General features: G+C 41.6%; 3 protein-coding genes across 10 annotated transcripts; 1 reads left to right on the top strand and 2 right to left on the bottom strand.

Annotated features, from left to right (window-relative positions):
- Positions 1-1,951: 1,951 nt before the first annotated feature.
- Positions 1,952-18,035, bottom strand: lrguk (leucine-rich repeats and guanylate kinase domain containing). 5 transcript variants are annotated; one of them, XM_037121210.1, is made up of 20 exons: positions 17,745-18,035; positions 17,063-17,164; positions 16,824-16,905; positions 16,620-16,720; positions 16,254-16,335; positions 15,934-16,058; positions 13,940-14,083; positions 12,979-13,059; positions 12,708-12,794; positions 12,400-12,506; positions 11,652-11,774; positions 10,859-10,955; positions 8,269-8,382; positions 7,060-7,261; positions 6,107-6,223; positions 5,418-5,575; positions 5,066-5,154; positions 4,650-4,718; positions 3,315-3,436; positions 1,952-2,933 (listed from the first exon to the last, which is right to left on the bottom strand). In XM_037121210.1, exons 1-20 carry the CDS (start codon positions 17,871-17,873, stop codon positions 2,797-2,799), a joined length of 2,268 nt encoding a protein of 755 aa, XP_036977105.1. In that variant the 5' UTR covers positions 17,874-18,035; the 3' UTR covers positions 1,952-2,796. The 5 variants fall into 5 exon arrangements, with proteins under 5 accessions (XP_036977105.1, XP_036977109.1, XP_036977110.1 ...); XM_037121214.1 differs by having other exon boundaries at positions 3,315-3,433; XM_037121215.1 differs by having other exon boundaries at positions 3,315-3,391.
- Positions 18,036-19,136: 1,101 nt separating this feature from the next.
- exoc4 (exocyst complex component 4) lies at positions 19,137-130,670 on the bottom strand. Its single transcript, XM_037121209.1, has 20 exons — positions 130,549-130,670; positions 129,225-129,414; positions 127,113-127,307; positions 123,784-123,977; positions 121,940-122,049; positions 119,703-119,803; positions 119,399-119,553; positions 113,876-114,050; positions 104,341-104,486; positions 104,124-104,212; positions 89,144-89,240; positions 61,048-61,150; positions 60,294-60,410; positions 48,423-48,559; positions 47,204-47,359; positions 45,142-45,320; positions 35,924-36,068; positions 33,963-34,141; positions 33,472-33,631; positions 19,137-21,292 (listed from the first exon to the last, which is right to left on the bottom strand). Exons 1-20 carry the CDS (start codon positions 130,626-130,628, stop codon positions 21,055-21,057), a joined length of 2,946 nt encoding a protein of 981 aa, XP_036977104.1. The 5' UTR covers positions 130,629-130,670; the 3' UTR covers positions 19,137-21,054.
- A 6,322-nt stretch (positions 130,671-136,992) lies between these two features.
- chchd3a (coiled-coil-helix-coiled-coil-helix domain containing 3a) lies at positions 136,993-208,032 on the top strand. Of its 4 annotated transcripts, XM_037121525.1 has the most exons (10): positions 136,994-137,242; positions 138,101-138,358; positions 138,965-139,058; positions 147,117-147,210; positions 158,213-158,393; positions 178,724-178,738; positions 180,009-180,092; positions 190,455-190,525; positions 203,443-203,578; positions 207,336-208,032. In XM_037121525.1, the coding sequence occupies exons 1-10, from the start codon at positions 137,162-137,164 to the stop codon at positions 207,357-207,359; spliced, it is 1,038 nt and encodes a 345-aa protein (XP_036977420.1). In that variant the 5' UTR covers positions 136,994-137,161; the 3' UTR covers positions 207,360-208,032. The 4 variants fall into 4 exon arrangements, with proteins under 4 accessions (XP_036977419.1, XP_036977420.1, XP_036977417.1 ...); XM_037121522.1 differs by having other exon boundaries at positions 138,101-139,058; XM_037121523.1 differs by lacking the exon at positions 178,724-178,738 and having other exon boundaries at positions 138,101-139,058.
- Positions 208,033-208,954: the final 922 nt, after the last annotated feature.

Raw genomic sequence — 208,954 nt, 5'->3', positions numbered from 1 at the left:
TTTTTTCTATCATCAGGTTAACTGACAACCCCCGACAAATGTTATGTTTAATTTATATCATATTTAATGTACAACAGTAACGGTACAGAGAAACTGAAACTGTACAACAACCCCAAATAGTGAACACAAAATATGCAGGAAGTTTTGGATGAAATTTCCACGGCTTTTCTGTTAATAATCGATCACAGATGAGTTTTCCTTAGAATTCTGTCTGTTCTTCAAAATGTTCTTAAAGTTGGTGTCATAAATACGTTTTAGAGTAAATCTCGGTGTCTTGCACCATCGTTTCCATCCTCCATTGAATCACACAGGAACTAATCAAGACCATAGTCCAGATGAAGAACAAAAGGTGAGATGTGCTCACTCAATTGTTATTTCTGAACTTTTCTGTTACTTATTATGACACCCTCATTGGAATAAAAAATATAGATCAATATTCTTTGCTTCAGTAGCCCAAGTCTTACAAATATCATGAAAAAAATCATTCATAACATTCGGCCCTTGCACTTTGTGAAAATTGCTAACGTAACGTGCCTCTGCATACTGTGTGTCCCATCACAGCTCTTTCCTTCAGACATAAATCTGAGACGGAAGCAAGTCTTTGTTTCTACCAGAAAATGCTATTCTCCCTTTCCCTTTGGTGAGAAAAAGTGTGCTGTCTTGAGGAGTTATGTCTAGATGAAAGTGTGTGACATGTTTATTTTTGAGCAGGTGGTGAAGTTAGGGAGGCAGACAGTGTGTGGTGCATTGTACACACACACTGTATGCTGTTTAAACTTTCTCTGTTATGAATGATGTCTTGCAGTGGTTTATGATGCACAGAAACCAGCAGAGAGGGAGAGATACAGCTGTTTGTTGTTTGTGACGGAAGAGGCTGCAGCAACTGCTGTAGTCATGCAATCTATCACTGCAAACGGAGAGATGCAGGCGCATCAAAAATAGATTGAGAAGCAGAGACAATGGCATGTATTCAATGAAGATCATCACAGGGTAAAGACGAATACAAATCAGGAAAGACAAGAAGCAAAGGTCTTTAAAGGTATGACCAGAATTCAAAAGTAGCTACAAAACATATGGGATAGCATGTCACCAGTGTAACTAAAAAAAAGCTCATTTCAGTTCCAAAAGGGAGAGAAACTTGAATTCAGAGGCATTTTCCTGATAAGTAAGGGAACTAGAACTATAGAGTATTTAATATCATGACATTTGTGAGTTTATTCTGTTCATTTAGTACCCTGACAGCTATCGTGTATCTGCTAGGGGCAACTAGAACTATTGAACTATCTCCTCTTGCTGGTACAAAGTGGCATTACAAGACAGGACGGGGCTAGCTGGTTAGCATACTATGTTCTTCAGTAGACATCTCCGCAACACAATCCAACATTTTTTACATGCTGGCAACACTATTGTCTCTTAACACTTTGTTGACAATGTTTGCTCATTTTCAGAATGCTTTAAATCAAAATTCTGGCCATATTGCTCCTTTAATGCGCAGGAAGGCAACATGTTAGTCCACGATCAGTTAGACTAAGGGGCGCAGACTGCAGTGTAAGTAGGTTACACCCCAGGGGCCCAAAAGACACTGTCTGGTTCCAAACTGCTAAAGAATTATGACAGGGTTGCAACATCTGCTGCCTGAGAGGGGGAGAGACAGTGATGGATGGCCAGGTGTGTTTTGTGTGTGTGTATGTGTGTGTGTGTGTGTGTGTGTGTGTGTGTGTGTGTGTAGAAGCCCCACATTCATATGTACAGCCCAAGAACCAAGACATGCATACTGTATGTGCATACTCACATGCGCCTACTAGCAGACTGGCTGTTAAATAAGCAATGCCCACATCAGTGACAGATGACAATTCAAGTTTACCATGAATCAAAAATGAACACTGCAGAATTCACAAAACAAGTGAAGTGCAACACACACGCACGCACAAACTGACAAAAACACGGGAACTTGTTTGTGATGGCTCAGTGTTTAATGCCTGTCAACATCTTCCATATGAAAGTGTTTCCAGTCGAATAAATAATCCCATCAGAAGAGATAAAGATTAATGATGTATTTATCATCCAATGACAAGAGCTGCATGCTGCACATAAAAGATCAGTATCTAGATGTCAATGGCGAATCCAATTTGATGAGATTACTGAACAGTAGGAAATATAATGCCACTTCACTGTCAGGAAAAATTAATGCAGCATTCACAAAACATGAGGTGTACCACATACTTTGCAGACATGAACTTTCTCAGAATGAACAGATACTTCTAGTCATGAGACTGAACATATTATTATGTTGTATTCTTCATGATCAAAAGACATGCTTGACAATCTGTGTGCAAGCATGAGTCATGATGTATGTCAACACTGTATAGCTTTAGGCCAGCAATACTACAAAAAGGAAATAAGCCCAACTTTGCCTATAATTACACTGTAGCCCCCTTATATATGATCATTAACACTATCACCTTCTTGTCATATAAGTATACGGTTGTAGCTGACTTGTTATGAGTTAATACATCACAGGAAAAGGCAAGTGCTGACACTGAGGTCCAACCTCAAATGTGTGGCTTGTGTGTCACATTACAGTTTGTGTGGTTAGAAGTGAAACAGCATCAAACGTGTGATTTTGCGGTTGACCAAATTAATATTATTTAAATTTAACAGACCAAGCTCATATCTTAAATTGCCTAATTTTATTGTATATAAATGTTATTTTGAATATTTACAACTTTGTGAAATGACACCCTAAAACCTTAAAAGCTATCCCTCCGTGTCTATGGCTGCCAGGATTGGGCTGGGTCAGTGTGAAGGAGCCGGGCCAGGCGCTGCAGGAGTCTTGCGTCCAGTGGGGATCGGTGGCAGATCAGTAGAGAGAGATGTGGCCACAGGTAGCTGATCTGTGCCTGGACTGGGGGCTTCAGGAGTTTGGCCTGGTGCTATGTGATAAGAAATGCGAAGAATTTTCAAGATACAATAAAAGATAAGGAAACACATCAACATATCTTGAGAACTTCATATAAAAAGGTTGATTTTTTTTAATAATCAGATGTACTGTTTTGGTCAAGAGAGTGTTTTCTAAACTACAAAATTAATGACTACAGTATACATGAAAAATATAGCTTGCATGGTGTGGAATTTTGCTTCTATCTTTTTCCCTGGCATCTAGCAGCTCGACAATTATTTTCAATCTTGCCTTTCTATATATAACAAGCTATAAATGGCATAAAAGTATTAAAAAAAAAAAAAAAAATATATATATATATATATATATATATATATATATATATATATATATATATATATATATATATAATTACATTCATATGTTTCCAAGGCCTGTCCCAAGGCAGAGACGTCTTGCGGTTCCAATAGGCCAGACAAGGCCCCTGCTGAACTGGGCACAGACAACGCTGAGCTAGCACGAGACACATCTGGGCTGCTTGTGAACGGAGGAGATAGAAAGGATGTAGGATAGGATGGATGTAGGAAAGGGCGTAGCACGGAGGGTGAGGGTAAAAGAGACAGACAAGAGAGAAAAGGTAGGAAGGGGTTCATGTAATGAATGTGTTGTTGTTAAAGGGACCAGTGACAAAAGTGAGGAAAACACAGCAATAACAAGTGAAAACAGAAAATGTCACAGAGTCAACTTTTGGAAGGTTTTCAGGGGAACGCCACGAGTTTGATATACTGCCAGTATTTTTGATGGCATGCCACAATAGTTTCAGTCTGCAGGATTCAGCGGCATTTCTGCCAATAGATCCCCCCAAATCCTGCACCATGGACCTTGAATTTAATTGAGACTGGCTATTGGTACTAAATAAACAAACAAATATGGATTTCTGATTTACTCATATAGACAACACACAAACACACAACAAGCAAGTACACACACACACGACTACGCAAAAATCCTATCAGAGGAATACAAAAGGATCCTTTGATACAGCATATGAGACAGACACACACACAAGTAAAGACACATCCCTATTAAGAGCACTGAAGACAGATGTCTGGAATCCTCTATAGAAATACTGAAGGGCTGAGTAATGCTTACGTTATGCACTGGGGGCATTTATCGCTCAGACCGCGCTGACAGAACTTGCAGATTTTCAGCAAGTTTGGCAAAACTTGGCCGTTCAGAACATAAACCCAACCTGTATTATGCCTCTGCATGTATGTCTTCTTTTGAGCAAAACAACTGAAATGAATTGATGCTCATTTGTACAGCTTATGTGTGTGTGTTGGATCCACAACACACAGACATAACCAAACATAATATGCCAATGTCTGAATGATTAATTACATACTTGTGAAATACATCTGTTTATAGATACACACAGGGGAGTTAAAAACAGCAAAAGCAATAAAATCAGAATTTATGAGTTGTATGAAAGCAAGTTTGTGTGTGTACCAGTAGAATGAGCTCTATAAAAGTGGACACATGTCATAAAACCAAGCCAGGCGAGTAAGGAGTGTACTACAGAAGCAGTTTCCTGCTCCTAAAGACTTTCTCGGGATTCTCTCACCTAAATGCTTCATCTGGCCTTACTTGTGACATCTGACTGCATTGGTAGAGTGTGAGCACCTGTAAGTGTACATGTACTGTATTGTATGTTTATGTGTGTGTGTGTGTGTGTGCTGAGTATTCTCACCTGCTGTCCTCACTAAAATGGGAACCAGGGTCATTATTCTGCTGTGACGATGGTTCTGTTTGAGCAGACCTGACGTAAAAGAGAAATAGGACAAAATTCAGTCATCCTTCCTAATGAGGATAAATCAAATGGAAAAGCAATTTCACATCCAGATTTGATGTGGTTATAAGTGTTGACAGGTATATTTTAGGACAACTGAGTAGTGGCACCACACAGGCCCTCTATCAACAAACAGTTAAATTCAAATAATTTGGGCACCTGCCACTTCATCCTCAAGGTCAAACAACAAGCAAAAACAAACCATCAAAACACAGTTAGGACGAGTGCGCCAATTAAACCAATTTGGCCCAGCTAAGAGTGCCCACTTAAAATTAAGCATTTGGAGTGCAGTGAAGTGCGTACTACTTATAATGAACCTTTTGATGAGCTGGCTGTAGACCCCTGGACTCTTCCCAACTATAGCCTCTCTCACCAGGTGCTCACGCCTCCTGATGGAAGCCTGTTCCTGCAGGAGTTCAGAAGAGGTGGGAAGGTGAGAGGAAGGGGAGACAAAAAGGAAACACAGGTTGATGCAGAGAATGATTAAAGGGGAGAGGCTAGGAGAGGGAGTAATAATGTATGGCAGTGAAGTGAAAGAGGAGAGACAGCATCTTGTTAGAAGATTAAGGAATATTTTTCCACACATTTTATACAGTCTAGATGCTTAAAATTCACTTACAGGCTTCACTGCCAATACATCTTTTTTTCATCAGACATCTTGTAACTCACATTGGGGCTCTTCTGAAGGCTGAGCTCTGCCTGGATCTTTGTAAAATAGTTTCTGTAAATTGGATTCGAGGGGTCAAGAGCTGTGGCAGAGTGTGACCTGAGTGCGCCTGATCCTGACCTCAACAGGGGTGAAGGTGGCTTCTCCTCTGGCTTTTGACCTGGGAGGAAGAGGAAGATACTATTTATATATATGTAATACAGCAGATGTTCATACTGCGTAATACTGTACATGATGTTTACAGTGAGCACACATACATTAACAAGATTTACAGACTGTGTAGAGATGCATGTACAAAAAAAGAATGCATTATATTGTGCATATAATATTATTTTTCTATTAGACAACAACAAATCAAATTCATGGCCACGCGTATTAGGCACTCAGTCTATAAAAAAAACCCTGTCCTGTGTGATGAATGCTATAAACTTCATACATTCATGTCATGACTGAATAATATTTCTTGTATTTTTATTTAATATAGGAATCCGAATACTTCTTTTACCACCACCTGTCACCAGTAAATTGACTTGACGTGTAAAAAAATGGTGAAATGCCCCTTTAGACTAAAAGCTGCACAAGGCAAACACTGACCAACTGCACTTTGCTCACTGTGTTTTGCTTCAAAAGATGAGCACCCAGATGAGATGAGTCTGCTAATGATGATGTGAACAAACAAACAAATACACACCTGTGGAGGTGTTGTCAGGGGATGCTCTGTAGTTTTTGCCCTCCTCTTCCTGCTCCTCTAACAACAGGTACCCCCTCACGACCTGCCTCAGTGTCTGATAGGCTTCCTCCCAGTCATCTGCTCACACATCCAAGTGCACACACACACACACACACACACACACACACACACACACACACAGACACACACACAAGGACAGCACCGCACAAAAAAATCTGGTTGCGAACAGAGCCAATGCATCTCCCATCAAAGAGTAATGAATCAAAGATATGGCGACGATGACCTTAGTGTAATGAGGTGCTAGCTAGCAGTGCATAAAAGTGATGAGGTTCCACACTCCCTGTATGTTCATCTCATTAAGAAAACAGCTAACATGTCTGAGTGCTTTCATGAGGGGATGATAAACACAGCTATTCTGTGGCTACGTGCCCTTAATACATGTGGTAATTGGATTGAAAGTGTGGTGTATGGATTTTAGTGAAGTGTGTTAATTTATCTAAGGCTGTAGCAATGACACTTGCGCTCTGCCGGGGTAAGGCAGGGTATTTTTTTTCACTCCGTGAGGCACTTCAATGACAAACTGCCTATGAACAAAGCAACAGCAGCGACTTCTACATTTCTCTCCTTCTAACATCATATCTGAGGGTTGAATAAGCAGAAACAAAAACAAATGTCTCCCTTGGGAATCAATTAAGTGTTTTCTTAGCTTAAAATAGATTTCTGTTGGAAATTAATTGTAGTATTTATAATTACACTTTGTACTACAATTAAACTGTCATTAAGTAATAGTAAAATGGATCTGGAGGCCCCTAGAGGATATTAAATTACCATTATTATTCTCTGTAATGCACACTTGAATTAACCAGCAGAGCATCAAACAACATGAATAAATACATTCTATCTCACAATATAAATAAAATATCTAATTAACAAAGTCCTTTTTTTTGCCGTACCACAGGGGATCACATTATCAAAGAATCCCAGTCGTGTCCTGTTGGTTTTGGCGTAGAGCTCTATACGTGACACCGCCATGTCAATCTGTGCTGGTGTATAGAGACCACGGCTTTTCAGGTGGTTCATGTACTGCTCCACCTGGGTGGGGATGAGCAGGATGTATCGAGGCTCAAAGTAGCTGTTCTTCAGACTGAGCACGCCCTGCGCAGGAAGACAGTTCTGTTACATTGACGGCTTGATACTCTGTTTATTGCAATTTTGAATTCCATTTGAACAGTGTGCTGTAACAACTTTGGAGATGAAAACTATCTGTCAACTCGAATCCACCGACAACACACTCCCCCATGCAGACGGGCAAAAAGCAATTTAGTATTCCAAACAGAAAGTGTATGATTCCACACAGTCTTATCCTGAATCACTGAAAACCTTATCTATTATCATTCACTCCAATAAATCACGCTGTTGATACAGAGAAAGAAGCTTCACTCTTTGTCGTCTGGGTTTAAAACGAAATGTCACTGATGCCCTTGGAAGAAATGTTTTTACATATCTTAAATATCACCCAAACAAAACACAAAAAATAATGTTTGCCGCTGCTTTAAAAAATAGTGTCAGAGCGAACATTCATAATGGTTAGGCTTTTGACAATTGGTCCATCTCCTATTTGGTCTTAAAAACTAGTATATTAATTTTAAGTATAAACTGTAATGTAGTTGCGGGCAAATGTAAGGATATTTTGAAATGGCAATAGACAACTTTCTGCCTCAGTTCATCATTCTGGTCTTAACACAGATTGCACAGTGTAATGACTGTAGAAAAATTACACAATCTGCATATAGATTCTCTGAGGCTTGCTTTTCGGCTTGTTGCCAGTTAGGATTTTTCCGGCAAAATGAAGCATGAATCACAAACTAAGGACATATGTCACTGTGGAACCAAAACAAGAGGCATTGTTTTCCAGTTGCTAATCCCCCAGGTAATGGTGGACCAGCTTGAATAACTGTGGAAACTTGACACTGCAAAGGAAAAGAACCCCGCTGATGGCAGGAGGAGGCAAAGAAGGAGAAAAGGGGGGGTGAGCGTTATACATACTATATAACTCCTATTTCCATCTTCCATCTCTACTGTATGCCAGTCTACTGGTATTATTGACCACATGTGGTATGGTATAAGCACTGCTGGATGTAATCTCAGACATCCTAACGCACCTCAAGCTCCATATGCACACAGCATGCAAGTCCTTCTCTGGCTACATCCTCTATGGCGTCTCTGGACAGACCGTACCTGTGGCCCCCAAACTGCATGGTCTGGATAAACTTACCCTAAAAGGAGAGTTTACAGTTATGAGGGGAAAGAACGACAGTACATTTTAGTGCACGATTTTATTGCTCCACTACTCATCATGTTGCCAGTTATGAGCAACATTTATCTCCCGTGGACATGAATACACAACCCCAGCATGTTCTGTCAGGATTAACAACCTGAAGTCATTTGCCCACCTGCAAACTGAACTTCTGACCTGGTGGTCAGTGCAAAAAATCTCTCTCTTTTTGCTTCTCAACCATGACCCCTGACCTTTTGTCAGCCGGCATTTTGAGGCATTTTTATTGTGAACAGCATAATTTATCACTCTTAACAGGCTTATGGCCAAATTTGTTATGATTTCCAACAGTTGTACTTGTATAACTGGTATGAATTCTATTACTACTGTAGTTTAGCAGCTGTTTTTGTAAATGTGTTGTTTATTGTGACTGTACTGCTGTGGTTTTGTTACATTTAAATCCACAGCAATTAGAGAGCCCAGACTTTGTAACATCAACACTTAGCTTGCCTGTCAATTAAATGCCCACATGTGGAGCCAGAAGCGGTAAACAGTACTGTATGCCAACAAGAAAATGGTAATTTAACTTGACTTGAAGTTTTTACAAAGGAAGAAAACAGCCTCTACTTTGTCCTCTCTGCATACAGGCTGCAAAACCATCTGACATAATAAATATGTAGAGAAAACTACTAACCACGAGTCATGACATTTTCAAAGTGACAGTACACGCCAAAATCGAAGGAACACATTTTTACCTGTACATTCAGTTTTATTTATCCATCATCTATCTATCTATGATTGTTTTGGTGTGCATTGCCAAATTTCTGATATATCAGCCTGCCTCCTTACACATATAACTGAACAACCCAAGCTTGTGGTTCTCTAAGCTTAAAAAATAAATTGGAAAACTGTAACATCAAAGTCTCTTTCCAGAAATCATGATCCTGTTACTTAAGATAATTCAGAGACTTTGTTGTGAGCCATTTTATGTAGGAACTGTTTTCTTTCTGAATCAGTGTGCAGAATGCAAACAAAAGCAAACTATGCTACCTATCATTACAGAAAATTTACATCCCACGCTATCAGGTACACAAGTCTCTTGGTCCATGAGAAGAAGCATGTTTCCTTCAGCTAAATGATACAGGGTAGTTCAGTAAAAACAAAAAAAAAAGATAAGCTTCACTGAACATCTGTTTCTTTGTCCCTGAGCAAAATAGGTCACTGACAAGCATTCAAACACTCGCTTAGAAACATTAAATACGCGATTCTTTACTACCAGACTCAAATGTTATTCAGACAAAATTTCACAGCAGGTGTTCCTTGTGTTTACAACACAGTAAGGAGAATAATAAGTACCAAGGACTGCTGATTAGGGTTAATTTTGTAGAACAGCCACAAGAAGTGGGCTCAAGAGGTAATGATTGCATAGTTGCGGAAAAGAATCTCTAAGGGAAAATCGAGTGAAGAGGAAAAGGGCGGCTGAGACATGAAGGGTGAGAGAGCAGGAAGAGTAAGTAAAGTAGGGCATGGCAGCAATAAACCAAGGAGCTGGAAACAGCAGAGGGTGGAAGAGAAGATTGGAAAAATCAAGTCGAGCAAGGGGCAGACTATAAAGTTAACCTGATCCACTTCCTCTGTTGGAATAGACAAAAGGCATAAATTCCAGCATCAAAGCCTTCCCTGAGTAAATCACTGCATGACCCAGACCACCATCCATCATCCCCCACCACTCTTACATAACAGGCAGCTTGACTCCAGGGACAAGATGGAAAACAAATGTGTTCAAGACCTCTGACCCACACGCCCAGTTTTCTGACTCTACGAAAACTCCATACATTTGAGGATTTTGTTACTTCAAAGCTTGTGTGCATACAGTCGGTGTTATCACAGAGATCCAGTTGCTGCTGATTAACACAAATACAAACTGATCACAGTAACATAATCAGAGTCTGGCACCGGCTGACCCTCTAATCAAAAAAGTGTATTTTATGCAGTTTTGACCCATGTCTGCATATTGATGATATTAAACCCATTATTTCTTGTCCTTGCCAGTTGTCCCTGACTCATAACTGTAACTTTCAAGGCAAACATTGTAGGAGATGCTGTGATGACTCATTCTCAAGTAAAATTTAATTAATTCAGCCATTATACCTTATCAATAAAACTCAATTCAACTAAATGTATCTGTGTTGAATGAAATATCAGCCATTAAAAATAAAATCAATCCAACCAAGTAAAACTAATTATCTCAACTACTCAACTCATTACTCCCAGTGAGTGAATTCAATCTCAGAGAGTTATGTGACTCTAGGAGACTCCAGTTTACATTTAATTATCTTGAGGTGATAATTAGTGTGTTTGGAAGATTTATGACACTGAGTGCAAGAGATTATTTGGACCTAAGAACCCTTGACATATCTATTTTCCTCTCTAAGTTACTCCAAGATTCAAAAAAGCTGAACAGCATGCCAACTTACCATATTTATCATGTCCTGAAAATCTTCCTCACTGACAAAATGGTAATCAATTCTATTCTCCTCTCCAAAGTAGGGCTCCCTTGTGGTGTGACAGATGCTGCAAAGACAGACAGGTACAGAAACACTCAGTCTTGAGAATTCATGTTACATATCCAGACATTTTTAAATTTATGAGGTCCAAGTACAGTACGTAAAAGTATCTCAGACCCACAACCAGTTAAAAGGTCCAGCAGGGGGACTATAAAATGGAATGAGACCCCTGGGTTCCTGGAATATTTTAGACAGACAGCAACTAACGTTTATTTATTTATTTAGTTTATTGCATATGTGACAACAAAGACACTAACTTGATTTGGCTGCTGCACACAAAACATGTGTAGCACACAAAACATTTCTGACTAGTTTGCAGAACCAACAAAAAAGTCCTACACAAAATAGCTAAAATAAGCTCCAAGTCAAAGTACTACATAAGTATAATACTACTTTTACATGAGTTCATTTGTAATTATAACCTAATGCAATAATAATGGTAGTTAGTTAGTTAATAGTTAGTTGCTGGGTTGTTTTAGTATAACAGCTCTGAGTAGTCTCTACCCTGAGTAGATTTACTTTGAATAATTTCAAATAATATAATAATATAATATTTCCTGACTATATTTACATATTTTCCCCTTCCACTGCAGGACTTTTACTTTTAGCATAGTATTAGTACTTTTCCTTCAGTAAATTACCAGAATACTCCCTCCTCTACTGCTGAGGATTGTGACATGAGTACAGAAAGCTTGAGACTGACCCATAGGCAAAGTATTCGTCAAACTCCTGACACAGTCTGTGGGATAGCTCTCTCTTGCCGCAGCCTTGAGGACCTGTCAGCACCAGCATAGGATATGGAGAGTCTACACAGGGCAAAGTGCTGCTTGGAGACACACACACACACACACACACACACACACACACACACACACACACACACATTTTATGATCAAGTTAAACTTTACAGGAACATTCTCTCTAACCAAAGATAAACCACAAAGCCAGAGCACAAACTCCTTCAGTCGTGAAAGCCTCCCCTACAGTCGATATAAACGGGAGCCTTGTGGGCAATATGGATGTGCTCTATCTAGCAAGCACAGAGGAGAATGGTAAATTGACTGTAGCTGCAGCATTTTATTTGCTGATGATGGATGTTTTCAAAAAAGTGCTGATGCATGAACTCATTTTCCTCTTTTAGGGACTAGATAATGTGAGTGATACAGAAACACTGCAGATAAAATGCTGCTCAAGTTTGAGAACAACTTTCTTGATAGTGGTTTTGCAAGATTTTTATAATCATGACTAATCAAACACAGAGCACACTTCTGACAGAGCTTTTCAGTGTTTCCTGTCACATCTGCCAACACTTCATGCTATCTCTTACGATTACATTAAAGGATAATAATAGTTCACAAATGCATTCAACACACTAAAGCTCTACATACAGGAACAAACAGATGACCTATCAGAAGTAAAGACATCAAACATAATTTTATAACTGTACCAACCTGTCAAAAAGAACTTGGGGCTGCATCATGTGATAGACCAGGTTGATCATGTGATCCCTGGCTGCCACCACATCCAAAGAAGGGTCAAACTTATTTACAGATGACACCTGGGATTTAAGGTAAGTAATCAAGTCTCATATAAAGCAAGCAATCCCACATACAAACAGCTGAATTGGTTGGTTTTATTGATTCTTGCTTTGCTCTGGATTATACAGTGGAGTTCATGCATGTTAAGATACCATGTTGATACTGTTTAAAATTGCAAGATTCCTCTGCTCATGAGGTTTAAAGATTACGTTTATTCTTACCTTTTCTTCAGCAGTAACTTTCTCTTGGTCCAGCACAGTCAGATGCTGAAGGAGGAAGATGACAGCCAGTCTGTAGTTGTCTTGCTCCTACCAATTCAATTCACATGGCATATATTACAAAAACATAATTATGAATCTGTATGTAGAGGAACGTCTTCTGTTTTCTGAGGCGCCCTGGTAAAACCCTGTCAAGATGCAGGAAAGTGGACATCTGCTGTACACAGTATATCTCATGACCAAAAGTAGAAAACTGTACTCAAGAAGGGGTTACCTGCACAGGGTTTCCCTCTAAGTTGAGGTCCCTCAGCAGGAAAAGGTCATGAATGTGTTTGCACTCCTGAATTTCACTTATCTGAAACAAAATCAGAAATTCATGCAGTGGGGTCTCTGTTCAAAAGGTTTATTTGAATTTTACAAAAATCAGAAACTTGTGCATTCTCGACCTTGTCTACAGCTTCTTTTGTGTTAAACTCCTAATGTTGAGGTATTCAAGTTCAGTCTTGGTCTCAAGACCAGTACCGAGACCACTTTTTGAAGGTGTCAGCCTTGTCTGAGAAACAAGCCCATTTTTCCTCGATGTATTTCAAGACCAATCAAGAACACAATGGCAGGGGATATTACTGTATTGAATACTTCTTTGCTTAGAAAAGAGTCACCCAGAAAACACTTGTATAAAGTTATATTGCGTTTGGTCAATGGTAAACATGGAGTATATTTGAGTATATGGCAATAAAAGAGGTGAACAAATCCTCATTTGTCTTCTGTACATCTGTGAATATGGATCAGATAACATTTAGGAGTGCCTATGGTTTGATTTTATTGTATATCATGCAGTATGGGACTGGTCTCAGTCATGACTCAATGTTGCCTTGTACATACTGGCCGCTCTACAGAAATGCATGGCAGGGAGACTTACAATTGTGACAGGTTTTGGTCCTAAAACAGCCATTTATCCTACTGAAATGTTCCCAAATAAGGATTATAAATATCTACCTAATCACACATTGGGACAAAATATACAGAAGAAGGATTTTATTGCAGATTTAAAGAGTTTTCCCATATGGTGTTTATACTGTGTTTATTTTAAGGAACAGGCATTCTTATTTCAAGTAAATCTTGAATGCAAATCTACCTTCTTGCAAATCTTTTTTTTTATTCTAATCTTACAAATCTTAGGCTGACCAATTTATGCTGTTAACTGATTCTTTCCAGAGGTTATCTAAAATCAATACCAGGTTGTTCTCCAGATTGATGGAGCCCAGGAGGTGAAGATTCTGGAGGCCAGAGAGACTCCTGATGCTGTTCAGAGACAAGTCAACAACCTGCAGACTCTTCAAATTCTCCAACCCTTCAATCTTCACCAGCTGGTTCCCCCTCTGGACGCAGACAGGAAGGAGGACACATTTAAAGAGGTGAGTACGTGATATTCATGAATATGCACGCACACATAATCAGCAGTTCTCCTTCATATATAGTCAATGATTCCCTCTAATAAATATTAAGGACATGCCATGGTTGCTCAGCAGGGTGCGTGAACCTTCTTCTCCCTCAGTACTGAGATGACTGGCAGGTTGTCTCCGTCTGCTAAATCCTGACAGGTGAGGACTGACAGCCAAACAGCTGGCGAGGTGCTAGCACAGCACGCTAACCAACTAAAGAATCAGACCTGGGCATTCCTCCCTTGTCAGGGTCCCCAGCCTGCTTCTCACTTCATTCCACCGACTAAAGTTGTTATCTAGCCGTCTGGCCACACCTCAGCCTGCTCTTGCCAAGCATGTTGCCTGGCAGAGGGCTACTGTCAGTGGGGGTGGGTGACTGCGCTGGTCCCCTGAAGCTCCAGGTCGGTGCTGTGATGGGCTGTGAAACAGGCTGGCTGACAGGGCTGTGCTGTTTAGGGAGGCAGCATGTGAGGAAGAGGGGTCAGGGATGGGATTGGATGGATGCTGGATGGACAAGGTGTGAGCATGTGTGTGTGTGTATGTGTGTGTGTGTGTGTATATGCTGAACCTGGTCCAGGCTCACTCAAACACCAGCAGCTGGTCCCAAAGCAAAGCTACAGACAGGGGCAGACACAGCCAGACCCATGGCTGCTGACAATGAGGAAACACTGATAAAGGACAGAACATGCACACATACACACACACAAGCAGAAAGAGGGAGAGAGAGAGGGAGAAAGGCCTGCTGTTGGACCATATGGTGATTTTCAAACAGGAGGCCAAGGTTTTACTGAACGTAAAAATGTGGCCAAAACAGAGACATAAAGGGAAAGACAGAGCAGAGAGAATGGAGAGACAAACTGGAAGAGGTAAAATTTAACATACATGAAGTAAAACATGCATTAAGAAAGTAATAACTTCCAGGGATGTGCCCAGACATTTTGAGGGGCTGTTGCCATCTGGGTAGCTAGCTCAGATTGGTTCATGTAAGGCATGTTGTGATGCAAACATGACAAACTGTGCATTGTTGGGAGGTGGAGATGGAAAGTGGAGATATTTATTCATAGGGCATCCCATTATTATCACCTCTAATAACTTTAAAAAACATGCCCAAAGCCCTCACACAACAACAATAATCCCAAGGTTGGAGGCTAAGGTGTCACATGAGAGGGGGCAGAGAGCTTAACTTTATTGAATGTTATTTCTGGGCCACTCCATCCTGGTTTCCTGCAGAGGCATGTCCATCAAAAAGTAATTAACGTTCAGATGATATGGCGATTTAATTTGGTCTGACTTCAGCAGTATAGGCTACTTGTTTTCATGCTGCCACAACAGCAAAAATAAAACAATAACTTTTTTTTCTCCAGAAGGGCAGGGAAAAAAAGGAGATTAGTATGGTGCAACAATTAGTGTAGTAATGCACTGCAGGGCAAAAAAAAAGAAAAGGCAGAAAGCTAAATGAGTCAGGGTGAGTGGGGAGACGTGGTCAACACTGGTTTTCTATTCTTGAGTAAGAAGTGGTGGTCAGATTTTAAGTTTCTGTCAACAGCTAATATTAGCTTTCTTTCATCCAACCAACAGTCCAAAACCCCAAAACACTTATTTAACTGTCATATTGTAAAAGTGTTACATTTTTGTTTGAAAAATGATGATTAATCGATTATCAAAATAGCTGCCAATTAACTTTGTAATGTACTGTATGTGTTGAATGTACTGTGTGCAAGTGTGTTTTTGTGTGTGAATGTACACTCTGTGCATAATGTTTCTGACTGTAACAGAGTAGGACCTACCAGGCAGAGGTGTGTAAGAGGCAGACCGTCCAGGCCGCTGATACCTGAGATCTTATTGTGCTCCAGGCTGAGATTGGTGAGCTTGCAACATTGCTCAAGACCAGTGATCTCACCGAAACTGTTGTCTGAGAGTGGGCATGTTAAGAATAATACGCATGGGAAAATGTAGTCAAACATGATGCTTTTGTGAAGTATATTTTCATTGACATTATCATATATGGGTACAGAAAGAAGCTATAGGATGTGACTGACAGAGAAAAAGGCAAAGGCAAAGGCAAAGAAAGTTTTGGATTAATGTTAATGTCTCTCAGTAAGGATACATCCCAGATCCAGTTTACTGAGAGATGTATAGGCTGACAAATCCTTCATATTTGTCATGCGGTTATGGGAGAAATTGACTTCCTGGGGGAAAAAAGCAGCACACTATCACCAGTCATGACAGTCTTCTGTACATCTCACTGAAGATATTATTCGCCTAAATCCTTCCGAGTATGGGTAAGAATTTTCAATCTACTAAAGTTCACTGTCATTCAAGGGCAGTTAATGCCTTGTAAGCATATCCAAAGTGACTACAGATGGGCTATGGAAATCCAGGCCTATCTTGGGGGAATAGTACATATGAGAGAGAGAATCCTAAGCCAACAATCAAATGCGTCTCATCCTGTCAGTTCAAGGTCCAGCATTACCTTTAGATTCTTGGGAGGCTGGAATCCAAAGAAGGTGGAGATTTCATTGTGAGAGGCGTCCAGGACGATGAGGTATGGCATGTGGCTCACACAGGATAAATCTAACAACAAAGGAAATTTAGAGAAAATTACAAAACAATTGAAACATGAAAAATAATATCTTTATTTCATCTTTAAGGACGCTCGATTGGATAACAAATTCACCTTTAATTTTGTTGTGCGGCAGTTCCAGCTTTTGAAGATGGACATAACTAACTAAAACGGAGATGTCACTGAGGTTGTGACTCTAGAATAGAGAAACCTTGGTCAAAATACATTTGCAACATCAACATGACACAATGTGATTGGTCAGGGAATGCTTTGTTATGATGAATAAGACAGTCAACATAGTTAAAAGCCATATAATGTCATTTACAAATGCTGTGTGTGTGGACGTGTCTTACAGGCAGAGACAGGTGGTGGTAGAAGTGTTGCAGTCCAGTGCTAAAGCGTCCAAGATTGGATGCACAGCTGGACACCATCTCAGCTGTTAAAACACCATCCTTCTATAAACATAAAATAAATCTAATTAGGTTTTGTATTGGAATAGGAAAGCTAGAATTTGTAGCCCTTGCTAAATGTATACTGTATGCATCCCTAAAGTGAAAATACAGGAACAGAACTTGAAGACTACTAAAAGCATCAACTAGTGCTCACAGCTTCCTGCTTCCCACAGCCACATGCACATAATCATGCAGCCACACACACACACACACACACACACACACACACACACACACACACACACACACTGTATTATGCTTACAAAGGATGCACACCACTCTAGTTGCTCTGAATGCGGCTATCGCAAATTGAAAACAATCAACCATTTGACCTTGCTGTGTTGTTTTACTTCCCCAGACCTCTTGTACAAGGTTACCTGCTTTACCTGTTGCATAACGGAACAAATACGGAGGTTCATTCAAACCGCTCCAGTCACTCCGCTACTCTAACTCCACTACGGTACAATACACTTCATAGCTTTCCTTTTAAGCAATTAAAAATGAAAGAAACTAACACACTATGTTTATTCCCAAGAAATATGAAGACACACTACATGTAGCCATTCAAGTGACAACTCCTTACCTCCATCTCTCTGCTGTCTTCTGGCTCACCGCAGCTGGGAGCCTCAGCAAGGGCGGTGTCACTATGGGACCCTGGGGGACAGCAGCCAGGCGACACTAGGGAAAACTGTTCACTCGTTGTTTCCGTCATTATTTCATGACGAAACTTTCTTAAAAACGACTAAAGACTGACCGATAAACGGTCAAAAGTGGCAACTGTGAAAAAAAAAGTTCAAATATCCCGTTTGTGCTAAGCTAACTAGAAAGTTAGCTTCTCTCACGAAGCGTACGCCGTCGTTGCCAGAGACGGTCGTCGCTAGGCAACAAATGAGAAGTGAAAGGAATTGTGGGAGGTGTAGTCTGCTTGCTCCCAAGTAACTGTAGTGGCACTGAACCTGTTTCCACGGTTGTTCAGTAAAGAGAAGGGGAAAGTGACAAGACAGACGGTGAAACTTTCTATGAAGTACATTCATAAGACTTTATAACACACTTACAAAGCACAGACAATGGCACCTCCCTGCTGCCGCTGACTCAAATTCTTCTCTCAAACACTGGTATCAGTTTGGCAAAGAGGTAAAAGGCATTATGAAACTTATAATACATTATGTCCACCACTTGTAATACTTCATAAACCCTGTTACAAATGGTCATGGGTGATTATAAACATTTGTAGTTTTATAAATCAATGCCGTATGAATATGTTTATATTATGATTTTCAGATATGACCTTCATAGAAAGTGTTAACAAGAAAACAAAAATCAAAATTCTGGCTTAGCTCTGAGTGTTGTTGACATCCCTCTACTTAGGTGGTTGAACCAGTTAGAAGAGAAATTAAAATAATTATTGCCTAGCTCGTGAGACTCAGATAAAAAACAATTTTTAAATGTTGCCTTGCAAAAAACTGAAGGATTTATTTATATGTTGTTTAAAAGACCTGTTAATCAACATGATATTACTAAGGTTTCCAATCGTGTATTTTAAATTCTAGCTTCTGGGCCATCCTTTTGCTAAGAACTCCATAAAATATGTGTTTTAACACAGGTTTTGCAAACCTCACACCAAATTCCAATGGATATGAAGTTCAACAACGCAAGTCTTCAGGAGGTGTGCTGTCTGTTTATTTTTTCTGATCCCACTATGCTGCACTTGAACACTTCATGCTTCAAACCATGTCACACATCAAATCTGTCAGGTAAAGTACATCGTCTAGTGTTGGTTTTGGATCCGTCTTGCTCATATGACACGAGGTGGTAGCATCCCTGGTGCATCAAAACAGTGATGGACTGTGCTGTCGTGTGTGGAGGAGGTGATGCTGTGTATATGATCTCTTGTCTGCTGAACTTCCCCGAATGGAAAATATGACTGTTATGCAATCATCCAAGAAAGAAAGAAAAAAAAACACAAAACAAAACGGGAATTTGAAGGATTTATTTTTTCAGTCTATTAGTGTATGCGTTGACAAATCATGTGTGCTTTATTATGAGTAATTATCGAGCGTTTATAAGATGACACCCAACAACATCAGACAGAGGAATAATGAGGCTGTTTCAACGCGTTCAAGCCAGACATATTTTCATGTCAACTTCAAAACATTCATCTTTGAGACACAATCTAACAATGTGCAAAATAAAGGTCCACTGTAAAGAAAAAACATGAAATAAAAAAAAGCAGATGAGCTAAGGTTTGGCTCTAAGTAAAAACAGAAACTTTATTACATGTGACATATTTCATTCATCGACAAAAAGCATTCCAGAGTGTACCCAACATATAAGCCTTTGGGACTTCTATCGGTTATGTGTGCACAGTGTGATAATAGTTTAATAGTATCTGTGTTTCACGACACAGTCGGTTAACATTGTATTAAAGTTCCCCATGTATAACATTACAAAAGTAGCTCTGAAGTGAACAGCTGAATGAGCAGATTTTAGATTTTACACCAAGTGTACGTTTCAGAGTGGTAGGCGAGCCCCTCAGCAGCTCCGCGGTTGTTTTCCCATCGATCCCAGCCTATGTGTCATTATGATGGATTGCTCTGTGGGCTTCGGGGAGACCAGCGCTGGGCCCTCTGTATTGACAAGGTTCCCGCTCCCCCTCTCCTCCTCTCGTTAAGTACTTCTCTCCCAAATTAATGAACTAAAAAACACGGAGGGTTGCAGGGAGGGGAATGATTTGTGATTGCCCCTTGAGTTTATATGTTTAGTTCACTTTAAAAGAATCAGAATCTTGTATGACTGATGAAATGCACTCCCACACATATTCCTCAACACGCAAAGTCGTTCCACTTGACTTGAAATTTAATAGAAATAAACCTTGTTTCAGGGATGGATGAAACTGAAATCAGCGAAAATATCTTCATTATTCAGTCTCTTTTTTCAAATTTGTAAAAAAAAAAAAAAAAACTTAATAAACTCGCAACTCTCCACACTAGCCGCACGAGTTTACAGCACAAACTCTAAAGGAAAAGACAGATAAACAGATTTTTTACAGCCATAGATATGATACAATTCTCAGCAAGGGAAATCTTTCGGGACCAACCCAAATTGGCAGCAGGCGGGAGATGTGGCCTCATTCAGACAGTCTAATCTGGCATCTGTTATTGCAGACAGAATCAGTGGGCCCATGGGGCTGCCAGGAGAGGAGAGATAGAGGTGTAATTGAGAGCAGCAGTTTAGATCTAATAGGAAAATGAGATGAGATGGGGCCTAAGTTTGGGAGAGTGTCCAAGACAATCGCCTTTTATCTGGCACAGGAGTCATAGCAAGCATGGGGAGGAGGAGGGGGGGTGTCGGAGACAGAGTGCGAGTGCTGCATTTGTCGTGTCTTTTTAAAAAGCGCAAATTGACAATACAGGTTACCTTATGACATAGATACATGGAGAACTAGACTTGCAAAGTTTGCAGTTGTGTTAGCTGTCACCTCGCTTCCCAATTAGAGTGAGTCAGTGCGGCATATGCTTATATATATATATATATATATATATATATATACACACGGCCAGAGTTTGGAAGAAATCTGTGCCAAGTCTGTCGTGACTACAATGACTTTTATCACACCAGGCGAGATAAAGTGGAGACGACACACTCTCCATCGACGGATTTCACACATTATGATCTATGTCTAGAGTAAGCCTTTATTGCAGTGTTTTCTAACCCAATTCTCAAGTTTTTCCTCTGTCAGTCCTTACTCTCACATATATGACCCAATTATCCACTGCACATGCTCCTGCTAGACGGATCTGAAGGAGTGGAATCACAAAATGTGCAGGATAGATGATGGTGATTTCCAGGCAACTGACCCCCCACCCCCCCCCAAACCCTGTCCTGTTTTATCTTTACACCGTAGTGATCTTCTTGTCCTTGGTGGCCTGTTTGATGGCCGCCTGCTCGCAGATGATCTCCTTCAGCCGCTGCAGCCGGATGTTTTGGGTGCTCAGGTCCCCCACACCTGTCTGGCTGCGATGGAGCAAAGACAGGGCGTTGATGTACTCCAGCTCCGTGTAGCGGACACCCTGGTCCACCACCAGATTCAGCAGCTCATCTGCAGTGTTGTACAGCATCTCGTAGTACTGCCTGAATAGAGAGGTTTGAGGGAGGAAGTGAAAGGGAGGTCGACGGGAGGTTATGGTTGAGGAAAATGAGAAGAGAGAGGAAAAGAGTAAAGAAAAAGGGGGAAGCGAGGGAGAGGAAAAAAAACAGTTAATAACACTTTGTATTCCTCTGTTTTGCATTTATCCAGTGAAGAATCAAATGGAGCAACAACAACAAAGTGGAAAGCACAAAAGCCAAACAAACTGCTGTTGCTGTCAAGCCCAATTTCCTTAAAACGGACTTCACGGACCTCACCCTTGCCACCACCAAGAACCAAAGGTAGAGGTAAAACATTCACCGGCTACAAACTAGTGAGACCGCTTTAATGAAACACTTGAAACACTGTTGACAGGAAGGAAGGAAAAGTGTGTGGAATTAATAGCTCTTAAACCAAGACTTAATGCCACTACGGGCCATTTGGAAAAGATCACAGGGTACATACTGATATAGAAAAAGCACAAAGGGAGAGGTAAAAAAAAAAAAAAGTGTCGGGATGCAGGACAGGCCTTTTTTTCCCACTTTGGGGCAATACAGATCAAAACTTTGGAGAATATTTGTTTGGGTATTTGAGTGCGTGTGAGCATACATACGTATATCATATATCATCTACTCTCACGGGTCCCTAATGGGGTTCCAGGGGACCCTCGGCCAAAAGGGAATCATTTATTTCACTTTAATTCCTTCCAAATATGAAACACTGGTCATGGGGTTCATAAACTCTCTGTAATAAAACCCTGGTCTAAGTTGTGTAATTCATCACAGTGAAGATCAAGTCGTTTTTGTCAGTTTTACACAGTTTTTTTGTGGCAATTTAGTTAAGTTGCAGAAGTTATACTCAAAACAAGTAGGGGGCAGCACACCACCAGAGTAACTGCTAAGTGTTGCAAAACGCTTGAGCATTGTTTTAATGGGTCGACCATGACATAATTAAATAACTAAATAAGTAAGTGATTTAAAGCAGAATGGCTCGAATGGGTAATACCTTCCTTTTGCTCTGACGTGAGATTTAACAGCGTAGTTGTTTAGACGTACGACTAAAGCTACTCATTCCGCTAACATCCTGCTATGCCTCATGTCTAGACATGGCATTACTGACTCCCCTTGTAACAAGAGTATCAATTCATGTATAAGCAATTTATGTATTTTAATGAGCTTGTGACTCTGAATAGACTCCGAATGTTGGGCAGAAGAAGCTTCCCTTCCTAGCACAAATTGGCCACCATAGCCAAGGGCAGATGCCAGTTACTCAACAGCAGTGGCTCTTGCTGCTTATCAAGTACAGTCGTTGAGTAAAAAGAGATAATTGCAGCTCGGATATGGCTGAAGAAAGGCCTCAGAGGTGTTGGGTCCATCTGATTCCAAATCTTTCTTTGAGCAACAGTAGAGAAAAGTGTGATTTATGATTATGTCCATCAAAGCATCTCGAGGAAGAAGGTTAAGCTCTCAATTGTGCCAGAGGAAGATGAAAGTAAATGGATTCAAATCTTTAGTGATTTTTGATATGGCACCGTAAAAAGACTCTTGGGTAAGAAAAGATATTTTTATCTCATTTGTTGAGCTCCTCCACCCATCCAAGACCCATTCCCTTCTTGAGATGATCCTTTTCGGCACTAACGAGGCGTTAATGAGCGCTCAGGGAGCTTCTGTTCCAAGGTGTTTTATGTGCTGTCATTTTAGAGATTCTACAGTTAAAAAAAAAAGAAGAAAAAAAAAGATGAGGGGTACAATGAATGGGATGGTGATAGAGAGATGCAGGGAATAGGAAAAGAGTGATGACGGTAGAGATGAGTGACGAATGAGGGTGTATAATATCTGTTTTTTGGCCTTCCCCTTACAAGTAATGCCCTTGGCCAACGAAGCATTTGCATTCTGTCTTACTCTCCATCCTGCTCTCAATTTCTCTCCAAGGTCTTCTTCATTTTTCCATCTCTGAGCTCATTTCAAGAAAAAGCTCGTCAATATTGATGAAGGTCACACTGGTTCGCTCCTTAACTGGGGGCAAGTGAGAAGTGAGTGGGAAAAAGATGGATCCCACTTGTAGTTCCCTGAGCATATTTGTGTTTGTCTAAACACAGCAAAACACTCGCTCAAAAGCATTACCATTCAATTCCCAAGATCGAGCGATTACCTGCAAGCTTGAGGCAAATCACCTGGTTATTTGATCTAATGGGGAAAAACAAATATAAGAAAAAATAAGAAAAACATGAAGATTCCTTTTGTTGAGGGGGGACACTTTGAACAGAAGGCTTCCCTCCCTTTGTCCCAATGGGAAACAGCTTAGGAGAGGAAAGCAACTGTTGAACAGAGCAATAAACAGAGTAGAAACTGCACCTAGCTACCTGAAACTGATTCTAACGCTCTGAACGGGCATAATTTTCAGCGGAGTTGAAGTGTGTTTACAGTTTAGTTTGTTTCTTTTTGGTTCTGCAACTATTTCCTAAGCTATTACATTATTTGAGCTCTATGTTGTCTATTGGTGTGAATGAGAGTGTATCTCTTTGAGTGATAGATCAGCATTTTTGTTATAAGTTGGCATGAGCAATTAGTCAGTTGTCCTTTGGCTCATGAAAATCAAAATCTTGTGGAAGTCAGTGAATCCATTTGAAAGTTATCCACCTTGCTGTGATAGGCTGCTCAAATTGGCCATCTATCAGGCAATATAGTGGATTCAAACCCAATTTTCTAAATTTGAACAAGGAATCTTATAATGTTAATGATTAAAAAGGAGTTGGTTACCTCAATGAGAAGTTAGAGGTGTGCGGCCTATTGTCTATAGCTCTTTATCTAACAGCTTTCTTGTTCCATTACTCCATGGACTGTATAAAACTACTTAGTGACATATTTAAATTGATCCGCTGCCAATCCATGCCCAATGGACAGATTTTTGATGAATGATGGCGGTAAGTGCTAAGTCAACTCACGTTCAACCAGTTAAATGCTTTAAATGTGAACCTGTAGCTGTAGGAAGTGTTTACTTTGCATTAGCAGTAAATTAACACAGCGCTCCACAGAAAAGCTTGGCTATTACAGGTACAGGTCAAAAGCAATTACTGAGACATGCACACACCTTCATGTACGCACTTCATAGCAAATTTCAAAGCATGAACTGTGACCTCAGCCCTGCCAAACAGAGGGAGCTATATGGCTGCTGCTAAAAAGCTAGAACAAAATCTCTCCCTAGTTTTGGTTGTTTTTGTTGAATCTGTGTAGGCTGAAATGACTGACGAGTTTTAAGACTCTGCTCCCTCTTTCAATTAAGAAAACCCATCTGCTAGAATAGTTAGTTATGCACACAGTGGGAAATAAACAACAAACACCACTGCTAACAAACAGAAATTAAGACTGTGACCATTTTGACAGGCACCGAATTCTGTTTGGACGTTTTTCTCCTGTTAAATAAAATAAAAACAACCCACGATTTGCCTGATAAAATAGAAAAAGTAGCCTGAAAGCTTTGGAATCCATCTGTTGATGCAGCAGCCTGCAAGTGGAAATAAAAAAAAAAAACACCTCACCACTGCTATAAAACAGGGCTTAACTACAGTATAATAGCAAGTATAATTCACTTGGCAGCGGTGCATTCAGGACAAATCCCGCACAGGATTTGTTAAAGGCATTTCTACTGATGCTCACTTATAACTGATGACGGGCGACTAAATCCACAGTGCAGTTTCGTTCTGTAGCATCTCATATCAAAACAAGTCCACAGTTCGACAGCGTGCTAGACTGTCAGCTGGTTGTTAGTCTGTGTGTGTGTGTGTGTGTGTGTGTGTGTGTTTGTGTGCGTGCGTGTGTGTCTGAGTCGTGAGGACAGCTGGCAATCTGGCCTCTGCTCAGTACAAAGGGGAGGGGGCTGCTTCAGAGAGAGAAGAGTGTTTGTGTGTTACCGTGCGCGTGTGTGTCGATCTTCGTATGTGTCTGAGTGATGTATGTTAGTGTGCGCTGAAAACACTTTCAAACAGTTCATTACCCAAGCAGTTGGAAAGCCATTTGCCAAACAGGGTAAGGGCTGTTAATAAGATTAAAATCTCTTGGCGCCCCACCATCAAGAAAGAACCCCCAGTGACACACCTACGCTTACACACAAACACAAACACACACACCCACAAACGTTTCTTTTTCATTTGTTAAAGATAGAGCTAGTTAATGAAACCTGGAAAACCAAAGGAAATTGTTGCTTTGTTTGTTCTCTTTCTTAAAGTCTTTATTTATGGACCTCAGTTTCCATCTCTCAACACACACACACACACACACACACACACACACACACACACACACACACACACACACACACACACACACACACACACACACACACACACACAGCAATTTCCACCTGCCTCCACCACAGGTCCAATCTAAATGAGCAGAACTTTGTGTGTGTGCACGTAGCAACATGCCTCCATGGTGCACTTTCTATTAAATTTTAATTAGCCCCCCCCCCTCGTATACAAAGAATATTAAGTAGGCGCGTGAATGCAGCATAGGCCAGACAGATATGTATGTCAATGGCACTAGAGAGAGAGAATGAGGGAAAGAGGGACAGCGGGTGGGAAAAAGACAAAGACAGAGAAGAAAAAACAAGAATCAGCACAATTCATTCCCCCTCATTTCCAGCGTGTACAATATTAAGGCCATTACAGGCTGCTTCTGTCAGCGCGTTTGGAACAACACATTAGTTAGTGCGGGAGAGATGAGGTGAGGAAGGAGGAGGAGGAGCAGGAAGGTTGAGAGACCCTGTGGATGATCCGCTCCATCAGCTGGAACCAAGACCTGTTGCTGCAGTAACAGATGCCGGGGATACTGACACCACCAACAAGGCTCTGTTGCAGGACACTGTTTTTTTTAAAAAAAAGCATCTTTTTCTCTCTGTTTTGGCTCCCTACCCACATTAAATTGATGTTTTTGGCATCCAAAAACAGTATTTTTCTTAAATGGTCCCCAAAGTCAATACTTTCCAAAAACCCTGGCTTCCTATTTTAGTGATGAAACAGTTTTTCCTATAAATTATTTTTAAGCCTGGTTAGGGCAAATTTGGCAGTAAAGTCAAGACTTCAAACTTTTCCTCACCATCAATATGCTCACTTCACACCTATCAAATTAATTGCAAACTTTTTCATACTTGATTAATAAGTTTGAGCAAAAAAAGTAAGTAATCTCTGATTCCAGCTTGTTAAATGTCAATATTTTCAGTTTTCTTTCAACATTTTTGGGTTGTAGTCCAAAAAAAAAGAGATCTGAGGACGTCATCTTGAACTTTGCGAGCCGCCAATTTACATTTTTGCCATTTAAATACACTTTATGGACCAAATAACTAATCAAAATTGACTTGAGATAAATCAAGGAAGTAATAATCATAATTTTCAGCCTTATCGGCTTCTCCTCTCCATGTTACATGGTAAGCCACGCAGCTTTCAATGCACAGTCCAATTTACTTCTTTCACATTTATGTCAACTCTGTTTACAGAGAGAAATCTTCTCATTGTCGCTCTGACAGTCATTATTTTTGACCTCTTGTGTGCCTGGAAAACTTGTGTTCACAGAAAGCCTGTGTCAGTTTAATTAAATCCAATTTAAAATACTTTATTTGTCCCCGGGGGGGCAATTAAGGGCACGTGGAGCAGTTGTTTACAGACACAAACATGTCAGCATGTTAAGTACAAAAGTCAACACGTTAGTTGCACAGACACAAATATGTCATCATATTAGTTACACAGACACAAAACAAGTCACACAGAATAAAAAAGACTAAATAAGATATTTACAGTATTTACATGAGCTGCAAATTAGCATTGGGGAAGGTTGGGTTGTGCATAACCAATGCAAGCTGCGGCAAAATTGCATATCTACTAGGGTTTCTACTATGGTGATTAAGAAGTTAATTCTTCTGTTTTGATATGCTTGAAAACTGACGATGAAAATGAAGTTAATGTGAATGCCACCTTATTTTTTAGGAGATGAAAAGTTGCTATGATTTTAGAGTTAGTAAAATGGGAAAAAAATCTTGCAGCACTTGATGACACTAGAGTTTTGTCTGGTGTGGACGAGTGAAAGAAGCAAGTCCACTAATTGTGCAAATCCCAAATCTTAGTTGATGAAGTCTTTGCATCCATCGACAATTTTCAATCTACCTCAAAAAGTCTCTCTCTCTCCCCTGGCCTCTCTCTGTCTCTCTCTAACTCTAAGGCAGTGCAATTGTCTCTCCTCTGGTAATGAGGAAAGGTCTGCAGAGACACTGAGACTAAAGCTTCATCAGCAAAGACCAGTCCCATCACGCACAGCACACACACATAGACACACTCTCACTGGCTTCATCAGCAAAGTCCAGCGTCATCACAAACACGTGCAGACAGCACAGATAGACAGGCTTCATCAGCAAAGACCAGTGTCATCATACTGCATTTTGCGCATGCACGAACAGAAAACAGGAGCAGAGGAAGGGAGGGGCAGGAGGAAGGGGGGGGATAACAATTCAGCAGAGGCGGTGCAGGTGGTTGGACGGCAGCGAAAAAGAGAGTGAGAGAAAAATGAAGCAAAGGGGACTGAGAGAGGAGGAAGAGAGAGATAAAGAGAGAGACACAAGGTGACAGGAAGGGAGGCAGAAGCCGAGCGAAGTGACAGTGTACCGAAGCCAGGCCTAAATACAAACAGTTTTATCTGTTGACACCCACTACCTCCTGACACGGCCGTCAACTGTACTTATTACCACATTCTCTGTAGACACACCAGCCTGTCACCTCGACACACACACACACACACACACACACACACACACACACACACACACACACACACACACACACAGACAGGGGTTCAGATACACACACAAAACCAAAGACAGTATATTTGCGATGCGCAGAGAAGGAACCTTAGAGGCACGTCGAGGCTGGGGCGGTTCACTTCGGGACTACACAGGGCTGTTGTACAATTCACACATGTAAACCTACACACGTTGGTAATTTCTAGTAGCAGACAGGTGGGTGCGATGGGCTGAACTCTGGGGCATCTCCACATTGAGCCTGTCAGACTGGTGTTTAGCCTAGCTACAGGCTAAGGGGCTCCGAGTTAGCTTGGGATGTTATGACAGCCCCCACAACCTGCCTACACGGGTCACTGGGCAGCTCAGAGCTCCACGGTGTGTATTTGTGGTCGTGAGTAGGTGTTTGTCTGGAAAACACACTTTGGAATGCGTCAGCACCAGACATAGAAGATATTTACACATCCAAACATTTGTTTACATTTAGACTTTGTGTAGGATGCGAAGCATCCGTGGTGTGTGGTACCTGTGCTTTCAGAAGCTTTGTCTACACATGTGCTGCAGTAAAACACAAAACATAACAATAGTGTTTTGGAAAACCAAGGGAGATGGTTCAAGTCGCACTTCAGCCAGTCACCAGAGCGGAAACTATCAGTCCATCAAGAGGACGTGTAGCATCAGGACATAATAGAACATAATAGAACTTGATAACAGGAAAAAGACAAACACAAAAGTTGCAGAGACTTGCATCACAAAAAAAACAAACACACAGTTTTTCATGGTTTCATGGCTGGGCAGCAAACAATACGTGCTGAGATTCTAATTGCAGCGAAGACTAATTACGCTAGATCTGTATTTATTTAAGGTTATTAAATCTTCTGCCAGACCAAAATTTCTCAATAGGCCGGAATGGACTGTTGCCAGGCAACACAAAGTTTTGTTGATGCGTTTTCTTGGCAACTATGTGGCATCTGGGCTTTTCAAAATAAAAGCAGCCCCTTTATCTCATCACTGCATCTGTCAAGAAAACCAGAAAATAGCATAAATAGATGAAGAGAATGAGAGAGAGAGGGAGGTGGACATGTAGGACAATGAGGGGAGATCAATGCAGTGACATGGTTGAAGGTGCAATCAATGCAGAGACACACATGCATGCACACAGTACACACAGATGTGACATTGCAGTGACACACAGTTCTGCAGAACAGGCACGAGCTGCTGAACCGTTTCTGAGCAGATGGTCTGTGTGTGTCAGTGCTGAGTGCTGTGTGTACGCGCGTGTGTGTATGTTTGACCTTGACCCACGAGCTGATATCGCTGCCAAACTTCTGACTGAGAGACAAGAGACCGCCATAGGACCTTGCCATACCAACGCAGACACTCACACGCACATAAATGAGTACTCACACCCTCTGCATTGACATACTGTAGGTGTTATACAGTCTATAAACATGGAGTCATCCACAGGGTGGCACTGTTTCCCCATCCTTCTTCACAATCTGGGAGGGAGAGGGTTGAGTGAGTGTGAGAGTGTGTGTGAGAGTGTGTGTGTGTGTGTGTGTGTGTGTGTGTGTGTGTGTGTGTGTGTGTGTGTGCATGCGCGTGTGTCTTCATGAGTTCTGCAGTGCTGGTTACCGGGCCTCTCCTTAGTTTTAACTCAGATCAATGGTTATTACTGTGCCCTTGTCCAGGTCTTTCTCGCCTCTCCCTTTCCCACACAGGCACTCAGAGGCAAAATACAGCCAAAACACACTCACAAGCACACACACACACACACACACACACACACACACACACACACACATTGGCAAGCATCTGCAGCCTTCCACAAAAGCCAGCTTCCTGCTGCGATTACTTCCTTTCCTCATTTTGCTCTTGTTTCTCCATAGGTGGTAATAAAAGAATGAAGAATATTCTGTTCTTAGTGTCTCTTCATTGGACTGTTTTTATTTTCTACTTATAATTCTGCCTGGCCAATGTTAGTCTTCTCAACATCTTAACAACAAAACTGTTTCAAAATGTTTGGCAAACATTTTGTGTGTGTAAGCAACTCAAAAAACATTAATCATGTGGAGTCTATCCTTCAAAATCTATGACATGTATAGGATTTATCTGCTCTGCCAATCTGGGTTATTTTTCTATTACATATTCTCGGAAACATAAGAGAAGATGTCCGCCATGGGTTTGTGTACGACCATTTTGAAGCCTCGAGTCTGACATCATGGCAGTCACAATCTTGGTTTACTGGAGCCAGAAGTGACTGTATTTGAACAGGAAGGTGGAGCTGATGAGGTTATTCTGATTGGGAGCGAGAACCTGAGGACACTTGTCACTTGTCAATCACAAAGTAGCCACGCCCTCAAGCCTGCCAAGGTTTATCATCTATTTGACTCTGAATGGGACCATAATTTACAAAATGAAAATCACCCTGTATTGAAGAAGACTTGAAACTACTGATTGAGACCATGAACATATCAGGACACTGCTTACTGATGGAATAAATCAAGTGAGAAACACGTTTTTTGCCCACATACAATCTGACTTCCCTTTGAAACCAGTGGAGTTGCCCCCCTGCTGGATATTGGAAAAACTGCAGCTTCAAGACTTCAGTTACAGATGCAGAAACGACATCCATATTTTATACAGTAAATGGCTTTTTCACTTCATTAAAAAGACATGATCTGTCGGAGGGGCTGAATCACTTACATAATATTTCTTCTAGATCATTTCCTTTTTACAATGCTCCATTTAATAAGCTCATGTAACTTCAGCCAGAAAGATTATATCAGATTTGAACATCAGATTTTAGAAAGTTTTACAGGACAATGCACATGCTGTGTACAGTCTGCTATGTATGTTATGGTTAAACCATGTTACAAGTGTTAATATAGTAGAGTCTACTGAAAAGGAAGCCTAGGCGTATAATTTGTGGCTTTTTGGTAACCCTAAAATGTAGAATTTAACTGGATTTGTATCAGCATATTTTCTAATATGGTCATCTCAGCTTACAGGTGTGAGCTGCATAGCACACCTTATGAATATTCATGTCCTAAACATAAATATGGTGATTTCAAAATGCTGATTGGCTTAGCTGAGTTCGTGCGCATGGATGAGAGCGAGGGCTACATATTACATGTGCGCATGAGGTTGCTTGCATGTGTGTGCTCGCAAGAGTTGGTGTGTCTCGGAGCCGGAGGCCGGCCAATCCGAAAAGCCATGAATTTGTAAACAATGTGCTCTGCAATTCCCAATCAACACCTCCACACCGCCCACGCCTCGTAATCAGTGAGAGCGGCAGAAAGAGAGAAAAGACACAAGAGCCATCACTGGCATTTCTCCATAATCAAAGTTGACAGAGGGTAGAAATAACATACTAATCAATGGTCCTCTACATTCAGTACAGTTCAGGTCATTTCAGTTTACTTGTTTTTTTGGGGGGTTTTTGTCCTGAAGGGAAAACTTGGCTTGCAACACTGGCGTACTGTATTACACATGTCCAAACACAGCACATAGACCACTGTCAAACAAATAACACCCTCGAAAAAGATCTAAGATCTAAGAGCTGTGAAAAGAAGCTAATTAACCCAACATGGCAGAAATGGGAAAACACATTTTATGACAACAAATATTAAAAGTGAAAAGGTTAACAGAAGTGTGTTAACAGATAGTTGACATGTTGCCAAGAGAACCTGAATGTTGGCTTTTCAGCAGGTCTTTACATCAAAATGTCCGACAATGTAAGGAGCATGTCAAAAAGCTTGTGATTTTGGAACAATATCAAATGATAAATTATATATTTGTCTCCAAAAGCACTTCAAAAATGCTAGGGCTGGGGAACAAACACGAATATCTCAATAATCTCTACCCAATATCTTGATACTAAAACAATATCGTGGGGATGACTATTGGCACTTTCACAAAATATTACCACAATTCAAGTCTTCCTTTTGCTTTTAAGAAAGGAAAGACTGATACACATCGACAGCTGAAAACAACATGGTACTATTTGAAAAGCAACTTTCCGCCTCATTTTGTTCCCTTTCTCTCTGCCTGTACCCTTCTCGCTTTCATCTCTCACTTTACTGTACTCCATCTTCTATCCATGCCCTCTTCTCTAAGTCAATTCAATACCTTTTCCCGTGTAAGACATCATTTCTATAACTTCCTTTCACTAAGTTTTTTTTTTCTTTCCAATTTTCCTCCCCCTAAGCCTTCCCTTCCTTCTCCATCACCCCTGCTCTCACACATTCTCTCCTGTCAAGGACACAAGCCTCTGAAAGAGAAAAAAAAAAAAACATCACATGAATACTATGAATCATGCTTCTTCTCCCTTTCTGTTCTCCTGTTCCCTCCCTCTTTTTCACAAAGATATCTGTGCGCTGATTTCCCCCATGCCTGTCAGGGCTGGACAGCACTGGGCACCAGCAGGTAGACTCACAAAATCTAAACGTATGAATAAGAAATAAACACCAACAACTGCGCGCGCACACACACACACACAGGCACACAGTGTGGTTGACAATCTGTTTGACCATCTGTCTGCCTCTTGCATCAACATAGTTGCTGTCTGAACTTGAAGACACTGTGCACGCCTGGACCAATACATCAACTGATTAAACTGAAAAACTTATCATCAGCCAGTAAGTGTTATTCAAATTTTTATTTGATGCAGGATTTAGAAATATTACACAGATGATCCTCCTTTGGTTCCAACACATGAATATGTTTTAATTTTAATAGGAGATTATTATTATGAAGAAAATGGCCTGAGGATTTTAGAGACGGGGCTCTACAGATACCAGACATTTAAATGTAATGCGTTTTTAAAGATGTTTCAAGATACTTTTTAACCAAATTTAAGACAGATTTTAAGAAAAAAAAATCAGAGCAGACTGGGTATTTGGGATGCGGAGCTTTAAAGAGACAGGAACTAAAACAAAGCATTTCAGACAGAGGGGGAATACAGAGCTGCAGCACTGGGCAGTGTGCGAAAACTGATGTGTTTTCTGAGCACTAATGCATGTGAACCTATTCTAGTAGTAACATAAAAAAAATTGATGAACATGACAATGAGTGTAATATGTCTCCTTTAATCTACATCTTGCCATCAGGTAAGTGAGGTTTTGGAAAAGGAGAGCTTCACTCACTTTGACGAAAATAAATTAAAGGATGGATGAACGAAGTTAAATAATATGTCTATATCTTAAAATTGAATTCAAGGCATTTAAAGGCTTTTTAAGGACCCGCAGATGCCCTGCAGCTAGTTAGTCCAAGCTTAAGAGCCTTAACAAACCTAAACTGGTGAATATACAAGTAAATGGTTTCTAGTTGAACTCAGAAAAACAGCTCCAGGTGAACTTCAAAAACATACCTACTATATGTACACATGTGACAAGATTCTTACCTGGCAAAGTCGAGATCAGCCTCCCTAGACATGGTGATGTTGGTGAGGTTCTGTTGTAGGACAAAGATGTTCCTGCACATCTTCTTAATACCAGACTCACTGATCCTTTTAAAGTACTGAGCCCCGTTGATCAGAATACAGGAAATCAGATGGCCAAGCCCTAGTGAGAGGGAAGATCAGAATCAGAATCAGTATTCCTTTACTGTCCCACAAACTGGGAATTTTGTTTGCTACAGCAGCTGAAGGACAGAATATTACAAAAAAGACAATAATGATAGTAAAAACAAACAATATATTTATAAAGGTAAGAAACAGAATAGACTTGTATATATACATATAAACATGATATTGCACAAAGTCAACATGTAATTATATACAGTGTGGCAGTGATTTTTTTTTTTTTTTATGAATGATGATAATGGTCATCTAATCAATGCAGAGCAGAATTAACAGAGAGAAGGGCCATAGATGAAGAGAGGCTCCGTGCTGACCTTCAAAGATGTACTGGAATTTGTGCTGCTGCAGGGCTGCCCCCATGGCCTCCTCGATGGCTGAGACGTCCTTGTTTAGTTTCACCACCAGCGGGTCATAGTCCATGCTCTCCACATTAGCCACAATGGCATAATTGCCTTGCTTAGTGAGGGGGATCAGGTAATGGAAACAATGCACCCTGGGATTGAGACATGTGATGATGGTAAAGTTGAGGGAAGGAAAAGAGAAACAGGAAAATTAGATGTTGAAGAACATTTATTTCATTAAACCTGAAGTTCACTGGTGATATTCTGACAATGACCTGTGGGGAGGTTCAAAACATTACAGGGAAAGAGACGGAAAGAAAAAGAAAGGAGATAAGTATGAGGTGGATAACTCTCTGTCTTTACAGTAGAACAGAATAAGAAGTGGGCACTAAGTGCTTTCACTTCTCAAGCCCTTCTATGTTTAGAGTACTTATAATTTATCCACCTATTCAGCTATCAATACATAGACAGTATTCAAGCCAGGAAATCTGATTAGTTAAGGTCAAACTGGAGAGCACAATGGTGAATATAGCGGTAAAACTATTAAAAGGTACAATAAGACTTAAAAGTATTGAAATACAACAGCCTGAGGATTTCTGTGAGTCACATTCATACTGACAGTCCTTTATTTTGTCTATGAAAGCATTTCATTTCATTTTGACGATGTATACCAGAGAAGCTCATTTTCATATCTTAATGCCTAAAATGATGAACATAGGATGTTGCAGAATCCATTTTATCTAGATTTCTTTTTAATGAAGATGTGGCACAAACAACAGTAAGCAGCTCTGGTGGATTGTTGGTAAAGACCCTTGCTCAAGCCAGTCACAGCACAGTAGGACGTAACTCGATGGAACAGTCTTGGTGAAAAGAATAATGCTTTCTGAGCCAGACTCATGATCATCAAAGGGGATTTACAGCTGCCCAGACTTCTATACATAGGAGCTTATCCTTTAACAAAATGGTACTTCTCTGTGTCCATTTAAAGACATCTACACCTGGGTCTGAGGTCATTTAGGTCCACAGACGGCTCATTTCAGTCTAGACTTAAGAAGTCAATACTCTCATAATTCTATAATCACAGTGCCCTGAGCAGAAAGACGATATAAAACGATATGAGTGGATGTCTCTTCACCCTAAGGCGAAGCCAACAACTACACCATTTTCAATGCCTCCATCACACTTCTTTATCCCTCTACTCAATCATTCTCGCATTTAGCTACTGTATCTCCCTTCTTTAACCCCCAACCATTAGTTTAACCTCCATACTCATCACTCTCCTCCTCCACTCCCCTCCCCTCTTCCTCATGGCTTCATTTAGCTGGTACCATTATCAGGGGAAATTCGCTAGATGGGGAGAGTCAATGGAGTGTAGCATATAGCTAGACATCAGCCTCAGGGAGGGTTTTCTACTGAAATCATAAACAATATTGCATAAGCTACACAATAGTCTACAGGGAAATAGTGGTACATGGAGGGATGGGGGCAGGGGAGATGATGGAGGACTATAAGTGGTTGTGGGAGAAGAAAGTATATGGTGTGGTAAATTAACTTGGATATTGACATTTCAAACACATACTCAAGACGTGGAAAAAAATTCTTTAACTTGGGGTAGAAGTGTGATGCCGCTGGTACTTTTAGCCCATAGAAGTTAGACATCCTTTAAGCTTGTGATGTAAATATCAAATATCAAGATGCCACCTGTGTGCAAGTTTGAATAGAAAGAGATGGTTGATTTGTTTGTAATCCAAAACAACATTGTCCAGCTCGATAAATACCAAAGTTATTCTTTACCATTGACGTTCAAGCTTTCAAAATGGTTCTGCCAGAGGAATATGAGGCTAACTGTCACCTCAAAGTGGAACAGGAGCATGACTAAGACGTGTGTATTTTCAGTTCTGTTTAGTGTCAGTGGGGTTTTCTGTTCTGCATACCTGACCTCCAGGTGCAATACCAGGAGACAGCGGTCTGCAATGTCCTGGAAACCCCTGGACAGGTCGCTTAGGGTCTGGAGGATCTGCTCCCTGCTCCGTTCACTCTCGCCGATGACCTGGCTGTCTGCTGAGCAGTGGGATGCACCTAGAAGGACAGAAAACAAGGAAGGAAAATCATTAACAAACAAAACTGTACTGTACAGTGATCGCAGAAGTGAGTAGAAGAACCATTCTGAAACCAGCAGAACTAGGATGAAGACTAAATGTCTGGATTCCGTTGAAGAGTCTGAAAAGTCCCCCCAGCTCAAGAAGCGCTGCTCTATGTTTGACTTGGACCTCTGACCCCTACAATTGTATCAGCCCATCATTGTTACTGTGATCTGTGTATGCTCACAAACTGGGCTGTGCTCCATGGTAATAATATGCATGTGTTGTCATTTCATGAGTGTGACGTACACTTCCCGAGTCCTTCAGCACGATCTTGTACTTTCTTCTCGCCACTTGTGCTGAGACAGCAGGGGCATGTGTCAGTGCGCTGCATTGTAAACCACACAAAAGACTTGTGAGCGCGCGTGTGTGAAAAGAGAGAGAGCCAGGGAGCACAAGAGCATGATGAGTGTATATAAATTCAGCCTGGTGTAGATCAATGGCCATAAATTAGCAAGGGGAGGAAAGGGAGAGAAATTGGCCCCGTCACTCATATGTAAGTCTATTTGGTCAATGAGGCGAGTGTTTGTGTGCGTGTGTGTGTGTGTGTACGAAGAGTGACTGTTGAGAAGGAGAATGCAGGGGTCCACGATCGATGTGCCGCAGTCAAAGCCAGCTCCCCAGTTACTCTTCCTGCCCTTCCGAAGGTCACACATGCATGCACGAAGGCGCGCACGCGCGCGCACACACACACACACACAGAGCGAGGGACAGACTGGCAGCAAGTCTGAACGAAGGCCGAAATAACCTGCTCATTTGTCTTCCCTCTCCATGACTAATACTTTTGACTGATATTCCCCAAAGCAGAGCATGACACAGCCATTTCACTCTAAAGTTGTTGGATTCACATTAAAAGCAGATTTACACTTAATGGAAGACATTTAAATTTCTTACTCTCTTTCTTACTTTGAGGTGTAGCTTAAATCCATAAATCTGCTGGAGTAGCATGTGTGCAGTCCTATAACCTGGAACAAGTCAACTTGTAAGTTAACTCCCTTTGTATCCAACTGAATGAATTCAAGCTTAAAGACGTTCACCTCCAGATGCAGATATAAATCTTACTCGAACAGTGGTCTTAAAGCCTCTAGGAACCTCATTTTTTGACATGATATAGAGAGTTTAAAGTGTTGTTGATTTTACCAGCGGTGAATGACTGGAACATCATCAGCTTAACTGATGCAATCAGCTAACACACCTGTAATTTATTAGCTGTTCTTTCTCTTCGCCAAACTGCACCTCAAGGTGGTTTTAAAGTAGACTGAAAACTTAAATCTTTATTCCAAAAGTGGACAAACTTATCATATAACACTCACATTAAAGACACTACCTATGTTCAACACCTTATTGTACACGTAGTTCTACACAGTTGGAAGTACATTCATGCTGTTTTACATGGTGAGTGCTTTTATGCGTCCATGTTTGCACATTGAGTCTGTATGCTCCCTACTATTACAGTTACTTTAAATTAACCCCGGATAAGATGAGAGCCCATTGGCCTAAGCAAACAGCAGTCAGGTACGTGCCACGGCCATCCAATCTACAAAGCAAATTTGCTTGCAGGTGTGATGTGACATCTGTGTGACAGCTGCTCTTATTGCCCGTTGTGTCTGACATGAAGAGAAGAAGGTTAAAGATTGTATTTCTTATCAGAATGTGCGCATGTAATGTGCAGAAGTGCTGAATGTATGTACTGTATGTAAGAACTTATCTGGTTAATCATCAGTCTTCCTGAGTAAACCTCTCAATAATGTGTGTGGGAGGACACTGCAGTCATTTGCAGCACTTGCAGGCAGTTAAAACTGTAACAGACATTGTGTTTCAAGTCTTGCAGTGGAAAGGACTTCTGGCTTAAAGGAAAAATTCATCCACAAATTAAAATCCAGTCATTATCTCTTCAGGCCCAATTGAGTTTTGTGGTGCGCAAAACAGTGTTGCAGCATGTCCTGTTTTATTTCTTATAAAAATCCATGTTTTTGTATCAGTTCTAAATTATAAATAAAAACCTATAAGTTTGTCACTTCCCACTCAACGAAGTTGGAAGCAAACCAAAAAATATGAGTCTCCCTTTCTTTTATTAAAAATCAGATTCATTGTTAGCACAGCTGGAACCACAACTGTGAGTTCTGGGATAATTAGGAGGCAGGTTGGCTAACATTAAACTTATAATAAGTGTTTATTTTTTGTCAAACTGTGAGAGAGCAAAGCCAAGACTGTCTTACCTCTAAAGAGTACTCTACCACTGCGCAGACTGCAGAGTTTGAGTGTTAGTTTTGGGTTTCTTTGAAGAAAAAGTCAATAAATAGTGTATAAATCCATATATTTACATGAGTAACTGCCTCTTCCATTAGAAGAAAACAGAGTGCAGAGGATTAGATCTTTAGGTTGGGGTATCGATATATTAATCCAGCTAAATGAGCCACAGGAACAACAAACATGATTGGTCTTAACAGAAAAAATCCACATTGATTTCTCAAGGGAGCCGAGCATAATGACATTAATCAACTTCATTTGATTGTATTTAGCGGATGCTGTTCATTCTCCCTGTTCACCTAATCAGATTATTAATAGATACAGGATGCAACACTGAAACGTAATACTGGTACTCAAACTAGAAGCCACAACAAAACAGCGGAGTAATCTGAAAGCAGCATTTAATGATCTGAGACGTTATTATAGAAAGGAACTCAACAACATCAACAAGTGTTTGTGCAGCTAGCAGTGCGCTGACTGTTTATACAGATATAAAACTGTCACTTTGGGTTTCATTGAATATTTACTTTAAGCCCCTGACAAAAGGTGCATGTATACCTTCTGATATGGACCATTTTGTTCTCAGTCCGCCTCTTTCCTTCTCTAAGTTTGTGGTTCTGTTGTGTGTAAGAGAGAGCGAGAGCATTTCACTTGGTCTGCCTGTGGGAGTGTTTCCCCTCCAAGTATGTGTATATGTGCACACAGGCACGCTCGTGTGTGTGTGAGCGCGCGTGTGTGTGTGTGAAAGTGACTCGAAGGCTTCTGTTTCCTCTCATGTGCATTACACTCACTCACTTTGGCAGCATAAAGGGAAAAAAAAGGGCTCGCTGTGGCACACACTGCTGGAGGTCTCTCCAGGGGGTGTTTCGTGAGACACACACACGAGCCCAAAAAACACGTGCGCACAGACATACACAGAAACGCAGACACACACAGAGTCCTGCAGCCACCCCCAACCCGCGCTGCTTTGATGATGCGATGGAGACGTCGCAGCATGGGGGGCACCATTAGAGTCAGGGACAGACGGGCGAAAGGAGACGACTCATTGGTCCTGACTGACAACATTCTTGCTCTCTTTTTTTCTCTCTGTGGTGCTGATTAAATGTCAGGATATGTATGTGCTTGTCGCGTATCTATTTATGCACTCATATGTACGCATGTGCCTGTGTGTGTGTGTGTGTGTGTGTGTGTGTGTGTGTGCGTGTGTGTGCATGCGCACACATATTAGCTGCGCTTATCCAATTATTTTCGAATCCCATCTAAGAGAAACGTCTGTTGTTCGCCATCTGCAGAAGATGAGGGTGGCAGACATTAAGGGAGAAGATCAGTGATGGAATTCACATTCACACACACATACAGCATACAGATGCACACATACATGGGCAGTTCATATTAATGCAAACCCAAACGTAAACTCTCTGACCTGTGTGCCATTGAGGAAATAAACAACACAATAAAGAACAACAAAAACGATATGACACAGCATTTTTCTGTGACACTGACAAAACACAGACTCTAAATATTTGATACAAATCATGATCTGTTTTGTTTAGAAAGTACAACCTGCCCTACCCCTCGACAGAAATAGAGGAATGAAGAGAAAATGGAGAAAGATAAGCAAAGGGCAGTATCCTGCAGGGGTGGAGTGATGAATGATTCATAAATGACTGACTGAGTAAGAGGGGAGAGGAGTTATTAATTATTTTGCTGCCTCTGGTAGAGGATGAACATCTGCACATGGGGATCTGAACTTCTGTCCAGAGAGAAGGAGAGCAAGCGAGGGGGGAAGAGAGAGATTAAAATCAAAAATGAGATTGAAAGATATCGATATATGAAGACCCCAGATTGCTTAATGGTGTCTTGTAATGACGGAGAGTCAAATTATGCTACACATTATGCCAGACACAGAACTGAAGAAGAACTGAAAAGACAACATTTCGACTGCTGATAAAACAACAGCATCATCTCCCACTGCAACCAGTCCTCGAGGCTGGTGCAGTGAATAAGAATGTGTTCTTAGTCAACCTGCCTTGTTAAATGGAGTTAAGTAAAAAAAAGAGAAAAAAAATCATTGCTTAAGGTTAAAGACCTACATTCATCGTAGTCAAGGTTAGAAAAGTGTATCCCATAAGCCCTTCACAGGTGGCAGAGCAACCACTGAAGAGAGGGGGAACTTATTCCCACGGGGAGAGTATGTAGTTATTGTTGAAACCCTGCAGCACAGACTAGAGGCCCGTTTCTAAGCAGCTAATGATGGTCAGGCCTCCGACATGAACACACATTTGCACATAAGTATTGGTAGGCGGCAGAAAGTATACAAAAGAAAAGACTGTCAATGAAGATGGCCCTTCGCTGGTCCAAGTTCTGTAAACAAAGATCCAACAAGGCTGCCAGAAACACCAGCAAATATTATTAAAGATGTCGAAAATATATACATACACACACAGCAACTGTCAAGTCTGTTACCTGACATTGCTCTTCAGGCATCTGTCTGAGTGTGTGTGTGTGTGTGTGTGGGTTGTTGTTGGGTAAATATTGTCAGAGCGGATTGGAAGTCCAGTGCCGCGACCAGATGGGTGATAAGACCCTTTCTGCAGCCACCTTCACGGCCAATAAGCATCAGTGGTCTGTCTGCATACACACAAGCTCACTCTGACATTGTTAACAATCTAACACACACATACGCACGCACGCATGCACACACACACCTAAATCGAATTAAGATTCAGCACCATGAGCAAGTTGAAGGGGTCGAAAGTGCGTGCTGCTTTGCATGGTATCTTTAATACTTCAGAGCATAGCAATGTGTGTCACTGCACATCCAGCAGGATTGAATCATACAGGGAGGTGACCAAACCAAACGTCCACTGTACCGTTCACCCAGCCATGGACAGAATCTACCAGAAACCTTAACGCTTGAAGGAGGAGAGAACAATGCTCACAGTAGCAGGATTAGAAAGAGGCAGACGGAAGGAGAGAAGGAAGACAAAAAGAAAAAACGGAGGAGAAAAGAAATGTAGAAAGTAATACTGAGACAGACAGAAAGAAATACTAAGAAAGACCGAAGCAAGAAAGTAAGAAAGAGGAATGAAAAAGCAACTAGAGGGAGAGGAAAATGAGTTGTTCATACCTGACTGCTTCTGTAATATAAAATCCAATTTGGAGAGGCATAGATGTGAGGCGGGGGGGTGGAGGATGAGATAAGGTGGGGTCCTTTTTCCCTGCCGTACCCTTGTCCCATCTTACGCAGTGCATGCTTATGTACACACACACATGCACGCACATACACACGAACACTCATGGCAACACACACGTAGTCTGTCATCAGCTCGGCAAACACTAAATAATGAACAATACGGAGGCTGTCCCAGCATGATAAGTGACTGCCCTATCCTTCCCATTAGTGCCACCCGCCAGAATTAATGATAATTATGTCACGTCCCTTCCCGTACTTTTATTGAATTCTTATCTACGAATAAACGAAGAAAGCTGGCGTCAGAGTAAGAGGGAAGGGAAGTTTAAAAGGAGATAGTGGCAAAGTCGAGCCCAAATAAGAATATCTGAAAAGTCTCATTTAATTATTTCATGTCTAAAAGAAAAAGTTGCGATGTGGAACAGCAAAATAGTGCGAGTTCAATGAGCAATCAGAGGTCTGGAGCTAGAGAGTTGTGACAATCGCTGATAAGGGTTGAAGCCCCCTCTCTCTATCCCTCTAGGAAAGGTGCATAAATTACCAGAGCTTTTGCCAGAGGACCAAGATACTGCAGAGAACACGGCAAAGTTTCTCCAGAGTACTGTAACACAATAAACGACAGAGCTGTATAAGTAGGTGATGAACACTTATGTATATTTTTGGGATGTGCTTATACTGCAGGTTTTGACAAGACAAGATAATGAGATAGTCCTTTATGGATCCCCAGTGGCAAAGTGTGGGTGTTATAGCTGCACAAGGACAGAAAAAAAGAACTTAAAGGACAGTGACCTTGGATCATGGGGAAGTCACAGCAGGCTCTACCGGGATATGCAGCCCCCCCACTGAACATGGCTGAACACCGCACCGGGACTGAACACACCCTCAAAGACCGATAGATGCCAGTGTAACAACAGGGAATAAGGTATGGAGGCGATTAACAGCGCCTCTGACCTGGCGCTTTAGATCACAGGGACGAAAGGACGTGGCAGAAGGGCACAGGAGAGAGTTGAAACAGCAGAGCTGGGCATCAGCAGCGGGCAAAAATAATGTATAGAACTTTGTGAATTGAGGATTTATTTTGTGCAACTAGAGGTGACAGCAAACTCACAGCCAATCAGTGTAGATGTGCTGAAACTGAATCCACTGCTGTATAAAGATTTTTTAATACACAGTACATAGACATTTGAGTATAATCTTGTCAAGACTGATCACATATTATCCATCTCACTCTTGATATTCAGCTTGACGACCTTTTTAAACATGTTAAATATTAAATGAGCTTATCAGAAGGAGATAAACAACAACATGACTTTTGCATGGGACTGATTAAATCAAACCTGACATCTGTTCATGCTGCAAGTATCTGGGGAGAAGCTTTAACACTGCTCATCTGGAGGATGATAGAATTACAAAACAAGAGACAGTTAATACAACTTGCCGTACAAAAACAAACCTGACCTTCTCTGAGAGTCTTTAACGGTGGTAATAACTCCTTGATTGCTATCATGTGATGTTAATAAAAAAGATATGGACTTGAAGAAGATTATTACATGCTGGAATGTTTAATAGGAGATAAAATATGTTCTCAAAGTGATAATGAGGATGAAAAACATGGCTGTAATTATTAGTGATTAACAAGACCTGCTTAAGGACTATGTGGAAACTCAGACACCTCATTTTGATCAGTGATTAATGATACAAAAATGATGACTGAGCAGGGAACATATGAAATGCTTTCAAGAGTCCTGATTAGGCATTTATGTGTGCACACTCACACAGGCAGAGCCAAGGATAATGAGTGTGTGTGTGTGGGTGTGTGTGCGAGTGTGTGTGCGTGGATGTGCGTAAAGTGCTCTTTGACAACTCCAGTGGAGAAGGTAATGAGTGTGTGATAATACACTCAAACAAGAACTTAATGAGCCACAGGTAAGAAGTCTTGCTACAAAAGCAGTGCAGCTAAGGATGAGAAAACTTCATATACTCCCAACAGTGACTCACCATAAACCATCCAGACACTCGTTTTTAATCCAGAGTGTATTTTGATCAATAACTGCTTAACGACCTGAGAGACTTGTGGTTACGGCTCCTGGAAAAATGTGCACAATGTAATATTACTGTATCCTGTAACATACCAGTCAGTGGAGGCTGTTTGGAGGCTTGTCCTCAGGTGCTTTCATGGTTTGAGCTGCACTAAAACATCACACTCCTGAAATCTGTTGGATGTCATGTAAACTCACACATTTCCTGCAAACACGCACTCACTAGTAACATTTTTTGGCAGCCATGACGGCCTATCTGTCTGTGCCAGAGTGAAAAAGAAACAAGAAACCGAGGAAAGAAAATGATAGAAAGGATCAACTAATTTTTGGTGTAAAGCAACCATCTGACAAGCAGAATTCATGTGTCAAAGACAATATTTAGTTTTTTGTATGCACAGTAACAGCAACAGATGTCTGGTATGGGTTTGTAGCCACTGCATATGTCAATGTTTTTGTCATAAATATCGCCCAGTTTTGCTTTAATTTATCTAATCCACAGAATAACAGTTAATAGGAACATGATTTTCAACATACAGTCTGCATACACACAGTATTTAGTCAGTTTCTCAGTCACAGTTGTAAGATAGATATGTGAGCTTGGCAGGGCTCCATTTTACAATTCCAACTGCTAACATGTATGTAGAATTCTGACCATGTCTGTTATTATGCTGTCAGTTAACTGCCAGAGGACGGTTGGTAGATACTGTAGGATGTTGAAGGCGTGGAACGATTTTACACACATTTTGCATCCAGCTTTCTTTTCATATTTTTAATCCTTAGCCAACCAAGCTTTATATTTCGGATTGTCAGGCCAACCCTCGAGAAACTTGATTTAAAATGTACCCATTGTATGCCATTCAATTCTTACTCCTACACATAAAATTTGACTGTCAAACATCTCTGCCCGAGCAGGAAGTAAACTAACCAGTGCTCCCTTTGCTTGGATTATTTTTTCCTTGATGTTGAATAAGTAATATCACATTCATCTCTTATGAAAGAACAAGAACAAAGACAAGAAAAAGGTGATTAATGGCCTCTATGCAACCTTTTTTGTTCACACTGTCTATGGAAACATTGTTGAACGCAGCGGTAAAGGTATGGTTTCCTTACTGTTCACTGCAGAGCTAATGAGTGTGCACTGTGTATAGGCAATTCAAAGATTTTACTGCATTTTCTTTCAAAGTAATTTGGTTCCAGATGTCGGGAGTCAGTACAGTTATAAGGCACTTGGGCCAGAGCTGTTTAGCAGGATGTGATGCATGTCCTTGCCTTGCTTTTGGTATTACTTTTTATATTTGAGAAAACAGAATAGGGCGAATAGCGTTTTCTTACTGTCTTTTCTTTTTTTCAGTACTTTTCAGACCTGGAACTTACTAAAACCAATTCCCTTCTTTTCCATAGTGCATAGGAAGACTGAATTGTCTGAAAATGTGCACCATTATTTACCAGGTCACAAATGACCTTGGCAAGGCTGTTCAGAACAGCTACAAACATACTGTACAGACTACTTCATCATGTTTTTTCCTTACCAGAGGCCTGGGGCAGGTTGGCGAAGAACGTCTTAAGCCGACCAGCGAGCCACTCCATGCTCTCATGAAGGTTTGCCAGAGCCTTCAGATCACTGACGTCACGCAGGATCTCATTCTGGGGGATCAACTTGTCTCCGAGGTTCCCAGTCAGCACCTCTGACTCCTTTGCAAAAGCCGCCCTAAATGATGCAGATAGCGAGGGAGGTAAGAGTTTGTGTGGTTAGAAGGACAGACAGAATATATTGTCGGCAAAGGAAAACTAAATTTTACCATCACTGGACCAGCAAGCACCCTTTATCAAAAATGACTGCTGTCAAAAACGTGCTTTGAGAAATATACCTCTGATGACAAACAGGCCTGACTGTGAAAAACCCTATAATCAGTCTACAGTTTAAAGTTATCTGAAAGAAAATTACCAGTTGTTGGTTTGCTGCTTGGACTCAAGATGTCCTGTCTACAGAAGCAATGAGTGGCTTCCATAAATACTATAATAAAAGTTAAAACATTACATACTGCTGAACAGAATGAATGTACAAATAGACATGTGTGAATAGTTTGTATTTACTTGTAGAGCGTACAATTTATGTGCAAAAGGATGTGTTATTGAATTGAGGACCATGAACTGCAAAAATTTCCAAACTAGATAAATACTGCAGAAACAAAAGGGGTAACAGTAGACAACTGAACTGAAGTCCACCAGGGCTCAGTCTGCAAACGCGAAAGGTGGAGATTTGAATACAGCCATAGAGAGAGAAATGGGTGGGATGTGTAGGAACATGACAAAGATGAACACAGTGTCAAGAGAACTTTGCAATCATATTTACTTTCAAAGGAAGAAGCTGTGAGGAGCTAAACAGTTGGTGGGAGAGGAAAAACAGCAACTGAGGATACTTGAAAATGGAAGACAGTCAAACAAAAGGCAGCGATTTGCAGGGTGGAAAAACAAAGACACTGAGATCAAAACCTCTTTTTCACTACATTTGCAAGCACTTGTGGTTTTTGAGGGATAATTGACTTTGGTTGCTGGCAAGAATAGATGGTGAGAGAGCAGGGAGGTTGGATAGCTTCAGCACCGCAGTGCTGCAAACACATGGCATGCCAATCGGCCTCCGGAGTCACCAGGATGCCCACAAGTTCAAAACGCTTTGAACAACAGACGGGCGGAAAGAAAAACACTAGACACACAAACGCACATTCTCTCACTCGCACATAGGCATGTGTAGCTTATTAATGAGGCTTTATTAAAGCGCTGGGGTTGCCGGTCGTGCAGAAGCTAATCCCCCTTTCATAGTGATGAAAACATCTACGGCTCTCAAATCAAACAGCCTTATGGTCTCCCTCTTGCTATCTCTGAGCTTTCACTGTGTGTGTGTGTGTGTGTGTATATGTGTGTGTGCATTTCCGAGTTGACTGAGACAGGGAGTGTGAGAGAGGCGGGGAGCACGTACACAACAGATTGACTTTCTTTGGCCACATAACCAATTTATTTATTTACTTTACTATTCCGCTCCGATGAGCTCCAGTGTTCCCTGAAGAGTGCGCACATTCAAAGGCAATTTCGATAAGACTGACCCCCCTCCCCCCCGCCTCCGTCTGCTCTCTCCTTATATTTTCCTATTTTGTTCTTCCCTCGTTTCCTCGCTACATTCAGATAGAGGGTGTTTAAAAGAGCAATCATGACTTATTTTATGGGCGCATCTTAGTCAACAAGAGATGGTTCAATAATGTGTGAATAAAGGGGAGCAAAGACAAGAGGGCGGGTTTACTTGTGTGATTACTCGGGAGTGAGTCAGTGTCTACCTCTGTTTGTTTGTGCGTGTATAGTGTGAACGAGTGCATGTGCTTGTTATCCAACTTTTATGAGTTAAATTCTTTATGACTAGAATAGGGTACTGTCTAAAACCGATACTGAAACTGGTTCAGATGAGAATAATTGTGTCCCAGATATATCTGTGGTATATCTGCACATCCAGTATTGAATGGCGCCCAACCCCATTTATGACTGAATTATACATCTTTGTGCACTAGTGCATTTGAGTTCTGTGTGCATTTGTGTGTTTACCGAGTAAAGTCCTCTTCATCCTCTCTCTTCTGTCGGGTCTGTCTGGGCTGGGCCATGTTTGCCCAGTTAGGGAGGGACTGCAGCAGACGACTAATGTCCTCATCTTTAGACCAGGAGGCGCTGATGGTGAGCTTCTCCTCACACTGGACTACACCCCTGAGGACACACGCAGACACATGTAATGACACGCAGACAACCTCAGGCTAGTTATAGATCACAACATACAGTAAATATTTCTTTTTGTTGCTCTCGATGTACAACATTTCTAACAAGAAACAAGTTAAATTTGCTCAAATGGTAAAATATGTAACAGTGGGTGATGGAAACGATTTAGATTTGTCCTGCTGTTGGCACTAAATGAAAGATCAGGAGTCACCAAAGTTAATATGATTAACCTTCTACACACCAACAATGTCTGCATTAAAGTCTATGGCAATGCATTTAAAGGTTACTTGAAAAACATCAGAAAAAAATGCTACAAATCATTTAGCTGTATTATACTAATAGTCCTACAGACAGACGACTATCAGTATAAGTCTGGTGTCTGAATATGTGGCTCAAGAGCATCTGTGCTCTCATATAAAATATCATTACAGCAGCTCTGATTTGGCGTGTACAGGAATTGGGGCAGACTGCCAACATGTATTTGCTGGGTTGGAGAAACTGCTTGGTGCTGTAATTAATATCATACTAATACCATGTACAGGAGACACAAGCCCTCTAGGGCTAGGGTTTCACATCTACACACAGACTCGCTCATGTGTAAACACACATACACAGTACACTCACAAATACAAACACACATACACGCTGGCAGCCTACGTTGGCCTTGTCTTTATCACTCAGACGCCCCAGTGAGACTGAGGCTGACCTGTGACAGAGTCCAGATGGACTCCCAGCAGTCTGTCAGCCCTTTCCTGCATCTCCTGGCCCCTTCATCACTCCCTCTCTTATCCCTCAATTTTCACTTGGTCACTCCCCTTTACCTGGCCAATTGCTACATGGTCCCAGGGGAACACATCTGGATGGCAGTTTATCATTTAAAAGCCCAAAATGACTTTTTTTGTAAATAAGATTTTGTTGGTTCTAGCAGCTTTTAAGGGCCTGTTGATCATACATCCTATTATCTCAAGTTACTAAAATTAATTCAAATTACAAAATAAAAATATGTCTCTTTCATCCTTCTATTGCATGCGAGCTAGCCTCTCCCATCCTTTACCTGTAGCCTGTGTTGCAGATTTCCTTGTATTCTTTGAGCTTGTCACACACCATCTCAAGGAACTGGTTGCAGTAGGCACTCAGGTCTTGCATGAGGCTCATCAGATCTTGGATGGACTTCTCCACTACCACTGTGCTCTGGAGGCAGAAACAGGAGAGAGAATTGTTATGGAGAGAAAAACAGACCAAGTAAAAGACATGGAGGAATTTGAGAGGACAGGGTTTTATGCAAAAGCCTGGTCAGATCCAGTCTGCTGCGGTGCAAATACGACAGGATGGCTCCAACTTCACATGTCTATCTGTCACCAGCGGCTGGACTGATGACTGGTGCTGGAGAGCCTGTCAGAAGTCGTAACACTGTGCTGGTGGAATGGATGATCCGTTGTGTGTAAGTGAATCAGCGCGGGTGCACATATTTGTGCGTGTTTTTGAACTTCTGTGCTGTGTGTGTTCTCAGGCTGAAAGTGAGTGTGTGTGCATTTGTCACAGTGCGCCCATCACCAGGAGCCACGGCAGGGCTGTGACAGCAGCCATTACAGATTAGCCACTCCTGCGTGACTAATAGCTGGCCCGGGAACAGCAGAGCAGCTTCATATCCCCAGACGCACTCACACATACACGCGGCGAGGAAACTTTTCAAAACGCACACCTTAGAGCAATTCAAGAGCTGTTAAATGAGATTACAACTCAGTGTGTTCCCGTTTGCCTGCTCCCAGCACTTAACCAATCTATCCTACATCGGCAATAATAGTGATAACTTGCTATTAGTTTAGTGATAGCCTTGCCACATTCACTCTGAAACATGCTACGACTGCGAAAGCAGGACCGTATTGTGGAATCCCACAAAGATAAACAGAGAGGGAATCTTGATCACATGATTTCTATGCATAGATTCTTAATATTCATGTCACTGTTCTTCCTACGTAAACTTAAAATGGAGTTCCATTGTTTCGGTGGGAAATGGAAAAATTAATAGCTTCGTCAAAGATGAATAAAATGGAAATCTCTGTGGTATGTGGTGCAAACAACTGCAGAGCTAGAGAGTACACGCATCCATAGGCTAGTACTGTACCTGCTTTATAGTGGGAAAACCAGGCAGAAAATGCAGACAACCAGATGATTGAATCCAGCATAAATGGTTAATAGCAAAATTTAATATTTAGTCACAAACTCAATGACTCAATCTACCATAACAATATATCGAGGCTGGCAGAAAAACATTGTTTCTGACTTCAACCATTTCTTTTTCTTTTTTTTGGAAGTAAAACTACATGTACAAGCCACAGACTGTACAGTATGATACAATGATAAGTATAATCTCTGTTATTTCAGTGTTATAAAACATTTTTTTTTAAATGTCCAAGGCCAGTAGTGAGCTGAGAGGACTGCTGAGAGGACTGTAGGGGGCAGTAGTGACTGTAATTGATCATCAAAAAAATCTGGAGGAGACCCCTGATGCGATAGAATGACATTAATATTTATAGCTCTTTCTGTGTTTCAGTTTCCCCCCCTCGCTCATTCTGTCACAAGCAGGCAAGCATGCACATAAGCACACAAACATACACATATGCTCACACACACAAACAGCAGCCACTCCACTGAGGGAAGTAATGATCCATAGCAGTGCCCATGCCCATGGAGTGCTAACCAAGGCCTTGTCTCTGCCAAGGGAGCACCCTTTACTGTCCATGCCTGACTCCCTGTCAGTCTGCCAGGGTAGGAAGAAATACATAGACCCTGCAGGAAGGTTAGCTGTTACTGTGGCTCTTGCAGGGGCTAGCATAACATCTTAGTGTTGTGCTAGGGGGGATGTAAACCTCTTAAGTAACACTGTTAAAAAAACAAAAAGAGGGCATTGTTATTGATGACACAGTGATAACAATATGCCTGGAAGGACCTTTTATTCACACTTGCTTATCCTCCAAGAGGGTCATGTTAAAGGGTCAGCACTGCTGAGGCAGCGAGGGATGCAGTGGGTGGCTCAGGGAGACTACAGCACGACAGACTTCTGCAGTCAGTATAAATCCATTACAGTTTTATGACCCAATAGACTTTGCACAAATTAGATTCTTCAGATAAAATTAACTGGATTGATTTAGTATTTACACAGCAACAATACTTTTGGGAAAACTAGCCTGCTGCTACAGCAAAAATGAGGGTCAAGAACAGAATTTATAAAGTAAACAGCATAAACAATAGAGCAAATGTGGAATATCCAAACAAACGATACTTTCAAATCTCTGTTATATTAGGAAATAAATAATTTCACTCTTACCAGAATGTGATAAATACTGCAGGTGTTTAAATATGTGAGATTCATTATTAAAAATAATAGTATAAAGTTTTGAATTTAAGGAATTTGCAATGACAACTAAAAAAGTGGACGAAAAGCGACATTTGGAAATTTAGAGATGATAACAATGTGTTATTGTCAAAAACTTAATGTGCAGTCAGAATTATAACAGTGGCCCTCAGTCTTGCTCCCTGGACTTGCCGGCCAAGCCAGTGAATGGAGAAGAGTAAACAATGCATGCCCGATCCATTACTCCTGCTCTAACAAATGCTCTTGCGCCCAGCTCCCTTGTCTAATTCTGCTCATTTAACACAGCCATTTGTCTCAGGCTGCAGAAATCATTAAAAAGTAATCAAGGGACAGATTGAGAAAGGGAGGGCTGAGGGAGAGCGGTAGAGAGAGCGTGTTCTGCTACATGTCCTCTATCTTACTTGACCGTTACATGGGAGGCATCATCCACTATGGAGGCTTCTCCATCTCCGTTTATCTTACTCTCTCCCTCTCTCTTTCTAATGTTTCACGCTTAAAAGGTCAGCATACTGAGCAATCAAGTAAAAAACACCCCTATTTCTCTCATAATTCTACTTCATGGCATTACATTACGCCCAAAACTGAGCTCAGTTGCACTTTGCCTCTACTCTTTTCCATCATTACCACATAAAAGCATAATTATCAAGCGAAATTAGACTGGCGTCTTGAAAATGGATCTGAGAAATTTGCTGGGGTAAACTGCTGTCACTGAGAGTGAAGACCACATCCATAGCAGTTTAATGACAGCAACAAGGCGGTGCTAGCACTCAGCGTGGAAGAGCTGCTAATGCACGGTCATCACTCCCGAAACCACCCTGAGCTGGTGCTAAAGGTAGTCATTTCCCTTGGTTGAGTGAGTTAAAACCAAAACACAGGGACATGGTGTTAAAATAGTACAAGTGCAGGGATATAATCTGTAAAATACTTTTTGTTGCTATTTTCTGCCTAACAAATGCAAGGTGTCATCCTGTGGTTTAAAGGAAAAAGGGAGAACATTTTATTCACTCAAGCTCACTTAGGATATCTGATGTGCATTGTGTGAATGGCAGCCATGTGTTTTTTAAGCTGAGTGGGGACTCGAGGGCCTCAGGTTTGAAATGGAAACGGATCATGGGTTTCCCCATCACAATAATGGGGTGCCTCTCAAGGTTGCGCAGGGGTCAGAGTGTTTAACCCCGTGCTCTTTGCCATTTCACTCACACCCTGAACCCAAACCGCTGACTCGTGTAATGTCTGTGCCGTGTCATTCACATGTGTGACCGAGGGCTGCCAAAATAATACGCACTCAGTGGCGCGTGTACATGGCGGCGCACGCCCACGCAAACAAGGCGACATGCAAAGATAAGTCCCCTTTTCCCCACACATGCACACCGAGGCTGTCCCTCTCCTGGGTAAAAGGGGGAGCTGGGCGTGAGTGGGACATCGTCTTGACAGATCATTCATCAACGTCAGAGTCGAGCCACACTTCGAAGGCTCCCCTGACACACACCGGATGGCCCTCATGCTTGCGCCCGCTCAACCGCAACACATGCTTCTTTGTAGGTTTCTGCATTCAAGTTTGTTTAAGCTTTGAAAACTAAGCAGCCTGCCTTTGTCTACTGAACTGTGTATCATTTCCAAAAAAACATGGAAAAAGATGGCTACATGCTACATGGCAGCAAGAGTATTTCATCATTTTTCACTATGTCGTCGGTGGGAAAGAGCAGTGGTACTGTTCATTTTGAAGCAGGAGAGGCCACATACCTTCTCATACTGCAGAAAAAAAGTCCACTAAAATGTGTTTCTGAAGCATGAAAAAGGCAAAGCAGTTACATAATCTCAATCACTGTCCTTTTAGGAAAGTCTTGCCACTCAGCAATAATCTTGGCAATGTCCCTTGGTTGTTATTTTGGGCTTATCTAAATGAATGGGAAGCGAGTCAGAAGTGGTCAATAATTACTAATAATTGAATGTTCATTCTGTATAATGCCTCCATTTTGATTCATATTTGCTCAGAACTGACTCGTGTCGACAGTTAGATCTTAGTTTGCTCTCTCTTGATCCGACTTCTATATACTTTGTGTTCGTGGAGGCAGGCATACATAAACGCAGAAGTAAAATCTATGGTTCAAACAACAGCCCCAGGGCCAGCAAAAGGTGCTGGAAAAAACGAGCAGGGAGCTCTGAGTGCAGGCAACATGGAGGGAAGTTTACCATTGTTTATTTGCGTACCCACACTCAAATCGAATGATACAAATCTGGCAGAGTTTCCCTTCATTTTGGACTGAAAGGAGCGAAAGGATGAGAGTCAAATGATGATGCTCACATGCACTTCAGCTTTGGTGTTCATAATATGGCATTAAAAAACATGTCACCATGAAGTAAAAAGACACATACATGGCTTCTGGGTGGACTATACTGAATTATTAAAAAGAAGACATCTTCTTTCTCACCCCCAACATCACCACTTCTGATGCAAAGCTTAATGCAGTGTTTGTAAGTGTTCTAATTGAGAGATGAGGAGCAATATCACACTTGGCTGATTACAGATGGGCTTCCATATTACACACACCCTTTTCACACCCACACACACAAAAAAAAACACAAATGCAGGGTGAAAAATGGAGTGTCTGGCTATGCTAATCCCAGATTTGATTCAGCATAGTAACCCAAAAGTCATTTTTACTAATCACTCCATGATCCTCTTGCATTTTTTGCAACTAGCATTGCCTTCTGGTGGATGTGAGTGAGATGCCCTTAGCATTACGTGTAATTATTTATCACTTATTATCATCAATTATTCTGAATTATTAATCACAAAAAATGGGTCAGGCCAGTACTGGTTTATGTGTGCAAATAGGAGACTGAAAGAGAAATTATAATGTCGTTTGATGCATTCTGTGGGGGCTGTATATGTTCCTCCCTGTGCCCCATTAGGCCCATATGGAGCCATTGTATTGGTGCACACGCACACAGGCGCACGTGCACACACTGTGTGTGTGTGTGTGCTCACAGCGGCACAGAGATTGTCATTTGCAAATTCAGAGCACTGACTTGCTTCTAAAAATTCAAGCTGTAACTTTTATCAGGCGCCCACAGCCAAAACCTTCTTCCCTTCAAACCAAAGGGCATGTTTGTGGTAGCGCTGACATTTCAACTTCTCTCTCTCTAACTCACTCACTCCAAAGGCAAAGATTATGTCTCGTTACACACAGAGACTCTGTCAGTGGTAGCGCTGCATGATGTGAACCTGTACCACCCCAGGCTGTAGTTGGCGAGGCTGTTTTTTTTTTTCCACTGCTCATTTAAATGCTCGTTCTGTCACTACACACACAGAGACAAGCACAAACACACATATATTATGTACAATATATATCTATTATATTGATATAAATATATAAACAGCATCAACAAAGCACAGCCGTGTCACAGTTGTGAGAGAGGAACATTTCAATGGCAGAGGCAGGTTGGAGGCCCAGGGCAGCTGGGCGCGAGCCTCAGGAGTATTTGTGTTTGGTGCAAGATAACCAGGCGAAGGTGGGTGGTGAGGATTGTTACACCTTGAGTAGTGAGAGAGGAGGCAGAACAAAAACAAGGCTCTGAGGTGAGCTAGACTCAAAAAAATGATCAGGATTTGAGTCCACTTAATAGGAAAAAAGCAACTTCTTCATCATTACTATATTGGTGGAAACAGCTTATCAAAAATACTAATAAATACTGTAGTACGTGACTCAAAGCATAGCATTTAGGAATATTATTCAAATACAAGGCCCCACACAGAAATATATTTAAATATATCTTTATATTTAAAAAAAATGAAAATGAAGATATGTCATGGTAAATGGTTCAATCAAACTGGGTAGCAAAAAATGAGATATAAATGTTAACACACGTACTTAAGAGTTTAATCTAATTCAGTTCTAGTCAAACAGCTTCTGATCAATTCTGTCATGTTTTTATAGACTAAAGGGTTAACTGATTAATTGTAAAAATAATCAGCACATTAATCAATAATGAAAGCTATTGTTATGGGCAGCCCGTAATGTCAGTATCTTTGAAATCACACTGACTCAAATTCAAAGTCAATATGAAAGCAGCTGAAAGTTTAAACTCCAAAGTGTTTTGGTGCACTAGTGTTCCTTTTCAAATATTAAAAGACATTTCTATAGATCTGGAAGATTGATGACTGCAACGTTCTTTTAGGGCAGAGGAACTGAGAGCAAGGAACAAAGATTCAGGAAATTATCCTTTCATTCTACAACCTTTTCTTGAACTTAGAAGAGCACAAGCGTGATTCTAACCTGTCTGAGATATGCTACATCACCTAAGTTCAAGTAAGGCTGAGGTGAGAACGTAAAATCTAATAATCCACCGGAAACCGCCACGTTGTCTTAGTGATTACAACGTTGTCGCTCTTGGTAGCGGAGGAAAAGGAGATTGGAGGGACTCATTTCAAGTGCAGCCAAAATTGCTGCGAGTTAGAGCGGTATTTTTCTTTTTCTTTTTTCACTGAGGTGCCTCATTCCTTGATAACTCTTAACAGCTGTAAAATTGTCAACTGGATGCTTAGGCACAATCCATTTCAAGACAGATAATGTAGGAGAGGGCTCCAGAAACTATTTGGACTAAATGGAAAAGCATTTGGAATATTTATTTCATTGTGAACAGGCCTATTTTGGCAGAATTAAAATGGGTGTTGTGCAGTTTCGCTTTCAGATTCTCATTTTGCTAATAAACCTGGGTTTCGGTTTTTGGTTTTGTTCCTGGTAATGTCTGCGTCTATGTGTGGAGATCGGGCATGTGTGCATACATACAACCCCCTTTCCCCTTTCCTCCCACTCCCACTTGTGTCCCAATCACAGGGCACGGCTGATGCTGCTAACAGGTGTATTGTGTTGTGATTGCTGTGTCTGCTGATGGGAGCAGGGTGCTGAGAGTCTCCTTAATAAAGAGAAGCCCCCCCCATCCACCCACCCGCCCCTCCAACCTCTAATCTCTGCTGTGTGTGTGTGTGTGTGTGTGTGTGTGTGTGTATGGGTGTTAGTGGGGGCAGCAGGGAGCCAATCAACAGGAAGCGATCAACCCCCCACAAATAAACATTGCCTACACACATCATCACAAATAAAAAGGTCAGTGTCATTACTGTTATTGGAGGTGGGGGAGCGGGCGCGCGTGCATGTAACACGTGTACAGCTCCTCTCTCGCGAAGCTACATGTGAATATGAATTTTAAAAGGTCAACATCATTAGCAGGCCATTGGCAGTTCAGCATATCTGTAATGCAGTGAGTGCTCTGGCAGCTGACGGTGAGAGAATGACACCAGCCTTTATGTGGCTCCAGAACACGTTATGTGTGTATTCAAACATCCCCCAAAACAGGCAAATACAGGCACGTACTGAATTAATACAAATGTAGGGGCAGTGACTGCACAGACACAAACACACGCTGGTATATGCAGATACAAAAAAGGCTAGTTAGCAGCTATTGTTTGGAGGGAAAGCTGAATGATACTTAGCTGAAAAGAGAGGACCTATGTGTAATGTAATTACGGCTGTGGTCTTGGTTGATGAAGTAAACAAGCAAAAATAAACAACTCATTTGCACTCATGAAACACAACCACACCCTATGAGTGGGCATGCAGATGGCTCTACACTGCTGTCTTCTGGGCAGGGAAGTGCAGTCACCCGTTTTGGTGTTTTGGCGTTTTTTTTCCCATTGCACTTATGTGACGCTGTAGGTGCACATAGTGTGTATGCCCGTATGTTAGTGTGTCACAAAAAGGGGACAAAGTGGGGGGGCTACTAAGATTAATGGAGTCAATCTCCAGAGCTATCCAACAGAGTGACCATACCCTCCCTATCCTACATTCTCCTTCTATTCTATTCCCCAGCTCTCTCTCCCCCCCCCTCTGCCGTTTTTCCCTCAATCTAACTCTAATTAAATGAATCAATCAGTGGCAACACCAAAGCTGGACAGATAGCATCACACCGCTAGAGCTCGCGGCGTGTATGTTTGTGCACTGGAGCCTAGTTCATGAGAGGAAAAAATGAGGGAAAAAACAAGAATAAAGAGCGGTATAAAAATGGTCACAATAGATCAAAGGGTGAGAGCAAAAGGAACATCAAGCAAGCGAGAAAGAAAGCCAGATACCAAATGAGCTAACAGATATAGAAAAATATAAAGCTGTGTGGCTTGGTTTCCTTCCTTGTTTCTTTAACACCACTGTTCCTCCAGAGATTTATCAGCTGAGGCTATGCTATCACACAGACACACGGATGGACGTTAACCTTTCCCTCTGAACTATATATTGGCCCAGTCAGCCCTTATCTCCTACTCCTAGTGGACAATATATAGCCCGTGTCAGACTCATAATCATATCATTATTATGTAATATATGTACATGATATATAAATGCAGTATTTGACACTGCTGGTGCCTCATGATAGGGAAATCATCGCCGGTATCAATATTTCTTATTAACCTAAGCCCAGACTGCATGTGTATTGCTTATTATAGGCTGTTAAAGCATAACTAAGGTGTGATATTCACCTTGACTCATGTGCGGTGTCTCCACATGGTCACTTTGTCCATTTCTGCTGGGGAGATATCACTGACAAAGGGTCAAATAATTCATATAACATAAATGTGTTTAATAATATAGGTCCACTCCAAAAGTTAATGCTATGGAAATGCGTCCATAAATATTCTCTTCCTGCTGCAAGGTGGAGGCAAAAGAGGACCAGAGGTAAGCTTATCCCATATCATAGAGCAGAGGGTCAGAAAATAATATACATTTCATGTATATGCAAAAGCTGCAGGGGCGATGCAGCTATCCATGAGTCTTAAAAAAAGATCTGTGTGCACTGGCATATGCATGTGCGCCATTACATTTCTGCTTGGCTCTTAAAGTCCTCAGCTCGTTTCCAGAACATACAAAACCACACATGCTAAACGCTATCCTCCAATTGGAACCATTGCACACATTAATGTGTGCTTCAGTGGTTGCGGAGAGCAGATGCGTCCATAAAATGTGCTCCCCTATGGTGTCCCGTATGTGGCTGCAGCCAAGGTGTATGAGACAGTGTGTTTAATGTGGTGTAGCGATATCGAGCTCTCTCCCTCTTGTCACCCGCGCTGGCGCTGATGCCAGCAGTGTGTGTCTTTCTCTGATAACACCTGGCGCAGGAAGTATCACGGCACTTACAGCGAGCACATAGAGTGACGTGCACAGATATGGAGAGACAAAGGTGCACAAACGCACACATAACCCCATCTGCTCCATTACGGGACACTCTTTTCATAGTTATAGTCCATTATATAGTACTGTCAGTATAATCTTTAATTATCCATGTCAGTTAAAGAGTTGGTAGATTCACCAAATGGCCAGTCAAAGCTCCTGACAGTATGTTGTGCACACCCAAAAACCCTACTTAAGTTAATAACTTCTGCATAAAACGGTGTCATAGCCCTTTATCCAAAGCTCTCATGACAACTAAATGAATAAAAACACTGCAATGAAGAAAAGAGTCTCTCTTAACAGTGATACAGTAGATGAAGGCCATGAAAGAAAGCAGTGGGAAGGCTCTGAAATTGGAGACCAAAAACACAACCATACACAGGTAGCAAAACAGACCCACACGAACACAAATACACACATGAAAAAGTACGGAAAACACACACGAATGCCATCCTGACCCTAGAATGTGAATGGCAGGAGAAGAAGAGCGGAAGGCTCTTTTATTTAGCCCAATTAAAAAGGCAAAAAGCCCAAACAAAAGGAGTGTTTTATTGCACTCCTCGCTATCAGCAGAAAGGCTCATTAGCCACAGCAGCATAATTAGCAAGATGCTGCACTCCTCGTTAAGGAGGGGCCCGAGCCGTAAACAAACCCCGCTGAACTCCAAACGCCCACGGTCTCTCTCTCTGTAATGATCTGCCACCGCTGTTCCCTCCCTGTGAGAGAACCAGGCACACAGACGGGAAGGCTCTGACAGAAGCAAACACACACACACACACTGACACACACATATCCAAGGAATGCCGCACAAACACCCACAGCACAAACAAAACTACCTCTCTGGGACACTGTCTTCCTTGACAACCGCGTGGACAAAGACAAACGCACACACATCACACACAGACCTGTCAAAAAAATATGTGTGCGTGAGAAACGTACCCTTTTACAATACTGTCGACACGGAGAGCCATACTCCACCAAACATCAGAATATCTGACAGCTGAGACATAGAAAAACCCTGCCAACTGTCTGGATCTTGACTTTGGCACTGCTGTAATCTTCAACCTGCCATGAGCCTGTTTTGAATAGGAAAGGCTGCCAAAATCAGCAAGATGAGCCTGTGGTTAAATGTGGTGCAGCTAATGAGGCAGTCACTATCAGCTAATTTTTGGTTAACATTTTCCAGTTCATAGATAAGTTTTAATTTGGACTGTTTCTCTGAAAATAAATAAATAAATAAATACATAAAAATTAATTAAATTATTTTTTAGCAGCACAAATGAAATTCCATTTATCTCTGTTGTACTGCAGTGGCAGAATACATTTGTAGAGGTAGACGTCTCAAAAACATCACGACTCAAAAAAACAACATCTGCTTTGCAAAATACCACTAGGAGTAAGGCACGAAATGTTTTTTAATGTGAGCAGATCGACCATTTTCAAGGGGACTGGTAAAAGAAATCACTCTAACACGGACACACACACAGACAAATACATAGTGAAAGGCTTTAGGGGTACATCTTGGCAGAAATTAAATATATAATATTCATGATTAATCTGTTTTCGTTAGTGTATAATCACCTGAAACCAAGAACTGTTGGCTTTTCTTTACCTTAGAGTGAGCCTTTTATATCTAGAGAGGGAGTGAGTACTCTTTCATGGAGTCCGCCATGTTTCTATAGTAGCCCAGACCAGACAAACCAAGCACTGGCTCTAGAGAGGGACTTCCATGTCTTTTTCTTTTTACCAGGCACTGTCGGGGAGGGTAAGACCAGAGGAAAGACAAGCACATCCTTGCTGCTCGTATGGTCCTGCAGTGATACACTCATAGTGTGTGTCATGTGTGACTGCAGACTGAATTTGTGCCAAAAAAAAACCCCAAAACCCTCAACTTCTCTGGCTAGTTCAGCCACTGTAATCACAGACTTGCTTTCTGCAGAAAACGGCCCTAGGAGACAGTGAGTGGTAGATACAGGGGTTGGATGTAAGTGTTAGCAACAGCTATAAACTCAAAAATCAAGCACTATTTCAACTGCAATTATGATCTTGTGAGATAGATGGCAGGGTGGGTATGATGATCTGAGAGTGAAACAGAGAGGGCCAAAGTGTTCGCGTGTCTAAGTGTGTGTGCCCCTGAACCAACTGAGCTCACAGGGAGAACTGCGAGGTGATTGAGAGCCCTCCTCCATTAGGCAGGGATACAAAGGGGGAAACGGTGCCGAACAAACAGTCTGTTTGTTTTCTAACTATATACAATACGATGTGTATTTTGTCCCACATAAGCATACATTCAGTGTGAGAATGTACAGTAGATGTTTATGATGTTCCTCACCTGCAGCAGGGGTCTCTGGACTCCCAGCACCTTCATGGTGTCAGCGCTGGCAAGGATCTTCAGCGGGTCAGCTGCCTTACTCACTGCCTCGATCTCCTTGTTGATCTCTGCTCGAACCTAACAGTTTGAAGAAAAGTTCACATACATGAGTCACATTAATGAAAAGATGAGAAAGAGGTGTTTAAAATTATGCAGAAATCTTCCCTCTTTTTGGATTTATTTGTACCAACACACTGGAAGAAGAGGAGGCACTCTACTGAGGCAATTTTGAGAAGATTAAGTAGAATCACCAGCCATTTTTGAGACTCATTATTTTTAGCCCTATTCTGCCCCTGATTGACTTCACCCTGATATTTTTAATCTAACCCTAACCAATCTCACTCCTCATGCCCAACCTAAGCAGCCCAACTAACGAAGGCAACAGAGTCAGAGTAAGGAGGGTCATGAATTCTCCGTTCTAGAAAATAGATTGTGCTGTACAGTACAACATTAAGGCTAATTGACTTTCAAGACTACAAGCCCCATAATTGCATCAGTGGAAATGTTCTAATCTAATATAACAGGAAAGGTTCCAGCTATTAAATAACACAAACAGAGTGTGACTTGTTACTTAGTGTTACCAGTATCTCACAGCTAAGATTGTTATTATGAAAAACGTTTTTTTCTGGGAAAGTTCCAGCATTCGACTAAAGCATCGCTGTAAGTATGCTTCTCTGTCAGAACGTATTAAAGGCGTACATTTAATTTCACTAACCTGGTTGAGGAAGAGGTCATTGATGTAGTAAGTGAGGAAGGCTCGGAGCTGGCACTGCTTGGCCTGGCCTGGCCCCATGTTCATCTCTATCTCCTGAATGAACCTGTGCAGAACAAGCAAGAGCAACAAACATAAGCACAGCTAGGACTTAACCCCACCTGTGAACTGAGGCTAATTCACCACCAAAGCGTTTTGAAACATTATCACAGGAGCAATAAGAAACAGGCTTGTGACCAGCAACACAGTCACTTTGCATCAATGAGTCCAACATCGACTCGGAGGGTAAGATCTGCCTTGGGAAGTCATTTTGGAAAGCGTTGTGACTCTCCAGGCGCCTTTGAGCAAGATAGTTAACATAAAGGGCTCCAGTGGAGCTGCTTGGGGCCATCAGTGCAAGACTTTGGTTAAACCAGGCAACTCTCGGATGTGACTGTGTGCAACAGGACTGAGAGTGTAGAGAAAACCTTTTAATACAATTTTAAGGAATATTCTAGTTGGAATAAAATAGCTTCAACTACAGACAGTATTTCCAGCACTTTTGGCATAAAACGATCAGGGCTATGCACTCCCCCCTGATTTCTCCCAGAAAGCTGGATCCCGGTTGGTCAGATAGGGTCAGACAGTAATGTATGGGTTGGAGGAGGCACATGCACACCTCGTTTGTCAGGGAATCATTGGTCACTCGCCTAGTCTCACACACACCACAGGGCAAACCATGCAAGAGCGGGTGCTTCATCAAGTGCTCAGCACATATAAATGCACAAATAAATCAAACTCGTCATAAAAGAATTCTTTGACCTATAAGACTTGTAATATATATGACCTGAACTTAAAAAGTGAGAGACTGACAGTAAGAGTACAAAGAAAAATGTTTTATGTGAGAAAATCGTGAAAAGAGGAGGACAGAAACTACAAATAAAACCAGAGCGCAGCTACAAAGATGACTCAAGTTGGTGATTTGGATGGACAAAGCCATTTGTAAAAAGCAGGAGAAAACTCCATTGCTCGGAAACAAGGAGTGGGAATCAGGAGGTGGCAGCACTGCAGACAACCAGGAGTGCGCGGTCTATGCAGGTACTATAGATCAGTGGATGTCGATGATTGATTAACTTAAGTTAAGCGTGCTTAAACATACAAACAGGTGCTTGCACACATAAAAACACATGGAGCACAAGCTGCATCACACTACTCAGCATATGTACCCAATTAGTCAGCAAGAGTTGAGGTAACTCTGTGTGTGTGTGTGTGTGTGTGCGTGTGTGTGTGTGTGTGTGTGTGTGTGTGTGTGTGTGTGTTTGCGTGTGCACGTGCATACTTGTGTTTCAGAGTGAGCAAGAGAAAGACAGAGTGAGCGAGGAAACGGAACCTATTCTAAATCCTTCATTGATCCCCGCTGACACTCCACCACAACGGAAAGTTAAGTAGGAGAAACTCTTCTGTGGCCTCATTAAAACCGTCAAGCTTGCAAAACAATGGGGGCCAGATGTACAGCTTCTGTGCATAAATATGTAGAGAGCACAACTTAAACGCTCCTCCTTTACAAGAAAAATACAATTTCTGCTGACAACTTCATTTCCAAGAATCGATCTTTGGACAAAAGTTGCCAGTTTAAGCGTGCATCGTGTTGTTCCGAGATCCATCTCGAGCTGTCATTATTGTCATTGTTCAATACAAGTGTCAAGATGATGGATCTTCAAGTTAGCATGTGTGAGCAGATGGATTTTTGTAGGCAGGGGTGATAACGTTTGAGTAATGTTGCAGGGACGAGGCAGTAAAACGGCTTTGTGTATCCAGACGGCCATCTGGAGCCGAGCCGCAGGCCGCTTCATGAGCATATGCAGCCCATGGGTGTTGCAAGGGAGGTTTAGCCACAGTAACCGGGCTAAATGCATTGTTGAGGCACGTGTCCCCTAAGTGTTCACATTAAAAGTATAAGTTGACTGAGCAAGACACCAACACGCATTAAACCGAATGTTTTGTGACACAACTCAGAGAAATCATTTGGAATATAAAGTCATGAGGTGGGTTAAAATGCAAATGGATAAATAACACGGGGCAGAGCAGAGCAGAGCTTAAACATTTCCAAATGGATTGAGAACAGAAATTTTCTCTCAGCTCATTATCGCTACAACTGCATCCTCAAAATGTCTACCTCGCTGACATACTGCATGGAGAAAAACAGCTTCTGGTGAAGAAGATGCTGGTGATAACAAATGACACCAAACAAGTTAATGTACACACACAGTCAAAAGCTATCAAGTTCTCTCAACTGCAAATGAATCACGAAGCACCGAAAACTCAGAAGAACGCTATCTTTGCAGGCAGTACAAGGCCATTTGCAGAAACCCGTACTCTGAGCCAAACCTCCTACACAGAAACATGGTGAGACAGCCTGACCTCTCACCGAAGAGTGACAGCTAGACTCATTTGATGTCTCGGGGCTACAACTCAGCTTGACTTTACATTGGTCTAAATTGACATAATTTCACCAGCTATCATGAGCTACTACTAGATATTTGAGAAAAGAGACCTGGCTTCTCTGGCTGGAGTTCCTCTATATTTCCAAAAAGGTTTCTTTGAGGATGTCTCTTTGCATTAAATATAAAAACCTGATCACATCCATCAAGTACTGTTTTTTGTTACTCGATTTAATGTCCCTGTACAGTTAAATAAGTAACGGCCTTACTCACTTCACTTTCAGCCAAGCTAAATGCATAAATTGCATGCATGCTTCCTTAAATAGCCTTCATTTCTTTGGAAAAAAAACAAAACAAAACACCTCTCATTCAAAGGATGCTTCCAATCCTTTAAGAACCACAAGAATTCAGTAATTGTGTCCGCTTCAGCTTACGAGGCTGTTATAATTGGTCGTGATGTGACATTAACAATGTCGGTTTCATTGCCAGGTGACAGCAAAACACACCAGCCAACCATATGGCAGCTGTACATGGCGGAGGTGTCAGCCAAGTCGCTAAGGAGATGCGGTGGAGGCGCTGCAGGGACACAGCAGCGACTACACTGTGTAGACTCGCCTCAGTGTGTGAAATCTTAATAACCTTAAATAATCTGCTTATCTACCCTCACACACACAGAACCTCCACTTGGCCGATGAAAATTCCGTGGCAGACATTTACACAGATTGGCACGCAGGAAAGGTTGTGATAGTAGGTGTCAGTTACAAGAAGAGAGTTAGAATTATATGTTTGAAAAAGGACAAGAAGATCAAGAGTGAGTTTGCAATGCTGGTGCAAATTGATTTACTGACTTCTACTTATCAGTAACAACAAACAAATAAATAATCAGCTAATAAACAATGCTAAATGGTATCAAAGAAAGATGTAGATGCTTGACATGATGGAACTTTTGAGAGGAGGAGAGGAGACTAACTATATACTAGTTTTGGCTGTTTTCAAACTTTTTATAAGCCAGATGATTAAAGAGAGCATTTCAAGTGTGCCTCTGTGACAATGGTGTACGCTAACAGATAGCAGTATCCATCATGGAGGTGAGATTTAGGGTTAGATAAATTCACTGCATGCTTCATGTGGTTGTTGAACACCACTGTAAACTGCCTTTTGCATTACTTGTAGCTTTTACAGATACCACCTTACTCTAAGTGAATAAACTCCAGCCATGTAGAAGACTATAGACCGACTTGACCTTCACTTGTCCAACCATTCACTGCTAATCTCGCATGTGCCAGGAACTCATCACACACACACACACACACACACACTCTCAAATGAATATGCGCAGTCACTCTTACACACAAAGACTCATATTCAAATTCAGAGAGAGTCTGCCGTAGCATCCCTGTGCTCCCTTCAGGGTGCGTTGTCTCCACTGGAACCATCATGGCTGCACCAGTCCCACTCCAGTCCCTAGTTTCTTAGCAGCAACACTGCTGATGATTGCACTTGACAGCATGTAATTATCTGTCATTAGAAAACAGATGTCAGAGCCTTGGGTCTGGAGCTGGATAATTGTAGATGCCATGCCCTATGTGTATGTACATCAAGAAATAACTTTCCTAGATGGCATAATGTATTTATACCAACAGGGATTTGGCTAATGAGCGAACCCACTGCATCTTAATGGATCTGATTATTCAGAGAAAGCCAAGGTTTGACTTTTTTTTCAAGATAGCTGAAACAAATGGGAACAGACGGGTACAAAGATGTTTCATAGCAGCAGCTCGGAATTCGTTTCCCACCGGGAACTAAACCTAAGGTAACAAATGCTTCTTTAAATGGAAAGGGTTGGGATCCCATCATCCATCTCTATCTGCAGCGGCGGCGTAATGATGCCGAAAGAAGAATGGGATAAAGACAAAGATTTAAGAAAGACAGCGGAATAAGAGTGTGCTAAGATCGATTAGAGAGTCAGCATTTTTAAATCTCCCAGAATTCCCCCCAGGCACGAACCCATCAGCTGTGGTGAATTCTGATTTCTCTGCCCAGAGAGGAAGGCTTGTTCTGTAAAGACCTGTCACACACCAAGGACAGGACACGCAGAACCTCTGCCAACCGAGGGAGAAGGAGGGAGAGAGTGAGTGCAGGCGTGTGTCCTCTGCACATACAAAATCATTCTGTCTTTGTAACACACACTCTTAGACTGACATAAAAATGTAAAGCCACATGTCAATACATCAATACACCACATCCAATGACACTCGAAAGCACGTATCTATATGCAATTATTCCTACCCGTAGCACTACCCAGTCATTTCAGGTAGATTCCAGAGTCATAAGAGGATTGTAATGGATGGGGACACTTTATGGTTTTTATGGCACAACCAACATTAGCTTTTATTCCAATGGATGAGACAATGACTGCTATAACTGCAGCTTTTAATTGTTATCCAACTGCACATTCAATATTGATTCTCAGGGAATATTAAACACTCCAATACACACTACTTACTTATTTCTACAGCAGTGTGAAATGAATGAAGTCACACCCGAGAATATAAAGACCTACTCAAGAGGTTTCAGAGCACATCGTTCAGTACTGCATTAAAGAAGAAGAAAACTGAAAAGATGGATGAGTGAAAATGACACTTTGTACAACTACAGGCTTGATCCGGAACACTTTTGTTATCCATGAAATGGACTGCTTAAAAATATACTGTTCAGGTTCATGTTTCAATTACCACCACCACCACTGGATGGCAGTGCGTCAGCTTTTTCCACCAACTCACGCTGCAAGACCAGTTGACTTAAGTTTTTTTGTTCCCCCCAATCACAAATGGTTTTGAGGAAGAATTAAGATTCCAGTTGGTGTGTACCATCTGAAACCTGTACAGGATTTGCTGTACGTGGATGTGTGTGTGAGCAAGAAAGAGAAAGGTGAAGGCACAAGGAAAGAGATGGGTGAATATATTGTTTTTTTGTGTGTTGTTGTTTTGTCTTTTTTTCATGTGACAAACCTGTGATTAAGTGTACGAGCGTGTTTTCATCAGTGCCTGGTGAAATGCATATGGTCCTCCCACACACCGCCTACGCCTGTGCCAGACTCCCTGCTGTTTATACCCTGCCCTTGCCCCTCATGCTGCATCACATACGCTGAAGGCTTTCGGTGTGTTTGCACATGTGTGAGAGAGAGAGAGCGTGTGTGTGTCTGTGTGTGTGTGCATGAGAGTGAGTGTGTGTGCATGTGTTTGCAGGAGTAAGAGGGGCATGAGTGTGTGTTTGTTTAAGAGAACAAAAGAGAGAAAGAGAGGAAGGCGATGGGAAGGTGCAAAAATGCATTATGTAAATTATGTGAGTGAGTGTGTGTGTTTGTGTGTGTCCACATGCTTACAGCAGCAGGTATAAATGGGCTTCATAATCAGGACCTTACCTTGGGAGAGCGAGGCTAATAGGATATAAAACAGGTCCATTCTGCTGTACTCTGTACAGACCACAGTGGATAACATACAGAACAGACTGTCACTGTGAGATAAACCATCAGTTATTTTTTCCCTTATTATTTCAACTTGACCTCAGCACACATAAAGAAAAAGAGAGATCAGCAGTGCACATTAAAATGAAAAAAGAAATATTTTACATCATTAGAGAAAGGCTTCCCAAAGGCTTTGTAAAAGCTCCCCAATTAAATAGAAACGTGGCTACAGACTTCAATTTTTGTGTGAGTTGGCACTTATAAAAGTGTTTTTGTAAGGATGTGACAAGATACTTAAACAGATTTCTACCAAATACAGGTACAGAGGCATGAGCAGAATTAAACTTGTGATCCCGATATTAATCCAAAAGCTTCTGTCTTGAGATGAAATATCAGCACACTATTCCTTAGAGGGATAAGCTCAGCCAAAAATGAAAATTCAGTCATTATCTACCCACCCTGAGGCCGGTGGAAAGTCAGGTTTTATAGTCCACAAAACATTTCTGGAGCTCAACAACAAAACAGCGTTGCAGCATTCTCACAACAACTACAACTGAGGAGATGGGGACATTTTTTTAAAAAAAAAAGTATACAAACAACTGACAATAAAACATAAAATGGGTGCAATTTGGAAATGTGTAAAAAGTGTGAAAAGTGTAAATAATGTCTTTTTAAATCAATTTGGGACCTTGGGGCTTCGGAAGACTTGGATCATGCAAGCTGAACTGTAGAGAGCCATGGAGAACACTGCAATGCTGTTTTGCTATGAAGCTCGGTTTTGTGGACTACAATATTTTACCCAACTTTCCATCTGTATAAGGGAGAGTAGATAATAACTGAAAACGTGTGCGATGTTCATTAGTGGTTATCTGTGTGTGACAGAGGTAAGCAGGTGTATATTTCCTACAGATGTTCAGTCTGTGTGTGCATGTGTGTGTGCATCCACACGTGTCTTGCTTGCATGTGCACATTTGTGTCTGCACCTATTTCTGTCAGTAGGTGTGTGTGTGTGTGTGTATGTGTGTATGCGTCTGTGTGTGTGTGTGTGCTGGCCCGTCGCAGTGTGGTGCAGACCAATTAAAACGGGGGAGATTGATGACCAGGGGCTCTGAGTGGTAGCAGCAGCAGCAGTAGCGGTAGCAGACAGCTGCTTCCTGCAGACAACAGGAAATGAGATGGCCTTGTTTAGCTGACGCTGCCAACACCAACACCACAGAGCCTCAAAGACAAATCACCACCTTAGCGCTGCTGCTGGCCTACTCCTCCATCTTCCTACGGCGCACTCTCCACCCTCCATCTCTTTATCTCTCTCTAATTCAACCCAAGACTATCTCTCTCGTCAGTCTTAGAGTAATGTAGTCAAGGTATATTTGTTTAATACAGTACAGATATGAAGTACTGATGTGCAACGATGGATGCTGCCTTTTTTATTAATCTTAAAACTGCCACATAAGGCAATCAGCCATCACTAGTTTGGTTGCAGGAACTCTCATCATGGATTTTTTTCTGCCTATTTGGGAGCACTGGGGTTATTTGTGTCAACTCATGTCCAGAGGTAATGTGAAAAAAAATCATGTAGTCAGTTCTGTCACGCTGAGGCATTATTATTATAGTAAATTCTATTTTAGTTGGCCTGCTAGATGATAATAGCATGCCAGTGAATTTCAGTCTGAATCATTGTCTACAGGCCATGTTTTAATTATTACATTCACAGTTGTGTGTGATGGGTTTATCCAGCACTTGCAAAAATCCCCCATGCCGCTAAAACTTGGTTTCAAACACACACACACACACCTTCCCTAGCGTGTTGCCTAAGGCAAGGAAATCATAGCAGCGGGGGTACAAACTTGTCCACTGCTGGTTCGTCCCCATTCACGTCAGCTTTTAAATATTCACCGGCCCACCTCTTCTTATTTCTGAAGGTTGGTCACTGAATTCTATATAATGGGCTGTCTCCGCTGTGAGCCGAATGGTAAATACAAAGATTTTATGGGAATAAAGATGGACTCCCAGCTTTACTAATGAGTCTGTAAATGGGTGGATCAGTTATTATGAGGAAAAGCAGCATCAAACAGTGGAGACAATTACATGCTGCTTAATATGAAGCCTGTAAATCATCTCTTTGTTAAATGCTTTTAGATCTATCATTAATTAATCATTAATAGCTGAAAAAAGAAAGCAGTCATATTATTCAAAAACCTGATGCATCTACAGCTGAGTAAAGACTTGTTATTTCCATTTCAAATGAAGTATTGTGGAACGTAGAGCACATTCCCCATTCACGTTTAATGGCCGCCTAACTGTTGCAATTTTTCTGTCTTCTCTTCTTTCACTATTCTATGAATAGAGAGGGGCTGTGGGACGTGCATCTTGCTCACTAAGCCATTAAGACTACAGAGTGGCAAAGATGCCTCAGTGTCACAATGGAAGGCTACCGGGCCTAAATTACTCCTATTGTGCACACTGTACAATGTCGATACAGACGGAGAGGCAGGTGACGGCACTGTTCATGGCTGCTCCCATGGTGTGTATCTGTGTGTGTGTCTGTAGGGTGCCTTTAAACGCCTATTCTCTTAATAACAGGCACCAACTGCTCAGTTGAGACACACTCACACACGCACACTAATCTCCAGTCAGATAGGCAGGTGCAGATAAATACTGTACCTCGTCTGATTTTACTCTGCTCAATGCTTAAGTATTTAAGTGTTCATCTCCTCCTTATAAAAACAAGTCTGATTAACAAGCCGAGCATTAAGTGGCCTCCCACTGGTGACATTTAAAGAAACAGGGGGAAGGGCACTGCTTTATGAAAGTAAGACAGGAAGTAAAAGAAAACAGAAAGCTGATTGAACCGAAGACAGGAAGCAAATCTTAATTAAACTCAAAGTGACTCCTATTCTGATACAAACAATAACCACAACAGGGTGTCTTTGCTTACAGGCCCAAAAGAGGCCTGTCAAAACAAACAAAAACCACACAAATAAAGTGGTCTAAGACTGAACTCTGGTTTGGGCCCAAACACACAACTTATAAGGCTGGTTAAAGGTGAAATAAACTACCTGAAACAACCAGGGAAACAGCTATGCTTTTAATATTACAAAAAAAACTCATAAACATATGAAGAAAATAGAGTTTGACATTTTTTCAAAGATGTCTATGTGTTGTGTTGCAGAAACATAAACTGTAGTTAGCATGCCTACCAGCTAATCCAGACTTTTCCTTTTTCATCAATGTTGATGACTCTGAGCTCCCATTCCAGGCCATTAGCTGCACAGCTAACAGAGCTAATTAACTACCTGCCATTACAGTAAGCAGTAGTTAGTGGTTACACTGGCGATACACTGCCCCCCTACTATTATAGTGTTGTTTTTATGTTCAAGAATTCCCTGAAGAATAGCCCAGTCAGGTGAAAAGAGATCCTAATAAATCAAAACCTGCCTTAAAATTTTACCTTTTTTTCTGTAAGTCCTGGCACCCAGAGGAATATCAAGGTGAACCCTCTCCTGTGTGCCTAACATTTCTCTCTATGAGTTACTTCTGAGTTTCGGCATGAGCTAAAGCACTTTGGGTCAAAGGATGAGGAATGGGCAGGAGGATGTGGGCCTAATTAAAGCAACTATCTACAGTACATTATGATAAAGCTGCTGAAACACAGAGCCAGAGAGGAAAGAAACAAGTAAAAATATATTTGCCAGTGCTAAGCTGGCATCGGTTCATATTTTCTGCCTTTGGAAAAGTTTGTGCACACGACCAACTTTTCAAGTAGTAAATTATAAAGTAGTATGAGGGAAACATGGGAGCCAAAATGACTAAATGAGCACTAGGACCATCTTTTCTCACCTTCGTAAACACTGACACACGGACGCAAACATTATGTCCTTTTCTAATCAGAGTTGATGGTGATGATAGAGTCTTTTTGAGCCAGTGAAGGACACTCATGGTTCAGTGAGTGACTCAGCAAGACTGAAATGGCAACTATCCCTGGGAGAGCTAAGTGTGAAAGCACTTTTCAATTCGCCCCGAAAACTACTGAGAAAAACACTTAACCTGTGCACAACACACAAAGTGCCAGCAGCAAAGATGGACACGAGGAGTCTATTTTGGCCCAGAGGGGAGAGTGAATGGAGAGTTGCCCTGAAGAAAACGGGCAAGTCGAGGTCAAAAGGATTGTTGTGAGGAAATGGCAATGGTTTTGATTTTTTTTCTCCAAACCACAATGGTCTGAGGTGAAGGAAGGTGCTCGTGCAGGGTAATACAGATATATAAGTACAAACAATTTTGCACCAACAACAAAAATAGTTTCATTGCACATTCCCATTCAGATATGTGTGTGTTATATATCCTCACACCTCCCAGCCAGCATAGCAAACCAGAACCACATAGTATCACAGACGTCAAAAGGTTGATGCATTCCTCCAAACAGGTTTCCACAGGGCAGGAGCCGTTTCACATCACATTCTCCTCTGATTACAAAAACACTTTATATTTATCACCTCCTCTCCTTACTGTACGTCCGTTATCCCCCCCGCTCTATCTCCCACCCTTCTTTTTCGTCTTTTTCTCTCTCCTCCGCTGTCATCTCTGGTCTCTTATCCCCTGTAATGCTTCAGACGCTTCCCTTTCCCTCATCTTTCTCTCTCACCCCTATTTCCCCTAATTCCCCTGCCTCTCTCTATTTTTACCACTCCATTGCTGTTATCTCTCTGTGGCACCGTTTCAATACACACACACCCCCTCCCTTCCTTGCCAAACCTTTCCTCCATCCCTCTTCTCTCTCTCTCTCTCTTCGCCCTCCATTCCATTTAGACCTTTATGTTAGCGTAGGACTTTCCATCCTGTGGCGTCCAGGTAGTAAATTGAAATGGTTCTGGGGGCTCCATTGAAGCCTGATTGAATTTAAAAAGAGAAAGTGCCATAAAGAGAACTAGTGGTGAGAGGTCTGTAATACACTGAAGGGCTCCCCAAGCTATGACAGTGTTGACAGGGCGAGGGGCGGAGGAGGAGGGCACAGGAGGTGAGGACGGGTGGAAAGGAGATAGGTAAGAAATGGATGGAAGTAAGGGGGGAGTGGGGAAGGACAGAAAAAACTCTGAAATGAATGAAGGAGAGAGGAAAAAAGAGCGACGGCAAGGGGATGAGAGAGTGAATTGTGTAAAACTCTTCATCGGCATGAAAACCAGCCTATTACCCGTCGCGCACAAGGAGATGGACAGAAACACAAAAACCCTCACCAGCGCGCACCCTTGATAGTGACACCTCACAGAAATGCCTCAATCACAGTTTGCATGGCCTGGAGGGAGCGAGGTGACAGGTCTCATATTGGAGACGGCCAACAAAATGCAATTCCAGGAAGTCAGCTCTAGGGCTGCGTGTCTGTCATACCTACAGCTCTGATAATACTCCCACACATCACATTACACTGCTGAAATAGCCACCTCTCAGCATATAGGGGCACAGACAAAATGAAAGTGGATAGACACCTCACGAGTATCTGCTCACACACACATTGCATGCAAGCCCCCTTCTGTATACATTACTGCCAGGGGAAATATGATGTTAGGGGTTAAATTATTCATCGATCCTTTCATAGCCTGTCCAAGCCTGCTTGTTGTAGTGTCATGTCTTGGTCTCTGCGTGAGGGTGTGTGTCCGCTTGAAAGGGCTCTCGGGGGAGAGAGATAACCTTGAGCTGGCACTGACCTTTAACTTTGTGTGTTTCACTTTTAAAACTGACAGGTGTGTGCGCGGGGTGTGATGTGAGACCGGTGTGTTTTCATGTACATGGCCATATGGGTAAAAACAATGCATCCATAAAATATTTCAGGTGTCAAGATGACCAAAGGGAGGTGAGTGGAGGAGGGGAGGGGGGAGGGAAGGAGTCCCACTGGGCTATTTGCTGTCCACATCAGATAATAATTGGCAGAAATATCAGCTGAGTGTTCCTTTATTATTTATCAAAGCAGACAATGATTACATTTAACATTAACTAATAAAGAAATAGATTGTCGGTTTGACAAAAAATTGGATTGGACTACATTTAATTTTGAGAGCATGATAAAATCTGTGAGAGTCTATGATGGAAGTGGCAGCCCCACTGATCAGGGTCTGATAGGCACTGCTTAGTAAGGATTGGTTTGGAATTGATGCCAGAAAGAAGGATGGATCTGAATCTGAATAAGGACCCATGCAGGAAGGAAACGCATGGTAACAATACAGTTTGTTGTGAGGCGTTTCTGTGAGAGACACTCTACACACTCCTGGGATGGGGTCGAATTACTTGTGAGAGTGCAAGCGCCTTCGAGATTATATTGTGAGGATTCAGGTGATTGACTGATTTCCTGTTTTTGATGACACAGGTTTACTGCTTTGTTGACTAAAATAAAACTAGCTGCCAATGTTTTGAATCATTGCTGAATAGTTGCAGTCATTTTTAAAGCAAAAATGTCAAACATTTGCTGGTTCCAGCTCCTGAGGATTTGCTGCTTTTCTTTGTCATTCATGATAGTAAATGAAGCGTCCTTGGGGTTTTGGTTCGTTGGATGGACCAAAGCATTTTTTCTCTTTGTAAATTTTGATGAACATTTTTTCACACTTTTTACACTCCTGTCCCCTACCTTTCCAACTTTCGACACCAAAATAATTGCTTTTATTATGCTCAGCTAATTCTACCAAAGCTACCATGCCTAAAAGACTGCCATCGATTTGTTAAAAACAGCACATTGTCAAGCACTGTTACTTAGTGGCATTACGATCAAAGTGTTCTTGGAGGAAATTTTGCGATCACCCAGCCGTAATATGAGGAATAATCCCGAAATAGACAGAACATTAACTCAACTCAACCTAGAAACCAAAAAATATTGGGGATGTGCTTTCCACTTGTACCAGTTTACTGTCATCGTCTCGGCATGCTACACTGTTGGCATGAAATATTGAAAATACCAATTTGCTACAACAGATTTGCATTTGTTGCTTCTTCACACACACACCGCAGAGGAATCTATGCATCTACTTTAGTGGTTGGAACACGACACCAGGGAGAGTGTGGGGCGTACTATCCCCATTTGGCTCTTCAACAAGCATGTCAGTGTCAGTCTACATGTAAGTTGTCATCTTGATCAGCTCCCATGAATAATATTGTATGTCTTGCTGTTGGCAGCACATGTGAGAAGAGCTTTGGCAGAAAATATATTGCTTTGTTGAGGCTGAACAGGTAGGAAAACTTTTATCTGGCATGAGCTCTTATTCTCCTTAAGCCGGATAGCACAGACTGTATAACAAGAGACGCAGAAGGTCTTCCTGTTAATTCATGTTCTTTTTAATAAACCTTTACATTTGCCGAGACTTTAGATGAGACGTCTCTTTCTTCGCAGCTTTGAAAATGTATACCGGAATCTAAAAAAGGAGAGCTCTACTTCCATTTAACATTTACATGACATTTCTACGATTATATTTTCAACGTTGCATCCATTATTAAACTAATAGCTGTAGTCTGAGTTTTCAGTAATTACAGGAATATTCAGTGTTCTGTTTTTCTTGCAGGGGGGCTGAGGTTAGCAGTCAGTGGCCCAGTTAGAGGGACAGAGGAATAAAGAGGGGAGTCAGAGGAACAAGGAGAGATGGAGAGACAAGCAAAGAGGATTAGGCATGAGGAGTCATAATAATCAGTACACAGCCTACAGCTATAGACTGACTAGAAGGGCCGAGAGATAAAAAAGAGTGAAATAAATTGGGAGGCAGAGAGCGAGATGTATAAAAGCAGTGCTTAACAACAGCCGGGCCAAAGTTCTTTGGCAGATAGTGAGATAACCAGCAGAGAACATTTGTAAATGACTGCGTGTCAACAGATTAAAGTCATCTTTATAGAGCGACAGTGATGGTTTCTGACTAAACTGAGAGTATATAATATATACATACGTGGGAAACACTGTGATATGATATAAAACGGAATATCTTTTGGTTTCAAAGTTTAACTTGAACAAAACATTTCATCCCATTAGGGACTTTATTTGTAATTTTGCATTATTTTCATTGCAGCCCTAGATGACATAAGGAATTGCAGTCCTGTCTGATCTACAATTAGTTTGACGGTCCTATCGATCAAAATATGAGATTTTAGAATTGTGGACACGGCCACTTTTTCAACTCGCCGCTTGCAAAGATGTTGGATTGTTTCTGTTTTCTTCAACATAGGACACACTGCACTTGTTCAAAAACATATAAACACTTTGGAGATAAGAGAGAAGAACAAAGTATGTTTACTGAAAAGTAAAACCTCTATAAAGAGTAGTAGGCCAACATAGTTTGAGTAGTACTGTGTGCAAACAAATAACTACAGCAGGGGTTGGCGTCAGGGTGGAGAGAGGAGGGAAGAAATTCTGGGGAGAAAAGGCGTGAGTTTAATCATTAATTTAGTCTCTAATGGAGGCATTAAAGCACATAGGGTTGTACTGTAAATTGAGCCTTTACTTTCTCAAGAGATTCTGTACTGACAGAGAGAATTGCACAGTGAAAGTGGGCTTATGGGGAGCAATCAAAACACAGATGGTGTTAAAACTCTATAGCAATTACATTGTGCAATTATCATTTACTTTGTAATGATAACTTTAAGTAAAAAAAAAAGCAGTTTCCAGTTTAATCTACAAGTGAAAACCATTCTATTCTCTCCAGCAGCTCCACCTCTTGTTGTATCTATAGTACAATTTAAAGACCATTCGAAAAACAACAACCACACCCTTGCTCAGTCTACGAAAGCTCTCAGTCTGAAAAAAGGCAGGTCAGTAGTGTTATCCAGTCTTCCTTAGATCAACTTGACTCACCGGACTTACTCTTAACAATCTTTATTCAGTCTTTTAGGCTCTGCTGTTTTTCAGTGTAACGAAGGCTTTTGCCAGCCAAAGTCCTGGAATGCTCTCATTACCTCAGTGCAGTTGCCAAGGGAGCCGGCGTGATATTCAATACTTCTGTTTCCCATCCCTCCAATCTCATTTACACTTGACACCTGACATTTGCATAATGGCCTCGCTCCATCTCCTATCTACTGAAATACAGGGTGAAGGTGAGGTAGTTATATTGCGTGTGTGAATGCGTGTGTGTGTGTGCTCATGCTTGTTTGGTTGTAATCGGTACATATGGGTGTGTGTGTGTGTGTGTGTGTGTGTGTGTGTGTGTGTGTGTGTGTGTGTGTGTGTGTGTGTGTTTGTGTGTGTGTCTGTGCGCGCGTGTGGTGCAGGCAGGGGTTAAATGACTTCCGTCTTAATCTAGCTCATTAAGCCTGCAGAGAGCTCAGAGTGCACCACATTCACTGATTTGGGACAATTTACGGAAATGCTGTCAGGAACATGTAAATGGGCATGCTAATCAGGGATGCTGTGACCACAATCAGTCAGAGACACACATTAGGGTGTCAGGAAAATTGAAGACGAACATGAGTCTTTGTCTTTTTTAAGCAGCTTGAGATACTGGTGGAGTGCTATGAAAATGGCACTCCGTCACAGCACTGAAGTCTTGCACCAAACTGGTCTGTTCATTCATCAAAAAGTTCTGGCAGAAATCTGACTCAGCACACGTGCACCACAGTGTGCACCAACACCTCTGTGCTGTTCTGATCAGGGAAGAGCTGCAGCAGAATATTCTCACGTTCACAATATAGTAAATCAGCTGACTAAACCTATGCAACTAAGGCAGGTAAGCCTCGACTCAGCAACCTTTCCAAATTAATTTACTTTATTAAATTCACTAAAATCTGTAGTTTTCCCTATGGACCACTGAATTTACCTAGGAAAATTAGAAACTTATTAATTCCCACACACCATCAAGCAAGAATTTAGGTGAAAACATTAGAGGAAACAAGTTTTGCTTTTAACAAACTCAGTGCTATAGACGTGTGGGAATATACAGTATGAATTGGTTTTGCATTTTCCTACAGTATGCACTTGTCCAAGCACTGTGTATTAGAATACATATATATCAACTATACATTTATATTAGATCAGTAATCTGGGTTTATAAGAAATCTGATTAACAGGAAATCTGACATTCTGTGCTTACTTTTGTGCAAGTTTAGCTTCAAAGCACCACCAGTTAGTTTGCTAACACTTTGGTCAAGTGACCAAATTAAACTAATTTTCATCGTGAATAAAATTACAGATGTCTTTGGGCTTGAACATTTGGATAATGCAAATAGTCCTTTTAGACATTTTAATGCAGAAATAAGTATAATTTTAATGTAGCTACATTGATTGTGTGTTGGTCTGATTGCTGCCAAAATGCCAATAACTACAACACAACATTGTGCCTGTTATGTCCAATTTTAACTCTTAGAGTTTTTATGAGTAATTTTCTGAATCTGAGGTAAAGTGCCCTTACAGTTAACATACAGCAGTTTTAGCTCACTAGCACACTACTGTTTCCTCCTGTCACTTTGACCCACTGAACTCACTAAGTACAGAAAACTGCCTCTCGTCACCCTCGACATACATCCCTGTGTTAAGACATGGAGACATAACATTACTGCACTGACCTGCAGCCAAATACACACTACTAGCTCAAAGAATAGCCATTTTTTAGGATGTTAAATGATTCTTGAAACATGGTTTAACATGGTAATGGGTCACAAGCTGTGATACAGCTCCTCCATTCATGGAAGAGAACCTCTTCATGTGTATACCTCAAAAGGAGATCAGGGGTTAAACACAATCAAGTTAAACTCAACATCTGCCCTTTTTGGGTATTCAGACAATAATACATCTGCACTCATCTACCCATTAGAGAGAAGTACAATTGTGCAGACACAAAAAATCACATCATACATACTCATACTCTCTCTCTCACACACATGCACAAACATGAAATAAGGAAAGATGAACAAACTCAAATACTCATACATGCCCATACTCCTGATGAAACCATTCTTCTCTGCACACCTTTGCACATATTACAGAAATAATCTCTCTCTCTCTCATAATATACCAATTTGTCACAAATGCTGTGCCTCGAATATTTATCATGATATCTTTATGTAGCGCCCCCCACGAAAAAAGAGAAATAATATAATCCTCCCCCACATCCCTTCTAGCCAGAAAGCTAGTGAGCTCGGGCTGAGTGAAACGTTGTACTTAGCAAATTGCATTTGAAACCAGGGGGGAATAAATACTACAGATAAAGACTGCTCTAATGTGCTCAAATCCATTAGAAATCTCATATTCACACATAGCTGAAATCACATTACAAGACGCCCCTAATGTCATTTCACAGGGTTTTTCCACCAGCATTTGCTGCCAGGGTGAGACACTAACATCAAACATAATGGATTTTCGCCTTTTCCCTTCTCTCCCCACCTCCCTTCTGTTGTTCGTTCCCCTCATACGGTCTGTTCTGTTCTGTCCTCTTCTGTTGTTGTGGATGTGAGGTCTATTTTTGGGGTGGATGTAATGAATTTAGCCAAACAGTCTTCACAAAAGAGACCTCTCACAGATAGAGGGGGGGTGAGGGCTATGGCGAACGTGTTACACTTTTGCTTCTTATCAGCCCTGGAGGGGAGCTCGCCGGTTCAGTGTTGCTACACTTTATTGCAAAAGTGTTTCTATCCCTCGACTTCCCATGCTTCACTTACTTTGCTGAAAAACAGGAGAGCAGACGGGGCAATGTTGAAATACCATGTGTACTTCTGCTTGTTGGGATAACTTTTAAAGTGGAGTGATCGACATCTGCATCGATTTTTTTTTTTCCTCTTTGGAGGACAGGCTCAAAGCCTTGGAGGGGGATGTTTCACAGATGAGTATTTAAATTCATAACCTTAACTTCCAGATAACACATGCAAAGGGAGTAATCGAGGAGAGGAGAGGAGAGGAGAGGAGAGGAGAGGAGAGGAGAGGAGAGGAGAGGAGAGGAGAGGAGAGGAGAGGAGAGGAGAGGAGAGGAGAGGAGAGGAGAGGAGAGGAGAGGAGAGGAGAGGAGAGGAGCTCAATAAACAGACTCAATCAGGATCTGCCAGTTTGGCTTTTCCACTGGTTGCACACTCAATGGGCACACCATGACTCCAGCATGACTGGTCGGGGATGAAATCACCACTGATAGGGGAGGAAGGACAAAAGAGGAGAAGTATCCATCTCTTTTAAAAATGTATGTGCTGTCCTTTGCAAAGTTTTGATTTTCAAAAAAAAGTCCATGATGATTCAATTTGAGGATATGTTTGTAAACATTATAACCAGAGTTAGTAAGAAGTAACCAGACTGAGCCAGAATGGTTTTTAAAAAAAAAAAAGAAAGAAAGAAAGAAATTAGGTAAACACCAAAGAGATCCTTTCAAAAGGAGATGAGCAGAGGAAAATGTACAAAACGAAGACAAGAGTGGCAACAAGTGGCTTTTTATACTTCCATCCAACTCTCTGTGCGACATGAATCAGCCATTAGCTGGACAGCCTAGCAATAAAATTGGTTAGAGACCACAAAAACAACAAATCATAACCTTAGTTAGCCTGTAGACCTTGAAATTTCCCTCACAAACAGACAAAAAGGACAAATGTCCACCATTTATTTTCCAGTTATTAACTCTGAAGCACTGTCTCTTAGAAATACCTGGAGTCTGTTTAGTAACAATTGGATTAGATGCTGCACTGAGTCGAGACCATCTATCTTTGAGAATAATTAACTATCCAGAAAGATGGACTAACTTATGTAACCACCAATTAGGAGATCACAAACACTGCTTTCAGCGGGAGTTGGAGAATTTTAATGAGGTTTAATGACTTGTTGATTGGTTGCTGGGGTTTGTTTAGAGAGGTGCACAGGGCAGATGTGCTGGGAAAAAGAGTTTAAAAAACAAACTGCTTCAAACTCTCTGGCTCATCAGCCCACCTCTGGTATACACTGCATATCAAACTACAGTAACAGAGCTGTGTGGGTACGTGTGGATGTGTTTGCATCGGTGCAGGCTGAGGTTTGTGTGCGCATGTATGCTTATCTAAAGCTCCCCTCGACAATCAGCCAACCCCCACTCCAGCACACACCCACACATCCGCACAGGTTACTTCAGAAGACCGGCCCCAGACAGGGTGAGCAGATCAATCAATTACATCTCTGCTCCAGCAATCAAACAAGGTTATTATCAGGCAGCAGCTCACCGACCTGGAAAGGCCTGGCCAATCAAAGGCTGCTGTGATGTGGGGGCTGGCGCTCGCTCATGTGACAGTAACACAGAGTGGCAGCTCATGTTGTCAAGGGATAGAAGGATGGAAAGACGGAAGACGGACGACTGAGGCTGAATTCAAAGGAGAAAACAGAGGGAAATGTGTGGGACAGCAACAAGAGAATATCTGTAAATCACCCATCTCCGGCACTCTGTCTTTACCTTGACATTACTCTCAGACGGACAGGGGAAGATAAGAAACACAGAATACAGTTCTTTATAAATAGAGTATATGATTTTTTTTTCAGGATCTCAGCCAGGGGAGTAAAACGCTGTCCCAGTTTTCGATCTTAGCTTGGCTGATTACATCCCTGAAAAATGCAGGAAATTACAGAAAAAAGGAGACAAACAGAAATGTGAGAAGAGAAAGTAACACATGTTGAAAACATCTCCACACTGAGGCTCAGTAATTCTGTTCTTGGCTCCAGCTCCCTCTGGTATTTATTCGATAAGCATTCAGGGCATTCTGCCTTCCCACTGCTGTCCTTTCATTGCAACAGGTCTGTAGAACCATATTAGGTTGAATTAAATTATCATGCATTCAAAAAATGGAGACTCTCATTTCATTAAATTATTGTTGGTAACACAATACACGAAAGGCACACACGCAAACCTACAAATCTCCAGAGAATACAATCTAATCTCTTTCAAAAGCAGCCAATCAGAGACAATCAGGCACTGTGGGGAAACAACATCGACAGGGACAGCATGACTGTGTGAACATCTGTGTGATTATGACCTGGTCATCTGGAAAAGCTTCAAAGACCTAACTGTGTGTGTGTGTGTGTGTGTGTGTGTGTGTGTGTGTGTGTGTGTGTGTGTGTGTGTGTGTGTGTGTGTGTGTGTTGTACATGTTTGTCTTTGTGTCCCGGCACAATATCTACGTCTAAACTGACCAGGCAACAATTCCTCCTATTTTCCCCCACACGGACCTAAAACCACAGGGACTTTCAAATCCGACTTCATAAGAAGTCGACTGCTGAGCGTTCAGACAAACTAGACCCCCTTAAGCTCCAACTGACGACTGTCTGCTTCACATGAGTCTGTTGGACAGGTTGCCCTGGGAACCGAGTCTGATTCCATTATGGGATGGATAAACACAATCAAAGAGTTTATCCACCTTCTATAGCCAGAGAAAAGACCCCCGCAATGATGGATCTAATCTCCTGCACAATATCTGGTGCATGTGTGTTCTTGTGTGTGTCATGCCCACAGTGTGTGTGTGTCTGTCTCTGTGCATGCGTGTGCATGTAAGACATGAGGAGATTGAAAACTCGGCACCTCTCTAGAAAGTGGCTGAAGTTGCACTTTTGGAAAGCGATAAAACCCAGCAGTATTATTTACAACATGATGTGTGTGTGTGTATGCGTGCGCGTGTGTGTGTGTGCATATGTGCGTTGTCCTGTGCTGAGGGCATCAGAGAGATAAAAGAATAAAGATACGGCGGTGCTGCAGCAGGTGACAGGTAGGAGCACCTGGCAGATTCATAGCTAACTGGCATTGTGCTCTGCAGACAACCAGCAGCTTTCCTCCCCTGTACACTCCTTTATTTTCCATAAATCTTCTGCTGCTCTGCCCCTTTTGTATTTTTGTTTTCCACTGTTGGTTGCTGTTTTATAATGGTGAAGTTTAGTTAGAGCTTTATGTAAGTAGGAGCAAATTCGGTGTTTACAAAAACTTTACATAGGCACATGTCTTTGCAAATCAAACAGCCTTCCCAACTTCCTCATCACTCCTGGTTGGGCTCCATTTTGTAACTAAATATGTAAAAAACAAAACAAAACAAAACAAAAAAATGAATGCAGATTGGGATGAAAACCCTTCATAGTAAATTGATTGCGGCAGAATAACATACAGTCATACACATCTGCATCTTTCCAGTCATTACAAAATACTGAGTGTGTCATCATGGCTGAAGGCTTGGCTTGTCCATCGTACACTCCAAACCAAAGGTTTAAATCCAAAGTGTATGGATACTATGGATCAGAACTTAAAAAAAAAAACAACTGTGAGGTAAAGGTGCTCACCAGTTATTTATCATTCAATTATGCAGGGGAACGTAGTGATTTATGACACACACAAAAAAGTGTTGTTTAACAATGAAGAAAACAACTCCCATGATCCCATGCAACCAACCTCAGTGTTTTGTTTTGACTGAGAGATCTATCAAAATGGCAGGCACTTCATTTTCCTTTGATTATTTTGTCAAAAGAAACTCTGAAAACACTGTTAGGGGTGCTAGTAATGTTAGTTCCTCACACTAACTGTGTATTAATTTTCCTCAAGGTGACTGTGCCTGTAACGTTTGGATTTAAATCATTTAGGGAACTGTTTCATGTTCTCTTTCTCAGAACCTCTGATCAGCGTACCCAAACACACACTGGTTACACCCAACTGCCCACTGGTTTAGGTCCTTGCCATCTGCCTCTTTCATTTCCTGCCCATGTACTGTATATTGCAGATGTATGAAAAGTGTGTATGTGCACATAAACAACATGAATTTAAAGCAGGCTAAAATGCCACCCAGCTTACATGCAATCTAAAAGCTTTTCTATTCCTCTGCATTTTCTTTCTTCTTCTTCTAACTTATCTCGCTCTATTCTCATCCCACCTGTCTGTTTGCTTCTTTTAACATCTTTTTTCTTTGTGTTTTTCTTTCATTGCCTCCCATCTGCTCTCGTCTCTCTGTTGTTGCTGTCTTTCTTCTACCTTCTTTATCTCCCCGCCTTCTCTCTCTCTCTCTCTTTGACCTTTCCAGTGTAAAAATTCTCTCTCCAGCTGATTCCCAGTTTTTAATGGGTGTGGGTTAGAAAAGGAGAGGGAGAAGAAGAGGAAGAAGTGCTATTTACGGAGGAAAATCCTCCTGAACAAGTGAGAAAAGATTAGAAAAGAGAGCAAGGGCTGGCAGAGCAAAGCAGTATGCGCATGTATGTGTGAGCAAGACTTAAGACCAGACAACTATGCTGCATTTTAATAGTCTTTCCACAGACACCTCTTTGAGGTGGGCTACAGATGTTATTGTTGAAGGAAAACTGTAGCTGTCACCAGTAATTATGAAGCTGCCGCCTGACTAAATGAAGGTCAGAGTTCAACCACAAATTATTTTTGTCATTTTCAGCTCTGCCACAGTGGGAATTGTCATGTTTGAAACAGGTCACACACACGATACATCAGTAGGCAACTACAAGCACCCATCTCGTCAAAATAACCTTGACATTTCCGATCAAACCAATCTCGTTACTGGGATGAATTTGAAAAGCATTCTGATTCAGTTCTCTAGCTCATTGCCTCCTACTGGTAACGTTCTTGCTGCCTAATAAGCTGCCTAGTGGATCAACATCGTAAAAGAGCAATTGCAGGACTTAAATGGATCATAAATACATGAGTAAAGGCTGTCATTTTCCATGTTGCAGTAGGGAGTGTGCTGCAGCGCAACTGACAGAGAAAGCAATAATCGAAACTTGTTTTTCTGTCTGCTCATCATTTGTAAACAATAAAACATGGAAACATGCAGACCCATAGGCTTCCAACTGATTGCTCCGCTGGTGTGATAAAACAGCTGCAAACTTGATTTGTACGTTTAAACAGAATGTGCACTGTGCAATAGTGCATCAAGTATACGGAAAGACCATATTGAACTTTTAATGCTCTATGTGCTCCCCTTACTGAATAATGATATTTCTCCATGAGCTCAGGGACTCCTAATTTTCAGTTATTCAACGTAGCAAAGTATTTTTCTGCGAGAAATACTGGATTTCAAAATGTAAAAAAGAAAAAAAGCCATATCCCTGGACGTTGTGTTTGAGATTTTAACAGTGCAAGTCTCAGCTAAATCATTTGAAAAAGCTCAAAAACACAAAACTTGTTTCAAAGCTACTCTATTTCACCTCTAACTCCTGCTCTTTCCATTTGTCTTGGGTCTGTGTGTGCTGCTCAGGAGGGGAGTTAATGAGAGTGTGAAATTAGTGCAGAATCATGGCGCGCTTCGCTTTCACCACAGGCAACAGCGGTGGGAGGCAGAGCCCTTCTGTCCTTTTCCTGTCATCTAGCTTTCTATCCGCTCCTCGTTCCTTTCATCGCTTGCTCCATTGTCCTTCCCTCTCAGCTTCCCCCGAGCGTTCTCTGTCAATCTCCAACCTTCTGACTCTTTTCTCTCCCTCGCACTCTCTCGCTCGGCCATGGACACTCAGAACAGACTTCCAGGAGACCTTGTATGAATTCGACTATCTGCACATCAACATGAGTACTTTTTAATAAGCCAGTGCTGCGATTCAAACGAGGAGCTCTGGACTCAATGGAATGTTAAACAGCAGTGAAGTTACCAATGGAGTACACCTCCTAGCCTGATAATAGCGACAGACCGGCGGGATCACTTTCACCTTCAAGGCTTTTGGATGGGTTACAAAAACACTTTACTTATTAATTATCTTAGACATGGACTCTAGGATTTACCTGCACACATAAACACACACTGCCACATACATCTACAGGCATGGCCATGCCTGGTCATCCTGTGGAAGGTGAACAGGGAGAGATTAGGGGCCCATGGAAGCTTTTCAAAATGCCAACCTCGTCCTGAGCAAGGGGTGTAAATACCACCCAAATGTCAGCAGGAGACCCCACGAGTCAAACTAAATTGGCTGCTACATGCACAAACACTCCCCCACGCCTGCCCCCATATTGTGTGCGCGTCTTTAAAGACATACATTCTCTGCCCTGACAAGTCAGGCTAGATTGCTATGCTCGTGAGGGCAGAATCAATCTAATTCAATCACTTGCTGCTTCAAACAGAGCTGACAAGAAGTTTCAGCTGCCCTCAGCTTCGCCAAAATACAACTCAAACATATTTGCTTGTAGTCACAAACTAAATAAATGAAAAATCAATCGAATCAAAAATCAAGTAAGCACATGCACAGTTGATATACCAATACGTAGTATATAAAAGGAAAGCAATGTACATACTGTTTACAACTGCTTCAGGAGGGCATATACCCAGGGGCAATATGAATATCGACAGAAAGACAAACATGAGCAACAAGTACATTAGAAGGGTCCACTCCACACTAGCCCCCTTCACATTACAATCCATCCATTTTCTGGCATTCAGCCAGGACTACACTGTAGTGGCAGCAGGCCAACCAAGGTAACCCAGATGTCCTCTTCCCCATCCACCTCCTCCAGCTCTTCCTAGGGGAGCCCCAGGCTTTCCAAGACCAGGTGGGATCCATAATCCCTCCAACATATTCTGGATCAGATATTCTTTGGCCGCTTTTAGACATTCTGTCCAAAACAGAATAAGTAACAAGCCACAAGCTTAGTGCAGCCGAATGCCCAAATGCCCATGACTTCCTGCAGAGAGCGGAGGAACAGCTCTCACTGGGGTTATACTTAAGTAGCTCATGGGAATGGTCCCTAAGTATTCCTCTCCCTTGAGAATAAAGTCCTTCTGACATCTGAAGTAACTTCACATGACTATGTCTGGCTCTCGTTGGGTTACGTGGCTTCAATAAGCATGACATACTTTCTTTATTATAAGCCTATCAGATGCAACATCATCTGAAACATGAGTGGGGTACTTAATATGACATAAGATGGAATGGTAATACCCGCAGGGAAATTAGATTAATGCGCCAGCAGAAAGTGATATTCAGTGAGGCGAAAAGATCAAATGTAATCACACAAGTAGAGATGAATAAGAATAGCCTTACTCTTACATCTGAATAAATTCCAAATAGCATGGAAAAACTTGCTGAAAGTAATATAAAAGCACATTTAAGCTCATCTGACAAGTCAAGACGTTATTTGACACGTTTTGATCGGATTATTGTAAAATAAATGCCCCAAATACAAATGTAGGTTTTAGATTTCTGTTCTGGAAATGTATGCAAATTAACAGATATTTAATTAGATAATGCATTCGATGATCGATGAGATCTTCACAACTGGTGTTATCTTCACCTGTATAGATGTATAGAACTTTACAAGAAGAATGGCCTTGAAAGATATATGATAAAGTTATTTGTCTCATACCCTGAAACAGAAATCTCCACTTCAGAAGCACTTGCACACACCAAACTTTCCAATTTTATCATTCATATCCTGAGCTATAGAATATTTGTGCTCCTGAAATAACATGTCGAAAATAGTTCTTTTTATAACTGTTGACAGTATTTTAAAGAAATATCCACAATTCCCTGTGTAAAGCCCTTTGACTCATAGGTTTACAAAAAATGTAACTATATATTTATCCAATTTTCAGGTGCTGAAATGTATGCAAATTAGGGAATCATATATAATAAGATCATGTCTCATTTGGTATTAAACATGACATTTCAGAAGGTATCTAATATAGAAAATAACTGACGTAATGTAAGTTATCAACTTGGGAAGGTTCATGGTGTTAAAACTATTACCGTATTTACCTGTAGTGTTTAGCCTAGCTGTGCAGCAGAGGTTACCATGGCAATCCATGCCAATTAAAAGTGAGCCACTTGGATACCGGAAAACCAGATTCCATTCAAAAGATAACTGGATACAGCCACAGGATGGAATCCACACTGCTCCAACAGTACAGCGTAATACTTGACTCGACAAGTACACAACCAGGGAATCAATGGAATGAAAAACTAAACATTTCAGAGGGTGTCATTTGCAGATGTTATGCTTCTTTGGAAACCAGGTACAACAAAGATTTGAAAATCAGACATCCAAGAAGAAAATAAAGAACAATATATTTAGGGAAAGAAAATAAATATTCGACAATCGAACATTAATACCCTGTTGTCTCACACGCAGACATACACCACTGATTTACAGTGCTGCAACCCCCAACTGCTTCTGTCATTAAAGCTGCCATGAGTTTCATGGCTGGCTGCAGGAGGTGTAGTGATCCATCAGAAGCGTGCCAGAGCTCCGCCATTAGAAAACCATCTGCAAGAAACAGCGCTCCATTGGCACTAGAAGTCTAGAGAGGGCAGATCGGAGGGAGGGAGAGAAAGAGGAGAGAGCCCTGTGTGCAAGGCAGTTTGGTGTGATTGATATGAACCATTACAGACAACACGGGAGAGGTTGGCAGAAAGCTAGTCACCGTTTTATTTTTGGTCATTTGTTCAGACAAAAGCTTGGCCAGGCCCACGGTGAGCAGGGGTTGAACGTCAGAGAGAGAGAGAGAGAGAGAGAGAGAGAGAGAGAGAGTGTGTGTAAGAGAGAGCGGCCGAGAGAAAGATTCACGGCAGAAGCATATGAAAAGGGACATGAACACACGGGCAACATGCATCTAGACTCACAAGCAGAGACGTCCTTACTCTCTGAAACCAGTAATTTGCTTTCAAAGAGCATCGATCAATCAAGCAAAAGGTAACATGACAACTGACAATACGGCTTGAGTTAGTGGGGATGTAATGAAGAGCAAAATGGATCTGATAGATGAAGTGCAATCTAGCTTAAACTAAGTGAGTGGGCTGATTTTCTACAATTTCCATATTGTTTAGTAGTCAGTCCGACATTTTGTGGTCAGGGTATAAACATAAATGCCAGTCTGCTTAAACAAAAGGTCAGGAAAAACCCCAAAAAAGCATCTGTTTAGTATGGAATCATAGGGGTGTAAATAAATGAGTATATTAATAAATGTGTAAAATAAAGATAAATAAATAACAGTGTAAAAATATATTTTTTTTATATTTTATAAAATACAAAAAATATATATGTCTCTTTATCAAAAAAAATTAAAATGTATCAGATAATATAACTATATTTTACATATAATGACTTGCATTGTCTTTAATGGCTTTTTCCCCCAAGCCTACCTGTATTTCGCTGACTGTAAGATGAAAGAATCTTAGTAGAGAGAAACAGTAAAGCAACTTAGCTACATCATAACACAGTTACAGCCCAGATGGCCTGTGTGAAGCTATAGCTCTCCAATGGCTGAGAATGCAAGATACTTTAACAGTCAAGATATCTGTTAACCTGCCAGCTTTGTACAAATCTGAGGGATGAACGAAGAGTTTTTTTTTTAAAAAGGAACACTTATCCTGCCTCAATGCATTAAAAATATGGTCCACGTTTTTAAAATTGTAGAAATGTATGCCAAAGTACCATAGTGTGGAAGTAGGAAACATCACTGTTTAATGGATCCAAGAAGGTAATGTATCACTGCTCAGAGGCAAATTCAATTAAATTGCTTCACTATTAGATTTACACAACTCGCCTGGGACCACAGTGCTGTATAGAAAACTACCAGACGTACAGAACATCATGACAAAGACAACCCTTCACAATACTCCAACTTAATGGGAAATAAAAGCGAGGGTGGTAGTCGATTCCCAATTCCTGGATGTTATCAAGAAAACATTTTGAACAGAAAGTACAGTATATTGCATCATGTTTGATTTATGATATCCCACTGAACATTACAAAGGCCGAAATCGATAAATGGTTGCTAAGAGGCCGTGTAATATAATTAGTTTACATCTTACTGGTATTGAGTCATGTCCCAGCCGTCATATGTCTTGAGAGGCTTGTCCATCCCTCTCTGAGTATGACACTACTGGCCCTTTCACACGTGAACCTCTTAAAATTACTGGAATTCATGCAGCCGGTTCCAGTAAAGACAGCAGGTTCTGTCACTTATAAGTTTTGTTTTTAATCCGATCCGGTTAAGTCACGTATTGCTCGACATCAAAAGCATAAACATTCCCAGTGTTCACACAATTCACCAGGATAAAACTTTAATGATAACAAAACTATACTTTAGGTTGTCAGATTGCTGTGACTGATTCCTTGCTTTGCAGTACTGGCACTCTATTCTTCTTCTACTGTTAAATTAACAGTAAAGGCTTGAAATTATGATTCACTTATCACTTAATTTATCTTAACTTGTGACTCACTACTTCAGCACTTTCATGAGTGCCTGCGGACGTCTTGCTGTTTCGTGTGTTGCTGATCACGTTCCCGATAAAAAACTACGAACACGTTTTGAAACCATGCTCCAATCAATTTTTGACTGGATGTATCAGTCGGTGCTGTACCTGAGAAGAGGCTGGAAGATCACAGTGATGTTTCTCGCTCCTGGCTTGCACACAAACTTCATTTCTCCCCCTTCAATCAGGTTGTCATCAGCACCACCTGGAACATAGGAGACAGGGCTCAGCCAAAGATGTCACAATAGATATCCTGACATAAGCTGTGTTCAGCTCCACAGGGTACACAAGCCGCACTCACTACTCCCTGCTACCTGTTCAGGGAACATTGGTTAAGTGAGCTTCCTCTGACAAAGTTCCTCTGTTCAGAACATCCCTCACTGTCACCAGTGTGGAAATCCCTTTCTCTGTGCAGTAACCTAATGACAAACACCTCTGATACCTGCTGAACCTGAGACTTTGGAAATGTTACACTACTGAAATAAAATAAATGTGTAAATATGTAAATAAATGTGATTTGATTATCATCTAAGAAGTATGGTGTCATTCATAAATATATTAACGTTGTGCAGATTATCAACAAATTGTTATGTAAATTTGGTGTGTATTATTATCTGATTATCATTTTTATGTCATATTCATAACCTCATTCTTGATAAATAAAAAAATCCACAAAATAAGGGCCACAAGATAAACAGTGTTTTAGCAAATGACTGTTGACCTTCCCTACACAGTTCAATGTTTCATTTTGTACTTCCTACAGTTTGAAAAATTAACTGCTTTTAGCTTTAACTGCACAATAGGGTAAAATGGATATGAGCAAATAATATGTGAGGTAACATTTAGAAGATGCAGGTCCATGGATCTGAAGAGACTCAAAACTTAACAACCATCACCTCTGTCATTTAGCAAAACACCAAATCCTAACAAACCCCTGCTGGTGACCCTGAACTCTTAACTTCCTGGTAAGATCATGTAGCAATGATGTTCTCGCCATTAATCAATATATTTAAGCAAAAAAAAAAAAAAAGAAACTTTTGTGTTGTTTTAATTTAATTATTTATGTAACAGTGTTTCAGAATAATTAATCTGAAACACAGTTACATAAATAATTCAAATATTTCGTCAGTACAGATGCACACTGTCAGCCACAATAAACACATCACTCAATCAGTGCAGCTCTCCGTCACAAATCTAGATGCATACCACATGCTAATATTGCTCGATGCCCCTGCGTCACTGCGCGGGTGAACCCCGCAGCTAACAGGGTTAATCAGAAAATCATTGCCACGTAACATGCTCAGAACGGAGTGGAGGTAGGGGGGGGCAGCAGACAGGGACGAAGCGAGATCATGGGGGAGAGAAAGAACACCAAAGCTCATTACCTCCACTCATCCTGAAGTAATCAATATAATTGATGGAGGAGAAATTGCGGCTCATTGTCAATACAGCAAACTGCAAAGCAAAAGGATTGTCTGTCTGGTTGTGTGTGTGTGTGTGTGTGTGTGTGTGTGTGTGTGTGTGTGCAAAGGTTCTGGAAGAACACTATGCATGAATGCACACACACATGTTGACGTCTAGGTTTATACAGGGTTCGGAGGCAAATTGAGATGGAGGGTGAAAGTGGCGAGACGGTGGCATTTCTGCCTTTATGCAGAGGAGAAATTGTTATTCATTAGAATTTCTTGTTTTGGGTTTATGATTGAGTCCCATGGCGCTCAGAAACAATACATCCATGAGACTGGAAAACCAGACAATGCAATAAATAACCCTCTAGATTCAAAACCAAGGGAGTCTGATACATTTACAACTGAGCTCTGTGTGTGGGAGAACTTTGAGGAAAAAGTTTGCTTTTCAGAAGACCCTGAAAGAAAAATACCATCAACACAGTGGATGCACTTTCCCATTGCATTCTGGTAAATTGAAAAGAGGTGTGTGTGTCGAGTGTACAGAGTAGGTTAAGTGGAACCAGTGGACGAAAATCAAACAGGACGGTGATCCTCGCTACTTTGATAGGCTTTCCAAATCAGCGAAGGTGTGTGTGCATGTGTGTTCGGAAATGGTGAGATCTCAGTTTGGCACAAAGCCTCGCGCTGCTGTTTTCTTCTGTTTCATTTCCATGTCCAATACGGCCTTTGCAAAGCTTGTGTGATGTAACACAAAAGACACTTCGCCATAGTGCGAGAGCCTGTTCCACATTACCTGCGCAGCCTGCCTAGCCTTGCATTCAAATGCATATCAACCCATTGTTCCCTGTGCCCGGGCTCCATAATACATTTCTAATGGAACAAGCTTCATTTGAAAGGTATAGGAGACAACACTCTCCGTATTTTCATTAAAATGACAAGAAAAGCTTGGGTTCCATCTGAAACTTTCAAATCGAGGGGTTTGTGATTCTGATCCGTCGCCGTGAAATCTCGCCGGCACGGTGAGCTCACATCTGTGTTGCTAAGTGGCGACGAAGATGAGGTCCGATTCCCTCAAACTCTCTCTTTCTCCACCTCTCCATCCATTCATCCTTCTTTTGGTGCCAATTCAATTAAGACTCAATTACAGCTGCCTCCAATGCACTCCCTCCCTCACACTCCCTCACATTCTCTCTCTCTCTCTCTCTCTGTCTCTCTCTCACTTATCGTCAACGCGGGAAGAGCTGGCGAAACTTTTGTTTCCTCGTCATCAACTTGCAAACACCCAAGTTCCCGTGAATAACGTCAACATGTCACAGACTCTGGGGAAGTTAGCATTACTTGTCTGCTCCAAGAGCCACATCTAACTGGCAACCACACACACAAACACACGCAAACCAAATTGACTACCATGTATGTATTCCCAATGACAGTGACCAATTTAATTTCATGCTCTAAACATCTGCATCCGTGTCAGACAAAGGAGCGAGGAAGAGACCTCATTGAGCCATGGGGTCTGGGACCAGCTGCCAGCAGGGCATGGCGCTGATGAATATTAAATAGGCCTGCATTAATATGCATAGGATTCTTCAGAGTTGTCTAGACGTGACAGGGTGGCTCTGGTTTCAGGTCGGGGTGCCACCAAACTGCTGCTAGCCGTCTCTCCACTTGCTGTGTAAAAGTGCCATTTTGTTTGCGGGAGCTTGTGTGTGTGTGTGTGTGTGTGTGTGTGTCTGCGTTTTGTGTGCTCAAGTATTCGTTAACGTTGTTTGGCCGAGTGTCTGCGCATTTGTGTCCCTCGGTGTGTGGTCTGATCCGGGATTAGTGGGAGGGGTGTGCAGAGGTGTGGTGCTCAGTGGGACGGCAACTGGAAGCTGGAAAAGAAGAAGTGACACATTCTAATGTGGCCAAATCTGCCTGAAATCCCCCTTGAGGACTACTGGTTTGTCTGCACACACACACACACACACCTAAGCAGACATGACACACAACTTCTATCCATAAAAACACCCATGGATTAAAGGAGGAACAAACAGACAGGTTGAAAGACACGTGCGCTTGTGAGAGCCTAAAACAAGTGGATCGCCTGAAACTACATAGATACCATATGCTCACAAATTCACATAGTGTCACCCCTCCAGCCCCCTGTGGTGCCTTAGCATGCGCTCTCCAGCCCACATGTAATCAAGTCAGGCAGTGACTTAGTGAAATTGCATTAGCTACACTTTCCTGGGTTTGATGAGAAACGGGTTTGATCCTGTGATGAATTCCGGCCCTGCCCAGATTTAGGCAGGGAAAGAATGAACGTGTGACGCCTTCTTTAACACCCTCCGCCGTCTCGCGGGACCAGTGTGATTCTGTGTGCATCTGCGAGCGTGTCAGGGTGGGCGAGATGAGGAAATCCAGACAGACAGGAGAGGGGAGGAAGAGTCATAATCCCTAATTTACAAGTGGTTTGGATTGGTTTTGTGTCCGTTATTTAAATGTGCGTCTGTACGGAAAAAAGGACAGTGGCAAACAGAGAAGTAAGTCTGAATATTCACTATGAAATGGGCAATAGTTGTAACTCCACCGCGCTTGTTGAGAGCTTAATGTGCAGATTTAAAAGGCATGTTGGAACTCAGTTGTTTGCAATTGTTTTTTCTTGATTTTTAAATTTTTTTTGCTCTTGAAAAAATCTGTATTTTTGATGTGTGTGATTTCTTTTTCATGTCTGAATACGGTCCGACATGCATGCAAACGTTGCAATCATGTTGTAATCTCATTCACAGCCAGTGTGCCGAGGGTTCGTGTCAACTCAAGAGGATCAAAGATACCTGTGATCACTCTGGCTGGACTCTGATTGGGACTGGCAGCAAGGTGACCGGGTGGTTGGTGTAACTGACTCACAATCGTGTCCCTCAAACACAGACACAACGTAGGCACACAAAAGTGAAGGCAATAGGCCGCTCTGGTCAAGAATACACAAGCAGAAATGAAATCGAAGCACAAACAAACGCGTTGCACTAATAACACAATACAAATGCGACTGGTAGGATTCAGCAATATCTGCGCCTCTCCACAGTATGTACTGTAAGTGTTGGCCTATAATAGCAGAGTGAGACAGTGCTCTTCCTTTGATTGAAGCCCTTAATCTGTGCTGTTAGTCAGCGCTGCACATTTCGAGCTAAATTGTGCAAATAGAAAACGCTGTATAGAATAATCCAATTTTCAACCTCAACGGCCTCATCTGTCTGTATGCTATGAAAATGACTTTGGGTGTGATCAATTCAGGTAATATCCTCCACGTACGAATCGGATACATTTAATCATGTGCGCGCGCGTGTGAACGAATCCAGAATATTGGCACCCGGCTACATATTCGGAGTCGTAATCCTGCTGATCTAATTAGAACGATTTCCGTGTCAATAATGTATGACTCTCTGGTCAATTCCGGGCAACCCATTCCACTCAGACTGTCTTCATGTCTGATTGGGTCTTAATGAGAGCCTTCTATTATTAAAATTAATTTGATGGGATGGTATCTGCTGCTCCACCTTCCATGAGACCAGATCCACCGTTCAGGTGAGAATAAACGGTATAAATAAATAATATTATAAATAAATTCAGGTGCAAATTGAGTTGGATTAATTATTAAACGCGTCACTGTGGCATACAATGTGTCTCAGAGGTCTTAAGTTTAATGAATGCACATCTGTCAGTGGTGGTATGACAACAATGCACTCCAGTAGCAGAATGAATATTAATCGTGCAAAATGTGTCTTCAGAGACACGAAGGAAAAGTCATCCTAAAATAAGGGACATTTCCTGGGGAAAAAACCCTTTCCGAACAGATGGAAATGTATGTTGTTTGTCTTTCAAACTTCAGCAGTGACAGTGCAGTTTCAAACTGTTGGCAAATGGTTGCAGTGTCAGAAAATAAGCTTTGTGCAGGTTTCAGAGTCTACAGTCATGCTAGCAGCTCTGTGAGAGTGTCCTTTGGCACAGTGGTACTTCGAGCGAAATGCAAATGCAAAAAGCAGTGCTGACAGGCTGGAGTAGTGAAAACCAAGGAATGGGTGCAACACCAACCTGTATATCTAAAACTATTCTGATGGTTCACAAACACCACCAGAGATAGCGTGAAGAAAAACTGATGGTCAAACATTGTAACAAATTAGGCTTGAGCGGATTGGTTATCGGATCATGTATTTTAACCAACTATCAGAAAAATGATCTTTATAAAGTCAACCAACTTCGGAGATATTTATCATGGTTCACCTGCTGAGTCCCATGAATCAGCATGAGGAACTACCGAATTTGAAAATACTTAATTACACACCAGTTTTTTTTTGTCTCTTTTCCATTGATTTGACACCCCAAATCTCCGCTCTCCAAATGCCTTCTCTCGAAAACTTTTCATATGTGGAGTTAAAATTATGGATATGATCTGGATTGTGATACTAAAGATTCCATTATAGTGTTAAAGTGAACATGATGCAGTGATATTTGTCACGTGTGGCGTAGGCTACTGCGTGGAACATTTTATGACTTTTATTGAACATTACTCAACAGAATTAATGGCAGGCAAACTGCTTCAACTCAAACTGACTTTTGAAGTATGATAATGTAGGATGCTGCGCAAGATATTATGTCACAATATTGTCACACCAAGCAGACACATTTCACTGGCTTTCTGTGGTGCAACTCCCGCACCCCCCTGGAGATCTGATGGAAGATCCTGACCAAACATGAAACAATTATCCAACCCAAATACGAACTTCATGAAGCACCACTATCATCCCTAAAAGAAATAAGTCAGAGGTGACAAAACAGTCTGTAAAAACACAAGGTTTCCTTTAACTGCACCCATTACAGAAAGCTCTCTGCCTCGAGAACATTTCATTATATTTTGAAGTGAACCAGCATCACCGTGCTCACTCCAATCATCAAGGGTTTAAAAACACTCTTCACTGACATGGTCTCTTGAATCTGTCAACCATAAAAAGAGAATTACATATGAGTGATTGAGTACATGTGTGTGTGTTTGTGAGTGTAAAGCCCAGGAGAACTAATCGGGCAGAAAACCACGTGTCATCACATCTTTGATTGGACCCAGCGGGGAATCAAGACCGCATGCTGCACAAGCTCTTCTTTACCGGAAGAACCTGTTGCATGCTGGGAAAGCGAGGGATGTGTGTTGTTTATTTGCCTGGCTACCAGTGAGGCTGCTGCAGTACAGGTGCCAAGGTCTCTACAGCCTTACATGCCCCTCCATCCTGTTTTCCCTTCTTCCTCCAGTTTTCATTTGTTCATCCCTACATCTCCTCCAATCAGACGTTCTGAGATTAAAAGTAAACACAGAGGTGACAGTCAAAGCCGCCAATGATGACAAGACCAATGCTGATTAACATTAGCCTCAGGTTTGGAAAATACACAAAGCACTTTCTCTCTGATTAAATGTCTGCACTGTGTAAACTATTACAAGAGTGCTCCCCTTCTGTTGTCCTCTGCATCCACCTGTCACTTCTTCCTGCCTCCATCTTCCCAGTGCATTTAATGTTTAACTTATCTGTGCACGTCACTTTCCAGGGTGGATTTCATGTGAAAATATCTGACTTATGGGGACATGTATGTTTTACTGCAGTATGCCTTTGCAAGATCAAGCCATTTACATGTTGATATTTGGCAAAAAGCTTCCCTGTATCTTACAGACAAGTGTTCAGTCCTCTACCAAGCTAACAGTGGGTCTTTAAAATGTAATCAAACTGGCAATAGACGAGCTTCTGCTTTAATTCACTGTTATAAAATAAAAAGTTGCCACCATACAATTTGTGCCACTGGGCAAGACATCTGTTCAGAAGATGAAGTCAGAGCTGTGCCATTTTTATCTGATTTCATGTCTCTATTTTTGACTAAATCAATGAATAACAGGTTGTATCGTGTCGTTGTCATTGGAAAAGGTAAAGCTGTCAAATTTACTGTCACTACTGGTTTCTTATCTTAGCGTCCACATAATTGCAAGCAGGCTAACTTTGTTTCAAGCTTCAGAGGCTGAATATAACTACATTAAAGACATGTGGTGCGGAGACAAAGGCCCTTTCAAATCCAACATGGGCATGTTTGTTTGATACGTCATATGACACTTCAGTAGATATCACTTAACCCTACTGCACAGACTAGCCATGTCCATGATTGGCAATGAAAATGAGCTTTCTCATTGTATTTGGATAATCCTGTATGATTCATGTTTTGTATAAAACTGGCGAGCCAGAGTGGCTACATGAACTGAAAAAAAAACAACAAAAAATGTGTGTAATAGCATCAATTTTGTCAAGATTCTAACTAAATGTTTTGTTTTCGTCCACAAATGTATGAAACCATTAGCCAAATGCTGGGAACTCTAATATCATCCTTTAAATAACTGCCTGCAATGTCTTTTCCATTATCATGCTCCCATCATTCAGTGTGCTAACCAGGGGCTTGGTGAGGTACGATATAGTAAAACGCTGATTTTATTATTACAAGCCACAGTGCATTTTCTACACTGTCTCCATGCTCCACTCTAATTTTACCACCAGAGCTCCTGTAATTCAATCACTGATCCCACAGCAGAATCCAACACTGCATTTGTGTGCGTGTGTGTGTGTGTGTGTGTGCGTGTGTGTGTGTGTGTGTGTGTGTGTGCACGTGCATATCTTGAAAGATTAGGGGGTGGAATCACATCTCTAATGTTTTTACCAATCAACCTCCCTGAAATCTATGTACGAGCAAATTGAACATGATGAGCCAAGGCCAACACATACAGAATTACTGAAAGCTATTGTAGGACATCTGCAGCAGTGTGCGTATGTGTGCCTGTTTTCCACAATATGCAGAGCTGATCCATATTTGCTTTTGTGCTGAACACAAATAAAGTCTTTTCACAGTAATAGCCTGTCAGGTAACAGAGGTACCTTGCATTTTATCTACAAGCCCAGTTATGTCGCTGCGGAAACAAAGCGATTCATAAAGGTCTGGCACCTGAGCAGGAGGGGGAACATGTCATGTTCTCTTGACATTCTTGTGCTGTGCAGAAGCATAGACTCGGTAACAACATGTCATTCAATTACAGCATGCCGTACGTGTCATAAAAGACATAACTTCTTGCATTCTTTATGTAGTGGACACACACACCCACATCCAATATGAAAGCCCTCATCAGTCATAGATAATGACATGTGCCTTCGTGGGTAACGTTCCATTAAGAATAATGGCCATTTGAAGGACACTTCTGAAAACAGAAATGGTGATCCTAATGACATTCTGTACATAGAGAAGTCTATTAACCTGTTAATCCATCTTTTCTTAGTCTTCGCTTTGCTGCAGGGTAAGTCGTTAAAAAGCAGTATTGAATTCAGTTATGAAAAAAAAGGTCCCTGTACTATGTGCAAGACATATTTTCTTTAATTTCCATAAGTGTTTTTCCAAACTTTTCTCAACACTTGTGAATTCTTGGCAGATATAATATTACCCCCCTTCTATCTAATTTATGCCCATTTAATTCAATCTTCTGTTTTTGAAGAGAGACATTTACTTTATTGAAAATAAGGAATCGTTTTTTACAGCACATACTGTAAGATGCAATCCAGAGTTTAGAATGGCCTGAAGACTTGGATTCCTTTTTTGAACTTATTTATATACTCTAACTCCACAGTCAAGTCTGTAACATTTTTTCTCATACACAAAAGCTAAGCAAGTTGGAGGGAAAGAAATACGACTAGTGCTTACTTTAGGCAGTCTGTATCATATCTTGACTGAGCATCAGTGTACAAGCATAAACTGGAGGAGAAGAAAAAAAAAAAAGAGAGGCATCAATTGCAGCCAAGCAGGTGTCTTTCCCTTTCCAGCGCCATAATCCCATAATAATTATTGACTTTTTCACCAACGAGAGTTCCATCCAAGGTTCCGTTTATGAATATGATAAATCATAATTGCAAGGTCAGCGGAAGTCAAGTATTGATCCCTCCACAAGATGAGTGAACAGCCATCATTCTTGAATTAGCGACTACAAATGAAGAGAATGGATGACCGGGTGAAGAATAATTGAAAAGGTGAGTGAGTGATTTTACATTAGTAACATAGAATATCTGCAAGTGGCAGTTTTTTTTGTAGAATTAAAGGGTAATTCCACCAATTTTCCACATAAAAGTGTGTTAACAGGTTCGGTAGTATACAGTCTCTTGTGGCTTTAGAGGAAGCTGCATGTAATGTGATAAATTGCCTCCAGTGATGTCACCCAAAGACTATGTTGCATTGTGCCTATTGGTTGCATTGCATTGGTGGAATGAAAGAGGTGATATATCTTATCTGATTTGGCTCATTTGTTTTTAAACTGTCCAAATCGTCCAGTGGTGTTATGTGAGTGGAATGCATTTCAAAACCTGGTGCCTACATCACACAATGCATTTTAGCATGTGCAACACCACTAGAGGCAATTTATCAGATTAGATTAGCTGCGTCTAGAGCCACAAAAAAAAGCTTTATGCCTCTTTTTTCACACATAAAGTAGTACAACCCAAGGCCTGTAAACATACTTTAATGTGGAAAAATGATCTAGTTACCTTTTTTTAAGGAGCTGTCCGAATAAATAACATGGGATACTAGAGTATGCTGTTTTTTGAAGTGCACTGTCTGCCACCATTTTTGAAAATAAAAGAAATTTTAAAAAAGCATTTCCTATCAACATAAGACATTTCCACCCCCATCAAACACAATCCCAGTTTGGGAAAGTGTGTAACATCACACGTCACTTGTCAGGAGCATGCGGTTTCCACTACTTCAAGTTACTTCTGTGAAGACATGGCGATCAACATCTGTTAGCCCCACCCCTGATATCCCACCCACCATCCCCTCTACCCTGCTTCTCCCACACGACATTTTTCCATTTGCACCTCTTCTCCCTCCCCTCCCTGGTGGGGTATACAAATCAACCTGACAAGGAACACCACTTCTGGTCTCCCCTCAGCCGTCATCTTCTTCCCCCTCCTCCTCCTCCTCCTCCTCCTCCTCTCATGGGAACATGATGCTATTATACATAAACAAGAAGCCCCTAATGTAGTTGGCTTTCTTTTTCTCTATCTTAGACTGAGCATAAAGGCATAAAGGGATTGGAAGTGAGATAGTTTGGACTCAGCCTGACAGTTCTTTTTGTTTGCCAGGACACCCTGTGAACAAGTCTATTTGAATATCAAAAGAAAAACAGGGAATGTGTGAAATAGATTTGGTATAGAATTGATAATGAATACATCTAAAGAGTTGCAGTAGGTCAGAGGTGGAAGAGAGTTGGGAATGGGAGAATATGTACGTGCCTCCATGGAAAAAGGATGTCTGGTGTGTGTGCCTGTTTGTTTAAAGCTGGAGCAACTGTGTGGTGGTAGGCAGGTGTTGTGTATGGCTGTCACTTAGGCGGGGGGGTGTCGTCACTTCAAATGTGTCCTGGGGCAAGGCAATATCACAAGAGGCACAATGAACAGCCGTGACACAAGGAGAAATAACATTTTTAAAAAGGCTGGAAATGCATTACTGACTGCAGTAGTTGTTGGGATATATTCTCACTTCACCTGCCAGATGACCACTGGGGCGCTTCGAGTCATCCGCTGCCTATACATGCGCCATAGAGAGGCAATAAAAAAAGCTGAGGGCGAGGATGTAAAAGTCTAGTGGTTGGGAGAAATGCAGAGGAACATAGAGGCATGGTAACACATCTATAGCTGGAAAAATTGTTATTTTCATAATTTATTCATAGGGAGTGTGATTGAATCTGGAAGCTCTGTGATTCTGAAGTAGTGGTTTGCAGAGGATGCAAATGCATCCACAAACACTACATACACATTTAGACAGACAACTGACGATCTGCTGAATATATGAACACCATATACATGCTCGGGCTGGCAGTCTCACTACATACGTTCGGAACACATATTCCAGATGTGGCTACATATGGAGCCGTAATAGAGTCTTTTAGATGAGGCATCGGATTAATTGAAGCGTACCAGGCATGTATCAGTGAAGAAGGGAAGCAATTAAATCCCCCCTGTGTTTGCATGTGTATGGCAGGCATGTGAATACAGTGTGCGCCTGTGTAGCCGTGTGCATGTGTGTAATGATATATGGCGGGGGTCCTTACAACACTCAGGAGACATAAATTACAGATATTACAGATTAATTTCAAACCCATTAGATATATGTGACTGTGGAGAGGTTAGAAAATCATCACACATTCTATTCAAGCGCCACTGCTCTGATTCTTATTTAAAGATCTGGGAGCTTGAACAAAGATACGAGACATACGGCAACCTCTCCGACATGAAAATGTATTTTATATTAGGGCAGCAACAGTTCATCGATTAATTGATTAGTTGTCAACATTTAAAGGCTCTGTGGAACTTCTGCGTTGTTCTGGAAACCGCTTGTTAGTTTATGTTAGCGGATAGGAGTCCTCGACAAGGAAATCTACAGTCTAGCAGCATTGAATAACCTCGTCCACAGGCTTGTATAGGTAACCGAGAGAGACAGGGAAGGTTTCATTTTTCATGTCATGTTACAATCTGCTCAAACAATAGTGATTAATACATTTCTACATGTATTGTTCCATGGAGCCCCTATAAAATTAATCACCAACTATATTTGTAATGAAGTTATCTGTTAAATGTGACAACAAGGAACGTTTCTGTGTTTATGAAACAGTCTTGTGATTACTCTGATGATTATAAATGACCTGTGACAGCAAGACCATCGGCGAAAAGACTGCTCTTTTTATAGTTAGTTATTATTAAAGCCTGTGCTCGGGTCTGATCACATATTTTTATATAAATACATAACCTCATCGCGATCTATCTTGCGGTCTCTCTGCCACTCACTTCCACAACAAATAGAACCAAAAGGGGCCACTAGAATTAACAAAAACTGAAAGCTCCTTGTAGTCACCTATGTAATTTTTAAAGATATGGATATCAAATGTCAGAACTTCAACATTTTATGCTATGAGACATTTTTATAAAATTTCTCTTTTAACATATTAATTCTTAAGTTATGGCCAAAACTGTGTCATGTGAGGTCACAGTAACCTTAAAATTTTACCTCTGACCACTCAAATCTCATCAGTTCATCCTTTTGGTTTAAATGGATCTTTGCGTCAAATTGAAAGGAATTCCCTCAAGAAGCTTCTGACATATCGCCTTCATTGGGTTGGGATGCCGTGAGATCACAGTGACATTGACCTTTGACCAACCAAATCTAGTCAAGTCCAAGTAGTCATTTATGTCAAGGTGTTTCTGAGGTATGCGTTGACGAAATTGGGATACCAAGAGGTCACAATAACCATCATCTGTGACTGCCAAAGTCCAAGTGGACATTTGTTCTAAACTAGAAGAAACACGCTAAAGGTGGCATTAAAGCTTCTGGGATTTCAAATGTCAACATATTCTGGTTTCTTTACTCCTCTTTGACAGTAAAGGGATTATCTTTGGCTTGTAGACAAAAGAAAACATTTTTTAGCATTTTCTGACATTTCATAGAACAAACAACTAACGGAATAAAAACAAATATGAGACATATTAACTGACGATGTTTCATTAGCTGCAGCCTTGTTTCATATCAGTGTTTGATCGTTCACAAAAGCACTAAATGCATCAAATATAGCAAAAGATTCTGCAAAAACTGCAGTCCTGACTTTGTACTCTATTTAGTGTGTGACCATTTTTCTTCCATTATTAATGGTGCATAGCTGGATTTAAAGTGAACAATCACAAGTTTTATTTCCAAGGTTGCTTTGGCGAGCATCTGAGTTAATAACTTTATTGACTTGAAGCAGACCGTTGAGAAAAGAAGAGTTTAGGAAACTCCAAGTAGAGAGACTAAGAGACACACATGAATAAGCTTTAAGTGTTGAGTAATCCCACAGCCAGAAGAACTCATCAACTCAATCTTTTCCTCTCCCTCCGTCCCTACAGTAACTTTAATTTGAAGAGAGAGAAAAAAAAAGTCCCTTTCCACACCGTCTCAATACATATTTTTCTAATTTCTTCCTTCAGAAATCTCTTAATGGCTTCTTCGCTGGACCCTGATGAAAACAATGACTTTTAACCTTCCTCTACCTCCCTCCTTCCCTCCATCCATTGCCCCCCCCCTCCCTCCATCGCAGCAGACTTATTTCACTTTCTAAATGATTTCTTACTCCTTCAATCTCTTTGCAGCCATTCAGGCCCCAGCTTGGGCTTGTGGCCGGTGCGAAGCATTGTGACAGGTGAAATGAAAGCCCAGAGAAATCTCATCTTCTTATAAAACGCTCCGAGGCATTCAGCCAGTCAAAAAAAAATATATTTTTTTTTCCCTCTTTCTTTCTTAGGCGCCGACAGACGGAAGAAAAAGGGAAAAAAGTGAGCTGTTATTTGAAGACCATTTGGGGTTTTCCTTTATCCACAGTTAATCAATGCTGTTCTTTTTGTGGCAGGGGAGCTGAGGCAGTACATTTTGCATACATTTACAGACCTGCTACTGTATGAGTGCCACTTTTTTGACTACAGCCTGAACTAAAATGTCTTCAACAGTTGTAAGACAAGTCAGTTCTTTGCTTATTTTAATCTGAATACAAGATATCTAAACAATACTCCATTTTTTAAATCATTTACCTGTAATAGTCATAATTAATAATGTGTAATGTACTCATTGCTGCAGGTTAGTACTTTACTGTTATTTTCTCTCTCCTTATGCTAGGTTTTCAGTTTTATCCAAACAATGTCAATGAGGGGCTCGGTGTGGAAAAAAAAAGAATAGTAGCAGACAAACAGCGCTGTCAGGCACTGCTGATTGAAACCTCAAGGTCATAGGCAGAGAAACAGAGAGCCAGGGAGTGAGAGAGACAGAGGGAAACAGAAGAAGAAGGAGCAGTAGAACAGCTTAGACTCTCCAGGGTCTGGCTGTGCAGCTCACTCACCGTGCTATTTTGTGTGTGTGTGTATTTGAGTGAGAGGTTTTCAAGGCCTCTCCCTGTAGGCGGATTCTGCAAAGTCACCCTGCTTTCTGCCTCTCGTCAATCTCTTCCTCTATCGCTGTCTCCCTCTCCACACCCGTTGTCTGCCTTTCTTCTTGCCTGAGTGTAACTTCTTGACCCGCAACCTGTCCTTCCTATCTCCACTGCACCTTTTGTTATACTGCTGCCCTCATGCTCTCAATCCGCCTCTCCATCTCCCCAAATCCCTCCATCAATATGGCTGGACCCTTCCACACCCTCCTGCCTTCACCATCTCTCTATCCTGTTCCAAGTCGAGGAAAAATACACACCTGTTTGTCTTTTCAATAAGCTTGTTGGCTCCTATTTTTTCTACTCTTACACAACTCATACACCTCGAAGCTCCCTCACTCCTTTTCATCCTTCTGCCTGACCGCAACCTTCACTATGAGTTCCTGCTGCTCTTTTCTCTCCCACACACTGCCAACCCAGCCCAATTTATCCTTTTTTCTCTGTCATATTTTCCCATGTCTTCACTGTTATGTCAATACTTTTCACACCTTCTGCGCTGTCATCTCTCTTCCTCTTCTTTCATCTCGTTATCCTTCCACCCATCTTCATGTCACAACTCCAATCCAGCTGTTCAGGGAGCCATCACATCCCCCACTCTCTCTTTTTTTCTATGCCCCATCCCTCTATCCCCCCTCCTCACCTTGTAATTCTCCGCTCTTGCTGTAGAGTTCTCGCCTCTGCTCCCTCAAGTAGGCACTCATGCTGATGGCATGGGAAGATGATTCAAACCTGCAAAACACACAAAAGGTTAAACAAGTGGAAATAAGACATGACAGCATGACAGTAACATAATGCAAAAGGAAAAAATAATTACAATCAACAATGGTCTTGGCATTAGAAAAGGTTGTGATCCTTACTTGAAAAGCGACTGCTTGGCACGCTGTGGTTTCTTCTTTGCAAAAAAGGCAGCAAACTCACTGCCAGTGCTGGCATAGGAGAGTTGAGCCGATGGCTCTGTGGCACTGCGGCTGTTTTTCACATCCAGATACTCCATAAGCAGAACCTGATCATATAGAACACTTGGTTAAAATCTTAAAAGCAGAAGAAACACAGATTAGGGTTTTACCACTTTTAATTAGAGAGGGTTACAATGCAGTTGGTTCAATTAACAGACAAATTTGTGAATGCCGACTCACTAAAACAGTCCACGAAACAAAAGGTGAACACAAGAAATCAAGATAATTTCCTGGAATATCACAAAGTTTCTTTCAAAAGGATCAACCTAATGTTAGGCCCTAATTTATTACATCCATAAGCGTCCTCCTGATTTTATTAGAGCTTAGATAATGTAACATGAGTACTCAAACTTACTAATGACTCTAAAGCTCCCGCTCACTCTCACTTCCTGTAAATTCTGCTCTGTTCACTTAACAACTTATTCACAAGCACCTTTTTTTATCTATAAGGCCTTTGTACAGGAGGACTACCTTGGGATTAATGGTAAAAAAGAAAAATGCCCCTTTAACATATATTTACCATCAGACTATGCTCCATCTCAGTGAAGCTCACTGCAGAAAAAAGCATTTCCCGTTCTGTTTTTGATTCAAACGCTTGGCTCATTAGCCTGACTGAAGTTTTTATAGAAGCATTTTACCTTGAATGCATCAGTGCGTCTCTGTAGCACTGGTTTTTTTTTCTACTGTTCTACTGTATTTTAGGAAATGATTCTTATGTTTTCTTATCACTTCTGATGTCAAATTTCAATTAAAAAATACATGGTTAACAGACCTATCTAGCCGACAAGCTATCGACATCCTTCATAGGTTCTGTATTGAGCACAGCTTATAGTACTACTTTCACTATGTTTGTATCACAAATGTAATACAAAAAACCCTCCAAACTTTGAGACAGAAAAAGGCCATTGACATGACTGGGTGCCATATAATTCTTACCCCTTCTTCTATTTCCCTCATCTGTCTGCATGATCCATTGTGAAATCCATCACGGTCTGATCATGCTTCATGAAAATCTTATCAACTTCTAACAATAGCTGAGGACAAGCAAGTTGAAACTCCGGCCAGACAGGGAAAGTTAACTTCCCCCTCTCTATCATTTTATCTGCACATTCCCTCTGTCGCTTTCATTGGCTCTCATTTTTCAAAATCTCGCAGCGCTTCATCTCTCATTTCTCACATTTCTATTTTCTCTCTGTTGCTCGGTCCACCTCTTCTCGTCATCCCCCTTTCTCTCTCACCCTTCCTCATTCCTCTCGCTCTGTGTGAATACATATGTTCTAAAATAGCCTCCCATATCTAATAGCTTCATAATTTAGCAGGGCCATTTAGCCTGTGTGTGTCTAATTCTGAGGCGCAGTGTGGGTCAGCCCAGAATGGGACAGGAGTAATGGCCAAGCAGATGGAGATCCATCCCGACCATAATGATGTAATTAGCGCTGTGGAGAGCACACCCCCGTCATGCATGGGAAAGCCTTCACATGCAAGCGCTAATATTAATTCAAGTGTGCATATATGCACAGGTATCCATGACAAACTAATCCATAAGAAGCTGGATTTTGAGATTATGAGATTTGAAGGGTTACTACAAGATAAAAACATGAACATTAATACATCTGATGATAAGTTACATTTGTTTGCCGTCATAGCTCTTGGTCACAAATGTTCATGTAAATATGCCAGTATAACATGCGCAAACAAGCTTCCATCACACATGTAGTTACTCTCTAACACAATTCCCCACATCACAGGCAGCCCTGGAGGCCATATCACACACACACCCTCTCTGACCGGCAACACCAGGGCCTCCACTTGCCACTAGCCCCTTGCTGCAGCTAATCCTATCAGTGTATTAATTACTAATGATGAGCCGATGGAGCGAAACCCCCTACTTGCTTGCAAGCAAACGCCCAAGTAGACTTAATGAAATGCCAGCACTGGGCTGATGAAGGGGCTCCGACCCTACTTAAATTGCATTAGCCCAGAGACAGAGTGAACTTTGGAGGCAATTAACTGGACAACTAGGACAGAGAGGAAGATAGAGGAAGAGAGAGATGGGAGGCAGAAGGGAACACAAAAGGAGAGATAAAGGTTGGACAGAGTTGTGAAAAACAGAAAGAGCAAAGGATTATAAGTGGAGAATGAACACTGAGCAGAATGCTAAAGAGAAAAGGGGAAGGGAATGGAGAGAGGAGAGAAAAGAGGAGACCAAGTTAAATAACCAGTAGTTGCTGATTTAACACCTTTAAGTGAAGAGTGTTGGTTTCTCTGCCTCTACTTAAGAGTCTCCTATTTATTCCCGTGAGGGCACACGCCTTTAGATGACAGTTTCACCCATCTATCTCCAATCAGCAGCAAAACGTGTTACAGAAATAAACTTGCAAAACTGAACTTTTTAAACGCCACGTCAAACTTTTAAAGCCGCCTCAATAAAAAGCGCTACATTGGTCCTAACAAGGTTGCTTTGTTGCAGAGCCAAACCACAGCAAATTAGCGCTTACTTTCCTTGATAAAAGTGGATACGATGACAGTAACTAAATATATTTCAATCTCATTGTGCAGTGTGCAAACAAATGATCAAGAATAAAGGAACAGTTTTAGACACTTAGCTTCGTCCTTGTTTGTCAAGAAAGTGACAAAGATAAGATGATGCCCATTAGACTCAGGTGAGTAGTAATCCACTAATTGTTTCAACAAAAGAAAAAAAAACTTCACAGCTCTCAGGTGGTGATAATTTTGGTTGCAAGTCTCCCACTTGTAAAGTTCAGTGTACTGTAATAAGGAGCAGTAACAACAACACTGAACCAAAGCCTTGCCTCTTGTTCGAAAGTGAACATGTCATACGAAGGGAAACGAACCAAAGGTGTTTGTTTTGTTTGGTTCAAAAGTTTCCCTTCCATCTGTTGAAGACTGTCTGCAAATCACTGATCACTACAATTACTTGTAAGAACTAGAAGCACTGTGCTTGTCTCCACACAATGAATAAGACAATCTCCCATCTCTTCCTTCTTCCTCCCTCTTACCCATCAGGTCAAGCATATGAAATCTCATTAAAATAGCTATTACTCAAGCAACAAAGAGGCCTGGATCCTATTACTGTCACCTGTGTGTGACCGCACAGCTCGTCAGTGAGACACACTTACAAAGTGATGAAGAAGTATTGCGTATATGAAAAATATACATCAGGCATTAGTGAAAGGAATTGGATTAGATGACAAACAAGGCTTTCAGATAGGAAGACTTTCTGTTGCTTTTGCTGTAGAATCACAGTTAACAAAAGATTAAACCAGACATGGTGAAGGACAAGTATGCACTGAAATATGTGCCTGTGACAAAGGGGACACAAAAGTAAAGTGATGCCGAAAGGAAGAGGTGCACCCAGAGCATCACACCTACACAAAACAGTGACGAAAATGAACTAATTAATTAGTTTACAATTTAGGTGGTGATGGAGCCCAGAGCGCTTCTGAACGGGAGCCAGTTTAATTTAGTAGCATTGATAACTTTTGACGTAACTGGCTCCACTATCGAGGATGGCAAATGGGAATTCATGGAAATTACGCAAATATAACTGTGACACACACTCTCATCTCTCAATGCCTTTCATTTTGGCAGTAGGTGGTATCAGGGGAAAACAAAATCGAGTCTCCCTCTGCATTTACTTACTTGTCCAAAAAGTTCAGGTTGGAAATCTTCCATTTAAATATCAAAGAACCCTCACAGCAATTTCTTTAGCACAGACTGATAACTTCAACAAAACAGTTTCTCCACGCTACATTAGGTCAGTGAGTAACCACTGTAACGTCCACTAAAAGGTTAGGGAGACAAGAGAGGAGGAAATTAACTTCCTGAATTCACTAAAAACCAAAATCCACCGGTTAATCTGTTAAACAGTGGATGTTGAAAAAACAGAGGTGGTATGTAAAGATGTGAGACACGGCAAATGGCTCAAAAAAAAAGACAATTATTTCCACCACAAAAATTCAATGTAATTCCATCAAACAAACAACCTCATTCTGCACTTGTGCGGCTTGGGTCTCGTCCCAAACTTAAATCAGTCCACTGGGCTGAGTGCTAAGTTCTATTAAAAGGGGGGAGAGGCATCATTGAAGTCAGCTTTCGTAATTCATTATCAGCACTTCCATTTATTTCCTCCAAAGCAAATGTCCCGATCTCACTCTTTGTGCTCAGAGAAAGTGTACAATCATCCTCCATCATGTCCATTAGGGTCCAAACACCCAACAAATCAGTACAATTAAGAAAGCATGAGTCAAAGCCTTGCAGGTGAGCACTTGAGTCATCCAAGGAACTAGGCAGCCATTTGCCTAAAATTAAAGAAATAAATATCACTTTATTTTCTCTTCCCCTGTTTCTAACCTCCCCTTCTTATTAAGTCACGTCAAAAGCAGCCGAGAAAACAATCTGAACAATTTGTTCCTTTTTCAAGGCTTTATTGAAATCGGCTGTTTTCTCACAAAATCCCTCAGCTGGTGTCTCGTCACAAAACATATTGACTGATATCTCTTGCTGCTATCTTGAAGTAAAAGTCTAAAGTGTCCTTGGCCGTCAAAGAATGTGTTCTTTATACACCCTGTATTGATTGTGTTCCCGAAACTTCAATAACCTTCACAAGTTCTGACAGAGCTTCAGCCACAACTACTCCCGCAGCACCGAACTACCACTAACCGGTGGGGGTTCCCACCTGGAGTGTACTGCATCTAGTCAATCTTTTGAAGGCTATCTTGTTGACGGAGGAAAGGAGGATGTGTCTGCGTGTTCGCTGGAACACACTTTATTTCTCTCAGTGTCCTTGCTGTGTCCTCAACATGCTTTTCTGATGCAAAAAAACTTTAATATGTGAATGTATTTGCTCTAAACAAAGGAGTAAGAGGGATAACAGCATAGTATGTCATGCTGAATGCCGTACTACTTTTCTTTACGAATGTCTGTGTTTTTGATTTTTACCTCCATGAAATAGTGAAAACAACAGTCAATATACTGAAAGGGCAAGGACTTCTGCATGTTCTGACTGAATAGCAAAGGGGAATGAGGCAGGCTGAACATACCTTAACACAGGCCAATGATAATATTACTATTCACCATAACTGGCTCCAAATATAAGTGAATTCTGCCATTAGTTTATTCTGTTGTTGTTGTAGTCTTCAGAATTTGAAAATACTTACAATTTGAAACTGTAACTATGCAGTAAATTAAGTTAAAGGGGTTCTGTGTAGTGCTGGAAGCTAGTCGTTTTATATTAGCTGCTCAAGCCATATTATACAATCTTTCCCTGAAATGATACATGCTGATTATCTTCCAAAAGTTGGAAGACTGCACTAATGTCATCTGAGATCTTTTTAATTTAAAGCTGAAGCCAAAATCATGTTAACAGTGCAGGACACAATAATGTGTACCCATCTGCAACACAGAGTCATAAATTGGATCAACAAGTCAAGGAAATTATTACAAAAACATACATCAGCAGTTGATTAACTCTCCTGTGATGTTGATGTAGTAGATACGGGTGGAGTGAGGGAGGGTGGAGCTGAGAGACAAGAGACTTTGTGACACCGTGGAGATGGTAAACTCCAGTGCGCTCCAGAGATATTTAAATATGACAGCGCTTCGGAGGGCAGAATAAATGTGACACATTGATTAAAATGTTGGGCGAGAACAACGTTGCGACGTCTGTGCCTCATATCTAATTAAAAGAGATCATTGTCTTCTGGCTGCTCTCTGGCACTTCAATTCGCCTCCTTTTCACTGTGGTGATGAGCCAAGAGAAGGCACAGCATATCTAAACTCACATGTATATTCATCTATTTTTGGCACAAACACACTCTCCTTTGTTTAGGTTAACAAATTTAGACTAAGATATCGGTGCTCTTGTGAATACAAAAAGACAGAGAGGAGGGAACAAGATCAGGAATTTATAAAAATATGAAAAAATATTTAAAATTTGTTAGGAATGGATGGTGGAATTATGTTAACAGATATTCCCAAATCCCATGAAAGACAAACTTTTCTAAGGCAGGTACAGGTTCAATTTAATCAAAGTTAGTAGCAAATAATATCTACCTCTCTAATTGGAGCCTAAATTAAAGAATCTCAGTCCTTGTTGCACGCTTTCTCATCTCTTGCGAGTTGAAGTTGAGAGTTGAAAATGTTAATATGCAAAAGTGCGAGATCTCTAGTAAAATTTCTATCTTTAAGGAATAAGCACTTTCAGCATCTATCCTTATTTTTGAATACAGCCTCAATGTTCCTTGTCTGCAGAGAGGTAGCCACTCATTAAAAGTGTGATTTGCACTCTGGTCACACACTGGCGGAAGACAACGGACACGGCAAGCAGTCACCCAGCCACAAATCCTTGCAGCATGCACAAATGGCGAGCTAATTAACAAACTTGTAGGCCTCCAACCGAACGTCCGACAAGGTCAAAGGGTGACAGCAGTCAGTAGCAGGAGACACTATGTGCCATAATATATATTAGATAGCACTCCCATTGAGGAGTATTAATGAAGAATGCATGGGTTTTATGAACTGTGATCTTTTATGAGCTATGTTATGTAATTACCTTGTAGCGTATTTTTACTTCTATCTCAAAGTGAACTTGCGAGTTTTCCTGCTTGCCATCTCATGTTGCATATCAAATATTTATGCATACATACGTTCAAGTCACTCTGATGTCTTTGATAAAACAGATTGCTTTGAAGAACAGGATAGTTTCTGATGCAAAAGGAAAAAGGTGCAATCATTGATAGAGATAAGGAGTAGTAGAAAGTCATGCAGGGTGTAAACTTAAAAATGTAAATTCAATAATGGTGTGAATAATCAATAGATATACTCACACACATTCAACAGAAGGCCACTTGAAATATTGCAAAGTGGCACTGAAACACTCCTTCCAGCATCCAGTCTTTTATGCCTTGAATCAATACTTCTACAGTGAAATTAGGCAGCAGAAGCGTCTCCAGCATTTCTGAACAGGGATTAAGCCCATTACATTGACTTTGAAAAGCGTGTTTACCTACTCCCCATTCGAAGCCTACCGGGCCGCAGTCTCACGTTGGTGAACGGCACTCCTCTGCTGAGGCCTTGTAACTGGGTGTGCCCTATGTTTCTGTCGGCTCTTGCATCTGTCTGCTGGTATGTCATGTGGAAAGGTCAACCTGGTTTCTCCACCCCACGAAGTGTGGAAAAAAATAGCACCTACCAAGAGGTTTCTGTTCATGTCAGAGATGTGAACTGCAATGAACATGAGGCACAAGACAAGAAGGGATTCAAATGATTTAACTGTGGGGGAGAAAAGATACCAAAACGCAGTCTTCTTACGATTAAGCCTTCTGACAATTATCACTTTTAAAAATTTGATTTATGCATTAAAATGTCTAACTACAAACTTCCGATGAAAGATCAGACAATACGTCAGAGAGGAAGGAAGTCGGCGAACGTGACTAAACATAAATTGAACAAAACATTAATACATAAATGTGTCCATGAACATTTCTGCGTGAGTTACGTCAGATAGACTTTAATTGGCAATGACAAACATCCAATGATCCTATGCTACTTCACAAAGTCATCCAACTAAGTTTCTTTTTTATTGTTTTGATTAACAGATCCCTACTGGCAGAAGTTATATACTGAGGGTTTAAACTGTATATATTCGCAGGCAATATTGAACACATTTTTCTAAAAGAGTTACAGCAGTTACTGTAGCGAAACAAACTCATGATGAGGCACTAACAAAGATCTTAACCGCATTTTGACCGATCCTGTGTAGGTTCCTGCCCCTTTGAGCATCTTAAGGTGTGAGATAAGACCTGGCTCAGTATCCAATAAAACTCAGCAGAGCCACTGTGTGAGCAGTAGGAATTTAATTTCTCTCATTGCTGATATGCGACTCTCCAGGACAGAGTGGGCTAAATGAGGGGGGTGAGAGGGAGTGTGGGAGTTGTGAGAGAAAAAGAAAGCAAGATAATGAGATTAAGAAGGAAATTACAAGGAGCAAGAGGGGTATGCATGCACAAGGTATTGGGAAATTGAGAGACTGTAATGCAGAGGCAGTAGGGAAAGATGCCGAGGAAGGAAAGAGCAAGGGAAATGGAAATGGAAAGTAGGAGAGAAAGACGAAAGAACAAGCAAGAGATGAGAGAAATAGCAAGAGGGGGATGCGGGATGGACAAGGGGCCTTCATATTGATACAATCGGTCAGGAAATAATAACACGAGTGAGTGAATAAGAAAACCTCATTTCACGTAATGAGTATTCTAATCAAGAGATTACATTATCGCACATCGCAGAAACAGGGGAGAGTGGAGCCCCTGGCAACTGGGTGTTGGCAGTGATCGCAGACTTGGGAATGGCTTAATGCCTTCTATAACTGCGCTGGTACAGCAAAGCTATTACAGTACATGCCTATACACAATCACACCCTTGGAAAACACCTAAACACTCCTGCTTTTATGCGTCTATGCACGCCAGCTGGAAAAAACTCTTGGAAGCAGATGAGCACAGATTAGTAATAGAACTTATCCAAGCAACAGAGTTCTGTCTGTTTATCAATTGTTCACACTATCACGATCAATAGAAAGTCAAGATAAAGCTACTAATCTTGCCATCAATTACAGTTAAAACAATATAGGTATTCAGGTCAGCACGAAGCACCTCATCCCCAAATTCCAGTTAGCTAAAACAAGGTTATACAAATGAGAAATGCTTCAGAAATTGTCATAAATTAAAATAACACAACTCCCGGAGAGGGCACATCATGAAAAATCCTGTATTCTTCAAATATGAACACACACACACACACACACACACACACACACACACACACACACCAATCGCTTTGGAGGGCAACAACTGCCGCATATTTCCCTCTGAGAATCACCACAGGTCAGCTCAACAGCTGCTCATCCCCTAAGCCAATCAAAGGGGAGCAGGGAGCAAGAACCCAGAATAAATACACGCCAATTAAAGAACCTCAAATGAATCCAAGCAATCGAGCTTTCCCTGTCTTTTTCCCCTCGCTACTTCTCGCTGACAGACTGAATGCCATCCGTCACATCACTGCCAGTTTCTCTACTGTTTAATTTACCGTGAGAGAAGGTGAAATAAATCAGTATTTTAAGAAAAGTGCCGGGTAGGAAATAAATTACGGATGGACAAATCTCAATGACAGTGGATGGCAAATAAAAGCCTGGGGGTATGCCAGCAAGGGAAGACGAAACAAACAAGTTCACCATGAAGGCACCTTGTTATAAGGTGCAGTGCTGCAATATGGCCCTATACTTAAAGTAGCAAAAGTGACACTGATTTTTAATTGATCTCTAGGGTTTTAATACTCCTCTTCAGCCTCTCCACACAACTTCTTACTTGAAACTACACCGAGAGCACACATATCTATGGTCTGAATCACTGTTGCATAATTCACCTGCAGCACTGTCTGGATCTTGGCTGAGACGTCCGCCTGCTCGTAGAGTTTTATACCCTCCTCGTGGGCCCCACCCTGCACCGCGATCTGCTGCAGGTGGGCCAACACAACGCTGTGAGCCTGGGCCACTGCCTTGAACTTGTCAAACAGAAGCTCCAGCAGCTCCAGCAGCAGCCTGTAGAGGGAGCCAGAGAGAGAAGAAAGGGAGCGAGAGGATGAGACACAAGAGGATGGAGAGCAGAGAGAGGAGAGTTTAAAAAAGAGAGAGGAGGGAGAGAAGAAGTCATATTTAATAAAAACAATAAAACAAAACAGATGTGATCAATTTTAGTAATTTATTTTGTGAGGTTTTCTTTTTTGTGAGGTTTTCTTTTGCCGTGGTCTCAATCTAATACAGGGGCTAAGACATGCAGCAATGTACAATATTCACTAGACAGTTTTATTGGTTAAGAAAATACATCTTCCAAAGTCACTTGTCCTTGGATTTATTTCTAAAGACTGCAGAGAGCCACCAAGGAATTCAACTTCTGTTTTAATATAACAAAAATGAAAGTGAGACCTAAAGTGCGGTGTGACTTCTTTGCTGCCTCTAGAGGGATGCATGGTACGTTCACAAACGCACTCTAAAAATGATGAAAAGATTCTTGTTCCACTCTGTTTACCGACAAAATGAAGGTAAATAGCATGTGAGTAATACAACTTGATGTGAGGAAAACTAAAGGCAAATCTATAGCTTTCCTGAAGAAAATGAGAGAGGTGATCCACCCAAAAATCATTACAGGGAGCACTTCATGGCAACAGCGTATGGCACTTTCATGTTTTCATTCACATTTCCAATTTAGCAGATACTCACAGCCATTCTGACCCAGCACCTGGGCCAGCTATCGCCGGCTAAAAGCAGCAAACTGCCTGACCTGGACTCAAATGAACAGCTCCTTTCATTAGTTCTAAATGGCTCTGGCTGAAGAAGAAAGCGCAGCACAAACCAAACAGACCTTCCACTTGATCTGAGTGCTACGCTGTGGATCGGAATCTCACAGTTGCCTCATCTACGCTAATGCTTTCATATGGACTTTGCTATACCTGTTTTCTGCGCAAGGACAAAGCTTTCAGAGTTAAGAGGGAACACAGGTTATATTAGCTGAGTCTGAATGAGTACCCGATGCACCCATGCCAGTGAGTGCCTACTTTATTTTAGTGGAGATATTACAGTTATATGGACACAGTCACACTGCACGTGTAACACTGGACTTTTAATACTCTCCTCTGGCATTTTAATTGGGTTTTATTTTACAGGAACTACAGTTCTTTCTTTTGGAGGAGACCACAGTTTGAAAGTTTAAAAGATTTGACTGGGACTTGGATGTTTATTTCCTTCCTGGGTAGCTTAACCATTTTGTGAATCCTGAGACCGTGTCAAACTCCGTGTTACCCACATTTCACTCTGTCTAATTCATCCTCAGATTAGGGCGCAGCCAAACAAGAGTATCACAATCTATTTAATAGTAATCATAATCCATCATCTAAATTGCTATCATCTACTCTTATTTTTGAAAAATGCCCTGTACGACGTGAAAAAAAGTTTCCTAACTCGCATCATTAAAAACCCAAATTGAGTTCTTTTTTTGCACAAGCTTCTCATCACTGGTTACACTCATTTACATCAACCAAGGAAGAGCTGCATGAAGTAGTTTGTCCAATCCGCATAGACATCTAGTTGGCAACATCACTCTTTGGCATGTTCAGAGATTTGGAAGTTTGGAGTATGAAGAAATGAAAACCCACAAACTCCACAATTTAAGTGAAAATTAGATTGTGGACACCTTCACAATCGATTACTAACTAGAATTGTCAGGTCGCCTACCTTCACTAAACTGAATCCTTCCTTTGTTAATGATTGGTCAAAATTGTGGGGTTGGTGGCATTCCAAAAAAAGTTTGAAATCTGTTAATCTGAGGTTCCGCCAGCATTCAAATTTAGGCTCCAAACCAGAAAAGCAGCAATTGCTGAAAGCAAACCATCTTCTATTAAATATACTCAAAAGCACCTGAGCCCATATCTAATTAATGCCAAGTTAGTAGACATTACTACTGATTTAAATGCAGCAAGAAAAGAAAAGTTTTGGGAAGTGGCCAAGGTTTCTTGGGGAGGTATAAGGACAATGTATAGGAAAGATAGATGGTTCACTCGGGGGCATTTTGGTTGGCTGTCTGTCACTACTCTGGCAGTAGCAGCGAGTAAATGTTATTAATGGAGAGGAAAGCAGGCACAAATCACTATGAGCAATAACTCAGCCAATGGAAGATGTTCGTGAGACAAAGAGAGGAGCTGTGAAATGCCAACGAGTCAAGGAATTCTCTCTCTCTCTCTCTTCCTCCTTCTCTCCCTCTCTCATGCATAAACATGAAGGACTGACGAGGAATATACATCGTGAATACCACCTTCCAGAAATGGAAAAAAACAATACGTGTTCATGTATGCATGCATAGAGGTAGACATACATATAATGCACGGCTCTGACCTTGGAACCACTTCTCTGTGTTTGATATCCAAGTACAAATGTGAGGTACTTGTACTTCAGTAGTTCCATTCTGTGCAACTATATATTTATAAACTACATGTCAAAGGTAATTACTGTAACTTTTACTCCACTACAGTTTTAGCGTCTTGTTACTTTACAGATTACAAACATCCATACCTTTGCTGTTCAGTGAAAATTACATATCTTAGAATTTGGTGATTTTAAGTATGATTTGAAAGATGAAGTCCTCCAAACTTGAAAACATCCTCTCATCTGAGGGTATTTTTTTCCTAGTCAGGTCAGATACATTTTCATTGATAATGGTCTCCCATGATCCCAAGTCAGTTCATAATCACAACCTCATCAAACCACGTCTGCTGTTTTCATTGTTTTGACTGAGAGGCCCCTGGAAGCAGAAATTACGTGTTGTGAGTTCAAGCACGATTTGAATGCAGGACTCTGGAGTATTTTCACAATGTGGTCTTAGTACTAAAGTAAAAGATCTTAATATGTCTTCCACCGCTGCGCACACACAAAGTGTAGACAACCCAAGCCTCCTCATTATCTCTCAGTGGAGGCCATCCTAATCTATATCGTCTGTTCTTTGAGGCCTCACTTCTCATTTCCCTCCAGGATCGAAACTGACAGACACACGCCTGATGACCAGCTGGGAGAGACAGCAGGGAGCACAAACGTGGATGTGCAGCCCCTGACGAACTGACCAACAGAACATCCACATGTGTATTTCTTTCATCATGGGAGGACAATGATAGCGACAACATTAAATTGTCATTAGGCTAATCTATAATGCCACTTCCATAAAAAAAGGGGTTTATGAATGATGAAAGAACCCGTTCAAAAATACAGTACAAAATGTGCCTGGTCATCCTGCTGTCATACACAAGAGGACATAAAGTAAGAAACACATATTAGTCCCTCTGAAGTTTCCAATGACCACTCAACTGTACAGGCAGGAAAAAAAAACTGTACAAAAAGAGACAAGCAATCAATCTCGTGATCAATGTGCTTTTCTTGTTTTTAAATTGGATTTAAAATACATAGCCATTTATTTTAATGTTCTGTGGCCATTCAAGCATCTCTTCATTAAATCAGCTCTCTTTCTACGAGATTCAGATTATACTCAGAATCTCATATACACCAAAAATAAACGGAAAAAGAACTGGGGCTCCGTTTGTGATGGAATTTGAAAAAAAAACGATACGGGTTCGACAAGTCTGATTTGATGTAAATGAAACTAAGCTACTCACGGATCAGTGGTGCATGCAGATATAGTTGGTGCATGGAGTATGAACCTGTATGGAGTAAAATCTAGTGAGAGAAGTTGGAAACGAAAATGCACTGCTAATGTGGCTGATTGCAGAGGATGTGAATGAGCACATAAACCTCCAAGGGCAAGCCACACACGCTGCCATATATATGCTGTAAAGTGCTTAAGTGTTGCCTGCTAGTCTGCAGTGCTATAAAATATAGTGTGCAATATGCAAGACCATTGTTCCCTACAAGTGGTACATTGGTAGGAGTTTCCATAGCAACAAGCCTTGACTTTAAATTGAAGTGAACATGTGCAGAACTAGGTGTGTATGCATCCAATTGCCAAAACACACACACACACTTACACACCTCTAAGTGTTCGCCCAAATGCACACAAATACAGTGTTAAGCACTCACACACATATACATTTAAAACAAGCTGTAAGGAGCGGGGCTGGGAATGAGCTACACGGTGGCCTATCACACTGAGGTCAGATGAGATTCAGCAGGCAGCCGGAGGAGGAAGAGCAGACGAGGCCAGAGAGAACATTCCTGACAGAAAACAAGACGTTCCTCTTAAATGGATCAGGATCAGTGGACTGAGACCTGTGTTTCCCCAAGTCTGCCCGCCCCGTGCATGTCTGCAGGAGCTGATGTGACTGCTTTTTAAAATGTAGCAGTCCTCCACGCCAGGTGGGAAGTTGTTTGTGTGTGTATGGGTGTGTTTAACCATGACTTGTCTAGGTTTAAAGCAGCAGAGAATCTGTTTTCATGGTCTGAGGCAGGCGTGCCTTCAGTCCTCGCCTTTACTGTGTTTCATACCTGGTTGACTGTCTGACTATGAACACCCTGGGGCTGCATTCAAAACACGGTGTCTACTTCCTTTACTGTCAGCTCTAAATATACCTAAAAGACTTGGTACGTGTTAACATCAAAAATTGACTAATCCAAGCTTATTAGTATTTAGAAAGAGCTGTAATGTATGAGTAAGAATCTGCATGGAGGGGAGGTACATTCCTAACCTTTACAAAACACAGCAGAGAGAGGCCACATTGTGCTTTATAACTCTGGGAATTGATTCTACTGAGAATACTATAATTACAGAGAAAAAAGCGAATAGGCTGCTTTAATAAAACTGTTGCATGGATACACGACTGAAAGAATTACAAGGACAGGTCTTGTTTTAGTGGTAACAACAGGTGCTGCATGTGTCATGTCATGTCATTGTCCGTAACCGCTTATCCCTTTCCATGGGGTCGCGGGGTGTTGCTGCTGGAGCCAATCACAGCCTTGTCTCAGGGCGAGGGCAGGGTACTCCCTGGACAAGTCCCCAGCTCATCGCAGGGCCCTCACTGATGAGTGATGTGGGGTTCAGTATTTTGCTCAAGGACCTTCCGATCACTAGTCAACCTGCTCTACCCGCTGAGCTACAGCCTCTAGTTGCTGCATACTGCTGTTAAAACTGATCGTTGTGGAAGCATTTCTAATGTTACTAATATTTCCTTACACCACATACTCATTTCCAAAAGATGGCCACTGCCAAAACTGCTTACAGTTTTCTCTTAATGGCTACCTACTTCCTATATCTCTTCATTTACTCTAAATTATTATGCATTTTTTCACTGAGCTGTAGCAGTCCTTGCTCTACTCTAAGAAAGCCATGATATGTTGTCATAGTACCTTCCTAGCTCAGTGTACCTTCCTTATCCTCCCCTGTCTCTTTACTGTACCTTGGCTGGCTCTCCTGGGCCAGGTTTTCTCCTCTCTGGTAAGCGTGGTCAGCAATCTGAGTGGTGGACCTCTTGACAATCTGTTTCAGCTCAGGTTCCAGTCGCTCCATTATGGCTTTGATGGTCTCTGGGATTTTCTTCAACTTGGCCAGAGCCTGAGGAAAAAGGAAAATATGCTTTTATACACATACACTTCACGTAAAATAAGTCAAAACTGAAGTAACAGCATAGGATACAATAACTGAGGTGATTAAAATTCACAATTAACGGTCAGTGTGGCATTGAGTTGTGGTCATGTATGCACCTTAATGAGGATGCCCATGAACTCAGCACTGTTCTCTTCTGGATCCACCTCAGGAAGGTCAGCTTGGCTCAACTCCCGCGCGTCCTGCTGCAGCTCACGCACTAAAGAAGGTATACACACACACATAATAGGTTAGTACATACTATAAATGCTTACAAAATATTTGCAGGCATAGGGATGCTGTTATTTCGACAGCAGACAATTGATAAAAGACAATGACAAAAAAGAGAAATAAAAAGTCCACACTGTTTTAATTGCATGTTTTTAAACTAATCATTGTCTTTCTTGTTGTCTAGCAGCCTTGTCAAACTAACATCTCAATTCTACAGTATTTTACTGAGTAGTTTCCTCAACATTACAGCCTAAGAACTGAGATTCAACTCTCACCTTTTTTAATAACACATTAAAACTAACAGTAATAGCTTGTAAATGTATTAAAATACAAAATCTCTTGTAAAGGCACACACCTGCATCTATTCAGTTATCCTCCCCTCTTCCACGCTCTCTTCATCTGACTTAGCCACATTAGCGATCAAATTGAGAGTGGCAGCATCGAATGATGCTCTAATTTCCATTAGATGGGGCCTCCCAATTCCCCATCAAAGCGCGTTAAGAGAGTTAATGTTTATGGCAAGTTAATGGACTTTGGGTGTATTTCCTCTTTTCCCCCATTCCAACTGTAGTTTGTGTAATAATTATGACAATTACTAGCTACAAATGAGGTGCTCTAATGCTGTTAGACAAAATGGCAAGCTAGGCCGTTGATGGAAGATGGCTGTTGTGTCGTGACCACAGTTGTTAGCATGACGGTGTATAGGCACTTACCGCCTGCCGGTAGATAATTGCCAGTGTTGGCTTTGCATAATGTGGGGGAAAACAGTGGTTTAGCTGTTACTTTAAAGCCTACAGGGTGGGTAAATTGAACATCTATTTATTATGTATTTGTGGTAATCTGCATATTTGTGTGTACATTTCTCTGCTTAGGGTCACAGCATTCACATGGTGATGTCATGAGTAACATGAGGTGGAGTAAGAGATACATCAAGGTTGTAGCTGGCATCAACCCTCAGTGAAGTAGGTAAAGGCAAAAGGGGAAGCGATAGAGAACGACAGTTTAATTAAACAACCACTGGATGGCATAAAAATGTCAGCTCCATCATAGCTTTTAGGGAAACCTTGCTCTCAGGAGCCAATCATATGCTAATGCTGTTAATCTGTCACTGCCACAGTAGTAAAGCAGAAGCAGCAAGAAGGTAATATAGGTGTTGATACTCAGTATGTTATGTATGGCGTGTGGTTGCCTAGTATCCATAAGGCTAAAAGGAAACGGTGAGATGCTAACTTAGAATGCCAACAGTGGGTGGTGAAAAATTGCCAGGCTTAATATAAAAACTCAGAAACACCAAGGGAATGCCAAGTTATTGCAGGATTAACTTTTTTCATTATCTTCTTGTTTGCGTTCTTCTGTGCTCTGCCTGGAAGGAATGCAGTGCTGACTCTACGCCCCTACAACCAAGAGAGAATTCATACATTCCTGAATACAGTTATAGCCTGCATTATCGGTCCCTGCTACAGCGCTGGTTACCAGTTTGAGTGTAATGAATGCTGCTCCCCTGCTGTGATGACAGAGATGCTGGGTGACTGATGGTACAGATAGGGGGGACAAGATGATTATAACGTTAGCAAGGGAAATGTGTATTATGTTCACAGTTGAAGATGTTATGACATATACCGCAAGAAGAGAAATGTAGGTGGGTGCCTGTGTGGAAAGCCGTGTGTGAGGAAAGAGGTTTCAGTGGTGTTTTTGGTAGCACTGTCAACGAATTCAGATCAGCAGATTCTGTGTAACACTATGTGTATGTGTATGCGAGAGAAGGGTTGGCAACACGCACCCATAATGACATGCAAATGAATGTAAGCCCGAGCGATGCTAATGACTTCATTATCGCTAAGAATATCACCACAGTGAAATAAAATTGCAAATGAAAATCCACACACTTTGTAATCCAAAGAGAGCAACAACACTGCTTTGTTGATGTGTTTATCTCCATAGTGCTCTTAATGTATGCAATTTTCATGGAGAGAAAAAACATATAACGTGTGTTTTTTTTTTTTTTTCATAAAGCACCCTCTTAAAAATCCCACTTCTTATTGCTTCTTTCATTATCATCTTGTCGCCATCTTTTATCCATTATGTTTCTTTTACTCCTCTTTCTAATATAATGTGAGGATCATACCACTGCTGGATCCAGGTGTGCTGAACTGTGACGATTCCAAGAGTTTGCGTGGGGTAGACAGGCTGCTGACATCCAACACAGGCATTGGAGACGTGTCTTTGCCCGTGGAGCTGTAAAAAAAAAAAGAGGAAAAAAATTTGATAAAACAAGTCATGTTTTTTTTTAATATTGTGTTTTCTTTCTCATAAATTAAATCCAGAAATCTGAAGTAATAGCTTTTTTATACACATATTAACGTTTAGTATGCGCCAACAGAAATGTACCCACTAACCTGCCTTTCTCGTACGAAAACAATCGACTGGTATAACAAAAAGCCTTACATCTCAGGGTGGGATTGGTGCTGCCTTCAAATGAGCCATTTATCAAGCCTTAAGCCGGAGGTGGAAGCAATCCAGGTCCTTTAAGTTGGGCGGTATAAACACTGTGTGCCTGTTAAGTGAGTGGGGTGTATGGAGGCTGGTTTGTTGTTAGAGGCGACCCAATACAGGAAGGCCAGGGCCTGTCACTAGCTGACCCTCAGTAATAAATCACTGTACCTCACCAACCCTCCGCCACCATAATTACTGCACCCCACACACACACACACACATAAACACACACGCGTGTGTAAAAGTGCAAACAACACTCTGGCTGAACGCCACCCAGGGAACACAAGAGCATCAACAGTGTGTTCCAAGCCACTGTGCCACATTATATCTAATAAGTAATGGGGCTACATCATGAAAATAAGAAATTGGTCCTCGGGTCATGAGGGCTTAGCTGGGGTTATTCTCCAAGTCAGTGTGAAACTACTTCATCACTGCATGAAGCATCACTGGTGTCATAGAAAAAGGTGGACATTGAATTCTGCCACTTCATTTATTTACTGCCAGTAATTTGCAACTGACTGTATCTCCTTGGTTTAAAAGATGGTTTGCGTCCTGGCAGCTAAACAATACAATGTGTACAACAGCACCTAGCGTGACTCTGAGTATATATTTAATAACTGCCTATGAGTGAATCAGTGATGTTTTCTTTTTAGCAATAAATTATGTGGGGTGTTTTTCATCTGTTTTCTTCTGAGCTTGCCAGTACAAAGTACAGACATAAAGAAGCAGAGCAACAAGTTATACCAAGTCTAATTGTTTTTGTCAGTAATTGGCTTGGTTTCCATACAGTAAATAATTGGGAAGTTGTCCCAGCAATGGACTAACTTATAATGAAGGAACATCTATACAGTTTAAACTTTTGAAAAAAAAAAATTACTTTGAAGGCTACATTTCTGTTGACTACATAATAGGCCAACAATAAAGGCTTTCGGTATCTCAGACCACACAAACTGGCTATAAGATTATTTTTGTTTGTCTGGTTTCAACCTCACTCCCCCAGTCTCTTTCAACATTGCACACTATAGAGTATATCAGTGATAAATCTGTTGGAAAATAAAATTATATTCATTTATTTTTGCGGTTTAGATAGATAAAATAGTATCTACAGCTTTGCTGAAGCTAATGGGATAGTTATAAATGTAATGAATTGATATGTGATCCCGTATCCCTATCTACTGTACCTCAAAGTTTTCTTTTCTTGATATTCTATTTTATGTTATTTACTTCTAAGACTACAGACGCTAATAGGGCCTGTGAAACTGATCACTCACATACATCTTCAAGTTGACAGGGGATCAGACTTTGGCATGAAAACTGCAGTAGAAGTCCAACACAATACTTATACATCTTCGACATAACTTCAAAACCTTATTTATCTATCAGATTCTATTGTTGTGATTGTTAGTTTGATTATTTCATGCACCCAAAGTTTGAAAAATATAATTTGTATAAGAAATATAAGAAACTGCCCCTTACCCTGGGAGGCGAGCAGCATTTTTGTCCTTGTTCTTGAGTCCCAGTCGACTTGTGGATTTGATGTAGAGGTGTCGGTGCAGCTCATCAATGAGTACAAGGTGGATGTTGAGCTTTTTGCTGTGGAGCTCCAGGCGCAGATCTCCAAGACCCTCTACCTGCAGCAGGGGGCCTTCCAAGGACTCAACGGCTGACACCTGCACATGACAACATCCCAGTGTATCACAGGTTATCCTTAGCTGTGCTTCTGAAGTTTTATGTCTGATCTTATCCCTTTTGCAGCCAGACTACCTGTTGTTTCCACTACCTGTCAGTAGCAGATAGTAGAAAGGCACAGAAAACAAATGTACAGGAGAAAGACAGCCCAAGTACACCCTGCCAAATGGTGAAAATCGAAATTCAAAATTGTACATAAAACTTTCACAGCAAGTGAAAACAATCATAATACAAACAACATCAGAGTCTGAAGGAGTGGCACATCCATCATTCCTTGACACTCCTCCAAAACTCAACCATACAAATTTGGGCCAATGTAAAGCAAAAACACTTCAGAGGAGTCTGCATGGTCATATTGAATTCTAACCCACAAACAGCAGCTTAAAAACTACAGATTTTAGCCAATAAATAGAGCCCATAACATGAAACCAAATACCATATAGTACATAATGAGATGCTTCCTTTAGTCTATCTCCAGCTAGACGTTTATATATAGCATCTTGCACCCAAAAACCGATCCTAAGTCTCCTCCCGCCTTCCTCAGTCATGCTTTTCATTTTTCTCAATTCACTCTTGACCTCTTATTTTAGTTTTTGTTAGCAGCAGCAGTTGTCACATGTTCGCAATTAATAAATCTGCATGCTATTAAATAAAATGTCACTCTGTATGTGTGCTTTTACTGAATGTGTATCTCTGTGAAAATTTCAAGGGCACTAATGGCTCAATGATAGCACGGTGAGGAATATTTGCATGGCCAGGGCAGGCCAGGAGGGAATGGGGAGCAGGAGGGGAGGACGCTGGGCAGGGTGCATGGGTCAAGTGTGTGTTGATGCAAATGAGAGTCACATTAGTGACAAGATGAGCTAATGCGCTGATGATCAGCCTCCTTTTGCTTAATAGAATAACTCGGCATGTCTGCAAGGCTTTGTGCGTCCTCTATGTGTGTGTGTGTGTGTGTGTGTGTGTGTATGTACACACCTCTCAGATGTGTCTGTGTATGATTATACGTGTGTGATTGTATGACTGTAAATCATTTAACGGGGGGTATCTCATTACCAGTGGGTTGGGATGACAGAGGAAGGCTGGTTAACATCATTAGGGGGCCAGGCCTGTCAGCATAATGAGGGATATAAAGCCTCTAGTGGATTTGTTTGGGAGCTGGAGGGATGGAGAGGAGAGAAGAGAAGAGAAAAGAAGAGAAGAGGAGAGGAGAGAAGAGAAAAGAAGAGAAGAGGAGAGAAGAGAAGAGAAGAGAAGAGAAGAGAAGAGAAGAGAAGAGAAGAGAAGAGAAGAGAAGAGAAGAGAAGAGAAGAGAAGAGAAGAGAAGAGAGTCTGACAGTTTATCAGTAGGCTCTGAGCTCCAAGGGGGGGTGTCAGCAGTTGTATGTGTGCGCACCTGGGTTTTGTGATACTACAGGAACAAAGGAATGAGAGAAGATACTGATGAGCAGAGGAGAGAGAAGGAGAGGACTTTTTCTGGAACTAAGGCCAGTCTCGTTTTTTAACCAACCCCATGGGGTCTTAGACTGCCATTCAATAGCAGACAGAGAGCATAGTCTGAATTCTAATTGTCAACCCTTAGAGATAAGACAGACACACAGACACACAGACACACACACACTCACACGCATACACATACACACACACAGTGTTATGGAGCGCGAATGACAGTGAAGGAGCGAGAAAGAGGCTTGGAAGTCTAGTCCTGGCTGGTCTAGTCTTGCCACACTACACTGCTACATAATAGCAAAGACACGTGTTGTGAAAGAAAGACAAACAGACAGACAGATTGAAAGACGATGTAACAGAAGGTGCATGTGAAAACCAAGGAGACCTTAATCTGACAGATAAGTGCTGCAACAAGTGACAGATGGGAGTGGGCCTTAACACAGGCAGTATGATGCAAACATAATTCTTAGATCATTTCAAATATATCTGAACTGAACCAGGACAATATTTTAAAACCAGTTTGTATTACATTCCATGGCCTCTACAGGCTGCTTGACTTCTGGGTGTCCAGCATGTTTGTTACTGTAATTCACTTCATTCCAAGCCAAAATTTTAGCTCACAAAATAATTTAATCCATCCCGTCAATAAGGTCAAAACTAAATGTGGAAATAACCAAATATGCTTTTTCAGTGTTGTCATCCTGCCATGTTATAAGCGGAACTAACATCCTTGACTTTGGTTTAAGTGTAGGTTTTTCAAAGTGGACTTCTCATATATAATTTATTCATGAGCTGTATAAATATGTCACCAAAGCGAAAGGTAGAGTGAATGCATCCACCAGCATTTTGATCTGCAGAGGCAAATAAAATGTGCTTTTAAGTGTGCTTTTTTTTACATAACAGGGAAACTGCACCATCCTGATCAAGTCAAGCGCATTTGAAGTTTGCAAGACAGAGGCGAAGCGTCCAACTGACTTTGAACTTTCCACAACCTTTCAAACGCGCTGCACTGACTGAGCGCAGGTTGAGAGAGGTTCCCACTTCTCTCCACGCCCACAAAGAGGATTTTCATGGTCCTTTGGGCATACCATCATTCCTCTTTTTTCCTCCTCTTCAGATAACCCCATTCGAGCAAACTAATTATTACCAAAGTCTGAAGGAAGATGTGGGGGTGTGACAGAGGAAAGGGGAGAGGAAATGGGAGGAAGGGAACAGAGAGATCACAGAGTCTGTCCGTTTAGTCCTCAATGCCATCCTCCAGCTCCCCTGCTGAGCATACTGCAAACACACATCAAAAGAACAAAAGTACAAGTAGACGTTCACACCTGCAGCGCCTTCACTGCACTACGGTGATGTTCACTTGAAGTAAAAGAGTTGCATCCAATGGACTGTTCAACGCTAGAGGACTCTTTAAAGGGATGACAGGCACCAGGACATCAAACTAGGCTGCAACACTTCATACCAAGAACTATAAAATTGCCTCATGTGCATCTACATATATGTCAATGTGTAGTCCAAAAACTTCAAACACCTTATCTTGCTCCTTTGTCCATTCTTCACTTTCCTCCCCTCACCAAACAGGAGAAAACATCCTGAAGTACTGCACAGCTCGCACATACTCAGGCATACAAAAATGATCCCAGACAAACAAACATCAGTCCACTCACCAGCATATCTGTGGCGTGAAGGTAGTGCTTGCTTGCCATATAGGCCTCCAGCCGTTGAGGCACCTGCTTGATGCTTTCGATTTCATCCAGCAGCTGGAGGACGTGCTTGTGCTCAATGCCCTCTATCCACAGCTTCCTCAGCTCGTCCCTTTTGCAGTGGAGCAGCATCTTACAAGACAGGAGGTTTTCTTTCACCTGCAGCAAAAGAGTAAGTTGAAATCCAGACAAGAAAGATACAATACTAGTCCACAAGGTGCATTTTTGCAACATCGCCGCTTATAAACAAAAGCATTTTAGATCAAGATATTACTACAAATTAGAGTTCTCAACGGGCCTGAAAATTACAACCCGACCCGACCCGGCCCGCAGGTTTTTAAGCCCGAACCCGACACAGCCCGACACACCAGCATGAATTGTCTGCCCAAACACGGCCCGAACCCGACTCCCCCGCGCGCCTGCATTGTTTTCCTTAAGAGTGAATTTGCCTGTGGCAAGTTTACTTTTAGCCAATTCCATACTTCCCCAGCCAGGCTATAGGCGTGAGTATGTCATGCAGCAGCATCAGGTCTGCGTCTGCACCTCCCCATGAAGCAGGCAGCCAGACTCAATCTTCATCACACGTGAACAGCGATGATTAACAAATAACAATATGAATATAATATGTGTTTTATAAAAAAGGAAGCCCGAGGCCCGACCCAACCTGGCTCATTTGAGAATTTTTTTTTTGGCCGGTCAGGTTTGTCGGGCCAGACCAACCCGTTGAGAACTCTACTACAAATACACATACTAAAAAGGCATACTGTAGAAAAATACTGTTCTGATTAAATCTGAATCAAAAAGGAGTGTGAACAGTGTATAAAAAATTCTCACATACAGGGTAGCGTAAGAAAGATTCTGATTGAGCTAGCCATCTAGGCTGTAACTGTCCTATTTTTTGGCCACTAAAAACATGAAGCTTTGTTAGCAATGTCAAGAATGTGAAATGTTGAATCTCAGGAGCCAGCAGAGGATGCAAAAATAAAGGGGTGCCTTTGCCACACGACTAAAGGCTTTAATCAGAGAAACTACATTTTCTGTGACACAAAACAATGGTTAACAGTAATAAGTGTGATATAAACGTATAAACATGTATAACATCAAGTTAGAAACCCATAAAGAATGTATAAGTACTTTGTGTAGAAAATATGTGAAATACTGGTGAAATACAGAAATACAGTTTTTGTCATTTTAAATAGCATTGAGAACACCTTTACTTGAAAGGCTCTGTGCACCTACACGGGTGTTTTCACTACTGGCTGATGAGACCTAAGGTTAAATTTGGGTAGAAATATGCTCAGAGTTTGCATAGGGAAAATAGTACAAGGCACATTAGAACATAAGCCATTCTCAGAGCTGACACAGTGGCATGTTACAGTATGAAAAGCACAGGTGTAAGAAATTAAATTGATAATTGCAGCATTCCGGCCAAGTGCATTTAGGGCCCTTCAGCTTTGGAAGTCCCTGCCGGAGGATAAGAGGCTTATGGAATCAAATTTTCACACTGTTTTATTTGATACATGTTTTATCTATGTTGTATGTTTCTTTTATATTTATTCTGTATATTATTCCATTACATTTCCATAATTTTAATTGTCTGTTTTATTCTAGGCGCCTTATAGCAGCCCTGAAATGTAAACCATGTAAATCTTTGTAACTTTGTTTGAAAAGTGCTGTATTAATGAAGTTATTACATATTCTTTTTGATCTACTTTAGCTGCTTCTGATTCAGGAGCCTGGTATTTTACACGCTGGTTAACCGTCACACCATCGTGGCTATAGCTATTAAAAATGTCTACTGTGCAGAAGGCCAACAGTAAAAAGCAAATTTGAGTAAATTAATTAAGTCAGTCTTTTAGTCTCTGAGAGTAAGAATATAAAGCCTAAAAACTGAGATAAGAGACCCTTTAAATGTATGAAAAAACAAGTGAAAATGTTTTGTTTTTTAATAACACAGCTTAAAGTCAATGCTTTGAAATCCACCAGAAACAATGAAAGCATTAATTTCTGTAATCATTTTCACAACCTTCATTTATCCACTGTGCACTTTCACTTAGACGTCTCTCCTTTTTCTACCTGTTTGATCTTGTTGCGGGAGCTGGTGATGCGCTCGGTGATGCTCTGGTAGGTCCTGATGGCTGTGGTGAGCTCGGCATAATGCTGAACAATCTGCTGATCTAGATCCCTGTCACATGTCTCAAAGGCCTCTTCCAGACGACCCTTCTCCGTCTCCCTGTCCTGCACATCATCGCTGCTGGACAGAGTCCTGCATCAGAGAGGAAGGACAGGAAAGGTAGAATTCAACTCAGTAATGATATCCACGAATCTGATTGAAGCATTAATGGTGGAGAGCAGGAAATGGTGATAAAAATTTTAATACTTAATCTGCATTAAGTATGAGCTTCTGAAAAGCACTTGAAGGCAGTCTAGACTATAAGAAGAAAAACAGGAGTATGACAGACACAGTACAGGACTTAGTATGCCATTACAACCGTACAGTATGGGAAGCATGACAATACATTTGTGCTGAAACAAACTGATCTAAAAGGAGCGTAAGAAGTGTGGTTATAAAATACAGCATCCTCTCACATATTTGGCAGAATATGCCAATTGTATCATGTTGGTAAAAAAAAAAATGTATCCTTTATGTGCATTACTTAAAGTCCACCACTTTGGAATACCCATGAATGGGAATTTGTTTTCATCATTTCTATGTACAGTTTCCTTTCTTTAGAAGCGGATTGGAGGGATTTGAAACAGTGAATGACAGCTGTCAAAACCGTTACAGGGGTCACATTGAGGTCACAGTGTGTCTCTCACGTACTTCATCTTTTTAGAATTTTTTGATGGTTATTGGGCTCTATAGCTGATTATCTGATTATCTACAGCCTCTGTGTTTCGACAAAATAACCTCAAGTTCAACTTTATGAACCTAGACAGCTCGTCACACAATTGGTAACTATTGTTGAAGCGAAATCTCCAAAATTCAAGCTTGCTGCCCGGAATAAAACAAAGTACTTCAACGAACATTGGACAAAAGATTTTCCACTCAATTGATCTGATTTATTGAACATGATTGGGAATTTGTGATCCGAATTATCAATTAGCTTCAAATAGTGACAGCTACAGCAAATATTCAACCTCTTCTTCTGATTTATAAATAAATAGAACTGCTGTTCACATTTACCGGCAGGTGTTACCGTATATAAGATTACGAAATGTGCGCGCTTTCGTTCATTTCATGTAATTAACAATACAGGAAGGATGTTGCTAACATGTAGCTTTAGCATGGAAGCTAGCTGTCAAACGGTGTCCGTCCACGAAAGCGAGCATAATTCAAGAGCTACCACACGTCTTACCGGAGGCGTTGAGTTCGTATGAACAATATGGCAAACCTTACCTTATGACAGATATGAGAAGACCAGACGGGTCCTTGTTTTTGCTAACTGCACTCCTATATCTCCCTGTGTCAGCTGCCATTTTTTCCAGCTGCGGCACCCAAACAGGAAGAGAGGCGCGCGAGGTTAGACGGTGGAATTCTGGGAGTTGTAGGTTTGTAGGAAAGTCGCGCTGCACGTTTTCTCTGACTTCTGCTTGAATAACAGTCACAAATGTGAAACGTATGGGGTGACTAAAATGTTAAAGGCTATAGAAATCGGACTAAAGAAAAAATGGTTTTTTTTGTCTTCTGTCAGGTATTTTACACCCTAAGTTTGAAATTCAGCAACTCAGCAACACAACTCAAAACTTTAATAGGACATGACAATAGTTTTTGTTTCAATAGATATCTATTTTTATTCAGAAAATTAGTGTATTAGATAGATCAGCAGTTCAAGTAATTAAAACAATTCTGAACGTATTCGTAAGTGATCTTAATCAACAGGGATCTCCATGATTAGCATGATAAATTGTTGAATCCAGCCTTTTGTGGCATACATAGTGCTTCTATTTGCTGTGTGGCAACTTTCAATGCTATATTGATTTTTTTCTTCTGTTTAGTATTTTTCTATATCACAATAGCAAAAAACTGTTTCCTCCCGAGACTGATAAGAGAAAGGTTGAGCTGAGAAGAATGGAGAAACCCAGTGAGTGTCAGTGAGTTAATAGCCTCCACCATTTAGAACATATAGTGCTGGATTTGGCGGGCTCTCCTATGCTGTATCTCTGACAATCTCTGCTGTACCGATGAGAATGGGAGAGGGCATTGATTCTGGAGCAAAGGAGGTCGATTCCCAGCAGCCTGGGCCCTGATTGATGCGCTGGTGGACTGACGAGATAACATTGTGGGTGATCTTTGTGTCTCCTCCAAAAAAAAAGAAAAAATAAGAGAAACAATCGCTGTGTCATGCAGGAGCCACTGTTTTTCTTTTGAAGGCGCCAAGCTTCCCAGGTCCAGGTTTAATTTTGAAGTTCTTATCACCTTTCCCTGCAGCCCATGTCCCATCAATCCAAGTAATCTACAGGGCTTCTTTTCTCCAATAACCCCGCATCAAGGTTATTTCTTTCAGCTTGATGTGTGTTTGGACACTAAGTGATTGCTTTGACTGACTGACCTGTGTGTGGATTAAATACAAGGGCAGTAAGGTCTTTGTAGGACATGCCTTTGTGATCTGTTAACGTATAGATCTAAATGCAAATGCTTCATCTCAATTACTCTGTGTCCTTCATCTAAAGAAAATATACATACTATAGGAGGCGCCTTCTGTGGCACTTTAAATAACGATGCAACTACTTTAAGTTTTCCAACACAATGACAGCATGTGGCTGTTGAAGTAACAGCAGATTGTATGGATTACGATAAAATGAGCACGCGTTTACTTTGCTTTCACTTAGATATGCTTCTCGTGATCATTAAATAATTCATGTCCTTAGTCTCAGGAATCTATTTTGATGTAATTGTGGGGTTCTAATTGACACCAAATCATTGTTAATGTATGATAATTGCTCTAATAATTATCCTGAGTGAAATACCACGGAATGATAAGTGGGTTGAGTAAATACAGTATTTTCACCCCTCCAGTGACACCCCTTTGGAAACCTGCAACACAATTTCATTCCTTGGTGATTAAGACGAAGATACTTCTTTACTTGTTTCCATGGAAATGTGTCGAAGGGAAACAAGGCAAAACTTTGCATCTATTATACGCCTCCTGGATTTTTTTTTTTTTTTTTCACATAATCTTGAATTGGATCAAACAAAACATGTGTCTCATATCTCCAACTTACTGCACCACCCATAATAGGATACACCTCAGCTAGATTTATATTTGGGGTTTCATCCTTTTTACATTCCACACATAATTTTGCTGGAACAACACAGAACACAGGGAAGAGATTAAATCAGATAAAGATTTATGGATGCCTAATGTGGAATTGGCTGAAATAACACAAGGAAAGTACAGTAAGAGATATTGTTAACAAGCAGTAATATTAACCCTACATAAAGATTCCTAGCACTATAAGGGAGATGAAGAAGTCCTAGCAATCAGCATTTTAGGATCTTAGTAACCACATAACGTCTTTTCACCATGATTATCTTTGTGTGTGATATCTAAAGGAGACGCATTATGTTCATGGTTGGTCAGGTCAACCTCGTCTGAGCCAGCTCCTCTATCCATATCTCCGATCATCATTGTTGTGTTTTCAGCTTCCTGTTAGCTTTAGCTCTTCCATTAAAAAGCATTAATTATGCAAATATACGACATGGTGATGAAGCGTGATGTCAGGAAGTTATGGAATTAAAGGTGGCGCTACTCACGGGGGAATTTCAGGAACAGTGTTTTCTGTGGGAGAGAGGGGCTCCCGTGAGAGCAGACTTTGGGCTCTCTAACCTTAAAGACCTTTTGAATGCACAAAAACCATAAGTGTATCACATACTGAAGAAAAGAAAAATGAAAAGGCAAAACCGATCTCCTTTAACTTGTTTTGCGGTACCAGCTTTTTCCAGACGATAGTAACAACAAAATCGATTTTCTTTGTGTGCCATTGGGAGGTTCAGAGCAGGAAACACTGCCAAAAAATGTGACCTGATTCATATAATTGCATTCAAATGATACAAGCAGGACATGAAAGGTGTGAAAACAAGACGGTGATAAGTAATGATACAATTAAAATCCCATCACCAGACATTAAGTGGTGGTATCATATGAGGAAAATGTAAGGACAATGGGATTACAGGTTTTCTCTTGTCTGCAGATAATCATTGAATTAAATATAACCAATAAATTAACCAGACCACACTCTACCATTCAATCACATCTCCGTTTTATAAGCTCCATATTCAATACAGCCTGAGGGGTTTTCAGATGGTACCCTCGGGGCATTACTGCACATTCTGATGTTTTATTATGTAATTTGCTTATGATGTGGAGGCAAGGGATTCCCCTCAGGGAAATCTGTTCACAACGACAGTGTGACTACACTTAAAACATTTCGATACCTGTTATCTCAGAGTATGACAGCAAATTTGAAATGAAGGAAGCATCAGGATCCTCATGTATGTTATTGTGCTGTGTGTAAATGTACATAAACGTATTCAAATTCATATATTCAATACTGTAGTCTGCCTAAATTGACTTTGACGGATGCTGAAGGGTTCCCTACAAATGTAGTCATTAGCTCATCTACACCTTTACTTTCTTTGCTCTCATTTCTGGAATTATTGCTTCATGTCATCTGTTGTGAGGTTCAATTTTTTTCAAGGCATACCTAAGTAAGTTTATATGTTTGCAAATACCGCACTGTCAGCCATTCTTGTTCACAATATATCATATTAAAAAAAAGATCAATGTTTATATTGTGTATATGATTTGAATGTGCATATGGATTTTTCTGGATAATATTACAGTACACACAACCACAATGAATTCTTAAAAAGGTTTCGATTGATTTATGTTTGCACGGCCTGGCAAATATACACAGTGCAGAAAACACAAAAATCAGCAGAAAGAAGCATTATATAAAACTGTATTAGGTTATTGTGTGTGTATATATATCAAGTTTAGAGGATGATTCTTATGAACTGTCATTCCTTATGATATCCTTTCTCCTCGAGGCATATCAAATTTCCAGCTGCAATTTTTATGTCATGCAAGGCTGTATGAGTTTCTGAAATGGATGTGGCTTAGAATATTAAAGAAAACAGAGGAGTGTTATAATTATATATAAAATGATTCCCTTGAAACATTTACAGTTGCACTTTTACAATCTATTACTTTCAAATGGCTGATTTATTGACTACTTGATCAAATTCCTGCTGGTGATGTGTCTTAAGATGAATGTTCAGCAAGTGCACTTGACCTTTCTGCATTCAAATGATTTACGGTTGTTGATGAAAGTAGATTTCATTGATTCTTTCATGCGATATTGAATTATTGAAACGGGTTTTTTGTCTTATAGAATTGTTTTGTATCAGATATTCCTTAATAATAGGAGTTTTTTTCTCATTTCATTTTTATTCATTTTCTTTAGGATGCAATTTAGAGTGAATAGTAATAATAAAAACAATAGCAGTCATAACATGAGATGTCTGTGATTCACCAACAAAGTCCATTGTCCTGTTGTCAGGAAGCAGCATCTAGGAAAATGTTTAGGTCTGCTCCTGGTGGGATTAAGGCTGGCAATACTCACCAAAGGGTTATTTGTTCCAGAGTATAGTATATATAGTCTATTCTTTTGGGTCTGAAGTCTCAAGCAAGACTTCTCATTCAAAGAATCTACTTCTCTTCCATCTTTCTCTCTTGCTGTCTCCTGCTCACCTGCCTATCTATTTTCTGGGTTTTGTTTCCTCCACATTGCTGGGCATCACAGACCATGTTATGCCTTGCCCATCCAGTGAACCAATCAAATTTAGCCATTCTTTGTTTCACCCTAACCTTTCTGTAGTCTCTTGCCAGGGCCCTAATTGTTGCCCTGGACTTTCATCACTGTTGCTTTTCTATGATGCCTTCTAGTATTTAAAGCCTCTGCATGCTTTTCCCTACCATGTTTGATCTATCTTGTGTCTTCGATTACACCTGCTTGCCTAGCCCCTTTGGGTTTGTTTGTTTGTTCCGCCTGACTGACTGTTACTGGATGTAAGCCTCTTCACTTCACCAAGTAAAGCCTTCTTTTATTATATCAGTTCTGCCTCGTGGGTCCACCTTTGGTTCAAGAGCTGTCCAGGGTGCTGGATTTCTTTTGTTATCATCTCCTCTACAGGCAGCTGGAGGCAGGTGTTGAAAATTAATAGCAACACATATGGCGGAAAATTAAAATCAACATGTCGTATTTTCACATTAATACCCTGGATTAGATGTTCTGCTGTACAAGTAACAATGACACGTACTGAGAGAAGTATCAATGAAGTGTTGACTGTTTGAGATTCATTTCAGAAGCAGTGGCTCGTGCGTAGATTAAGAACATTTTGAAGAGCTGAGTGATGAAAAGGGCCATAAGTTATTTATTAATCAAGAGCAATGACATACAATGAATTTAAACAAGCAGTTTAATGCAGAAGTAACCTGAGTGTGTCTCAGGATGTTGGACCCGATATGAAGCAAAGGTTCTCAGTGTGACTATGGCTACTGACTTTGGCCATGCAACAGGTCTCTTTTTCCATCTCAATTCTCTCTCTGTCTATTCTTGTTGAAGCTCTATTTCCATTTCTGGAGCTGCCTTTGCTCTCCCTGATGGATTTGGCAAGTAGTTCTGCCACTCTGCATTTTTAAAATCAATCTGACAATATTGTTCATTCAGTCCAGCTGCATATTTTACCCACCCAATCTCCTTTTCTCCCTGTTCTTCCTTCTCTCCTCCTCTCGCTTCAGTTGGGCTATTTTCTTTTCCTCTTTTTGCCAGCTCAAGATGAGCAAGAACACATATAAAACACAGTGATTTAAACACCAACTTTAAAATATCAATATAATGTAAATAATGTCTTACATTGTCAAGTGAACACCATGATGCAGATATAATAAGGAAATAGCTGAGAGCGAGTGATTTCCAAGTTTAATCAGATGAATTTAGGGCTGGTTTCCTGCACCATCAGAAACATATAAGGTTCTCTCCTGTCAGTGCCCCTAAGCAAAGTGTGGGCTCAGAACTGGAGTTGGTCCCCGGGCTGCAGAGTGGCTGTCCATTGCTCCTGTTAATTGGAATGGCTTAAATTAACTTTTAAAATGCTTTCTTAGGAAAGAAATTCCTCTGGACAGGTTTGTGTTAAAATGATTGTGATTTTTGACATTATTAATTATAATTATTACTGATTATTGGCTTGGCTGATTTTTTAATCTAGTATTCGGTATTTTTCTAATGATCTGGTGGCAGATAATATAAATAAATCTGAAACTGACCTACTTTTGTCCCTGATGCAGCTGTATAATTTGTAAAGTAACAAGTAATTACATTTATTTTTAAAAGGAAGGAAGTCAAAAGGACAACATTTGCCTCCAAAATGTAGTGTACCAGAAGTAAATAGAATAGATAATGGAAACAGACCTCAAGCTTGTACTTAAATGCAGTATTTGAGTAAACGTGCATGGTTAAATTTCATCTCTGAGCATTACTAATAAGCATAATTTCTCATGCAAAATAGTTTATTGTGAAAAAAAACTTGGTGCAGAGCGATAGCCTTGATTTATGTTTTGTTATCACAATACATACATCTATGGGCATTAACAAGAACATTACAGTGACTTCTTTGCGGACAGCAGAATTGGTAATTACTTCATCCAGCAGTGAACACGTTGTACTGATGATGTGAAGTCAGACAGCAGCGTCACACCCACTTTGTCACTTGTATACAACAACCAATGAAAATCGCCGATGTTAAGACGTGCGACTCTTCTCGTCCAATCAACTCGCGCGTTCTTCACGCGCGTCATGCTAAGGAAGTACGGACGTGCCGAAGCAGTGGTGAGCGGGCCCAGCCACCTATACCTGTCTCTGACGCAAGTAAAGTGTATGTAGAGGGACTAAAAGTGGACAGAGTTCCTTATTACATGTAGATATCGGACACGAGCTGCGGTCTGACAATGGGAGCGAACAACAGTACCCGCCGCGTGTCATTCGAGTCAGATGAGAACGAGAATATAACAGTGGTGAAGGGCATACGGGTAAGTGACAGCACACACACCTGATAAGTTTTCACTCAGCAGGTGTCTTATTATGTCTGCGTCAGAGTGCTGTCAGTTACTTAAGTGATGTAACGTTATTACGCCGCTTCGTAAATGCTACACTAACAAGAGTGCTAGCTGTGTAGCTTGACTAAACGTGGCTAGCTAAGTTGTCATAGCAAGCAGCCTCACTTTGAATCATTCCTAAAGTTAAACAGGTTTATATAAAGTAGTGGAGGAGCCCACAGTGTAATAGCATGTAGTTAATAGCCTCTGTGTGAGAGCTAGACCGGCGAACTTTTGAATGTCCTTGTGGGAATGTTGACGTTGACGTCAGCAGCCTCGTGCTCCCTTGGTCTGTCACGAACTGCATGAATGAAACTCACTCAACTTGCATTCATGGCTGCACAAAGCACTCTTCTTTCGGGAGTTTTTCGCTGAAAGGTGGATGCATGTGCGTGGTGGTAACGTGGGTGGTTATTGAAGTGCGGTGGCTGTCAGCTTCTGTCATGAGGTGGGAGGTAGCTGTCACAGGTTCTTCTGTGCCACTGTCAGCTGATGTTAAATTTAGATTGAGAGGCTTTTGTCGATCAGACAAGACTTTAGCTGGCATGACTCTGTCTATTATTAAACAATTAGCAAGCCAGCCAAGCGAGGCTAACGTTGTCCTTCAATAAGGTAATCCTGTTAACGCTACTGCTGTAATGATTGCGTAAAAAGATTGTCAACAAAGCTGTGTCTACTGTAGTTAAACGCAATGTCCGTGGGAGCAGGCTAGGTCCGGCTCAGTCCAAAGTTCTCAAGAAGTACTTTATTTAAAATCTGTGTCTGAAACTTTTCTACCACTCTTCTCTGCAGCTCTCTGAGAATGTCATCAACCGCATGAGGGAACCGTCACCTCCACCGAAACATGAACCTGCTCCCACTCAGCCACCTCCCATGGTGCCTGCGCCTATCCTCACTCCTCCTCCTCCTCCTCTCCTGCGGCCCATACCTCCCCCCTTTGACCCGATCACCTCCTTGCCTCCTCCTCCTATTGTAGAACCCGTTGCATCTCCAGCACCATCTGCCACAGAGACTGTGGCTGCACCTCCACCGCCTCCTCCTAAAGAACAGGTAGCAGCACCCCCCATAATTGATGTGGTGCTCCCGTCTCTGGTACCCTCAGCTGTTGCTAATGTTGTCACTGCTACTGCTTTTGAGCCTGAGGCAGCACCTCCTCCTCCTCCTCCTCCTGCTCCTGCTGCAGTTGAGCCAGTAATTTTGCCTCCTCCTCCTGCTCCCATTGATCCCCTGATTCCTGCTCCTTGCCCTTCTCCAGCTGTGGTGGAAGTGATCACTCCGCTTGCTCCTCCTCCCCTTGTTACTGAATCATCCCCTGCTCCCATGAATGAACCCACTCCTTCTCCTCTTCCAATAATTGAACCCATTGCTTCTCCTCCTCCGATAATTGAACCCATTGCTCCTCAACTTGTAATTGAACCCCTTGCTCCTTCATCTGTACCTGAACCCATACCGCCTCCTCTTCCTGTCGAGATTGAACCCATCATTGCTCCCCTGCTTCACGAATTGGAACCCCTTGCTTCTGCTCCTGTCGCCATCCTGCCACCAGCCCCAAAACCTTCAGCGGACGTTTTGTCCACGCAGCCTGCTGAGCCATTTGCTGCGCCTCCCCTGCCTGAGTTTACTACTCCTTGTGAACCAGTTGCACCTCCTCCTCAGCCCCCAGTGGATCCAGCATCCCCTGCTCCTGTTCCTGAGCCAGCGGTAGTGCTTGAGTCGATTTCGGTCCCACCACCTTCTGCTGCACCTGCTGGTGAGTTTGATTCCATTTTGCTGAAAATCTGTATTTGTAATACATGTCACAAACAAATGCTGATGGAAGCAGGTAGTTGTAGATTTATTGCTTTATGTTGTATATTTTGTCGCAGTATTGATTAGGACTGTGGGTACAGGTATAGGAAAACTTCCCAAGATCAGTCTTTTTATGTAGAATGAATCATGGAGCAGTTGTTTGATGATTGACAAAATTATTATTTTTTCAATTAAGGCTAATATGGTTTGTAACTTTAAACAATTTTAGTGAATTGCTGAATAGGGGGCAGGACAAACCTGTGTTGTTTCTTCTAACAACAAACAGCAGTCACTGTTCATTTATAAAAACTGTAGAAATGAATTGTTCCTGTTAACTGCTTATTTTATCCTGAAATGTAAGGGGCGCTTCTTCAGTAGCCTAGTTAATTAGAAGGCAAAGGTTATGAGGGAATGAATTGTCCGAGGATTTATTTTAAGACCAGCCACACTGAGTTTTAATTATGTTTATTGTGTGGGTGTTTACTTTGAGCCACCCTAAGCTTTTTGTCTCCAACTTTTCTTGCAATTTGTAATTAGTCTTCATTTTTAAAAACGTAACTCACAGTGGCCTTGGTAATATTATGATTCATAGCATCTCCCTAGCTGTTAATGAAATGATTAATTCTTTCATGTAATAATGTTAATAAATTGATGCTGTAATTAGTGGTCCTCCGTTCTGCCTCTGTCACCGTGGAGCTCAAGCTGTCACGGTTACCCTTCTCACTCCTGGAGTTTGTGAGAGTTCTCAAAATAGTACGGCTTAACTCATTCAAAATCTTAATCTTTGATCTATTTTTATAAGTTTCGTGTCTCCAAATTATTCCCTCTTCATTAAAGCAGCTATAATCAAAAGTTGTATTTTAATTATGGATTATATAACAACTTAGTCAGATAAAGAACCAAATAAAGCTCTGTACAGCTGAGCTGTTTTAGTTTTCTGTTCCACAGCTGCACTGTTTTGGTTTTTGGGTATAGCAGGCGCTTGTTTTCAGAAAAGAAAATTAGAAATGCAGTTGCAAGAAGTAGAAAGCTAATGTTATACGTTATGGTCAATAGGCTGTCTACTTCATTGGCATATACACACTTAATTACCTACCAGTTGGAAAGTTTGGGTTAGATCGTTTGCAAGAGCGCAAATGTAAACACAAGGCTGTAAAGGCCGCCTGCTGAGTAGACGAGTATCTGTTTGTCTCATCTAGGCACTTGCTAGCAAGTGCCGTTTTTGAGCCATGTGAAAGCCTAAAATTCACAAGTGGGGCAGATTTACTAAAGTGATTTAAGCAGTGGAAAGAAAGGGTCACTTCTAGGCTAATGCTGACCATAGACTTCTTCCCAAACCCGTTCAAAAACCAACTGAACAAGTTAAGTTTTGCAATTGAACTGAGTTTATCACAATTTGACATCTGCCAAGGAGGTAATGTTTTTTGTTTTTTTGTTTTGTCTTTTGTTGGTTGGTCAGGAGTATTATACAGAATAGACAGATAGAGAATGGGTCTTGGATTAGAGTGGACCCTATTAACTTTTGGTAAGGATCCGGATAAAAGGACTTTCTTTGACTTTGTGAGATGGGGTATTTTTTGACATTTTTGTGAATTTCTCAAAGAATAATGCATCGATCTTGAAGATTAAGAAAATCAGGTTTATATGGTGGCTGGTATCTGTGAGTAAGTACAATTTTGATTTGGATCCTAGATCTGGTGAGCTTGAATTGTGGTGAAGCAGTTATGGATGGGTCAGAGATACACGACTATTGAAGGGAACTGTTGGGCCTTGGCAGAGGTATGCACTCTACTGAGTGTCATCCCAGTTTTCTCATAAAAGAGAATATTTGGCATGGTGAAACCTGTCACGATAGATCATATACGGCAGTACCAAACTTCAGTGATATGACAGGGTTTGAGTTAAATTGTTTACATAATGAGTTTGCATGACTCAAACAAGTGGAAAAACTCACTCTTTCAGTACTTTTTAGCATTATTATCTCCTAAGCGTGGGTGTCTGTCGCTTATCTCTTTATACACATCCGGCAGAGGACGTCTGAATGTTACCTGTTCATTACAAAGTACAGAATTGGGCGTGGGTGCTGGTTCTTTAGAGGGTGGCATCCAGGGTGTGGGCAGGCTTCCCCATCCTTGACTGTGCTCAATCAGTAAGGTAATTAAAAAAGGCCAACTTATGCCACGCCACACTGACTCCAGTGATTAAAACGACACCTCCGCAGTTTCTCACAACAAACCACCAGGCCTCATTAAGGGAAGGAGGTGGCCGGCTTTTGTGCATGCTACATTTTTATTTGGCCGCAGGGCCTCTGTGATGTGGCATTTTGTGTGAGCCACCTGCGTCTTTGTTCGAGCACACAAATAACGCTATTGCACAATTAACAGAATTTATTCATGTATGTTCCACAAAAACACTCCTTTTGTCTGTCCGTTTTTCCATTAGCTCCGGGGGCCACTTTGACAACCATGTTTCATTTTCTCTGTTTGGGTAAAGTTATTCCTTCACTGTTTGCACTAATTAAATTTTGTATTAAGAGATACATGCAACAATATCTACTCAGTCTTGTAACAGGTGTGGAGTGTATTACCATGAGAAACTGTCAGCTGCCTCTATGGCAGCACACAGTGTTTAAATGAAAGATTCCAGATCCACTTATCTTTTTTCAGATGCGCATGTGAGTTCTACATTCTGTTTTGTGGGACCCTGAAATTGTGATTGCAGCTATGTCTTTCAGTTTCCAGTCTATTAGCAAAAAAACACTGATGGAAAGATTGAGAAGAGTCAAAAGTCTTCCAGGATGAATGAAAAACAAAGAAAGGACTTTTGTCTGGACTGTTGATCTTTTTGTGTGCACAGGATATCTGCAGTTTTTTGTATTTTGGGTGTCTGTATTAGATGTGGCTCGAGCTGTCTGGTCTGAAGTGCCTTTAACCTGCATTCTTTCTAATGGTCAGCACGGGGCAACTCCACTGGTTGCAAAAAAGAAAACCATATGACAAAATGACCCTACTTTTCACTTGATTCATTACCTCAGTTAACAGTTTCCTAATATGTTTATGGTCTCAATTGCTAGTTTCAGGTCTTCTTCAGCAAAACATGATGTCAATGTTATGGCCCATTTTTGGTAAAAATAGACCACAGAGTAGGGAATGCTTCATGGACTGCTACGTTGTGAGTGATAAGTCACCACTGTGGCATGTCGTCAGTCAGATCCAATCAGGATATCCTCCACAGTTACACCCTCTCATCCAAATATGGTCACTTCTGGCTGTAATGATGGGTGATGGCCAGCCTAGAGGCTCAGGTTTCGTCCACAAACCAATGGGTCATGTTTTACTCTGGGTTTAAACTTGGTCCATGTTCACCTCTGTTTGCTGTTTTGTTCAAAGCTGGGCCCTTATATTTACTGTATCACAAACAATGGTGTTGCATGACATTTACTCTGGTATTTTGTATACTCTCCTTGCAAGGTCACCTCGCAGGTTAATATGTACCAAACAAAGCAATAAAAGTGAAGGAGATAGAGAAAAAAGTCAAGTCAACTTGGACGATTGATCAAACATGGTCTTTTTAAGGAACCAAAAACTAAAAGGTACGATGAATGTGAATCTCATTAAAAAGTTGCAAAGTTCAGCCCAATCCTGAAAGGGTATGACCTTAATGAGGCGGACATTGATTATGTGTGTTGGGTATCGAGTGAGACTCTCAGCAGGTCGGCTGTCTCTAAATCACGGCCTGAGTCAGTATGTGTGCTGATTACACCATAGTCAAGGTTGAACCTCCTACACCTTCTCCATTGTGCTATAAATATTCATATGCCAGAGCCCACACACTGCGCTGGACTAATAGCCTGCTTAAAGATGTCTCCCAGGTGCAGCAGAGAGAATGGGAAGAACAGAAGAGACAAGGGAAAACAATAGGAGAAGTGTGTGTGTGTGTGTGTGTGTGTGTGTGTGTGTGTGTGTGTGTGTGTGTGTGTGTGTGTGTGTGTGTGTGTGTGTGTGGAGTACAACTTGTGAAATATATCAGTCTACTTTTGAAAGTGACTTTTCCTGTTATCTTGTGAAAATATGAAATGATCAGTTAGGTCCTATTTCGAAACATGAGATTGGATTAATAGGAATGAGTGTGGATAAAAGAGAAAATCAGGAATGGCACCTGCCTTCCAGGACTGGAAGCTGCCTCTTGGCGGTTTTCTTTTCTGCCTTATTTTGAATATAGTGAAAGGTGCGCAGTGACTCGACTAAGCGCAAGCGAGAAACGTGCGGAAGTGGTAATGTTACAGATTATGCCCTCCACGCGGGTCCCGGGGTTAATGAAACTTCTGATGAGAAACGCAATTTGCCTTCGTCTATTATCTCCACTGCCAATAGCCTGTGCTCCAACGCCTCTCCTCCTCCTCTATGGGTTTTTCCACAGGGTCTTGTGATTGGTGGAAAAGGAAAGGAGGGGGACACGTCTAAAAAGATGATGAGTTTTTAATCTTTTTAACATTTACATGTCCTACTCAGGATTGACACGAGCTCTGTCGATCTGGAATTGTCTCTGACCCTAACCAGCCTCCCTCAAGGACCCCAGACAGTGTTTATCATATCAGAACCTGTTCTCCGGCTGACCCTGTGGGCCCGCTAGCTATCTGAAGCCTCTCTCTGCAGGGCTGGAGAGGATGTTGTGATAAATGAGGAGTTGCTAAGGCTTGCCTGAACTTGGAGGACTTTTTACTTTAAATTTTTACTTTTCATTGTGCACTGCTAAAGGGTGTACATTTTCAATATAGGGCGGTTGATACAGAAATACCAGTCTTACCTGATGGTATCAGTTCATATTGGCAGGACCTGACCTCTGATTTGAAAGTGCCACTTGAGTGAGCCTTCAGGTATGCAGTGTTTTCATTTACTCTAAAGATCTCACCAGTAATAGTGATATAGATGTTTTCATGAAAGGATTCTGCTCTGAATTTGCAACAGGTCTCATGTCGAAAAGGCAGCATTACCTTGTGTTTGAATACAGCCTTGAACAAAAGCTTAAAAAGTGCCTTTTGTATTTCAGATGTACGACGAAATGGACTCAATTAAATACCACTATGTTTTTCACTTTGATGCCATCACTATGTGTGCCCTTAGAAGATTATATGAAACATAAGTATTGTGAATATGTGGACAAAACAAAGTACAGGGGTGCTGTGTTCATATCACTGAGAGCTATCTGTTCAGAAAATGTATGAAACTTTTATTTAAATGCACTACAGTGACTTCTTAACTGGTTAACTGCCTCTATATGACCTACATAAGCAAACAACACGGAAGAGAGTGCTGACACTAAAGTGTCTTATGATAACCAGCCACATGATAAACTTCGACAGAATTATTTTTGTAGACAGAAAACAACTCTAGCATTTCATCAACAGTTTTCATTATAACATTATTACCTGTTACCTGACAGACGTCCGGATGCAAAAAGATTTTAGCCCTACAGGTTGTCTTTCTGTTGTAGTTCTGAACAGAGTTGTAATTGGACTCTCCTCTGCAGTGAGATCAATGGTGCTTCTGAGTACCGTCAGACATGATGGATATTATTTCCTCACACTCTGGACAGTAGGTGACAGCGGCCTCTGTCTTTGAGGATTACACTGTGCAGCGGAAAGTTGTCAACTGTCAATCACCGCCTCTGTTTGCACTAGCGTTTCTTCTGGGGGCACTGTCATACTGAACCTCCCTCTACGTGACGTTTATTCATTCCCTTTACTCTCCCAAATAGTTGTCATACTGTGAGTTCTTGTTATGTGTCGTTTGCTGCAGAGAAGAAAAGGCTACGGAGGTTGGAAATCAAAGGGAGGATGAAGTTTACTGAATTCTGATTTTGTGTGTTTAAGCAAGAGTGTCACTTTAGAGCACAGTCTTAACAGTGTGGGTGTATAGCTGCTGCAGGAGGTGAGGAAGACCAAAATGATGGAGGGTGATGGAGAAAAACTTGCTAATGAGCCAAGATTTTATGTTCCCATGATGCTGCTTGAATCAGCTAGTAACTAGTGTCCATAATTTCAACAGTATGAGTCTGACTAAACTTTTATTTTTTACATCCACACGAGAAAATTGCACTCAGTTTTACATTATGAGATAAGATAATAACAACACTGATAAATTAACAGCTACCTACGAAGTTTAAACTTTGTGTGTCCATGAAATGTGTAATTTGAAGTTACTTTTAAAGTGAATCCCTTTAATGACAATCCCTTATTACCGCTGGGAGAGAAAATATCAACCTGAAGCCAAGAATTGTATTAATTTCACTCTCTCTTCAATGGTTTGTAGTGTATTTTTCTGTCAATGCAGTATCTCCAAGGCCTTTTAAATAGATTTCTAAGACAGCTGGGGAACAGGCTTTGGGCCAAGTAACATTTAAGACATTTAATTACAACCTGATGTTGATCTGGGATTGCAGTTTCTACTTTTTTAGCTGCTGTCATCGTTAAACTAGATATATATTTGATTTTAAATTACCAAGGGTTCCTAATGAATAAAGAAATTCAATCAGCGTTTAACTCAAAGGTTTTGTTTTTTGTTTTTTAGTGCACCAGTTTAAGAAAATATTCTTTTTGGTTTGTCTTACTGCCTTGTGAAATAAAAGAACATCATTGAAATTTGAAGCAGCACCACTTGTTGGACTTTAAATGGCGCTGATGAAATCATGACTATAATAATCCCCAAGCACCATGCATTTCTGAAATGACTGTATCTAATCATGATGCCGTGGCACATGGCAATTTAGCTTTAAGAATTTAGCCTTTGCTTGTGTTTGTTTAACAGTAGGTGCAACACTAATTTTATAAGAAGGAAATGCCTTTGCATGTTTTAGGTTTTATTATGAATCAGATTTAGCTGGAGTGAGTTTCTTGTGTGTGTGTGTTTCCACTGGCCTGCTGTTACCACATGTTAACAGGTAATAATAGACCCTGACAATAGGGATTATCCCATCTAAGTAATGCAGTGGGAGAGTAATCTTGACACACTCAGACACTCCCCCCATCACTGCAGTGTCGCAGCACACCGCATGGCACTTCTGTCTTCAGAGCACGTTTCAGGCCCGGACGCAGGCTGGCATCTTTACTTTCATGCTTAATTACCTGCCAAGATAGACCGGAGGAGACAGGGAATCATACATGTATGATGTCCCTGACATGAATATATGTAGATATGGCGAGCGCTGCTGTGATCTGAGGATGGAGTGTGTGTGTGTGTGTGTGTGTGTGTGTGTGTGTGTGTGTGTGTGTGTGTGTGTGTGTGTGTGTGTGTGTGTGTGTGACATTATGCTTTAATATTCACACAAGTGAACAAGTATATTCAGACAACAGGCAAATCAGATTTATTTCACAAATTAGATCTGAAAGATTGAGTGCTGCACTATTATTTGTAAGTGATCAGATTGGATTTTTGTGCTCAGACAACACGTACCAATCTGCACAGGTTGCTGTGGTAACGACAAAGATGTCAGTCACTATCTACGCTGGTGGCACAGTTCTCCAATGCGGAAGCTTGAAACATGGAGATCCATCACCTCACTCTCCAAGCAAAATTGATCTGACTTTGATTTGACACACTATAAATGGCCACAGTGTCAAGACTGCTACACATCTGTAGAATTCTGATTTGATTTGCATTTATTGTTTTTTAGCTGTATGGACTCACTGAAATCAATTTGGATACAATCTGGATATGCCCAAAAAAAAACGAAATTAGGATGGCAGTCTGAGCATAGCCCTTGTGTGACACACACACACACACACACACACACACACACACACACACACACACACACACACACACACACACACACACACACACACACACACACACACACAAATAAATAAATCCTAATCAAATCCATTTTTGACCTTTTTATGACTCTATTCAGTGGCTTAGGACAGATGATATGCTGATATGCCTGTCTGTAAACAGTAGCTTTCTTACTTACTTTCAAACCTCTCTCTCACCAACTCTCTTTCCTCTTCTTTTGTCCCCAGTTGATGAAGAGGCCCTGAGGAAGAAGATCACTGATGAGCTATATAAAGATTTGGAGCAGGACAGGGCCAAGGCTGAGCAAGAGCTGCAAGCCTGGTTAGACGCATGCACACAATCACACACACTTTTGGTGCGGAATGGTAAACCAAGTATTTTTTATGACCCTCTGCAGAATCTTTTGGTGTTCCAAAGCATTTTGTTTATCTTAGAAGCAGGTTGATTGCTGTTTGTGTTTTTGTAGATCCTTGGGTTTGTTGAAAGTCAGAATTTCTGGTGTTGCTATGATGGGGGTCAGTACATGTTGGGGGTTTATTTCTTCTCTTTTTCCTGTCTCCCATACCTTCCTTCTTAAGATCATGATAGATGAATCACAGGACCGCTACTAGTGTCAATTCCTGTTCCGGGATTTCATTAGAAAACGAAGACATTTTCAGATGTGACCATTTCCCACTTTCATTAATAGTCAAAAAGGTCAGCACCGGTCTTTTCCGATCCCCACCGTGTTTCCAATCTACCTCTCTTCCGAAGCAAATCAGCACTTTTTTCTCCCTCTATCTCGGCCTCTTCTCTCCTTCTCTTGTTCTCTCCGGATCAATTAATCATGTCTGTGCAAGGAGGGCGCTATCCTGAGGTAATTTCCTGGGTGTTGAGTGGGTGATACATTAGGCCTGGCCTGATGAAGAAATGCATTCTTCATGTAAGGAGTACACCTTTCGTATACTCTCCCCTCTTCTCCTCTTCTGTCCCCTACTCGACTCTACTCCACCGTACCCGACCCTAAAGAAGCAGGTGCACATGCCATAATGTCCGATAATCGTGTAGCTTCCCCCCCTTTAATAGGTCTGGATGATCTCCAGCAGACTGTGATTAGCCACTAAACACACCCTTGTACTGTGTGTGGGGGAAAAAAAAACAACCTTTCTATAGCCAGGAGGAGGAGGAAGTGTTAGCCTAGCGATTAGCCTCTTTTTTTTAGGCTTGTTCAAGAAGAGAGAAATTAATGAGCAGTTTTGAGAAATGATTTGTGTCTATTGATTTTTTTTTTTCTTGGCTATTTCATTTTTGATGTAACTTCTTCCTGCAGCTTGCTTATTGATGTCTGTTCAGAAGAGTAAGTGCCTCAAAATTATGCCCTCCCTGCAAATAATTGAAATCATGGTGGCTTTCAAGCCCTCAATTTTTGTTAACGCTTGGCACAGGCTGTGTTTTCACTGAAGAAGACTTAACTGAACATGAAATGGTAAATAAGCAATCATCAGTTAGTCAGCAGTGTGTGTATATGTGTAGGTGTATATTAATCTTGTTTTTTCATGCGGCCTTGTCTGCCGTTTGTTTTCTCTTTTGATTGTTTTGCCACATTGTTTTTGTTCTATTTGTGTTCATGTGAGTTTTGTGTGTGTATTTGGCAGGCAGTAATGCATGGGAAAGCTATCACGGTGCATTCTGGGATTTAAAAGGTGCAGTTCAGCGGTGGGTTTTATCTATGAACGAGGATCGATAAATAAATTATTATGTAATGATGCTGAAATAGAAACCACTAAAACATTTACCGAAATTTGCATAAAGCCTGATTTTAAGTGGAGAGAACTGACATAAACGGTCTGTTCAGATGACACAGAGTTGAGCCAGCATCTGAACACAGTTCATGCCCAGACCATACCAGGCTCTGGCTTAGCTTGACAAATTTATTATCTTAGAATTGGCACATGATATCTGCTAATGTAATTACATTGAAATATAAAGGCTTTTTTGTTGAAAAGTTTAGTGATGTTTTCTGATGACTACCAAGTTATTTGTCACCTCGCTTCCACTACTCCACTGTGTTTAGGGATTCATATATACTGTTGATTTAAATTAACATTACATCACATTTACCACCATCTGCTTTATAGAGACGACCAAATGCTACAGACTGCTGGATTCTTTGGAAAAAAAAGGGGGGGATAATCTGTTCCAATCAGACACACTGAGACGGACGACTTAAAAAAAAAAAGAACACACATCTGAAACACCTCCTGTGTATGCAAGCTGTTAGGATGACTTGTCTTGTACTTTCTTTTATTCAAATCAGTGAAGTAAGATAGATTAAAAGTGAAAGTTAAAAGTTTAGGCCTCTTTTCACCTTATTCAAATGTCCTGTTGACATCAGCTGAGTCAGGGCCAGCTCTATACATTGGTCTGTTAAGTTGAGCAAAAGCATGACACAGACTATTTTCATCCATGTTAGTTTGTGAGTATATTCGCCTGATGATTGTTGGTCACATTCAGTGTATCACTTAAATAACAAAGTATTTTGTGACAGTAACATTAAGGGAATATACAGTTTAATAGAAACATACATTAATAGGTACTCTAAGGCTCTTAGATTGAGCCGAGCAAAAACACAATTGACAAGTTATCCAAATAAAACTATAAACAAAAACGTAAAAATGTAAAACGTAATGCCACCACCCACCATTCTTCAGGACTGAAAATGTCCTCCACTATTTTTTATATGTTTTTTAGCTCAATTAACCTTTTCCTTGCTGTTATTGATGATAAAGGTGACAGATGCTTTCTTTTAATTGAAATGATGAGAGGAAAAAATAGCCTTTTTTCCTCATCTGGGCTGTCAAACCATAATTAAATTACAAAGGTATTTCACCTTCCAACACCGCAGGCAGTAATTAAGGGAAGATTTTGGTAGTTGAAGGCAAACAAGGCACATTGATTCTGTCTGTTGCTGTGTTGGAACACTCAGCATGGAGACTGGCTTGCCATTTCTCCAGAAAGAAGTAAGAGGTAAAAATTGTTGTGTGTTTTTTTTATGTGTGTGTGAGAGTATCAAGGCTCAGCTAACAAGACTGCACAGTGCCTCACTGGTCGAACTTGTTGAACCCTGCAGTGAAACTGCTGCACAGCTTGAACACACGGAAGAAAATGTGAACCCCCAGGGTCACTCGAGCGAACACACACACACGTACACACACACACGATCCCAAAATCTCAAGGTCGTGTTCAACCCCAACAAATGTTCCTGCAGATTTGTCTGTTTTTAAAATGGGTTTAAGGAGTACACAGAATTCTTACCCGCTCATGTATCATAAAACAGCCAAAATTAAATCAGGATTTGCACAAAGTCTTTTAAGTTGGGAAAATAATGATTGATACATGATTACATTTGTATATTTTCAAAGTAAGGGATATGCTTGAATTTGAATATAATCCTCCAATAATGGAAAAAATCTTAGTAATATTTGAGATAAAACAATCCTGTCATTTGTCACACACAGGACAAACAAGAATACAATTATAACAAGCAAAACATACGTAATTGATATGAAAGGCATTTTTGCTTGACCGAGACGAGAGAAATGGGGATCAAATCAGATACAACAAAGGTCATGACCCAATCCCTCCATGTTGTTATACTTCTGAATAATACATCTGTTTGTAAAGACACAGGTTAACAGGACTCATACATGCTCTTTTAACCTTGCACAGCTACACTATCATATTTCATCCAGTGGTTGGTTTTGTGCACACTTCATTTTTGCCCAACAGAATTGCGAGCCAAAAATATTTTGGACAAAGCATTGCTGAAAACAAGAATTTGAAAATGTGAATAATTTATGCATGTTATTTCACAATAGGATAAGGGTGTTAAACTGAAAAGCCGTAAAATGGAGATAACTGACAAAATAAACCTAAAAATGATGCCTCCTTAAAGGACATTAGATCTCCGCAAGGCTCCAACACATTCAATTTGCCCTAGTGTAAAATCAAATTATTTCCGCACTTAGTATAATTTCTCCATTTTATCCATTGCAGTTTTGCTGTGTACTGTGCTGTACACAGATCGAGGGGAATTCAGAGGAACAGTGGTGTTTAGATTAGGCGGTATGTCTTCTGTTTGGCTTTAGGGCCGTACTTGAACTCCAGAGATCTGGCTTTGCATGTTTTTGCTCTGGTAGGAGTGAAGTAAGAGCACTGCGAGGAGTTCATTTGGGTACAGCCTAAACTCATTTGTTGCGAGGAGCGGCTGCAGGGAACAGATTTGCCTCCGCCGCTTCTCTGTGAGGCATTGGAGCAGAACGACTCGGAGAAAGGGATGAGAGAGAAAGAGGGACGAGGGGGAGAGAACTCTTACACCATCCTGTCTCTCCACCTTCAACCTAACTCATCCTGTGTCACCATTCGATCCACCTCTTCTTCTTCGCTGGATTTTTCTGTCACTTTCCCCTTCCTGTCTTGTCTTATTGTTCCTCCCATATCCTTTTTCTTTCTGTTTCTCCACATTTCTTGTTCTTCTTCTTTTTTTCTGTCCATCAGTCTTTCCTTTCTGTCTCCCACCTCCCTCTCTCTCAGTTTCTCCTACCGTGCACGACTTGCATGTGTTTGAGTGTCCAGTCCTTAAAGGTTAGTTGTCGTTGTGAAACTTCCTATTATTTCAGCTTGTAGTCAAACAGCTTGCGTTAGCTGGTGCGATATAATTGCATGTCAGAATTCTGAGCGAAAACACTGACCTTCTCTCAGAGCTACTGTCTTTCCCTCCCTGCTAACCAGCGAGCCTGGTGAATTCTGTACTGCACCCAGGTCAATCGCAGACGGGTAGTCTAGCCGACAGCTTTTTACATTTTGTTTATCTTTTATCTTTGTCCACACAGAAATGCACACTCTGACACATACACAAAACCCCCAACTCATTTTTTAGCAGAGTAAGGAAGATGGCAGGTTATTAAAAAAACAAAATGTTCTCGAATCCAGCCTGATTTAGCCGGGATTGTGTCTTGGGAGTTCTGATTCTTCCTTTAGAATGTGTCTGAATCAGCAACATTGATAGTCTTTGATCAGATTCTCCAACTGCACTTGCATTCATTACTTCTTCGTGATGTTCCAAGTGCCTCCACTGTGAAAACGTAGCACATCCCAGCAACTTTACAGCAGCCTCTGACCCAGAACGATGCTGGTAGTAATGATAATGATGATAACAACAATACCAGTGATACTCATGATAACAATAACAATAAAGAGCATGGTATCTTTTATTTATAGTGCACCATTTAACCACCTTCTGTACCCAAACAATCACCCGCGACCTGAAAGCTAAACCACAGTTCAACCATCCTAAACACCCTGTAACGAGGTCCCAGTAGCACCCTCATCCACATCCTGCAAAACACAACCAACGCCTAATGGCAAATGTTGAACTGCATAACAATATGGAGGGAGCCTTAGAGTCTGAAAAGTGAAGCCAATGCAAAAGTGTCTTAAACCTGCACTCTCTCTAAAGGCCAGCAGGAGGCCACTCCATTGATTTATCTGTGAGTTTATTGTCTGCATGACATCCATTTTGTAAATTATGGTCCCTTTTAGAGTAAAATGGCTGATAAAGCAAGGTATGGTTTAGATTGTGGCCACCTTGTGATGGCCAAGATGCTACCACAGTGTTCCCTCAGGTTCTCCGTCAGATTCAATCAGGATATCCTCCCCACCGCCATCCTCTTGTCCTAATATGGGCATTTCTGGGTGACAGCCATGTTGCCAAACTCGAGGCACAATAGTTTTGCTATTCAAATTCAATAGTTAGCAGCTAATTGATTGATTATTATTTGCAGCTCTATTCGATGGTATTTTGTGTTTTGCCTTTTTTACTTAAGTTATCATTACACTGTGTGTGTGATCATGTGAGTGTTTCACTTTCTGCATGAAAAGATGTAATTCCCAACGAAGCACTGTCTTCCAGTTGATGGTTCTTGCATTTTTACGAACCTGTTGTAAAAGTGCTCCCATCTCGGGGGGAAAAAAGGGCCATTTTAAGTGTAAAAGTAACAGTTATCGAACTGTAAATACTCTGTTTACAGAAAAATGTAGACTGCTGCTGATTGCTGCTGACAGCTGCTGAATTTCTGAGTAGAACAATAATAGTTATTGACTTTTTCCAACCTCTTGCATATCTACTGCGGTTTGTCTATTACTTGGTCTTACACAGAACAGATAGAGCTCTATACAAACTTAAATTCATTTCTAATGTCAGCCAAGTGTTTAGGCTCCTTAAGACACCCTGGTAGATATACAGGGTATTCAATATGCCCTGCCTCTTTCAGTGTATTAAATGGCCGAATGTCTGGAGTTTTATCTGCTAGATATGATGTTTGAAGAGACAAGAACAGAGGCGAGAGAAACAATGATATCTACTTTTGAGAGTGTGCTTGGTCGCAACACAAAGAACACTGCAGTTATCTCTTCAATAGCGGTGGGCAAAGTAGAGGGGGAGTGCAAAATAGCTGTTATGCTCCCTCTGCAGAATGGGGGCTGTTCTAAATTAATTTTCTCACGACACACGGCTTCTGTTTCCTATACTTAATTTGAACCATGTCCCAGCATTTCCCAGCACCCACAGTCAGGTGTGGTATATGTGTGTTGTTTATGTGCGAGCGCATGTGTGTCGGGGAGAGTGCAGAATCCCATAAAATATTCATAGCCAGCATTCAGCGACATTATTCCTGACATCAATATTGCATTGGGCCTTTAAATGCCTTTGTTTCAAGGCGCTTGGGTCGAGTGTGCACTGTTATGCAGGTCTGTCAGAATCCACCCTGCCAGGCAGACTGTATTGAGCCACATCTTGTGTAGATGACAAGTAAACAACAGGAAGCATTAATCGGTGAAGTGCTGAAGAGAGAGACAAGAGGTACAGAAATAATGGGGGAGAAGTGGTAGAATTTTTTTTTATGTTTACGGTAATGATTTTTTAAATGATTCTCTGTGAACTATCAAGTGAACTGGCTGCACATAGTTTAGACCACATCTGCATTTACCTTTTATTTCCTGGAAAAAAGAGCGTATATGCACCAGTAAAGCTTGTACTTCACCCTAAGTTGCAGCATCTCAACTGCTCAGCCTATGAATTTTTCATATAAAATGTTACAGATCTAATCTCTGTCAGTTTTAAAAATAGTGTCCTAAAAGAACTGAAGTATTTCCAAAGTACTTCTGTTCAAGGTCATCTCCCAAACGTAACAGAGTTATTTCACTGAAGAGACCGACGCAGTCTGACCCACTTGCACTCCACTCCTTTTCAAATTAATAATACCTCACTGGTTCTGTCTTCCCATCTTTCTGTTTTTCCAAGCTCGATCCACTGAGCCATCAAAACACAGGTTACTGGGCCAAGATTATCCCCTCTTTCTATCCAGCGCTGGGGCCAAACATCATCCACTTATCCTCCGAAGACATGAGATTTTTTTCTCTCCCCTACACGGGTGCTGTCTTTCCCCATCTCTCCTTCTAACTCAAACATTCTCTTGCTCAAAGCTCCCCTTTCCCAGCCGCTGCCAATCTCCTACAGGCGAATGAAAAATGCGTCCAATATCCCAGGGACAGGGCAATAATGACTGGAAAGCAATAGAGGTGAAGCAGACAGATAGCATCCAGCTAGTGATAGCAGTCTTTGCTTCGGTTAGCACTTGCGAGGGAGTCAGTGGAAGGACTTTCTGCAGGGCTGTCTATTTTCTCAGCGTCCTTTCTTTCACTTGACCAGGTTGTAGCTTTCGGCCGTGGTTCGCTTTACTTTAAGTAATTTCAGTTATTTTTAAAAAGGAATCATTTTCATGGTCTTCATGAAAAATAAAGATGTGTTTGATGATTTTTTTAAAAACTTTTATTTGAGTCCGTTACAAAGCATAAATTGTGTTATTTTGCTATTTTTCTCTCAATCAATTTGGCTAAATTCCCTGGCAAGACCTTGCTCAGTCAGTACATCAAGTTTGGTTCCACTTTGCCTGGTTCAATTTCGCTTCACTGTCTGTTGTGTTTGTCTCCTGTCAAGAAACAGACTAGGTTAAAAAAAAAAGAGTGACAATGTTGCTGTGTAGGTGTGTAGAAGACTATCTATCAGTTAAATAATTAGTGACTGCAGGCAAAGTTTTTGTAACAGGGACTCACAAGGTACGGTATAGTGTATAAGCGTCTTTGTTAGGATATCAGTTATTTCTTCTTCTAGGGTTCTCTTTTAGCAAAAGCTTAATTTATTAGATATATTTGAATATTAACTGGGCAAATTCAGTGCTACAAAAGATCCACTATTTGCAATGTTAACCCACATGGGTTTTTTTTTCTAAAATACACAGGATACAGTCCTTTCTCTGTCAAAGCAGGAGCCAAAGCAACAGCTTAAGCTTCTTGTGTAAAGGTAGCTTAGGTGCATTAGCAGTGCAGGCAAGCATGAATTTTAGGGAAATGGTGAATCTAAAAGGCCATTAGGAGTCACCCTGTGTGTGTATCCCGTGTGTGTGTGCGTGTGTGCGTGCGTGTGTGCGTGTGTGCGTGCGTGTGTGTGTGTGTGTGTGTGTGTGTGTGTGTGTGTGTGTGTGTGTGTGTGTGTGTGTGTGTGTGTGTGTGTGTGTGTGTGTGTGTGTGTGCGTGTGTGAGAGTTGGAGCCAGATGATGGATGGAGTGTGCTGACGTGTGCAGCCCAGTGGACTGTGAGACTGGACATGGCTGGTCTCTCTCCGTCTCCCTCCATCTCTCTCTCCCACTCTCTGCCTCACTCCCTCTTTGCTTCACTTCCTCAGGGCCAAACATGTCATGTCACCACCGCTCACTCTCGCTCCTTCCCCTCTCTCTCTCTCGTTTCCTCTGTCTCTCCCGGTCTTGTACCGCTCTCCCGTGCTCTCTGACATTTAGTGGTGTTGCAGGGCAAACGGCAGCTTTAAGACATCAGACATATTTTTATTAGACCTACCCGTCATCTGCTCGGAGCCAAAGGCACGGGAGGGTGATCAGTTTGACTTGCCTGTCCGTCACGATACCTCACTGTCGAAGTTTTGGTTATATTCACAGGTGAGGGAAGAGATGAATGCGATTTTTGAAATTAAATAAAGGATTGAGCACATTGGCTGATCAGTGATTGCTCATAACATCAAGAAAAACAGCCAAGAAGAGAAAACGCCACATGACTTTTGCCACATGCAAGTACAAGTATTAGTAATGTTGGTTTTTTTTTCATTCCTAAGTTGGTTTTTATTGATTATGATAATTAATCAGTAGTTATAATATGTCATCATGTTCAAAATTATTTGTTAGTTTTTCATATTAATAATTGATTAATAAAAATTAATTCAGTCTAGTTAGTTAATTAATTAACATTTTTACATTGTATTGCCTCATCTTGTAGTGGTTTTCTTAAGTATAATATTTACATACAGTTTTTATATGCTTTGAAGCAATGATGCTGCTAAACAAATGGAATTATGACTATACAATCTCTATAAGTCAGAGTACATCTCAACTTTCCCCCGTGGTCTAGCTTTAAAATAGCAACAACTTATTTTTGGGGTATTTCCCTAATTATATTGGTCCTTCTCCCCAAGTGCATTCTTGGTCTCAGGGAGGTGAAAGGGATATGGCTCGGCACAGTGTAGGCTAATGTGAGTTCTCTTCGCAAGTGTCATGACCGCATTGAAGCAGGATATCGTGATGATATTGTACCTGCCCTAATAATAATAAGGGATTCACAGGCCATGATACTGTGAATGAGATGTGCATTTCATCATAGTGTTCATCAATTAAACACAAATACCACCTTTTAATGCACAACTTTATATACACTGAAAATGGGAAAATGTATTTCCAATATTTACTGAGTGATCATAGGTGATTCATTCAAAAGTGTAGGAATTTCATAGTGCACAGTTTTCATATCTGTGTAATAAGTCAACCTTCACCATCCAGCTTATGTTTTATCAGACCTGTCTGTCAGGGCTGTCTCAGGATTTTTCTTTCGGCAGAAGTTTATTAAGATCCTCGCCGTCTTCATTCAGTAGGTCATAATTCACTCAGGCACCTGCTCTGACTGTTCGGTGTTTATTTTTCCTTGCCACCACCGTTTGATTCTTAGCAGAGGAAGACTTTCAGGGTTTCAGGGACGTTCCTCCTCTTCTCCAATCAAGCACACTGTCGCTGAGTAGGGAGTGCGTTGCTAGGCAACTATGAGAACCCGATGACAGGGTTCAAATGGCGGTCTTGTGTCTGCAGAGAGCGTACCGACTCTGTCTATTTCGCTGCTTCATTGGATTGATGATTGTTGGGTATGGTAGTGCCTCTTACACTCTTTTATAATTGATAAATCACTCTTTAATGTTAATTGTTTGGAAATTATATGAATTGATTGGAACCATCTGACAGTGTTGTATCAGGTTTTTTGACAGTGAGGCAGAGAGAGTTAAACTTTTTCTTTTTCTTTGTTGAGTGACTGTGCCTTCTCAGTGTTGCCATCTATTTGCAAGCTGTGGAACAGCAAGGACAAGTGTATGAATGATTTGGATTTTACAGCCGAAAATCAAGATGCAAGTGAATGACCTCTGACTCTGCTTCATTAGCACTGTAACCCTCTAATTCTGTTGGGAGTGCAGCAGAGCAGCAGAGTATAAACGTGGGTGGTGTTAAACACCAAAGATTCTCCGAGAGTAAACATAAAAAAAAGGTTGCTAATGGAAAAAAAAGAAAAACTGTCATTTATAGATTAGACTGTGGAATTCCAAGCTACAGTTCACTCCAAAATCAAGAAACACATACATCTTATCTGTAGCACTGTTTATCTGTTAAGATCGTATTGTTTGAGTTGCTGAGCTGCTTCCAAAAGCATCAGTATTTGATGACCTGGGAATGAGACTCAACAATCGACTGTCTTTCTTCAGGAATGTATGTGTTTCTTGTTGTTTTTAAGTGATTCATACCTCTGTGTTGTTTTCTAAAGTTTGTGGTTTCAAGAGAAGTTTGATTTTTAATGCGAGCCTTTCCATCACCTCATATACAGGCATGATGCAGTAAGGCAACACAAAGGTACCTTGATGTGCAAGTGCAAACAGAGCAACATACTATGGACCACGTAACTTTGTACATTGAACATTTGAGCAGCCAGTCATGCATTATAGAGATAGCTGCAGGGGAAAGAATAGTGAATGGTATTTATGATGGCATGTACCATGAGGTGCATTGTTATCATACCCTATGTGTGCTCTCTGAAGTAAGACTCGGTTGTGAGATGTTTCTGCACATCAAAAACTTGCAGTTGGAAAAAGTGTGTTGATCGTGTCAAAATGTTGCTGCTCCACAGGCTGGAGTCGGAGAAGACCCGGGCAGCAGCTACGGCTCAGGCTGAGGCCCAGTCCCAGGTCCAAGATGAAGTGTCCAGGATCCTGTCTGTGGAGCGGGCTGTGGCCAACGAGAGCATCCAGCATGCTGTAATAAGAGAGAGGATCGCCACAGAGGACGAGAGGCTCCGCGCTCAACTTCTCGTAAGTCGACGTGTGGCAGCTGCGGTGAACATTGCCACCTCATTTTTATCTCGTTTCACACATCTAAACACTCAGTTGAATAAACCCGCACCCAAGCATCAGACACTGAGCACTGTATTCTAGTTGTATGACCTTGCAACTGATGAGAGCAATTTTTACATTAAGACAGGTGCCACTTTCTGATCTCGCGCTCCTGTTCTGTCATGCAGACACACATATGTGAACCTATTTGCCATAATCGACGGGTCAGAGCTGTGTGTGTGTGTGCGCTGTAATTCATTCAAAGTTATTTCCAAGACATTACAGCTTTATCTACAAAGCACAGTTTAAGTTCATTTTAAAGTAATATGTCTGAAAAGTAAATATGTCTGATGTCTTAAAGTACTGTAAGTAAATCCCTCTTTGTTGTATCCACATCTCACAGCTCGATATTTTCATCCTCTTCCATATCTCTGCCTCTTCATCGCGCTGTATTATAAAAGCTACCTTCATTTTTAGGCGGCCCATGTCTTTATTTCCTGTAAATTGCCCTTGTAAACACTGTCAGATGAGCGTTCCTTACCACAAACACACACACAGGCAGCGTATTGTTTTCAAAAAGAAAACACATTTTCCCCGGAGTGCGGCTGCTGTTTACAAACCTATGCTATTGATTATATAGCTCATTTCACACGCTCATCGCAGTAATAGAAAAATGAATCATTTTGTTGCGAGGGAGAGGAGCGTTGACGTGATTCCACGCCGCAGGACAAGTGTATGAGGGATCCCTCGTTCGGAACGGCGATCCAATCGAAGGAAAAGAGAGGCAGCAGGGGAGGGAGAGAGGGGAGAGACGGAGGTGGAGAGAGAGACACATGATGTGATGTGTTTTTTTTTCCCTTCAGCATTTGTGAGGAAAGCTGTTTCAGTCGTAGGTTTGCTGTAATTTAATTTCTGTTGTTTTTAGTAAGGAGGGGGACAGGGCAAACGAGGAGAGGAGTAGGGAGTAAGGGCAGCAAATTGAACACCTGCTTTGTGTCTGTAATGTATGTGCAGGATCTTGGGTGGTGGGTCTCACTGAGCTGTCACTGTGCAGAGGAAGAGTCCTTGTGCATGTCATTGGCGTCATGCTCCTCAAGTATTAACTCCCAGGACTTAAGAGAACTTTTCCTCCTAGATGCTATGCAGCTTTCACTCGTGGCCTAAAGGCAAACCTAAGGCCATTAACAGCCTTTGAAACTACAGATAGCAGCACTGCAGCAGCTACGTTTTGAATATAAGACGGAGCATATACACACACACACACACACACACACACACACACACACACACACACACACACAATTATATGCAGCCTTTGTTTCATTCTTTGTTGCTTTTTATTCTCCTCCAGTTTGTCTCTACTTCCTTTAAAGCGCACATATCTCGGAAAAAGAATCATTGTCAGAGGGTTTTTGGTGTGTGTGTGTGTGTGTGTGTGTGTGTGTGTGTGTGTGTGTGTGTGTGTGTGTGTGTGTGTGTGTGTGTGCGCGCGCCTGTGTGATAATTTCCTCAGTTTGAGCATTCTTCTGGAGTGCTGGAGTTTTAATAGAATCCAGCGACGGGTTATCAGTGGAGGCGCAGTGCCGTTCGCACCACTCATGTAATTGTCAAGTCAGACGTTTCCGTACAGCCACTGTTCTTTTCAACTGGAAATGGACTTTTCGTTTTTTAAAAGGAAGCCTCTCGCCCGAGACGTCGCCTGCCCATTGTTGTTCCACGTCGTGTTTGTCAAACTCCGGGATTGTCTGCTACCCGCAGTGAACTCATCTTTGATGAGACATAAAGGCATGTTTTTAAAGGATTTTTGTGTGTATGTGTCCCTTTGTCCTGCCTGTCTGTCTTTGTGCACCTTTGTGTCTCTGTGTTGGGCTTAATTTGTGTTTACTTAAACTGGCAGTAGACAACTTCTTTTACTTGACATTAAGATGTAAATGTTGATTGCACAATGTTATGTCAATAGATAATGACACTGTGTTGAGATTGGTTCCACATAAGAATCACTTTCGCGATGCAATTCTGTCCGCCACCTGGTATGAAATCTCCTGTGAAAATGAAGACTCGATTATGGTACAACCCTGTCTGCTGTCATGTTTTGTATTATAGTTCAGTAGCTTTAACACTGATCGATTGAACACTCTGTGTCACATATTCTTCCCAGTTGAGTTATCACACAGCTTTACTTTAATTTAGCTCTACTATACAACAGTTGGCTAGTTCCACTGTTCATCACTTAATACAAATTGTATTAGCTGCCTTGGCCTATTCACATGCACTCGCTAGCTTAGTGTAGCACCTCTCCTCTTGGTGCAACTGTTATCTAGTTATTTTGACCATGACACACCAAATCAGCAGGCCCATGTACATGTAACTAAGCGCAAGTTAAATCATGTTTTACTGTTTTATCTGAGTTACATTTTTACCGTTCAGTAGCAGGTATTCTCCCTACAGTGTCACCCAGCGTCCAACGTACTTTTCACGATCCGTGGATAGTTGTGTGGACCAGCATTTGGTTCTATTCATACTGCGATGAGACTGATTAGAACTTACATGTAGGAAACACTGGGTAGAACACCGGAGGCAGAAGGCAGAGGTTGTTGTTACCAGAAATCCCTACCCTGCTTTTCTGTCTTTTACACCTGCATACATAAACATCTTTTGAGGTTGAATGCATGAGTACACTCATGAATCAGTCCACACACCTTAAATTTGATGACTTTGACCCTGAAGGTGTCCTGAGGGTTAGGGTTAGGGGTGAACATTATGAAATGATTACTGCACATAGTGACTGAATTCAGATTTTATCCAACTAGGGTGGTCTTCATATATCTGTGTGGGATGCCCAAGTAGCTGGCTTTTTGTTGTTTAGTCTAGTATTTACTTCTTCTTTCTCAGTTCCCAAATGGTGTTGATTGTTTCTTTACAGAAGTTTGGAAACAAATGCAGTGTTGGATCTGAGGAAAACGGAAAGTAATCCGGACATTTCTTGACAGTTGACAGCAATGCCAACAATAACACTTGGAAACGCACAAGGGGGGAGTTGAAATGTTGTTTGTATTCACTTAAAAAACAGGAGCAGAAAAACCTGCTGCCAACACAATAGACTTGTAATATGCATATGAGCATATGGACTGTTTCTTTGCTGATTTTCACCTGACTTGCTCTTAACTACCCCTCTCATTAAGTACAAGACCCCCTCAGCATAGGTTACCCAACCAATTAAATTTACACTGTTGTAAAGCACAGACGCATCAGCAAGTGGGAGGTGAAATTGGTTCTGATCGCTGAGCAAAGTCAATAAGTTGGTGGAGAAAGATCTCCAGAGGGGTGTTGCTTTGCTGTCCTAAGCTCATAATCTGGTGTCTGATAGAGCTTTCAGAGGTGATTTGTTCAGTCCTTTTTCCCTCGTAAACCTGGTAACACCTCTCTTATTATCCTTAAGGCTGCACTGTTAAGTCCATGAGCACCTAATCAAGACGTAAGATTAGGTCAACTTCTTTATCTTTCTTTTAGTTCACTCTTGCTTTCGTACAATGTTTAGCTTGTTATCTCGGTACACAGAAAAAGTGTTAGAGACTATAAAATGATAACAATGATAACAGAAATAATAATTTTGAGACATGGTAAGGAAAACCCCTTGACACTCCACATCCTCCGTTTTACCCAAGTCAACTCAAGAGCAAAAAATGTACTTTCCGGCTGAACAACGATGTACTGTTCGCTCTTAGTGAGTGATACACATTGTTCTACTGTATTCCCATGAAAAATAAATCTTGTTTTCTTGTAAATTGCAGAAAAAAGTGAAAGTGTTTTGAAAACTGCTGGATTTATCTCAGCCCACTGGCAGTTTTAGTGTCAAGAGAAATGATATTGTTTTTTGTTACTGTTTTTTCAGTATCGTGGAAAGTAACAAAGAGAGCGCTGACGACATGAGTAAACACCCCATGTGTCATCAATCAATCTATTTGTCATGACTGTGGAGGACTGTTCAACTGGTTTGTTATAGACAGAAGAAAGAAACACAAACAGAGAGAGAGAGAGAGAGAGAGAGACAGTGATGATGTACAACTCCCCAAGTGGGCTTGAACCAGTGACTGTGCTGCAGTTTGTTTTAGGTAAAGGTTAAATATTTTATCAGAATTTAGATGTTTTTTTTTATTTATTGCACTTCGTGCCTTAATTGAATGTGAATTGACCTGAGCCCTGCTCTCATGTTCATTGCCACTGGAAAAAAAACAATTGTCCATGGCAGCTGTAGTTCTTGTGTTCTTTGTCCAGCGCCATATTGATTTGTCCTCCTCATTAAGACACAGGTCACGGTGAGCAGCAGGACCCTCATACTTTCCCCTCCTCTACTTCACACACAACGAGGGTGATGTTGGGAGCAGTTATGCCTCCCCACGCTCAACTATAATGGCCGTAACCTCTGCAACCATAGCTGCACCAATTATAGTGACACCCATTCAGGAGAATTGCCCCGAGACATGGGGTTAGTTTAGGGTTGGGTATCGTTTAGATTTTATTGATTTAGATCTTTTGTTTTACCGTATAAAGTACCAGGAGAAGAACATTTTTCTGGAAACTAATGCAAAATCACCATTAATTTTTAGCTTATTTAAGGGAGCCAATAACTGTAATTTTCCATGAATGATGCATTTCGTGATAATTTTTTGATTAAAAAATTGCTACAATTACAGAAGCGCAACTGTACTCTTCCTTGTCATGCACAAGTTGAATGTCCTTGTACTCCCTGTGTTTCTAATGACTATTGTAGCTGATGGACTAATGACCATATTATTACCTTACCAAACTCTAATTTAAACTAATTAAAGCACACAGTTTGGGTGATTTAATCTTATTACATGACAGTGTTGTAAAAAGTATCCAAAACCTGTACGATTAATGTACTGGAGTAATAATTTGCCTCCAAAATGTTGGGGGAGTGGAAGTATAAAGTAGCAGAACAAGTACCTCAAAATTTTAAGTTGGCACAGAGCTTGAGTAAATGTACTTGTTCACATTGAATTCCTGTAATTTAATACAACACATTGTAGCTGGGGCCTCATATATGTTCCTTCCACCCTGGAGGGCGTGCTTGTCCTTCAGGCTTTTCCACCACCAGTCACTCCCCTCCCTGTCAGGCTGACTGGCAGTAGCCAGCCACCAACTCCACCAGTAATTGAAACTTCACAGCAGCGTAGGCAGGGGTGTGTGCTGTCTTTGTCATTGTTGTTGGGTTCCTGGGGTTCTGTTGTCTGAGGGGAACATGTTCAGTGTCAACGCTCACACATGTTCTGCCACTCAGGGCGAACCATAGTAAAGGAAAGGGGAACACCGGCAGAGATAGGGGGGTATATAGTCGTTAGCAGCACAGCAGTGTTTTAGAGTTTTCCAAATAGACTCATGTTGCATGGTGTTTTTCTTTGATCAGCTATTGGAAGGATAAAAAATGAGAGACGTGTATTTCCGTTTGAATGATTGACGTTTAGATTAGCCTTTGATGATCCATAGCTTTTGGAAAGCTGTATTTGGCACGTCTCATTTCGCTCTTCATGCAAATTGTGCCCGCTTCTTCTTCAGAGGAGAAAAAGGTTCATTTCCGAGATCACAGTGCCTACAGATAACAAAGGGTCCATCTGGTCAAATCCACGCTGAAAAGAAAACAAGTCGCAACACTTATCGCTGTGTTGTTATGTCTTCAAAATGCTCGAAAATAATGAAGACAGACTGTGATCTTGTCATCATGCGGTCGTTTTGAATTATTTTTGCATTAGTGTGAGTCGACGGCCTGGCGTGGAAGAACTCTGATTTGTAGCTTTATGTGCTCAAGATGGCTTTATCAAGGAGTTACTTAGTAGACTCATTACACACAAATAGACTCTTAATTAGATAACAGGTCAATTAGTGCTTAATCAATTAGGAATATGTGATTCTATGTGGTGGATGCTGGCTGAAGACTGAAGGAGCTAAGTGTAAATACAACCTTGTCTTGTGTACTACAAATGATGATGTTGATTGAGACATATATTAGCACAGAGCATGAATGGGTCGTGTAACGCCCTTACTCACAGTCTACATCCGTCTGTCAGTCCACATGTCTCTGTTTTAATAAAAATTATAGACTCCCCCCCCCCTTGATTTTCAACAACTCTGCTCCCCGCGGAGCCAAAGTGGCCCAGTGGCCAATCAATCACTGGCCAGAGCGTTTCTCCCAGACACAGGCTCAAACCCTGAGGCAGACTTTTCAATCAAACCCAGAGTCATCAATCTTTCCAAGCTCCAAAACAGTGGCCTGGGTGGGGTCTACCTGGCGGCAATGGTTTTGTCTACTGCTGGCAACTGGTCTAAAACACTCAGATCTTACATTTAATTTTTCCTATTTAAGCTAACACTGTGATTGAGAGACACCAGGTAACAGTATAAAAAGTATAGAAATGAAAAAGAACAACATTCTACATTTCTCCGATAACCAAACAAATCACACAAACCACACAAAGTGTTTTATTTTCTCTCCTTGCACATGCTATGTAACACATGTTGCAATCATGTCAAAGGGACATGCTCTGATAGAAAAACAAAAAAAAGATAGGAGTTTACAGGTACATAGCTGTAGATAGATGGACCACACCCAGCTGTAGTATAACATGTTACTGCAGCACCACATTAGTTCACAGTTTTACACAGTTGGAAACAGCTTGTTACCACTAGTTGGCAGTTCAGGCAGGATTATTAAACTGGCTACAGTTACCCTCAAACAGGTGGCTGTTTATCATTCGAGGATCAATCACTAAAGCTGTTGCCTAATTTACAGGTTGATTTCCACATCTGACTCAAAGGAAGCCTTGCTAGTTCCTCACATCTCTTCAAACTGTGGGCGCTATGTCAACTCTTGAGACCGGAGATTGTTCAATTTATTGTTGAAAGAAATGTTTGCAGATAGAGAGATAAGGCCCATTAAAAACACCACGCGACGTGCACTGATTCCATTTAAACACAGAGCCTTGTTACACATATCAGCCTCGTAGTTGTTTATCATGCTTTTGTCACTCCCTCTGTTTCCATCTTTATCTCTCTCCCATACACACAGAACACCAGTAGCTAATGTGATTTTCCATGATTTTTCCACCACCTCTGCTTTCGCAGCAAGGGATAATGCAGCGTGCCAAGAATGTTTGTTTGCTCCCTGCGCACACACACACACACACACACACACTCATTCAGACACACACCATCCATGTCCATCCTGTCAGAGCTCCAGGAGAAAATCAGTACCTACTCTTTCCTTAAACTGTGTTCCATTTGATGCTTGGCTGGCTTGAAAATTACTTTCGGTAAAGCTTAACATTTTTAATGCAACAAGCCCCCATCACACACACACACACACATACATACACCCTCTCCTCACCCTGGTAGTCCTCTCACTTCCACACCCCTAAAAACTGCAGTCTCCGGCAAATGTCCTGCCTTTTTTTTTTTCTTTTCTTTGGAAAACCTTGTGTACTTCAGTCGTGCGCTGTTGGATTTTAGATACAGCTGACTGGACCTGGCTGATAATAGGGCGACAATTTAATTTCCCAGGTATTAAAGGAGACTTGCTGGGTTTTGAATTGGTGCCCGTTGGTGGTATTTAAGAAAAAAAATAGTAGGAAAAAAAATGCATTTCTTGTTCTCTCAACTTATTATTCTTTCTTTCCACATCACAGAGTATAAGGAAGATTGGGGGGAGAAAAGGTCCTCGTTTCTTTTACTTTTGAATGAGATAAAGAGAGGTGGTGGTACACTGTGATTTACATATATTTTTGGATTTGCTCAACTCGCTGAGGACAAATTGCATCCTATCTTTGACTCCAGTTCTCTGAGCTGTTGTAAGAGTTACCCCCACCAGGCTTGGTGTAACTGGATTTAGGAGAACTGTCAGTCTGTTGGATTAGTATGCTCTGCAGATGTATTATGGAAGGGGTTAGCGCGATCTGGTAGAGATCACAGGTTGGGTTTAGCGTTAAACTGTAGGTACTAACAGATGAGATCGCCAGTGTGCCAGAGAAGAGTCATGAGATATTTTCTTCAGTTCGTAGAGAACACATTTACCACAATTACATCAGTATTTTACATGATGATATCAAAAGTCCTCATGTTATAGAAACAAAGAAAAGGCAGGTATTACACCCACTTGCAAGATGGATTTTAGGGTGAATTGGGGATCTTGGCAATGGTTTAATTGTTCACGCAATCTGCAATTTACCATCCCATCAGACCACTCTGACCATGTAGTGCAAGTTTTTGATATATTCTTACACTGTATCTACTGGCATTAAACAGCCTCCATTGTGTTTCTTGTTCTCAGTCTGTCACGTCAATAAATTTTGTTGCAGAGAGCAAAGTAGAATGGCACCTCTGCTCTCCAGTATGATCAGAATTTCACTGACTGGCCCAGAGGGGGAGCTACAATTACAGATCTTCAAGGCAGACACTAATAGGCCAGGAGGGATAATGTATCAGTATCAGCCACTGTGGCTATATTGTTAAGTTTACATAGGACCTTACAAACTAAATACCCTCCAGAAACTGGACTTACTTAAACCACTAAAATTAATTTTTTGTCATTTCCTGAAAGTTTCTGTTTGGAAATGCAAAGCTTCCATCCCTGAAATGTGTGCATGAGGCAGAGGCATGTTTTGTCTGTGTCTGTTAGTTCAATGGATACAACATGATTAAATGTTTGTATACTGTAAGAGTTCAACTTAAATTAGCAGATTTTCTGGCTGCTTCACTCTCCTTTGGATTGTTTCCTATTGAGAATGTACTGCACATGCATGTGTCACTTCTTCTCTCATTGTTTCTTTCTCCTGTCTTTGTACTGCTCTCACTTTCACATCTTGGAGGGTGTCCACTCAACCGTCCTTTACATATTGGCGGCCGGACGTCGCCCCTGCCCAGGGTGTGGTAGCCACACACCGTGCCAGTATTAGGGTTAGACGGGAGGTCAGGCTCTAATTGGCAGGGCCCTGGCTGGCACTCTGCACCAGGCCCTTACCCTGTCAGCTAATTGGCACTGCGAGCGGCCAGCAGCGGGGTTGAGATACAGCAGCGCTTCGATTGATGGATGGATACTGGTGTCAGGAAAGCTTCTTTCTGTCAAGAGAGCTTGTACAGTCAATTTACTGCCTCAGCCTCAATGGGCGGTGTATGTATTTATGTATGTGTTCATCCTCATTTGTTCTAAACATTTTGGAAAGTTGACAAGACACATAATCGAAACGGAAACATATTACCAAGTAAGACTTGAATAACTATGAATAACAGCAAATTTGAGGTTTGTAGACTTTCCATTCGTGCACTTAATGCAAAGGAGAAAAAAAGCTTAAAAGTACACTCTTTACTCATATTAGTGAATGCAACAAAATTGGTTCTTGTGAATCTTAAACAGGTAAAGACACTCATCCAACAACAACAACAACTGTATAACCATCATTTACTGAAAGATTGATGGGGATTTGTTGGATTTGAGAGGTTTCAGTGTGAGAAGCATAGACGGTGACTTCCTATTTGTTTGTATTGTTGACTTATGATTGTGCTGCCTCTGTATGCCATGATGTTGATTTGTATATTCTCTCATATATTTATGTGTTTATTCTTCTGTTGGGATGATTACTGGGTCTTGTGATGAGAGCTTACTGTAAATTCTGTGTATTGGTTTATATAATTTGTGTCATCATTTCTTATGATACTGAAATACGCCTGAAATGTATTTATATGCTGATCCTGATATGTATTGGTTTGTGAAACTCTAATGTCAGTCAGACTGTAGCTTGGAAGTTGATAGTCACAACCTCTCTGCAGCCTGTGGTATCACAATATTTCTATTTCTGACGCTCTCTTTCACTCGCCCGAGCTGAGACTTCATTGGCCAGACAAAGCATCAGTGCAAAGGTTATAAAACCAAGCTTCCTGGGTTAACTTTGTAGGAGCATTGTGTGTGTGTGTGTGTGTGTGTGTGTGTATGTGTGTGTGGCTCAGTGGTGTAGATATGTTGGATGTGTAATATGACAAGTATTTTCTTTTGAGCTCATCCCTCTCTCTTTTCTTGGTCTTTCCGTGTGTTTTCCCTCTTGGCTCTGACAGGAGAGTGGTATTAATGAGGTTCTGTAGAAGTGAACAGTCGGCTCAGCTAATGGTGCCAGGGGTAGAGATTTTGATGGAACGATGGAAAGAACTTAAGCAAGTGGATGGAACGAAGACGAGAGAGGAGTCAAAAAGGGCGCGAACAGCAGAAAATCTGGGTGAGAAATAGAAGCAGTGAGAGAATGGAAAGGATAATAAGGGAATCAAAAGAGGCACAGTGAAAGAGCAGGCGAGAGAGAAAGAGATATTGATTCACAAAGCCGTTTCTAAATCGAGGTTACAAACTCCAATTAAGAAACACACAAATCCAAAACGGCTCTTAAAATTACGTTAAAAAAATGTAAACTGTAAACAAGTCAAATAACCAGAGGGGGAAATGGCAACAATGCTGTATGTGCAAACAGGAAATATTTTAGATATTGATGTGCTTTGACATGTAGGTAGATGGGATTCATGAAACTTACAGGTTAAAAAGAACAGAGAAAACCTAGATGGAAGAGAAAAAAAAAAAAAATCCAAATCCATCCAAACCTCTTTTCTGTGCATCCCTTAAAATCAAGTCGTCTGTGAGAGCTAACAGGACATCACGGATAAGAAAAACACATATATTCAGCTGTGGATTAGAGGTGACCCTGAATCTGCTGACATGGGCTTGATCGACAGAAGCTGAAGGTGGACTGTGGCCCCCTCCCGGCTTCATCAGGCCTGGGAAGACCACCTGCTGCTGGGTGGAATACATATGCATTAATACACAGCATGAGCACGCGTGCACGGAGAAATGTACAGTACGCGCAGAGCCATAATCACACAAGGATTCAGTCGCTTGCACATCCCTTATCAGGGTCTGATTATATGCAGATGGATCAGGGTAAGTATTCACATGCTACAGGCACATGCACACAGACGGGTCAGCTTGAGTTGTCCATAAGGCCCAATGTCAGCAACACATCCTCAGGCTGTCCCTTTTCCTCCCTGCGTGTCCTCCCTGCTGCATTCGTCTCACCTTCTCCCTGCAATAGGTTGTTCCACTACTCTCCTCTCCTCCACCAACTCTCTCCCTCATCCACTGTGCTCCCCAGGGACATCTGTTGTCCAAAGACAATATGCCTCTCCCCACTGTCAGGTCACACACTGTGTCCTCTACCGTCAACTAAAGACATTTTCCGCCATTGGTTTATGTGTTTGACTGAATGCGTACGAGTGTTCTCCACGCTTGTTTTCACCTGCCACCCTCTTCTCCCTGTATTCCATTACTCTCACTGCTTGCTTCTTGCTGCTCGTTGCTCGCTGCTAAACACGAATGTGGTCAGGAATTGTATGTCCAAACACAACCCTGGATCCTGGAAGCAACAAATAACCATGGCTAGTTTTAATACCTTCAAACTAAATGAGACAATTGTTCAGGCAGTCTAACTCTTATGTTTGTTTTCTGTCTTGTCAAGAAAGGACAATATTTTCCTTGGTCACTTGGCCCCACTTCTTTCTCCTTTCACCTTCATGTATATCTGTATCTATCTATTTTCCTCTCTCTACGAGCACCGGCATATCTTCTCCCGCTTTCATCCTCAGCACTTTTGTCCCCATGTTCCCATTGTTCTCTCGGCATGCCCCCTTTTCCCATCTTGGCTGTGTCTTCCTCCATACATGCCCCCCGTGTCTCAGTAATGAACCCACAGCTCTTCAGCTCTCCTTTCGTCTTCCCCCTGTGTGTTGGACATGACAGATGACTGGGGACCTCCAGAGCTTTGCTCCCCGGGGCTCCAGATAAAGGCAGCTCCCACCGCAAGATGATCAATCAATCAGTTTACACCGCGGGCGCCTGATCAGCTAATTAATCAATCTCCGAGCCAGCAGATGTTGTTGCTGTCCCTCAGCGAAGGAGCTGGCAGTGGAGTGGTGGAAGTAGTGTCTCCAACAAAAGCTGAGGGGCTTGAAGTGTCTGGGAGCAGAAAGGGAGGTGATTTTTCATGTTGCTACAAGGGCTTCAAGCTTTGTGAGCTCGCTCGTCCCATTCCTTTTCACTGGAGGATCTTTTCTCTTCAAGCTTTTCCGATGTTATACCCGGCTTTTCAATCCTGAGCACAACATAAAAATGCATTGTCATAGTTATCTTTGATTAGTTTTTATAGTCGCCACCCTTCTCTAAAATAAACTGGTATACTTTTGAACATACAAATTTGGTAGATGTGCAAAATAGATGTAAATTTGGGTTGTGAACACCCTGTCTCAGCATCATTAAGGCCAGCTGGTTCAGATCAAGCCCTCTGTTGACCCCTGCTCACAGTCAATGAGCTACAGACTCCACAAGGACACTTCATTTTAATGTGCCCTTAAACAGCCAGTGCTTAAGACCGAATGCAACCAAACATTGAGACACCCACACTAACCACCTACACCTCTTGGCCTCTGGTCCCTGTCCGGGCCCCTCTGTCCCTGTCTTGGGCAGGTCAGCCCTTTGACCCATCAGGTCGTTGCATCATTACTCACTGTGCTAAGAGTTCCCCAAGGGAGAGTAATTCTGTCTGCAGCCTGTGGCTTTGTTGTCTCTTTCTACCGGGATGCTCCATACTTCAGTCATTTGTTCGGCCCATGAGCAAGTCAACTTCCAAAGTTTCCAACAAGAGTGTCTTAGGTAATGGATACCCCCAGTATGTGTGTGTGTTCAGGGATTGGCAAAGCAGGATCTTACATCAGCTAAAATTACGTTTGAAAAGTTGGTTCTATTCATTCCCAACTATTGGGAACTCATAAACATAAGTAACATGGACTGACAAGTAATTAATTTGTTGGACAGTTTTGAAGATCTGCCTCATGGCTACACTGTCATGTGTGCCAACAGATACCTGATAAGCAGCATCTGGGCACTGCTGTCATTACTGACATGTGCACTGAATTCCTTTCAGAATTTCCACAGGAAAAGCAAGCATACCCATCAGGAAAAGGACAAAACAGTGTATGGGAAAATTAGGCTAAATCTTACAGCATAGTGCTCAAAAGGTAATCATTTCAGTCAGAGCTTCTTAGACACAGCCAGCCTCTTCTGAAGGACTAATGATACTACTGCTACTTTTGACTTTACTGTGACCATTCCCAGCTCCACTGACATACATCCCTGTGAAGAGGGGACCAAGGTGCTCCACTATTATGCTGTGACAGAGAGCTCATGCTGTCAAGTTTATTTTAGGGTGTCCTTGTGGCCCACTGTTCTAACACACGTTACCGATTCAAAATCAGTCAGCTGCCTGTGTTGGAAGTCAAACTACCACACTTTCTTCCAGTGTATCTTGTTGCTGTCTGCAATGAGCTGTCAAAACCAACTTAACTGACCTGGTTTATTTATTTTTCTGTGGTGGTTTTAACCTCAGTTTCTACCCACCACACATAAAAATTTGTACTAGAATTAGAGTAACGCAAAGTATTGGGTTGTCATGATAAGAAGACCACTCAGGTGCATCATATAATGGGTTGTTGGTTGTGTTGTCAGGTAAGAAAGCAGGCAGGATTTTAACTTGTCTCAAGTTGTCATTTATCATTCTCTGATGTACTGTTTGAAGAGATTTTGTGTGTTCAAAAAAGTGTAATTCAGGATACCAGTTATCCGGTTATATAACTGTTTTTAATCACTAAAGTTTGTTGAAGTCCGACATGTTTAAATCTCTCAGGTTATAATGTCCACGGAAAATGATTCCTTGTAAGCACAATTTAACTTTTATTAAAGGTGAAGTAAGCAATTCTGAAAGAAGTTGGTTAAGTGTTGAGTCTCATCTCCAGACGGTGGGATACCAGCGAGAAGAGACAACACTCCTTTCAAGTAAAGTTTCAGGTAGAGCAACCCACACAGAAAAGGAATGACATAACCAGGTCAGTTAACTAAAGGCTCATTTGCAAGTGATGAACAACTTAAGTTTCAATATATGATGGCATTTCTTTCAGATATATAAAGCCAAGTTCAACTACTCCTTGATGATACTTGTGCAATAACTATAATGATTTAGATTTATTTTGAGTGCAGCACATTCACTAGATGCAAGCTGAGCTCAGGGTCAGTGGATCAACTGCGAAGAACTTTGAACACTGAACACTGTTACAGCATTGTAAGTAATAAAATCTGACATTTTTCTCAGCTGCCAGTATGTGTGTGAATATGTTGTTGACAGTGTGTTTGTCCTTTTGTGTTATCTGTCAAGGTTATGCCCATTAACTGACCACACCACAGCACATCTGACACGATTACATCGCCCATAACCCTACAACGTCCCTCGGAGACTAATAGCTAAAGTGTTATTGCCCCTCAGTAAAACCCTGTGATGCTAATTAACCAGCCAAAGTGAATGGTTTCCAATGGAGTTTTACAGCCACTACCACAAGGACTTATGTTTTATTAGTGACTCTAAGGGTAATGTGTAATACTGCCAGTAAGGTCTGTGTTAGGTGATATCATTTTATACTCCATCACTTAGATTTGATCTGCCAGTGATGGCTTTTAAAGATAGAGTTGCAACGGTTTTTAGAGGCGGTTACAGGATGTGCCAAGATTTGTAAGGAGGATGTGTGTCTAAAATTGTTTTTTGAGTGTGTGGGAGCTTTTTATGTATTCGATTTGTGGTGGCAAAAAGTGTGTGTTTGTGTGTGTGTGTGTGTGTGTGTGTGTGTGTGTGTCCCTTTTTGAAATATTCTCCTATCTCCAAGCTTGATATGACAGTTCTTCCAACAACTGTCAAAAAACCCAATCCTCCCTCCAACTATCTTGTCATCCATATTCCATCCACACATTGACCCATCTCTCTCCCTCCCTTTCATCCTCTCTACCCCATGAACTTCCCCTCCCTTACCGCCATCCATCTCTAACCTCCCACATGCCACCTACACCTCCGCCGTGCCAATTAACACCAGAGCACGGTCACATTGTGCTGCCCTTTGACCCCCTCCCTGCCTGTCGGAGCACCCGAGGCCCGCGGCTTCAGTATTAGTTTGTCACAGGGCCCTGTCGCGCAGGTCTGTGATAGATGGGCCCTGGTGCGCAGCTCTGACCCGTCGTGTTGCAGCACTCAGTCGGATGGTGTGAGGGAGCATTGATTATGATGCTTCTCGTGACAGGGGTGAATCAGGGCTGAGGTGATGGTGGCAGGGGAAGACAAAAGAGACCAAGGTTATGGATGAGGTGCTGTTAGTTAATGTGATGAGATTTGATTTGAGCTCTATCGATCACGGCAGAATTTTCATCTGGCATGATTTATAAGCACGTAGTGGGCATACAGTGTAATGGTGAGTAACACCTCATTGTTACAATACAGAGGTCTCCATCACTGAGGTGTGAAATGAAAAATGCAATATGCACAGAATTGCTAATAGGCATAATCGAATCTTTTTTTCTTCGAGTGTTGTGACTAGTCTACATTAATGCTGTTGGCAACTAGTATTGTAAACCTGTCGTAAATTAAATTTTCTCATAAGAAGATTCACTTGTTTCAGTCAGCGACTCTCAACCTGAGGGTCAGGACTCCCCAAAGGGCTTGCAATTTATATGTGAGTTGTAACAAGATGATGAATGGGATAGGAGAGCATCAAAATAATCTTAGACACAAAATAATGTTTTATTCTATTTTTTTAGACTTTCTTATATATAAATAGAAAATATACTTTCTTTTGTGAAACACTGGGTCGATACCCCCTCAGGCCTCTGAAATACTTTCAAACTAAATGATTTAAGCTCACAGCTCAACTCCAGACAAGGGCTTGTACACACTGTTTTAAGTCTTTACACTGAGCATGAGAGCAGAATAGGTCTGCTGGTTTCTACGAGACAAAAGACCTCCTCTAGAATTACATATTAAGGTATGTTTTTGTAATGATTTGAAGCTTCTGTTTGCAGTAGGACATCAGCACATTCAGAAAAATCATATGAAAAGGTCCAAAGTGTGGTCCTCTAAGTGTAGTAATGGATTACCAACAGCATATTATTTAAACTACATTTGTATGCAAATGATTCTGTTACAGGCTTTTTGACCCGACAGGATGAACCGGAAGACGTTGAACAGAACATTCTTTAGAACACAGCTGATCAGTTGTCCGCTGAAATTCAAGTCCTCTAACCAGTCTTTTAAAACTGACATGGCCCATACCGTGCACTTTTTGGTGTTCAGTTCGTGGTGATCCTCTTCTATTTTATCAACGTCTGTGTCATCCAAAACTTTGTGCCATTTTGCTTCTCCCTCTTCGCTGCTTTCCTCTCGCTTTCTTTTCTTGACCGGTGACGACCACTCAGCCTTTTGCCAAGCCTCGAGATCACTGTATTTTCCAAAAATATTAAAGGTACTGTGAAACTTATCCATGCTAGTGGCCTAGGAGTAAGTTTTTTTCAGATATGAAGTAGGCTACAGATCACCTGACGTAGCTTAGCGACCAAATATGCTGGGGTGATAAGTGACTACTTATGGTGCAAAGATTCTAGAGCGCAGAGTGCTAAGAAATATGTGGATCTGAGGCAAAAAGGCCACTTTCCTTGACAGCGGTCAAATATGCTGGGCAACGGTCAATTTCATAAAAAACAATTGACCACCGTACGTTGGGAAGGCCCATTCAAGTGACTGGATCATTCTGCAGCATTAAGACGAGCCGTGTAATAAAAGTGGTTGATCACTGTAGCTATGATCACTGTGAATGGATTCAGTGTACTTTGTGAAGGTAAGGGGCCCTGTGTCATCATGGTTACAGCAACAAGAGGTAAAGGTGATGGAACAAGCATGGTAATGATTCAAATGCCCTTGATCTTGCCTTGAAAGTATACAGTGTCTCTTCAAAATGCAGAGAGGAAAAGTATGACGATATATTCCAACTGGACTATACCCATTATATTTTCTTGACTACAACCGGGAGTCTCATACGTACCACACAGTTTAAGTACATGCTCACGCATGCAGTTGCCTTGAGCTTGCTTAATGCTGCAGGCAGGAGTTATTTTTATAACAGTCACTTGGACTGCTCTAAAAGAAAGTGAACAGAGAGAACGGTTTCCAAAAAGAAGCAGGTGTGAAACAAAATATGGGAGCAAATCAGAGAGAAAACAGGAGGTGGGTGGGGCGCCCTGATGCAGCAAAATCCACCTGTTTTATTCCTTCTCCCATCCTCCTTTCCTATTCACCTCCTCCCCTTCTCCTCCGCCCTCACTCCCAGCTCAAACTGCGGCAGTCGGCTAATTAAAAAACATGGCTGTCCTTAATTATTCAGCGCCTGGCTAATTGATATTCACAGAGGCGTTCACCTCGCCTAAACGATCCGTTTAATCTGACCACCACGGTCTCACTCTCAACCGCCTGTCACCCTCAGCCATTGTGCTACTGTACTTAATAAGAGACTAGGGGGAGAAGGATACCGGGGGGGGGTAAAAGTTTGCCGCTGACGTGAATGTGGTTGCCAGGGCTGCAAATAGCAGCATGTGGACTCTGTCTGCACCCAGCAGGAGGGTGTTGTTGTGAGTGTTTGTATTTTTTGCTGTGCTACTGTTTTTTCCACGTCAAGGGGTTGCTGCACAGGAAAATTAGACTAAATGAGGCTGGATCTGAATTAGTGAATTAGCCAAAATGAAATAGACCATCCTCTGGACTTGGAAAGTTTTGAAATTGTTCATAAAAACAGTAAACACGTTCCTGATCATGAAAGTTACTGAGTCATGTTTCACTTCATCGTTTGTAAAAGCTTCAGTTGTCACCTTCTGCTCCTGTTTGAGCCACTTTAGTGTTCTCCACCTTTTTTTTAACTTTGTGGTCATTTTCTCCCTTTAACTTCTTTCTAAATTCACTGTGACGCACTTGGCCCAGACTCCAGGTCCCATCTAACAGCCAGTTCCCCACTCTTGACACCTCCAATGATAAATAGGCTTTTATTGTCCTTTTCTCTCTTTGTCTCTTATCTCTCTGTTCTTTACTCTCTCAAGTTCTTTTCCATTTTCTTGTCAAATTCTGCCCTTCTCTTCCTCTTCCTCTTCCTACCCCCAACCACCCCCCCACCCTTCCCTCAGCTCTCCTCCTCCACCCGTGACCGCCTCTTCATTAGTCGAACAAAAGGTGTATGGGCAGTGGCGAGGTCTGTCCCATTGTTTGGGCTTTAGTATGATTAGATTATCTTTAAAGTCTGCTGAATGGGGTTAATCGGTCGGAAGTAATCCTGTGACTGACACAATGTGTGTGTGTGTGTGTGTGTGTGTGTGTGTGTGAGTGGGTCTGGGCCTCTGTGTGTCTCCAAAGAGGAAGGCCAACCTGCTTGCATGGAAATTGAACACATACACGGCTGCATGTACGCATAGACGTACGCACAAAAGTGAGCAAAAAAAAAAAAAAAAAGGAAATCCCTGGGTACACATTTCTGTCACAACCTCTCCTCTTTTAATGACCCCTTTAGTCTCGCCTTCAGCACGCATTTATCTCTCCACCCGCTCTCTGTGGGTACAGCTGCTCCGGCTGCCGTGTGCGTGTGTGTGTGTGTGTGCTGATGTGTGCATTTCAGATCGGTGTCTGAGCCGTTGTTTGCGTCCCAGCGTCTGCGCGCATCTTTTGTCCTTCCCTGAAAAAGCTAAAGTCTCCAGTCGCCACCAATCAGCGTGTCATTGAGTTTGGACACACTTGCGATGGTACACAACCCCCTGCCATTCCTCTCCTCTGTCTCCCCCCACCCCACCATCCCATCATCCCTCTGCTCTTCCTCTTAAATTGAGCTGTAAGGGGGAGACAGATTTTTGGCACCTCGGTAATCCGGTCTCTGAAAAACTTTGCCAATCTATCATAGAAGCCCTGATTGCATGCTTGGAATCGATAACACAAGGTCATGGTAGTCCGACTTCTAGTGTCCTCACAAGGTACTATCATTTAGGTTTAGTTTCAGCTTGATTCCATTCCTTTGGCTTTAGTAAAACACTGGCTACACAGTAGCATTTTAGACTTGTAAGGGGACACAAAGGAGACACTTGTATGACCACAACAATGAGGCTGGTGAGTGCTAGGTTTTCGTTGAGGACAGCAGCAACTTGACTGTGGTCGTGTTTCTATCGGGGGGTTTGTCAGGAATGTGTTAAAGGAGTTTTTTTTTTCTTTTTTTTTTTTCAATTTCCGAATCTGGAGATGACATACTCTGTGTGCAGGTGTTTGCCTGTGTTGGTAGCTTTCTGTCTCAGCTCGGAGCATCCCCTTGACTTTGAAAGCCCCCCCCCCACTCATCTCATGTGAGGACAGCCCCTTCGGTGACACTTGGTGCCACTCCTCATCACAATGCATAGAGCATGCACCCTCTGCCTGCAGTGCATTGAGTAGCCAAACACAGATGGTTATCAGTGTACTAGAGATTGGATGGGGTAATGCAATTTTTTTTTTTCTCTGTACGCTGTTATTCTTCAAACCCTCTCAGTGTTTCCTTCAACATCCTACAGTGCTTACAGCAAGAGCCTCAAGGCTTCTCTGCATGGCTGCGTTCCATATGATCAGCAGTATGGGGTGTTTTTGTGTGTGTCTTTTGATTTTATAAAAGAAAAAGGTTTATGGTTATATACCATATAGTGGTGGAATGGAACATTGCTGATACTTAATCAGTATAGTTCGGCACGCATTTGAACCGCAAAATGTAGATGATATACAGATACTTGAATGATGCCTGGGTTACAAATCAGGGGGCTAGGCTAATAACTCAGAGCTTGTTTTTAGTTAGCCTCTTGTTAGGTTAGCATCCTAAGGAGCCTGCTGGTTATTGGCTCATTTCTCACCAAATGAGACAAACTAAAAGGGTCAAAAGTGAAAAAAGACTGATTGTTGAAGTTTCCCTACCTTCTTCTAGGGACTCCTAGGGAGTCTTTCTGTCTGTCACTGTTGGAATGTCATTTTTTTTTATTCAGCTCGTTCTACAACCACAGTAGAACAAGCTGAAGGCAAAGGGCAAGGGGTCATCATAACTTCATCCATTGCATCCCTTAATAACTTATGTGGGTGTACACACAGTTGTGTGTGTGTGTGTATGCCAGTGAGCAAGGAGAGTGAGGGGATGAAGTGTGAGTGTTCAAGCAGAACGGTGTGGTAGCCAGTCACCCCAAGCCTCGGAATACTAAACCTTCCCAAATGTCACTTTGAAGAAGTTCATGGATAAATCAGTGCCTCTTTACATTCTTTTCCTTTTTTTCTGTCTTTTCTTTCAATGCCCTCCTTATTCAGGAGATGGGACGGAAGGTAAGTCTAGACGTCTTTACCTTCTCCGAGACTCTGCAATTCTCTCTTACTGTTTCTGCTTGAGAAATTCAAGGATTTCTTTTTCCATTTCATCCTCTTTGCGATGGCACATTTTTCTATCCGACAGGTATTTGAGCTGCTCCAAGTATTGATGATCCCTTTTTACGGCTCTGTTGCTTCACATGCTATATGCTTTGTTAGAATTACAGATGAGATGATGATTTCAGGTTGTTTCTGACTTTCTGAAGACTTATTAACAAAAGGGTGCAGCAGTACAAAAAGCTAAATTTGGCTTTCAATAAATCAGCGGTATCTCTTATTTAAAGGTTTTCCACCACTTTTATGGACTTTTTCCAGAACACCATAATATGTTTTTATCTATAAAAAGTAATGGATGCTGGATGTAAGTCTCAGATCCACCAGTCTATAAACCTTGTTTTATTATTGCTGTCTTCTGCAGCCATCAATTTTCCCATAGGTTATGACAAGTGAATGCTGCAAAGTTATTCCACACAGAACTAAGTTGTCCTGTCTGCAAAAACATTTAAACTTCTCTTTACTATTAATAAAAATTCAATTTGCATTTATATTTAAGTCATTTCCCCCTCGACCCCAGTGTGAAGGTCTGCCTTTTCCTCTCTTGGACCTGATACATCCAGGTGCTTATCTGTTCTGTGTATCACCCAGAGTCAGCCATACGTTTAGTGAAGGTCACAGTAGAGGGGAGGACAGTGGAGATTGGTAGGCTGGGTAAATATATATGCCAGACCATGGTACTCCTTCGCACTCAGAGCTGATGTTATCCTCTTGGCCTGATAGTGGTTTTGGCTGAAGATTGAACAGAAGAGGACAGGGAGGCACATGCAGAACACATCAAGACATCATTGGTCTCATACACATAGATGCTCATGTGTTTTTTTTTCTACACGTTAATAAAAAAATGTTGTACATGTTCCTCTCTCTGGGTGCATTTACATGCTGACAGGCACAGAGCACACATCATGAAACAATACACTTGATAAATTCAGGCTGGTGTACATATGCCAATAAACTGAAGACCTGTATTACAAACTGTCTACTCTTTATACACACTTGTCTGAGCTCTCATCATAGTCGTCTCTCATGTGTATTTTGTGATCTGTTTGTTAAAATTGGCAACGCGCCACTGAGCACATAAGTAATGTGTTTTTCTTCTTCTCTTCTCTGTGTGCATGCGTGTGTGCTGCGTGTGATGCGCATGTATGGATATGCGTGTGATGTGTGTTTTTAGGCCAAGCAGCTTGAGGCCAGAGAAGCGGATCTAAAGAAGCAGGATGCTTTCTACAGAGAGCAGGTGGCCCGGCTGGAGGAGAGGGTAACTAACCATTTGCACCACACACAAACCTGAAAAATGTCTTTTTTTATGGAAAGGGATCACATTAATGTGTAACACAACTTACAGAACCAGCCCTTACAGTTTTGTTTTTTTTCACATAAAAACTATTGAACTAATTTCCATGAAACTTGGATAGAGGATGGATCTCGACGCAAAGTAGACCTAATTAACTTTTGGTGCAGATATGGATAAAGGGACAGCATTTGTGTTAATTTCTCAGGGAATAATGCATGGAGCTTGATGAGAATTTATTGGGTGTATTTAGGTGGCTGGTATCTATGAGTGAGTTTAATTTGATAGGGCTATAGGAGGCTGTTGGGCCTTGGCAGTGGTATGCATTCTACTGAGTGTCATTCTAGTTTTTATTATAACCTAACAAAACAATTTTAAGAAGACTGTTTGCTCTACACAGTTGCCAAGAATGATATAAAGAGAGAATAACAGAAAAAACAAACCAAAGCACAGCCATCAAGAATGTCCCATGGTGCAGTATCCAAAGGTGAAGCAAAAGAAAACTTTCCATTATACACCGGAGGACAAAGTCGAAGCTAAATACTGCATTATACAGTCACGGAGCAAGGTGACATCATTGCTATTTTCAAGAACATATATCACGCTCTGCAGCTTTGGTTTTTGCCTGGGGGAAAGTTTTCCTAACATACCTCTTTTAATGTATAATTTATACACAAACCAGTGCACACAGAAACAAATGCACACAGATTCTTCACACAATTCAGCCGGCATGCGCAGTGGGCTCGGCCACCACTGGGCTCAGCCAAAGTACAGTCACATTTTTTCTTCTCCTTCATCGCTCTGTCCCACTGTTTTTGTTATCATCCTTCAACTTAAACTCTGCATGCTTTCCCCAGTGTGGTGTGCATCGCTCCCTCTTTTTTGTTCTCCGCCTCTGCGTAATTTTCTGTCTGCTGCTCTTTAGCTCTCTGTCTTAGATTCACCGTCAGTTCCTCCGCCTGAAGGATAAAAGGTTACATCTCATTCATCCCTGTGTGTGTCCTCCTGTCCCTGAAAATGACACTACCCCGATGCTCCTTGCATCCTATGGAGGGGGACAAGGGTCAGCTGCCGTGCTTAGACCACTTCAATTGGCAGCTCCATGCTGGTCCCAGTGAGAGATGCCTGCAAGGCAGGGAACCAGGGTCAAATGCCCTGTTAAAGTGTTAAAAAGAACGCCTTCATGCTGCTCTCAAATCATAAATGTTTCTTAGGAAGGATATGGTGTCCTATTTAATGTGGTTAAAATGATGCCGTCATACTGGGAAGGAGTTTTCTCCCATTTAGTGAGTGCAAAAAGTCAAATACCTTCTACAGTGCAAGCAAAATGGAAGTTTCATACCGTTGTGAAGCCAGATTCTTTGAAAGAGGCAGGCACACTTATCCTTAGACGAATAAAAACTCATAGAACCCATAGAAATTCTTGTAAGCTCACATGGGAGGACGGCAAAATATCACATACTGACTGGGCACATCATCCTTAGATGGACCTCAATGTCAAATAATTTTGCCTTTGGCTCAAATATGATTTCTTGTTGAAAAGATTGTAGCTTACCTTGCTTTCCCAATATTCCGTCCCTGTCATTTTTGGGCTTTGAAGCTGAAAATTAACCGTGAATATTCAAAGCTTCAACCAGAGGCTCTCAATCTTTCTTGCAGTCGTAGAAGCTTCAAAGCGTTGGGGTCAGCCCCAAATATTTTTTGTGTGGTTTTGTTTGTTGCCATTAGATACTGGGTCAATAAAGATATCAAATTGTCCTCCCTTCACTGAGCCAAGCCGGAGAGTATTGAGTAGAAGTGCACTGGTCTGTACAGTTTTGCTTGGTTAGCTGAGAGAACGCCGTTTGCTGACATCGAGGGAAGGTGTGAATGTATTGATTGGTCATTTGCAAAGAATTTCTCTGGTTGGTTAATAGTGCGGCAAAGATGTTGAAATGATGTGAAGTGTGAATGTTCTCTTGTTGCACTTGAACCTCACAGATCCAGTCGTGTAGTTGAACTTTTCTCTTTCAATTTTTGGCTCATGTGGCATTATGACATCTTTTGAGCTGAAGCTTACCTACGTAGCCCTGTATAGGATAAACTGTGTGCTGGTGACAGTAGAAGAGACGAATCCCAACTAACAACAGGCATTATCGACTTCAGGCACTGGCCATCCATCAGACATGTTGGCCTCTGGTCAATATTCCTTAGATGAAAGTGTCAACAAATCACCTGCACACCTCAGAGAGAGACAGAAGATTGAGAGAGATATAGGGATGGACGGGCAACATGGACAGAGATACTATGTGAAAGACAGAAGCTGAAGGAGACAATAGAAACTAGACAGAAAAGGACAAGATAGAATGCAGACAAGACAGTCTGAGATTCTGCTTGCAAAGCTATCACAAGAAATTATTATCAAGTGACATTTGTGAGTGAGTGATAGTGGATGAGAACAAGAAAAAGATGAAAGTGAAAGAAAGAGAGGAGTAGTAAAAAGATAAAATGTCACTGAATGATGAAGAACAAGAGAGCACGGTAAAGAAAAGGTTTAAAGAGCACCACATCACTGAATAGTAAGAGAAGCAGGAGTGGGAATCGGGCAATACAAGACGTAGAAAGGGAAGAAAGTGAACAGCATGCACGCTGGTTTATTTATTGATTTATGCACAGGAATTAAATGATAAATTAATTACATTTCATAAACACTTCGTCCTCAAAATGTGCTCGCAAACCCCCACCATTCTGATTTGCAAATTCTATCAGGATTAATGGCCCGCGGAGACAAAACACAACAGAAGTGGCAACCATGTGTGCGTTTCGTGTGAATGGTGTGTGATCCTGTGTGCAGCCGAGGATCATTGGCGGGGCATATTACATGTTGTCTTACTGTGCGGCGAGCGGCTTGGGACTCCATAGGGGGGTGCAGTTTGTTTGGACTGTGTTAATAACACTCCCTTGTCTCGCTGTGGCCGCCGCGCCCCGTTTGGCACTCAGACCAGCCTCTCTTCAACCGACGTAAGCCCTGCAGTATACCAAACAAAATCATTACTGGCATGTTCTGCTCTTGTGTACTCACTGTAACTTCAGCTCGGTTAACAGCATACACTCCAGATGAAGGAGATCAATACAAATTGACAGAAAAGAGGGCAAATTTACAGGAGGACGCAAGCAAATAAACCATATTTAGGTACAATTTTTACTGTATACTGTTTGTCTCATGTACTGTTAAGCAGGGCAAGAGTGCATGGCAGTGTAGAACACGTTGAAGGAGTATATGGACAGTATACACAGTTTGCTTAGACTCAAGCACAAGTGTGAGCATTTGCTGCATTTTGCAGTGGCCGATGTTCAGCTTTTCAACATTTATGAACTCCTGGCTCATGACATCCCTGACATGACAATTGTACTGTACTTTCTGTAAAGTCTTTTTTTTGAGCAGGTAGTTTTATAGCAGGCACAAGGTTATTACCTCTGCCAAGGAGGTTTTTGCCAGTTTCAGTCGGTCTTGGGTCAAACTCTCCTTGGATCGGCTGGTATTGGCAGAAAAATGCCATGGGTGGGTCGGTCGGTCAGTCACTATTGGCTCAGTGTTTCCTTTGGTCGGCCCGATTCAGCCCTGAACGTCCTTGTTTTAACAGAAATGGGCATTTGAAGAATACCTTGACCAGTGGCATGACCATTTTCCCCTATTTTCAGACAAACAACTAAACTGACAAACAATAATTGGACACATCACAACACTCAGTTTAAACAATAATGAGCAGGCAGCCCTGTTGTGCACCTGCTATTGCACGATGATATTCAAGCACAATGAGATGATGTGATATTGCACGGTTAGTGCACAGGATTTGTTTGGAGACATCACATGGCTGATTTAAATATTCATGAGAGTGATGGTGTGTGAAAAGAAACACAGTGTGCTGTATCAGCGCCCGATGCTTTTTGGTTGCAAAACCCTCCATTCTGCCAGTGAGATCACAGTAAATTTGATTTCGCTCGGAGTGCACCGCTAGCTTAATATTATCTCCCATCACGTTCTTCACCCTTCCCTCCTTTTGCCCTCCGGTCCTCCCTTTACCTCAGGATTCCCCCAGCATCTTCACACACCGGCAGAAAGCGGCACCAGAAGAGAGAGCGAGAGAGAGAGAATATAAGTCTGATATATATTACACGTCTGTTCCAATCCAACATGGCCATTCATCAGAGAGGCTTCCAGTGACAGGCCATCACCAGGCTCCCAGGCAGCTCAGCCTGCTGCCTCTGCTGCTGCTGCTCATTGGAGCCACAGCTACCAAATAGCCCCTGAAAACAATATCTATATATTTATTACATTTTCACTCAATACCTGCCCTGCTGTAAAACAATCTCATATTTAACAATCAACTCACCCATGTTTCTCCCCCCACCCGTTTTTTTTTTTTTTGCCATGTCTCTTTCCAGCCCCCTTCTCCACCACCGCCACATCTGTCTCTATCTATATCTCTCCTTTTTTTTGAGTGGTGTTTTTTTTTTTTTTTTTTTTTTTTTTTTTTTTTGCTTCACGCCTCAATTTCATTTTTTTCACAAGAGATTTTTCTTCTCTCCCCCCACCCCCCCATCTTTCTTTTCGCCTTGTATATCGATGAAATTGGATTTTTCTGCTCTCCCATGGAGGACAATCACTGCGGCAATTGCCATCTCATAGCAAAGTTCCACAGCACTGTGAAAGGAAGAAATACAGGGGAAAGAGCATTAAAAAAAACAGTAATAGCTTCTATCTCTATCTCTGTCGCTGTCTCTGACTTGCAATCTTCATCTCTACCTTGGCCTGTCATTTCGCTGTCCCTCTGCTCCTCAGTCTTTGCCCTCTGCCTCTCTGTCTGGAGACTGGAGCTAAAATTTTCAGTACATTTTGCTTGTGTTGTTTCAAATGTAAATTAAAATTAGAAGATTAGAGCAGTTGGTTTTTTTTTTTGCTCGTCCTGTCTTTGTCTTGGAACATTAAAGACGTTTTCTTTCACCACCGCAAAGCGCTCAGTGAGTCTCTCTCTCTGGCTTTGCTAGTTGTATAACACTGACACAGTAATCCAGAGTGAAGACATGACAGTGTGCTGCAGCACTGAATTATTGTGTCGGAGACTGTTTGCTGTTATAACCGCATGATGGGATTCACAGGGATTTAACGGGAAGTCTTTTCAAGGAGCGGTGATTTCACAACAACAGAGCAGCACATTCGTTTATGTTTAAGGAAAAAAAAAAAAAAACAGCAGTGACACTCCACAGGCTAAAATGATAATGCCGGGATACAACTTTTTTTTTTCAAAGTCAGCTTATAAGTCTCAGTGTTTGTTGAAACTTGGTCCCAGCTATTTTCCTGGACAATAGTGACTGGTATTTATTGGATTGCATTATGTGTTTGTCCTCATGTATAAGAAATACTAAAGAAAAGGGTTGGGCACATTTCCCTTAGCCTCAAAAGTAGCTAGTTTAACATTATCTAAAGTTTTGATAAAAGGACATCTGTTGGTTTAAAAACCAAACAACTAATGTCTAACAAAAAATAATTGAATTGCAAAAAACGTATGCTTGTATGCTCTCTATCTGTGAGTTAGATGATTTGTAGCTATGAAGCTACAGCCAGCAGTCGGTTAGCTTAGATTAAAACAAAGGCGGTAAACAAATCTGTGTCATTGAAATGCACACCAACACAGAGCGAAGACTCCAGGAATCCCAGCACAAAACCCCCATAAAACTATAGTGTCTTGTTCTTACATTTTCTTCTTTGTCTTGAATTTAGCCACAGGATATTGGTGATTAATTTCCCGAAATAGCCAGTTGACTGACTACGTAGGTATTAGCTGTAATCTAAGTAGCAAGGAATGCACCACGTGTTGTACAGAGTTTGTTTGTATAAGGGTGAGCCTCTGACTAATCTCAGAACTCACCAGAAACTCCAGTTTTTATGTAGTTCCCTCCAGTCTATCCTGTTTCTCCCCCTCTCTGTACTTTGTTTATAAAGTCTAAAGCCCTCTGAGAAGTTTTTCTCTCAAGTTGTGCTCCTTGAATTTTTATTTCGATATTTTTCCACTGACTTCATACGCAATTGCCACCTCTAAATGTTGTTGTGTTGCTGATGCTTAGTCATTTCTGTGTATGACATGACATATCCTTAAGAGCAGGTTGCAGTGAGTCACACAGCAGAAGTCTCATTTTCTCTCATTCTGCAGAACCATGCTGGGGTTTCTCCCCCGTTCCAGCCCTCCTGCTCAGCTGCAGATAAGAGAAAGAAGCCATCAGTACAGGGTGTTATTTGTTTTATTCATTAAAAATTGGAGGCTTTCTCCTCTAAATTGAGCTGGAGCCTCCGTTGCGGTGCAGCTTCTATCTTCTCAATATCGCTGCAGTGCATTAGCAGTAATGACTTAATTTGTCTATGACACCCCCCCCACCGGCATTTTGTTTGGCTCCAGATGAGCTAAAAACCTGGTGGAAAACAAATAGGGTAAATAGGATGCAAATAAACAGAAACAATGGTTCAGAGGTAAATACTTGATTGCACATGGTGGCATGCATAGTACTGGGTTCTTGTGTTCTAGCAACACATTTGTGTTCATCCATTGGTCAGCCACAATCAGAAAACTTCTTTTTTGGTAGAATTAAAACAAGGTTGTGTTTTGCAGCAACCAAACCAAGATCAGGGCTATTTTCCGAATCAGTTGGGGCAAAAGCTGGAAATCACGATTTGAGACCACTCAGTAATCACACAAATGACTCTCTCCTATCTAGCCACCAAGGTATGTGTAGACACTTTTGGCAGCGTGTCCACACATGCTGTGTGTGTCGGTGTCACTGCACGTGTATTGTTTGTGTTGTAAGTGGTCCTGCAATCATTGTCACACATGGCCTTTTGTCCTCCCCGGTGGATTAGTGCGCTGATTAGTGCCAGCTCTGCCATTTAGCCAGGTATTATTACCTTATACTTAGTATTCTAGACAGAAACCCGAATCCAGCTCCTTCTGACTCTCTCTTTCTCTTCCAATGGCTCAATCTTGGCACCCAGGAGAAGTCTTATTCTTGCCTCTTTAGCAGCCCAAAAATCTCTTTTTAGCCTCTTTATCTGTGAATAAGCTTCTCTTTTAAATCCTTTTTTCCGTAGCTCTTGACAGTTTCTTTGTCTATGCTGAAAACCACTTGATTCAAGGCCAAGAGGGCACAGATATAGCATGAGCTTACAAGTTAACTCTTAAACTTTGGGCATACTTCTTTATAGTGCTTTAGATACAAACTATTGTTTTCAGAGCCCCTTTATTTTTTCCATGCTCATCCAGTCTGCCCAATAATAACAAAGTGAAATAAATCCTCTAATAAACGAATTCCTAGTCATCAGTTGTGCCCTCATGGAAATGCATCCCTCAACATGTATATATCTTTGACATGCGAGGGGCGGTTCTTGGAGTTCATGACTTATTACTCATGGGATCCTACATAGACATAAATCATTTCCAGTCAATTAACTTTGACACACAGACTTGAGACATCTCTAGAATGGTCAAAGGACAGGCAAAACATATCTATTAAATTTGAATTGCCACAGCAAAGGGTCTAAATTTATGTAAAGACGGTGTTTCTTTGTTTCAGTTCAATAAATATACCATCCAAATATATCCAAAAATATAGGGTTTATTGCATTGTTATGTGGAGGAATCTGCGCCTGACTATCAAAAAGTGTAACCTGTTTTCAGAATGTGAAAAGTGAAGGACTCTGACTTCATTACAATCCCTCAAAGTAGTCTATCCAACTGAAGAGGACTTCAAATCTGTATTAGACCTTTTGTCAGCGTTGTCATGTCTCATCTTCTTTTAGCTCTACAACACATGACTATTGATCTTTTCAGCAGTGCAGTTCATTCCTATTGATCTTTTCTGAACTATGATGAATGTCTTCCCTGCCAGGGGGTTAAGTTAGGGCAGATGGGACCAAGAGGCTTTCATTTGTCACATTGCTAGTGTATCCATAAGATGATGTAAGAGTAAGTTTGGGATGATTTAGGTGTTTGGTTTGAAGTGATTGTCACAAAGTCTAAGCTCAAAGTTATTGTCAGGTCTTTGCTAAGGCCTATATTTGTTCTTCTTTTAGCAATGCATGGATTAAATATTACAAAGTTTTGAAATTACATTGTTCTCCTTTGCAGTCTTGTTAGAAACTCCCTCTTCTCAAATATCTAAACCAACGTCCTCTACACTAAAGTGAAAGGCTTTTCTTTTCTGATTTCATCATTTGTTTAGTGGTCTCCTGAAACTCTGCTTACGATTTAGTGTAATTACAGTCAAACAATAGACAGGGTCATCGCAGGCAAAGCGAAATGATTGTCAATGTCTAGTATGGGAATGAAAAGAAGCAGGTGTACACACAGTTTCAAGGTCTATGAGTTCGTTATTTCCATAATAGTTTTGAAATTGTAGATGAAACTATAGAAGGAAGGGTTGTCCTCTCTTTTATAACCTCTGTGTACAGAGGCAAATAAAATGAAGGTTTCCTGAACAAAAAAACTATGTACCAAGGAAATCACTTCAGATTCATACGATTTCCAGTTTTTCACGTATTGCGAGAGCCACATTCCACTCCTACCACTTTTCCTTTGTTTTCCTTGCAGAAGTTAATAGTGTTATGCTATTTAATGGGCAATTGAAGTCAGTTCCTCTAAGTGCACTGTACAAGTCAAGCCTCAACAGAGACATTTCTCAGACCATAGATTTTATAGTACATTTTTTCTGACATGGGAAAGTCACTTTCCACCGTTAGGTCAGTCTGGATAATTCATCATTCTTACAGATGCATTTTTATCTATTTTTTTACCCACTATACCAGAGTTTGGTATATCAAGAGGTGCAAAGAGAAAGTGGACCAGGTGGACAACACTAGTCAGAGCCCTTTACATTCTGCAAGGAGTTGCTACTGCAAGTAGTTTTCAAATTTTTTAGTGACATGTCTCCAAGAAAAAGTAAATCGTTCCACAATACATTTCCTGAACTATTTCTATCCATTCAGGGAATGTTGGACTCTTTACTCAGCCATTCCCTGGTAATTGCTTTTTAACTACCTGCTAATAGCATTTGTAATAAATTTCTCTCCTGCTTTTTCGGCCCACTTGGCACATTTCCGAATACATAAACTAGAATTAAAATCAAGCTACGAGCCAATTATTGATCTGATTTCTTTTACCTAGTCTATGCAGTAAGAAGAATTATTAGGACACTCTGAAAAAATATCAGAAATGACCAGCAGACATGCTACCACACTGTTAGAAAGCTCTCACCCAGCCCTGTATGGAATGTCTGGATTGTGTCGCGCAACATTAAGCCAAGAAGAAATGGCACAAAACCTTTTATCAGTGGAAGCCTAAAGAAAAATGATCAAGCACGAGTTTTATTTTTATTAAAGTGGAACCTTTCTTAGGAAAACATTGGCATTGGTAGATATCCCCTAATATTGCCTCTGGATCAAACCTCATACGCCTCTCAATCAAGCCATCCATCACACTTTACAACCTCTCACCATTTGATCATAAATGTGCAGAGCAGCCTCTGAGGGCTGACAAAACACATTCTCCTCGAGTGGTATAAATGGTATAGGAGCCCGGTTAACATGGCCGTGTTTGAGGAGGTAATTCAGGTTGAGGGGGTCCAGCTATGGGTCCATATGCTATGGGTCACTGGGGGATTATGACCGGTGGTCTGCACGTTGTTGACTAGGGACCCTCTGACCTTCCAGGATTGCTGCCTGTTATTACAGCAGTCGTTTGTGGGAGGATAAGCACAAACGCACACATGAACGTGCACCTATAATTCACACTCTTTCACAGAGAGGAGCACATGCATGGTGCACAGCCACACACACACACACACACACACACACACACACACACACACACACACACACACACACACAAAACAATATAGAATAAATGTTTTTCATCGGTGCAGAATTCATATCTACAAATTCACTCCCCACTTACATTATAGGTCACAAAGTTAGCATCCATGTTGTGAACAATGAGCCCTACTGGTAATAGAGCTGTGCCCCTAATATCCTTCTCCATTAAGTTTTAATGGGGTTTGAGTGGTGGTGGATGGGTCAGGGCTGCGCAGGTCCGGCTGCACTATACTGGACTACGTCAGATCTTAGCTGTTTAGAGGCATTGCTTTGCTGAAATGTTGCCTTTTGCTTAAATACCTGCAACCTGAAAGCAGGGAACATGTGAAAACAAGTGGATGGCCTTTTTTCCCTTTCCATAAGAGATAACAATCACATTTTCTTGCATTTGTCTCACTCACTGGCTTTTCTTTCTGTTTCTCTGTCTGCAGAGCACTCAGTTCTACAAGGTCACCACAGACAACTACCATAAAGCTGCCGACCAAGTGAATGCCAAGTTCAAGTAAGTCGAACGCAGTTGATCCAAAGTAGATCAAAGGCTTTAAAGCGCATACCAAGAGTGTATTTTTTCCCTGCATATTCTTTACATTTAGCTTGAAAAATAGAACTTTCATTGTCTCTTGCTTGGTTTTTGTTTTTTTTAATGTTTTTTTTTCACAATTTAAGTCATTTTTTGTCTTGTATAGTAGGTATATATTTGAAGATACTGGTAGGCTTCATGTGTATTATCTACAATTATGCATTCATTGAAGATTAAAAGTCCGTCTGGACCAGTAAACACACGATTGAATTACGCTACCCACATTCTAACCTTTGTCTTTCAATCAGAACCATTAGCCCGACCCATTAGCTGATGTTGATGGTGGTTCACTGATAAGCCTGATCTCATGTTGATGATAACTGGGGCATTTCTTGCGCTCTTCCCGTTGTCAGAAGAGTATCATTTATCCTGTAAAACTGAATCTTCTACAAGACCTGGGTCAAACAGGATTATCAAATCATGAGTAGCAGTTTTATAAGATGTGTAGCATTACATACATCAAGACGCAAAGTATGAGATAACCTCTATGCTGTAGACTATTTTTCCCTTTTTTGTATTGCAAAGTGTGAACCACTAGTCTTGAACTCAAAGACCATGTATGGTCATTACTCTGATAGTGTTAGACTGTCCTCTAAATGCATGTGACAGCCACACCTTGTAATGTAAACAGTGGTTACTTCATTGGAACTATCGACAGAGGATGTAATATTAAGCGTGCGAGCGTTCATGGATGATGCTCATATCCAACACACATATGTGTAACTCAAGACGTGCAGAATCGCTCCCCATTCGTGTTCCATCTGTCTTCTTAATAAGAGGCCATTAGGCTCCATAGTAATGTAGGGAAAGTGGATGAGGAGCCTATGGGAGGTGGGGCAAGAATGGGCCCTGGCTCTGAGCTCTCCTCCAGGGAGGCTAGGCTAATTGTGTTAGCTTGTCATTAGCCATCGCTAACACTGGGATCATTGTCTCCCTTAGAAATGCTGGAAACTGATTAGCCTAGCCCATCAGGGGTTTAGCGCTAGACTCGTGGAAGCCGGAGCTCAGACTTCCCAAATCACATTAAAGAAAGGGAAAAAAAAAATCACTGGAATAACATTAGTGCCAAATGACAGCGCTAACTGCAAGTGAACGTCGAGCTAACAGCGTGCGGGTAGTCATGTGACCCAGGCCTTTGCATGAAGGGCAGTGATTGGCTGATTGGATTAAAGGAGGTGCATTAGCAGGGTTGTGACTGGGTTGCAATTGTGGAAAGGTAGCAGAGAGGAGTGTGTGTGTGCGCGCATGTGTGCTAATGAAATGGCGGGAAGGTCTGGTGTTACAAGACAGGGGCAGGGATGCATTGAGGGGATCAGAGCAGAGCAGAGGGTTAATTGGATTTAACAGGGCGTGTTTGGCTCATACTTGTTTATGTGTGCGAGTTCATGTATGATGGTGTATGTTTGTTTGTACTCATATGTTTGAACGTCTTTTGTGAACATAACGCGCGTTGCCTTTCCTCAAAGCTCCCCCCCCCCCGTCTCTTATGACAGAGGCCCTGCTGAGATAAGATGCTATCTGCGGCCTCTTTTGAATAATAAAAGGAAATATTTTTTTGTCTCACGCAGGCTTTTGATTTCCTCAAAGTTGAAAATGTCCCCCAGAGATAAAAAAAGAAAGAAAGAAAGAAAATCCGGGGCCTTATCCGTACTTGATAGAATTAACATTTGATATGTTAATGTGAGGATGTTATAAAGTGTGGGAGATGACATCTTTCTTATTAGAATGTCTTCATTTCCCCACTCTGGCTCGTGTTAGTGCCACTGTAAAGAGAGTGATAGTACTCCTGGGATTGATTAGTGTTAGGGCTGATATTAGGCTACGGTTTATTATAGTGGAGGAATAAGATGTGTGGGACCAGAGCAGGCTGTCTGTCAAGGGTTTGTAACATCCATATACTGTATGGGCTTTTGGAAGTTTTAATTGGAACTGTTGGGCTGTGTGAGTTTACAGTTTCTGCTGGGAATTGGTCAGATTTCCACGGGACAAACCTGTTATTACTTTGCAACATTCACATCGAGATGAGGTCCCAAGAGTGAATAGGATTTGGGAGGAATGTATGCATCATAGCTCCGCGCAGTGCCTGTTCTTATGCTCAGTTCAAGTCAACATGGGAAATAATTACTCTGATTTGAAGGGGACAAGACATTGTTGGTAGCACCACATTATTCGGTTGATGTTTTCACGCCTGTGTCACCCTTTTGAATGTGTCTTTATTAGAAATAGCCTTTTTGGGAACATTATAGAATCTATATACAATATGTAACCGTTTAATTAACAAATGGGCTTCAGCAAGTAGCCAGTGTGCATATTTTTCCATTCATCGCAGTGGTACAGCGTGGTCATTTCTCCTTTGGCGATGTTGAAAGAAATAAATTAAAGTGTGAGGGGTTGGTACTCAAGGGAGCGAAGGATGTATGAGTGTGTGAGATTGTGTATAAGTGTAGCTGTTTGCTTACGTGTGCAGTACAGCTGTCCCCTGCTGTTCTGCTGCAGTATTCCCGCCAGAGAATGATGGAGTTTCCCAACCAGAATGCCACTGCATCACTCTGACCTTATTTGAAGAGACATACTGTACACGCACATCTGGATGCTTCCACAGTTTCTCACAACTGTGACTTTTGACAAAAAGCCAGAAAAATACTAATATAAGAAAAAAAAAAATCCACATTGTGCTTCAAAGAAGTGGTGCCATAGGAAGCTAAATATTTATTGTCACAACATAAAACTCTAAATTTTACCTAAAGGAATGTAAAGTTACAACAACAACAAAAAAAAGGTCGAGCTTCAATATCAACATTCAGGTTTTACAGATAGACTTCTAACTGGGTTGGTAAAAACACTCCTGTAGTGTCTGAAATGCATCACCATGAATCCTCTACTCCTCCCTAGACAACAGAGCAGTGAACCTTTCTTCCATGAATACGTAAATATACGCAACATGTAACACATATCATAATAAGACACTATGTTCGTCACACACATAGCACCACAGCTTTTATTCACTTTCCCTGTGACACTAACTGAAGATAAGAGTTCCCAGTCGCCTCTGGAAAGGAGGCCTTCTCTCCCTGTGCCTGATTTATATCCGGCCACCTTCACCACTAGTGGTTTATCAAAGTCTGATGCATTATCACACTGTCCAGTGCTGAATGTGTGACCTTTACTGCACTACATGTATGTAAGGGATGCACGTGCATGTGTGCTTTTCGCGTGACACGGTGAATGAATTTGAGTGTGCTCACATGTGGACATCTCCTCAGGAATGTGTGTGCGTGGTGTCTCCTCCGGCAGCAGTGACCCACTGGGGCTTTAGTTTGAATTGCAAGCTGACAGGCGTGGAGGAAAATGATAGATGTGAGATTATGCGAGAAGATGGAATGGAGAATGAAGGAACAGTGGCGTCGTCCTAAGCCTGCTGTCAGTGCTAACCTTTGGCGGGGCTTTGGGCTTCTTTGTTGAAGCTTGGTCACTGTCACTGTTTGTCCAGGTTCCCTGCAGAGTTGGGATGGGACAGGGAGATGTTAAAACAGTGAATGAGCCGGTCTGACAAGGCTCTGTAATGCTGCAGGATTGAGACCATCATTTCTTATGTCTCCATCCCCCTTCTCAGGTCTCAAAAACTTGGATTCCTCTAAGCCTCCAGCCTTGATGGTGAGATCTTTGATAAGATCAAAAAAAGGCTGTGTACTTTCACGCTTTTGTGTTTTGCGCCAGAGAGTGCACAAGTGTGTCCAAGGCACACAATTTCCCGTATCTTCCCCGTACGCTCGGCCACAGAGAATAAAATCTCATTTTAGTCTGTCACTTCACTGTCACTCCTCTCCTCCCTCAGGCTACGCGCTCACTCCCTTTGTCTGTTGTTTATTTTTTAGCTCTTTTGAATAAATCTTTTTTTAATTTAATCCAGTCGACAATAACAGCCACCGCAGTTCACGCTTCATCTCTCCACACACACACGCAAAAAAGGTGGAATGTGGAGGCGTGGAGCAGAACTTGTTGAATGTAAATGGCTCGTTGCTTTTCTTTATAACACAGGTGCGCTGTGCTGTCGCGGTCAAAAGAACCGCACCTGACAGTCTGTCTTCGCCACACAATGTGGGAGAAAGTAGGGCCCACTCACCCATCTTTCAAACCCTTATAATCATAAACATCTAAGACAACTCTTCATCTGCTGTATTGTATACATTAATACATTGCGAAGAATTACCAGCAACCGTCTTAGTTATTAAGTTGTCAGTGCAGCGTGATACTCTGGTTTATTTACAGCAAACAAAGAGCCAGTAGTGTCAGTTAAGTTTACCAACCACATTTCCCTAAATTTCTACAATCCGTTGCTTCTGGTCGTGAACGTTGTGTACAAAAAAGAAATCACAACATGATTTTTTTTGCATCAGAAAAATCCCACGCAACCTCACGCAATCGAACAGTTAGCCCTGTAACAAAGCATCGCAGGATGAGGCAATAGCGCTGTGCATTTGTTTTATCTTTTGCATTAATAAAGAGGACGAATAATGCTGGAGAAATGCCAGCAGGTTCCCTGCAAAATCCACCATGCAGCTACAAAATGGAAGTAAGGTGTAGAGGCAGGTAGAGGCTTTCCATATTCTTGGCAGCACTCTTGTTTGTTTAAGGGGAATAACACTGATGTCCCGAAATTAATAAGGTAATGAAATATTGATGTTTAATTGAGCCAGGCAGCCTTGTTTAATTACTTAAAATGACAGGAAATAATTTTGCAGGTATGAGTTGCGAAGGTGGTTTTCTATAAAGTAGTCGTCGTCCGTGAGGTGGGACAGACTGAGCAGAGCTTTGACCCCCTTGTCAGGTGAAGGCGCACCACCATCCCGTAGCTAGGCAACCCGGGGCGCAGGGACAAGATGGTGGTCAGCGGAGGAGACAGAAGTCAATAACTGCTTTAAAAGCTCTTCTTTCGGCCTTAAGAGCTTTGCTGTGCCGGCCACAAAAAGCACACACGATCCGAGAGAGACCTGCGTGGGCGCACACACGGACACACAATGCACATACACACCTTTTAGTGGCTGATTTTGTGATTTTGCGGCATTGGAAATGAGTAGGAAACCCACTCACAGCTTTTATTGCTTTTTTGTACTGTTTTTTTTTTTTTTTTCTTTTTCAAATAGAGAACAACCCCTGTGACGTGAACGATGAAACAGAAAAGAACTGTCATGTAGCATTTCTTGGATGTTCAGAAAATGACAATGCACTGCTGCTCCTCGGCCGTTGTGCATGAACCTCATCATTTCAAGGTGTCTCTCACAAATACGGATCCCCTGAATAAGTGAACGTCATTTAGCTGCATTTTTTAAAGATATGTTCGTCTTCCTCTGCTTGAGGCCAGACAACCGTCCACTTGTAAGAGCGTGCTTGAAGAGGGGTCAGTGAGGACACACACCCGCCTTTCTATCTCCTCTCATCCTTCTTTGTCTCCCTCACTGCTCACTTACGAACAGTGTTTTCTGTCTTAATTTAAATCGCTCTCACTCCCTCTTTATTAACGTCTGCTCTCTCTCTCGCTCTCTATTTTTTAGCAGTCCTCACACTTCGTTCTGTCTCTCTCTCTGTTTCCCTTCCTCCCTCATTCTCTCTCTCTCTCTCTCTCTCTCTCTCTCTCTCTCTCTCTCGTTCAATCTCTTATCCATGCTGATGGATTTCACTGCAGGGGGTCACTCAGGTCTGCTTTTAAAAAGCAGCGTGAGCGAAATGTGTGTCATTTTTCTCCTTAACTGGATCATTTGTATTTATTTACCCCCCCTCGGTACTGACGCCTGCCTTAACTAGAGAGAACATGAGGGCTTTTTAAGGGGGAACTGGCACCCGCCCCTTAACCCTATTAACCCGTAAGTGGACCCAAATGATGATAAATACACAATGTGGTGATTGGGAATTCAATCTGGTGGCAGGCGGGTGTAATCCATACTGTCGATGGAGCTCATGTATGTGTGTGCACCAAAGAACGAGTTAGAGTTTGGGGGAGATAAATACTGGCAACATGGGTGAAATCTAACCAAATCAGACTATAAAATTGCTTCTACCTTCTCTTGGCAAAGTGCTTCTGATCATGATGAAATGAGAAGCCCAGTAAATCATGTGTGGCACACCAAATGGTTCATTTTGAGATAGGATGGAGTTGCTTTGCAAAAAAATTACTTTCATAAAGAATAGTCCCATCAAAGAGAAGAGAACGTCAACAGGAAATGAACCAAGTCAGTGGATGCATGTGTGGTCAATATGCTACGGGGGACTGTCAAGTCTATTAATTTGAAAGAGAAATGGCCAGTTGGGAAACTCCAACAAGCGACCAACCAATGTTGTAACTTCATCACTTTCCCATTTATAGAGATGGCATCGCTTTGTTGTTGTCAAGCCAAACATTTGCATCAAACCCAGCCGAGTCACCAGAATACAATGTTGGAAGCTTAGATTTCTGCAAATCACTGATATGTGGACATTTGTGGAGACCATGGCACAGTTTTTAGCCGTGTTTGTGCAGAGAAAAACTGATATTTTGACTGGAAATCAGGACATCTCCAGCTATGTTTTTTCTGACCAAAACAGGTATTCCAACCCAAACTATCTTTTCCTAACCAAGTGGTTTTTTGTGCCCGAACATCAGATCATAAGAACAGTGTCTAAAAATAGAAAATTGAACCTAAACTATTGGAAAGTTTCAACATATCCATGTTTGTTTAAGTCATTCTGGTGAATGGGCAAGTAAGGAAAGTTTTTAAATGACATCCAGCCATGATAAGGACAAACAGACATCCACCAGTGATCAGATGATTAGCTCCAGATGTGTTCTGTTACAGTTTCTTAATTAATTTCAGCACACTCGTATCAATTTTAATTATTCTTTTTTTGTTTTCTGCTGCCATCGCTCATCCTCTGCCCGCTGTGTTAGAGTGTTGGAGGAAGAAATCAGTGCTCCTGCTGCAGGTGGAGTGAAAACTTTTACAACGACCCTCTGGAGGCAGCCTGTGCAATCAGTAATTCTATTTGCAGGGGACAGTTACTGCTATCGAGTATTGGAATGGACACTGTCTGTAAGCCTGCTCGTTCCCATATGTGTGTCTTCGTTCAGAGTTGTAATGTGTCTCAGATTATGACAGATGGACGTACACGTTTCCAGATGCGTATCGCACTTTGTTCAAGTATTGAAGCATGTTGTATCCCTAACAGAGATCTATGGGTGTCATTTTAGCACACAGTTCTACATCTTTACAGCAGATAGTAGTCATGGTCAATATGTTGGTTTGAAAAATGCAAAGACACCGATGCTCGCCCCAGCATAACACATGCATATTGTATGAAAATCCGAACATCGATCTCGTATGTCCGCCAGCTCGTGGTCAATATATTCTTTGAAGAATGTAGCCGCGGCAATAAACCTATTCGAGTACGTCCCCGTTCCATGGAAATGTGCTGACTTGAGCAGCGGGAGGCTTGAAAGAAGGGATTGCATTAAATGATCTAGGGACACCTTGAGGAGGGGGACAAGACAGTGAGAGGGAGTGAGCAGGTAATCTGTTCTGCTTTATTACATGTTAAATGGGACACATTCACCCTTCTCATATCCCTTCTGCCCCTCCTCTCAACCTTTTCTGTTCTCTCCTTAAGGGATAAAAGGAAGCGAGCAGAGAGCCTCAGGAGTGTTTCTAGGAGGGTCTTCTTCTGTTTCTCATCTGTTCCACACATTCTTTTCTGTCTCACTTTCTCTAATAAAGCATTTTTTTCTCTCGAGCACCCCCCCTCCTCTCCGTCCTTGTCCCATTCTCTCTTTTTGTCTATCTGTACAGTGATTTACGGTGCAGGGCAGAGAAACTGTAATGTAGATACCTAAACAAACCGTACTCCTCCCTTTCATTCCTATCAGTAGATCAAGGCAATAGGGACGTGATTGGTGTGTGTGTGTGTGTGTGTGTGTGTGTGTGTGTGTGTGTGTGTGTGTGTGTGTGTGTGTGTGTGTGTGTGTGTGTGTGTGTGTGTGTGTGTGTGTGTGTGTGTGTGTGTGTGTGTGTGTGTGTGGTGGATAAGGTTGTTGTTATAGAGACCTTTACTGCTACTGGTGGCACGAGGCGAGACCCCTATATGACTGTTTAGATTTACTGTCTCTGGGGTAAAGGGGTGCAGCACACACAGACATGTATAGTGCTGTAATAACCAACTGTATTTGGCTAGATGTCTATGTTTGTTTCAGAGTCTTCCGCCACATGGGGTTTTATTAAATATCCCATGAACCTCTGGGGATTGAGGTAGGGAATAAAGGAAGAGAGCGGTAAAAGGAAGAGAAGGAGCGAAAGGATGGTTTGTGGGACATTTATTGGAAACGGCTGCTCCTGTAACCTGTAGAAGCATCTATTGATGAGTGCATAGACATTTATGCTGTAAGATTAACATTTTTTGCGTTTTGTGTTTATCTTTCCATGTTGAGTGATGAGTGTTTGGTTAAAGAACAGCAGTGTCACCAAGAGGGCTTTTTATCTTGGTTAGAGGTCAGAAGAAATAATATTTTCCAGACTTTTCTCTGTTAAATTGTGTGTAGTTTTATATCTTCAAACCTGCTGAAAAAATATACTTAAATCAAAGTCTGAGAAAGAAAAGATGTTTTTGAGCTCCCCACAGCTCATGCACCATTTGATCAGGGGTCATCCGTTTGACATTGCATCAATAAAATAAGGGTCAAGAGCAAAAGAGTTAACCAGAACTCAAATTCTACACTCAAAAAATCTGGCCTCATCATTTAAACATGGCCAAAAAAGCTTTTTTGGGGAATATGATATAGTCTTTGTGTTTGTTATTGCCTTACTGCTCTGGTTACATGGGAATAGGATGATTTATAGTTTTTCTGGCGGGTATGTATAAATATCCTGTATGATTCCCACAGTAGAGGATACTTCGGTGAAGCCGAAGCTCTGCAGTGTTTTACCCCTGATAATTAGCCCTGTGTCCTGCACTGAAGTCAACATTAATAACCTCTTGTTTGACTTTTTTTTTTGTTTTTGTTTTTGTCGTTTTTTTGTGGTATTTGATATTGCTACTGCATGTTCGGCGGTATTGTGCAAATTGTTATTCTGTCCGAGGATCAGAGTGTCCCCCTGGCTTGCCTAAAGCTGAGTACAATAACTAGAGTGTATTATCATAACTACCCTGAAAAAAAATTTGGTTGGACTTGAGGCCAAGACCAACTTGGAAAATAAAAAGCTTCACTTTTCAGGTTACAGTGATGACATCCAAGCATGGTATACGAGTCAAATATCATGACTCTATGTTACTGAGCTCAACAAGTGGGTAAGTTCCGTAAGTTAAAGGTAAAACAGGGTAATATTCTCTATCCTTTTTGCATCTGCTTACCCTGCAGCAAAGCATAGTAAGTGACATGAGGGCACTGAATGTAAAACTAAAGAGAGGAGGGAGGTGTGCAGTCCTTCCCTACCAGCTCCGTGTGGTTGGTGGCAGGAACTTAATGTTAATCTTAATGATAGATGATAGAGGATGCAGCGTGCCGCCACAGAGTGTGTGTGACAGTGTTATTGTCTCCGTGATTAACTCAACCACTGTCTCAGCCCCTTCCCTACAGAGAGAACCAGAGAGCAAGCAAAAATAGAAGTACCACGGTCTGGTTGCTCATCAAGAAATGCTCCTCATTTCTACCCACCCTCACCCTCTTTCCCTCCCTCCCTTCCCCTGTCCTCCTTTCTCTCCCTCTCAGAGGCCATTACTGGTGATAAACACCGCGGTTTGTATCAGCAGGATGCACCTGGCATTAACGCGACCGCTTAAGAAAGTAATTAGTGGGTGTATGTGGCTCCCCTCGTCCCTGTAGATGCCCATAGGCGGTGTAATAAATGAGCGCCAGGATCCATAGGAGTTGGATGGCAGTGATTTCTGCTAGCGCTGCTGTCATCGTTCAATACCCTGACGCAGAGCAATGGCCTTGTCATGCCTCCAAGCAAATGACTGAATTTCTCCCCAGTGGATCCACAAATGCAGAACCTCACCCAAGAGCATAATGTTTCGGTCTGTGCTCAAAGTGGTACAACGAACCATGGAATCAGCCAAAATTTGAAAGAAAAAAAGTTTGATACAACTCCCATATCTGTGCAGGAGCTGTAGAAGTTACAACCAGCATCCGGTTAGCTTAGCTTAGTATAAAGACTGGCTCTTTTCCAAAGGTAAAAAGAAATCTGCTTACTGTATATACAGATATATACATTTTATCCATAGTAAAACTGAGGGATACAGACGACAAGTTGTGGTCTTATCGTTCAAGGTGATAAGAGAGCCATTGTGTCTGGCGAACAAATAGTCCAGCTTCCAGTCTCTGGCTTAGCTCAGCCAACTGTCTCCTGGAAGTTGCTTCATATTAACCGTACACACCACTGACTGTTTACAAAAAAATGTACGACACAAGGGCATCCCCCAAACATTGATCAACCCCTTGGTGGCAGGTGGATCATAAATCCCACCCCATACATACTATCAGATGGGTCATGGGCCACTAAAAACTCAAAGAATGCTTCAAATGAAGTTCTGATACCCCTCCCATCATAAAACATGTACAGGTTTATTCTACAGTCTCTGGATATGGAGTTCGTCCCCGGGCTCTGTTCTGTGTTCTTGCTGCCCACTGCTCCCTCGGGATGGGTTAAATGCAGAGAACCAGTTTCATTGTTGTACGTTGTATGATTATATGTGATTAGATTAAAAAAATCTTCTTCTTGGGTGTTCGTTTTGAGTTTGGTTTTAACTCTTTATCTGATGCACTCGAAAGGGGTCATCTCATCATGATTGATGTCACCACAGCAATATGGTAGCATCCGTATCAGGGATGTTTTTGGCTTAATTTTTGTACAGTGGGAGGAAGTGGGGACACCTCGTCCATCCATTTATAGATGTCTTTTGTACAGACATGAAAGTGTTGTCTTCTCATCTAACTCTAAGGCAAGACAGGGAGTACACATTTTTCCCCAAAACGAAATATTCTGTTAGGTGTCCAAAAATGACATGTTTTATCTAGTATTCCTCTCTCGCTCTAGACTATATCTGACTCTGTTTGGCCTTTAAGTACTGGGTTGTATGGTGAATGATGAAGTGTATTGATCAGTCACACTCCTGTCGACACCTCTGATGTTGTCACAAATTGTCACTGACCTGCACTTACAAGGACTATAGATTTTTCCATCCTCCCTAACAAATATGACCATGTGGCGTCGCACATATGTACACGTCTTCACTGCACCAGCTTCCTGCTGCATTTCACCCTGGGTAATGACCCATGCCACCAATCCCCTGCTTTGTATCCAACAGGGGGTAATTTCTCACTCCGGGGGGCAAATCAAACATCTGATTCTGACTACAGGGGCTCGTCCTCACCCCCAATATTCCTCTGAGATCACCAGAGTTGCTGACAGGCGGGATCTCTTTTCACACTCACGCAAGGCGTTTAGTGAGGCAGATGGAGTGTCCTGAGCACTGGTGTGAACAAAACGATGACACCACCATTAGCATAATAGCCCTAGCATGTGCATGTGTCATCATTATATATTTTTATGGGGTGTGTGAAGAGGCAGACAAAAGCAGTTAACACTGGGCAAGGCACCAGGGCTGGTGGTACATCCCGCGACTGAGGATCCGACTCTTGCACACATCTAACATAAGAGTCCCATTTAAATGCACTGAAGTTTAGCGCAGAAGCGCTAGCATCTGGCTCATGCCCACTAAGACAGCAGCACTTAAACTGTAGCAGACCTCAAGGACGGTCGGAGCGCGCAAAGCTGGTGATGCGTATCATATTAAAGACATATTAGCATCCACAGTCTACAACAGTAACCTTCTCTTGGATGGCAAAAGATTGAATTTTCCATTTAGGCCAGTCCAAGGTGACAGCCACCCAGTATGTGAATGGTTGACACTCTTCAGGGAGCCCTCATGCATCAATGCATGGATTCACTGGCGCCCAGTAGAGTGATCAATACTTGCTTATAAGGCCTTTTTAAGGGTTTTTTCACGGTAAGGACATAAGCATTAATTCATTAGGAAGGTAAACTTAGCTTGCAGGTTATTTTAATCCCATCATCATTATCATCATCACAAAACAAGTAAGTCCAAGTGCTCGTCTTGAATAACCCAATGTCCTTTTCCTGTTTTCTCTGCATTACACATTGATTCGCCCACTTCTCTACCATTAAGTCCCATGCCACTGATGAATCTTGCTTTTCCCGGGATGGAGCCATTGTTGGAAGCTCTATTTGACACCTCTTACTGTTTTAAAAGAGGCCCTCCGGCCTTCTCAGTCAATACGTCGAGATGCGTACAATCGACGTGGTCATCCCAGCAGGTCGAGGAGGATGGATTGGCCTTTGACCTTCTTCCCGGCAGATACAGTGATGTTGATTCTTGTTTTAGGTGTCGTGGACCGAAATGGCAGCAGTAATAGAAAAGGCAAGGGGCCGTGCACGTGCTGTCGACTGCAGAATAGCTCAGCGAGCTCTAGCAGTCCAGGGGCTCTCTTGTGATAGAAATGACAATCGATTTGCTCAGTTTCCAAACCAACATTGTGTCTTTGCATTCATCTTCTCTCTTTCTTGATTTCTACATCTCGTTCTCACGTTGTCAATCTCCCCAGTCTCCATTTTTCCTCCATTTTCGGTCCACCCTTGACTCTTTTCTCACTCACACATTTACCCCTCAGTTTTCTTTTTTCTTTTAACACTTTTATCCCTTTCGCCTAACTCTCATGTTTCACACTGTTCTGTCCTCTTTAACACCATATTTTTCCCCATTTTCACACTGTATCTCTCCCCTTCTCGCCCCTGCAGGCGGTATGAGATATATCCTGTGTGTGCAGACCTGCAGGGCCAGATCCTCGCATGCTACAAAGAGAATGCTGGAAAGACCCTCAACTGCTCCAACATAGCAGCCCTTTACCTACAGTGTGTCAACAACGCCAAGCAGGTGCGTATTTACCGAACCAAAGTTTTATGTTGTTTGTCACTTCTCACATCTCATTTTAGTAAAATGCAACCCTTGTTTTTTTACAACTCTGTTTTACTGTGAAGCTCCAGAAAAAAAAAAAAATTGGTAGGATTAGGAGATTTCACCCAGCCTCCCATCCGTATGAGGGTGAAGAGAAAACGAGTGAATTTCCATTTTTGGGTGGACTGCTCCTTTAAAAATACCCTCCATAATAATGCATTTTTCCCTCTCTTAAAAAGAACAACAAGTCTTTGCGTGCACCTTCATGGACAGATGATGTGTAAGTTGTAGCGCCTCCTAATCCTGTAGTGTAGCTTTCAGTTGAATCAAGTGAATGTGTGTGTTAGCCACAGCATACGTCATTGTGCTTATAAATGTGTGTGCGATAGCTACAGTAGAGCAGCTATTCCCTTAAATGAATTAATACGCTATACACACACACATACCACCCACACTAGCATCCATTTACATGCGCCGGCTCCTTGCTTTTAGACAGGAGAATAACATTTCCAATGGGCTACTGGCGCCTGAATAAAGCTCCTTCTAAATAGCCAGTTTAAACCTTTACGGTCTATTTCCATAATACCTGCTGACACAGGCGTTCCCCCGGCTGTCTGTGTGTGTGTTTTAATGTAATAAGACCAAGGGAGTAGCCGCCGTTAGTTGGATACCATTGTCCTCTCTGGAGCTCTCCCCTTTCATTGCCCAGTGCAAATGTTTTTCTGCCCTCTGTCTCCGATGGCCACACGCTGTATTGTAATAGTAATGTCACTCAGGTTGATTTTAACCTGATTCCCCCCCCTCCTCTTCTTTGTAGTACGTAACATCCATCGGGCCCCAACGAGGCTCAATTTACATTCATGGAGCTTTTCTATTAGATTTTTCTGCACTTGCATTGTTTTGCCGGAAATGAGGAAAAGTGAGTTTTGTCTCCCTCGCTCACTCTCGCGGGTATTAGTATTTGATCTAAAAGTCAGATGCCGGCAGATTTTTAAGCTATACATCATGTAAATTGCACAATGTTTTATTCATTTGTGTGCGCATCCGTGTGTGTGTGTGTGCATTTAAGAAAAAAAAAAAAAAAGCTACCTGTAGCCTCGTCAAGATTCAGCGGGGGTACGTTCACAGTCCGGATGCTGTTATGATGTTGTAAATTGTTTGCAAGCAAGCCTGAGACGATATGGTAATCCGCTTGTGTTTATCACCCTGCGGCAATCACAGCACACTCCTGTTCGTCTCGGCTTATCTGTCTAAGACTTGCTTTTAAAGTCATTAAGTGCAAAAAAAAAGAAGAAGAAGAAGAAAGAAAAAAAAAAAACAGTTCCGCGATAAGGCTTTAAAGGAATAATATGCAGAATTACACAGCTGACAAAATACGGGGGGAAAGGAATGAAGTAGGATTGATATGAGCTGATGCAACTTCGTGATTAGGATGTTTACACAGCTTTATCTGAGCTGAGCAGGAAGCTGTGTCGGGAAACAAATGCGAAGGGACGTGGCTTTGACCCGCGGAGGTCAGAAGATCCAAACGTGCCCTCTAAACGCCGTCTCTCATCTACTTGACCTTTTCTGTCGCAGACGCTTGATAGCGTTTCTCAGTTTTCAAGCAGCAAAATCTCTTTCCCCTTTTCTTCGTCCTTCCCCTTCAATTCTTTCATTCCACTAAAAACTGCAGCACCTCGGGTATAGATAGGGACGTCTAAGATGGCATCTCGCTGTGGGGACAGCAAATCCCTCCAAATCTCAGTTTTTACAATATTGACCCCTCAACTGGAGTCAGCTAAGATGGAGGCGTTGTTGGCAGCCGGGGCATTGTCGCTGATAATTAGCGTTCTTATCGGATTTAATGTTATCACAGTGAGCGATAACGTTTAGACCTGCTCTCACTCTCTTTCTGTGGCCCTCCGTGCCCCTGCCGCCATTCCTCCATCCACTATCCCTTCATCCCGCGTCACGTTTCTAATGCATTCAGCACTTAACAGGTCCAGATAGCAAACTGTGAGGAGGAGGCAGCCGAAGGACAGATAAAGTCTCTTTATCCCCCCCCCCCCCCCCCCCCGCTCCGCGCAAAAGAGTTTATCATGGAGGCCGATCTCTCCATCCTCTGCTCGCCTCCTCATTCCATATTCTCGCCGCATGACCGCCTCTTGCTTCCCTATCTTTTACCTCTCCACTTCATTTTTTAGACTGACCCTTCCATCTCCCTCATACTCTCAAAGGGCCCCGGCTAGATCCCTTTTTGTGGTTTCGGCAGGTGTTAGTGTTTTCAAGGATCGGAATAAAAAAAAGGCTGCTCTGACATCATCTTTGACATGACATTTCATTCATAATTGTTGAAAGAAAATGTATATTTATTTTTTTCATCATTTAATTTGTCCTTTCCAGATTTTTAGACCTCAGGGGTCAGATAAGGGGGTTACTTTTTAGTATTTTGAACTCAGAGAATTATCACCTGAACCTGCAGCACCCTGCGGCTTTACAGAACTTTATAGCAAGGATCAGCTCATCGTTTTCAGCTCAGAGTCAGCTCCTGGTCTGCCCTCCAGATGTACTTTGCTAGTGAAGGAGAGCTGGTAGATGCAGCTCAGAGGTGGGACTTCTGTGAGATCGCTAACCTCAAAAAAAATAAATAAATAAATAAATAAAATAACCCAACAAAAACGAAGAAAAGTTTACTTGCAGCATGAACCTGCAATGATTTTTTGTTTTGTACAGGTCATTGCTGGTCAAATTTCAAACTCTCCATGTTCATTTATAGTAGCTTAGATTCTTCGCCATTGTTTCTAATATTACCAGTCATATCTTGTAGTGGCTTTCGCAAATCCCATCGGGCAAAGCATAGTACATACTGCAATCAACCACTGTTAGCGTATCTCATCCTTTTACGTGCGCTATCCTCCCTTGAATGCTTAAGCTCCTTGCAACCCTCGCACAAATGACACGGCAAATGCGGCTCCAGCCTTGTGCGCCTGCTTGATGAATATACCAAATGTTGAATACGGCTGAATGTGTCACATCTGCAAAAAAAAAAAAAAAAAAAAAAATGGGTGCAAAAACCTCACTACATCTGATCCTCAGTGTTCACCTGGTCAGTGGCAAACCCAGAAGCAATTTAGGAAGTTCTAATACACTGGACTTATCTTTTAAGTGAACTCTTGTCCTCACCTGGATTTTACAGACCGTGCTTGTCAATTATCATTTCCTGGCTTGATCAATAATACTCTAAATGAACTTTTGCTGTAATGAAGTGCCCCTGACACAAACGTACCTCTTCCACAATGCTAGTGAGGAAAAATAAATCCTTTTTACTTATTTTTCCTGTCATAAGTCCCTTTTTTCTCCTTTTTCTTTTTTTTTTTTTTGGATTCCTCCACTCTTGTCCTCTCAGGCAGTTTTCATCCACTGGCATCAGCCACAATAGGTCGGTTCAAATGCTTATTGACAGGGAGTGCTGGGGATTTGTGGTTGCACTTATCGCTAACATGGAATCCGCTGCCCTCGGGTCCGGCTCACTCCATCGTCCTCTCTTCTTATTGGACTCTTAGGCCTCCTTGTTTTCATCCTGCCTCTCCTCTGTGACACAGTATCTCTCTCTCTCTCTCTCTCTCTCTCTCTCTCTCTCTCTCTCTCTCTCTCTCTGTCTCTCTCTCTCCACCGGTTGTTTGTCCATTTAGATTTTTTTCTGATTTGCTTCTACATCTCTGTGACGCACTCTTTCTCTCTTCTTTGGCTGCAGAACAAGTTGAGGACCGGGGGTTAAGGACGAGGGAGTAAGAAAGCGGAAGCAATGAAGAGTTCATGGTGTGGGATTACTTATTATCGACCGACTGACAGACAGACAGACCAAACCGGAGCGGAGGAAGTGAGGAAAGAGTCAGCACCAAGACGCACACCCTCAAAAAACCCTGTGGAGAACCGAACCGTACCAGACTAGAGGCACCGAACACAGCACCCCGAGAGAGACACAGACACACCCCTTTCCCCCTAGTTCCTTACCTCCCTTCCCCACCTCTCTTACCGTTTGTCTATCTCTCCTGTGAGTATGTAGGGAAGTGACACTGTCTGCCATCTTGGAGCGACAGCCAGGGACCAAGCAGGCGTGAGCTTGGCCCTCAACAAGGACAGTAAAAAAACAACTGGGACGATCACAAGAAAACGCGAGACACCTCTGTCACAGAACACTTGCACCCATCCCGTCTCACTCCAGCACTGTTAGCAAAACTAAAGTCTATTTTTACTGATAGAAGTCAGTCCTATTTTGTTGTCCATGAATTGTTCTTTTCCTGCCCCCTAATGCACTATCCTTTGCATCTGTCCCTTTGAGTTTTTTGTTATGTTAATAATGTAACAATGTGCGTGTCGAGTATTCATCCAGACCAGCACTTGTGACGATGTCTGATCAGAGGAAAATAAAAGACGAAACGATGCAGGAACTATTGTTGAACTTTTTTTCTCCATAAATATTCAGCAGGGCTCCATCTCTCAAGTGTGTGTGTGTGTGTGTGTGTGTGTGTGTGTGTGTATGTGTGTGTTTTATGCTAATTACAGCAAGCATTGTACATCTTTGATGGATACGCGGCCCTCGTGTTGTCACGACGACATTTTGCCAAACGGAGTGAATGAGCCCAGGAGAGGGGGACTGGAGCGCGGGGGAGAGATAGACGTCCCAGATGTTCTGGCTCATAATCTAGCTTTCCCTCTGTTTCTGTCTTTTTCCTTTCCTCATGCGAATCCTCTCTGCTTTAGCTATTCAGCAAAACACCACGGAGCTCTACCTCGTCCTTATCCCTTCATTGTCCCACTCTCCTCTTACTTATCTACTCCCTTCTGCCTCCGTCCTCCTTCCTGGAGTGTGTCTCCTCGCTGCTCGCTCTCCCAGGCTAATGTTGCCTTGGAGGAGACGGCTTCTCTACGCTGTCTGCGCTCCGCCAGACTCTCCGGGTTGGGTTTAACTGGATAGACAGACAACGTGTGTGTGGGTGTGGGTGTGGGTAGTAATGCAGCCATCCATCTACTTTTTATTCAGTAACAGTGAGAGAGAGAGAGAGAGAGAGAGAGAGAGAGAGAGTGGACGTCGGAGGGACACAGTCTGGGTTTGATGTGGAGGCGGGCGATCGCAGGGGAGACGTTATCTTAATTCTGCATCAGAAAGAGAAACGTGTGTGGTGGACAGAGCAGGAGAGGGAGGACGGGTGTGTGTGTGTGTGTGTGTGTGTGTGTGTGTGTGCATGCAAGCATGTGATTCATTGTGACTAATCCCCCTCTGCCTGTCAGTCAGCTGTCCGTTTGCTTTTTGACTTTTGGAGTCTCGAAGGGGTGAGGGGGTTGACTTCTATTATACAGCGTGTGTGTGTG

This window comes from Acanthopagrus latus, chromosome 14, assembly GCF_904848185.1.
Source record: "Acanthopagrus latus isolate v.2019 chromosome 14, fAcaLat1.1, whole genome shotgun sequence".
In the NCBI taxonomy this organism is placed as follows: domain Eukaryota; kingdom Metazoa; phylum Chordata; class Actinopteri; order Spariformes; family Sparidae; genus Acanthopagrus; species Acanthopagrus latus.
This window is presented reverse-complemented; position numbering and strand designations above follow the sequence as displayed.

Bases quoted from the DNA above. Each gene is read 5' to 3' on its own strand.
- lrguk (XM_037121210.1), bottom strand. From the start codon at position 17,873: ATGACGGAAACAACGAGTGAACAGTTTTCCCTAGTGTCGCCTGGCTGC. The intron at 4,719-5,065 runs GTTCATTATAAG...CTTTTACGTCAG, and splicing joins TACAGCCAGCTCATCAAAAG to GTCTGCTCAAACAGAACCAT. The intron at 3,437-4,649 runs GTGAGAATACTC...TCCGTTCACAAG, and splicing joins CATTTTAGTGAGGACAGCAG to CAGCCCAGATGTGTCTCGTG.
- exoc4 (XM_037121209.1), bottom strand. From the start codon at position 130,628: ATGGCAGCTGACACAGGGAGATATAGGAGTGCAGTTAGCAAAAACAAG. The intron at 104,487-113,875 runs GTGAATTATGCA...CTATATGATCAG, and splicing joins AGATCCAGACAGTGCTGCAG to GTTCTGCTTATGGAGTATCT. The intron at 48,560-60,293 runs GTGAGGAACATC...TTCTGCCTCCAG, and splicing joins TCCAGAGACCCCTGCTGCAG to AGCACAGTGGTAGTGGAGAA.
- chchd3a (XM_037121522.1), top strand. From the start codon at position 137,162: ATGGGAGCGAACAACAGTACCCGCCGCGTGTCATTCGAGTCAGATGAG. The intron at 137,243-138,100 runs GTAAGTGACAGC...TCTTCTCTGCAG, and splicing joins CAGTGGTGAAGGGCATACGG to CTCTCTGAGAATGTCATCAA. The intron at 180,093-190,454 runs GTAACTAACCAT...CTCTGTCTGCAG, and splicing joins TGGCCCGGCTGGAGGAGAGG to AGCACTCAGTTCTACAAGGT.